This window comes from Podarcis liolepis (assembly GCF_965112155.1).
Source record: "Podarcis liolepis genome assembly, chromosome: 4".
In the NCBI taxonomy this organism is placed as follows: Eukaryota; Metazoa; Chordata; class Lepidosauria; order Squamata; family Lacertidae; genus Podarcis; species Podarcis liolepis.
Genome location: NC_139558.1, coordinates 100,451,269 through 100,735,001, shown reverse-complemented (window position 1 = coordinate 100,735,001; position 283,733 = coordinate 100,451,269). Strand labels below are relative to the sequence as shown.

At 46.1% G+C, this 283,733-nt stretch overlaps 10 protein-coding genes and 2 long non-coding RNA genes across 28 annotated transcripts in view; 5 read left to right on the top strand and 7 right to left on the bottom strand.

Moving 5' to 3' along the window:
* The window catches only part of LOC310705097 (uncharacterized protein), a 53,033-nt gene extending 1,212 nt beyond the window's left edge, over nt 1–51,821 (bottom strand). Inside the window, exons 1-6 of one of the 2 annotated variants that reach the window (XM_083499517.1) lie at nt 6,504–6,599; nt 4,887–5,379; nt 4,609–4,690; nt 4,244–4,326; nt 3,172–3,298; nt 1–883 (exon numbers count right to left, since the gene is read on the bottom strand). The exon at nt 1–883 is cut by the window's left edge and continues 1,212 nt beyond it. In XM_083499517.1, the coding sequence (XP_083355643.1) occupies nt 1–883; nt 3,172–3,298; nt 4,244–4,326; nt 4,609–4,690; nt 4,887–5,288 (1,577 nt within the window). In that variant the 5' untranslated portion in view covers nt 5,289–5,379; nt 6,504–6,599. Of the gene's footprint in view, nt 884–3,171; nt 4,141–4,243; nt 4,327–4,608; nt 4,691–4,886; nt 5,380–6,503; nt 6,600–51,552 lie in introns of those variants that run through there. The other variant, XM_083499518.1, reaches the window with a different exon arrangement.
* LOC310705360 (uncharacterized protein) lies at nt 6,931–82,742 on the top strand. Of its 15 annotated transcripts, none has more exons than XR_014525215.1 (4): nt 54,900–55,512; nt 56,809–56,840; nt 56,942–57,058; nt 57,640–57,767. XR_014525215.1 is itself a non-coding variant. In XM_083500049.1 (3 exons), the coding sequence occupies exons 1-3, from the start codon at nt 6,982–6,984 to the stop codon at nt 81,312–81,314; spliced, it is 381 nt and encodes a 126-aa protein (XP_083356175.1). In that variant the 5' UTR covers nt 6,931–6,981; the 3' UTR covers nt 81,315–82,227. The 15 variants fall into 15 exon arrangements, 3 of the variants coding, with proteins under 3 accessions (XP_083356175.1, XP_083356174.1, XP_083356173.1); XR_014525218.1 differs by having other exon boundaries at nt 54,900–55,932; XR_014525220.1 differs by having other exon boundaries at nt 54,900–55,954.
* On the bottom strand, nt 11,391–79,571 carry LOC310705081 (uncharacterized protein). Its single transcript, XM_083499455.1, has 8 exons — nt 79,549–79,571; nt 52,525–53,017; nt 52,247–52,328; nt 35,175–35,257; nt 31,258–31,384; nt 23,123–25,090; nt 15,979–19,124; nt 11,391–11,541 (listed from the first exon to the last, which is right to left on the bottom strand). The coding sequence occupies exons 2-6, from the start codon at nt 52,924–52,926 to the stop codon at nt 23,244–23,246; spliced, it is 2,541 nt and encodes an 846-aa protein (XP_083355581.1). The 5' UTR covers nt 52,927–53,017; nt 79,549–79,571; the 3' UTR covers nt 11,391–11,541; nt 15,979–19,124; nt 23,123–23,243.
* Nucleotides 39,072–40,773, top strand: LOC310705440. Its single transcript, XR_014525284.1, has 3 exons — nt 39,072–39,158; nt 39,949–40,065; nt 40,646–40,773. It is a non-coding gene; the product is annotated as an uncharacterized lncRNA (long non-coding RNA).
* LOC310705124 (uncharacterized protein) lies at nt 40,276–96,911 on the bottom strand. Its single transcript, XM_083499596.1, has 9 exons — nt 96,804–96,911; nt 95,090–95,582; nt 94,812–94,893; nt 94,445–94,527; nt 76,254–76,380; nt 64,156–68,550; nt 58,863–58,995; nt 41,469–41,771; nt 40,276–41,269 (listed from the first exon to the last, which is right to left on the bottom strand). Exons 2-6 carry the CDS (start codon nt 95,489–95,491, stop codon nt 67,124–67,126), a joined length of 2,121 nt encoding a protein of 706 aa, XP_083355722.1. The 5' UTR covers nt 95,492–95,582; nt 96,804–96,911; the 3' UTR covers nt 40,276–41,269; nt 41,469–41,771; nt 58,863–58,995; nt 64,156–67,123.
* Nucleotides 96,912–120,683: 23,772 nt separating this feature from the next.
* On the bottom strand, nt 120,684–157,437 carry LOC310705074 (uncharacterized protein). Its single transcript, XM_083499421.1, has 7 exons — nt 157,350–157,437; nt 155,760–156,247; nt 134,558–134,639; nt 134,191–134,273; nt 133,147–133,273; nt 129,220–130,451; nt 120,684–122,163 (listed from the first exon to the last, which is right to left on the bottom strand). Exons 2-7 carry the CDS (start codon nt 156,159–156,161, stop codon nt 121,507–121,509), a joined length of 2,583 nt encoding a protein of 860 aa, XP_083355547.1. The 5' UTR covers nt 156,162–156,247; nt 157,350–157,437; the 3' UTR covers nt 120,684–121,506.
* LOC310705487 lies at nt 143,941–262,938 on the top strand. The gene is made up of 2 exons (XR_014525333.1): nt 143,941–144,024; nt 262,643–262,938. It is a non-coding gene; the product is annotated as an uncharacterized lncRNA (long non-coding RNA).
* Nucleotides 170,359–177,238, top strand: LOC310705201 (uncharacterized protein). Its single transcript, XM_083499761.1, has 6 exons — nt 170,359–170,469; nt 171,703–172,195; nt 172,393–172,474; nt 172,759–172,841; nt 173,774–173,900; nt 176,201–177,238. Exons 2-6 carry the CDS (start codon nt 171,794–171,796, stop codon nt 176,956–176,958), a joined length of 1,452 nt encoding a protein of 483 aa, XP_083355887.1. The 5' UTR covers nt 170,359–170,469; nt 171,703–171,793; the 3' UTR covers nt 176,959–177,238.
* Nucleotides 191,513–205,204, bottom strand: LOC310705080 (uncharacterized protein). 2 transcript variants are annotated; one of them, XM_083499453.1, is made up of 6 exons: nt 205,066–205,204; nt 203,434–203,926; nt 203,157–203,238; nt 202,790–202,872; nt 197,798–197,924; nt 191,513–193,888 (listed from the first exon to the last, which is right to left on the bottom strand). In XM_083499453.1, exons 2-6 carry the CDS (start codon nt 203,833–203,835, stop codon nt 192,042–192,044), a joined length of 2,541 nt encoding a protein of 846 aa, XP_083355579.1. In that variant the 5' UTR covers nt 203,836–203,926; nt 205,066–205,204; the 3' UTR covers nt 191,513–192,041. The 2 variants fall into 2 exon arrangements, with proteins under 2 accessions (XP_083355579.1, XP_083355580.1); XM_083499454.1 differs by lacking the exon at nt 203,157–203,238 and having other exon boundaries at nt 205,066–205,201.
* LOC310705205 (uncharacterized protein) lies at nt 221,112–233,725 on the top strand. The gene is made up of 6 exons (XM_083499766.1): nt 221,112–221,195; nt 222,368–222,860; nt 223,057–223,138; nt 223,423–223,505; nt 224,433–224,559; nt 226,859–233,725. The coding sequence occupies exons 2-6, from the start codon at nt 222,459–222,461 to the stop codon at nt 227,614–227,616; spliced, it is 1,452 nt and encodes a 483-aa protein (XP_083355892.1). The 5' UTR covers nt 221,112–221,195; nt 222,368–222,458; the 3' UTR covers nt 227,617–233,725.
* LOC310705083 (uncharacterized protein) lies at nt 243,620–257,301 on the bottom strand. Its single transcript, XM_083499457.1, has 6 exons — nt 257,205–257,301; nt 255,497–255,915; nt 255,244–255,301; nt 254,877–254,959; nt 249,908–250,034; nt 243,620–245,989 (listed from the first exon to the last, which is right to left on the bottom strand). Exons 2-6 carry the CDS (start codon nt 255,896–255,898, stop codon nt 244,146–244,148), a joined length of 2,514 nt encoding a protein of 837 aa, XP_083355583.1. The 5' UTR covers nt 255,899–255,915; nt 257,205–257,301; the 3' UTR covers nt 243,620–244,145.
* Nucleotides 262,939–266,439: 3,501 nt separating the features above from the next.
* Nucleotides 266,440–278,167, bottom strand: LOC310705134 (uncharacterized protein). Its single transcript, XM_083499615.1, has 6 exons — nt 278,065–278,167; nt 276,436–276,923; nt 276,158–276,239; nt 275,792–275,874; nt 274,738–274,864; nt 266,440–268,321 (listed from the first exon to the last, which is right to left on the bottom strand). The coding sequence occupies exons 2-6, from the start codon at nt 276,835–276,837 to the stop codon at nt 266,979–266,981; spliced, it is 2,037 nt and encodes a 678-aa protein (XP_083355741.1). The 5' UTR covers nt 276,838–276,923; nt 278,065–278,167; the 3' UTR covers nt 266,440–266,978.
* Nucleotides 278,168–283,733: the final 5,566 nt, after the last annotated feature.

Sequence of the window (283,733 nt, the reverse complement as noted above, 5' to 3'; positions counted from 1 at the left end):
CTTTGATGGGAAGTGAGAGTGGAGCTATCAGTGAAGCTCTTTCCACATTCCATACAGTGATAGGGTTTCTCCCCTGTATGAATTCTTTGATGGGAAGTGAGATTGGAGCTACGAGTGAAGCTCTTTCCACATTCTACGCACGGGTAGGGTTTCTCCCCTGTATGAATTCTTTGATGGGAAGTGACATTGGAGCTATTACTGAAGCTCTTTCCACATTCCACACACTGATAGGGTTTCTCCCCTGTATGAATTCTTTGGTGGGAAGTGAGATCAGAGTTCTGACTGAAGCTCTTTCCACATTCCATACACTGGTAGTGTTTCTCCCCTGTATGAATTCTTTGATGGGAAGTGAGAGAGCAGCTATGAGTGAAGCTCTTTCCACATTCTACGCACGGACAGGGTTTCTCCCCTGTATGAATTCTCTGATGCTTAGTGAGATGGGAGCTCTGAGTGAAGCTCTTTCCACATTCCACACACTGATAGGGTTTCTCCCCTGTATGAATTCTCTGATGCTTAGTGAGATGGGAGCTCTGAGTGAAGCTCTTTCCACATTCCATACACTGATAGGGTTTCTCCCCTGTATGAATTCTTTGATGGGAAGTGACATGGGAGCTATGAGTGAAGCTCTTTCCACATTCCATACACTGATAGGGTTTCTCTCCTGTATGAATTCTTTGATGGGAAGTGAGAGAGGAGCTATGAGTGAAGCTCTTACCACACCCCATGCATTGATAGAGTTTCTTTTCAATGAGATTTTGTTGATGGGAAGTGGAATTGGAGCTCTGACTGCAGCTTTCTACATACTCCAAATTTTTGTGTGGCTTCTCCTCTCTGGGGGTTTTTTCATTGTCAGCTTTGCTCTCAATTTCCAATTCATCACAATCTGCAGTGGAGACAAAAAGGGATTAGAGCCTCAGGAACAAATGGAGAAGAACTGAAGGGAGTTGGGTGTGTGTTCATTACCTGTGTTGTTTCTTTAATATGAGATTCGGATGAGTTGTTGAATGTTGCTTTGTTTATATAAAGCAGTGGTCAAAATTGTGAAAGACTTTTGGAAAAAAGTGTATTTCAGAGTTTTGATGGCTTATAACACCACTTCATTTGGAGTAATGTCATAAAATTATATATCAATGGAAAGATAATTCGATCAAAAATGCAATCAAGAATGCAATCCAACAAAGTTTGTTCAATTACCCGTATTCTATCAAACGTTATAGCCAAATAACCAGAAAAAGGAAGCACAACTTGCTTTGGTTGACTTTTGTCAGTGTGTTATGTGATTGCTATCAAGTTGGTTGGTTTTTTGTGTTCTTTCATTTAGTGAGGGTGTAAGACATAATAAAATTATAGAAATGGCACAAGGAGTTGAGTGGTCCCCAGAAAGTGATGTAAGATTGTACTATTAAGTGAGCAAGGCTACAGTTATGAAGAAATTAGAAGAGAGATTGGAGAAAACTTAACCGAAGTTGGCCTTTCTATATTTTTGAAGAGGTATAAGGAGACTCAGTCACTACAAAAGTGACGATGGACGAGTGGAGAGACTGTGCCTACATGACAGAAGAAAATCATCTGGGTGTATACAAGATGACATGGCGCAATGTAATGGGAAGTTGAATGCAAGGACTGGTCTAAATTAGAATTCTAAGAAAAAGCCATTGTTATCTCTCAAGCAAAGGTTGAAAAGATGAAACCCATGTTAACTGGACAGTGGAACAATGGGGCGGTGTTATTTGGAGCGATGAGACCCAAATCTCCTTGCTTGGTAGTGATGGCATGAAATACCCGAGAAGAATCAGATAACATTTACATCCTACTTGCATTACACCGACCGTGAAACACCCAGACAGTGTGATGATCTGGGGTTGCACGGCAGCAAAAGGTGTGGGCGGAATTTGCGTCATTAATGGGAATATAAATGTGGAAAAATGCATAAACGAAATATATGAGCCCAAACTGAAGTGTTCCGCAGGTGATCATTTCCCAGATACCGAAGCATTTTTATATTTTCAACAGGATTCAGCTCTATGTCATGTTGCTGCTGTGTGCCAAAGGAGCATTATCATTCAAGATAATCCTATTCCACTGCTGGAATGGCCTGGGAATAGCCCACACTTTAACCCAATCAGAAATCTATGGAGCCGACTAAAGAAACTTGTTAGTCAGAAGCAACCCATCTATAGAGCCCAATAAACAGAGGCAATAATTCAGTCTTGGTTTCACATTCTTACAACTGCAGAACTAAAAACTTGGTTCACTTCATGGGAAGGCGTTGTGAGGCCGTAATTAAAGCGAAAGGTTACCAATGGTTACCAAAGGTTTCACGTTTTTTCTCTATGACTGCTGTTCTAATAAATACTCCTTTATAAAAGTCATCGCATTACATTCTTCATTAAATTATCTTTCCATTGCTATATAATTTTATGGTATTAGTCCACACAAATAGTAGTGTTATGAGCCATCAAACCTCAGAAATATACTTTTCACAAAAGGTTTCCACAATTTCGGCCACTAGGAGAAGTTGTTCATTTTAAGTTAATGTTCTTTTATATGGAATCAGATTATTATTATTATTTATGTTTCATGTTTATATGTGTGTTGGAAGCTGCCCAGAGTGGCTGGGGCAACCCAGACAGATGGGCAGGGTATAAATATAAATTATTATTATTACTACAGTGATACCTTGATTTAAGAATAGTCCTGTTCCAGAAAGTTTGTCAACCGAGGTACCACTGTATCATCATCATCATCATCATCACTGCTACTTCTACCTGAAATTCAATAAGTCTAGCTCTTCTCTGGGATGAATTTTGTTTGGCCCAGTCATGGCATCCCCTCCATCTCCAATGTCAGTCGTCTCTTTGGTCAACCCAAGATTGACAGCAGCAAAAACAAAAGCAGAAAACCTGAAGCTACTTATCTTTCCTAAGAATTCTGAAGCTGACATTTAAGATGGACTCAGAGGTTCAGACCAGCCCAATCGTGGTAGAAAAAGGAATAATTTGAGGAAGATTGTTCAAAGAAAAAACTGTAAGTTACTCTTTCTTGTGGGGGTGTTAGGTTCCCAGGTGTTGTAGGGGTCATTATTGAGCTCTGTGAAAATATATGAGGTTGGTCCATAGAGGTATTTTTTGAATTTCCAGGCAGATATGACGATCCCACAGGGAGCCTTACCAAGAGAGGCCACAATCCCACAATTCTCCTCCATGACGTCCTTATGCAGAGCTCTCTGGTCAGGATCCAGCAACGCCCACTCCTCGTCTGTGAAACGAACAGCAACATCTTCAAAGCACACTGGACCCTAAAAGAAAAAGGGAAATGTCCTCCTCTGAGACAGCAGAAATATGATCTGCTACACAATGCTCTGTGGTTTCCTTCCTGTAAATTGCGGTGTTGTTTCAATAGGATTGCTTTGCTGCACATTTTATTTATGGATGCTTATTTTATTCTGCATTTTAATTATGGGTGTTCATCTTTGTGCAAATAGGTGGTACTCCACCTTGTGTTTTCCAAGTCATTCTGCCTAGGCTAGCATTCCAGTTTCCCCAATCGAAGGATCCACATTCTCTTCTCCTCGTGAGCTGTTCTGGGGAGTTCCCTCCCAATGTCCTAGAGCCAAATTCCAGGGGTCCATAGGGGCATGGAGAGGGGGAGGAATGGGAGGCAGGCCCCATATTGCAGCCAATGGGGCTGGTTAGGTGAATCAAGGCCACTATTTGTTCTCATTTGTACACTGCTTAAAAAACAATTTTAGCATTCAGTGATCAATCTAGAAATAAAATAAGCCTATTTTGGATGGCCATCTGTCTTGGATGATCTAGCAGAGATTCCTGCATTGCAGGGGGTCTCCTGGCTCTGAGAGACAAGCAGGGAGGGGGGCTTCTGGAAAAAGGAGAGGGAGCCACCGGTGGCTCTTCCTTATCCTGACTCACATCAGCCTCTCGACCTTCCTCTCCCACTCGCCTCCTTCCTCTTCTGCCTCTGATTCTGCACTGCATTCTGCCACAGAGTCTCCCAGCTCACTAAGCTCTGTTTCCCCTTCAGCTTCTGACACCTCCTCTTCCCAGGCTTCTCTCTCTTCTCCCTCTGACCGCTCATCCTTCTTCTACCTCCACTTCTTGGGCTCTGAGCCATCTTCCCTTCCTGGTTCCCCGGCTGCTTCCTCCCACCATTCCTCTGTGCCCAACCAGTCCATGACATTGCTCCATCCCTTGGCCTCTGTCCCCACAAGGCAGCTTCCCCTGACCTGATCTGGTTCCACAGTTGCTGCTTCCCTTCTGCCCCCATGAAAAGACGGATCAGGAAGTCTTGCCAGCATCATTCTGTCACCTGCAAGAGAAAAAAGGTGATCAGGACGCCAGGAGTGCCTGCTTCTCTCACAGGTGAAACAGGGCATCTCTTACTACAGAGGGGCCTTTGAGAAAGACTTACCTGCTGAGAGTATTTGGACGTTTGTGCCCATTTTATATGTTTGTTGTGCAGAAATACATCTCCCCTCCTCTGGACCCTTATTCCCAACCATCTATCCCCAAAACAAGATGAAAAAACCCTCAGATGAGTTGGAAAACCAACAGAATGAGACCAATGGAGAAAAACCACCTTCCTCCTTACCCAGTGGCCTCTCTCTGGTGTCCAACGGAGGCCTCTTTGCCTCACAGGAATCCAGGTCCATTTCTGCAAAGAGATCCTTTCCCTGAAAAAAAACACAATGATTCAAACCAGAGAATGGTGAGAAATACTAGAAAGAGAATGACAAAGACTTGAATGGTGTGAGATCTCATTCCATGGATGCTTTCTCAGAAAAAGGATGGGCCATCAGCAGACCATTATGGATGTTCTCTGTCCTGTTTGGAGCCCCTTGGGAGTATCCAGAGGAAAGTCTCTCTCACCTGCTTTCTCTCCTCTGCCTGACTCAGGAGGAAACCTTCGGCCAGGGCCACCGCCTGGGAACTGGTCTCCGCTCTGCAGTCCCTCACCCAGCTCTCCATCTCCAGGGGAAGGACAGCCAAGAACTGCTCCAAGATCACCAGGTCCAGCATCTCAGCTTTCGTGTGCCTTTCTGGCTTCAGCCACTGATGGTCAAGGTGGTAGAGTCGGCTGCAAACCTCTCGGGGTCCTTTGGCCTCCTGGCAGCAGAACTGCCTCAACCGCTGGCTCTGCACCTCTGAGCGGAGGGTGTCCACCTCACCATGGATCTTCTGCACAGAGTTTTCCCAGAATCCCTCACTGCTCCCAGTTTGGCTGGCATGGCCTCTTCCTGCTTCAGGGCCAGCCAAGTCTTGCTCATCCATCTGTGCTCTCAGGAAGCCTCTGAGAGATCGGAAGGAACCCTTTGGTCTTCTGCCAAGTTCTGCCTGTCTAAATGAGAAGCTCTAGCAAATCCTACAAAGCAAATACATTGTTCTGTTACAGAATTTGCAGGACAGGAGGGGAAATGGTTCCCTGAGCAAGCATGACTGCACCACATCCCAGACCATGAGCTATCTTTTTGAAAGAGAAGAAACAAGTCTCTAGCCTTCTAGCAATGCAAAATTTGGAGGCAACTGAAGGGATTTCTGAGAGATTAATCAACCTGGTTTCTCCATCCTTCCGGTCAATTGATGACATCGGGACCTACTGACAAACGAGTCGTTTCTATCTTGTGAAAAATGGATGCTTGGTTCTAGTGGGGGTCCTCAGGAGTTGCCCCACACACCTACACCCACTCCGCTGCTTCTGTCTCCTTTTCTTGCACTTGGACTCTCTGCCACTCTCAGAATAGACTTCTGGGGCGGGGTCCCTTTTTCTTTGCTCTGAGGGCCAGGTATGTATCTGGCCAGCCCCCTGAGGGCCAAGTGGGCAGGGCCAAAGACATCTCCCTTGAAATTTAGGAGGGTAATTTTTTATTCTTATATTATTATTATTATTATTATTATTATTATTATTATCATCACACACAGCCACTGATGCCAAGGTCCCAGGAGGCTCAGTGAGTAGGAGCGCCGATTTCCAGGTGTTTTTCCAGCAATAATCCCTTTGGGGCAGAGAGGATGTGGTCCTGGGATGCCATGCTCTGGGTGCGAGGGGATGGCTGCCGTGGCCTCCCCAATGCAGTGGCCAGACTATGGACTGGGATCCCTCTCTTTGTTCCTGGCCTTTCTCTCCCACCTTTCCTTCCTTCCTTCCTCCACGTGGGGTTTTCTTTTTTGGGGGGGAGGGGCTAGTCCACCTCCTCGTCCAGCTTTGGAAAAGCATTTGCACATGTTTCCTCTGTTGTGCAATGAGGCTGAGCGATGTCACACAGAGTTAAATTCCCAGGGACTCCTTTGTTTAAAGAAGGGAGATATTTTCTGAAGGGGGGGGCGGAGGGCCAAGTGAGTTTGGGATCCTCTGATCTCCAGGAAGGAGAGCGTGGCAGACCTGGCCACTCCCGGATCAGGCCCCCCAGGCACCCTCCCCTGCTGCAGCCCTGGGGACCCCCCCCCTGTCCCCACTGCACCCTCGGGGGAGAGAGAGAGGAGACTCACCAGATCCCAGGAGGGGACAGCGAGGCAGCCCTTGCAGGAGAGACCCCAAAGCAAGGAAAGGACTGGGGAGGGAGGGGCCTTGGCTCTGGAGGACCTGGCCCCCTCTTGCTTCCTGGCCTCTCTAGGAAGGCAGCTCGGTTCCCTTTAACCCTTGCCAAGCCGAGTCCCTCCAGCTCAGCCCTCTCTCAGATTTTTATTATTTCTTATGGATTAAGGGGGCAGCTGCCCCCCTGGCTCCGCCCATGCCCAGATATCCTTTTGGGGGTGAGGCTCTTGGCTGGACTCTGAGCATCTCCCTCCCTTGGCCAGAAACCAGAGGAAGAGCTTGCAGGGAAAAGGGCTTTGCAGGAGGCAAGGAAGCTCCTCCTAGAATTCAGGAGTGGAGAGATAGGAGGGGATCCCAGGCTGAAAGCGTTTTGCTGCCCGCTCAGTCAGTCCCCGTGACGTAAACGCCACAGGCGTGGTGGCGGCTCTACCAATGGAAGGCCAGGGGGTTTCGCCAGGGGATGGGGAAGTGTTGTCTTTTGGCTTGAAGAGCGAAGTTGAGGTTGGCGGAGGAAGGGAGACTTGGATCTATTTGGTTTCGTTACGTAGACTTTTACTTTAAATGTGTGAGAAGGAAGTATAGTCCTATTTCTGTGTGTGGCACAGCGGTCTTTCCACTCATGAAGAAGAAGAGTTTGGATTGCCTTTCACTCCCTTTTAAGGAGTCTCAAAGTGGCTAACATTCTCCTTTCCCTTCCTCCCCCACAACAAACACTCTGTGAGGTGAGTGGGGCTGAGAGACTTCACAGAAGTGTGACTGGCCCAAGGTCACCCAGCAGCTGCATGTGGAGGAGCGGGGAAGCAAACCCGGTTCCCCAGATTACGAGACTATCGCTCTGAACCACTACACCACACTGGCTCTCATGTGGTTTACATGCTCTGAAAGCTGGGATCTGTTTTGATATTTACATTTTTAAAAGGTGGAGTGGAACCGGATATTGACCATCTTGTTAGCCTGGGGCAGGGGTCAGCAACCTTTTTCAACCGTGAGGCGGTCCACCGTTCCTCGGACCATTTGGGGGGGGGGATGAACGAATTCCTATGCCCCACAAATAACCCAGAGAGGCATTTTAAATAAAAGGACACATTCTACTCATGTAAAAACACGCTGATTCCCGAATTGTCCGCAGGCCAGATTGAGAAGACGATTGGGCCGCATCCGGCCCCCAGGCCTTAGTTTGCCTACCCCTGGCCTGGGGAGCCACATTCTGGTTGAAGGAGGCCAGGATTAGCTCCCAAGGCCTGGGGTGTCCCTCCTCCCCTGCAGTAGGATTTGGAATCCAGGAGAAAACTCTTGGAATAGCCTTGCCAGGTGCTCAGGGAGGGACTCACCTGTCCCCATGTCCTTCTCTTTGCAGATGTGCTGCGGTTGCACATCCCTCCCCCAGGGGTGAGTATTGGAGAGAACCAGAGCAGGGACTCAGACCTGCCCTCCTTGCCCCCCCACTATGCTCTCTCGGAGTTGGAGAAGGGACTGGCTTTTGCCTTTCAGCTGCTGGAGGAAGATCAGCTGTACCTGCCGGAGGTGATCCAGAACTGCCAGGCAGCTCAGCTCAGGGGGCTCCGAACTCTGAAGTGCTCCAAGCAGGAGGCGGCCAAAGCCATCCTGGTGAGTGATGGGAGGTGTGGGGGACCCCCATGGGGAAGTGGGGAGGGAGGGGCTTTGGGGAAGGGGTTGTCCGTCTGCTGGAGAGGAGTTTTAAAGGGGGTTTCTTAATGAAGAAAACCTTACAGCTGCAGATTGCTGACACCTGTAACTAAAATCAATGCTTCGCCTGTCTATAGCATCTTACATTGTAACAGTTGTTGTTCACTGCAGAAACCACTATGTTATAAGTTCTATTATCTGGATACTTCATATATGGTATGTACTTTTATAGCACAATTGTTTATATAATTTTAAATTGTTAAATGATCTTTTTTTATTTTTTTATTTTCAATGCAAAATCATAACAAAAATTACAAACATTGAATCCAAAACAATACTATACAAACAAGAAAGAAAAACAGAACATACAAAAAAGAGGGACCAAAACAAAAAAACCAAACAAAAAAACACACATCTACAAATAAAACCATATCATCATTCTATTCTAGTCATTACATACATATACACATATTGACTTCCTTCCTTTGTTCTAAGACCTCAAAATTTTTACTCTTACTGTATTGTGTCTAATGTATATTACTTCCATCTTTGTACTTTTTAACACCATTTTTCTCTTTCTTTAACCCTGTAAGGCATCATTCTTTACATACCAATATGCTTACTCTAGAGCAATGTTTTTTCATATACTCTTCCCCATTCGTTTAATAATTTCTGGTCCTATTTTCCCCTTATGAATGCTATGAGTCTTGCCATATATATACTCACAAAACTTAATTTGCCATTCTTTCATTGATGGAATTTTTCTCCCTTTCCAATTTTTTGCTATAAACATCCTGGCAGCTGTCATTGCATAAAGGAATAATTTTCTTTGATTGTCGGGAATATCGTTTGTGATTATACCTAAAAGGAATGCCTTTGGTTTTTTACTGAAATATATTTTAAACATCTTTTTGATTTCTTCATAAATTTTATTCCAGAATTGTTTAATAGGTTGGCATTCCCACCACATGTGAAACATTGTTCCTATTTCTTTTTTGCATCTCCAACAGGTATTTGATTTTAATTTGTAAATTTTGGCCAATTTTACTGGCGTTAAGTACCATTGGTACACCATTTTCATGAAATTTTCTCTGATTGTATAGCATGCCATAAATTTAATATCACATTTCCATAATTTCTCCCATTGGTCCAGCCAAATTGTGTATCCTATACCGCATGCCCATTTAGTCATAACTTCTTTTACTTCTTCATCCTTTAACTCCCATTCTAATAATAAATTATACATATTGGATATATTCTTTTTTTGAGTTTTGGAATAATCCTTTTTGTAATTTTGATTCTTCTTTTTCAAATCCTATTGCTTTATCCTGATTGAGGATTTGGGCAATTTGGTGATATTGTAACCATGTGGTGCAGTATTGGGTCAACTCTTCGTATGGTCTTAGTTTTAGTTGGCCCTGTTCCTCCTTTAGGAGCTGCTGATATGTCACCACTCTTCCTATCGTATTTTTCTTTTTAACTGATATTACTTCTGATGATGAAACCCACCATGGGATTTTTGGTTCTAACAACCTTCTATGTCTCACCCAGACCTTATATAATGAATTTCTAATTACATGACTTAGAAATTCTTTATGCACCGCCACTTTGTTGTAAATTAGATAGGCATGCCAACTGTATCTGTTGTTCCATCCCTCCAAGTCTAAAATGTCATTATTATCTAACTTAATCCAGTCTCTGACCCAACTAAAGCATGCCACATCGTAACATATTCTCAGGTCTGGGAGTCCAAAGCCACCCTGCTCTTTTATGTCGGTTAATAATTTGTGTTTGATCCGTGGCTTTTTGCCTTGCCATATAAACTTTGTTAGGTCCATTTTCCATTTTTTTTAAACAATCATCTTTACGTATTATGGGAATCATTTGAAAAAGGAACAGGAATTTTGGTAAGATATTCATTTTAATAGCCGAAATTCTACCCCAGAGTGTTAAATTCAATCTTGTCCAAATTTCCATTTCTCTTTTTATGTCTTCCCAATTTTTTAAATAATTATCTTCAAACAAATTTATACTTTTCATTGTTATTTGGATTCCTAAATATTTCACTTTTTTAAAATTTGTAATCCAAATTTTTCTACCAGTTCCTTTTTCTCTTGGTCTCCCATGTTTTATACAATTAGATTCATTTTTTCTTTATTCAAAGCAAAACCTGAAACCTTTCCAAAGTTTTCAATTTTTTCTAGAGCCTTTCCTATGCTATCCTTTGGGTTTTCCACCATTAACACTAAATCATCTGCAAATGCCCTTATTTTATATATTTTCTCCCCTAGGGATATTACATTTATTTATTGATCTAGTCTGATTTCTTGATTTAGTATTTCCAAAACCAAAATGAATAATAATGGTGAAAGTGGGCACCCTTGTCTGGTGCCCTTCTGTATTTTAAAATAATCAGTCATGTCATTATTTATTATAATATTTGCTTCTTCTTGTTCATAGATTGCTCTTGCAATTTGGTCTCCCATGTCCATCTGGTCTAATAATACTTTTAGAAATTTCCATGAAACTTTGTCAAACGCCTTTTCCGCATCCACAAATACAAAGGCTACCTTCTTACTCGGTTTCATGTCTTAATACTCGATCATATCAATCACTGTTCTTATATTATCACTCATTTTTCTGCGCGGCAAGAATCCTGCCTGCTCTTTGTTTATACAATCCTGCAAAACTTTAATCGTGTTGCCAATATTTGTGCATAAATCTTGTAATCATTATTTAGTAATGATATTGGTCTATAATTGGTTATGAAGTCTTTATTTCGTCCTTGTTTCAGGATTACTACTATGTGAGCCTGCTTCCAGGTACTGGGAATCTTCCTGTCTTCTAGTATTCTATTTAAAAGTATCTTTGTCAGGGAACTGCCATCAGTACCGGAGGGAGAAAGCAACATCCAGAGGGATTCCAGAGAGCGTCCCGGGATTGGGAGAGGCAGCCCATCTTCTGGGATAGAGAATCAGCGTAGCACCAGTGGAGAAGGGGGGCAGATGGGGGAAGCAGCGACACGGTCCCATGACCCCTTGCCGGGGACCAGCGGGGAGAGTAGAGGTCCTCCGCTGCCTACGCCCTCCTTGCGCAGAAGGCTTTCGCGCAGAGAGAGTAGGAGGAGACTAGGCGTCAAAGAGCTTCTTTGCTGGAAGCCGCCCAGAGTGGCTGGGGAAGTGTAAGAATGGAAGTCTTTCCAAAGATATAGACTGACAGGGAGGGGGCTGACAAAGGGGGGAAAGTTGAATTGCAAACACATTCTCTCACCTCTTAAACCTCAAGACTCTGTGCCCCAGGATTGAAAAGATATGCAAAAGATCACGATTGCCTCAAGATAGGCAACTGATTCCATTCTTAAGGAAATCAGCCCTGAGTGCTCACTGGAAGGACAGATCGTGAAGCTGAGGCTTCAATACTTTGGCCACCTCATGAGAAGACAAGACTCCCTGGAAAAGACCCTGATGTTGGGAAAGATGGAAGGCACAAGGAGAAGGGAATGACAGAGGATAAGATGGTTGGACAGTGTTCTCGCAGCTACCAGCATAAGTCTGACCAAACTGCGGGAGGCAGTGGAAGACAGGAGTGCCTGGCGTGCTCTGGTCCAGGGGGTCACAAAGAGTCGGACACGACTAAACAACTACAACAGGCAACTGATATTTAATTAGTATGTTGTGTGTTGTGTGATATTATGTAGGAATGCTAACATGTGTCTGACAGTATGTTATTTCCACAAAGGGGTGACCCATTTTTTGTGTATAATTGTTTTTATGTTCAGTGTATAGTGTCTTATTATTGCCTACACCCCAATAGAGGATTCTCATGCATTTTAAGCTTTCTAATAGATCAGGCTATTGAGAAGTCCAGTATTTAGATTAGATCAATTTAGGACCACATTTCCTTGTTCCACCTGGCACTCTGCAGTGTGCCAATCTTCTCTACCCATTTTTAAATGGTTTTAAATTCACTTCACCAAGAAAAAGCTTCAGGATCCATTAAACAGCAGATACCATATTTTTCGGCCCATAGGGCGCACAAGCCCATAGGGCGCACCTAGTTTTTTTGGGGGGAAATAAAGAAAAAAATTATTCCCCCCTCCAGGCGCAGGGCTGGGGTGGGGGAAGCCCGAGCTTTCCCCGACCCCAGCCCCCAGAAAAGGCAGCTCTCCGCAAGCCGTGGGAGAGCTTCATGCAGCCCCCAGGCTTCGGGGTGCAGGCAGCTCTCCACAAACGCTGGGTGAGAGCTGCACAGAGAGCTGCGCAAAGCTTCCTGAAGCCTGGAGAGCGAGAGGGGTCGGTGCGCACCGACCCCTCTCGCTCTCCAGGCTTCAGCGAAAGCCTGTATTCGCCCCATAGGACGCACACACATTTCCCCTTCATTTTTGGAGGGGAAAAAGTGCATCCTATAGGGCGAAAAATATGGTACATGAAAGTCCTAAAGCCATTTTGACTCTTTCACTTTTTCAGTCACCTCAAATATTTCTCTACAAGGTCGAAGGAAATTCAGAAACCCCCCTGTTGTCTATATGCTCACGAATCCTGCCTTAAGGGCACATTTAAGGTGTCTCAAAGCGGCTCACATTCTCCTTTCCCTTCCTCCCCCACAACAAACACCCTGTGAGGTGAGTGAGGCTGAGAGACTTCAAAGAAGTGTGACTGGCCCAAGGTCACCCAGCAGCTGCATGTGGAGGAGAGGAGACGCGAACCCGGTTCCCCAGATTATGAGACTACCGCTCTTAACTACTACACCACACTGGCTCTCGAGAGGCCTGACATGCAAGTCTCTTAAGATTTACACGAAGGCATCCATTTACAACAAACTAGGTTATTATTTGTGGGGCAACAATTTTTTAGAAAAATTTATAGCCCTAAAGGGGGAAATGGTTAAAATATTTTTTTAGGATATATTATATAAATGTTCCTCAATGTACCAAGCAAATACATATATAAATATATAAACCACATGTCCAAAACCCACAGGAAAAGCCCTAAAGCCATTTTGACTCTTTCACTCACCTCAAATATTTCTCTACAAGGTCGAAGGAAATGCAGAAACCTCCCCATTGTCTTTGTCCTGACAAATCCTGCCTTAAGGGCACATTTAAGGTGTGAATAGAGTGGGCCTGTGACCTGGCTCAGGAATGAAGTATTATCATTACAAAAGAATGGCCAGGCTCCCCAGGTAATCCAGTCAAGTGACCATTAACAGGTAACCTGGCAGACAAGGTAAAAACGCACTCAGATTTCTGTTGTAGATTGCCTTTTCTGGGGGGTGGCCTTGGGCGACACCCCTTCTGTGATGTATCTATGATGTATCTGGGGGTGGTCGTGGACAGGCAATTAAAAATGTCTATATAAGGGCTTGCATGCAGGGCTCGGGGTCCTCCTCCTCCTCTCCTGTGTGTGGGGGAGAACCCTGTTGCAACAGTTAGTAAAGAACAGGCTTAATAGCTGCTTTGCTTCTCAATATTCTCTGGTTCGTCTCTGCTATTTTCTCCTACCGAGAGAGAACCTACAAAAGGCCTCTATATGGGCTCTTAGGTACCCCATAAGCAAAAAGGAGGAGGTTTTTTTACTTAGCTCACATGCAATCATGTGTGGTGTCTTAGCAATTCACTCCTCCCATTGCTGATTATGTGGCTAGTATGTCACATGCCCCTGTTTACTTTCCTAGGCTTGGAAAGTGTAAGAATGGAAGTCAGTCTTATCTCTTCCGCTCTGCTGTGCTTTTGCACTGTTCTTTGTCTCCCTGTCTGTTGCTGAAGAAGAGAGAGGACGCCATTATGATCCGTTTGGTGTCGTCTGCAAATGTGAAGAGCATCCCCTCAGTTCCTTCATGTCATTTATCAAGACGTTGAACAACAATGGGCCCAGGACAGAACCCTGCAGCACCCCTCTTGTCACTTTCCCCAGGATGAGGAGGAACCATGAAGGAGTCCTCTTTGGGTTCGGCCTGTCAAATCCACCTAACAGTTACCTCATTCAGTCTCATTTTACCACCTTCCTCACATAAATCTCACAGAGGACTTACTGAAATAGAGATGCACTATTTCCACAGCAGTTCCCTGATCAACAAAGTTTGTAACTCCATCAAAAAAAGAAAAGAATAAAAATGGAGAGATTTCTCTGGCTTGATTTGTTTGTGAGAAAGCCATGCTTTCATCCTGTATGTTTATATTGTAAAATCTTCAGAAGAAGTGCAAATAAATTTTAAAAAGAATAAATGAGGATGTTGACAAGCTGGAACATGTGGAAAGGCAATTTATGTATTTTTTTAATTTGGAAACCACCCGACCCAGTGGTGCCATATTGAATAAAATATTGGTGGGGGGCCAGTTAAGGCCCGCCTTGCACAATCAATCACATGATGCATGCATGCCATTTGAATGGAAATGCCTATAATCGCAGTGACTTTTTAAAAAAGTAATATTTTGGGCCCATATTTCAATTTCCCAGCAGCTCCCCTTGCCCCGGAGAACACTTCTGGCATTCCATCTCCTATACCTGTGGCATTGTTCAGCAGTGGGGAAAGTGACCTCTTTACACCAGATGTCCATTTGGTATGGCCCTTTCCAGGTTTTTTTCTGCCACTTGTGTTTGTCTTTCATTTGTTGTCCTCTGTGTGTTGCCAGTAGACGCCACAATTCTGTGGGTACTCTAGGTCAGTGTTTTTCAACCTTTTTTGGGCAAAGGCACACTTGTTTCATGAAAAAAATCACGAGGCACACCACCATTAGAAAATGTTTAAAAAATTAACTCTGTGCCTATATTGACTATATATAAAGTAATTCTCTTGAATAGGAATCAAATAAACACAAAGAAAGTATTTTATAATTACTTTATTATGAAATAGTAAGTAAACAGAAATATGAAAAATTCTAAAATACTTTATTTTTAAATCTTTCGAATTTTTCAATTTTTCCCACGGCACACCAGGCAACATCTCGCGGCACACTAGTGTGCCGCGGAACAGTGGTTGAAAAACACTGCTCTAGGTGGTGCAGAAAGCACCTAGAAGCTCCCTAGAGGTAGAAGTGCCGATCAAACTTCAGCTTTGCGATCAATTAACCAGCAGAGGGTGTCACAGGGCCAGCCTACTTTCCCTTTAAAGGAAAGTTGGGTCTCCAGCTGTTTTTGGACTACAACTCCCATCATCCCTAGCTAGCAGGACCAATGGGGAGGTATGATGGGAACTATAGTCCGGGAGCTCTTGGGGACCCAAGTTTGGGAAATCCTGCTTTAAAGCAACTTTTGCGTTTGGCCCGCAAAAATGGGACCTGTCCACGTTTGTATTTTCTTGTATTTTGTTTTTCTAATGACCTTTGTGCATTTATTTTTTAATTTTTTAAGAGGGCAAATTGAAAGAGAAATTGTATGGCAAGTTGTGGAATAATAAAAGGTTGCATTAAAAAAAACCAAAAAAAAAAAAACCTGGGGGGTGGCCTCCTCAAATATTTTTTTTTCAAAATTTTTTTATTGCTTTTCCAAATTTCTAAGAAGAAATGACATTACACAACACAACACAACACAGAACAAATGAAAACACATTAGAATACAAAAGAAAAACATAGAGACAATTATTACTTTCAAAACACAATTTACCTTACATTGTTAACTGACTCGCTCGAGTCTCCCCTAATTTCATTGTATCAGCTTGTAACAGTTCTCCAAAATCATATTTCTAATAAAATTATCACAGTCTCTCACCTTTTAAGCCTCAAGACTATGTGCCCCAGGACTGAAAAGATATGTAAAAGATCACAATTGCCTCAAGATATGCAACTGATATTAAATTAGTATGTGGTGTATTGTGTGATATTATGCTGGAATGCTAACATGTGTCTGACAGTCTGTTATTTCCACAAAGGGGGGGACCCCAATTTTTGTGTATAATTGCATTTATGCTCAATGTATAGTGTCTTATTGCCTACACCCCAATGGAGGATTCTCATGCATTTTAAACTTTTAAATAGATCAGCCTCTTGTGTAGTCCAGTATTTAGATTAGATCAATTTAAGTGGTTAAAATGAATGTTCTGCCAAAAATGCTATTCCTCTTTCAATCAGTCCCAGTAATTGTGAAAGATGAATGTATCAAAAAATGGCAGAAAGAAATTTCCAAGTTTATCGGGGGGGGGGAGTTCAAGGATATAACACAAGATACTTACAGATATAAAAGACAAAGGTGGTTTTGCCCTCCCAGACCTTTCATTATATTATGAAGTTGCATGCTTGGTATGGATTAGGGACTGGGTGAAGTTGGAAAAGCAAGAAGCATTAGAATTGGAAGGACATGACAATAGATTTGGCCAGAACGCATATTTATGGCATGGGAAAGGGAAGGTACATAAAAGTTTTTATAACCATATAATTAGGAAATCACTAATGAGCATATGGGAGAGATACAGTGATACCCCAGGTTAAGTACTTAATTCATTCCAGAGGTCCGTTCTTAACCTGAAACTGTTCTTAACCTGAAGCACCACTTTAGCCAATGGGGCCTCTTGCTGCTGCTGCGCTGCTGGAGACCGATTTCTGTTCTTATCCTGAAGCAAAGTTCTTAACCTGAAGCACTATTTCTGGGTTAGTGGAGTGTGTAACCTGAAGCGTATGTAACCCGAGGTACCACTGTATAAAGATATGTTAGAACAGAAGACCCCTTAGTGGCTTTCAACACATGAAGTTTTACTGCTCAAAACGCTTGGAAAGAAAGGAAAGTGGCTTACATATGCTGACTTTTTAAAGGATCAAGAAGGAAAATGGAAACGAAGAGATTACAAGGAAATAAAAGACCACTTTCAGAGTTGGTTACGCTATCGGCAACAACATGAAATATAAAAACAAGACAATAAGAAATGATTTCGCTACACGACATCTAGATTTCAAAAGGAAGTCATAGAAGGGAAAGGGAAGTTGCTGCAAGGTGCATATAGTATTCTGCTAGAATGGGAAACAAAAGATGAAGAGGTGAAATCAGTCATGATTAAACGGGCACAAGATATAGATCATAATATAATGTTGGAAGATTAGGAAAGATTGTGGAAAACTGATTTAAAATTTAAAGACTGCTCTTTGCTGAAAAAAAATTACATGAAAATGATGTATACATGGTATATATCACCAGTGCAGATAGGAAGAATGTATAAAACCAGCTCAAATATATGTTGGAAATGTAAGGAAAATGTGGTGGGATTGTAATAAAATTAAAAATTAAAAAATTCAGGGAAATGATATACAATGAGTTGAAGAAAATGTTCCAATTAACTTTTGTAAAAAAGCCTGAAGCATTATTGTTAGGGATTGTAGGGAAAAGAAGAAGAAGAAATGCACCTTGGGCTTCTTGCCGTGCAGCAGAAAATAGGGGGTGTCCCCTACTACAGAACTGTAAGAAAGCTTCAGAGTGAAGGACGCAGATTTCCACGCTTCCACCCAAAACTGCTGGGGCAACCCTGTGTCAAAGAGCATGGCTTTGGTTGCCTCCTGCAGCATTCTCTACCTGCATTCTGCAACTCCATTCTCCTGAGGAGAATTTGCTACAGTCAACCTGTGGTGTATGCCTTTCTGGCAGAAGAAGTACTGCAACGCAGACCTGGTGAACTCTCCACCGCGATCTGATTGAAAGCCCTTGACCCGCAGTAAGAACAGTAGTTCTCACTGCCGTTATCCAGTCTTTCACCAAAGCAGCAGCCTCTCCCTTGTGCTTCAGAGAGAAAATGCACCCACCCATTTCTGGAATAATCATCCACCAGAGATAGCACAAATTTGGCCCCACCCAGACCGGCACCTGGCATAGGGCCCCAAAGGTCTGCATGGACTAGCTCAAAAGGTTTTGTGGTTACCCTGTCAGACCTAGGATAAGAGCACGCCTGAACCTTGGCTTTCTTGAAGGCACCCTTCATTCCAGGTATTTGTCACATGCCTTCATCTTGCACCCCTCAGTGCACCCTGGGACCTTCTTCACGTATCCCCAGTTGACATGTGACATTCTCCGGTGCCAAATGCCACGATGGCACCCATCATGAATAGGAACGTTACCACACTGTGCTTGTGCATCCTCAGTGGGACCTTTACCTGCAATAGGCGTTTCTAGCACAAACAGCCTGTCTTTGTATTCAACACTGACCAGTTGTTGCCCACCTCTGGAAATGGAACACACATTATTTTCAAAACACACTTTGAACCCATCATGGACAAGAGAGGAAACAGAAAGCAAACAGCAATGCATCTCTGGAATGACATAGGCCTCAATCTCTGCCTATAAGAAAGAACAATAAACAGACCCAGAAATAGTTAGTTAATACTTGGAACCATCTGCAAGAGTTACACTTCTTCCAGTTTTCACAGCCTTGCAGTTCCACAAAAAAACACTAGATGGCAATGGCATGAGGTGGTGACGCCCCACTGTCAATCACCCAGCTCAGCCTGTGGCCCTGGTCGCAGTTTTTCACTGTTGCAGCAGCCAAATGATGCTGTGACGACATGTCTCTGCCAGTTCCCTTGGGACCTTTGCGAGGCTTCCCGCGCTTGGCAGCTCCTGTTATCTGGTTGCCACAGAAAACAGCCTTGGAGACATCCTGTGGCTCCACTGGACAATTCCGAACCAGGTGGAATAAAGAGCCGCACCGGAAACGTTGGGAAGAAAAAGCTTTCAGTTTCTTCACTTCTCCCTTCTCCCCCACTCTTGGGTGCAGCACAGCCTGGGCCTGCTCGGCCTCCAGCTTTCTGCCTGTAATATTTTGAGCCCGTAGTTTAATTTCCCAGCCACTCCCCTTGCCCTGGAGAACACTTCTAGCATTCCATCTCCTCTACCTGAGGCATTGTTCAGCAGTGTAGAAAGCACCTAGAAGCTCCCTAGAGGTTGACGTGCCGATCAAACTTCAGTTTTGTGCTCTATAAATTTCAATTAGCAGTACTGGGGGTGGTTCAGATGCTGGGGCAGTGCTTTTGGTGAGCAGAGGGTGTCACAGGGCCAGCCTACTTTCCTTTTAAAGCAAGCTTGGGTCTCCAGCTGTTTTTGGACTACAACTCCCATCATCCCCAGCTAGCAGGACCAATAGGGAGGGATGATGGGAACTGTAGTCCAGGAACTGCTGGGGACCCAGGTTTGGGAAACCTTGCTTTAAAGCAACTTTTGCATTTTCTCTGTACTGCTGAATGACAGGAATAAAGACATGTAAATAGGACTCCTGTCTGTCTTTCTTCCCCTCCCTGGGGGAGTGCAGGGAGGGAGAGAAGGAGGAGGGTGTGTTCTCCTCATGTCTGAGGAGAATCGCCGATTTATGACCTTGCCTGCCAGAGACGCAGATGGGAAGGTCAACAAGGATCCCAGCCGAATGCCTGGGAGTGAGGCCAGTTACCTCTGACTGCGGCTGGAATCCTGACAACTGGTAGCAGCACCGGTGGTTATGATTCATCGTGAATCTGCATGAGGTTGATGGATCGTTCATCCTCTGCACCAAGGAAAAGGCAAGCGTCTGCGTGAAGCCAGAAGCTCAACAGACGGCTGGTGGAAAGAGGAGGTGTTTTTCCGAGCAACGGAGCCAAAGGTATGCTGCATTTCGGGCTAAAAGTGTGAACGCAGATTGATTTATTCTCTGGTTCACGGGAGCTGCGTTTGGGAAAAACAACAGCTCCGGTAGAAGAGGCCTGCAGCTTGGAGGCTCAGCCTGCATTCCAGGAATTCTTGTGGTTGAGATAAGCTTTCCTGTATGAACAGTTGCTAAGCAACGCCTGTCAGAGACATGGAAATTTACTGACTGTGCAGATGGCTCTGAGAGAGAGCCTGGGAAGAGAAAGTTTGTTTTGGCTATGTTCGCTGCTGTGCAAGGACTGAAAAACTGCTTGCATTTTGCCTGCCTGGAAAGGCAGTAAACATCCCAGCAAAGGCTATTGGAGTTTTAGCAAGGCTGGAAAGTGAGAAAGAGCCTTGGCTTCAAGATGGATGCCAAGAAGGGGGGAGGCCTGCCTTGCCCACCTCCCCTAAATAATGACAATTATTCATCTTGGTCTGTAAAGATGAAGGCCCTGCTGCAGAATCAGAGGCTTTTTGAGGTAATTGAAAACCCCATCCCTGCAGCACCAACCCGAGGTTGGGAATCACAGAATGTAAAGGCCAGGACTGCTATAATTCTGTGTGTCTCAGATGAGCAGCTCGTGCATATTCAGCATTTAGAATATGCAAAAGAGATTTGGGAAACGCTACGTAGAACACATCAGAGGGATGCTGGTTCTTCAGTGTTGCTGTATTTTGAGAAGTTGACAAATCTGAGACTTGCGCCTGATGGAGATGTCCAAGCGCACCTGACAGAGATGAAATTTCTGCGCCAACAGATGGAAGAATGCAATTTCCGTCTACAGGAGGAAGTGTTTTGCTTCATGATGATAAACAGCCTGAATCGGACATACAAGGTTGTTGCCAGTCAGCTTGGTTCCCTTCCGGCTCAAGATCTGACCGCGGAGAGGGTGTGTGCCGTTGTCCTTAATGAACACGACCGACTTGCTGCACTGGAAATGAAGGACAGGGGGAGGGAAGAACAGAGTTCAAATCTCCCCACTGCTGATGCTACTGGAGAGCATGCTGTAGCATTGAGCACTGTCCGATGTTACAATTGTGGACAGACTGGGCATCTACAGCGAAACTGTAGGAAGCCACGCCAGCCAAAAGGAGCCAAGAGCAGCTCTACAAAGCCTGAGGTGTCAGGCAAAAGCCGTACCAAGTGCCAGGTGAAACCTGCAAAGGCTTTGATGGCAAAAGGAACCACGCCAGATGTAGGGAACGCGTTTATAATCGACACTGGAGCCACGGTTCATATGTGCCCACACAGAGAACTGTTTTCAACGTTGAAGAAGCAAAGCTTCGCTGTGAAACAGGCCAACGGTCAGGAGCTGGAAGCGACCGGAATTGGGACTGTGTATCTTGAGAGTCTGAACTTGACTATAAACAATGTTTACCTGGTTCCAGAACTGCGGTTCAATCTGCTGAGTGTGTCGCAGATTGCAAAGAAAGGACTGAAACTGTCCTATGATGCTAAGAGCTGCAAGATCTTCAAAGATGGAGAACTGTATCTTACTGCCAGAGAGAAAGATGGACTGTATTTGTTGAGTTTTGATCAAAGTGATTGCATGAAATGCAATTCTTCTGATTCTAACGTACTCTCTCTTGCAGGTGTGGCCAAGGACGCCAGGAAGGTGACCAAGAGGGTCGACAGAGCATTTCAGCGGGTGTATGCTGATGTGATTGGTCCTCTAGAACCATCTAGAGGCGGTGCACAGTTTTACCTTGTGTGTGTGGATTGTTTCACTAATTATTCTTGGGTTTTTGTGATGGAGAAACCACAAGAAACCTTAGAGAGGTTTCAGGAGTTTTGTGACAAGGTTAAAAATATGCATGATGCTAACATTGATTGTCTTTTCACAGATGAGAAGCAAATTTTTCTGTTACAGAAGTTTCAGAAGTTCCTGGATGGAAAAGGGATAGACCACAAAGTTGCTGTTTCAGCCGAAGCATGGAACAGGGGGGTCTGTGTGAGGGTGAACAAAGAATTGCAAAAGGGGATGAATGCGCAATTGCTGAGTTCACATTTGCCACATGAATATTGGGCGGAGTCGCTAATGTCTTATGTTCACGTGTGGGTGAGAAAAGTCTCAAAAGAGATGGGAAGTTCTCCTTTTGAGAAGCTGTTCCATAGAAAACCTTCTGTTGCCTACTTTAAGGTTTTCGGGTCTCATGTGAAAACAGAAGGTCCAGGTGGAGTAAAGAATGCCAGAGGCATTTTTGTGGGTTATGAAAAGGGTCTCTACAGAGTAATTTTGTCTGAATCTGGTCAGGTGATTCTCACAAAGTTTCTAGAGAGTGCTCCAGAAAAGGAGTGGGTAGTTGTACACACATTTCCCACAGAGGACAATTCAGATGATGATGATGATTTCACAGATTACAGTGGTACTGATGATGACAGTGATAGCTCAAAGAGCTCAGTTGTAACAGTCATTGAGAGGAAATCTCACACAATGGATAGACCTTCACAGGTGAAGGAAGAACCACTGTTAGCAATCGGATCTGGTTCTCAACAAAGTCCAGAGGTTGAACCAGTGAGCAGAGAGGATCAGCACCTCGTACGCAGGTCTGAGAGAGTTACAAAGGGTGTACCACCAAAGAGGTACTCAAAAGAGTTTGCTAACTTAGCTGTTGCATGTGTTGCTATTGTTAACAACTCAAAACAGGTTGAAGCAGTGTCTAAGTCAGAGACAAAGACACAACAGAGAGCCCCTAGCCAAGGTAATGCAGAAGCACTCATTCCTTGGAAGCCAGACAACCAGAGAGGTACACTGGTGAAACCAGTGGTGGGGAGTTCCAAGGGTGGAACTGAAACAACAGGGGACTGTTATATGTATAACAACTGTTTGTTTTCTTCTCTGGATCATGTTTTGCCCATTGATGCTTTTGGGGGAGGTTGTCAGGAAAAAGCAGCAATGCAAAAGCCAGCTGCAGGTGGCTGGAAAGCAAAACAGGATGCTGTGGTCTGGAACTGTACTGGTGGGAAAAAGGGGCAGTCCATTCTCTGTACTGAGCACCGGATGTTAGCTCAGAGTGTCATCTGACCTGTACTGGAAGTACAGGGGTGGAGCTGTGACTCTACTGCCGGAGTCTGGAGGGTACAGACGCGTTTTCTCTGTACTGCTGAATGACAGGAATAAAGACATGTAAATAGGACTCCTGTCTGTCTTTCTTCCCCTCCCTGGGGGAGTGCAGGGAGGGAGAGAAGGAGGAGGGTGTGTTCTCCTCATGTCTGAGGAGAATCGCCGATTTATGACCTTGCCTGCCGGAGACGCAGACGGGAAGGTCAACAAGGATCCCAGCCGAATGCCTGGGAGTGAGGCCAGTTACCTCTGACTGTGGCTGGAATCCTGACAGCCTTTAAGAGTTCGAGCCTATTCCATACACCCACAGGTCTCAGGATGGTTACAACATAAAAAAACCTCACATATTAAAAGAGCATTAGGTGTAAATCAGCCAAAAGCCTGGTTAAAAAGGTGCGGATCTGCCTGGTTCCTAAATCTGTATAATGGTTTTTCCAACCTTTGTATGGATTCTTTGATGGGAAGTGAGATTGGAGCTATCAGTGAAGCTCTTTCCACATTCCACACACTGGTAGGGTTTCTTCCCTGTATGAATTCTGTGATGGGAAGTGAGATGGGAGCTCCTCCTGAAGCTCTTTCCGCATGCCACACACTGATAGGGTTTCTCGTCTGTATGAATTCTTTGATGGGAAGCAAAACTCTGGCTATGGCTGAAGCTCTTTCCACATTCCACACATTGATAGGGTTTCTCCACTGTATGAATTCTTTGATGGAAAGTGAGAGAGGAGCTCCGACTGAAGCTCTTTCCACATTCCACACACTGATAGGGTTTCTCCCCTGTATGAATTCTTTGATGTAAAGTGAATTCGGAGCTCCTCCTGAAGCTCTTTCCACATTCCACACACTGATAGGGTTTCTCCCCTGTATGAATTCTTTGATGTGAAGTGAGATTGTGGCTGTGACTGAAGCTCTTTCCACATTCCACACATTGATAGGGTTTCTCCCCTGTATGTATTCTTTGATGGGAAGTGAGAGAGGAGCTCTGACTGAAGCTCTTTCCACATTCCACACACTGATAGGGTTTCTCCCCTGTATGAATTCTTTGATGTAAAGTGAATTCGTAGCTCCTCCTGAAGCTCTTTCCGCATGCCACACACTGATAGGGTTTCTCGTCTGTATGAATTCTTTGATGGGAAGCAAAACTCTGGCTATGGCTGAAGCTCTTTCCACATTCCACACATTGATAGGGTTTCTCCCCTGTATGAATCCTTTGATGGAAAGTGAGACTGTGGTTGCGACTGAAGCTCTTTCCACATTCCACACACTGATAGGGTTTCTCCCCTGTATGAATCCTTTGATGGGAAGTGAGATTGGATCTCTGACTGAAGCTCTTTCCACATTCCACACACTGATAGGGTTTAACTCTTGTGTGAATTCTTTGATGGAAAGTGAGTTCGGAGCTCCTCCTGAAGCTCTTTCCACATTCCACACACTGATATGGTTTCTCCCCTGTATGAATTCTTTGATGTGAAGTGAGACTGTGGCTGTTACTGAAGCTCTTTCCACATTCCACACACTGATAGGGTTTCTCCCCTGTATGAATTCTTTGATGTGAAGTGAGACTGTGGCTGTTACTGAAGCTCTTTCCACATTCCACACACTGATATGGTTTCTCCCCTGTATGAATTCTTTGATGGGAAGTGAGAGAGGAGCTCTGACTGAAGCTCTTTCCACATTCCACACACTGATAGGGTTTCTCCCCTGTATGAATTCTTTGATGTAAAGTGAATCCGGAGCTCCTCCTGAAGCTCTTTCCGCATGCCACACACTGATAGGGTTTCTCGTCTGTATGAATTCTTCGATGGGAAATGAGAGAGGAGCTCTGACTGAAGGTCTTTCCACATTCCACACACTGATAGGGTTTCTCCCCTGTATGAATTCTTTGATGGGAAATGAGATGGGAGTTCTGACTGAAGCTCTTTCCACATTCCACACACTGATAGGGTTTCTCCCCTGTATGAATTCTTAGATGAGAAGTTAGAATGTCCTTCGTCCTGAAGCTCTTTCCACATTCCACACACTGATAGGGTTTCTCTCCTGTATGAATTCTTCGATGGGAAGTGAGAAGGGAGCTCTGAGTGAAGCTCTTTCCACATTCCATGGACTGATTGAGTTTCTTTCCAATGAGATTTTGTTGATTGGAAGTGGAATGGTAGCTCTGACTGCAGCTTTCTCCACACTCCAAATTTTTACGCGGCTTCTCCTCTCTGGGGATTTTTTCGTGGTCACCTTTGTTCTTGATTTCCGATTCATCACAATCTGCAATGGAGACAAAAAGGGATTAGAGCCTCAGGAACAAATGAAGAAAAACTGAAGGAAGTTGGGCGTTTGTTCAGTATCTGTGTTGTTTGTCATTAACCAACATATTTTTTATGAGATTCTGATTTGTTGAATGTTGGTTTGTTTGATATACAGTAGTGGTCAAAATTGTGGCAGACTTTTGGAAAAAACTGTATTTCAGAGGTTTGATGGCTCATAACACCACTTCTTTTATAGGAATAACATGAAATTGTATATCAACGGAAAGATAATTTAATCAAGAATGCAATCCAGCAGTTTGTTCAATTACCCATATTCTATCAAATGTTATAGTCAAATAACCAGAAAAACGAAGCACAACGTGCTTAGGTTGACTTATGGCACCGCCACAGCATAAGAGGCCTGAGGGAGGCCTCCGGGACACTGCTGCTGCTTGTGTGAGTGCTGGGAAGACTGCTCCCTCTCCTGCCAACTCCATCCAGCCTAGGGGCCGGGACCTGCACTCACCGCCACAGCTTGAGGGCCTCCATCAAGGCCTCCAGGACACTGCTGCTGCTGCTCGCGTGAGTGTTAGGAGAACCGCTCCCTTTTCTGCCAACTCCATCTGGCCTAGGGGGCAGGGCCTGCACTCACCGCCACAGCATATGAGGCCTGAGAGAGGCTCCGGGACACTACTGCTGCTGCTCGCATGAGTGTTGGGAGGACCGCTCCCTCTCCTGCCAATTCCATCTGGACTAGGGGGCGGCTACTTGCAGCAAGGGACAAAATGGTTTTAAATGTTTTAAGCGCTTTTAATTTGCAGCACCTTAAATGGTGGTTGTTGTTTTTTATAATATAATATTATTTCATTATTTTATTTTTGCTTGGGGTGGGATAAGCATTTAGTCACGGTGGGGAGTAGTTTAATTTGAGCGCTGTTGTTTCTTGCTTATTATTATTATTATTATTCTGTTATTATATAGTTTGTATTTTGCTTTTTAAGGGGAAGGGTCATGGCTGCCTGGGAATGGGCCTCAGCCAATAGATTGGCTGGCGCAGGTTCCTCAGGGGGGGATGTATTGGGACACCCAATCTCAGTGATCACGGGCAGGAGGAGGAGTTATGCTAAGACCAGACCATGTCATTACCGAGGAGGCAGGTTTAGTCATTGTTTGAAGACTATCCCTGCCTCCAGGTCTGGTCCTGACCAGAAGGATACAGTAATCAGCAAGGGAAACCCACATGACCTGAAAGTGTTGCTGTGCAATGCCAGGTCAATGATAAATAAAACCACTGCCATCCACGACCTGATTGTGGATGGAGGATTTGACCTGGCATGTGTGACAGAGACCTGGTTGGATGAAGCAGATGGGCCTGTTCTTGCCGCTGCTTGCCCACCAGATTTCTCTTACGCACAGCAACCCAGGTCATGTGGGCGGGGAGGGGGCGTTGCAGTGATTTTTAGGAAGTCATTAGTCTGCACCAGGCGTCCTATTGGGAAGACCCAGTTTTCTGAGTGCATGTTCTGGAAGTTGGGCAATAGGGGCAGTACAGGATTCCTACTGGTGTACCGACCTCCCCGCTGCACCAGGGATTCCCTGCCCGAGCTGCTTCAGGTTGTGGCGGATATGCTCCTGGAGACACCTAGCTTGGTTGTCCTGGGGGATTTTAACATCCATGCCGACACGACCTTACAAGGGGCCGCTCGGGACTTCGTGGAAAGCATGGCCTCCATGGGGCTGTCCCTGAATATGTTTGGCCCAACTGGACTTCTCCGCAACCCTTCCCCTCTGCAGGGAGGTGGGACCGATACGGATGGTCTGCCCCTGCCACTTAATGGATCCAAATGGTTTCCAGAGAGTGGTAAGGGATGTTTTATCCCAAGTTGATGGCCTTTCAGCTGATTCCCTGGTGGCACGCTGGAATGCGGAGTTAACCAGGGCTATTGACTGTTTGGCTCCGAAGCATCCTCTTCGATTGCATGGAGCCCGGACAGCCCCGTGGTTTTCCACAGATCTGAGGGCAATGAAACAATCGCTGAGACGGCTAGAGCGTTGGTGGCGGATAACTCATTCTGAAGCTGACCGGACACGGGTTAGAGCTCAATGTCGAGCCTACCAAGTGGCGGTAGCAATGGCGAAGAAGACTTTCTTCACCGCCTCTATTGCATCTGCAGAAAACAGCAGCAGGAGACTTTTTCAGGTGGTTCGCAATATAGCAGAACCACCTGCTACATCGGGGCCCAGTATGGGCCACATGATCTCCTGCAATGATTTTGCAGTTTTTTGCAGATAAAGTCACTCAGATTCAGGAAGAGGTAGACTCCACCGTGGAGCAGGGCCGGGGCGGGAGAGTGCTAGTGTCCTGTCTAGTCAAGTTGTGTGGGATCAATTCCAATCTGTTACCTCCAAGGATGTGGACAGGCTGCTTGGACGAGTGAGACCAACCACCTGTCTCCTTGATCCTTGCCCATCCTGGCTTATAAAAGCTAGCCGGGAAGGGCTGGGCGATGGGCTTTGAGGGGTTGTGAATGCTTCTCTCTGTAAGGGAGCCTTCCCAGACCCACTGAAAGAGGCGGTTATCAAACCGCTTATTAAAAAACCATTTTTGAATGCTGCCAATATGGCTAACTATCGCCCAGTCTCAAATCTTCCATTCTTGGGCAAGGTGATTGAGCGAGTGGTTGCTGAACAACTCCAGGCACGCCTGGAAGAAGCAGACCATTTGGATCCCTTCCAGTCAGGATTCAGGCCTCATCATGGGGACTGAAACTGCCTTGGTCGTACTGGTTGATGATCTCCGGCGGGCTAGGGACAAAGGTGAGAGCTGTTTCCTAGTTCTGCTGGATCTCTCAGCGGCGTTTGATACCATCGACCATAACATCCTTCTGGACCGTCTTGAGGGGCTGGGAGCTGGGGGCACTGTCATACAGTGGTTCCGCTCCTTCCTCCTGGGCCGTGTTCAGAAAGTGGTGGTGGGGGATGTGTGTTCAGACCCCTGGGCTCTCACTTGTGCAGTGCCTCAGGGTTCCGTCCTTTCCCCCATGCTTTTCAACATCTACATGCAGCCGCTGGGAGAGATCATCAGGGGCTTTGGGCTGGGTGCTCATCAGTATGCGGATGATACCCAGCTATACCTCTCTTTCAAATTGGACCCAGTGAACGCGGTGAAAGTCCTGTTTGAAAGTCCTGTTGGAGGATGGATGGCGGCTAACAGATTGAGGCTGAATCCTGACAAGACAGAAGTACTGTTTTTGGGGGACAGGAGGCGGGCAGGTGTGGGGGCTCCCTGGTCCTGAATGGGGTAACTATCCCTGAAGGACCAGGTGTGCAGCCTGGGAGTCATTCTGGACTCACAGCTGTCCATGGAGGCACAGGTTAACTCTGTGTCCAGGGCAGCTGTCTACCAGCTCCACCTGGTACGCAGGCTAAGACCCTACCTGCCCGTGAACTGTCTTGCCAGTGTGGTGCATGCTCTAGTTATCTCACGCTTGGAGTTCTGCAACGCGCTCTACGTGGGGCTACCTTTGAAAGTGACCTGGAAACTGCAATTAATCCAGAATGCGGCAGTTAGACTGGTGACTGGGAGTGGCCGCCGGGACAACATAACACCGGTTCTGAGAGATCTGCATTGGCTCCCAGTACGTTTCCGAGCACAATTCAAAGTGTTGGTGCTGACCTTTAAAGCCCTAAACGGCCTCGGTCCTGTATACCTGAAGGAGCGTCTCTACCCCCATTGTTCAGCTCGGACACTGAGATCCAGCGCCGAGGGCCTTCTGGCGGTTCCCTCATTGCGAGAAGTGAGGCTACAGGGAACCAGACAGAGGGCCTTCTCGGTAGTGGCGCCCGCCCTGTGGAATGCCCTCCCATCAGATGTCAAAGAGATAAACAATTACCTGACATTCAGAAGACATCTTAAGGCAGCCCTGTGCAGGGAAGATTTTAATATGTAACGCTGTACTGTTTTTAACACTTGATTGGGAGCCGCCCAGAGTGGCTGGGGAAACTCAGCCAGATGGGCAGGGTATAAATAAATTATTATTATTATTATTATTATTATTATTATTATTATTATTATTATTATTTTGTCAGTGTGTTATGTGATTGCTATCAAGTTGGTTGGGGTTTTTTGGTGTTCTTTCATTTAGTGAGGTTGTAAAACATAATAAAATTATAGAAATGGCACAAAGAGTTGACTGGTCACCCAGAAAGCGATGTAAAATTGTACTATTAAGTGAACAAGACTACAGTTATGAAGAAATTAATAGTGAGATTGGGGAAAACATAACCAAAGCTGGTCTTTCTATATTTTTTAAGACGTATAAGGAGACTCAGTCACTACAAAATCAGACTGGTAAAGGCAGGGAGAGGTGCACAAAGGCAAGTGACGATCGAAGAATGGAGAGACTGTCCCTACCTGACAGAAGAATATCATCTTGGTGTATACAAGATGACATGGCGTAATGTAGTGTGAAGCTGAGTGCAAGGACTGGTCTAAAGGCTAGAATTCTAAGGAAAAAGCCATTGTTATCTCTCAATCAAAGGTTGAAAAGATGAAACCCTTGTTAACTGGACAGCGGAAAAATGGGAGAGTGTTACTTGGAGCGATGGGACCCAAATCTCCTTGCTTGATAGTGATGGCATGAAATACGCGAGGAGAAGAATCAGAGACGATTTACATGCTACTTGCATTACACCGACCGTGAAACACCCAGATAGTGTGAAGATCTGGGGTTGTATGGCAGCAAAAGGTGTGGGCAGAATTTGCGTCATTAATGGGAATGTAAATGCCCCAAAATACATAAATGAAATACTTGAAAGAAACATGTTAGTCAGAAGTAACCCAGCAATAAAGCCCAATGAACAGAGGCAATAATTCAGTCTTGGTTTCACATTCTTACAGGTGCAGAACTAAAAACTTGGTTCACTTCATGGGAAGGCATTGTAAGGCAGTAGTGAAAGCTAATGGTTACCAATGGTTACCAAAGATTCCACATTTTTTCTTTATGACTGCTGTTCTAAAAAATACTCCTTCATAAAAGCAATTGCATTACATTCTTCATTAAAATATCTTTCCATTGATATATAATTTTATGGTATTAGTCCACACAAAAGTGGTGTTAGGAGCCATCAAACCTCAGAAATACACTTTTCACAAAAGGTTTCCACAATTTTGGCCACTAGTATAAGTTGTTCATTTTAAAGTTAATGTTCTTTTTATATGGAATCAGATTATTATTATTATTATGGGCAGGGTAGAAATAAAAATTATTATTATTATTACTACAGTGGTACCTGTTCTGGAAAAGATTAAGTTTGTAAACCGAGGTACCACTGTATCATCCTCATCCTCATCATTGCTACTACTTCCTGAGATTCCATAAGCCTAGCTCTTCTCTGGGATGGATTTTGTTTGGCCCAGTCATGGCATCCCCTCCATCTCCAATGTCAGTCCTTGTTATGGCTTGGTCATGAGACGACTCTGGCTGTTAATAATTTCAGATTTATTGCTAAAACAACAAACTTGGACGGAGCTCCTCTACTCATCGTCCTCCCCACAAGATGGAGTTGCCCGGACTGAGCTCCTCCCCCTTCCCCAGGAAGGAAGCCCCCACCTTCTCTTCCAGTATCTTTCACCTGTCTTGACCAGTTTTCAGACCTCTGAGATTAGACCTCTGAGACCTTCCTGCATTCCAACTTCTGACTCACTCCTGTAGCTCTCACAGCTGTCATTCTGTCTCTGTTTTTCTTCTCCCCTTTGTTCAGAGCTCAGATGACAGTTGCTCTCCCCCTCCCCTCTGCCTTCCGCTGCTAACTCTCCTCTCCCTAGGCCTGCTTCTTCTCTGGCTGGCAGCACCTGAGCTTCGCTGCCAGTCGTCTCTTTGGTCAACCCAAGACTGACAGGAGCAAAAACAAAAACCTGAATCTACTTATCTTTCCTAACAATTCTGAAGCTGACATTGAAGATGGCCTGGGAAGTTGAGACCAGCCCAATTGTGGTAGTAAAAGGAATAATTTGAGGAAGATTGTTCAAAGAAAAAACTGTAATTTACTCTTTATTGTGGGGGTGTTAGGTTCCCAGGTGTTATAGGGGGCGCTGTTGAGCTCTGTGAGAATATATGAGGTTGGTCCCATAGAGGTATTTTTTGAATTTCCAGGCAGATATGACGATCCCACAGGGAGCCTTACCAAGAGAGGCCACAATCCCACGATTCTCCTCCATGACGTCCTTATGCAGAGCTCTCTGGTCAGGATCCAGCAACGCCCACTCCTCGTCCGTGAAACGAACAGCGACATCTTCAAAGCACACTGGACCCTAAAAGAAAAAGGGAAATGTCCTCCTCTGAGACAGCAGAAATATGATCTTCTACACAATGCTCTGTTGTTTCCTTCCTGCTAATAATAATAATAATAATAATAATAATAATAATAGTAACATTAATAATAATAATAATTTATTATTTATACCCCGCCTATCTGGCTGGGTTTCCCCAGCCACTCTGGGCGGCTTCCAACAAAACACTAAAATACAATAATCTATTAAGCATTAAAAGCTTCCCTAAACAGGGCTGCCTTTAGATGTCTTCTAAAAGTTTGGTAGTTATTTTTCTCTTTGACATCTGGTGGAAGGGCGTTCCACAGGGCGTGTGCCACTACTGAGAAGGCCCTCTGCCTGGTTCCCTGTAACTTGGCTTCTCGCAGCGAGGGAACCACCAGAAGTCCCTCGGCGCTGGACCTCAGTGTCTGGTCAGAACAATGGAGGTGGAGATGTGCCTTCAGATTTACTGGACCTTTGAGGCCGTTTACAGCTTTAACGGTCAGCACTAACACTTTGAATTGTGCTCAGAAACGTACTGGGAGCCAGTGTAGGTCTTTCAAGACCGGTGTTATATGGTCGTGGCGGCCACTCCCAGTCACCGGTCTAGCTGCCGCATTTTGGATTAGTTGTAGTTTCCGGGTCACCTTCAAAAGTAGCCCCACATAGAGCGCATTGCAGTAGTCCAACCGGGAGATAACTAGAGCATGCACCACTCTGGCGAGACAGTCTGCGGGCAGGGAGGGTCTCAACCTGAGTAACAGATGGAGCTGAAAAACAGCTGCCCTGGACACACAATTGACCTGTGCCTCCATGGACAGCTGCGAGTCCAGAATGACTCCCAGGCTGCGCACCTTCAGGGGCACAGTTACCCCATTCAGGACCAGGGAGTCCCCCACACCTGCCCGCCTCCTGTCCTCCAAAAACAGTACTTCTGTCTTGTCCGGATTCAACCTCAATCTGTTAGCCACCATCCATCCTCCAACCGCCTCCAAACACTCAAACAGGACTTTCACCGCCTTTACTGGGTCCAATTTGAAAGAGAGGTGGAGCTGGGTATCATCTGCATACTGATGAGCACCCAACCCAAACCCCCTGATGATCTCTCCCATCGGCTGCATGTAGATGTTGAAAAGCATGGGGAAAGGACGGAACCCTGAGGCACCCCACAAGTGAGAGCCCAGGGGTCTGAACACTCATCCCCCCCCACCACTTTCTGAACACAGCCCAGGAGAAAGGAGCGGAACCACTGTATGACAGTGCCCCCAGCTCCCAGCCCTTCAAGACAGTCCAGAAGGAAGTTATGGTCGATGGTATCAAACGCCGCTGAGAGATCCAGCAGAACTAGGAAACAGCTCTCACCTTTGTCCCTAGCCCGCCGGAGATCATCAACCAGTGCGACCAAGGCAGTTTCAGTCCCATGATGAGGCCTGAATCCCGACTGGAAGGGATCCAAATGGTTCTCTTCTTCCAGGCGTGCCTGGAGTTGTTCAGCAACCACTCGCTCAATCACCTTGCCCAGGAATGGAAGATTTGAGACTGGGCGATAGTTAGCCATATTGGCAGCATTCAAAAATGGTTTTTTAATAAGTGGTTTGATAACCGCCTCTTTCAGAGGGTCTGGGAAGGCTCCCTCACAGAGAGAAGCATTCACGACCCCGCGAAGCCCATCGCCCAGCCCTTCCCGGCTAGCTTTTATAAGCCACAATGGGCAAGGATCAAGGAGACAGGTGGTTGGTTTCACTCGTCCAAGCAGCCTGTCCGCATCCTTGGAGGTAACAGATTGGAATTGATCCCACACAACTTGACTAGACAGGACACTAGCACTCTCCCGCCCCGGCCCTGCTCCACGGTGGAGTCTACCTCTTCCTGAATCTGAGCGACTTTATCTGCAAAAAACTTTGCAAAATAATTGCAGGAGATCATGTGCCCCATACTGGGCCCCGATGTAGCAGGTGGTTCTGCTAAATTGCAAACCACCTGAAAAAGTCTCCTGCTGCTGTTTTCTGCAGATGCAATATGCAAAGAAAGTCTTCTTCGCCATCGCTACCGCCACTTGGTAGGCTCGGCATTGAGCTCTAACCCGTGTCCGGTCAGCTTCGGAATGGGTTATCCGCCACCATCTCAGCGATTGTTCCATTGTCCTCAGATCCGTGGAAAACCAGGGGCTGTCTGGGCTCCATGCAGTCGAAGAGGGCGCTTCGGAGCCAAACAGTCAATAGCCCTGGTTAACTCCGCATTCCAGCGGGCCACCACTGAATCAGCTGAAAGGCCATCAACATGGGATAAAGCATCCCCTACCACCTTCTGGAAACCATTTGGATCCATTAAGTGGCGGGGGCGGACCATCCAAATTGGTCCCACCTCCCTGCAGAGGGGAAGGTTCACGGAGAAGTCCTGTTGCACGCGGAAGTGATCTGACCATGGCACTGCAACCCCCCCTCCCCGCCCACAAGGCCTGGATTGCTGAGTGTAAGTGAAACCTGGTGGACAAGCAGCGGCAAGGACAGGCCAATCTGCTTCATCCAACCAAGTCTCTGTTACACATGCCAGGTCAAGTCCTCCATCCATGATCAAGTCATGGATGGCAGTGATTTTATGAATCATTGACCTGGCATTGCACAGCAGCACCTTCAGGTCATGTGGGGATCCCTTGCTGATTCTAGTATCCATCCAGTCAGGACCAGACCCAGAGGCAGGGATAGTCCTCAAACAACGACTAAACCTGCCTCCTCTGTAATGACATGCTCTGGTCTTAACATCCATCCCACCACCCACAAAAAGTGATAAAAAAGGGAAAAAGAAAATTTTAAAAAACATTTTAAAAAGAACATTGCACTGCTCCGAGTCCTCCTGGCCAGCAGCAGCAGCAGCAGCAACCATCCTTATGAGCCTTCAGGTCCCGCCCTGGGCCAGGCAGTGAGTGGCAGGAGCGGGGCCCTCAGGCACTCACGCAGGGGAGTTGTTTCAATAGGATTGCTTTGCTGCACATTTTATTTATGGATGCTTATCTTATTCTAAGTTTTAATTATGGGTATTCGTCTTTGTGTTTTCCAGGTCATTCTGCCTATGCAAGCATTCCAGTTTGCCTGATGAAAGGGTCCACTTTCTCCTCTCCTCCTGAGCTGTTCTGGGGAGTTCGCTCCTAATGCCCTAGAGCCAAATTCTAGGGGTTCATGGGGGCATGGAGAGCGGGAGGAATGGGGGGCAAGTCCTATTTTGCAGCCAATGGGGCTGGTTAGGTGAATCTAGGCCACTATTTGTTCTCATTTGTCCACTGCTTAGAAACCTATTTTTGCATTCAGTCATCAATCTAGAAATAAAGTAAGCCTCTGTTGGATGGCCATCTGTCTTGGATGATCTAGCAGAGATTCCTGCATTGCAGGGGGTCTCCTGGCTCTGAGAGACAAGCAGGGAGGGGGGCTTCTGGCAAAAGGAGAGGGAGCCACCGGTGGCTCCTCCTTCTCCTGACTCACCTCTGCCTCTCGACCTTCCTCTCCCACTCGCCTCCTTCCTCTTCTGCCTCTGATTCTGCACTGCATTCTGCCACAGTGTCCCCCAGCTCACTAAGGCCTGTAACCCCTTCAGCTTCTGACACCTCCTCTTCCCAGCCTTCTCCCTTTCCCCCCTCTAAACGCCCATCCTTCCTCCACCTCCACTCCTTCGGCTCTGAGCCATCTTCCCTTCCTGGTTCCCCAGCTGCTTCCTCCCACCATTCCTCTGTGCCCAACCGGTCCATGACACTGCTCCATCCCTCGGCCTCTGTCCCCACAAGGCAGCTTCCCCTGACCTGATCTGGTCCCACAGCCGCTGCTTCCCTTCTGCCCCCACGAAAAGATGGATCAGGAGGTCTTGCTGGCATCCTTCTGTCACCTGCAAAAGATAAAAGGTGATCAGAATGCCAGGAGTGCCTGCTTCTCTCACAGGTGAAACAGGGCATCTCTAACTGCAGATGGGCCTTTGAGAAAGCCTTACCTACTGAGAGCATTTGGACGTTTGTGCCCATTTCATATGTTTGTGGTGCAAAAATACATCTCCCCTCCTCTGGACCCTTCTTCCCAACTGTCTCCCCAAAACAAGATGAAAAGAACCCCCAGATGAGTTGGAAATCCAACAGAATGAGACCAAACAGAGAAAACCACCTTCCTCCTTACCCAGTGGCCTCTCTCTGGTGTCCAACGGAGGCCTCTCTGCCTCACAGGAATCCATCTTCATTTCTGCAAACAGATCCTTTCCCTGAAAAAGAAACACGGATTAAAAACACAGAAAGGTGAGAAATATTAGAAAGAGAATGGCAAAAAGTTGAAGGGTATGAGATCTTATTCCATAGATGCTTTCCCAGAAAACGAATGGGCCATCAGCAGACCATTATGGGATGTTCTCTGTCCTGTTTGGAGCTCCTTGGGAGTATCCAGAGGAAAGTCTCTCTCACCTGCTTTCTCTCCTCTGCCTGACTCAGGAGGAAACCTTCGGCCAGGGCCACCGCCTGGGAACTGGTCTCCGCTCCGCATTCTCTCACCCAGCTCTCCATCTCTGGGGGAAGGACAGCCAGGAACTGCTCCAAGATCACCAGGTCCAGCATCTCAGCTTTCGTGTGCCTTTCCGGCTTCAGCCACTGATGGTCAAGGTGGTAGAGTCGGCTGCAAACCTCTCGGGGTCCTTTGGCCTCCTGGAAGCAGAACTGCCTCAACTGCTGGCTCTGCACCTCTGAGTGGAGGGTGTCCTCCTCACCCAGGATCTTCTGCACTGGGTTTTCCCAGAATCCCCCACTGCTCCCAGTTTGGCTGGCATGGCCTCTTCCTGCTTCGGGGAGAGCTGAGTTTCGCTCATCCATTTGTGCGCTCAGGAAGCCTCTGAGAGATCGGAAGGAACCCTTTGGTTTTGTGACAAGTTCTGTCCGTCTTAATGAGAAGCTCTAGCAAATCCTACAAAGCAAATACATTGTTCTGTTACAGAATTTGTAGGACAGGAGGGGAAATGGTTCCTTGAGCAAGCATGGATGAGTCTTGGTGGGAACCAGGGCTGGACTGCACCGCATCCCAGACCGTGAGCTATCTTTTTGAAAATAAAGAGGAGGAAGAGGAGGAGAAATACGTCTCTAGCCTTCTAGCAATGCAAAATGTGGAGGCAACTGAAGGGATTTCTGGGAGATTAATCAACCTGGTTTCTGCTGCCTTCCAGTCAATGCATGAAGTCAGAACCAACAGACAAGGGAGTAATTTATATCTTGTGAAAATGGATGCTTTCCTCTAATGGGGTCCTCACCTGGGGGTCCTCAGGAGTTCCTCCCCCACCCCCACTCCCCTGCTTCTGTCTCCTTTTCTTGCACTTGGACTCTCTGCCGCTCTCCAGACAGACTCCTGGGGTGGGGTCCCTTTTTCTTTGCTCTGAGGGCCAGGTATGTATCTGATCAACCCCCTGAGGGCCAAGTGAGCAGGCCAAAGACATCTACCTTGATATTTAGGCGGGTAATTTATTATTATTGTTACTATTATTATTATTATTATTCTGCTTAATAATAAGATAGCTTAACACACACACAGCCATTCATGCCAAGGTCCCAGGAGGCTCAGTGAGTAGCAGCGCCCATTTCCGGCTGCTTTGCCAGCAACAATCCCTTTGGGACAGAGAGGATGTGGTCCTGGGATGCCATGCTCTGGGTGCGAGGGGATTGCTGCAGTGGCCTCCGTGGGGAGCTGCCCTGGGAGACGACTGGGAAACTGGTTTGCAATGCAGCAGCCAGAATATGGACTGGGATCCCTCTCTTTGTTCCTGGCCTTTCTTCCCCACTTTAACTTCCTTCCTCGCCGTTGTTCTTTTTTTTTTTGGGGGGGGGGGCTAGTCCACCTCCTAGTCCAGCTTTGGAAAACCATCTGCACATGTTTCCTCTGTCGTGCAATGAGGCTGAGCGATGTCACACAGAGTTAAAGTCCCAGGGACTCCTTTGTTTAAAGAAGGGAGATATTTTCTGAAGGGGGGGGGGCGGAGGGCCAAATGATTTTGGGATCCTGTGATCTCCAGGAAGGAGAGCGTGGCAGACCTGGCCCCTCCCTGGCAGGACCCTCTCCTCCCTGACTTGGGGTCCCCCCCCCACATGAGCAGATCCGCCCCCCCGGCCTCCTCCCCTGCTACAGCCCTGCCCCCCCGTCTCCCCACTGCACCCTCTGGGGGGAGAGAGAGGAGACTCACCAGATCCCAGGAGGGGACAGCGAGGCAGCCCTTGCAGGAGAGACCCCAAAGCAAGGAAAGGACTGGGGAGGGAGGGGCCTTGGCTCTGGAGGACCTGGCCCCCCCTTGCTTCCTGTCCTCTCTAGGAAGGCAGCTCACTTCCCTTTAAACCTTGCCAAGCCGAGTCCCTCCAGCTCAGACCCCTCTCGCTTGGCAGAACCTCAGATTCTTCTTATTTTTTATGGATTAAGGGGGGCATCTGCCACCCTGGCTACGCCAATGCCCAGATATCCTTTTGGGGGTGAGGCTCTTGGCTGGACTCTGAGCATCTCCCTCCCTTGGCCAGAAACCAGAGGAAGAGCTTGCAGGGAAAAGGGCTTTGCAGGAGGCAAGGAAGCTCCTCCTAGAATTCAGGAGTGGAGAGATAGGAGGGGATCCCAGGGTTTTCTAGTCCAACCCCCAGCAATGCAGGAATCTCCGCTAAAGCATCCATGGCAGATGGCCGTCCGATCTCTGCTGAGAAACCTCCAAGGAAGGAGAGTCCACCACCTCCCAAGGGAGACCTTTCCCCTGCCCAACTGCTCTTAGATGTCCCTCAAGGCAGCGGGTCCTGAGTTCTAGCCCTGCTGAAACAATCGCACTGGCTGCCAAGGAGGAACCAAGCGAATTTCAAAATAAATTAATCCTAGTCTCATCATAAATGAGTAATACTTTCCTATGCATGCTTTTTATGCTAATATACAAAAGTATGCCATTTCCCTTTCCAGATATGCTTAATTGCTAATTCAATGGACTGAAAATGGATTGTTGTTATTTTTATGTTTAGGGAAGCTTTTAATATTTGATGGAGTATTGAATTTTAATATTTTGTTGGAAGTAGCCCAGAGTGGCTAGGGAACCCAGCCAGATGGGCGGGGTATAAATATTATTATTATTATTATTATTATTATTATTGATAAGGTGAGTGTTCTCCTTTCGAAAGAGGCAGGTGGAATTTATATGGTTGCTAATAGCATAACCTTGAAAGACTAGTGAAATATGGGGAGCCCTAGAGCTGAAAATGGATGGTTGCTGTTATTATGTTTTGGGAAGCTTTTAATATTGGATGGACTATTGTATTTTGATATTTTCTTGGAAGCTGCCTAGAGTGGCAGGGGAAACCCAGCCAGATGGGCGGGGTATAAATATATTATTATTATTATTATTATTATTATTATTATTATTATTATTATTATTATTATTATTATTATTATTATATTAAATTGATCAGGTGATTTTTCTCCTTTCAAAAGAGGCAGGTGGAATCTCCACGGTGGCTAATAGAATAACGTTGAAAGGCTAGTGAAATATGGGGAGCCCTAGAGCATCTGCTTGGCATGCAGAATGTCCCAGTCAGTGTAGACCAGGGGTCCTCAAACTATGTCCTGCACGGCCATTTCAGAAACCGCCAAGTGTCCAAGGCTGAAAGCATTTTGCCGCCCGCTCAGTCAGTCCCCGTGAGGTAAATGCCACAGGCATGGTGGTGGCGGCTCTACCAATGGAAGGCCAGGGGGTTTCGCCTGGGGACGGGGAAGTGTTGTCTTTTGGCTTGAAGAGCAAAGTTGAGGTTGGTGGAGGAAGGCAGACTTGGATCAATTCGGTTTCATTACGTAAAGGTTTACTTTAAAGGTGGGAGAAGGAAGTATAGTCCTATTTTTGTGCATGGAGCAGTGGCATTTCCACTCATGCGGTTTACATGCTCTGAAAGCTGGGATCTGTTTTGATATTTAAATTTTTAAAGGGTGGAATGGAACCAGATATTGGCCACCTTCTTAGCCTGGGGCAGGGGTCAGCAACCTTTTTCAGCCGTGGGCCGGTCCACCATCCCTCAGACCATGTAGGGAGCCAGACTATATTTTTTTTTGGGGGGGGGATGAACGAATTCCTATGCCCCACAAATAACCCAGAGAGGCATTTTAAATAAAAGGACACAATCTACTCATGTAAATACACACTGATTCCCGAATTGTCCGCGAGCCGGATTGAGAAGGCGATTGGTCCGGATCTGGCCCCCAGGCCTTAGTTTGCCTACCCCTGGCCTGAGCAGCCACATTATGGTTATAGGAGGCCAGGATTGGCCCCCAAGGCTTGGAATGTCTCTCCTCCCCTGCAGTAGGAACTTGGAATCAAGAGAAAACTCTTGTAATATCCTTGCCAGGTGCTCAGGGACGGACTCACCTGTCCCCATGTCCTTCTCTTTGCAGATGTGCGGTTGCACATCCCTCCCCCAGGAGGGAGTATTGGAGAGAACCAGAGCAGGGACTCAGACCTGCCCTCCTTGCCCCCCACTCTGCACTCTCGGATGTGGAGAAGCCCTCCCTTCATGAGGAACTGACAGCCTGACTTTTGCCTTTCAGCTGCTGGAGGAAGATCAGCTGTACCTGCCAGAGGTGATTCAGAACTGCCAGGCAGCTCAGCTCAGGGGGCTCCGAACTCTGAAGTGCTCCAAGCAAGAGACAGCCAAAGCCATCCTGGTGAGTGATGGGTGGTGTGGGGGACCCCCATGGGGAAGTGGGGAGGGAGGGGCTTTGAGGAAGGGGTTCTCTGTCTGACAGAGAGGAGGACCCTACTGGCCTAGGTTCACGTTTCCTATTTGAAAGGGGAATCATCTGAGGGACTTCCTGTGAAAATCTGGGTCAGGAATGCTGTTCCTGGAATGTACAAACACACAAGACTTAACCGGCTGTGGATTCACATAAATAATACTCTTCTATACATTCTTATCACAATATCAAAGGTTTATCTTGCACATAAACAACACATAAAGTGCAATAATATAGACGGAAGTCCCCAATAAATCAGCTCATTCATAAAGACCAAATGTCTGCTAGTTTCTGTTCCACATACGTTCATAAAGTCCAAACTGGAGCCTATTACAGTTCCACAGTCTTGACAAGGATTTCCGGAATAATGCCTTGTTTCGCTCTCATGGGCTCCATCCATTGTACATATTCTAAGTAATATAAATGAATACAATGTCGTAATTCAACATATTTTAACAAATTAACAAACCTGTGTATGGATAAAGTTTGTTTTGCATTTGTTGTTTTAAAGGGGTCACTTAAAGAAGAAAACCTTACAGCTGCAGATTTCTGTCACCTGTAGCTAAAATCAATGCTGCGCCTGTCTATATACATTGTAAGACTTGTTGTTCATGGAAGAAACCACTGTGTTAAAAGTTCCATTATCTTGATACTTCATATATGGTATGTACTTTTATAGCACAATTGTTTATGTAATTTTAATTTGTTAAATGATCTACTGGTGGATCCACCACTCTGGTCACTGCTCCCTGAGAAAAGCTCAAGAACTCTGGGCAAAGACAATGGGTAGAACACTGGCAGGATTTTATTACTGGGAGTAGATCTCAGTCTCTTGGAAGTTCTGGCATTGTGGCTAGTTCAAGGTACTAGCACAACTTTAATTGCCACTCATCTTTTGTTGATATTAACTCATTTTCCAGTATTTTGCTATTAGCATCCTAGCCGCTGTTGTTGTGTAAAGAAACACTCTTTTATTTTCATTCGGTATGCTTATTGTTAGAATATCAAATAGGAAAGCTTTGGTTTTCTTTAAAATAAATAGCATTTATTTTATTTTATTTTATTTTACTTTATTTGTGAAATAACGTTCCCTCATTATTTTTTATCTGGAAAAAATGTTTAACTGGTAATCTATCTTTCTTACTTTTTTTTCTTCCAGTAGCACCTTAAAGACCAACTAAGTTAGTTCTTGGTATGAGCTTTCGTGTGCATGCACACTTCTTCACACGAAAGCTCATACCAAGAACTAACTTAGTTGGTCTTTAAGGTGCTACTGGAAGAAAAAAAAAATTTATTTTGACTATGGCAGACCAACACGGCTACCTATCTACTACATTTCTTACTTTTGTTTTCTTTTTATATTTTAACTTTTTTTGTATTTTTAGCATATAATAACAGTAGTAAATACTGTTATATGGAAATGTGATCCCAATATTGAAATGAATAAAATGATTAACTCTCTAAGATAATCATAGTGAAATGAATAAAATGCCTGCAGCTTCTCAAGAAAACTCAAGGAGATTCTCCCCTTTTGGGCTTTTACCTCTTCCCTTTATAACTGTGTCTTTAAGTCCCAAAAGTCCTGCCCCCCCCCCCCCCGCTTACAGGATATCCCTTCTACAGATGTCAACGCAGACCTTGTCACCACAAGACTATTCATTACCTGCAGCAGCAACAACAAAAGACACCAGAGTGGCCGCAGCTATCTCTTTCCAAAGGCTATAGATTGACGGGGGGGGGGCTGACAAAGGGGGGGAGAGTTGAATTGCAAGCACATTCTCTCACCTTTTAAACCTCAAGACTCTGTGCCCCAGGATTGAAAAGATACAGTGGTGCCCCGCAAGACGAATGCCTCGCAAGACAGAAAACTCGCTAGACGAAAGAGTTTTCCGTTTTGGAGGTGCTTCGCAAAACGAATCTCCTATGGGCTTGCTTCGCAAGACGACAATGTCTTGCGAGTTCCTGCTGGTTTCCCCCCCTTCCCCCCTTTTTCTAAGCTGCTAAGCCGCTTATCAGCTGATCCGACCAGCAGATAAGCCGCTAAAAGCAGCTAAAAGCCGCTAATAGCGCTGAGCCGCTTATCAGCTGATCCGATCAGCAGATAAACCGCTAAAAGCCTCTAAAAGCCGCTAATAGCACTAATCCTTCAATGGGCTTGCTTCGCAAGATGAAAAAAACCGCTAGACGAAGAGAATCACAGAACGGATTCTTTTCGTCTTGCGAGGCACCACTGTATGTAAAAGATCACAATTGCCTCAAGATAGGCAATTAATATTTAATTAGTATGTGGTGTATTGTGTGATATTATGTAGGAATGCTAACATATGTCTGACAGTATGTTATCTCCACAAAGGGGGGGACCCAATTTTTGTGTATAATTGCCTTTATGCTCAATGTATAGTGTCTTATTGCCTACACCCCAATGGAGGATTCTCATGCATTTTAAGCTTTCAAATAAATCAGGCTATTGCATAGTCCATAGCTGTCAACTTACAGATTTGAAAATAAGGGACCAGCAGCCAAAATAATAACTGCAGCCTCACCTGTTCCAGGCACTCCAGTCTTCCTGTCCTCCTGCAGTCTGGTCAAACTCATGCTGGGTAGCTTCGAGAACACTGTCCAGCCAACTTTGTAACCAGAGGTTCAACTGAATAGAATCTGAATCACATGCACCACAAGGCCTATGCAGCCTCAACCTAAGATGGCTCCCCGGCCTGGCTTTGCACTGTAAAGTTTGCAGCAGCACGTGCAACAAAATGGCGTCCAGCATTCAAAAAACCCCTCAGCTTGCATTAACTAGCCACACACAAGGCATGCAAGCTCCACCCCCCAGTCATTCTTAGACTCCTTATTGGGTGAGCAACACAGCCAAGCAACACAGTTGGAGCCTCCCTCCTCCCTGGCCAGCAGGGAGGGAGGGAGAGGAGCTGCTTCCTTTGAAATTTAAGGGACATCATTTAAGGGACATCCATCAATAAGGGACAGCAGCGGGACATGGCGCTGGAATAAGGGACTGTCCCTTCAAATAAGGGACACTTGACAGCTATGGCGTAGTCCAGTATTTAGATTAGATCAATTTAAGTGGTTAAAATGAATGTTCTGCCAAAAATGCTATTCCTCTTTCAATCAGTCCCAGTAATTGTGAAAGATGAATGTTTCAAAAAATGGCAGAAAGAAATTTCCAAGTTTATTGGGGGGAGGGGCTAAAGTCCAAGGATAAAACACAAGATACTTACAGACATAAAAGACAGGTGGTTTTGCCCTCCCAGACCTTTCATTATATTATGAAGCTGCATGCTTGGTATGGATTAGGGACTGGGTGAAGTTGGAAAAGCAAGAAGCATTAGAATTAGAAGGACATGACAATAAATTTGGCTGGCACGCATATTTATGGCATGGGAAAGGGAAGGTACATAAAAGTTTTTATAACCATATAATTAGGAAATCACTAATGAGCATATGGGAGAGATACAGTGGTACCCCAGGTTAAGCACTTAATTCTTTCCGAAGGTCCGTTCTTAACCTGAAACTGTTATTAACCTGAAGCACCACTTTAGCTAATGGGGCCTCTTGCTGCTGCTGCGTCCCTGGAGCCCGATTTCTGTTCTTATCCTGAAGCAAAGTTCTTAACCTGATGCACTATTTCTGGGTTAGCGGACTGTGTAACCTGAAGCGTATATAACCTGAAGCTTATGTAACCCAAGGTACCACTGTATAAAGATTTGTTAGAACAGAAGACCCCTTGGTGGCTTTCACCACATGAAGCTTTACTGCTCAAACCACTTGAAAAGAAAGGAAAGTGGCTTACGTATGCTGACTTATTAAAAGGATCAAGAAGGAAAATGGAAACGAAGAGATTACAAGGAAATAAAAGATCACTTTCAGAGTTGGTTATGCTATCGGCAACTACATGAAATATACAAAGAAGACAATAAGAAAGGATTTAGCTACACGACATCTAGATTTCAAAAGGAAGTCATAGAAGGGAAAGGGAAGTTGCTGAAAGGTGCATATAGTATTCTGCTAAAATGGGAAACAAAAGATGAAGAGGTGAAATCAGTCATGATTAAATGGGCACAAGCTATAGGTCATAATATAATGTTGGAAGATTGGGAAAGATTGTGGAAAACTGATTTAAAATTTAAAGACTGCTCTTTGCTGAAAAAAAATTACATGAAAATGATGTATACATAGTATATATCACCAGTGCAGATAGGAAGAATGTATAAAACCGGCTCAAATATATGTTGGAAATGTAAGGAAAAAGAAGGGACTTTTTACCATATGTGGTGGGATTGTAATAAAATTAAAAAATTCTGGGAAATGATATACAATGAGTTGAAGAAAATGTTCCAATTAACTTTGTAAAAAAAGCCTGAAGCATTATTGTTAGGGATTGTAGGGGAAAAAAGAAGAAGAAATGCACCTTGGGCTTCTTGCCATGCAGCAGAAAATAGGGCGTGTCCCCTGCTACAGAACTGTAAGAAAGGTTCAGAGTGAAGGACGCAGATTTCCACGCTTCCACCCAAAACTGCTAGGGCAACCCTGTGTCAAAGAGCATGGCTTCGGTTGCCTCCTGCAGCGTTCTCTACCTGCATTCTGCAACTCCATTCTCCTGAGGAGAATCTGCTACAGTCAACCTGTGGCGTATGCCTTTTTGGCAGAAGAAGTTCTGCAACGCAGACCTGGTGAACTCTCCACCGCGATCTGATTGAAAGCTCTTGACCCGCAGTGAGAACTGTAGTTATACTGCCATTATCCAGTCTTTCACCAAAGCAGCGGCCTCTCCCTTGTGCTTCAGAGAGAAAAGCCACCCATTTCTGGAATAATCATCCACCAGAGATAGCACAAATTTGGCCCCACCCAGACTGGCAACTGACATAGGGCCGCAAAGGTCTGCACGGACTAGCTCAAAAGGTTTTGTGGTTACCTTGTCAGACCTAGGATAAGAGCACGTCTGAACCTTGGCTTTCTTGAAGGCACCCTTCATTCCAGATATTTGTCACATGCCTTCATCTTGTACCCCTCAGTGCACCCTGGGACCTTCTTCACGTACCCCCAGTTGACATTTGACATTCTCTGGTGCCAAACACTATGATGTCCACCATCATGGATGGGAACGTTACCACACTGTGCTTGTGCATCCTCAGGGGGACCTTTACCTGCAATAGGCATTTCTAGCACAAACAGCCTGTCTTTGTATTCAACACTGACCAGTTGTTGCCCACCTCTGGAAATGGAATAAACATTATTTTCAAAACACACTTTGAACCCATCATGGACAAGAGAGGAAACAGAAAGCAAACAGCACTGCAGCTCTGGAACGACATAGGCCTCAATCTCCGCCTATAAAAAAGAACAATAAACAGAGCCAGACCTAGTTAGTTGGCACTTGGAACCATCTGCAAGATTTACACTTCCAGTTTTCACAACCTTGCAGTTCCACAAAAAAACACTAGATGGTGATGGCATGAGGTGGTGACTGGCCCCACTGTCAAACACCCAGCTCAGCCCATTTTTACCGCTTTCTGCCTGTAATGCGTATAATGGCAGCAACTTTTTAAAAAAGTAATATTTTGAGCCCGTAGTTCAATTTCCCAGCAGCTCCCCTTGCCCCAGGAACGCTTCTAGCATTCCATCTCCTTTACCTGTGGCATTGTTCAGCAGTGGGAAAAGTGACCTCTTCACTCCAGATGTCCATTTGGTATGGCCCTTTCCAGGTTTTTGCCTGTTCATTGTGTTCGTCTTTCATTTGTTCTCCTATGTGTGTTGCCAGTAGAAGCCACAATTCTGTGGGTACTCTAGGCGGTGCAGAAAGTTGGCAGCAATTCCCTACACCCACAGGTCTCAGGATGGTTAAAACATAAAAAAACAAAATAAAAACACAAAACACCACATTTTAAATGGGCATAAAATGTCAATCAGCCAAAGGACTGGTTAAAAAGTGTGGATTTGCCTGGCTCCTAAATCTGTATAATAGTTTTTCCAACCTTTGTATGGATTCTTTGATGGGAAGTGAGATTCTGACTGTGACTGAAGCTCTTTCCACATTCCACACACTGATATGGTTTTTCCCCAGTATGAATTCTTTGATGTGAAGTGAGACTGTGGCTGTTACTGAAGCGATTTCCACATTCCACACACTGATAGGGTTTCGCCCCTGTATGAATTCTTTGATGGGAAGTGAGATCGGAACTCTTCCTGAAGCTCTTTCCACATTCCACACACTGATAGGGTTTCTCCCCTGTATGAATTCTTTGATGGGAAGTGAGAGAGGAGCTATGAGTGAAGCTCTTTCCACATTCCTCACACTGATAGGGTTTCTCCCCTGTATGAATTCTTTGATGGGAAGTGAGACTGTGGTTGCGACTGAAGCTCTTTCCACATTCCACACACTGATAGGGTTTCTCCCCTGTATGAATTCGCTTATGGGAAGTGAGATCGGAGCTCTGACTGAAGCTCTTTCCACATTCCTCACACTGATAGGGTTTCTCCCCTGTATGAATTCTTTGATGTGAAGTGAGATTCTGACTGTGACTGAAGCTCTTTCCACATTCCACACACTGATATGGTTTATCCCCTGTATGAATTCTTTGATGTGAAGTGAGACTGTGGCTGTGACTGAAGCACTTTGCACATTCCACACACTGATAGGGTTTCGCTCCTGTATGAATTCTTTGATGGGAAGTGAGAGAGGAGCTCTTCCTGAAGCTCTTTCCACATTTCACACACTGATAGGGTTTCTCCCCTGTATGAATTCGCTTATGGGAAGTTAGATCGGAGCTATCAGTGAAGCTCTTTCCACATTCCACACACTGATAGGGTTTCTCCCCTGTATGAATTCTTTGATGGGAAGTGAGATGGGTGCTCTGACTGAAGCTCTTTCCACATTCCACACACTGATAGGGTTTTTCCCCTGTATGAATTCGCTTATGGGAAGTGAGATCGGACTTTTGACTGAAGCTCTTTCCGCATTCTACACACTGATAGGGTTTCTCCCCTGTATGAATTCTCTGATGGGAAGTGAGATTGGAGTTATTCTTCAAGCTCTTTCCACATATTACGCACTGATAGGGATTCTCTCCTGTATGAACTCTCTTATGGGAAGTGAGATCGTGGCTAATTCTGAAGCTCTTTCCACATTCCACACACTGATAGGGTTTCTCCCCTGTATGAATTCTTCGATGGGAAGTGAGATGGGAATTCTGACTGAAGCTCTTTCCACACTCCACACACTGATAGGGTTTCTCCCCTGTATGAATTCTTCGATGGGTAGTGAGTTTGGAGTTGTGACTGAAGCTTTTTCCACATTCCACGCACTGATAGAGTTTCTTTCCAATGAGAGTTTGTTGATGGGAAGTGGAATGGGAGCTCTGACTACATCTTTCTCCACACTCCAAATTTTTACGTGGCATGTCCTCTCTGGGGATTTTTTCGTTGTCACCTTTGTTCTCTATTTCCGTTTCATCACAATCTGCAATGGAGACAAAAAGAGATTAGAGCCTCAGGAACAAATGGAGAAGAACTGAAGGGTGTGTGTTCATTACCAGTTGTTTGTCATTAACCAATATATTAATTATGAGATTCTGATGTGTTGTTGAATGTTGCTTTGTTTGATATACAGTAGTGGTCAAAATTATGGAAGCTCATAACACCACTTCTTTTGGAGTGATATCATAAAATCATATATCAATGGGAAGATAATTTAATCAAAAATGCAATTCAACAAAGTTCATTTAATTATCCATATTCTATCAAATGTTATAGCCAAGTAACCAGAGAAAGGAAGCACAATTTGCTTAGGTTGTAAAACATTATAAAATTATAGAAATGGCACAAAAAGTTGACTGGTCACCCAGAAAGCGATGTAAAATTGTAGTATTAAGTGAACGAGGCTACCTTTATGAAGAAATTAGAAGAAAGATTGGGGAAAACTTAACCAAAGCTGGCATTTCTATATTTTTGAAGAGGTATAAGGAGACTCAATCATTATAAAATCAGACTGGTAAAGGCAGGAAAAGGTGCACAAAGGCAAGTGATGATCGAAGAATGGAGAGACTGTCCCTACATGACAGAAGAAAATCATCTGGGTATATACAGGTTGACATGGAGCAATGTACTGTGAAGTTGAGTGCTAGGACTGGTCTAAATGTTAGAATTTTAAGAAAAAAGCCATTGTTATCTCTCAAGCAAAGCTTGAAAAGATTAAACCCATGTTAACTGGACAGCGGAACAATGGGACAATGTTATTTGGAGCATTGAGACCCAAATCTCCTTGCATGGTAGTGATGGCATGAAATACGCGAGAAGAATCAGAGATTTACATCCTTCTTGCATTACACCAACCGTGAAACACGCAGATAGTGTGATGATCTGGGGTTGCATGGCAGCAAAAGGTGTGGGCAGAATATGCGTCATTAATGGGAATGTAAAACGCATCACCATAAAGAAGGCTGATCGCCGAAGAATTGATGCTTTTGAATTATGGTGCTGGAGGAGACTTTTGAGAGTCCCATGGACTGCAAGAAGATCAAACCTCTCCATTCTTAAGGAAATCAGCCCTGAGTGCTCACTGGAAGGACAGATCGTGAAGCTGAGGCTCCAATACTTTGGCCACCTAATGAGAAGAGGAGACTCCCTGGAAAAGACCCTGATGTTGGGAAAGGTGGAGGGCACAACGAGAAGGGGACGACAGAGGACGAGATGGTTGGACGGTATTCTCGAAGCTACAAACATGAGTCTGACCAAACTACGGGAGGCAGTGGAAGAGTGCCTGGTGTGCTCTGGTCCATGGGGTCACGAAGAGTCGGACACAACTAAACGACTAAACATCAACAAAACGCATCAATTAAATACTTGAGCCCAAACTGAAGCGTTCCACAGGTGATCTTTACCCAGATACTGAAGCATTTATATTTGATTGTTTGTTTGTTTGCTTTCTATTTCAACAAGATTCAGCTCCATGTCATGTTGCTGCTGTGTGCAAAAGGTGCTTTCAAGATAATCTTATTTCACTGCCGGAATGGCCTGGGAGTAGCACAAACATTAACCCAATCAGAAATCTATAGAGCCGACTAAAGAAACAACCCAGCAACCCAGCAATAAAGCCCAATTAACAGAGACAATAATTCATTCTTGGTTTCACATTCTTACAGCTGCAGAACTAAAAACTTGGTTCACTTCATGGGAAGGCGTTGTAAGGCCGTAATGAAAGCGAAAGGTTACCAATGGTTACCAAAGGTTTCACGTTTTTTCTTTATGACTGCTGTTCTAATAAATACTCCTTCATAAAAGTCATTGCATTACATTCTTCATTAAATTGTCTTTCCATTGCTCTATAATTTTATGGTATTACTCCACACAAAAGTGGTGTTATGAGACATCAAACCTCAGAAATACACGATTCACAAAAGATTTATACAAGTTTGGCCTCTAGTATAAGTTGTTAATTTTAAAGTTAATGTTCTTTTTATATGGGTTCAGATTATTATTATTTATGTTTCGTGATTATATATGTGTTGGAAGCCGCTCAGAGTGGCTGGGGCAACCCAGCCAGATGGGCAGGATAGAAATAATAATTATTATTATTACTACAGTAGTACCTCAATTTAAGAACAGTCCTGTTCCAGAAAAGATTATGTTTGTAAACCTAGGTACCACTGTATTACTCGTTATTGTTGTTGTTAAGTTTGTAAACCGAGGTACCACTGTATTACTATTACTATCATCATCATCCTCATCACTGCTACTACTACCTGAGATTCCATAAGCCCAGTGTTTCTCTGGGATGAATTTTGTTTGGCCCAGTCATGGCATCCCCTCCATCTCCAATGTCAGTCGTCTCTTTGGTCAACCCAAGACTGACAGGAGCAAAAAAAAACACCTGAAGCTACTTATCTTTCCTAACAATTCTGAAGCTCCAGTTACAGATAGGTAGCCATGTTGGTCTGCCATAGTCAAAATAAAAAAATTCCTTCCAGTAGCACCTTAAAGACCAACTAAGTTAGTTCTTGGTATGAGCTTTCGTGTGCATGTGTATCTGAAGAAGTGTGCATGCACACGAAAGCTCATACCAAGAACTAACTTAGTTGGTCTTTAAGGTGCTACTGGAAGGAATTTTTTAATTCTGAAGCTGACATTTAAGATGGACTCAGAAGTTCAGACCAGCCCAATCCTGGTAGAAAAAGGAATAATTTGAGAAAGATTGTTCAAAGAAAAAACTGTAATTTACTCTTTATTGTGGGGGTGTTAGGTTCCCAGGTGTTATAGGGGGCGCTGTTGAGCTCTGTGAAAATAGATGAGGTTGGTCACACAGAGGTATTTTTTGAAGTCCCAGGCTGATATGACGATCCCACAGGGAGCCTTACCAAGAGAGGCCACGATCCCACGATTCTCCTCCATGACGTCCTTATGCAGAGCTCTCTGGTCAGGATCCAGCAACGCCCACTCCTCGTCCGTGAAACGAACAGCGACATCTTCAAAGCACACTGGACCCTAAAAGAAAAAGGGAAATGTCCTCCTCTGAGACAGCAGAATTTTGATCTACTACACAATGCTCTGTTGTTTCATTCCTGTTAATTGCAGTGTTGTTTCAATAGGGTTGCTTTGCTGCACATTTCAAATATGGATGCTTATTTTATTCTGCGTTTTAATTATGGGTATTTGTCTCTGTGCAAATACGTGGTTCTCCACATTGTGTTTTCCAAGTCATTCTGCCTACGCAAGCATTCCAGTTTGCCTGATGGAAGGATCCACTTTCTCCTCTCCTCCTGAGCTGTTCTGGGGAGTTCCCTCCCAATGCCCTAGAGCCAAATTCAAGGGGTTCATGGGGGCATGGAGGGGGGAGCAATGGGGGGCAGGCCCCATTTTGCGGCCGATGGGGCTGGTTAGGTGAATCCAGGCCACTATTTGTTCACATTTGTCCACCCCTTAGAAACCAATTTTAGCATTCATTGATCAATCTTGTATAAGGTTACCAATTTTTTTTCAATGAATCCGGGGACACTAAGTATAAATAAATAAATAAAAAATACTACATGTGATGATGCAGCGATGGGGGTGGCAGAGGGGCGGCCAGCACCTTGACCTCAACCGCCATGTTTCCCCTTCCTCCAAGGCTTCTATCTCCTTTTTCCGTGAGCCTGGGTAGCCCCTGAGTTGTTGGTTCTTCGGTGGTGGTGATGGGGAAGCGCTGTGCGGTGGGTCAGGCATGGAAGGCGAAGAAGGAAGGCCAAGAGCAGCCGCAAGGCACGGGCAGCGCGATGCCTCCCTTCTCATCGGAGCAACGCCAATTCCATTCCTATTTTGAATGGCCATCTGTCTCTAGCATGATCTAGCAGAGATTCCTGCATTGCAGGGGGTCTCCTGGCTCTGAGAGACAAGCAGGGAGGGTGGCTTCTGGCAAAAAGAGAGGGGGACAATCTTCCTTATCCTGACTCACCTCTGCCTCTCGACCTTCCTCTCCCACTCGCCTCCTTCCTCTTCTGCCTCTGATTCTGCACTGCATTCTGCCACAGAGTCTTCCAGCTCACTAAGCCCTGTAACCCCTTCAGCTTCTGACACCTCCTCTTCCCAGGCTTCTCCCTCTTCCCCCTCCGACCGCCCATCCTTCTGCTACCTCCACTTCTTGGGCTCTCAGCCATCTTCCTTCCTGGTTCCCCAGCTGCATCCTCCCACCATTCCTCTGTGCCCAACCATTCCATGACACTGCTCCATCCCTCGGCCTCTGTCGCCACAAGGCAGCTTCCCCTGACCTGATCTGGTCCCACAGCCGCTGCTTCCCTTCTGTCCCCATGAAAAGACAAATCAGGAAGTCTTGCCGGCATCATTCTGTCACCTGCAAGAGAAAAAGGGTAAACAGGATGCCAGGAGTGCCGGCTTATCTCACAGGTGAAACAGGGCATCTCTTACTACAGATGGGCCTTTGAGAAAGCCTTACCTTCTGAGAGCATTTGGACGTTTGTGCCCATTTCATATGTTAGTTGTGCATCTCCCCTCCTCTGGACCCTTGTTCCCAACTGTCTCCCCCCAAAACAAGATGAAAAGAACCCTCAGATGAGTTGGAAAAGCAACAGAATGAGACCAAATGGGGAAAAACCACCTTCCTCCTTACCCAGTGGCCTCTCTCTGGTGTCCAACGGAGGCCTCTCTGCCTCACAGGAATCCAGGTCCATTTCTGCAAAGAGATCCTTTCCCTGAAAAAGAAACAAGGATTCAAAACAGAGAATGGTGAGAAATATTAGAAAGAGAATGACAAAGACTTGAAGGGCGTGAGATCTCATTCCATAAATGCTTTCAAAGAAAACAGATGGGACAGCAGCAGACCATTATGGGATGTTCTCTGTCCTGATTGGAGCCCCTTGGGAGTATCCAGAGGAAAGTCTCTCTCACCTGCTTTCTCTCCTCTGCCTGACTCAGGAGGAAACCTTCGGCCAGGGCCACCGCCTGGGAACTGGTCTCCGCTCCGCATTCCCTCACCCAGCTCTCCATCTCCGGGGGAAGGACAGCCAGGAACTGCTCCAAGATCACCAGGTCCAGCATCTCAGCTTTCGTGTGCCTTTCTGGCTTCAGCCACTGGTGGCAAAATTGGTAGAATCGACTGCAAACCTCTCGGGGTCCTTTGGCCTCCTGGCAGCAGAACTGCCTCAACTGCTGGCTCTGCACCTCTGAGTGGAGGGTGTCCTCCTCACCCAGGATCTTCTGCACTGGGTTTTCCCAGAATCCCCCACTGCTCCCAGTTTGGCTGGCATGGCCTCTTCCTGTTCCAGGGCCAGCTGAGTTTCGCTCATCCATCTGTGCTCTCAGGAAGCCTCTGAGAGATCGGAAGGAGCCCTTTGGTCTTCTGACAAGTTCTGTCTGTCGTAATGAAAAGCTCAAGGAAATCCTATAAAGCAAATAAATTGTTTTGTTACAGAATTTGTAGGTCAGAGGAAGAAAAAGCTTCCCTTAACAAGCAAACCATGAGCTATTTTCTGAAGAAGAAGAAGAAGAAGAAGCTCTCCTAGAGAGAAGATTGCAACGCAAAATGTGGAGGCAACTGAGCGGGGGCGGGGAATGGTTCCCTGAGCAAGCACGGATGAGTCTTGCTGGGAACCAGGGCAGGATTGCACCGCATCCCAGACCGTGAGCTATCTTTTTGAAAAGAAAGAGGAAGAGAAGAAGAACTAAGCCTCTCGCCTTCTAGCAATGCAAAATGTGGAGGCAACTGAAGGGATTTCTGGGAGATTAATCAACCTGGTTTCTGCTGCCTTCCAATCAATGCATGAAGTCAGAACCGACTGAGAAGGGTGTCATTTGTAATGTGAAAAATGGATGCTTGACTCTAGTGGGAGTCCTCACCCTGGGGTCCTCAGGAGTTGCTCCCCACCCCCACCCCCACTCCCCTGCTTCTGTCTACTTTTCTTGCACTTGGACTCTCTGCCGCTCTCCAGACAGACTCCTGGGGTGGGGTCCCTTTTTCTTTGCTCTGAGGGCCAGGTATGTATCTGATCAATCCCCTGAGGGCCAAGTGGGCAGAGCCAAAGACATCTCCCTTGAAATTTAGGCGGGTAATTAATTATTATTCTGCTAGATAGCTTAACACACACACAGCCATTGATGCCAAGGTCCCTGGAGGCTCGGTGAATAGCAGTGCCCATTTCCGGCTGCTTTGCCAGCAACAATCCCTTTGGCACAGAGAGGATGTGGTCCTGGGATGCCCTGCTCTGGGTGCGAGGGGATTGCTGCAGTGGCCTCCGTGGGGAGCTGCCCTGGGAGACGACTGGGGAAACTGGTCTGCAATGCAGCAGCCAGACTATGGACTGGGATCCCTCTCTTTGTTCCTGGCCTTCCTATCCCACCTTTCCTTCCTTCCTTCCTCCACGTGGGGTTTTCTTTTTTGGGGGGGAGGGGCTTGTCCACCTCCTCGTCCAGCTTTGGAAAATCACTTGCACATGTTTCCTCTGTTGTGCAATGAGGCTGAGCGATGTCACACAGAGTTAAAGTCCCAGGGACTCCTTTGTTTAAAGAAGGGAGATATTGTCTGAAGGGGGGGGCGGAGGGCCACATGAGTTTGGGATCCTCTGATCTCCAGGAAGGAAAGCGTGGCAGACCTGGCCCCTCCCGGATCAGCCCCCCCAGGCATCCTCCCCTGCTGCAGCCCTGGGACCCCCCCCCGTCTCCCCACTGCACCCTCGGGGGGGGGAGAGAGAGGAGACTCACCAGATCCCAGGAGGGGACAGCGAGGCAGCCCTTGCAGGAGAGACCCCAAAGCAAGGAAAGGACTGGGGAGGGAGGGGCCTTGGCTCTGGAGGACCTGGCCCCCTCTTGCTTCCTGGCCTCTCTAGGAAGGCAGCTCACTTCCCTTTAACCCTTGCCAAGCCGAGTCCCTCCAGCTCAGCCCTCTCTCGCTTGGCAGAACCTCAGAATTCTATTATTTTTTATGGATTTAGGGGGCAGCTGCCCCCCTGGCTACGCCAATGCCCAGATATCCTTTTGGGGGTGAGGCTCTTGGCTGGACTCTGAGCATCTCCCTCCCTTGGGCGGAAGCCAGAGGAAGAGCTTGCAGGGAAAAGGGCTTTGCAGGAGGCAAGGAAGCTCCTCCTAGAATTCAGGAGTGGAGAGATAGGAGGGGATCCCAGGGTCATCTAGTCCTACCCCCAGCAATGCAGGAATCTCCGCTAAAGCATCCATGGCAGATGGCCGTCCGATCTCTGCTTAGAAACCTCCAAGGAAGGAGAGTCCACCACCTCCCAAGGGAGACCTTTCCCCTGCCAAAATAAGTAATAATGAGTAATAAATTAAATGAGTAAATGAGTAATACTTTCTTAGGCATGCTTTTTATGCTAATATACAAAGTATGCCATTTCCCTTTCCAGAAATGCTTAATTTCTAATTCAATGGACTGAAAATGGATGGTTGTTATTATGTTTAGGGAAGCTTTTAATATTTGATGGACTATTGTATTTTAATATTTTGTTGGAAGCCGCCCCGAGTGGCTGGGGAAACCAGATGGGCAGGGATTTATTTATTTATTATTAAAATTGACCAGGTGAGTGTTCTCCTTTCGAAAGAGGCAGGTGGAATCTCCACGATTACTAATAACATAACATTGAAAGGCTAGTGAAATATGGGGAGCCCTAGAGCATCTGCTTGGCATGCAGAATGTCCCAGGGTCAACCCCTGACATCTCTTGCAATGGCTGGATGAAATCCCTTCCTGAAACTCTGGGGAGCTGCTGCCAGTCAGTGTAGGCCAGGGGTCCTCAAACTATGTCCCGTGGGCCAAAGCCAGCTTGTCAGGGTCATGAATCTGGCCTGCACAGCCATTTCAGAACCAGCCAAGTGTCCGAGGCTGAAAGCATCTCGCCGCCCGCTGAGTCAGTCCTTGAGTCGCGCTGAGGTAAACACCACAGGCATGGTGGCGGCTCTACCAATGAAAGCCCAGGGGTTTTACCCGGGGACGGGGAAGTGTTGTCTTTTGGCTCGAAGAGAGGAGTTGAGGTTGGCAGAGGAAGGCAGACTTGCATCTATTCGGTTTCGTTACGTAGACTTTTACTTTAAATGTGGAAGAAGGAAGTATAGTTCTATTTCTGTGAGTGGTCTTACCACTCATGTGGTTTACATGCTCTGAAAGCTGGGATGTGTTTTGATATTTAAATTTTAAAAGGGTGGAGTGGAACGGAAAGCATCTTGCTGCCCGCTCAGTCAGTCCCCGTGACGTAAACGCCACTGGCGTGATGGCGGCTCTACTAATGAAAGCCCAGGGGTTTTGCCCGGGGACAGGGAAGTGTTGTCTTTTGGCTTGAAGAGAGGAGTTGAGGTTCCTTATGTATACTTTAAATGTGGAAGAAGGAAGTATAGTTCTATTTCTGTGAGTGGCACAGCGGTCTTTCCACTCCTGTGATTTGCATGCTCTGAAAGTTGGGATCTGTTTTGATATTTAAATTTTAAAAGGGTGGAGTGGAACCGAATATTGACCATCTTGTTAGCCTGGGGAAGTGGTCAGCAAACTTTTTCAGCTGTGGGCCGGTCCACCATCCCTCAGACCAAGGAGCGTCTCCACCCCCATAGTCCAGCCTGGACACTGAGGTCCAGCTCCGAGAGGGCCTTCTCGGTAGTGGCGCCCAACCTGTGGAACACTCTCTCATCAGATGTCAAGGAAATAAGCAGCTATCCTATCTTTAAAAGACATCTGAAGGCAGCCCTGTTCAAGTTTTTAATATTTAACGCTGTCCTGTTTTTAACACTCCACTGGGAGCCGCCCAGAGTGGCTGGGGAAACTCAGCCAGATGGGCAGGGTATAAATAAATTATTATTATCATTATTATTATTATGTTGGGGGCCAGACTATATCGGGGGGGGGGGAGGAATGAATTCCTATGCCCCACAAATAACCCAGAGAGGCATTTTAAATAAAAGGACACATTCTACTCATGTAAAAACACACTGATTCCCGAACTGTCCACGGGCCGGATTGAGAAGACGATTGGGCCGCATCCAGCCCCCAGGCCTTAGTTTGCCTACCCCTGGCCTGGGGAGCCACATTCTGGTTGAAGGAGACCAGGATTGGCCCCCAAGGCCTGGGATGTCCCTCCTCCCCTGCAGTAGGACTTGGAATCCAGGAGGAAACTCTTGGAATAGCCTTGCCAGGTGCTCAGGGAGGGACTCACCTGTCCCCATGTCCTTCTCTTTGCAGATGTGCTGCGGTTGCACATCCCTCCCCCAGGGGTGAGTATTGGAGAGAACCAGAGCAGGGACTCAGACCTGCCCTCCTTGCCCCCCACTCTGCACTCTCGGAGTTGGAGAAGGGACTGGCTTTTGCCTTTCAGCTGCTGGAGGAAGGTCAGCTGTACCTGCCGGAGGTGATTCAGAACTGCCAGGCAGCTCAGCTCAGGGGGCTCCGAACCCAGAAGTGCTCCAAGCAGGTGACGGCCAAAGCCATCCTGGTGAGTGATGGGTGGTGTGGGGGACCCCCATGGGGAAGTGGGGGAGGGAGGGGCTTTGGGGGAGGGGTTGTCCGTCTGCCAGAGAGGAGGACCATACTGGCCTAGGTTCAAGTATCCCGTTTGAAAGGGGAATCATCTGAGGGACTTCCTGTAAACATCTGGGTCAGGAATGCTGTTCCTGGAATGGACAAACACACAAGACGTAACCGGCTGTGGATTCACATAAACAATACTATTCTATATATTCTGATCACAATATCAAAGGTTTATCTTCCACATAAACAACACATAAAGTGCAATAATATAGACGGAAGTCCCCAGTAAATCAGTTCATTCAAAAGACCAAATGTATGCTAATTTCTGTTCCACATACGTTCATAAAGTCCAAATTGGAGCCTATTACAGTTCCACAGTGTTGACAAGGACTTCCGGAATAATGCCTTTGTTTCGCTCTTATGGGCTTCATCCGTTGTACATATTCTAAATAATATAAATGAATATAATGTCGTAATTCAACATATTTTAACAAATTAACAAACCTGTGTATGGATAAAGTTTGTTTTACATTTGTTGTTTTAAAGGGGTCACTTAAAGAAGAAAACCTTACAGCTGCTCATTGCTGTCACCTGTAGCTAAAATCAATGCTGCGCCTGTCTATATACATTGTAAGACTTGTTGTTCTCTGAAGAAACCACTGTGTTAAAAGTTCTATTATCTTGATACTTCATATATGGTATGTACTTTTAAAGCACGATTGTTTATGTAATTTTAATTTGTTAAATGATCTAGTGGTCGATCCACAACTCTGGTCACTGCTCCCTGAGAAAAGCTCAAGAACTCTGGGCAAAGACAATGGGTAGATCACTGGCAGGATTTTATTACTGGGAGTAGATCTCAGTCTCTTGGAAGTTCTGGCATTGTGACCATTTCAAGGTACAAGCACAACTTTAATTGCCACTCATCTTTTGTTGATATTAACTCATTTTCCAGTATTTTGCTATTAACATCCTAGCCGCTGTTGTTGTGTAAAGAAACACTCTTTTATTTTCATTTGGTATGCTTATTGTTAGAATATCAAATAGGAAAGCTTTGGTTTTTTTTAAAACAAATAGCATTTATTTTATTTTATTTTATTTTGCTTTATTTTATTTTCCCTTTGGGGACATGTCCACCACTTGTGGAATAAGGTTCCCTCATTTTGTCTGCATCTCCAACAGTTATTGCTGATATTTATTTATTTTGACTGATTAGGATGGGGTCAGGTACCATCTAAAAATCAGATAGCATGTGGTGAATTTTAAGTCTTTTCCCATAATTTCCCTCATTTTTCATCTTGATTGGATAGCCACAATCGTGTGCCCATTTCACCATCACCGCCTTCACCTCCTAGTCCTTAAGGTTCCAGTCCAGTAACAATCTGTGTGGTTTTGATAATATCTTTGTATTATTTAATCATATTTTTTTAAAAAAAAATTGCTGTTGTTCTGTCAAGTCCATTTATTTTTTATCTGGAAAAAATTGTTTAGCTGGTTATCTTTTTTACTTTTGTTTTCCTTTTATTTTTATATTTTTTATATTTTTAGCATATAATAACAGTCGTAATTATATGGAAATGTGATAATAATATTGAAATGAATAAAATGCTTAACTCGCCAATATTTTTATTGTTTTCTGCTTCCCAAGAAAACTCAAGGAGATTCTCCCCTTTTTGGCTTTTACCTCTTACCTTTATAACTGTGTCTTTAAGTCCCAAAAGTCCTGCCCCACCCTCCAGGATATCCTTTCTACAGATGTCAACGCAGACCCAACGATGGAAAACCCTCAGCCCAATTCCTCGTGACCACAAGACTATTTATTACCTGCAGCAACAACAACAAAAGACACCAGAGTGGCCACAGCTATCTCTTTCCAAAGGATATAGACTGACAGGGAGGGGGCTGACTGTTCAGTTTCTGTTAATTGGTTCTCGTGGGAAACTTGCAGATTCTAGCTTCACACAATTAACTCAAGCTGGTGTCAATTTACTCTTGGCAGAAAGCCAAGGTCTGCTTGACCTAGAAACTACTTACTCTGATTGGTTAACGACCAGCACTCAACTCTGTTATCTGGGAATGCTATCACAGTTTGGGGTTAGGTGTGTTAGGAGTTAGAAGTGCTGTGTATGGTTATGAGAGAGAGAGAGAGAGAAAGGATTTATTTGCTTTGTTTTGTATGCAGGAACTCTGCTGTTTTTATTTTTCCTTTTAATAAATCCTGTAAATAGTTATTCTGAGTCTAGCTGACTAGTCATTACCGCTGCAACTAGCTTCTTCGCTGTGCAGGAAAACTCTGCTACGTTTGGGCTAAAGCCAGTAGGGCTATGCCTGACACTTCAAAGTTCCATGAGGTTATGGGCATTGTGCTGCCAGCCTGAGTTGTGGTGGTGTCAGCATCAACGGCGTTGGTTCCAGTAGTTCCAGAAGTTGTTGTTCCTGTTGGTGCAGCAGATGGACACTGGCTGGTTCCTGACTGTGGTGAGCTGGTGATGCAGTGGACACAAGGACAACAGCTGCAGCGTGTGAGTGCTGGGGGCTGTGGTTCCTGTTTTCTCTCTCGGTGGTCGTGAGTAGCTGGTTCCGGGTTCCAGGGACATCGCTCTCAAGATGGCCTCACAACCAGTTCAGATGGCTTTTGAGCGTCTGAATGACTCCAATTACTTGCTGTGGTCGGAACGCATGCAGGCAGTGCTGCAGAGGGATCGTCTCTGGCAAGTGGTGAGTAAGTTTCCTACGAAGCCTGATGATGAAGACCTCGATAAAGACCAAAGAGCAAGGGCCACAATTGTCTTGGGGCTGGAAGATTCCCAGTTGCCGTATGTGAGGGGAATCAAGACAGCTAGAGGTGTGTGGCAAGCACTTAAAGAACTCCATGTGCGTGAGACAGCGGTTTCCAAGCTGTTCATTCGCAAGGCATTGTACAAGGCAATGTTACAGCCTGGGGTTACAATGCAAGAACACCTACACAGTTTACAGTTAAAGTTTGCTGCGCTACAGGAAAGAGACTGTGCGTTAGACCAGCAGGAGAAGGTGGCTATTATTTTGAGTTCTCTCCCGGAAAGCTGGGATAATTTAGTTTTGTCTCTAGAAGGCATACAGGAGCGTGATTTATCAGTCAGTTACGTTACTGGGCGTTTGATTGAAGAATGGCAGAAGAGGCAAGAAAGGTCGTTGGCTGCAGAGGCTTCTACTGGCGGACGGTTTGGAAGGAGTTCTCATGCTGTGCCAGAGGTGAAGCAAAAGCAGCGTACTGGTGAGGAGTCAGCGTTTGCTGTTAGGCGTTGTTTCCGATGTGGGTCTTCAGCGCATCTAAAACGACAATGTCCGGAGTTGGTCAAGTCTCAGTTGCCGGTGCAGGAGCAGAGACGAGATCAGCAGCAGCAGCGTAAAAAGAAATTCTTCAAACAAAAACAGTCGGCTCAGCTGGTGACCGCCAAGGTCAAGATTGCTGATGAGAAACAAGCGGTCTGGGTGGTCGATTCGGGAGCGTCTCGCCACATCGTAAATTCAGATGAATTGTTTGTTTCCAAGAACTCAGCACAGCGCAGCCAGGTGGCTCTAGCAGACGGAAGTACTTCCGAAGTGATTTCGGGGGGTGCAGTTTTTGTTCCTTGTCTTCGTGAATGCCTGCAAAATGTACTTTGTGTGCCTTCATTAAGGAGCAATCTGATGTCTGTAGATTGTTTGCTAAAAGCTGGGTTTAAAGTGTATTTTGAAGGAGACAGTTGCATTATTAAGAAGGCTGGTGAGATTTTAGGCACTGCTAAGTCAGAGGGAGGCTTGTTTTGGCTTAAAGCAGGATCTCAAGTTGCAGCAGTAGTCAGTAAATCTCAGCCTGCAGTGAATAACAAAGCTATACATGACAACTGTGTGCACTTATTGCATAGGAAAATGGGGCATGCTTGCTGGAAAAGTGTACTAAAAATGTCTGAATTGGCTGATGGGGGTAATTTAAAGAGTTGTAACAACTACCTTGATTGTAATGTTTCTAAAAAGGTTAAAACCCACAGAGTCTCTTACCCCAGAAGTGACAGAGTTAGTGAGTCACCGCTACAGTTGGTTCACATGGACGTAATTGGTCCATTTGCTGTAAGCAGGGGTGGAGCGCGCTTTTCACTAACAATTGTGGATGACGCCACGCGTTACTCTTGGGTTTTTCCCATGAAAAATAAGGGTGACGTGTTCACTAAGTTTAAAGGCTGGGTGGCATCTGTGGAAAGGTTTCTGAACATTAAACTCAAAAGGATTCAGACGGACAGAGGTGGCGAATTTATGTCAAATGCCTTTAGAAATTGGTTACAAAAGCGTGGCATTGGGCATAGGAAAACGAACGTTTTTTCCCCAGAGGAGAATGGCGTTGCAGAACGAAAAAACAGATCTTTACAAGATATGATGTTTGCCATGCTTGATGATGCTGATTTGCCCATGTCTTATTGGGGGGAGAGCATGCTCACCGCGTGTTATCTCCAAAATAGGCTCTTTCATCAAACAATAGGTACAACTCCGTACTTTAAATTGTTTCAGAAAAAACCCAAAATTGACCATTTGCATGTGTTTGGATCAAAAGCCTGGGTATTAATTCCAAAACAAATGAGGAAGAAGGGAGATCCTAAGACCAAACAGTTAGTGTTTGTGGGTTACCAGGAGCTGGGAAAAGGTTTCCGCTTTGCTGAAGGGACAAATGGCATTGTGATCTCCAGGAATGCCAGTTTTTGTGAACATAGTGGCTGGGAGAGACTACATGCCAATACTGAGGTTTGGTTTGAACCTTCCCAGGAGCTTCATGACTCTGAAGGTAGACACAGAGAATCAGAGTCTGAGGGGGAGGAAAGTTCAGATAAGAGCTCTCAAGAAAGTGGAATTAGCCAGAGACCAGTTGCTAAGCAACAAAAGAGAGGTCGTAGTTCTGAGGAGGAAAGTGGGTCAGAAGAAAAATTTTCTCCCAGAAGATCTAAAAGACAAAACAAAGGAGTGCCTCCGGTGCGTTTTTCTCCAGATACTGCAAATGTGTTTAGTGTAATTGCAGAACCCAAGAGTTTTCAGGAGGTGCTAAAGTTACCAAAAGAGGAGGCAGAGCTCTGGAAACAGGCAATGGAGGAAGAGATGTCCTCTTTGAATGAGCACAAGGTTTTTACACCAGTAGCAGCGCCTGAGGGGGCAAAGATTGTAGGCTGCAGGTGGGTGTACAAACTTAAACCTCTGGTGACAGGAGAGTACAAATACAAAGCTCGTTTAGTGGCTCAAGGATATTCTCAGAGGCCTGGAAAAGATTATGACGAAACTTTTTCCCCTACTGCTAAGGGGGACAGTGTAAGGCTGATTTTAACGCTTGGAGCAAAGAGAAAACTCCTGTTAAACCATTTTGATATCCAGACTGCATATTTACATGCATCAATATCAGAAGACCTGTATCTAGCCGAACCGCCTGGTTATGAGACAGGTTCCAATAGAGTGTTGAAATTAAACAAAGCTCTATATGGTCTCAAACAGGCTGCAAGATCTTGGAACAAATGTTTCCATGAAGCCTTAGTGTCATTTGGTTTCAAGCAGAGTACAGCTGACAATTGTGTTTATGTACGTGGTACAGGCAGTGATCAAGAGTTTTGTCTGATTTATGTAGATGATGCATTGTATGCCTGTAAAACAGATAAACAAACTAAAAGGTTTGCCAAGCAATTGTCCAGTAAGTTCAAAGTGAAAGACTTAGGCCCGGTTAGGACATATCTAGGGTTGGAAGTGTGCTGGGCCCAAGATGGCAGCTGCCTAATTAGTCAGCAGAACAAAGTTAAGCAACTACTGACTACATACAGGATGCAGGATTGCAAAGGGGCAGCGGTGCCTATGGATCCAGGTTTCATAAAAACACTTCATATAGATGAGAGTCCTGAATTTGAACATCCTGATGTATATCATTCTGTAATTGGAAGTTTATTGTATTTAGCACAGTGGTCCAGACCTGATATTAGCTACGCAGTAGGCATATTAAGTAGATTGGTCTCAAAACCCACACTAAATGCCTGGAAAGGGGTAAAACAAGTTCTGAGATACCTCAAACAGACAATTGGCTATATGTTACAATTAAATTCTTCTGAGGACGAAATGTTAAGTTGCTACTGTGATAGTGACTGGGGAAATTTGCCAGATAGAAAATCTGTCACAGGACTAGTCATAATGGTCGGTGGAGCTTTAATCAGCTGGCGGTCACGCAAGCAAGACGTTGTAAGTGTGTCATCAACGGAATCAGAGTACGCCGCATTGAGTGAATTGTGCAACGAGGTGATTTATTTCAAGCATTTGTTAGCAGATTTAAATGTAAATTGTGGAGAACCAGTACAAGTTTACATTGATAATCAAGCTTGTATAACCTTAAGTAAAACAGAGGGTTTCAAATCGCGTTCCAAACATATCTCTGTAAAATACCAAAATGTACGTTGCTGTGTACAAGACAATATAATCACATGTACTTATGTATCAAGTGAAGAAAATGTAGCAGATGTGTTAACTAAACCATTGGCAAAGATAAAGAACAAGCGAATGTGCAAGGGTTTAGGTTTGCTGGAAAAATGATCTCCTACATAGGTGTATTTGGTGTTAATTGTTCAGCAGAATCTGTGAGGGGGTGTTCAGTTTCTGTTAATTGGTTCTCGTGGGAAACTTGCAGATTCTAGCTTCACACAATTAACTCAAGCTGGTGTCAATTTACTCTTGGCAGAAAGCCAAGGTCTGCTTGACCTAGAAACTACTTACTCTGATTGGTTAACGACCAGCACTCAACTCTGTTATCTGGGAATGCTATCACAGTTTGGGGATAGGTGTGTTAGGAGTTAGAAGTGCTGTGTATGGTTAAGAGAGAGAGAGAGAGAAAGGATTTATTTGCTTTGTTTTGTATGCAGGAACTCTGCTGTTTTTATTTTTCCTTTTAATAAATCCTGTAAATAGTTATTCTGAGTCTAGCTGACTAGTCATTACCACCTCAACTAGCTTCTTCGCTGTGCAGGAAAACTCTGCTACGTTTGGGCTAAAGCCAGTAGGGCTATGCCTGACACTTCAAAGTTCCATGACTGACAAAGGGGGGAAAGTTGAATTGCAAGCACATTCTCTCACCTTTTAAACCTCAAGACTCTGTGCCCCAGGATTGAAAAGATATGTAAAAGATCATGATTGCCTCAAGATATGCAACTGATTTTTTAATTAGTATGTTGTGTGTTATTATGTAGGAATGCTGTGTCTGACAGTATGTTATTTCCACAAAGGGGGGACCCAATTTTTGTGTATAATAGGCTACATCCACATCAAAGTGATGCACCTGATGACCTCTCTGCAGCAATGGCTAAGAGCATGCACAGAGTTTTACTTCTGGAAGTAGGAGCATACACCTCAGTGTAAAGCAGCTGTTCCACTGTGTAAACCCTCTGGCTACCAGCCTAGCCTTGTACTGCGGTTCTCCAGTTGCTGTGGGTTTAAGACGGTAAACCCGGCGGCTGCTCACGGCCTGCTTGCCTGCTGGCAGCGTCGTGATGGAGAACACACCTAGAGACTCCATTGAGTTCATTTCCTTCTGCATTGCCTCTTGCCACTTCCTGGCTTCCTCTTCAGGCAACTTCTGAACTTCCTCAAAACTCTCTGGTTCACACTGAGCCACACCAATCCACACGCTAGTGACCTCAAACCTTTCAGGTGGTATTCCTTTAGTAGTGTGAGCTGAACACCTCAGCACAACCTCAGGTACCCCCTCTGACCCACTAGGGCCAACTAGTGTGTCCTTGCTCTCAGATAACTCCCCCTCTGACTTACTGCGCCTTCTGGATTTCTCAACTGGACTTGTGGGTGAGGAGGAGCACTCTTTGGTTCTAGCTTAACAGCTTTAGGAGATGCCCTTTCCTGTTCCTGCTCTGGGTTGGGACTCTGAGCCTCAGCAGCAGGATCAGTTTCTACCTTTCCTTCATCAGCAGTCAAGCAGACTCTCTGAAAGAATGTCTGGATTCCCAAGTATGCATTGCCACCCACTCTGCTCACAGAACTCAGCACTCCTGTTGACTAGAATCCTTGACTGATTGCCTTCTGGATAGGCAAATCTCCACCACTTGGTCCCTGGCTCATACCCACAAAGGATCATTCTTTGGGACCTAGGGCCACCCTTTCTGTGTTTGGCACAAGGACCCAAGCCTCACATCCAAACACAAAGAAGAAATGCACCTTGGGCTTCTTGCTGTGCAGCAGAAAATAGGGCGTGTCCCCTACTACAGAACTGTAAGAATGGTTCAGAGTGAACGATGTAGATTTCCACGCTTCCACCCAAAACCGCTGGAGCAACCCTGTGTCAAAGAGCATTGCTTCGGTTGCCTCCTGCAGCATTCTCTACCTGCATTCTGCAACTCCATTCTCCTGAGGAGAATTTGCAACAGTCAACCTGTGGTGTATGCCTTTCTGGCAGAAGAAGTTCTGCAACGCAGACCTGGTGAACTCTCCACCGCGATCTGATAGAAAGCTCTTGACCCGCAGTAAGAACAGTAGTTCTCACTGCCGTTATCCAGTCTTTCACCAAAGCAGCAGCCTCTCACTTGTGCTTCAGAGAGAAAATCCACCCACCCATTTCTGGAATAATCATCCACCAGAGATAGCACAAATTTGGCCCCGCCCAGACTGGCAACTGGCATAGGGCCCCAAAGGTCTGCATGAACTAGCTCAAAAGGTTTTGTGGTTACCCTGTCAGACCTAGGATAAGAGCACATTTGAACCTTGGCTTTCTTGAAGGCACCCTTCATTCCAGATATTTGTCACATGCCTTCATCTTGCACCCCTCAGTGCACCCTGGGACCTTCTTCACGTACCCCCAGTTGATATGTGACATTCTCCGGTGCCAAACGCCATGATGCCACCCATCATGAATGGGAAGGTTACCACACTGTGCTTGTGCATCCTCAGTGGGACCTTTATCTGCAATAGGCGTTTCTAGCACAGCCTGTCTTTGAACTCAACACTGACCAGTTGTCGTCCACCTCTGGAAATGGAATAAACATTATTTTCAAAACACACTTTGAACCCAACATGGAAAGAGAGGAAACAGAAAACAAACAGCACTGCATCTCTGGAACGACATAGGCCTCAATCTCCGCCTGTAAAAAAGAACAATAAACAGAGCCAGACATAGCGCTTGGAACCATCTGCAAGAGTTACACTTCTTCCAGTTTTCACAGCCTTGCAGTTCCACAAAAAACCACTAGATAGCGATGGCATGAGGTGGTGACTGGCCCCACTGTCAATCACCCAGCTCAGCACCTGGCCCTGGTCGCAGTTTTTCACTGTTGCCATAGCAGCAGCCAAATGATACTGTGATGACATGTCTCTGCCAGTTTCCTTGAGACCTTTTGAGGCTTCCCACGCTTGGCAGCTCCTGTTATCTGGTTGCCACAGAAAACGGCCTTGGAGACATCCTGTGGCTCCACTGGACAATTCCGAACCAGGTGCAATACAGAGCCGCACCGGAACCGTCGGAAAGTAAAAGCTTTCAGTTTCTTCACTTCTCCCTTCTCCCTTCACCCCCACTCTTGGGTGCAGCACAGCCTGGGCCTGCTCACCCTCCAACTTTCTGCCTGTAATGCCTATAATGGCAGCAACTTTTTTAAAAAGTAATATTTTGAGCCCGTAGTTCAATTTCCCAGCAGCTCCCCTTGCCCCAGAGAACACTTCTAGCATTCCATCTCCTATACATGTGGCATTGTTCAGCAGTGGGGAAAGTGACCTCTTCACACCGGATGTCCATTTAGTATGGCCCATTCCAGGTTTTTTCCTGCCCCTTGTGTTAGTCTTTCATTTGTTCTCCTATGTGTGTTGCCAGTAGAAGCCACAATTCTGTGGGTACTCTAGGTGGTGCAGAAAGTTGGCAGCTATTCCCTACACCCACAGGTCTCAGGATGGTTACAACATAAAAAACAAATTAAAAACACAAAACACCACATTTTAAAAGGGCATTAAATGTCAATCAGCCAAAGGGAAGGCTTGGTTTAAAAAGTGTGGATTTGCCTGGCTCCTAAATCTGTATAATGGTTTTTCCAACCTTTGTATGGATTCTTTGATGGGAAGTAAGATTGGCCCTCTGACTGAAGCTTTTTCCACATTCCACACACTGATATGGTTTCTCCCCTGTATGAATTCTTTGATGTGAAGTGAGATTGTGGCTGTGACTGAAGCTCTTTCCACATTCCACACACTGATATGGTTTCTCCCCTGTATGAATTCTTTGATGGGAAGTGAGTTTGGAGTTCTGAGTGAAGCTCGTTCCACATTCCACACACTGATAGGGTTTCTCACCTGTATGAATTCTCTGATGCTTAGTGAGATTGGAGCTCTGAGTGAAGCTCTTTCCACATTCCACACACTGATAGGGTTTCTCACCTGTATGAATTCTTTGATGGGAAGTGAGCCTGTGGCTGTGACTGAAGCTCTTTCCGCATTCCACACACTGATAGGGTTTCTCCCCTGTATGAATTCTTTGATGGGAAGTGAGAGAGGATCTTTCAGGGAAGCTCTTTCCACATTCCACACACTGATAGGGTTTCTCCCCTGTATGAATTCTTTGATGGTAAGTGAGATTGGAGATCTGACTGAAGCTTGTTCCACATTCCACACACTGATAGGGTTTCTCCCCTGTATGAATTCTTTGATGGGAAGTGAGACTGTGGCTGTGACTGAAGCTCTTTCCGCATTCCACACACGGATAGGGTTTCTCCCCTGTATGAATTATTTGATGGGAAGTGAGACTATGGCTGTGACTGAAGCTCTTTCCACATTCCACACACTGATAGGGTTTCTCCCCTGTATGAATTCTTCGATGTGAAGTGAGATCGGAGCTCTTCCTGAAGCTCTTTCCACATTCGACACACTGATAGGGTTTTTCCCCTGTATGAATTCTGTGGTGGGAAGTGAGAGAGGAGCTCTGAATGAAGCTCTTTCCACATTCCACACACTGATAGGGTTTCTCCCCTGTATGAATTCTTCGATGATAAGTGAGAGAGGTGCTATCAGTGAAGCTCTTTCCACATTCCACACACTGATAGGGTTTCTCCCCTGTATGAATTCTTTGATGGGAAGTGAGATGGGAGTTCTGACTGAAGCTCTTTCCACATTCCACACACAGATAGGGTTTTTCCCCTGTATGAATTCTTTTATGGGAAGTGAGATTGGAGCTGTGACTGAAGCTCTTTCCACATTCCACACACTGATAGGGTTTCTCTCCTGTATGAATTCTCTGATGCTTAGTGAGATCGGAGCTCTGACTGAAGCTTTTTCCACATTCCATGCACTGATAGAGTTTCTTTCCAATGAGATTTTGTTGATGGGAAGTGGAATGGGAGCTCTGATTGCAGCTTTCTCCACACTCTAAATTTTTACGTGGCTTTTCCTCTCTCGGGATTTTATCTTGGTCACCTTTGTTCTCAATTTTCGATTCATTACAATCTGCAATGGAGACAAAAAGGGATTAGAGCCTCAGGAACAAATGGAGAAGAACTGAAAGAAGTTGGGCTTGTGTTCATTACCTGTGTTGTTTGTCATTAACCATCATATTAATTATTATGTTCTGAGTTGTTGAATGTTGGTTTGTTTAATATACAGTAGTGGTCAAAATTGGGGAAGACTTTTGGAAAAAAGTGTATTTCAGAGTTTTGATGGCTTATAACACCATTTCGTTTGGAGTAATATCATAAAATATCAATGGAAAGATAATTTAATGAAGACTGCAATTCAACAAAGGTTGTTCAATTAGCCATATTCTATCAAACGTTATAGCCAAATAACCAGAAAAAGCAAAACTTGCTTAGGTTGACTTTTGTCAGTGTGTTATGTGATTGCCGTCAAGTTGGTTGGGGGTTTATTTGTTCTTTCATTTAGTGAGGTTGTAAAACATAATAAAATTATAGAAATGGCACAAAGAGTTGACTGGTCACCCAGAAGTGATGTAAAATTGCAGTATTAAGTGAACAGGGCTACAGTTATGAAGAAATTAGATGGAAGATTGGGGAAAACTTAACCAAAACTGGCATTTCGATATTATTGAAGAGGTATAAGGAGTCTCAGCAACTATAAAATCAGACTGGTAAAGGCAGGAAAAGGTGCACAAAGGCAAGTGACGATAGAAGAATAGAGAGACTGTCCCTACATGACAGAAGAAAATCATTTTGGTGTATACAAGATGACATGGCGAGATGTAATGTGAAGTTGAGTGCAAGGACTGCTCGAAATGTTAGAATTCTAAGGAAAAAGCCATTGTTATCTCTCAAGCATGAGTTTGACCAAACTGCGGGAGGCAGTGGAAGACAGTAGGACCTGGCGTGCTCTGGTCCATGGGGTCACGAAGAGTCGTACATGACTAAACGACTAAATAAAATATCTCAAGCAAAGGTTGAAAAGATTAAACCCATGTTAACTGGACAGCGGAACAATGGGACAATGTTTTTGGAGGGGTGTGACCCAAATCTCCTTGCTTGGTAGTGATGGCATGAAATACACAAGGGGAAGAATCAGAGAAGATTTACATCCTACTTGCCTTACACCGACTGTGAAACACCCAGATAGGTGTGATGATCTGGGGTTGTATGGCAGCAAAAGGTGTGGGCAGAATTTTCGTTATTAATGGGAATGGAAATGCCCCCAAATAAAAAATGAAATACTTTAGCCCAAACTGAAGCCTTCCGCAGGTGATCTTTACTCAGATACTGAAGCATTTATATTTATTTATTTATATATTTACTTTCTTTTTTAAAAAAAATAATTTTTATTAAGTTTCATATTACCGAATTAAACACATCAAACCAATTAGTCCAAATTATAACAATACATATCATGTAATCCAATTATTTTCCAAATTATAAATTTTTGTGAGGGGTACCCATGCTTCTTGATCGGCAGGAGTCCAATCCTCGAATATTTTCTGCTGCTTTCATATTAAGAATGATATTTCCAGTCCCTTCTTCTCAATCCTTGTCGTTACTCATTTTCCTTTTCATTCACCTCCAAATTGCTCCGCAAGTGGGTTGAAAGAAACAGTCTTGTTTGTATTTCTGTGTGACCTTTGTACTATTCTTTCGTAAATCCCAATAATCCAGGCATTTCCGCTCGAGCAAGCAATCGCCATCTTCTTGTTCTGATGAAATACAGTCCAAAAGCTCACTCTTTAACTTTTCCGACCTGTTGCATCGTAAATTAGTCTTTTTCCAGGAGGGCTGCCCCTTCCAGTTCACAATCTCATCGAAAGTAATAAATCTTCGGCTCGCCCTCCCCAAGACCAAACCTCCTGCAACACCGGTCTCATATCAAATCTCCTTTCTAACTGCGTCACAAAGAGAGCCCTTCTTTCCAAATCCTTTACTGAGTAAAACCTTTAAATTCATATTATTCCCACACAGTTCCTTTTTAGTCCCATTTGCCAATTAGTTGCTGTGATGGATATTCTAAGAGGGAGGGTTATTAGTTAATCACATAGAGCAAAAAAGATAAAAAGTCATTCCCCCCCTTTAGTTCTGTTGCACTCCAATCCACATACCAGCATGTCTGTAGTTCTTTGATGTAATCTTCTGTCTCAGTCTTCTTCATTTCAGTGGTAAACTTGTTAGCAAATAAAAACCTCCTGCCTCTCTTGAAGCCTGTGCGTTATCTTTCACCCAGTGCCTCACCCCCTCCTTCTTCTGAACTCGGGGGTGATTTATGGCAACAGTGGGTGAAAACTGCATCTCTCCCCCCTGGAGAGATGAGGGAGACTGATTTACTCCCCATAATCAGCCTCTAATTACCTCGTGCGAGCTGGATAGATGTTAATATCCGCCATCTTCCAAGGCACCCCTAGCGGCCCCCTCCTACTTATATATTTATTTTCTATTTCAACAGGACTCAGCTCCATGTCCTGTTGCTGCTGTGTGCAAACGGTGCTTTCAAGATAATCCTATTCCACTGCCGTAAGGGCCTGGGAATAGCCCAAACATTAACCCAATCAGAAATCTATGGAGCCAACTAAAGAAAATTCTTTGTTAGAAGCAATCCAGCAATAAAGCCCAATTAACAGAGGCAATAATTCAATCTTGGTTTCACATTCTTACAGGTGCAGAACTAAAAATTTGGTTCACTTCATGGGAAAGCGTTGTAAGGCTGTAATTAAAGCTAAAGGTTATCAATGGTTCCCAAAATTTTCATTTTTTCTTTATGACTACTGTTCCAATAAATACTCCTTCATAAAAGTCATTACATTACATTGTTCATTAAATTATCTTTCCATTGATATATAATTTTATGGTATTACTCCACACAAAAGTGGTGTTATGAGCCATCAAACCTCAGAAATACACTTTTCACAAAAGGTTTCCACAATTTTGGCCACCAGTATAAGTTGTTCATTTTAAAGTTAATGTTCTTTTTATATGGCATCAGAATATTATTATTCATGTTTCATGTTTATATACCGTATTTTTCGCCCCATAGGACGCACCTAATTTTTTTTTGGGGGGGGGGAATAAAGAAAAAAAAAATTCCCCTCCCCAGGAACGGGGCAGGCGCGGGGGAAGCCCGAGCTTCCCCCGACCCCAGCCCCCAGAACAGCCTGCTATCTGCAAGCCTAGGGAGCCGCGCTGGTCTCCCCAGGCTTGCGGAGAGGTGCGCGAAGCCCGGGGGCGCTCTTCAGCGCGCACCAGGCTTCGGAGCGCAGGCAGCTCCGCACCACCCTCCAGAGCCCCGCGTGGCTTCGCGCTGGGATCCGGAGGGTGGCGCGGAGCTGCAAGAAGCCCTGGAGTGCAGGCAGCTCCACGCCACGCTCCGGAGCCCCGCGCGGCTTCGCGCCAGGATCCGGGTGGTGGCGCGGAGCTGCAGGAAGCCCTGGAGCGCAGGCAGCTCCGCGCCACCCTCCGGAACCACGCATGGCTTCGCACTGGGATCCGGAGGGTGGCGCGGAGCTGCAAGAAGCCCTGGAGCGCAGGCAGCTCCGTGCCACCCTCTGGAGCCCCGCGTGGCTTCGCGCCGGGATCGGGAAGGTGGCGCAGAGCTGCAGGAAGCCCGGGAAAGCCGGCATTTGCCCCATAGGACGCACACACATTTCCCCTTCATTTTTGGAGGGGGAAAATTGCGTCCTATAGGGCGAAAAATACGGTATGTGTGGAACAAGAGGGTGATAAATTGAAACTACAGAGTCATGAGAAATTGAAGACCAAAGTACGAGATTGGCTCCATTATTACCAAATAATGGAGGTTTATAAACAAGACAGGAAAATTGGCTTCCAGGTGGGGAAATCAAAATTAGAAACAGAATTGCTAGAGCCCAATGCTAAGAATTAGTCTAGAATGTACAACTTGCTGCTGAAATGGAATACACAAGATGAAACAGTCAACTCAGCTATGATTAAGTGGGCACAGGACATTGGTCATAACATTATGTTTGCAGACTGGGAACAGTTGTGGACCACCGGTATAAAATTTACGGCATGTAATGCCTTAAGAGAGAATATTATGAAAATGATTTACAGGTGGTACATGACCCCAGTCAAGCTAGCAAAAATATACCATTTGCCTGATAATAAGTGTTGGAAATGCAAAGAAACTGAAGGTACCTTTTATCACCTTTGGTGGACGTGCCCGAAGATTAAGGCTTTCTGGGAGATGATATATAATGAAATGAAAAAGGTGCTTAAATGTACTTTCTCTAAGAAACCAGAGGCCTTCCTCTTGGGCATTGTCGGCCAATTGGTGCCAAAGAAAGATAGAACTTTTTTTATGTATGCTATGACAGCAGCAAGAGTACTCATCGCAAAGTATTGGAAGACACAGGATCTACCCACTCTGGAAGAATGGCGAATGAAGGTGATAGACTATATGGGACTGGCCAAAATGACTGGCAGAATCCGTGATCAAGGGAAAGAGACGGCAGAAGAAGACTGGAAGAAATTTAAAATTTATCTTAAGAAACATTGTAAAATGAATGAAAGCTACAATGTTGAGGTTTTAGGGGGAAAAAGGGGTTTTACAATTGTAAAAGATTAAGTAAAAGAAAAGAATAAGGGTAAATCTGATAAAATTAAGTGTTAGGATTTGCTGAAATAATTTTGGGAATTGGGATGTAGAAAAGGGAGGTTTGGGGGAGTCGACGAAGTAAGGTTTATGAAAAAAAGGATATGAAATTATACATGTTTGTTTGTTTTTGTCTATAAAAAATTCTTGTAAAACCAATAAAAAAATTTATATATAAAATTTATATATAAAAAAAGAAAAATACGGTATGTGTTGGAAGCCGCCCAGAGTGGCTGGGGCCATCCAGTCAGATGGGCAGGGTAGAAATAAAAATGTCAGCTTTGTTCCGGAGCTGACAGAGGCTGGAATGTATGAAAGCAGGCAAAGAGAGATAAGGACACTGGAATGTGAGCTGGAATGTGAGAGGGAGGAGGGGCAGCCGAGTGGCAGAGCTTCAGAGAACAGAGAGAAGGCAGCAGATAGCAAAGATCCACAAAATACCAATCTTAGCTCAGAAGGGGAGAGGCCAGGAATAGCTAGCCCAAAAACTCGAAGGCGCAAAAAGGTCAGTGAGAGGAGGGGGAAAGAGGGGAAGCGAAAGGGTTTTTCCCCCTCTTGGAAGAAGAGGAAGGGGCGGAGTTTAGACTTGGCAACTGCAAACTTGGAAGTCAGACATGGAGTGAAAGAGCTCCGGAGTGCTTTATGTGTTTGAACAATAAACCCGAGATAATTACTGCCAGTGTCTCGCTTCTGTGGGAGAGCCAAGCCATTACAAAAAATTATTATTACTACTACAGTGGTACCTGTTCTGGAAAAAAATAAGTTTGTAAACCGAGGTACCACTGTATCATCCTCATCCTCATCACTGCTACTGCTACCTGAGATTCAATAAGCCTAGCTCTTTTCTGGAATGAATTTTGTTTGGCCCAGTCATGGTATCCCCTCCATCTCCAATGTCAGTCCTTGTTATGGCTTGGTCTCTCCCACAAACGTGAGACGACTCTGGCTGTTAATTATTTCAGATTTATTGCTAAAACAACAAACTTGGACGGAGCTCCTCTACTCATCGTCCTCCCCACAAGATGGAGTTGCCCAGACTGAGCTCCTCCCCCTTCCCCAGCACGGAAGCCCCCACCTTCTCTTCCAGTATCTTTAAATTTGGATCCATTCCAGTCCGGCTTCCGCGCTGGTCATGGGACCGAGACGGCTCTGGTCGCCCTAACAGATGATCTTCATAGACAACTGGATCGAGGTGGGTCGGGGCTGCTGATTCTTCTAGATCTATCAGCAGCTTTCGACATGGCGGGTCGGGGCTGCTGATTCTTCTAGATCTATCAGCAGCTTTTGACATGGTCGATCACAAACTTCTGGACCACCGCCTTGCCGACATGGGGATCCAGGGCACAGTCCTTCAATGGCTGCGCTCGTTTCTCTCTGGTCGGGGACAGAGAGTGGTGTTTGGGGGGGAGTTGTCATCGCGCCACTCCTTGGTGTGTGGAGTACCTCAGGGTGCGATACTCTCCCCGATGCTTTTCAACATCTTTATGCGCCCCCTCGCCCAGCTTGTTCGGAGTTTTGGGCTGGGTTGCCATCAGTATGCCGATGACACCCAACTCTATCTGTTGATGGATGGCCATCCTGACTCGGCCCCAGACACACTGACCAGATGTTTGGAAGCTGTGGCTGGATGGTTACGTGGGAGCCGGTTGAAGCTAAATCCTTCGAAGACAGAGGTCCTGTGGCTGGGACGGGGCGATATGGGATTGGGAGGGCAACTCCCATCTCTTGCAGGGGCGCAATTAGTGCCAGCACCGTCTGTTAAGAGTTTGGGTGTAATCTTCGACGCCTCCCTTTCCATGGAGGCGCAGATTGCAGCTGTAACAAAGGCGGCATTTTTCCATCTCCGCCAAGCTAAGCAGTTGGCTCCTTACCTCTCTCGCCCTGACCTAGCCACTGTGATCCACGCGACGGTCACCTCCAGATTGGATTATTGTAACTCGCTCTACGTGGGGCTGCCCTTGAGACTGACCCAGAAACTCCAGCGGGTGCAGAATGCTGCAGCGAGACTCCTTACGAGGTCTTCGCTGCGAGATCACATTCACCCGGTGCTACACCAGCTGCACTGGCTCCCGGTGGAGTACAGGATCAGGTTTAAGGTGCTGGTTTTAACCTTTAAAGCCCTATACGGCCTAGGACCCTCGTACCTACGGGACCGCCTCTCCTGGTATGCCCCACAGAGAAACTTACGGTCTTCAAATAAAAACATCTTGAAGGTCCCAGGCCACAGAGAAGTTAGGCTGGCCTCAACTAGAGCCAGGGCTTTTTCGGCTGTGGCTCCGATCTGGTGGAACTCTCTGTCACAAGAGACCAGGGCCCTGCGGGACTTGACATCTTTCCGCAGGGCCTGCAAGACAGAGCTGTTCCACCAGGCCTTTGGCCAGGGCACAGCCTGACTCCCTCCCTTGGCAATCTTCGCGGAGCTCTGGCCCAATGGTTGCCAGTGGCCTGAATTAATTAATTAATTAATAATTAATTTTACAATGAATGATTTTAGAGTGTTGTTTATGTTATACTTTTATACTGTTTTATTGTTGTTAGCCGCCCTGAGCCCGGCTTCGGCTGGGGAGGGCGGGATATAAATAAAATTTATTATTATTATTATTATTTGGCAGAGAATGCTTCCTGCATTCCAGCGTCTGACTCACTCCTGTAGCTCTCACACAGCTGTCTGTCACTGTCTCTGTTTTTCTTCTCCCCTTTGTTCAGAGCTCAGATGACAGTTCCTCTCCCCCTCCTCTCTGCCTTCCGCTGCTAACTCTCCTCTCCCTAGGCCTGCTTCTTCTCTGGCTGGCAGCACCTGAGCTTCGCTGCCAGTCGTCTCTTTGGTCAACCCAAGACTAAAAGGAGCAAAAGCAAAAACTTGAAGCTACTTAGCTTTCCTAACAATTCTGAAGCTGACATTGAAGATGGCCTGGGAAGTTCAGACCAGCCCAATCCTGGTAGAAAAAGGAATAATTTCAGGAAGGTTGTTCAAAGGAAAAACTGGGGGTGGGGGTGTTAGGTTCCCAGGTGTTATAGGGGGCGCTGTTGAGCTCTGTAAAAATAGATGAGATTGGTCCCATAGAGGTATTTTTTGAATTTCCAGGCAGATATGACGATCCCACAGGGAGCCTTACCAAGAGAGGCCAGGATCCCACGATTCTCCTCCATGACGTCCTTATGCAGAGCTCTCTGGTCAGGATCCAGCAACGCCCACTCCTCGTCCGTGAAATGAACAGCGACATCTTCAAAGCACACTGGACCCTAAAAGAAAAAGGGAAATGTCCCCCTCTGAGACAGCAGAAATATGATCTGCTACACAATTCTCTGTTGTTTCCTTCCTGTACATTGCGATGTTGTTTCAATAGGATTGCTTTGCTGCACATTTTAAATATGGATGCTTATTTTAAGTTTTAATAATGGGTATTTGTCTTTCAGCAATAGGTGGTACTCCACATTCTGTTTTTCAAGTCACTCTACCTACGCAAGCATTCCAGTTTCCCCAATGGAAGGATTGACTTTTCCCTCTCCTCCTGAGCTGTTCTGGGGAGTTCCCTCCCAATGCCCTAGAGCCAAATTCAAGGGGTTCATGGGGGCATTGAGGGGGGAGCAATGGGGGGCAGGCCCCATTTTGTAGCGGATGGGGCTGGTTAGGTGAATCCAGACCACTATTTGTTCTCATTTGTCCACTACTTAGAAACCAATCTGAGCATTCAGTGATCAATCTAGAAATCAAATAAGCCTCTTTTGGATGGCCATCTGTCTTGGATGATCTAGCAGAGATTCCTGCATTGCAGGGGGTCTCCTGGCTCTGAGAGACAAGCAGGGAGGGTGGCTTCTGGCAAAAGGAGAGGGAGCCACATGTGGCTCCTCCTCCTCCTCACTCACCTCTGCCTCCCGACCTTCCTCTCCCACGTGCATCCTTCCTCTTCTGCCTCTGATTCTGCACTGCATTCTGCCACAGAGTCTCCCAGGTCATAAAGCCCTGTAACCCCTTCAGCTTCTGACACCTCCTCTTCCCAGGCTTCTCCCTGTTCCCCCTCTGACCACCCATCCTTCTTCTACCTCTACTTCTTGGGCTCTCAGCAATCTTCCTTCCTGGTTCCCCAGCTGCTTCCTCCCACCATTCCTCTGTCCCCAACCAGTGCATGACATTGCTCCATCCCTCAGCCTCTGTCCCCACAAGGCAGCTTCCCCTGACCTGATCTGGTTCCACAGCCGCTGCTTCACTTCTGCCCCCATGAAAAGACGGATCAGGAAGTCTTGCCGGCATCATTCTGTCACCTGCAAGAGAAAAACGGTGATCAGGACGCCAGGAGTGCCTGCTTCTCTCACAGGTGAAACAGGGCATCTCTTACTACAGATGGGCCTTTGAGAAATCCTTACCTGCTGAGAGCATTTGGACGTTTGTGCCCATTTCATATGTTTGTTGTGCAGAAATACATCTCCCCTCCTCTGGACCCTTGTTCCCAACTGTCTCCCCCCAAAACAAGATGAAAAGAACCCTCAGATGAGTTGGAAAACCAACAGAATGAGACCAAATGGGGAAAACCACCTTCCTCCTTACCCAGTGGCCTCTCTCTGGTGTCCAACGGAGGCCTCTCTGCCTCACAGGAATCCAGGTCCATTTCTGCAAAGAGATCCTTTCCCTGAAAAAGAAACACGGATTAAAAACACAGAAAGGTGAGAAATATTAGAAAGAGAATGGCAAAAGGTTGACGGGTGTGAGGTCTCATTCCATAGATGCTTTCCTAGAAAATGGATGGGTTATCAGCAGAACATTATGGGATGTTCTCTGTCCTGTTTGGAGCCCCTTGGGAGTATCCAGAGGAAAGTCTCTCTCACCTGCTTTCTCTCCTCTGCCTGACTCAGGAGGAAACCTTCGGCCAGGGCCACCGCCTGGGAACTGGTTTCCGCTCCGCATTCCCTCACCCAACTCTCCATCTCCAGAGGAAGGACAGCCAGGAACTGCTCCAAGATCACCAGGTCCAGCATCTTAGCTTTCGTGTGCCTTTCTGGCTTCAGCCACTGATGGTCAAGGTGGCAAAGTCGACTGCAAACCTCTCGGGGTCCTTTGGCCTCCTGGCAGCAGAACTGCCTCAACTGCTGGCTCTGCACCTCTGAGCGGAGGGTGTCCTCCTCACCCAGGATCTTCTGCACTGGGTTTTCCCAGAATCCCCCACTGCTCCCAGTTTGGCTGGCATGGCCTCTTCCTGCTTCAGAGCCGGCTGAATCTTGCTCCTCCATTTGTGCTCTCAGGAAGCCTCTGAGAGATCAGAAGGAACCCTTTGGTCTTCTGACAAGTCCGTCTAAATGAGAAGCTCTAGCAAATCCTACAAAGCAAATACATTGTTCTGTTACAGAATTTGTGTGTGGGGAGGGGGAATGGTTCCCTGAGCAAGCATGGATGAGTCTTGCTGGGAACCAGGGCAGGATTGCACCGCATCCCAGACCATGAGCTATCTTTTTGAAGAGAAAGAGCAGGAAGAGGAGAAGAAATAAATCTCTAGCCTTCTAGCCACGCAAAATGTGGAGGCAACTGAAGGGATTTCTGGGAGATTAATCAACCTGGTTTCTGCAGCCTTCCAGTCAATGCATGAAGTCAGAACCGACTGACAAGGGAGTCATTTGTATTTTGTGAAAAATGGATGCTTGGCTCTAGTGGGGGTCCTCACCCGGGGGTCCTCAGGAGTTGCTCCCCCCTCACTCCCCTGCTTCTGTCTCCTTTTCTTGCACTTGGACTCTCTGCCATTCTCCAGGGAGACTCCTGGGGTGGGGTCCCTTTTTCTTTGCTCTGAGGGTCAGGTATGTATCTGACCAATCCCCTGAGAGCCAAGTGGGCAAAGCCAAAGACATCTCCTTTGAAATTTAGGTGGGTAATTTTTTATTTTAATATTATTATTATTATTATTCCTATTCCTATTATTATTCTGTTAGATAGCTTAACACACACACAGCCATTCATGCCAAAGTCCCTGGAGGCTTGGTGAGTAGCGGCGCCCATTTCCGGCTGCTTTGCCAGCAACAATCCCTTTGGGACAGAGAGGATGTGGTCCTGGGATGCCATGCTCTGGGTGCAAGGGGATTGCTGCAGTGGCATCCGTGGGGAGCTGCCCTTGGGGAGGACTGGGAAACAGGTCTGCAATGCAGCAGCCAGACTATGGGCTGGGATCCCTCTCTTTGTTCCTGCCCTTTCTCCCCCACTTTTCCTCCCTTCCTTCCTCTCCGTTGCTCTTGGGAGAGATTTTTTCAGAAAGGGGGGGCGGAGGGCCAAATGAGTTTGGGATCCTCTGATCTCCAGGAAGGAGAGCGTGGCAGACCTGGCCCCTCCCGGATCCGGCCCCCCAGGCCTCCTCCCCTGCTGCAGCCCTGGGACCCCCCCCCCCCGCATCTCCCCACTGCACCCTCTGGGGGGAGAGAGAGGAGACTCACCAGATCCCGGGAGGGGACAGCGAGGCAGCAATTGCAGGAGAGACCCCAAAGCAAGGGAAGGACTGGGGAGGGAGGGGCCTCAGCTCTGGAGGACCTGGCCCCCTCTTGCTTCCTGTCCTCTCTAGGAAGGCAGCTCACTTCCCTTTAACCCTTGCCAAGCCGAGTCCCTCCACCTCAGCCCTCTCTCGCTTGGCAGAACCTCAGATTTCTATTATTTTTTATGCATTTAGGGGGGAACTGCCACCCTGGCTACGCCAATGCCCAGATATCCTTTTGGGGGTGAGGCTCTTGGCTGGACTTTTGGGGGTGAGGCTCTTGGCATCTCCCTCCCTTGGCCAGAAACCAGAGGAAGAGCTTGCGGGGAAAAGGGCTTTGCAGGAGGCAAGGAAGCTCCTCCTAGAATTCAGGAGTGGAGAGATAGGAGGGGATCCCAGGGTCATCTAGTCCAACCCCCAGCAATGCAGGAATCTCCGCTAAAGCATCCATGGCAGATGGCCATCCGATCTCTGCTTAGAAACCTCCAAGGGAGGAGAGTCCACCACCTCCCAAGGGAGACATTTCCCCTGGCAAACTACTCTTAGATGTCCCTCAAGGCAGCGGGTCCTGAGTTCTAGCCCTGCTGAAACAATCGCACTGGCTGCCAAGGAGGAACCAAGCGATGTTCAAAAGAAATAAATCCTATTCTCATCATAAATGAATAATACTTTCCTATGCATGCTTTTTATACTAATATACAAAAGTATGCCATTCCCTTTTCCAGAAATGCTTAATTGCTAATTCAAAGGACTGAAAATGGATGGTTGTTGTTATTATGTTTAGAGAAGCTTTTAATATTTGATGGACTATTGTATTTTAATATTTTGTTGGAAGTCGCCCAGAGTGGCAGGCGAAACCCAGCCAGATGGGCTGGGTATAAATGTATTATTATTATTATTATTATTATTATTATTATTATTATTATTATTATAATTGATCAGGTTAGTGTTCTCCTTTCAAAAGAGACAGGTGGAATCTCCAGGGTTGCTAATAGCGTAATGTTACTAATAGCATTTCGTTAGCGTGGGGTACCACATTCTGGTTGAAGGAGGCCAGGATTAGCCCCCAAGGCCTGGGGTGTCCCTGCCCTGTAATAGGACTTGGAATCCAGGAGGAAACTATTGGAATAGCCTTGCCAGGTGCTCAGGGAGGGACTCACCTGTCCCCCTGTCATTCTCTTTGCAGATGTGCTGCAGACTGTGTTGGAATGTGAAATCAAGCTTTATTTACAGCGGAAAATAACAAAGAAACATGGCGTGAGCTGTCTTCCACAGCCGTCTCCAGAACAAAGGACGGAAGTGATTTACAGACTGACTTCCATTCTTACACCGACAGTACAGAAGGTGTAAACCTGCATATCATGTTACACTAGCAATGGGAGAATGAAATACTGACAGTTTGGCCCCCAATCTGGTCCAAGACCAAAATCTGCAACCCTCATGGTCCAGGAGTGTCAGGGACTCCGTGGTGGGGGCAGTGGGGGCCGCTTTGGCCCAGACTGGCCCCTGACCCTGAGACGCTCTTTCCTCCCGCAGGACCTCCGATGTTACGCCCTTTGGGAAAGTGGGGAGGAACAGAAACCAGCAGCCAACAGGATCCCTTCTCTGCTGGCCTTTGCCCGAAGGTTCCCCCATCTCAGAGCAAGTAGCTCTCCCTCATGGATTCAGTCCTTTCATCACTTCCATCTCCCCAAGAGACTCCCAAGGCTACTCATCCTCTGCAGTCGATAACAGACCTAACTGAAAAGAACGGCTTACTCTTCTGGTGACACCAGAGAATTCTAGAATACACTAACCCTTTCCATAGCATTATGGATGCACAATTCCCACAGACAAGTTTCTTGGCAAGACAAGGACCTTCGCTGGCCATAGAGTGTCCTCCTCAGCATCCCCAACGAAGGAGCTGGGTTGCAAGAGCTGCAGCTAATGGGGGGGGGCTGTCCTCCCCCCTCCCATCTCACCTGGCTGCTAGGTAGGAAAGCAAGACCCAGAGAGAGTTGTGGGAAACCCCGAAACCAGCTTGCTCTGTGCCGGATCGAAAGCTGCGACTAATAGAGAAGCAAGATCTGTTTGTGTGTTGATGCTGTGAGCCCCTCCGTCCTACACTCCGGTTGTGTATGTGAGTAAATAAAACTAGATATCGTAAAGACGCCACAGTCTCTGCTGACCTTCGTTCCAAGGAAACCGAAGATGGGGAAACGCCTGGGACCCTTGGAATCTCACTGCTCAGATTGGGGTAGTTTGCAAATACAAACACACACACAATAATTTGTGCCTGTGTTCCTAATAGATAACTAAGTGTGAAGAGCATGTCATGTGCTTTAGCAATAGCTCTCCTGTAAATAAGGAAATGCAACCCCCATTGCTGGTTGACTCAAAAAAGCAACAAGGGAATCTGCTCTGGTGTCCCATGAGGTCTGTGGGGCCCTTAAGTAAGAGGAGCCATTGCTTGTCTTTCCTTTTAAAAAAAAAAATAACTTAAAGAAATTTTAACATAATCAAACATTCAAATTTCATTTTACAATTTCAATTAACACCCCCGCCCTCTGCGACTTCCCCCAACTTCCCTTCCTGGTTTATAACACCTCTGTTTCTTTTGCTTATAAATTTGTATTCCTTATATATTAAAATGAAGGTTATAACATTTGTCTCTTCTTCTCATTTTTACCTCATAACTGCATTTTCTGTTTGTATTTGTCCATTGTATCACTCAAATCCTGCCAGTGAGTTCATTTCTATGCATTGTTTCTGTATACACATCTTAAAAGGTTCACAATCTTTTTAAAAGTCATTATTGTCCTTCTCTTTAAGTCTCTGAGTTAGCTTCACCATTTCAGCCTATTCCATCAACGTTTCTTGCCAGTGTTCTTTCGCTGGTTTTTCATTGCCTTTCCATCTTTGAGCTAGTAAAATTCTGGCTGCTGTTGTCACATACATGAATGGAATTCTCTTATCTTTTTAGTAAATCATGCCCTAAAATACCTACTAAAAACCCTTCTGGTCTTTTAACAAAGATTATCTTAAACATTTTTTTCATTTCATTATAGATCATCTCCCAATAGGTGGAGCCAGGTGGGCCCAGGTCCAGGTGAGAGGGGGTTGCCATGGTGACAAGGACCACAGACTTGCAGGCGGCCATTTTGGGTTAGTAGTGAGGCGAGTGGAGGAGAGAGCAGTTGGTGGCAGTTGATGGGAGGACAAGGCGAGGCAAACAGTGGATTCTTATTTTCTCAGTTTCTTATTTTGCTTCTTATTTCATTTATTACTTGTTTTTCTCTTCCTGAAGATGTGCCACAGGCTTTCATCATCCAGTAATGGTGAATATTGGAGGAAACAAGAGTAGGGAGAGAATAGCTGTCAACGTTCCCTTTTTTAATGGAAATTCCCTTATTCCGAACAGGATTCCTCGCATGAAAAGGGAAAGTTGACAGCTATGAGGGAGAGGATCCCAAAGACCTGCTCCCCGCTGCCAGGACTCTCAGTTGTGAGGAACTGACAGCCTGACTTTTGCTGGAGCCAGAACAAGATCTATTGCTCCAGGTGATGCAGAGCTGCCAGGAAGCTGCCTTTTAAAACAGTAATATTTTGAGCCCGTACTTCAATTTCCCAGCAGCTCCCCTTGCCCCAGAGACACTTTTAGCATTCCATCTCCTCTACCTGTGTCATTGTTGAGCAGTGGGAAAAGTGACCTGGGAGGTGGCCTTGTGGCGACCACACAGGGTCCCCAGACGTTTGACGGTCTATTGATCCCTGTGCCACCACTGTGATCGCTTCCCCGCTGCCACCAGCCCATTTCTCTCGGGTACACACTGAGTCCAGACAGTTGTTAACATTAAACCAAATAAACAAGTTTATCTTATAAGCATTAACAAGTTTATGGTTTCAGATAATTTTTCTTGTCAGTTTCTTAACCTTAGTTTCCCCAGCAGCCTATACCTTCCTAATACCTTCTAACTGATTATCCCAGCTGTTTAACTGACTCCTCTTAACAGATTCTCTCACTCTCTCTTATCAGACTAGCCCAACCCATAGACTTATCCTCCTCTCCCTTCTCTAACTCCAGACTCACTTCCTAACAACTCTAACTCATCCCCTTGGGTTCGTATTGGTTAATCATTTTACACTTAGTTAACCCTTTCCTTATGACCCAGTATGATGTCACACGCCTAGGAGGGCAAACCCCACAGGCCTCCTTAAATATTTTATGGGGGGGGGAGACGCCTGGGTGTTTAAGCATTGGTGCCTATTCCTACACCTACAGGTCTCAGGATGGTTACAACATACAAACACAAAACACCACATGTTCAAAAGGCATTAGATGTCAATCAGCCAAAGGCCAGGTAATAAAGGTGCGGATTTCTTGGCTCCTAAAGCTGTATAATGGTTTTCCCGACCTTTGTATGGATTCTTTTATGGGAAGTGAGTTTGAAGCTTTGACTGAAGCTCTTTCCACATTCTACACACTGATAGGGTTTCTCCCCTGTATGAATTCTTTGATGGCAAGTGAGTTGGTCCTTCTTCCTGAAGCTCTTTCCACATTCCACACACTGATAGGGTTTCTCCCCTGTATGAACTCTTTGATGGGAAGTGAGATCGGAGCTCTTCCTGAAGCTCTTTCCACATTCCACACACTGATAGGGTTTCTCCCCTGTATGAACTCTGTGATGGAAAGTGAGACTCTGGCTGTGACTGAAGCTCTTTCCACATTCAAAGCACTGATAGCGTTTCTCCCCTGTATGAATTATTTGATGGCAAATGAGATGAGAGCTCTGACTGAAGCTCTTTCCACATTCCATACACTGATAGGGTTTCTCCCCTGTATGAATTCTTTGATGGCAAGTGAGATCGCAGCTCTTCCTGAAGCTCTTTCCACATTCTACACACTGATAGGGTTTCTCCCCTGTATGAATTCTTTGATGAAATGTGAGAATGTCCTTCCTCCTGAAGCTCTTTCCACATTCCACACACTGATAGGGTTTCTCCCCTGTATGAATTCTTTGATGGGAAGTAAGATTGCCCTTCTTACTGAAGCTATTTCCACATTCCACACACTGATATGGTTTCTTTCCAATGAGATTTTGTTGATGGGAAGTGGAATGGGAGCTCTGACTGCAGCTTTCTCCACACTCTAAATTTTTACGTGGCTTCTCCTCTCTGGGGATTTTATCTTGGTCACCTTTGTTCTCGATTTCCGATTCATTACAATCTGCAATGGAGACAAAAAGGGGTTAGACACTCATGAACAAATGCAGAAGAACTGAAGGGAGCTGGGGGTGGGTGTTCATTACCTGTGTTGTCTGTCATTAACCAACATATTTATTATGAGATTCTGATGTGTTGTTGAATGTTGCTTTGTTTGATATACATTAGTGGTCAAAATTGCGGAAGCCTTTTGGAGAAAAGTGTATGTCAGAGGTTTGATGGCTCAAAACTCTGCTTCTTTTGGAGTAATATTATAAAGTTATATATCAATGGAAAGATAATTTAATCAAGAATGCAATTCAACAAAGTTTGTTTAATTATCCATATTCTATGAAACATTATAGCCAAATAACCAGAAAAAGGAAGCACAACTTGCTTAGGTTGACTTATGTCAGTGTGTTACGTGATTGCTAACAAGTTGGTTGGTTTTCTGTCTTCTTTCATTTAGTGAGGTTGAAAAACATAATAAAATTATAGAAATGGCACAAAGAGTTGACTGGTCACCCAGAAAGCGATGTAAAATTGTACTATTAAGTACAACAGGGCTACAGTTATGAAGAAATTAGAATAAAGATTGGGGAAAACTTAACCAAAGCTGGCATTTCTATATTTTGGAAGAGGTATAAGGAGACTCAGTGACTACAAAATCAGACCGGTAAAGGCAGGAAAAGGTGCAGAAAGGCAAGTGACGATCGAAGAATGGAGAGACTTTCCCTACATGACAGAAGAATATTAACTGGGTGTATACAAGATGACATGGCTCAATGTAATGTGAAGTTGAGTGCAAGGACTGGTCTAAATGTTAGAGTTCTAAGGAAAAAGCCATTGCTATCTCTCAAGCAAAGCTTGAAAAGACAGAAGAAGGAGGAGGAGGAGGAGGAGGAGGAGGAGGAGGAGGAGAGTTTGGATTTGATATCCCACCTTTCACTCCCCTTCAGGAGTCTCAAAGCGGCTAACAATCTCCTTTCCCTTCCTCCCCCACAACAAACACTCTGTGAGGTGAGTGGGGCTGAGAGACTTCAAAGAAGTGTGACTGGCCCAAGGTGACTCAGCAGCTGCATGTGGAGGAGTGGAGACGCGAACCCGGTTCACCAGATTACGAGTCTACGGCTCTTAACCACTACACCACGCCATGACTAAACCCTTGTTAACTGGACAGTGGAACAATGGGACAGTGTTATTTGGAGGGATGAGAGCCAAATCTCCTTGCTTGGTAGTGATGGCATGAAATACGCGAGGAGAAGAATCAGAGAAGATTTACATCCTATTTGCATTACACCGACCGTGAAACACCCAGATAGTGTGATGATTTGGGGTTGTATGGCAGCAAAAGGTGTGGGCAGAATTTGTGTCATTAATGGGAATGTAAATGCCCCAGAATACATAAATGAAATACTTTAGCCCAAACTGAAGTGTTCGGCAGGTGATCTTTCAGAGATACTGAAGCATATTTATTTATTTATTTTTCTATTTCAACAAGATTCAGCTCCATGTCATGTTGCTGCTGTGTGCAAACGGTGCTTTCAAGATAATCTTATTCCACTGCCGTAAGGGCCTGGGAATAGCCCAAACATTAACCCAATCAGAAATCTATGGAGCCAACTAAAGAAAATTCTTTGTTAGAAGCAATCCAGCAATAAAGCCCAATTAACAGAGGCAATAATTCAGTCTTGGTTTCACATTCTTACAGGGGCAGAACTAAAAACTTGGTTCACTTCATGGGAAGGCGTTGTGAGGCCGTAATTAAAGCTAAAGGTTACCAATGGTTACCAAAGGTTTCACGTTTTTTCTTTATGACTGCTGTTCCAATAAATATTCCTTCATAAAAGTCATTACATTGCATTCTTCATTAAATTATCTTTCCATTGATATATAATTTAATGGTATTACTCCACACAAAAGTGGTGTTATGAGCCATCAAACCTCAGAAATACACTTTTCACAAAAGGTTTCCACAATTTCGGCCACCAGTACAAGTTGCTCATTTTAAGTTAATGTTCTTTTTATATGGGATCAGAATATTATTATTCATGTTTCATGTTTATATATGTGTTGGAAGCTGCCCAGAGTGGCTGGGGCAACCCAGCCAGACGGGCAGGGTAGAAAAAAAAATGTCAGCTTTGTTCCGGAGCTGACAGAGGCTGGAATGTATGAAAGCAGGCAGAGAGAGAAGGACACTGGAATGTGAGCCGGAATGTGAGAGGGAGGAGGGGCAGCCGAGTGGCAGAGCTTCAGAGAACAGAGAGAAGGCAGCAGATAGCAAAGATCCACAAAATACGAATCTTAGCTCAGAGACAGAAGGGGAGAGGCCAGGAATGGCTAGCCCAAAAACTAGAAGGCGAGAAAATGTCAGTGAGAGGAGGGGGAAAGAGCAGAAGCGAAAGGGTTTTTCCCCCTCTTGGAAGAAGAGGAAGGGGCGGAGTTTAGACTTGGCAACTGCAAACTTGAAGTCAGACATGGAGTGAAAGAGCTCCGGAGTGATTTATGTGTTTGAGCAATAAACCCGAGATATTTACTGCCAGTGTCTTGCTTGTGTGGGAGAGCCAAGCCATTACAAAAAATTATTATTACTACTACAGTGGTACCTGTTCTGGAAAAAAATAAGTTTGTAAACCGAGGTACCACAGGGAGCCTTACCAAGAGAGGCCAATATCCCACAATTCTCCTCCATGACGTCCTTATGCAGAGCTCTCTGGTCAGGATCCAGCAACACCCACTCCTTGTCCGTGAAACGAACAGCAACATCTTCAAAGCACACTGGATCCTAAAAGAAAAAGGGAAATGTCCTCCTCTGAGACAGCAGAAATTGATCTGCTACACAATGCTATATTGTTTCTTTCCTGTTAATAAGAATAAGAATAAGAATTAATTTATTTTTACCCTGCCCATCTGGCTGGGTTTCCCCAGCCAGAACTCTGGGCGGCTTCCAACAAAACACTAAAATACAATAATCTATTCAACATTAAAAGATTCCCTAAACTGGGCTGCCTTTAGATGTCTTCTAAAAGTTTGGTAGTTATTTTTCTCTTTGACATCTGGTGGGAGGGCATTCCACAGGGCGCGTGCCACTACCAAGAAGGCCCTCTGCCTGGTTCCCTGTAACTTGGCTTCTTGCAGCGAGGGAACCGCTAGAAGGCCCTTGGCACTGGACCTCAGTGTCTGGGCAGAACGATGGAGGTGGAGACGCTCCTTCAGGTATACTGGACCAAGGCCATTTAGGGCTCTAAAGGTCAGCACCAACACTTTGAATTGTGCTCGGAAACATACTGGGAGCCAATGCAGGTCTTTCAGGACCAGTGTTATGTGGTCTTGGCCACTCCCAGTCATCAGTCTAGCTGCCGCATTTTGGATTAGTTGTAGTTTCCGGGTCACCTTCAAAGATAGGCCCACATAGGGCCAGGGGGGGGGTCTGGAGTTGTGGAGGGATTTTGAAACATGCTTTTAAATACTTTCTGGACTACAGTGTTGACTGTGGAGAATGGGCTGATCTGTGGAGGGGAGACGGAGATATTCTTGGGTTGGAGTCTCCCCGAGACCTACTCCTCAATGAGAAAGGAAAGAAATTAAGAAAAAGATCAACAAAAGACAAGGTAAAGTGCAGGTATAAACAAGAAGAAGATCTGCAGAAGGGACATGGAAAAGACTTAAAAGCTTCGGACATAAGATCACCAGGTTGATGGACTAGATGGAACGGACAGTAAGGACTGACACAACCCGAGACCAGGAAGAAGAGATGAAGATTGGAAGAAAGTTCTTAAAAATTTATTTGGGAATTAGTGTAAAATTAATAAGTGTTAGGAAAAATGTTGGAATGAAACTATTTGGCTTTAGTAGAAATGATATAATGAGTTATGTATAAATAAGTATTAAGTTTTAAGGTATTTTATGGTAAGATAAGGTTAAAATAAATTAAGGTAAACTGAATGATAGAATATAGTGAAAGATGGAAAGGATTTGCTGAGTTAATTAATAGGTTTAGACCGTTAAGATAAGTTATTCAACAAAATTGAGAAAGATGGAAAGAATTTGCTGAAACAATTAATTAAACTAGAATACAGAAAGGGAGGTGTGAGGAGGTTGATGAAACAAGCAAATGAAAGATAAAGATATGGAATATTGGATGTGTGTTTTAATGTTATTGTTCTTTTTTGCTGTATTGTATAATAATAATAATAATAATAATAATAATAATAATAATAATAATAATAAATTTTATTTATATCCCGCCCTCCCCAGCCGAAGCCGGGCTCAGGGCAGCTAACAACAATAAAACAGTACAAAAGTACAGCATAAACAACATTCCAAAATCATTCATTATAAAATTAATTAATTCAAGCCACTGGCAACCATTGGGCCAGAGCTCCGCGAAGATTGCCGAGGGAGGGAGTCAGGCTGTGCCCTGGCCAAAGACCTGGTGGAACAGCTCTGTCTTGCAGGCCCTGCGGAAAGATGTCAAGTCCCGCAGGGCCCTGGTCTCTTGTGACAGAGTGTTCCACCAGATCGGAGCCACGGCCGAAAAAGCCCTGGCTCTAGTTGAGGCCAGCCTAACTTCTCTGTGGCCTGGGACCTTCAAGATGTTTTTATTTGAAGACCGTAAGTTTCTCTGTGGGGCATACCAGGAGAGGCGGTCCCGTAGGTACGAGGGTCCTAGGCCGTATAGGGCTTTAAAGGTTAAAACCAGCACCTTAAACCTGATCCTGTACTCCACCGGGAGCCAGTGCAGCTGGTATAGCACCGGGTGAATGTGATCTCGCAGCGAAGACCTCGTAAGGAGTCTCGCTGCAGCATTCTGCACCCGCTGGAGTTTCTGGGTCAGTCTCAAGGGCAGCCCCACGTAGAGCGAGTTACAATAATCCAGTCTGGAGGTGACCGTCGCGTGGATCACAGTGGCTAGGTCAGGGCGAGAGAGGTAAGGAGCCAACTGCTTAGCTTGGCGGAGATGGAAAAATGCCGCCCTTGTTATAGCTGCAATCTGCGCCTCCATGGAAAGGGAGGTGTCGAAGATTACACCCAAACTCTTAACGGACGGTGCTGGCACTAATTGCGCCCCCGCAAGAGATGGCAGTTGCCCCCCCCATCCCATATCGCCCCGTCCCAGCCACAGGACCTCTGTCTTCGAAGGATTTAGCTTATTGGTTTTTATGTTTTACTTTTTTATGTATTGTAATTTTTGTGGTCTTCTTTTCTTCTTTTTTCTGCAATTTTTAAACTTATAATAAATATCATTTAAAAAAACAAAAAAAAGATATGCCCACATAGAGCGCATTGCAGTACTCCAAGCGAGAGATAACCAGAGCATGCACCACTCTGGTGAGACAGTCTGCTGGCAGGTAGGGTCTCAGCCTGCGTAACAGATGGAGCTAATAAACAGCTGCCCTGGACACACAATTGACCTGTGCCTCCATGGACAGCTGCGAGTCCAGAATGACTCCTAGGCTGCACACCTGGTCCTTCAGGGGCACAGTTACCCCATTCAGGACCAGGGAGTCCCCCACACCTGCCTGCCTCTTGTCCCCCTAAAACAGTACTTCTGTCTTGTCGGGATTCAACCTCAATCTGTTAGCCGCCATCCATCCTCCAACTGCCTCCAGACACTCACACAGGACTTTCACCGCCTTCACTGGTTCCGATTTGAAAGAGAGGTAGAGTTGGGTGTCATCCACATACTGATGAGCACCCAGCCCAAACCCCCTGATGATCTCTCCCAGCGGCTGCATGTAGATGTTGAAAAGCATGGGGGAGAAGACAGAACCCTGAGGCACCCCACAAGTGAGAGCCCAGGGGTCTGAACACTCATCCCCACCACCACTTTCTGAACACGGCCCGGAGGAAGGAGCGGAACCACTGTATGACAGTGCCCCCAGCTCCCAACCCCTCAAGATGGTCCAGAAGGATGTTATGTTCGATGGTATCAAACGCCGCTGAGAGATCCAGCAGAACTAGGAAACAGCTCTCACCTTTGTCCCTAGTCCACCAGAAATCATCGACCAGTGCGACCAAGGCAGTTTCAGTCCCATGATGAGGCCTGAATCCCGACTGGAAGGGATCCAAATGGTCCGCTTCTTCCAGGCATGCCTGGAATTGTTCAGCAACCACTCGCTCAATCACCTTGACCAAGAATGGAAGATTTGAGACTGGGCGATAGTTAGCCATATTGGCAGCATCTAAAGATGGTTTTTTAAGAAGCGGTTTAATGACCGCCTCTTTCAGCGGGTCTGGGAAGGCTCCCTCACAGAGAGAAGCATTCACGACCCCGGGAAGCCCATCGCCCAGCCCTTCCCGGCTAGCTTTTATAAGCCACGATGGGCAAGGATCAAGGAGACAGGTGGTTGGTTTCACTCGTCCAAGCAGCCTGTCCACATCCTCAGAGGTAACAGATTGGAATTGATCCCACGCAACTTGTTTTTTTTTTTTTGTTTTTTTATTTTATAATAATTTTTATTAATTTTCCAAACATATAATAAAACAAATAACAAAACAAAACCATACAAGACATACAAACAAATAAACATGTATAGTTTCTTAAACTTATTTTCATACACCTTATTTCTCGGACTTCCCCGTACCTCCCTTTTTCTGCATCCTTATGTTAACCCTTTCTCAGCAACCCTTCATTCAATTAGTTTGCTCATTTTCATTTTGCATTCTTTAAAATTATGATTTACCGCTGCAATTCTCTATTTCTTATAACCATAACATCTCAGCCATCATCAATTTTACAACAGTCTTTAAGATATTTTTTGAATTTCTTCCAGTCTTCTTCCACCGTCTCTCTCCCCTGGTCACGGATTCTGCCGGTCATCTCTGCCATTCCCATGTACTCAATCACCTTCGCTTGCCATTCTTCCAGAGTAGGTAGCTGCTGCGTCTTCCAATACTTTGCCAGAAGAATTCTTGCCGCTGTGGTAGCATACATAAAAAATGTTTTGTCCTTCCTTGGCACCAATTGGCCTACCATGCCCAGGAGAAAGGCCTCTGGCTTTTTCAAAAATGTCCATTTAAGGACCTTTTTAATTTCATTATAGATCATTTCCCAGTAGGCCTTTACCCTCGGGCAGGTCCACCAAAGGTGATAGAAGGTACCTTCAGTCTCATTACATTTCCAACATTTGTTACTGGGCAGATGGTAAATTTTTGCAAGTTTGACTGGGGTCATGTACCACCTATAAATCATTTTCATTATATTCTCTCTTAATGCATTACAAGCTGTAAACTTAATACCTGTATTCCATAACTGTTCCCAGTCATCAAACATTATGTCATGACCTATGTCTTGTGCCCATTTGATCATGGCTGATTTTACTGTTTCATCTTGTGTATTCCACTTCAGCAGCAGATTGTACATTCTCGACAAATTCTTAGTATTGGGTTCTAGCAATTCTGTTTCTAATTTCGACCTCTCCATCTGGAAACCTATTTTCCTGTCCTGTTTAAATACCTCGTTTATCTGATGGTAGTGCAACCAGTCTCGTACCTTAGACTTTAATTTATCAAAACTCTGCAATTTAACTCTTTCACCATCTTGTTCTAAAATTTCACAATACTTTGGCCATTTGGACTCCATATTTAGTTTTTTTATCTCTTTAGCCTCCATTGGTGATAACCACCTAGGGGTTTTACTTTCCAGCAAATCCTTATATCTTATCCAAACATTATACAGTGCTTTCCTCACAATATGGTTTTTAAAGCCTTTATGCGATTTTACCTTGTCATACCATATGTATGCATGCCAACCAAATCTATTGTCATACCCTTCCAGATCCAAAATGTCTGTATTCTCAAGAAGTAGCCATTGTTTCAGCCAGCAAAAAGCTGCCGATTCATAATAAAGTCTCAAGTCCGGCAGGGCAAAACCCCCTCTGTCTTTTGCATCAGTTAAGATCTTAAAGTTTATTCTGGGCTTTTTGCCCTGCCAGACAAATTTTGATATGTCTTTTTGCCACTTCTTGAAACAGTCCATCTTATCCAAGATCTGGAGTGTCTGGAATAAAAACAACATTCTAGGCAATACATTCATCTTGATGACAGCTACTGCCACTTGGTAGGCTCGACATTGAGCTCTAGCCCGTGTCCGGTTAGCTTCAGAATGAGTTATCTGCCACCAGAGCTCTAGCCATCTCAGCGATTGTTCCCTCAGATCCGTGGAAAACCACGGGGCTGTCTGGGCTCAATGCAATCGGAGAGGGCGCTTTGGAGCCAAACAGTCAATACCCCTGATTAACTCCGCATTCCAGCAGGCCACCAGGGAATCAGCTGAAAGGCCATCAACATGGGATAAAGCATCCCCTACCACTCTCTGGAAACCATTTGGATCCATTAAGTGGCGGGGGCGGACCATCCGAATCGGTCCCACCTCCCTGCAGAGGGGAAGGGTAGTGGAGAAGTCCAGTTGCACCAGGAAGTGATCTGACCATGTCACTGCAACCCTCCCTCCCCGCCCACAAGGCCTGGATTGCTGTGCGTAAGTGAAACCTGGTGGACAAGCAGCGGCAAGGGCAGGCCCATCTGCTTCATCCAACCAAGTCTCTGTTACACATGCCAGGTCAAGTCCTCCATACAAGATCAAATCATGGATGGCAGTGGTTTTATGACTCATTGACCTGGCATTGCACAGCAGCACCTTCAGGTCATGTGGGTATCCCTTGCTGATTCTAGTATCCGTCCAGTCAGGACCAGACCCAGAGGCAGGGATAGTCCTCAAACAACGACTAAACCTGCCTCCTCTGTAATGACATGCTCTGGTCTTAACATCCACCCCCCCCCCACAAAAAAAAGTAATCAAAAAGGAAAAAAGAAACTTTTAAAAAACATTTTAAAAAGAACATTGCACTGCTCCGAGTCCCCCTGGCCAGGAGCAGCAGCAGCAACAACCGTCCTTATGAGGCTTCAGGTCCCGCCCTGGGCCAGGTGGTGAGTGGCAGGAGCAGGGCCCTCAGGCACTCACGCAGGGGAGTTGTTTCAATAGGATTGCTTTGCTGCACATTTTATTTATGGATGCTTATTTTATTCTAAGTTTTAATTACGGGAATTCGTCTTTGTGCAAATAGGTTGTACTCCACTTTGTGTTTTCCAGGTCATTCTGCCTAGGCTAGCATTCCAGTTTGCCTGATGAAAGGGTCCACTTTCTCCTCTCCTCCTGACCTGTTCTGGGGAGTTCCCTCCCAATGCCCTAGAGCCAAATTCTAGGGGTTCATGGGGGCATAGAGCGGGAGGAATGGGGGGCAAGTCCTATTTTGCAGCCAATGGGGCTGGTTAGGTGAATCCAGGACACTATTTGTTCTCATTTGTCCACTGCTTAGAAACCAATCTGAGCATTCAGTCATCAATCTAGAAATCAAATAAGCCTCTGTTGGATGGCCATCTGTCTTGGATGATCTAGCAGAGATTCCTGCATTGCAGGGGGTCTCCTGGCTCTGAGAGACAAGCAGGGAGGGTGGCTTCTGGCAAAAGGAGAGGGAGCCACATGTGGCTCCTCCTTCTCCTGTCTCACCTCTGCCTCTCGACCTTCCTCTCCCACTCGCCTCCTTCCTCTTTTGCCTCTGATTCTGCACTGCATTATGGCACAGAGTCTCCCAGCTCACTAAGCCCTGTAACCCCTTCAGCTTCTGACACCTCCTCTTCCCAGGCTTATCTCTCTTCCCCCTTTGACTTCCCCTGACCTTATCTGGTTCCACAGCCACTGCTTCCCTTCTGCCCCCATGAAAAGATGGATTAGGAAGTCTTCCTGGGATCACTCTGTCACCTGCAAGAGAAAAACGGTGATCAGGACGCCTGGAGTGCCTGCTTCTCTCACAGGTGAAACAGGGCATCTCTTACTACAGATGGGCCTTTGAGAAAGCCTTACCTACTGAGAGCATTTGGACGTTTGTGCCCATTTCATATGTTAGTTGTGCAGAAATACATCTCCCCTCCTCTGGACCCTTGTTCCCAACTGTCTCCCCCCAAAACAAGATGAAAAGAACCCCCAGATGAGTTGGAAAACCAACAGAATGAGACCAGACAGAGAAAAACCACCTTCCTCCTTACCCAGTGGCCTCTCTCTGGTGTCCGATGGAGGCCTCTCTGCCTCACAGGAATCCAGGTCCATTTCTGCAAAGAGATCCTTTCCCTGAGAAAGAAACAAGGATTCAAAACAGAGAATGGTGAGAAATATTAGAAAGAGAATGACAAAGACTTGAAGGATGTGAGATCTCATTCCATAGATGCTTTCCAAGAAAACAGATGAGACAGCAGCAGACCATTATGGGATGTTCCCTGTCCTGTTTGGAGCCCCTTGGGAGTATCCAGAGGAAAGTCTCTCTCACCTGCTTTCTCTCCTCTGCCTGACTCAGGAGGAAACCTTCGGCCAGGGCCACCGCCTGGGAACTGGTCTCCGCTCCGCATTCCCTCACCCAGCTCTCCATCTCCAGGGGAAGGACAGCCAGGAACTGCTCCAAGATCACCAGGTCCAGCATCTCAGCTTTCGTGTGCCTTTCTGGCTTCAGCCACTGATGGTCAAGGTGGTAGAGTCGGCTGCAAACCTCTCGGGGTCCTTTGGCCTCCTGGCAGCAGAACTGCCTCAACTGCTGGCTCTGCACCTCTGAGCAGAGGGTGTCCTCCTCACCCAGGATCTTCTGCCCAGAGTTTTCCCAGAATCCCCCACTGCTCCCAGTTTGGCTGGCATGGCCTCTTCCTGCTTCGGGGCCAGCTGAGTCTCGCTCATCCATCTGTGCTCTCAGGAAGCCTCTGAGAGATCGGAAGGAACCCTTTGGTCTTCTGACAAGTTCTGTCCGTCTTAATGAGAAGCTCTAGCAAATCCTACAAAGCAAATACATTGTTCTGTTACAGAATTTGTAGAACAAGGGGGGCGGGGAATGGTTCCCTGAGCAAGCATGGATGAGTCTTGCTGGGAACCAGGGCTGGACTGCACCGCATCCCAGACCGTGAGCTATCTTTTTGAAAAGAAAGAGGAGGAAGAGGAGAAGAAATAAGTCTCTCGCCTTCTAGCAATGCAAAATGTGGAGGCAACTGAAGGGATTTCTGGGAGATTAATCAACCTGGTTTCTGCTGCCTTCCAGTCAATACATGAAGTCAGAACCGACTGACAAGCAAATCATTTGTATCTTGTGAAAAACGGATGCTTGGCTCTAGTGGGGGTCCTCACCCGGGGGTCCTCAGGAGTTGCTCCCCACCCCCACTCCCCTGCTTCTGTCTCCTTTTCTTGCACTTGGACTCTCTGCCGCTCTCCTGACAGACTCCTGGGGTGGGGTCCCTTTTTCTTTGCTCTGAGGGCCAGGTATGTATCTGATCAACCCCCTGAGGGCCAAGTGAGCAGGCCAAAGACATCTACCTTGATATTTAGCTGGGTAATTTATTATTATTGTTACTATTATTATTATTATTCTGCTAGATAGCTTAACACACACACAGCCATTGATGCCAAGGTCCCTGGAGGCTCGGTGAATAGCAGCGCCCATTTCCGGCTCCTTTGCCAGCAACAATCCCTTTGGCACAGAGAGGATGTGGTCCTGGGATGCCATGCTCTGGGTGCGAGGGGATTGCTGCAGTGGCCTCCGTGGGGAGCTGCCCTGAGAGACGACTGGGGAAACTGGTCTGCAATGCAGCAGCCAGACTAGGGGCTGGGATCCCTCTCTTTGTTCCTGGCCTTTCTCTCCCACCTTAACTTCCTTCCTTCCTCCACGTGGGGTTTTCTTTTTTGGGGGGGAGGGGCTTGTCCACCTCCCCGTCCAGCTTTGGAAAACCATTTTCACGTTTCCTCTGTTACGCAATGAGGCTGAGCGATGTCACACAGAGTTAAAGTCCCAGGGACTCCTTTGTTTAAAGAAGGGAGATATTTTCTGAAGGGGGGGGGGGCGGAGGGCCAAGTGAGTTTGGGATCCTCTGATCTCCAGGAAGGAGAGCGTAGCAGACCTGGCCCCTCCCGGATCAGGCCCCCCAGGCATCCTCCCCTGCTGCAGCCCTGGGACCCCCCCCCCGTCTCCCCACTGCACCCTCTGGGGGGAGAGAGAGGAGACTCACCAGATCCCAGGAGGGGACAGCGAGGCAGCCCTTGCAGGAGAGACCCCAAAGCAAGGGAAGGACTGGGGAGGGAGGGGCCTTGGCTCTGGAGGACCTGGCCCCCTCTTGCTTCCTGGCCTCTCTAGGAAGGCAGCTCACTTCCCTTTAACCCTTGCCAAGCCGAGTCCCTCCAGCTCAGCCCTCTCTCGCTTGGCAGAACCTCAGATTCTTATTATTTTTTATGGATTTAGGGGGCAGCTGCCCCCCTGGCTACGCCAATGCCCAGATATCCTTTTGGGGGTGAGGCTCTTGGCTGGACTCTGAGCATCTCCCTCCCTTGGCCAGAAACCAGAGGAAGAGCTTGCAGGGAAAAGGGCTTTGCAGGAGGCAAGGAAGCTCCTCCTAGAATTCAGGAGTGGAGAGATAGGAGGGGATCCCAGGGTCATCTAGTCCAACCCCCAGCAATGCAGGAATCTCCGCTAAAGCATCCATGGCAGATGGCCGTGCAATCTCTGCTTAGAAACCTCCAAGGAAGGAGAGTCCCCCACCTCCCAAGGGAGACCTTTCCCCTACCCAACTGCTCTTAGATGTCCCTCAAGGCAGCGGGTCCTGAGTTCTAGCCCTGCTGAAACAATCGCACGGGCTGCCAAGGAGGAACCAAGCGAGGTTCAAAAGAAATAAATCCTATTCTCATCATAAATGAATAATACTTACCTATGCATGCTTTTTATACTAATATACAAAAGTATGCCATTCCCTTTTCCAGAAATGCTTAATTGCTAATTCAAAGGACTGAAAATGGATGGTTGTTGTTATTATGTTTAGAGAAGCTTTTAATATTTGATGGACTATTGTATTTTAATATTTTGTTGGAAGTCGCCCAGAGTGGCAGGCGAAACCCAGCCAGATGGGCTGGGTATAAATGTATTATTATTATTATTATTATTATTATTATTATTATTATTATTATTATTATAATTGATCAGGTTAGTGTTCTCCTTTCAAAAGAGACAGGTGTAATCTCCAGGGTTGCTAATAGCGTAACGTTACTAATAGCATTTCGTTAGCGTGGGGTACCACATTCTGGTTGAAGGAGGCCAGGATTAGCCCCCAAGGCCTGGGGTGTCCCTCCCCTGTAATAGGACTTGGAATCCAGGAGAAAACTCTTGGAATAGCCTTGCCAGGTGTTCAGGGATGGACTCACCTGTCCCCATGTCCTTCTCTTTGCAGATGTGCTGCAAACTGTGTTGGAATGTGAAATCAAGCTTCATTTACAGCGGAAAATAACAAAGAAACAAGGCGTGAGCTGTCTTCCACAACCATCTCCAGAACAAAGGCCAGAAGTGATTTACAGACTGACTTCCATTCTTACACAGACAGTACAGAAGGTGTAAACATGGATATCATAGTACACTAGCAATGGGAGAATGAAATACTGACAGTTTGGCCCCCAATTTGGTCCAAGACCAAAATCTGCAACCCTCATGGTCCAGGAGTGCCAGGGACTCCGTGGTGGGGGCAGTGGGGGCCGCTTTGGCCCAGATTAGCCCCTGACTCCGAGACGCTCTTTCCTCCCGCAGGACCGCCGATGTTACGCCCTTTGGGAAAGTGGGGAGGAACAGAAACCAGCAGCCAACAGCATCCCTTCTCTGCTGGCCTTTGCCCGAAGGTTCCCCCATCTCAGAGCAAGTAGCTCTCCCTCATGGATTCAGTCCTTTCATCACTTCCATCTCCCCAAGAGTCTCCCAAGGCTACTGATCCTCTGCAGTTGAGAACAGACCTAACTGAAAAGAACGGCTTCCTCTTCTGGTGACACCAGAGAATTCTAGAAGACATTTACCCTTTCCATAGCATTATGGATGCACGATTCCCACAGACAAGTTTCTTGGCAAAACACGGGCCTTTGCTGGCCATAGAGTGTCCTCCTCAGCATCCCCAACGAAGGAGCTGGGTTGCAAGAGCTGCAGCTAATGGGGGGGGCTGGCCTCCCCCCTCCCATCTCCCCTGGTTGCTAGGTAGGAAAGCAAGACCCAGAGAGAGTTGTGGGAAACCCCGAAACCAGCTTGCTCTGTGCCGGATCCAACGCTGCGACTAATAGAGAAGCAAGATCTGTTTGGGTGTTGATGCTGTGAGCCCCTCCGTCCTACACTCTGGTTGTGTATGTGAGTAAATAAAACTAGATATCGTAAAGACGCCACAGTCTCCGCTGACTTTCGTTCCAAGGAAACCGAAGATGGGAAAGCGCCTGGGACCCCTGGAATCTCACCGCTCAGACTGGGGTAGTTTGCAAATACAAATACAAACACACACACACAATAATTTGTGCCTGTGTTCCTAATAGATACCTAAGTGTGAAGAGCATGTCATGTGCTTTAGCAACAGCCCTCCTGGAAATAAGGAAATGCAACCCCCATTGCTGGTCGACTCAAAAAAGCAACAAGGGAATCTGCTGTGGTGTCCCATGAGGTCTGTGGGGCCCTTAAGTAAGAGGAGCCATTGCTTTTCTTTCCTTTTTTTTAAAAAAAATATAACTTAAAGATATTTTAACATAATCAAACATTCAAATTTCATTTTACAATTTCAATTAACACCCCCCGCCATGCGACTTCCCCCAACATCCCTTCCTTGTTTATAACACCTCTGTTTCTTTTGCTTATAAATTTATATTCCTTATATATTAAAATGAAGGTTATAACATTTGTCTCTTCCTTCTCATTTTTACCTTATAATTGCATTTTCTGTTTGTATTTGTCCATTGTAAGTGTATCACTCAAATCCTGCCAGTGAGTTCATTTCTATGCATTGTTTCTGTATATACATCTTAAAAGGTTCACAATCTTTTTAAAAGTCATTATTGTCCTTCTCTTTAAGTCTCTGAGTTAGCTTCACCATTCCAGCCTATTCCATCAACGTTTCTTGCCAGTGTACTTTCGCTGCTTTTTCATTGCCTTTCCATCTTTGAGCTAGTAAAATTCTGGCTGCTGTTGTCACATACATGAATGGAATTCTCTTATCTTTTTAGTAAATCATGCCCTAAAATACCTACTAAAAACCCTTCTGGTCTTTTAACAAAGATTATCTTAAACATTTTTTTCATTTCATTATAGATCATCTCCCAATAGGTGGAGCCAGGTGGGCCCAGGTCCAGGTGAGGGGGGTTGCCATGGTGACAAGGACCACAGACTTGCAGGCGGCCATTTTGGGTTAGTAGTGAGGCGAGTGGAGGAGAGAGCAGTTGGTGGCAGTTGATGGAGGACAAGGCGAGGCAAACAGTGGATTCTTATTTTCTCAGTTTTTTATTTTGCTTCTTATTTCATTTATTACTTGTTTTTCTCTTCCTGAAGATGTGCCACAGGCTTTCATCATCCAGTAATGGTGAATATTGGAGGAAACAAGAGTAGGGAGAGAATAGCTGTCAACGTTCCCTTTTTTAATGGAAATTCCCTTATTCCGAACAGGATTCCTCGCATGAAAAGGGAAAGTTGACAGCTATGAGGGAGAGGATCCCAAAGACCTGCTCCCCGCTGCCAGGACTCTCAGTTGTGAGGAACTGACAGCCTGACTTTTGCTGGAGCCAGAACAAGATCTATTGCTCCAGGTGATGCAGAGCTGCCAGGAAGCTGCCTTTTAAAACAGTAATATTTTGAGCCCGTACTTCAATTTCCCAGCAGCTCCCCTTGCCCCAGAGACACTTTTAGCATTCCATCTCCTCTACCTGTGTCATTGTTGAGCAGTGGGAAAAGTGACCTGGGAGGTGGCCTTGTGGCGACCACACAGGGTCCCCAGACGTTTGACGGTCTATTGATCCCTGTGCCACCACTGTGATCGCTTCCCCGCTGCCACCAGCCCATTTCTCTCGGGTACACACTGAGTCCAGACAGTTGTTAACATTAAACCAAATAAACAAGTTTATCTTCTAAGCATTAACAAGTTTATGGTTTCAGATAATTTTTCTTGTCAGTTTCTTAACCTTAGTTTCCCCAGCAGCCTATACCTTCCTAATACCTTCTAACTGTTTATCCCAGCTGTTTAACTGACTCCTCTTCACAGATTCTCTCCCTCTCTCATATCAGACTAGCCCAACCCACAGACTTATCCTCCCTCTCCCTTCTCTAACTCCAGACTCACTTCCTAACAACTCTAAGTCCTCCCCTTGGGTTCCTATTGGTTAATCATTTTACACTTAGTTAACCCTTTCCTTATGACCCAGTATGATGTCACACGCCTAGGAGGGCAAACCCCACAGGCCTCCTTAAATATTTTATGGGGGGGGGGAGACGCCTGGGTGTTTAAGCATTGGTGCCTATTCCTACACCTACAGGTCTCAGGATGGTTACACCATACAAACACAAAACACCACATGTTCAAAAGGCATTAGATGTCAATCAGCCAAAGGCCAGGTAATAAAGGTGCGGATTTCTTGGCTCCTAAAGCTGTATAATGGTTTTCCCGACCTTTGTATGGATTCTTTTATGGGAAGTGAGTTTGAAGCTTTGACTGAAGCTCTTTCCACATTCTACACACTGATAGGGTTTCTCCCCTGTATGAATTCTTTGATGGCAAGTGAGTTGGTCCTTCTTCCTGAAGCTCTTTCCACATTCCACACACTGATAGGGTTTCTCCCCTGTATGAACTCTGTGATGGAAAGTGAGACTCTGGCTGTGACTAAAGCTCTTTCCACATTCCATGCACTGATAGCGTTTCTCCCTTGTATGAATTCTTTGGTGGCAAATGAGATGGGAGCTCTGACTGAAGCTCTTTCCACATTCCATACACTGATAGGGTTTCTCCCCTGTATGAATTCTTTGATGGCAAGTGAGATCGCAGCTCTTCCTGAAGCTCTTTCCACATTCTACACACTGATAGGGTTTCTCCCCTGTATGAATTCTTTGATGAAATGTGAGAATGTCCTTCCTCCTGAAGCTCTTTCCACATTCCACACACTGATAGGGTTTCTCCCCTGTATGAATTCTTTGATGGGAAGTAAGATTGCCCTTCTTACTGAAGCTCTTTCCACATTCCACACACTGATATGGTTTCTTTCCAATGAGATTTTGTTGATGGGAAGTGGAATGGGAGCTCTGACTGCAGCTTTCTCCACACTCTAAATTTTTACGTGGCTTCTCCTCTCTGGGGATTTTATCTTGGTCACCTTTGTTCTCGATTTCCGATTCATTACAATCTGCAATGGAGACAAAAAGGGGTTAGACACTCATGAACAAATGCAGAAGAACTGAAGGGAGCTGGGGGTGGGTGTTCATTACCTGTGTTGTCTGTCATTAACCAACATATTTATTATGAGATTCTGATGTGTTGTTGAATGTTGCTTTGTTTGATATACATTAGTGGTCAAAATTGCGGAAGCCTTTTGGAGAAAAGTGTATGTCAGAGGTTTGATGGCTCAAAACTCTGCTTCTTTTGGAGTAATATTATAAAGTTATATATCAATGGAAAGATAATTTAATCAAGAATGCAATTCAACAAAGTTTGTTTAATTATCCATATTCTATGAAACATTATAGCCAAATAACCAGAAAAAGGAAGCACAACTTGCTTAGGTTAACTTTTGTCAGTGTGTTACGTGATTGCTAACAAGTTGGTTGGTTTTCTGTCTTCTTTCATTTAGTGAGGTTGAAAAACATAATAAAATTATAGAAATGGCACAAAGAGTTGACTGGTCACCCAGAAAGCGATGTAAAATTGTACTATTAAGTACAACAGGGCTACAGTTATGAAGAAATTAGAATAAAGATTGGGGAAAACTTAACCAAAGCTGGCATTTCTATATTTTGGAATAGGTATAAGGAGACTCAGTGACTACAAAATCAGACCGGTAAAGGCAGGAAAAGGTGCAGAAAGGCAAGTGACGATCGAAGAATGGAGAGACTGTCCCTACATGACAGAAGAATATTAACTGGGTGTATACAAGATGACATGGCGCAATGTAATGTGAAGTTGAGTGCAAGGACTGGTCTAAATGTTAGAGTTCTAAGGAAAAAGCCATTGCTATCTCTCAAGCAAAGCTTGAAAAGACAGAAGAAGAAGGAGGAGGAGGAGGAGGAGGAGGAGAGTTTGGATTTGATATCCCACCTTTCACTCCCCTTCAGGAGTCTCAAAGCGGCTAACAATCTCCTTTCCCTTCCTCCCCCACAACAAACACTCTGTGAGGTGAGTGGGGCTGAGAGACTTCAAAGAAGTGTGACTGGCCCAAGGTGACTCAGCAGCTGCATGTGGAGGAGTGGAGACGCGAACCCGGTTCACCAGATTACGAGTCTACGGCTCTTAACCACTACACCACGCCATGACTAAACCCTTGTTAACTGGACAGTGGAACAATGGGACAGTGTTATTTGGAGGGATGAGAGCCAAATCTCCTTGCTTGGTAGTGATGGCATGAAATACGCGAGGAGAAGAATCAGAGAAGATTTACATCCTATTTGCATTACACCGACCGTGAAACACCCAGATAGTGTGATGATTTGGGGTTGTATGGCAGCAAAAGGTGTGGGCAGAATTTGTGTCATTAATGGGAATGTAAATGCCCCAGAATACATAAATGAAATACTTTAGCCCAAACTGAAGTGTTCGGCAGGTGATCTTTCAGAGATACTGAAGCATATTTATTTATTTATTTTTCTATTTCAACAAGATTCAGCTCCATGTCATGTTGCTGCTGTGTGCAAACGGTGCTTTCAAGATAATCTTATTCCACTGCCGTAAGGGCCTGGGAATAGCCCAAACATTAACCCAATCAGAAATCTATGGAGCCAACTAAAGAAAATTCTTTGTTAGAAGCAATCCAGCAATAAAGCCCAATTAACAGAGGCAATAATTCAGTCTTGGTTTCACATTCTTACAGGGGCAGAACTAAAAACTTGGTTCACTTCATGGGAAGGCGTTGTGAGGCCGTAATTAAAGCTAAAGGTTACCAATGGTTACCAAAGGTTTCACGTTTTTTCTTTATGACTGCTGTTCCAATAAATACTCCTTCATAAAAGTCATTACATTGCATTCTTCATTAAATTATCTTTCCATTGATATATAATTTTATGGTATTATTCCACACAAAAGTGGTGTTATGAGCCATCAAACCTCAGAAATACACTTTTCACAAAAGGTTTCCACAATTTTGGCCACCAGTATAAGTTGTTCATTTTAAGTTAATGTTCTTTTTATATGGCATCAGAATATTATTATTTATGTTTCATGTTTATATAGGTGTTGGAAGCCGCCCAGAGTGGCTGGGGCAACCCAGTCAGATGGGCAGGGTAGAAATAAAAATGGCAGCTTTGTTCCGGAGCTGACAGAGGCTGGAATGTATGAAAGCAGGCAGAGAGAAATAAGGACACTGGAATGTGAGCCGGAATGTGAGAGGGAGGAGGGGCAGCCGAGTGGCAGAGCTTCAGAGAACAGAGAGAAGGCAGCAGATAGCAAAGATCCACAAAATACAAATCTTAGCTCAGAGACAGAAGGGGAGAGGCCAGGAATGGCTAGCCCAAAAACTAGAAGGCGCGAAAATGTCAGTGAGAGGAGGGGAAAAGAGCAGAAGCGAAAGGGTTTTTTCCCCTCTTGGAAGAAGAGGAAGGGGCGGAGTTTAGACTTGGCAACTGCAAACTTGAAGTCAGACACGGAGTGAAGGAGCTCCGGAGTGCTTTATGTGTTTGAACAATAAACCTGAGATAATTACTGCCAGTGTCTCGCTTCTGTGGGAGAGCCAAGCCATTACAAAAAATTATTATTACTACTACAGTGGTACCTGTTCTGGAAAAAAATAAGTTTGTAAACCGAGGTACCACTGTATCATCCTCATCCTCATCACTGCTACTGCTACCTGAGATTCCATAAGCCTAGCTCTTCTCGGGGATGGATTTTGTTTGGCCCAGTCATGGCATCCCCTCCATCTCCAATGTCGGTCCTTGTTATGGCTTGGTCTCCCACAAACGTGAGACGATTCTGGCTGTTAATAATTGCAGATTTATTGCTGAAACAACAAACTTGGACGGAGCTCCTCTACTCATCGTCCTCCCCACAAGATGGAGTTGCCCAGACTGAGCTCCTCCCCCTTCCCCAGCACGGAAGCCCCCACCTTCTCTTTCAGTATCTTTAGAGCGTCTCAACCACTTTTCAGATCCTACGAGATTTGGCAGAGAATGCTTCCTGCATTCCAGCGTATGACTCACTCCTGTGGCTCTCACACAGCTGTCTGTCACTGTCTCTGTTTTTCTTCTCCCCTTTGTTCAGAGCTCAGATTACAATTGATCTCCCCCTCCTCTCTGCCTTCCGCTGCTAACTCTCCTCTCCCTAGGCCTGCTTCTTCTCTGGCTGGCAGCACCTGAGCTTCGCTGCCAGTCGTCTCTTTGGTCAACCCAAGACTGACAGGAGCAATAACAAAAACCGGAAGCTACTTAGCTTTCCTAACAATTCTGAAGCTGACATTGAAGATGGCCTGGGAAGTTCAGACCAGCCCAATCCTGGTAGAAAAAGGAATAATTTCAGGGAGGTTGTTCAAAGGAAAAACTGGGGGTGGGGGTGTTAGGTTCCCAGGTGTTATAGGGAGCGCTGTTGAGCTCTGTAAAAATAGATGAGATTGGTCCCATAGAGGTATTTTTTGAATTTCCAGGCAGATATGACGATCCCACAGGGAGCCTTACCAAGAGAGGCCACGATCCCACAATTCTCCTCCATGACATCCTTATGCAGAGCTCTCTGGTCAGGATCCAGCAACGCCCACTCCTCGTCCGTGAAACGAACAGCGACATCTTCAAAGCACACTGGACCCTAAATGAAAAAGGGATATGTCCCCCTCTGAGACAGCAGAAATAGGATCTGCTACACAATTCTCTGTTGTTTCCTTCCTGTACATTGCGATGTTGTTTCAATAGGATTGCTTTGCTGCACATTTTAAATATGGATGCTTATTTTAAGTTTTAATAATGGGTATTTGTCTTTCAGCAATAGGTGGTACTCCACATTCTGTTTTTCAAGTCACTCTGCCTACGCAAGCATTCCAGTTTCCCCAATGGAAGGATTGACTTTTCCCTCTCCTCCTGAGCTGTTCTGGGGAGTTCCCTCCCAATGCCCTAGAGCCAAATTCAAGGGGTTCATGGGGGCATTGAGGGGGGAGCAATGGGGGGCAGGCCCCATTTTGTAGCGGATGGGGCTGGTTAGGTGAATCCAGGCCACTATTTGTTCTCATTTGTCCACTACTTAGAAACCAATCTGAGCATTCAGTGATCAATCTAGAAATAAAATAAGCCTCTGTTGGATGTCCATCTGTCTTGGATTATCTAGCAGAGATTCCTGCATTGCAGGGGGTCTCCTGGCTCTGAGAGACAAGCAGGGAGGGTGGCTTCTGGCAAAAGGAGAGGGAGCCACATGTGGCTCCTCCTCCTCCTCACTCACCTCTGCCTCCCGACCTTCCTCTCCAACTCGCCTCCTTCCTCTTCTGCCTCTGATTCTGTGCTGCATTCTGCCACAGAGTCTCCCAGGTCACAAAGCCCTGTAAACCCCTTCAGCTTCTGACACCTCCTCTTCCCAGCCTTCTCCCTTTCCCCCCCTCTAACCACCCATCCTTCTTCTACCTCTACTTCTTGGGCTCTCAGCAATCTTCCTTCCTGGTTCCCCAGCTGCTTCCTCCCACCATTCCTCTGTCCCCAACCAGTCCATGACATTGCTCCATCCCTCAGCCTCTGTCCCCACAAGGCAGCTTCCCCTGACCTGATCTGGTTCCACAGCCGCTGCTTCCCTTCTGCCCCCATGAAAAGACGGATCAGGAAGTCTTGCCGGCATCATTCTGTCACCTGCAAGAGACAAAAGGTAAACAGGATGCCAGGAGTGTCTGCTTCTCTCACAGGTGAAACAGGGCATCTCTAACTACAGATGGGCCTTTGAGAAATCCTTACCTGCTGAGAGCATTTGGACGTTTGTGCCCATTTCATATGTTAGTGGTGCAGAAATACATCTCCCCTCCTCTGGACCCTTGTTCCCAACTGTCTCCCCCCAAAACAAGATGAAAAGAACCCCCAGATGAGTTGGAAAACCAACAGAATGAGACCAAATGGAGAAAAACCACCTTCCTCCCTACCCAGTGGCCTCTCTCTGGTAACCAACGGAGGCCTCTCTGCCTCACAGGAATCCAGGTCCATTTCTGCAAAGAGATCCTTTCCCTGAAAAAGAAACACGGATTAAAAACACAGAAAGGTGAGAAATATTAGAAAGAGAATGGCAAAAGTTTGACGGGTGTGAGGTCTCATTCCATAGATGCTTTCCTAGAAAATGGATGGGTTATCAGCATAACATTATGGGATGTTCTCTGTCCTGTTTGGAACCTCTTCGGAGTATCCAGAGGAAAGTCTCTCTCACCTGCTTTCTCTCCTCTGCCTGACTCAGGAGGAAACCTTCGGCCAGGGCCACCGCCTGGGAACTGGTCTCTGCTCCGCATTCCCTCACCCAGCTCTCCATCTCCAGAGGAAGGACAGCCAGGAACTGCTCCAAGATCACCAGGTCCAGTATCTCAGCTTTCGTGTGCCTTTCTGGCTTTAGCCACTGGTGGCAAAAGTGGTAGAGTCGGCTGCAAACCTCTCGGGGTCCTTTGGCCTCCTGGCAGCAGAACTGCCTCAACTGCTGGCTCTGCACCTCTGAGCGGAGGGTGTCCTCCTCACCCAGGATCTTCTGCACTGGGTTTTCCCAGAATCCCCCACTGCTCCCAGTTTGGCTGGCATGGCCTCTTCCTGCTTCAGAGCCGGCTGAATCTTGCTCCTCCATTTGTGCTCTCAGGAAGCCTCTGAGAGATCAGAAGGAACCCTTTGGTCTTCTGACAAGTCCGTCTAAATGAGAAGCTCTAGCAAATCCTACAAAGCAAATACATTGTTCTGTTACAGAATTTGTGTGTGGGGAGGGGGAATGGTTCCCTGAGCAAGCATGGATGAGTCTTGCCGGGAACCAGGGCAGGATTGCACCGCATCCCAGACCATGAGCTATCTTTTTGAAAAGAAAGAGCAGGAAGAGGAGAAGAAATAAATCTCTAGCCTTCTAGCCACGCAAAATGTGGAGGCAACTGAAGGGATTTCTGGGAGATTAATCAACCTGGTTTCTGCAGCCTTCCAGTCAATGCATGAAGTCAGAACCGACTGACAAGGGAGTCATTTGTATTTTGTGAAAAATGGATGCTTGGCTCTAGTGGGGGTCCTCACCCGGGGGTCCTCAGGAGTTCCTCCCCCACCCCCACTCCCCTGCTTCTGTCTCCTTTTCTTGCACTTGGACTCTCTGCCGCTCTCCAGACAGACTCCTGGGGTGGGGTCCCTTTTTCTTTGCTCTGAGGGTCAGGTATGTATCTGACCAATCCCCTGAGAGCCAAGTGGAAAAAGCCAAAGACATCTCCCTTGAAATTTAGGAGGGTAATTTTTTATTTTAATATTATTATTATTCCTATTCCTATTATTATTCTGTTAGATAGCTTAACACACACACAGCCATTCATGCCAAAGTCCCTGGAGGCTTGGTGTGTAGCAGCGCCCATTTCCGGCTGCTTTGCTAGCAACAATCCCTTTGGGACAGAGAGGATGTGGTCCTGGGATGCCATGCTCTGGGTGCGAGGGGATTGCTGCAGTGGCCTCCGTGGGGAGCTGCCCTGGGTGACGACTGGGAAACTGGTCCTCAATGCAGCAGCCAGACTATGGGCTGGGATCCCTCTCTTTATTCCTGGCCTTTCTCTCTCACCTTTCCTTCCTTCCTTCCTCCATGTGGGGTTTTCTTTGGGGGGCGGGGGCTAGTCCACCTCCTCGTCCAGCTTTGGAAAACCATTTGCACATGTTTCCTCTGTTGTGCAATGAGGCTGAGCGATGTCACACATAGTTAAAGTCCCAGGGACTCCTTTCTTTAAAGAAGGGAGATATTTTCAGACGGGGGGGGGCGGAGGGCCAGATGAGTTTGGGATCCTCTGATCTCCAGGAAGGAGAGCGTGGCAGACCTGGCCCCTCCCGGATCAGGCCCCCCAGGCATCCTCCCCTGCTGCAGCCCTGGGACCCCCCCCCTCTCCCCACTGCACCCTCTGGGGGGAGAGAGAGGAGACTCACCAGATCCCAGGAGGGGACAGCGAGGCAGCCCTTGCAGGAGAGACCCCAAAGCAAGGAAAGGACTGGGGAGGGAGGGGCCTTGGCTCTGGAGGACCTGGCCCCCTCTTGCTTCCTGGCCTCTCTAGGAAGGCAGCTCACTTCCCTTTAACCCTTGCCAAGCCGAGTCCCTCCAGCTCAGCCCTCTCTCGCTTGGCAGAACCTCAGATTTTTATTATTTTTTATGGATTTAGGGGGGGCTGCTGCCCCCCCGGCTACGCCAATGCCCAGATATCCTTTTGGAGCGCGAGGCTCTTGGCTGGACTCTGAGCATCTCCCTCCCTTGGCCAGAAACCAGAGGAAGAGCTTGCAGGGAAAAGGGCTTTGCAGGAGGCAAGGAAGCTCCTCCTAGAATTCAGGAGTGGAGAGATAGGAGGGGATCCCAGGGTCATCTAGTCCAACCCCCAGCAATGCAGGAATCTCCGCTAAAGCATCCATGGCAGATGGCCGTCCGATCTCTGCTTAGAAACCTCCAAGGAAGGAGAGTCCACCACCTCCCAAGGGAGACCTTTCCCCTGCCCAACTGCTCTTAGGTGTCCCTCAAGGCAGCGGGTCCTGAGTTCTAGCCCTGCTGAAACAATCGCACTGGCTGCCAAGGAGGAACCAAGCGAGGCTCAAAAGAAATAAATCCTATTCTCGTCATAAATGAGTAATACGTTCTTATGCATGCTTTTTATGCTAATATACAAAAGTATATTATATCCCTTTCCAGAAATGTTTAATTGCTAATTCAATGGACTGAAAATGGATTGTTGTTATTTTTATGTTTAGGGAAGCTTTTAATATTTGATGGACTATTGTATTATAATATTTTGTTGGAGGCCGCCCAGAGTGGCTGGGGAAACCCAGCCAGATGGGTGGGGTTTAAATATATTATTATTATTATTATTATTATTATTATTATTATTATTTGTCAGAGCTGCTTGAAGATCCTAGCTCACAGAGGATCACGCTAGCCAGCGGTCATTAAGTAAAAGTCTTTATTGAATTACAGTTTCCATTCTCACGCTGCTGCGCGCAACTCTACGCCTAGTAGCTAGGTCGGCGAAGCTCCGTCTGAGTCTCCGCCCTGTGTGCACCAACTTAATATCCTAGCCTTGCTCCACCTTTTCCTCCTGACTGTCCTCCTCTGGGTCCCTCTACCCCCCGGGGCTTCTTCCTTCCGGGATTCTTCTGACGCTGACCCAGACCCTCCTGCCTCCTTGCGCCGGGCTTTAGGACCTGGCTCTCTTTCGGGGCTGCTTACTGCGCCGCCTTCCTCTGCATTTGAACTTGGCGCGCGCGCCCAACCTTCCACTTTCCTCTCAACCGTTTCTTCGCTCCCCGATGGAGGTGTGGCCATCCCCGACTCATGTCCTCCCTCCTGTGGAGGTGTGGCCACTCCTGACTCATGTCCTCCCTCCTGTGGTGAGCTGCCAGCGCTTCCCCCCTGGCTCCCTTCCTCTTCCCTGCTTCCTGGCGGTGACGCTGGTCCCGATTTCCAGCTGCTCCCCCCTGAGTCCTCTCTGGCTCTGTCTTCCTGGGGTGCCCCCCTAGACTCCCCCCTTGCCCTCGCCACTGGTGCTCCTTTCTGTGAATCCTCTGATTCACTGGAAAGACTAGGAGATCTCGGGTCGTCGTCGTCACTCATCTTTTCTTCTGCCTCCTCCCCTTCGCTCTCTGTTTCCTCCCTTGCCCGTGCTTCTGCTCCTAAACCCCTGACATTATTATTATTATTAAAATTGATCAGGTGAATTTTCTCCTTTCGAAAGAGGCAGGTGGAATCTCCACGGTTGCTAATAGCATAAAATTGAAAGGTTAGTGAACTATGGGGAGCCCTAGAGCATCTGCTTGGCATGCAGAATGTCCCAGTCAGTGTACACCAGGGGTCCTCAAACTATGTCCCGTGGGCCGAATCCAGCCTGCCAGGGTCCTGAATCTGGCCTGCACGGCCATTTCAGAACCTGCCAAGTGTCCGAGGCTGAAAGCATCTCGCCGCCCGCTCAGTCAGTCCTTGCGTCGGGTATCGGTCGCTTCCCGTGGCAGGCCTCCATCTGAAGTCTCCCGGGTCTTCCTCCCCGCTCTCGTCGACGACAGTCACCTCCGCTTCCATCTCTGTGCCGCCGTGCTCGAAACCAGGGTCGTCCCCGAAAACGTCCATGTCCGTCTCTCCCTCACTTCCTCCTGTCGGTGTTGCTCGTCCTGGGCCTTCCAGCCACCGTCTGCGCCACTGCTCCTCTGGCCTATCGTCCCACCAATACGAGGGTTCTGATGCAGATCCCGAGGGTGACCCCTCCGGGGAACGGACGTCTTGTGTCGGGTCCTCGTCCGAGTCGAACCCCCGGAAAGTGCTGGCCGAAAGTGTGGGCGTGAAAAGCCAGTCGTCAAAATATTCTGCTGGCATAGGTCTATGGGGAAAGAGGGCATGAAACTCGTCTTTGAGGAGAGGTTCGTCCAAGGCGTAGCCCGGCACCCAGCTGTTCGCACTGGCCGGGGTGCCCTCCTTGGCGAGAAAGTATTCTACCCCCTCTTCCCCCCATCTGGAGTCCAAAATCTCAGTGACTTCGTTGATGCGCTCCTTCAGTGCCACTTCCGCGTGCCCTGTTCTGTCTCTGACCGGACTCGGCGCTGTTCCGGGTTCCTGGAACCTGTGCGGTGCCTTGTAGGGAGTGAGCACCGATCTGTGGAATACCGGATGCATTCTGGAACCCTCCGGAAGTGCCAGTCTGAAAGCTACCGGGTTGACCTGCTCTTCGACTTGGTAGGGCCCCAGTTGCTTATGCCCTAGTTTCTTCTTGGCCAACGACCTGGCCGGCACTGCGTGGGCTGCTAACCAAACCCAGTCTCCCACGTGGAGCTCTTCTCCAACCCTTCTGTGCTTGTCTGCTTGTACCTTGTATGCGTGCTTGGCCAGCTCCAGGTGGCGCCTCAGCTGATCGTGGACCTCCTGCAGCTCCGACGCGAACGCATCTGCTGTCTGCGGCTCCCCCTCCCCCATTCTTTCCAGTCCCGGGAAGGTTCTGGGGTGCCTCCCGTTGTTGGCGAAGAACGGCGTGACCCCCGTGGACACGTGCTTCGTGTTGTTGTAGGCGAACTCGGCAAGCGGTAGGTAATCCACCCACGTCGCAGGCTGTTGATTTGCATAACATCTCAGGTACTGCTGCATGATGGCATTGACCCGCTCCGCTTGCCCGTTGGTCTGCGGGTGTCTCGCCGACGCCAGGTTGATCTTGACGTTCAGGAAGCCCATCAGCTTCTGCCAGAAATTCGAGATGAACTGCCGCCCCCGGTCGGACAGAATAGACCGTGGCAGACCGTGAACCTTGAACACGTGGTCTATGAACAGTTTGGCGGTTTGCTCCGCCGTGGCCACCTTCGCACACGGAATGAAATGCGCCATCTTGGAAAACAGGTCCACCACCACCAGCACTGCCGTCTTGCCCCTTGAGCTGGGCAGATCCGTGACAAAGTCCAGGGCCACTCTCTCCCATGGTTCGAACGGTGTTTGCAGCGGTTCCAACAGTCCGGCCGGCGGTCTGTGCACTGGTTTGGCCCTCTGGCAGGTGTCGCACCTCGCCACGTAGTCTGCGACCTCCCCTCTCATTCCAGGCCACCAGAAATCCCTGGCTACTAATTCCACCGTCTTCTCCTTGCCAAAGTGCCCGGCCGTGGGCGCGTCGTGCAGCTGCTGCAGCACCTTGGCTCGAAGTTCGTCTCCCGGCACGTAGATGGCCCCTTTTCGGATGAGCAATCCATCTCGTAGCCGGAAACCGTCGGCCGCTGCCTTGCCCCTTTGCACCTCTGCCATCTTTGCTTGTGCGAAGGAGTCCTCCTGCAACGCACGTCGCACCGCCTCTAGGTCCACGGTCGCCACGGCGCACGCCCACACTGCTGGTGCGAAGATGTGCATGGCGGCCGCTGGTGTTGCGTCCTCCAGATACTGTGGCTTACGGGAGAGAGCGTCTGCCATGATGTTGGTGTCCCCCGGGACATACTCTATTCGGAAGTCGAAGTTTGCAAAGAACTCAGCCCAACGTATCTGCCTCTGGTTCAGGAACTGTGCCGTGCGCCAGTGCTCTAGATTCTTGTGGTCCGTGCAAACCTGCACCGTGTGCTTGGCGCCGATCAGAAAGTGCCTCCACGCCTTGAACGCTGCGTGAATGGCCAGCAACTCCCTGTCCCAGATGGTGTAGTTCTGTTCGGACTTGCTGAGCTTCCTGGAGTAAAACGCTCCCGGTCGCCACACCCCCTGCGGGTCTTTCTGCAACAGGACCGCCCCCACGGCTCTGTCCGAGGCGTCTGTCTCCACCCTCATCGGCTTGCTGGGGTTGACATGAAGCAGCTGCTCTTCCGACGCGAAGAGACGCTTGAGTGCCTGAAAGGACTGCTCCGCCTGCGCTGTCCAAACGAACTTCTTCTTCTTGGAGCTAAGCGTGTCAGTGATGGCCGCTGTCTGCATCGCGAAGCCCTTGATAAACTTGCGATAGAAGTTCGCAAAGCCGACAAACCGTTGGACCTCCTTCCGGTTGCGCGGACTCTTCCAATCCAACACCGCTCGAACCTTGGCGCTGTCCATGGCGAGCCCCTTGTCAGACAGCTTGTAGCCCAGAAAATCCACCTCCGGCACGTCAAATTGGCACTTCTCCAGCTTGGCGTAGAGCCTATGTTGCTTTAGCCTGCTCAGCACTTCCTTGACGTGTCCGTCATGCTCCTGCTGCGACTCCGAAAAGATCAGGATGTCATCTAAGAAACAGACGCACGTCTTGTAGAGAAGTCCCGCCAACACGTGATGCATAAACGCTTGAAAAACGTGGGAGCCATTTTGCAATCCAAAAGGCATAACTCTATATTCGTAGGTCCCCAGTGGCGTGAACATGGCTGTCTTCCACTCATCTCCTTCCCGCATGCGAATGAGGTTGTACGCCCCCCGCAGGTCTAACTTGGTAAACACTTTTCCCTTCCGTACCTTTGCGAGGAGGTCGTCAATACGGGGCATGGGGAAGTCCGATGGCCTAGTCAGACTGTTCAAAATCCTGTAATCCACTACCAGTCTTTTCTGGGGCGTGTCCCGCTTCTTAACAAAGAATACGGGACTGCCCCCCACTGCCCTGGACTCCCGGATGAAGCCGCGTTGCAAATTATGGTCAATGAACTCTTTGAGTTCCTGCAGTTCGTCCTCTGACATGGAATACAGTTTCCCTTTAGGCAGCGCCGCCCCCGGCAGCAGGTCAATTTTGCAGTCATATGGTCTGTGAGGGGGTAGCCTGTCTGCCTCCTTCTCGCAGAAAACTTCCAAAAATTCAGCGTACTTGTGTGGAATCGCTTGCAGCGTGCCTAGCAGCAGCTGTGACTCCTCTTCCTCTCCTTCCTGCCTGGGCACGATGCAGTGTTCAGCACAAAAGGAAGAGCCGAAGGTCAGCTGCCTCTGGTACCAAGCCATCGCTGGGCTGTGCTTGTCCAGCCAACTCATGCCCAATACAATGGGCGTGTCAGATAGTCGAGTGACGTTGAAGCTGATGATTTCTCTGTGATTCCCAAGTCGCATCACCATTGGTGGCGTCTGCTTCACCACTTGCCCCCCGAGCAGCTCCCTGCCATCCACCGTGACAACCTGCAGGGGCAGTGTGGCCGGCAGCAACTGCACAGCGTGCCTGTCGACAAAGTCCTGCCCTATAAAGTCCGCATTGCTGCCTGAGTCAATGGTGATTGGCACGTCCATGGTGATTCCATTGGGCAGTTGGAGAGACGCTGTGAGCCTCACTACTGGTTTGGGCGGGAGGGGGTTCACGGGCTGTAAAATCGCTGGGGACTGCGTCACTAACACGTCTGGCTGGGCCCCAGTGCCTCTTCCTCCAGCCAGACAGCCTCGTTTCCCTGCTGTGGTCCTCCTTGCTGTGTTGCTGCAGTCACCATTGCTGAGGCTGCAGTGAGCTTGTGGGGCCTCTGGGGACACTCTTTCGCCATATGCCCTGGCTCCTCACAGACGTAACACTTCCTGTTCCCTCTAGGAGGCTTCGCTTTCACAGCTGCTGGTGCTAGGGCTCTGGTTGCTGACTGAGCCCTTGCACCTCCCACCTCCATAGGTTCGGCTCCTCCTCCTGGCGGAGGCGTGGATTGCGCCCGCGCTGCTTCCCTGGGAAAGAAGGAGGGGCCCCCGGCTGGTTCGCGCCCTCCACGCCCTTCGTCCCTGTTCCACGGACGTCCTTCCAGCCTCACCCCCACTGCCAGTGCCCTCTGAACGACCTCCTGGGTGGTTCGGGGTCTCTCCCCCCTGGCGATCTCATCTTTAATCGAGTTATGCAGCCCCTCCCAAAAGAGGTCTCTTACAGGAGCCGAATCTCTGTCCCATTCCAGGGCACTGACCAAGGCGAAAAAGCGGGCATGGTACTGCCTGACGCTGGCCCTCCCTTGTCTCAGCCCATGCACCTCCTTCCGTGCAAGATCCACGTCAATACTTGATAAAAAACACCCATCCATCGCTTTAATAAAGGCATCTGCATTCTGTAGCGCCGGATCCTTATCTCTCCATAAATTGCGTAGCCATGCTCTCGCATCCCCATGCAGATGGGACATGATGAACCCCACTCTCTCTTGTTCATCTCTAAAGTCTTTATGCAGCAGTTGCAGTGCGCACAGTACGTCGGCTCTAAAGTTGGGATACTGTTGCAGGTTCCCATCGAAGTGAGATACCAGCCCGCCTGTCCGTCTCGCCAACCCAATGCCCTCCTGCCGGGGTGTCTGCTTTGTCAGCACGTCTAACCTGACCTGGAGATCCCTGCAGGCTGCGGCTGCTTCCTCCTCCCTCTTCCTGGATGCTAGAGCCTCGGCGTTCAGTTGTGCCACCGCGTTTCTGAGTTCCTCTATCTGCTGCTCAGCCGTCATGTCGTCTGCCGTTCGTGAGCTTGCTAGTAGGCACCTGTGTCTCTCCCCTCCTCGAGGCTGTAGATGCCCACAAGTGGAGACGGAGCTTACTGTCAGAGCTGCTTGAAGATCCTAGCTCACAGAGGATCACGCTAGCCAGCGGTCATTAAGTAAAAGTCTTTATTGAATTACAGTTTCCATTCTCACGCTGCTGCGCGCAACTCTACGCCTAGTAGCTAGGTCGGCGAAGCTCCGTCTGAGTCTCCGCCCTGTGTGCACCAACTTAATATCCTAGCCTTGCTCCACCTTTTCCTCCTGACTGTCCTCCTCTGGGTCCCTCTACCCCCCGGGGCTTCTTCCTTCCGGGATTCTTCTGACGCTGACCCAGACCCTCCTGCCTCCTTGCGCCGGGCTTTAGGACCTGGCTCTCTTTCGGGGCTGCTTACTGCGCCGCCTTCCTCTGCATTTGAACTTGGCGCGCGCGCCCAACCTTCCACTTTCCTCTCAACCGTTTCTTCGCTCCCCGATGGAGGTGTGGCCATCCCCGACTCATGTCCTCCCTCCTGTGGAGGTGTGGCCACTCCTGACTCATGTCCTCCCTCCTGTGGTGAGCTGCCAGCGCTTCCCCCCTGGCTCCCTTCCTCTTCCCTGCTTCCTGGCGGTGACGCTGGTCCCGATTTCCAGCTGCTCCCCCCTGAGTCCTCTCTGGCTCTGTCTTCCTGGGGTGCCCCCCTAGACTCCCCCCTTGCCCTCGCCACTGGTGCTCCTTTCTGTGAATCCTCTGATTCACTGGAAAGACTAGGAGATCTCGGGTCGTCGTCGTCACTCATCTTTTCTTCTGCCTCCTCCCCTTCGCTCTCTGTTTCCTCCCTTGCCCGTGCTTCTGCTCCTAAACCCCTGACATTATTATTATTATTAAAATTGATCAGGTGAATTTTCTCCTTTCGAAAGAGGCAGGTGGAATCTCCACGGTTGCTAATAGCATAAAATTGAAAGGTTAGTGAACTATGGGGAGCCCTAGAGCATCTGCTTGGCATGCAGAATGTCCCAGTCAGTGTACACCAGGGGTCCTCAAACTATGTCCCGTGGGCCGAATCCAGCCTGCCAGGGTCCTGAATCTGGCCTGCACGGCCATTTCAGAACCTGCCAAGTGTCCGAGGCTGAAAGCATCTCGCCGCCCGCTCAGTCAGTCCTTGCGTCCCACTGATGTAAATGCCACTGGCGTGGTGGCGGCTCTACCAATGAAAGGCCAGGGGTTTTCACCCGGGGACGGGAAAGTGTTGTCTTTTGGCTTGAAGAGCAAAGCTTGAGGTTGGTGGAGGAAGGCAGACTTGGATCAATTCGGTTTCTTTACGTTTACTTTGAAGGTGGGAGAAGGAAGTATAGTCCTATTTCGATGAGTAGCGCAGCGGTCTTTCTACTCCTGTGATTTACATGCTCTGAAAGTTGGGATCTATTTTGATATTTAAATTTTAAAAGGGTGGAATGGAACTGGATATTGACCATCTCCTTAGCATGGGGAGCCACGTTCTGGTTGAAGGAGGCCAGGATTTGCCCCCAAGGCCTGGGATGTCCCTCCTCCCCTGCAGTAGAACTTGGAATCCAGGAGAAAACGCTTGGAATAGCCTTGCCAGGTGCTGAGGGACGGACTCACCTGTCCACATGTCCTTCTCTTTGCAGATGTGCTGCAAACTGTGTTAAAATGTCACATCAAGCTTTATTTACAGCGGAAAATAACAAAGAAACATGGCGTGAGCTGTCTTCCACAGCCGTCTCCTCCTCGGTCAGAGTAAAAGAAAACAAAGGATGAAAGCGATTTACAGACTGACTTCCATTCTTACACAGACAGTACAGAAGGTGTAAACATGGATATCATGTTACACTAGCAATGGGAGAATTAAATACTGACAGTTTGGCCCCCAGTTTGGTCCAAGACCAAAATCTGCAACCCTCATGGTCCAGGAGTGCCAGGGACTCCGTGGTGGGGGCAGTGGGGGCCGCTTTGGCCCAGACTGGCCCCTGACTCCGAGACGCTCTTTGTGCCTGTGTTCCTAATAGATAACTAAGTGTGAAGAGCATGTCATGTGCTTTAGCAACAGCCCTCCTGGAAATAAGGAAATGCAACCCCCATTGCTGGTTGACTCAAAAAAGCAACAAGGGAATCTGCTCTGCTGTCCCATGAGGTCTGTGGGGCCCTTAAGTAAGAGGAGCCACTTTTAATAACTGAATTAAAGAAATTTTAACATAATCAAACATTCAAATTACATTTTACAATTTCAATTAACACCCCCCCTCCGTGTCTTCCCCCAACTTCCCTTACTGGTTTATAACACCTCTGTTTCTTTTGCTTATAAATTTGTATTCCTTATATATTAAAATTAAGTGTTCTTTCGCTGGTATTTCATCGCCTTTCCATCTTTGAGCTAGTAAAATTCTGGCTGCTGTTGTGGCATACATGAATAGATTTTTCTTATGTTTTGGTAAATTCTGCCCTAAAAAACCTAATAAAAACGCTTCTGGTCTTTTAACAAAGGTTATCTTAAACCTTTTTTTTTTCATTTCATTATAGATCATCTCCCAATAGGTGGAGCCAGGTGGGCCCAGGTCCAGGTGAGGGGGGTTGCCATGGTGACAAGGACCACAGACTTGCAGGCGGCCATTTTGGGTTAGTAGTGAGGCGAGTGGAGGAGAGAGCAGTTGGTGGCAATTGACGCAGGACAAGGCGAGGCAATCAGTGGATTCTTATTTTCTCAGTTTCTTATTTCGCTTCTTATTGTTTTTCTCTTCTTGAAGATGTGCCACAGGCTTTCTTCATCCAGCAATGGTGAGTATTGGAGGAAACAAGAGTAGGGAGAGGATCCCTCAGACCTTCCTCCCGCTGCCAGGGCTCTTTGCCCCCCAATCTGCACTCTCAGCAGTGAGGAACTGACAGCCTGACTTTTGCTGGAGCCAGAGCAAGATCTCTTGCTCCAGGTGATGCAGAGCTGCCAGGCAGCTGCCCTGAGAGGCCTCCACGCCCTTCAGGTGTCCAAACACTGGACAGTGGAGGCCGTTCTGGGGAGGGACCCCCATGGGGAGGTGGGGGAGGGAGGGGCTTTGGGGAAGGGGTTGTCCGTCTGCCGGAGAGGAGGACCCTACTGGCCTAGGTTCACGTATCCTGTTTGAAAGGGGAATCATTGTTGGGACTTCTTGTGAAATTCTGGGTCAGGAGTGCGGTTCCTACAATGGAGGCATGTGCAACACTACTACACTGTGGAACTGTAGCAGGCTCCAATTTGGACTTTATGAACATATGTGGAACAGAAACTAGCAGACATTTGGTTTTTATGAATGAACTGATTTATTGGGACTTCCATCTATATTGCACTTTATGTGTTGTTTATGTGCAAAATAAACTTTGATATTGTGATAAGAATATATAGAAGAGTATTGTTAATGTGAATCCACAGCCGGTTACATCTTGTGTTTGTCGAATGTATTTCATGTAACACAAGGTTTGATGCTGTTTTGCAAATTCCTAGAATGGAGGCATGTGCAACAGGTCAATCGCCATCTACTGGTCAATCCACAACTCTGGTCACTGCTCCCTGAGAAAAGCTCCACAACTCTGGGCAAAGACAATGGGTAGATGACTGGCAGGTTTTTTATTACTGGGAATAGATCTCAGCATCTTGGAAGTTAGATGTCCCTGCTGTAATGCATAGGTAAAGGTAAAGGGACCCCTGACCATTAGGTCCAGTCGTGGCCAACTCTGGGGTTGCAGCGCTCATCTTGCTTTATTGGCCGAGGGAGCCGGCGTACAGCTTCCAGGTCATGTGGCCAGCATGACTAAGCCGCTTCTGGCGAACCAGAGCAGCGCACAGAAACGGAAGGCGAAGGGGTAGATTTAAGAGACCAAATTCCCAAGGGCATAAAATCTCTTCAGTCAGTTTAAAATCCACTTTCCCAGTTTGATGTCCTAAGACATATATCTCATTCAGCCCACATTTTACCAGCTTCCTCACATAAATCTCACAGAGGACTCTGTCAAAAGCCTCAATGAAATCAAGATGCACAATTTCCACAGCAGTCCCCTGATCAAGAAAGTTTGTAACTCTATCCAAAAAAAAAGAGGAGAGATTTCTCTGACTTGACTTGTTTTTGAGAAAGCCATGCTTTCATCCTGTATGTTGTAAAATCTTCAGATGAAGGGCGAATAAATTTTAAAAATAATAAATGAGGATATTGACATGTGCAAAGGGAGGCGATTTATGTATTTATTTAATTTGTAAACCAACCAACCCAGTGTTGCCGACTTGAATAAAATATTGGTAGGTGGCCTATGCCTAGAATGGCAATGCCTAGAATGGCAGTAACTTTTTAAAAAAGTAATATTTTGAGCCCGTAGTTCAATTTCCCAGCAGCTCCCCTTGCCCTGGAGAACACTTCTAGCACTCCATCTCCTCTACCTGTGGCATTGTTCAGAAAGCACCTAGAAGCTCCCTAGAGGTTGAAGTGCCGATCAAACTTCTGTTTTGCACTCTATTAATTCCAATTAGCAGTACTGGGGGTGGTTCAGATTCTGGGGCAGTGCTTTTGTCCAGCAGAGGGTGTCACAGGGCCAGCCTACTTTCCCTTTAAAGCAAACTTGGGTCTCCAGCTGTTTTTGGACTACAACTCCCATCACCCCTAGCTAGCAGGACAAATGGGGAGGGATGATGGGAACTGTAGTCCGGGAGCTGCTGGGGACCCTAGTTTGGGAAACCTTGCTTTAAAGCAACTTTTGCACTTCACCCGCAAAGATGGGACCTGCCTACGTTTGTATTTTCTTGTATTTTGTTTTCTTCATGATCTTTGTGCATTTATTTATTTTTTATTTTTTAAGAGGGCAGATTGAAAGAGAATTTTTATGGCAAGTTGCAGAAGAATAAAAGGTTGTGTTTGGGGGAAAAAACACAAAAAACCTGGGGGGTGGCCTCCTCAAATATTTTATTGGGGGGTGAAGAGTTGGCACCTATTCCCTACACCCACAGGTCTCAGGATGGTTACAACATAAAAACACAAAACATCACATGTTAAAAGAGAATTAGATGTCTTTTTTAAAAAATATATATTAATGTTCTTACGTTACATCGGTAAACATGATCATGTTACATCACAAGGCTTATTTTACTATAATTTTCAACATGTATACAAAGTTTATATGCTAAAAGAAAAAGAAAACAAGGACAAAAAATTATTCCAAAATCATATATGTACCAACACTTGGGACTTCCTGTCTATCCCGTTGTATATTCCTTTTTCACAAATGAATGTACTCTTATTATTGTATATGTCTTTACATTTTATCTAATACATTCCTATATCAATATGTACCCTTAGTCTTATTTCTCAACTCAGTCTCTTTCCAACGTCAATTAAATGATAGCATAGATAGCGAACCTTTACTGTATTTTTGAACATATATCTATCCCACTTTTAAATAATTTTTTGTTTTGAATTGCCTCTCAGGCTATTTGTCAACTTCACCATTTCAGCAAATTCTTGTAGCTTGTTATGCCAGTCCGAGCTGTGGCCGTTGCATATAAAAATACTTCTCTAAAGGCATTTGGGATGTCTCTGCCAACAATACTTAACAGAAATCCCTCTGGTCTTTTTAGAAAGGTTATTCCAAACATTTGTTTTAACTCATCATAAATTAAGGCCCATAACACTTTTATCATCATACACATCAATTAGCCAAAGCCTGGATTCTAAAGCTGTATAATGGTTTTTCCCAACTTTGCATGGATTCTTTAATGGGAAGTGAGATTGGAGCTATCAGTGAAGCTCTTTCCACATTCCACACACTGATAGGGTTTCTCCCCTGTATGGATTCTTTGATGTGAAGTGAGATTCTGACTGTGACTGAAGCTCTTTCCACATTCCTCACACTGATAGGGTTTCTCCCCTGTATGAATCCTTTGATGGGAGGTGAGAGAGGAGCTATCAGTGAAGCTCTTTCCAAATTTCACACACTCAAAGGGTTTCTCCCCTGTATGAATTCTTTGATGGGAAGTGAGATTCGGGCTGAGACTGAAGCTCTTCCCACATTCAAAACAATGACAGGGTTTCTCCCCTAAATGAATTTGTTGATGGGAAGTGAGAGAGGAGCTATCAGTGAAGCTCTTTCCACATTCCACACACTGATAGGGTTTACCCCCTGTATGAATTGTTTGATGGGGAGTAAGGCTGTCCTTATTACTGAAGCTCTTTCCACATTCCACACACTGATAAGGTTTCTCCCCTGTATGGATTCTTTGATGGGAAATGAAAGAGGAGCTCTGACTGAAGCTCTTTCTATATTCCTCACACTGATAGGGTTTCTCCCCTGTATGAATCCTTTGATGGGAGCTGAGAGAGGAGCTATGAGTGAAGTTCTTTCCACATTTCACACACTGATAGTTTCTCCCCTGTATGAATCCTTTGATGGGAAGTTTAGTGGGGGGGGGGCCAAAAGGCCAAGGATAAAACACAAGGTACTTACAGACATAAAGGACAGAGGTGGTTTTGCCCTCCCAGATCTTTCATTAAGCAGCATGCCTGGTATGGATTAGGGACTGGGTGAAGTTGGAAAAGCAAGAAGCATCAGAATTGGAAGGACATGACAAAAGATTTGGCTGGCACGCATATTTATGGTATGGGAAAGGGAAGGTACATAAAAGTTTTTATAACCATATAATTAGGAAATCACTAATGGGCATATGGGAGAGATACAGTGGTACCCCAGGTTAAGTACTTAATTTATTCCGGAGGTCTGTTCTTAACCTGAAACTGTTCTCAACCTGAAGCACCACTTTAGCTAATGGGGCCTCCTGCTGCCGCTGCGCCACCGGAGCCCCGTTTCTGTTCTCATCCTGAAGGAAAGTTCTTAACCTGAAGCACTATTTCCGGGTTAGCAGAGTGTGTAACCTGAAGCATATGTAACCCGAGGTACCACTGTATAAAGATATGTTAGAACAGAAGACCCCTTAGTGGCTTTCACCACATGAAGCTTTACTGCTCAAACCACTTGAAAAGAAAGGAAAGTGGCTTACGTATGCTGACTTGTTAAAGGATCAAGAAGGAAAATGCAAACGAAGAGATTACAAGGAAATAAAAGACCACTTTCAGAGTTGGTTACGCTATTGGCAACAACATGAAATATACAAAGAAGACAATAAGAAAGGATTTAGCTACACGACATCTAGATTTCAAAAGGAAGTCGTAGAAGGGAAAGTGAAGTTGCTGAAAGGTGCATATAGTATTCTGCTAGAATGGGAAACAAAAGATGAAGAGGTGAAATCAGTCATGATTGAATGGGCACAAGATATAGGTCATAATTTAATGTTTGAAGATTGTGGAAAACTGATTTAAAATTTAAAGACTGCTCTTTGCTGAAAGAAAATTACATGAAAATGATGTATAGATGGTATATATCACCAGTGCAGATAGGAAGAATGTATAAAACCGGCTCAAATATATGTTGGAAATGTAGGGAAAAAGAAGGGACTTTTTACCATATGTGGTGGGATTGTAATAAAATTTTAAAAATTCTGGGAAATGATATACAATGAGTTGAAGAAAATGTTCCAATTAACTTTTGTAAAAAAAGCCTGAAGCATTATTGTTAGGGATTGTAGGGAAAAAAGAAGAAGAAATGCACCTTGGGCTTCTTGCCGTGCAGCAGAAAATAGGGCGTGTCACCTACTACAGAACTGTAAGAAAGGTTCAGAGTGAAGGACGCAGATTTCCACGCTTCCACCCAAAACTGCTGGGGCAACCCTGTGTCAAAGAGCATGGCTTCAGTTGCCTCCTGCAGCGTTCTCTACCTGCATTCTGCAACTCCATTCTCCTGAGGAGAATTTGCTACAGTCAACCTGTGGCGTATGCTTTTCTGGCAGAAGACGTTCTGCAATGCAGACCTGGTGAACTCTCCACCGCGATCTGATTGAAAGCTCTTGACCCGCAGTGAGAACTGTAGTTCTACTGCCGTTATCCAGTCTTTCACCAAAGCAGCAGCCTCTCCCTTGTGCTTCAGAGAGAAAAGCCACCCATTTCTGGAATAATCATCCACCAGAGATAGCACAAATTTGGCCCCGCCCAGACTGGCAACTGGCATAGGACCCCAAAGGTCTGCATGGACTAGCTCAAAAGGTTTTGTGGTTACCCTGTCAGACCTAGGATAAGAGCACGTCTAAACCTTGGCTTTCTTGAAGGCCCTGCATTTGCTGATTTATTGCTTTCTCCATCAAGCCATGCTTCCCTCTTGAGCACACTCTGAGAAGCATGACCCCGGGTAGAAAAACAAATAGCAGACACGCAGCGTCTTCCGTGTGTGAGAAAAGGGGAGTGAATATAGTCCAGACAGCTTCTCTAAGCTAAAAGCTTTATTTGCAAGCACAGCATTACAAGTCCATCGGAGCTAAAACCCATTGCATCTTTCTCCTCTCGCTCTCGGAGGAAAAGTGAAACCAAACTCACAGAACAAAGAGATGACGTGACTTCTGTCTTGGCTTCCTGTAGAAGCCTCTCCCAGGTACAGGGCATACCAGAGGTTAACCCATTAAGCACCAAACTCCACACTGCATTCCAGGTATGTCACATGCTTTCATCTTACACCCCTCTTTGCACCCTGGGACCTTCTTCACATACCCGCACTTGACATGTGACATTCTCTGGTGCCAAACGCCATGATGGCACCCATCATGGATGGGAACGTTAGCACACTGTGCTTGTGCATCCTCAGTGGGACATTTACCTGCAATACGTGTTTCTAGCACAAACAGCCTGTCTTTGCACTTAACACTGACCAGTTGTCGCCCACCTCTGGAAATGGAACACACATTATTTTCAAAACACACTTTGAACCCATCATGGGCAAGAGAGGAAACAGAAAGCAAACAGCACTGCATCTCTGGAACGACATAGGCCTCAATCTCTGCCTGCAAAAAAGAACAATAAACAGAGCCAGACATAGTTAGCTGGCACTTGGAACAATCTGCAAGAGTTACACTTCTTCCAGTTTTCACAGCCTTGCAGTTCCACAAAAAACCACTAGATAGCGATGGCATAAAGTGGTGACTGGCCCCACTGTCAATCACCCAGCTCAGCCCGTGGCCTGGTCACAGTTTTTCACTGTTGCCATAGCAGCAGCCAAATGATGCTGTGATGACATGTCTCTGCCAGTTCCCTTGTTATCTTGTTGCCACAGAAAACGGCCTTAGAAACATCCTGTGGCTCCACTGGACAATTCTGGAACAGGTGAAATTCAGAGCCGCACCAGAGACTTCGGGAAGGAAAAGCTTTCCCTGTTTCTTCACTTCTCCCTTCTCCCTTCACCCCCACTCTTGGGCGCAGCACAGCCTGGGCCTGCTTGACCTCCAGCTTTCTACCTGTAATGCCTATAATGGCAGCAACTTTTTAAAAAAGTAATACTTTGAGCCCGTAGTTCAATTTCCCAGAAGCTCCCCTTGCCCGGGAGAACACTTCTAGCATTCCATCTCCTCTACCTGTGGCATTGTTCAGCAGTGGGGAAAGTGACTTCTTCACACCGGATGTCCATTTGGTATGGCCCTTTCCAGGTTTTTGCCCTCTCATTGTGTTTGTCTTTCATTTGTTCTCCTGTGTGTGTTGCCAGTAGAAGTCACAATTCTGTGGGTACTCTAGGTGGTATAGAAAGCACCTGGAAGCTCCCTATAGGTTGAGTTGCCAATCAAACTTCTGTTTTGCAATCTATAAATTCCATTTAGCAGTACTGGGGGTGGTTCAGATTCTGGGGCAGTTCTTTTGTCCAGCAGAGGGTGTCACACGGCCAGCCTACTTTCCCTTTAAAGCAAACTTGGGTCTCCAGCTGGTTTTGGACTACAACTCCCATCATCCCTAGCTAGCAGGACCAATGGGGAGGGATGATGGGAACTGTAGTCCGGGAGCTCCTGGGGACCCAAGTTTGGGAAACCTTGCTTCAAAGCAGCTTTTCCCCCCTTTTTTCCTCTTTTTTATAATATTTATTAAGATTTTTTGAAACACACATAGAATTATAAAATACAGTTCACACAACTAACAATTTAAAAAAAATAAAGAGACATAAAAGAAAAGGAATGATTAGATATAGATAGAAAGAAAAACAAACATAAAAAACTTGAAAGTTTAAAATCTCCTTTATCTCATCACCTTAGTTCTTTGACCCCCTCACACCTCCCCTTTTGTATTCCCATTTAAAAAGTCCTTTCAGCAAATCCTTACCCTCTGTCATTTTTCATAACTCTGCGTCATCACCTATTGTAAATATATATTTCTAAGTATTAACAATCTATACTTGCATACACTTTAAAAAACTTTTAACCAATACCACTTATTTTCCATCCAGCATCACTTTAACTTTCCTTAATTTTGCAGTGTTTCTGCAAATAATCTTTAAATTTCTTCCAATCTTCTTCCACCGACTCTTCTCCCTGGTCACGGATTCTGCCAGTCATTTCTGCCAGTTCCATATAGTCCATCACCTTCATTTGCCATTCTTCCAGAGTGGGTAGATCTTGTGTCTTCCAATACTTTGCGATGAGTATTCTTGCTGCTGTTGTTGCATACATAAAAAAAGTTCTGTCCTTCTTTAACACCAACTGGCCGACAATGCCCAGGAGAAAGGCCTCTGGTTTCTTCAGGAAGGTATATTTAAATACCTTTTTCAATTCGTTATATATCATTTCCCAGAAGGCTTTAATCTTTGGGCATGTCCACCAAAGGTGAAAGAATGTACCTTCAGTTTCTTTACATTTCCAGCATTTATTATCGGGCAAATGGTAGATTTTTGCAAGCTTGACTGGTGTAATGTACCACCTGTATACTATTTTCATAATATTCTCTCTTAAGGCATTACATGCCGTAAATTTAATACCTGTGGTCCATAACTGTTCCCAGTCAGCAAACATAATATTATGTCCAATGTCCTGTGCCCATTTAATCATAGCAGATTTAACCGTCTCGTCTTGAGTATTCCATTTTAACAGCAAGTTATACATTCTTGAAAGTATCTTAGTTTTGGGATCTAACAGTTCTGTTTCCAACTTTGATTTTTCCACCTGGAAGCCAATTTTTTTATCCAAATTGTAAACCTCTCTTATTTGATAATAATGAAGCCAATCTCGCACTCTGTCTTTTAATTTCTCAAAACTCTGCAATTTCAACTTGTCTCCTTCTTGCTCCAAAATCTCCCAATATTTTGGCCACCTGGCCTCTATATTGAGTTTTTTTTGAGCTTTTGCCTCCATCGGTGACGACCACCTCGGGGTTTTATTTTCAAGTAAGTCTTTATATCGTGTCCAGACATTAAACAGTGCTTTCCTGACAATATGATTTTTAAATGCCTTATGTGCTTTAACCTTGTCGTACCACAAGTATGCATGCCATCCAAAAACATTATTAAAACGTTCTAGGTCCAAAATGTCTGTGTTCTCAAGAAGCAGCCAGTCCTTCAACCAGCAGAAAGCTGCTGATTCATAATAGAGTTTAAGGTCTGGCAGGGCAAATCCCCCTCTTTCTTTAGCATCAGTTAATATTTTAAACTTTATTCTGGGTTTCCTGCCCTGCCAGACAAATTTATAAATGCCACTCTGCCATTTCTTGAAACAGTCCATCTTGTCTATTATCTGTAACGATTAAAACAGAATTAAAAAAATCCTTCCAGGAATTTTTTTATTTTGCCTATGGCAGACCAACACGGCTACCTATCTCTGATTGAAACAGAAATAACATTCTTGGCAATACATTCATCTTAATAACTGCAATTCGACCCAACAAGGAAAGCTTCAAATTTGACCATATTTCTAGATCCCTTTTAACGTCTGACCAACACTTTTCATAATTGTCCTTAAATAAGTTCCCATTTTTAGCTGTCATATTGATCCCCAGGTATTTCACCTTCTTGACCACTGTTAAACCTGTCTCATTCTGAAACCTCTCTCTTTCGTTCATTGTTAAGTTTCTCTCAAGCACTTTGGTTTTTAGCTTATTCAACTTAAATCCTGCCACCTGACCAAACTCTTGGATCAGTTCTAATACTCTTTTGGTACTAGATTCTGGTTCCTGTAATGTCAAAACTAAATCATCTGCAAAAGCTTTGAGTTTGTATTGTTTAGCTCCGACCATTATACCTTTAATCAGATGGTCCCTCCTAATCATGTTTAACAGAACCTCCAGGACGGAGATAAAAAGTAAAGGGGAAATTGGGCAGCCTTGTCGTGTCCCTTTCTCTATCTTAAATTCCTCTGTTGCCACATTGTTAACTATTAATTTAGCCTTTTGCTCTGAATAAATTGCACTTATACCATTTTTGAACCCTTGAACTCCAAGAAATATTATCAAAGGCTTTCTCGGCATCCACAAAAATTAAAACTGCTTTTGTGTTGATTTCCTCTTGCAACTTCTCCAATATGTTAATTATATTCCTCATGTTGTCAGACAAATGTCTGCCTGGGAGAAAGCCAGCTTGATCCTTGTGTATCACTTCCTTTAAGACTTTTTTTAACCTCTTGGCCAAAATGTCAGCAAAAAATTTGTAATCCACATATAAGAGAGATATGGGTCGGTTGTTCTTAAGTTGTGTCTTTTCAGACTCAATTTTCGGTATAAGTGTAATGAATGCTTCTTTCCACGACTCTGGCACTTTTTTCCCCTCCAAAATTTCATTACAAACCTCCTTTAGTGGTTGAATTAACCAATCCTTCAAAGTTCTATAGTATTTTGAGGTGAAACCGTCCGGCCCTGGAGATTTCCCCATATTCTGCATATTCTGAATGGCGTCTTCTACCTCCTGTTCCGTGACTCTGTAGTTCAACATTGTCTTGTTTTCTTGTGAGATTTTTTGAAGTCCATTTGTTCTCAAGAACTGGTCTATATCAAACTCTTTCTGTGGCCCTTGTGTATATAATTGTTTAAAGTACCTCTGGAAGCATTTTCTAATTTCCGCTGGATTCTGGATATTTTTTCCCTCCACTTCCAAATTGGTAATGGTATTAAGTTTTTGTCTTTTCTTCATCTGCCAAGCTAGCAGTTTCCCACATTTGTTTGCCGATTCAAAAGTCTTTTCTGTCTTGCCCACAAAGATGGGACCTGTCCAAGTTTGTATTTGCTTATATTTTGTTTTCCTCATGACCTTTCTGCATTTTTTTTATTTTTTAAGAGGGCAAATTGAAAGAGAAATTGTATGGCAAGTAGCGGAAGAATAAAAGGGTACGTTGGGGGGGGGGAAACAAAACTAAAACCTGGGGGTGGCCTCCTCAAATATTTTATTGGGGGCCAAGAGCCCCAGGCCTTTAAGAGTTGGCAGCTATTCCCTACACCCACAGGTCTCAGGATGGTTACAACATTTAAAAAACAAAATAAAAACACAAAACACCACATTTTAAAAGGGCATTGTCAATCAGCCAAAGGCCTGGTTTAAAAAGTGTGGATTTGCCTGGCTCCTAAATCTGTATAATGGTTTTTCAAACCTTTGTATGAATTCTTTGATGTGAAGTGAAATGGGAGCTCTGACTGAAGCTCTTTCCACATTCCACACACGGATAGGGTTTCTCCCCTGTATGAATTCTTTGATGGAAAGTGAGAGAGGAGCACTGACTGAAGCTCTTTCCACATTCAAAGCACTGATATGGTTTCTCTCCTGTATGAATTCTTTGATGGGGAGTGAGAGAGGAGCTCCAACGGAAGCTCTTTCCACATTCCACACACTGATACGGTTTCTCTCCTGTATGGATTCTTTGATGGGAAGTGAGAGAGAAGCTCTGACTGAAGCTCTTTCCACATTCAAAGCATTGATAGGGTTTCTCCCCTGTATGAATTCTTTGATGGGAATTGAGATTGGCCCTCTGACTGAAGCTCTTTCCACATTCCACACACTGATATGGTTTCTCCCTTGTGTGAATTCTTTGATGGAAACTGAGAGAGGAGCTCTGACTGAAGCTCTTTCCACATTCCATGCACTGAAAGAGTTTCTCCCCTGTATGAATTCTTTGATGGGAAGTGAGAGAGGAGCTCCGACTGAAGCTCTTTCCACATTCCACACACTGATAGGGTTTCTCTCCTGTATGAACTTTTTGATGGGAAGCGAGACAGGAGCTATGAGTGAAGCTCTTTCCACATTCCACACACTGATAGCGTTTCTCCCCTGTATGAATTCTTTCATGGGAAGTGAGAGAGGAGCTGTCAGTGAAGCTCTTTCCACATTCCACACACTGGTAGGGTTTTACCCCTTGATGAATTCTTTGATGGGAAGTGAGAGAGGAGCTATGAGTGAAGCTCTTTCCACATTCCACACACTGATAGGGTTTCTCCCCTGTATGAATTCTTTGATGGGAAATGAGAGAGGAGCTCCGATTGAAGCTCTTTCCACATTCCACACACTTATATGGTTTCTCTCCTGTATGAATTCTCTGATGGGAAGTGAGATTGGATTTATTATTGAAGCTCTTTCCGCATACTACGCACTGATAGGGTTTCTCCCCTGTATGAGTTCTTTGATGGGAAGTGAGAGAGGAGCTGTGACTGAAGCTTTTTCCACATTCTATGCACTGATATAGTTTCTTTCCCATGAGATTTTGTTGATGGGGAGTGGAACAGGAGTTCTGACTACAGCTTTCTCCACACTCCAAATTTTTACGTGGCTTCTCCTCTCTGGGGATTTTGTCATGGTCACCTTTGTTCTCAATTTCCAATTCATCACCATCTGCAATGGAAACAAAAGGGATTAGAGCCTCAGGAACAAATGGAGAAGAACTGAAGGGAGCTGGGGGGTGTTCATTACCTGTGTTGTTTGTCATTAACCAACATATTAATTATGAGATTCTGATGTGTTGTTGAATGTTGGTTTGTTTGATATACAGTAGTGGTCAAAATTATTGAAGAATTATGGAAAAAGAGGTATTTCAGAGGTTTGATGGCTCAAACACTACTTCTTTGGGAGTAATATCATAAAATTATATATCAATGGGAAGATAATTTAATCAAGAATGCAAATCAACAACGTTCATTTAATTATCTGTTTTCTATCAAATGTTATAGCCAAATAATCAGAAAAAGGAAGCACAATTTGCTTAATTTGTAAAACATAATAAAATTATAGAAATGGCACAAAACGCTGATTGGTCACCTAGAAAGAGATGTAAAATTGTACTATTAAGTGAGTTATGAAGAAATTAGGTGAAAGATTGGGGAAAACAACCAAAGATGGCCTTTCTATACTTTTGAAGAGGTATAAGGAGACTCAATCACTACAAAATCAGACTGGTAAAGGCAGGAAAAGGTGCACAAAGGCAGATAACGATCGAAGAATGGAGAGACTGTCTTTACATGACAGAAGAATATCATCTGGCTGTATACTAGATGACATGGCGCAATGTACTGTGAAGTTGAGTGCAAAGACTGGTCTAAGGAAAAAGCCATTGTTATCTCTCAAGCAAAGATTGAAAATATTAAACCCTTGTTAACTGGACAGCAGAAAAATGGGACAGTGTTATTTGGAGCATTGAGACCCAAATCTCCTTGCTTGGTAGTGACGGCATGAAATACGCAAGGAGAAAAATCAGAGAAGATTTACATCCTACTTGCATTACACCGACCGTAAAACACCCAGATAGGTGTGATGATCTGGGGTTGGATGGCAGCAAAAGGTGTGGGCAGAATTTGCATCATTTGGGGAATATAAATGCCCCAAAATACATAAATGAAATACTTTAGCCCAAACTGAAGCATTCCGCAGGTGATCCTTACCCAGATACTGAAGCATTTATATTTGTTTGTTTGTTTGTTTGTTTGTTTTCTATTTCAACAGGATTGAGTTCCATGTCATTTTGCTGCTTTGTGCAAAAGGTGCTTTCAAGATACAGTGGTACCCCGCAGGACGAACGCCTCGGAAGACGAAAAACTCGCTAGACGAAGGAGTTTTTCGTTTTCTTAGCTGCTTCGCAAGACGCATTTCCCTATGGGCTTGCTTCGCAAAACGAACCTTGCTCCGCAAGCTCCGGGGATAGCAGGGAAGTGCAGCGCATCTTCCCCGCTGTCCCCGGACCTCTTTTGAAGCAAGGGGTGGCGGGGAGAAGATCGCTTCTCCCCGTTGCCAGCCCCGCAATCTGCGGGGACAGAGGGGAAGGCGCGCTCCCCGCTGCCCCTTCCCTTGCTTTAAACAGGTCCGGGGACAGAGGGGAAGGCGCGCGCGCTTCCCCTCTGTCCCCGGACGGTCTCCATAGGAACGCATTGATTGATTTTCAATGCATTCCTATGGGAAACCGTGCTTCGCAAGACGAAAAACTCGCAAGAAGAAAAAACTTGCAGAACGAATTAATTTCGACTTGCGAGGCACCACTGTAATCCCATTTCACTGCCGGAATGGCCTGGGAATAGCCCAAACATTAACCCTATTGGAAATCTATGGAGCTGACTAAAGAAACTTGTTAATCAAAGGCAACCCAGCAATAAAGCCAAATTAACAGAGGCAATAATTCAGTCTTGGTTTCACATTCTTACAGCTGCAGAACTAAAAACTTCATGGGAAGGCGTTGTAAGGCCGTAATGAACGCTAAAGGTTACCAATGGTTACCAAAGGTTTCACGTATTTTCTTTATGACTGCTGTTCTAATAAATACTCCTTCATAAAAGTCATTGCATTACATTTTTCATTAAATTATCTTTGCTCTTTAATTTTATGGTATTACTCCACACAAAAGTGGTGTTATGAGACATCAAACCTCAGAAATACATTTTCCACAAACGATTTCCACAATTTTGGCCACTAGTATAAGTTGTTAATTTTAAAGTTAATGTTCTTTTTATATGGGATTAGATTATTATTATTTATGTTTCATGATTATATATGTGTTGGAAGCCGCTCAGAGTGGCTGGGGCAACCCAGCCAGATGGGCAGGATAGGGAACAAAAATACTATTATTACCACAGTGGTACCTCGATATAAGAACAGTCCTGTTCCGGAAAAGATTAAGTTTGTAAACCGAGGTACCACTGTATTACTATTACTATCATCATCCTCATCCTCATCACTGCTACTACTACCTGAGATTCCATAAGCCCAGTTCTTCTCTGGGATGAATCTCTTTGGTCAACCCAAGACTGACAGGAGCAAAAACAAAACCAGAAAACCTGAAGCTACTTATCTTTCCTAACAATTCTGAAGCTGACATTGAAGATGGCCTGGGGAGTTCAGACCAGCACAATCCTGGTAGAAAAAGGAATAATTTGAGGAAGGCTGTTCAAAAGAAAAACTGTAATTTACTGTTTATTGTGGGGGTGTTAGGTTCCCAGGTGTTATAGGGGGCGCTGTTGAGCTCTGTGAAAATAGATGAGGTTGGTCCCATAGAGGTATTTTTTGAAGTTCCAGGCTGATATGATGATCCCACAGGGAGCCTTACCAAGAGAGGCCACGATTCCACGATTCTCCTCCATGACGTCCTTATGCAGAGCTCTCTGGTCAGGATCCAGCAACGCCCACTCCTCGCCCGTGAAGCGAACAGCGACATCTTCAAAGCACACTGGACCCTAAAAGAAAAAGGGAAATGCCCTCCTCTGAGACAGCAGAAATTTGATCTACTACACAATGCTCTGTTGTTTCATTCCTGTTAATTGCAGTGTTGTTTCAATAGGGTTGCTTTGCTGCACATTTTAAATATGGATGCTTACTTTATTCTGCATTTTAATTCTGGGTATTCGTCTTTGTGCAAATACGTGGTTCTCCACATTGTGTTTTCCAAGTCATAAGATGGAAAGATCCACTTTCTCCTCTCCTCGTGAGCTGTTCTGGGGAGTTCCCTCCCAATGCCCTAGAGCCAAATTCAAGGGGTTCATGGGGGCATGGAGGGGGGAGCAATGGGGGGCAGGCCCCATTTTGTAGTGGATTGGGCTGGTTAGGTGAATCCAGGCCACTATTTGTTCACATTTGTCCACCCCTTAGAAACCAATTTTAGCATTCAGTGATCAATCTGGAAATAAAATAAGCCTATTTTGGATGTCCATCTGTCTTGGATGATCTAGCAGAGATTCCTGCATTGCAGGGGGTCTCCTGGCTCTGAGAGACAAGCAGGGAGGGGGGCTTCTGGCAAAAGGAGAGGGAGCCACCGGTGGCTCTTCCTTCTCCTGACTCACCTCTGCCTCTCGACCCTCCTCTCCGACTCGCTTCCTTCCTCTTCTGCCTCTGATTCTGCACTGCATTCTGCCACAGAGTTTCCCAGCTCACAAAGCCCTGTAACCCCTTCAGCTTCTGACACCTCCTCTTCCCAGGCTTCTCCCTCTTCTCCCTCTGACCGCCAGTCCTTCTTCTACCTCCACTCCTTTGGCTCTGAGCAGTCTTCCTTTCCTGGTTCCCCAGCTGCCTCCTCCCACCATTCCTCTGTCCCCAACCAGTGCATGACATTGCTCCATCCCTCGGCCTCTGTACCCACAAGGCAGCTTCCCCTGACCTGATCTGGTTCCACAGCCGCTGCTTCCCTTCTGCCCCCATGAAAAGACGGATCAGGAGGTCTTGCCGGCATCATTCTGCCACCTGCAAGAGAAAAAAGGTAAGCAGGACGCCAGGAGTGCCTGCTTCTCTCACCGGTGAAACAGACCATCTCTTACTACAGATGGGCCTTTGAGAAATCCTTACCTACTGAGAGCATTTGGACGTTTGTGCCCATTTCATATGTTTGTGGTGCAGAAATACATCTCCCCTCCTCTGGACCCTTCTTCCCAACTGTCTCCCCACAAAACAAGATGAAAAGAACCCTCAGATGAGTTGGAAAACCAACAGAATTAGACCAGACAGAGAAAAACCACCTTCCTCCTTACCCAGTGGCCTCTCTCTGGTGTCCAGCGGAGGCCTCTCTGCCTCACAGGAATCCAGGTCCATTTCTGCAAAGAGATCTTTTCCCTGAAAAAGAAACAAGGATTCAAAACAGAGAATGGTGAGAAATATTAGACAGAGAATGGCAAAGACTTGAAGGGTGTGAGATCTCATTCCATGGATGCTTTCCAAGAAAACAAATGGGCCATCAGCAGACCATTATGGGATGTTCTCTGTCCTGTTTGGAGCCCCTTGGGAGTATCCAGAGGAAAGTCTCCCTCACCTGCTTTCTCTCCTCTGCCTGACTCAGGAGGAAACCTTCAGCTAGGGCCACCGCCTGGGAACTGGTCTCCGCTCCGCATTCCCTCACCCAGCTCTCCATCTCCGGGGGAAGGACAGCCAGGAACTGCTCCAAGATCACCAGGTCCAGCATCTCAGCTTTCGTGTGCCTTTCTGGCTTCAGCCACTGATGGTCAAGGTGGTAGAGTCGGCTGCAAACCTCTCGGGGTCCTTTGGCCTCCTGGCAGCAGAACTGCCTCAACTGCTGGCTCTGCACCTCTGAGCGGAGGGTGTCCTCCTCACCCAGGATCTTCTGCACAGAGTTTTCCCAGAATCCCCCACTGCTCCCAGTTTGGCTGCCATGGCCTCTTCCTGCTTCAGGGCCAGCTGAGTCTCGCTCATCCATTTGTGCTCTCAGGAAGCCTTTGAGAGATCGGAAGGAACCCTTTGGTCTTCTGACAAGTTCTGTCCGTCTAAATGAGAAGCTCTAGCAAATCCTACAAAGCAAATACATTGTTCTGTTACAGAATTTGTAGGACAGAAAAAGAAATATTTCCCTGAGCAAGCATGGATGAGTCTTGCTGGGAACCAGGGCTGGACTGCACCAGATCCCAGACCATGAGATATCTTTTTGAAAAGAAAGAGGAGGAAGAGGAGAAGAAATAAGTCTCTAGCCTTCTAGCAATGCAAAATGTGGAGGCAACTGAAGGGATTTCTGGGAGATTAATCAACCTGGTTTCTGCAGCCTTCCAGTCAATACATGAAGTCAGAACCGAATGGCAAGGGAGTCATTTGTATCTTGTGAAACATGGATGCTTGGCTCTAGTGGGGGTCCACACCCGGGGGTCCTCAGGAGTTCCCCACCCCCACTCCCCTGCTTCTGTCTCCTTTTCTTGCACTTGGATTCTCTGCCGCTCTCCAGACAGACTCCTGGGGTGGGGTCCCTTTTTCTTTGCTCTGAGGGCCAGGTATGTATCTGATCAACCCCTGAGGGCCAAGTGAGCAGGCCAAAGACATCTACCTTGATATTTAGCTGGGTAATTTATTATTATTGTTACTATTATTATTATTATTCTGCTAGATAGCTTAACACACACACAGCCATTGATGCCAAGGTCACTGCAGGTTCGGTGAGTAGCAGTGCCCATTTCCGGCTGCTTTGCCAGCAACAATCCCTTTGGGACAGAGAGGATGAGGTCCTGGGATGCCATGCTCTGCGTGCGAGGGGATTGCTGCAGTGGCCTCCGTGGGGAGCTGCCCTGGGAGACGACTGGGGAAACTGGTCTGCAATGCAGCAGCCAGACTATGGACTGGGATCCCTCTCTTTGTTCCTGGCCTTTCTCTCCCACCTTAACTTCCTTCCTCCCTCCACTGTGGGGTTTTCTTTGGGGGGGGGGGAGGCTAGTCCACCTCCTCTTCCAGCTTTGGAAAACCATTTGCAGATGTTTCCTCTGTTGTGCAATGAGGCTGAGCGATGTCACACAGAGTTAAAGTCCCAGGGACTCCTTTCTTTAAAGAAGGGAGATATTTTCTGAAGGGGGGGGGGCGGAGGGCCAAGTGAGTTCGTGATCCTCTGATCTCCAGGAAGGAGAGCGTGGCAGACCTGGCCCCTCCCGGATCAGGCCCCCCAGGCATCCTCCCCTGCTGCAGCCCTGGGACCCCCCCCCCCGTCTCCCCACTGCACCCTCTGGGGGGGGGGAGAGAGAGGAGACTCACCAGATCCCAGGAGGGGACAGCGAGGCAGCCCTTGCAGGAGAGACCCCAAAGCAAGGGAAGGACTGGGGAGGGAGGGGCCTTGGCTCTGGAGGACCTGGCCCCCCTTGCTTCCTGGCCTCTCTAGGAAGGCAGCTCACTTCCCTTTAACCCTTGCCAAGCCGAGTCCCTCCACCTCAGCCCTCTCTCGCCTGGCAGATCCTCAGATTTCTATTATTTTTTATGGATTTAGGGGGCAGCTGCCCCCCTGGCTACGCCAATGCCCAGATATCCTTTTGGGGGTGAGGCTCTTGGCTGGACTCTGAGCATCTCCCTCCCTTGGGCGGAAGCCAGAGGAAGAGCTTGCAGGGAAAAGGGCTTTGCAGGAGGCAAGGAAGCTCCTCCTAGAATTCAGGAGTGGAGAGATAGGAGGGGATCCCAGGGTCATCTAGTCCAACCCCCAGCAATGCAGGAATCTCCGCTAAAGCATCCATGGCAGATGGCCGTCCGATCTCTGCTGAGAAACCTCCAAGGAAGGCGAGTCCACCACCTCCCAAGGGAGACCTTTCCCTGCCCAACTGCTCTTAGATGTCCCTCAAGGCAGCGGGTCCTGAGTTCTAGCCCTGCTGAAACAATCGCACTGGCTGCCAAGGAGGAACCAAGTGAGGTTCAAAAGAAATAAATCCTAGTCTCATCATAAATCAATAATACTTTATTATGCATGCTTTTTATACTAATATACAAAAGTATGCCATTCCCTTTTCCAGAAATGCTTAATTGCTAATTCAAAGGACTGAAAATGGATGGTTGTTGTTATTATGTTTAGAGAAGCTTTTAATATTTGATGAACTATTGTATTTTAATATTTTGTTGGAAGTCGCCCAGAGTGGCAGGTGAAACCTGTTGTGTATTGAGTCAAAGGATTTTATATCTGTATTATGATTGTCTGTATTTGCATTAGGGTAAAGTAACTGCCTTTTGGTTCCAGAGGGTACAGCTACTATTGGTTCATTTAAGCTGCTGTATTTGGATCCTCTGTCTTATTGGTTCCCTCCAAAAGGCAGGACTGTGATTGCCTGATATTGTTCCCTCCAAAATGTATCCTTTCTTGCTAGTCCCCTGTCCCTATAAATGTAGCTTTCCTCTCCCCAGACCTTAGTCTTGTTGCTTTAATAAAGAAGTGTTACTAGAGAACTGTCTCCAGCATGTTATGTCAAGAGAGCTGAAATCACAAACCCCACGTCACAACAACTGGCGACGAAGGTGGGATCTGGAATGCTGAGGAGCGGTTAAACGCAGCCCTGCCTCAGAGTCCGGATTGCAGCTAAGAACAAGACTCACTGGCCAGCTGAGAAGACGACCCTGCCCACAGGACAATGGAGAGTCCAAGGGTATTGGAGCCCTTCCAGCCATCAGAGCCCCACATGTGGGAAGACTACGTCGAACGCTTCGAGTTCTTCGCAGAGGCTCAAGGGATCACCGATGCCAGCAAAAGAAAGGCCACATTCCTGAGCTACTGTTGGCCTGAGACCTTCAAGCTGGCCAAGGCATTGCTTGGTCTAGTGAAGCTAAGTGAGACATCTCTCAAAGATATTCTTGCCTGCCTAACAAGCCACTTGGCGCCTACTGAGACCAAGATGGCCCGGCGGATGGAGTTTCATAAGAGGCAGCAGCATGCTGGGGAGTCTGTATCTGCATTTCTAGCTGAACTGCGGAAGCTCGCTCAGCACTGCGACTTCCAAAATCTGGAAGAGACTCTCCTGGATCGGTTTGTCGGTGGTCTGAGCAGCAAGAAAGCCAGAAGACGCATTGTGGCTAAAGAAGAGGTTACCCTTGCTTCAGCCTTGAAGGAGGCCACCGCCACGGAGAATTATGAAAGAGAGGAGCTTGATGCCAGTCACAAGGCCCCGAAGCCACAGATAGAAGTTGCGCATGCCATGGACGAGCTAGAGGCTACTCCAAGCCAGAGCCCAGTCCGTGGGGTCGAGTCAGTGCGTCAGGCCTGCACAATGCACAAAGATCACCGAGGCAGGTGCCCAGGTTGTGGCGGAAACCATGAGCGGAAGAGTTGTCGTTTCCGGGATGCTATGTGCCGGACGTGCAGGAAGACAGGTCACATCGCCAGGGTCTGTAGATCGGTGGCGTTGGGAGCGACAGGAGCACCTAGACCGGAGCATCGCAGACCGCCCACAGCAACCCATTTTCTAAAGGACTGCCACTACGTAACGGAGATCAACGGGAGGGTCGTGCAGTTCCCAGCGCAAGGCAAGGCACACGTCAAGGTGAAGATTGAGGGTCAGCAGTGCGACATGGAGGTGGACTCCGGATCTGGATTCACTATCGTGTCGGACCAGACCGCGAGGACATTCTTCCCCAGGGGTAAGTTGCCCCCTCTGGAGCCCTTCCTGGCAACCTTGCAGTCATACTCTGCGGGCCGCATCCATGTTATGGGAATGTGTGCCGTGAGAGTACAGTTCCGGGACAAACAGGCTGTACTCAAACTGGTGATTGCGAAGGGCAGTCGCCCCAGTCTCCTGGGCACTGACTGGTTCCCCGCCCTGGGACTGAGTATATCAGGGCTTAATTCAATCCAAACCTGCCCTGAGATGAGCGAGGCATTACGCAAAGAATTTGCTGGTCTCTTTAATGGAAAACTGGGTTGTTATAAAGGGCCCCCAGTTGACTTCGAGTTGGACCCTGGGGTGGCCCCAATCCGACTCAAACCAAGGCGAGTGCCATTTGCACTGCAACCCAAGATCGAAGCAGAGCTGGATAAATTGGTCAAGCAGGGAGTTCTCTCACCCGTGGACTCTGCTAAGTGGGAGACTCCAATCGTCACGCCCCTTAAAGCAAATGGGGAAGTCAGGATCTGTGCAGATTACAAATGCACTATCAATAAGGCACTCAGGGGAAACTCATACCCCATTCCAGTCGTATCACATCTGTTGGCCAAACTGGCTGGGGGCAAGGTGTTCGCCAAAATTGACCTGGCACAAGCTTACCAACAGCTGCCAGTAACCCCACAATCAGCGGAAGCACAGACTATTGTCACACATAAAGGGGTGTTCAGAGTTAACAGATTACAATTTGGAGTTTGTGTGGCCCCAGGGATTTTTCAAGGGCTCATGGAACGCCTGTTAAGAGGTCTGCCGGGGGTCTTGCCATTTTTGATGACGTTTTGATTGCTGGAAAAGACCCACAGGAACTGGTTGCGCGTGTTCGTGCAGTGTTGCTCAAGTTCAAGGAGGTGGGGTTGCAACTGAAAAAGGAAAAATGCAGTTTTGGGGTGCCAACTGTGGATTTCTTGGGGTTTAAAATTGATGCATCAGGCATCCACCCCACAGATGCTAAGATTAAGGCCATCATCGAGGCACCACGACCACAGAACAAGACGGAGTTGCAGTCATTCCTGGGACTTATTAACTTTTATCATTCGTTCTTACCCCAGAAAGCTTCGGTAGCTGAACCATTACATAGACTGTTGCAGAAAAAGAATGTGTGGCGATGGGGGCAGGGGCAGCAGAAGGCTTTTGATTCCTTGCGAGTAATGCTGAGTAGCAGGAGCATCCTTGCTCATTATGATGAGTCAAAGCCGCTGGTCCTGGCATGTGATGCCTCTCAATACGGCCTGGGGGCTGTGCTGAGTCATAGGGAACCGGATGGGTCGGAAAAGCCCATCTCTTTCTATTCTCGTACGTTGTCGCCCACGGAGCGCAACTATGCTCAAATTGACAAAGAGGCGCTTGCAATTGTGGCAGGAATCAAAAAGTTCCATGATTATGTGTACGGTCGCCATTTCTACATTGAAACGGACCACAAGCCACTGTTAGGGTTGTTCAACCCGAACAAACAAACGCCACAAATTCTCTCCCCCAGAATGTTATGTTGGTCTATATTCCTGAACGGGTTCCAGTACACCTTGACCCATGTGCCGGGGAAACGGTTGTGCCACGCTGATGCGCTGAGTCGATTGCCCCTCCCTGGTGGGAGCAATGAGGATCCCGCTCCAGCGGAGCACATAATGATGCTGGAAACACTTCCGGGGGCTCCTGTAACGGCTACTGATATAGCTGAGAAAACGAGGAAAGATGCTGTTCTCTCCCGTGTGCTCACTTGGGTGGGGAGGGGGTGGCCAGGTGGTCCGCATGAAGACAAATTCAGGCCTTATGCGACTAGGCAGCACGAGTTGTCCATGCATAAGGGTTGTCTCCTGTGGGGAGATAGGGTGATCATCCCAGCACCACTGAGAAACAGGGTTCTTGAGACGCTTCACATGGGACACCCGGGAATGGTCAGGATGAAGTCGCTAGCCCGATGTTATGTGTGGTGGCCTGGAATGGACCAGAACATAGAACAATGGGTACGAACATGCAAGGCATGCCAAGAGGTGCGGCCAGAAGTGGCCAGAGCACCAGTCCACTGGTGGGAGCAGTCCAGATCTCCCTGGAGCCGGCTGCACTTAGATTTTGCTGGGCCATTCCAAGGAAAGGTCTTTTTGGTTATCGTTGATGCATATTCCAAATGGTTAGAAGTGGCGATGGTCCCTAGCATGGCATCAGCTGCCGTAATCAAGGTGTTGAGGCAGCTGTTTGCAACCCACGGGTTACCTGAGACCATTGTATCAGATAATGGGGCAGCTTTTGTATCCCAAGAATTCAGGGCATTCTTGGCTGATAACTTCATAAGAGGGGTCACATCCGCGCCCTTTCACCCATCCTCCAATGGGCAGGCTGAGCGCATGGTAAGAACAGCCAAAGAATCCATTGCGCGCTTAATGGAGGGTAACTGGTCAGCTCGCATCGCGCGAATGTTATTTTTGCAGCATGCTACGCCGTGTACCACGACAGGCAAGTCGCCAGCTGAGCTGCTCTTGGGTAGGAGACTGGTAACGGTGCTGGATTATGTCCACCCGGATAAAATGCCAAACCGTAATTCAAGAGCAACCCCCCAGGCTGAGACTGACACAACAAGGTATCTCGCCCCTGAAGATCTGGTCTGGGTGAGGAACTATTCACGAGGTTCGCGGTGGGTGGCTGGTGTGGTCACCCGGGCTAGTGGACCTGTGTCCTATTATGTGACCTTGGAAAATGGGCAAGTGTGGAAGAGACATATAGATCAGCTGAGGCGCTGGGCGCTCAGGAGGGAGGAGCCAGATAATTCATCCCTGGCTAACGACGCAGAGTTGCAAGACCAGAGTGAAAATGGCCCAGAGGTGCAGTCACCAGGGGCTTTAACAAATGAACCAGGGTCTGCTAGTCCTCACGATGACGAAGTACAGATAGGGGACCCTGAGATGTCTGGGACTCCATCTGTTCCTGACGAAACCCCTAGAGCAGCCCCTCTACCACAGGCAACACCCAATCCAGAACCTGCAACACCTGTTGTCAGGAGATCAAGTAGAAGTTGTAGGCCCCCACAGTACCTGAGAGATTATGTCTGCTGTGCTCACTGGGGGGGAGGGGTGTTGTGTATTGAGTCAAAGGATTTTATATCTGTATTATGATTGTCTGTATTTGCATTAGGGTAAAGTAACTGCCTTTTGGTTCCAGAGGGTACAGCTACTATTGGTTCATTTAAGCTGCTGTATTTGGATCCTCTGTCTTATTGGTTCCCTCCAAAAGGCAGGACTGTGATTGCCTGATATTGTTCCCTCCAAAATGTATCCTTTCTTGCTAGTCCCCTGTCCCTATAAATGTAGCTTTCCTCTCCCCAGACCTTAGTCTTGTTGCTTTAATAAAGAAGTGTTACTAGAGAACTGTCTCCAGCATATTATGTCAAGAGAGCTGAAATCACAAACCCACTATTCTCGTCATAAATGAATAATACTTTCCTATGCATGCTTTTTATACTAATATACAAAAGTATGCCATTCCCTTTTCCAGAAATGCTTAATTGCTAATTCAAAGGACTGAAAATGGATGGTTGTTGTTATTATGTTTAGAGAAGCATTTAATATTTGATGAACTATTGTATTTTAATATTTTCTTGGAAGTCGCCCAGAGTGGCAGGCGAAACCCAGCCAGATGGGCTGGGTATAAATGTATTATTATTATTATTATTATTATTATTATTATTATTATTATTTAAATTGATCAGGTTAGGGTTCTCCTTTCAAAAGAGGCAGGTGGAATCTGCAGGGTTGCGAATAGCGTAACGTTACTAATAGCATTTCGTTAGCGTGGGGAACCACATTCTGGTTGAAGGAGGCCAGGATTAGCCCCCAAGGCCTGGGGTGTCCCTCCCCTGTAATAGGACTTGGAATCCAGGAGAAAACTCTTGGAATAGCCTTGCCAGGTGCTCAGGGAGGGACTCACCTGTTCCCCTGTCCTTCTCTTTGCAGATGTGCTGCAGACTGTGTTGGAATGTGACATCAAGCTTTATTTACAGCGGAAAATAACAAAGAAACATGGTGTGAGCTGTCTTCCACAGCCGTCTCCAGAACAAAGGACGGAAGTGATTTACAGACTGACTTCCATTCTTACACAGACAGTACAGAAGGTGTAAACCTGGATATCATGTTACACTAGCAATGGGAGAATGAAATACTGACAGTTTGGCCCCCAATTTGGTCCAAGACCAAAGCTGAGAACCCTCAGGGTCCAGGAGTGCCAGGGACTCCGTGGTGGGGGCAGTGGGGGCCGCTTTGGCCCAGACTGGCCCCTGACCCTGAGATGCTCTTTCCTCCCGCAGGACCTCCGATGTTACGCCCTTTGGGAAAGTGGGGAGGAACAGAAACCAGCAGCCAACAGCATCCCTTCTCTGCTGGCCTTTGCCCGAAGGTCCCCCCATCTCAGAGCACGTAGCTCTCCCTCATGGATTCAGTCCTTTCATCACTTCCATCTCCCCAAGAGACTCCCAAGGCTGCTCATCCTCTGCAGTTGAGAACAGACGTAACTGAAAAGAACGGCTTACTCTTCTGGTGACACCAGAGAATTCTAGAAGACATTCACCCTTTCCATAGCCAAAATAAAAAAATTCCTTCCAGGAACTTACAAATAGTTTAATTGGCTAAAGGCTATCAGCATAAAAAAATTCCTTCCAGTAGCACCTTAAAGACCAACTAAGTTAGTTCTTGGTATGAGCTTTCGTGTGCATGCACACTTCTTCAGATACACGAAACCTCATACCAAGAACTAACTTAGTTGGTCTTTAAGGTGCTACTGGAAGGAATTTTTTTATTTTGACTATGGCAGACCAACACGGCTACCTATCTGCAACTGGAACCTTTCCATAGCATTATGGATGCACGATTCCCACAGGCAAGTTTCTTGGCAAGACAAGGGCCTTCGCTGGCCATAGAGTGTCCTCCTCAGGATTCCCAACGAAGGAGCTGGGTTGCAAGAGCTGCAGCTAATGGGGGGGCTGTCCTCCCCCCTCCCATCTCACCTGGCTGCTAGGTAGAAAAGCAAGACCCAGAGAGAGTTGTGGGAAACCCCGAAACCAGCTTGCTCTGTGCCGGAGCCAAAGCTGCGACTAATAGAGAAGCAAGATCTGTTCGGGTGTTGATGCTGTGAGCCCCTCCGTCCTACACTCAGGTTGTGTATGTGAGTAAATAAAACTAGATATCGTAAAGACGCCACAGTCTCCGCTGACTTTCGTTCCAAGGAAACCGAAGGTGGGGAAGCGCCTGGGACCCCTGGAATCTCACCGCTCAGAGACTGGGGTAGTTTGCAAATACAAACACACACACAATAATTTGTGCCTGTGTTCTTAATAGATAACTAAGTGTGAAGAGCATGTCATGTGCTTTAGCAACAGCCCTCCTGTAAATAAGGAAATGCAACCCCCATTGCTGGTTGACTCAAAAAAGCAACAAAGGAATCTGCTCTTGTGTCCCATGAGGTCTGTGGGGCCCTTAAGTAAGAGGAGCCACTTTTAATAACTGAATTAAAGAAATTTTAACATAATCAAACATTCAAATTTCATTTTACAATTTCAATTAACACCCCCCCCTCCGTGTCTTCCCCCAACTTCCCTTACTGGTTTATAACACCTCTGTTTCTTTTGCTTATAAATTTGTATTCCTTATATATTAAAATGAAGGTTATAACATTTGTCTCTTCCTTCTCATTTTTACCTCATAACTGCATTTTCTGTTTGTATTTGTCCATTGTAAGTGTATCACTCAAATCCTGCCAGTGAGTTCATTTCTATGCATTGTTTCTGTATATACATCTTAAAAGGTTCACAATCTTTTTAAAAGTCATTATTGTCCTTATATTTAAGTCTCTGAGTTAGCTTCACCATTTCAGCCTATTCCATCAACATTTCTTGCCAGTGTTCTTTCGCTGGTTTTTCATTGCCTTTCCATCTTTGAGCTAGTAAAATTCTGGCTGCTGTTGTCACATACATGGATGGATTTCTCTTATCTTTTTAGTAAATCATGCCCTAAAATACCTACTAAAAACCCTTCTGGTCTTTTAACAAAGATTATCTTAAACATTTTTTTCATTTCATTATAGATCATCTCCCAATAGGTGGAGCCAGGTGGGTCCAGGTCAAGGTGAGGGGGGGGTTGCCATGGTGACAGGGACCACAGACTTGCAGGCGGCCATTTTGGGTTAGTAGTGAGGCGGGTGGAGGAGAGAGCAGTTGGTGGCAGTTGACAGAGGACAAGGCGAGGCAAACAGTGGATTCTTATTTTCTCAGTTTCTTATTTTGCTTCTTATTTCATTTATTACTTGTTTTTCTCTTCCTGAAGATGTGCCACAGGCTTTCGTCATCCAGCAATGGTGAGTATTGGAGGAAACAAGAGTAGGGAGAGAATAGCTGTCAACGTTTCCCATTTTTAATGGAAATTCCCTTATTCCGAATAGGATTCCTCGCATGAAAAGGGAAAAGTTGACAGCTATGAGGGAGAGGATCCCAAAGACCTGCTCCCCGCTGCCAGGACTCTCAATTGTGAGGAATTGACAGCCTGACTTTTGCTGGAGCCAGAACAAGATCTCTTGCTCCAGGTGATGCAGAGCTGCCAGGAAGCTGCCTTTTAAAACAGTAGTATTTTGAGCCCGTACTTCAATTTCCCAGCAGCTCCCCTTGCCCCAGAGACACTTTTAGCATTCCATCTCCTCTACCTGTAGCATTGTTGAGCAGTGGGAAAAGTGACCTGGGAGGTGGCCTTGTGGCGACCACACAAGGTCCCCAGACGTTTGACGGCCTATTGATCCCTGTGCCACCACTGTGATCGCTTCCCCGCTGCCACCAGCCCATTTCTCTCGGGTACACACTGAGTCCAGACAGTTGTTAACATTAAACCAAATAAACAAGTTTATCTTATAAGCATTAACAAGTTTATGGTTTCAGATAATTTTTCTTGTCAGTTTCTTAACCTTAGTTTCCCCAGCGGCCTATACCTTCCTAATACCTTCTAACTGATTATCCCAGCTGTTTAACTGACTCCTCTTCACAGATTCTCTCCCTCTCTCATATCAGACTAGCCCAACCCACAGACTTATCCTCCTCTCCCTTCTCTAACTCCAGACTCACTTCCTAACAACTCTAACTCCTCCCCTTGGGTTCCTATTGGTTAATCATTTTACACTTAGTTAACCCTTTCCTTATGACCCAATATGATGTCACACGCCTAGGAGGGCAAACCCCACAGGCCTCCTTAAATATTTTAGGGGGGGGAGACACCTAGGTCTTTAAGCATTGGCGCCTATTCCTATACCTACAGGTCTCACGATGGTTACAACATACAAACACAAAACACCACATGTTCAAAAGGCATTAGATGTCAATCAGCCAAAGGCCAGGTAATAAAGGTGCAGATTTCTTTGCTCCTAAAGCTGTATAATGGTTTTCCCGACCTTTGTATGGATTCTTTTATGGGAAGTGAGTTTGAAGCTTTGACTGAAGCTCTTTCCACATTCCACACACTGATAGGGTTTCTCCCCTGTATGAATTCTTTGATGGCAAGTGAGTTGGTCCTTCTTCCTGAAGCTCTTTCCACATTCCACACACTGATAGGGTTTCTCCCCTGTATGAATTCTTTGATGGCAAGTGAGTTGGTCCTTCCTCCTGAAGCTCTTTCCACATTCCACACACTGATAGGGCTTCTCCCCTGTATGAATTCTTTGATGGGAAGTGAGACTATAGCTGTGATTAAAGCTCTTTCTGCATTCCACACACTGATAGGGTTTCTCCCCTGTATGAACTCTTTGATGGGAAGTGAGATCGGAGCTCTTCCTGAAGCTCTTTCCACATTCCACACACCGATAGGGTTTCTCCCCTGTATGAATTATTTGATGTGAAGTGAGACTGTGGCTGTGACTAAAGCTCTTTCCACATTCCATGCACTGACAGCGTTTCTCCCTTGTATGAATTCTTTGATGGCAAGTGAGATGGGAGCTCTTCCTGAAGCTCTTTCCACATTCCACACATTCATAGGGTTTCTCCCCTGTATGAAGTCTGTGATGGGAAGTGAGACTGTGGCTGTGACTGAAGCTCTTTCCACATTCAAAGCACTGATAGCGTTTCTCCCCTGTATGAATTATTTGATGGCAAATGAGATGGGAGCTCTGACTGAAGCTCTTTCCACATTCCATACATTGATAGGGTTTCTCCCCTGTATGAATTCTTTGATGGCAAGTGAGATCGCCGCTGTTCCTGAAGCTCTTTCCACATTCTACACACTGATAGGGTTTCTCCCCTGTATGATTTCGCTTATGGGAAGTGAGACTGGAACTGTGACTAAAGCTCTTTCCACATTCCACACACTGATAGGGTTTCTCCCCTGTATGAATTCGCTTATGGGAAGTGAGACTGAAGCTGTGACTGAAGCTCTTTCCACATTCTACACACTGATAGGGTTTCTCCCCTGTATGAATTCGCTTATGGGAAGAGAGACTGAAGCTGTGACTGAAGCTCTTTCCACATTCTACACACTGATAGGGTTTCTCCCCTGTATGAATTCTTTGATGGGAAGTAAGACTGCCCTTCTTACTGAAGCTCTTTCCACATTCCACACACTGATATGGTTTCTTTCCAATGAGATTTTGTTGATGGGAAGTGGAATGGGAGCTCTGACTGCAGCTTTCTCCACACTCTAAATTTTTACGTGGCTTCTCCTCTCTGGGGATTTTATCTTGGTCACCTTTGTTCTCGATTTCCAATTCATTACAATCTGCAATGGAGACAAAAAGCGGTTAGACACTCATGAACAAATGGAGAAGAACTGAAGGGAGCTGGGGGGGGGTGTTCATTATCTGTGTTGTTTGTCATTAACCAACATATTATGAGATTACATTAGTGGTCAAAATTGCGGAAGCCTTTTGGAGAAAAGTGTATGTCAGAGGTTTGATGGCTCAAAACTCTGCTTCTTTTGGAGTAATATTATAAAATTATATATCAATGGAAAGATAATTTAATCAAGAATTAATTTGACAGTGTGTTACGTGATTGCTAACAAGTTGGTTGGTTTTCTGGAAACCCAGAAAGCGATGTAAAATTGTACTATTAAGTGAACAAGGCTACAGTTATGAAGAAATTAGAATAAAGATTGGGGAAAACTTAACCAAAGCTGGCATTTCTATATTTTGGTAGAGGTATAAGGAGACTCAGTGACTACAAAATCAGACCGGTAAAGGCAGGAAAAGGTGCACAAAGGCAAGTGACGATCGAACAATGGAGAGACTGTCCCTACATGACAGAAGAATATTAACTGGGTGTATACAAGATGACATGGCGCAATGTAATGTGAAGTTGAGTGCAAGGACTGGTCTAAATGTTAGAGTTCTAAGGAAAAAGCCATTGCTATCTCTCAAGCAAAGCTTGAAAAGACAGAAGGAGGAGGAGGAGGAGGAGAGTTTGGATTTGATATCCCACCTTTCACTCCCCTTCAGGAGTCTCAAAGCGGCTAACAATCTCCTTTCCCTTACTCCCCCACAACAAACACTCTGTGAGGTGAGTGGGGCTGAGAGACTTCAAAGAAGTGTGACTGGCCCAAGGTCACCCAGCAGCTGTATGTGGAGGAGTGGAGACACGAACCCGGTTCACCAGATTACGAGTCTACCGCTCTTACCCACTACACCACTGCCATGACTAAACCCTTGTTAAGTGGACAGTGGAACAATGGGAAAGTGTTATTTGGAGGGATGAGAGCCAAATCTCCTTGCTTGGTAGTGATGGCATGAAATACGTGAGGAGAAGAATCAGAGAAGATTTACATCCTATTTGCATTACACCGACCGTGAAACACCCAGATAGCGTGATGATCTGGGGTTGTATGGCAGCAAAAGGTGTGGGCAGAATTTGTGTCATTAATGGGAATGTAAATGCCCCAGAATACATAAATGAAATACTTTAGCCCAAACTGAAGTGTTCCGCAGGTGATCTTTCAGAGATACTGAAGCATATTTATTTATTTATTTTTCTATTTCAACAAGATTCAGCTCCATGTCATGTTGCTGCTGTGTGCAAACGGTGCTTTCAAGATAATCCTATTCCACTGCCGTAAGGGTCTGGGACTAGCCCAAACATTAACCCAATCAGAAATCTATGGAGCCAACTAAAGAAAATTCTTTTTTTTTTTTTTATAAAAAAATTTTTGGTTTTACAAATTTTTAAAGACAAACAAACAACTAAAAAGACATACAAACACGTATAGTTTCATAACATTTTTTCATAAACCTCTTTTCCAGGACTCCCCCGTACCCCCCCCTTCCTGCATCCCAATGTCCACAATTTTTTAGCAACTTCTAAATATTCCTTTCCAACCTCTGTCATCTTAATCTTTTCTATATTCTAATCTTATATCACTGTATCCCTTTTTTCCCTCAAAACCTCGACATTCTAGCATTCATCAAGTTTATAGTAGTCCTTAAGATAACTCTTAAATTTTCTCCATTCTTCTTCCGCCGTCTCTTTTCCCTGATCACGGATTCTGCCTGTCATCTCGGCCAATGTCATATAGTCCATCACTTTCATCTGCCATTCTTCCAGAGTGGGTAGATCTTGTGTCTTCCAATACTTTGCGATGAGTATTCTTGCTGCTGTTGTAGCATACATAAAGAAAATTCTGTCCTTCTTTGACACCAATTGGCCGACAATGCCCAAGAGAAAGGCCTCTGGTTTTTTAAGGAAAGTACATTTAAGTACCTTTTTCATTTCATTATATATCATTTCCCAGAAAGCCTTAATCTTCGGGCATGTCCACCAAAGGTGGTAAAAGGTACCTTCAGTCTCTTTACATTTCCAACACTTGTTATCAGGCAAATGGTAGATCTTTGCTAGCTTGACTGGGGTCATGTACCACCTGTAAGTCATTTTCATAATATTTTCCTTTAAGGCATTACATGCCGTAAATTTAATACCGGTGTTCCACAACCACTCCCAGTCAGCAGACATAATGTTATGACCAATGTCCTGTGCCCACTTAATCATAGCCGATTTAACTGTTTCATCTTGTGTATTCCATTTCAGCAGCAAGTTATACATTCTTGATAAATTCTTAGTATTGGGTTCTAACAACTCAGTCTCTAATTTTGATTTTTCCACCTGAAAGCCAATTTTCCTATCCTGTTTAAAAAACTCCATTATTTGATGATATTGAAACCAATTTTGTACTTTATGTTTCATTTTCTCATGACTTTGTAATTTCAGTTTATCTCCCTCTTGTTCCAAGATTTCCCAATACTTCGGCCATCCGACCTCCATATTGAGTTTCTTCACTGCCTTAGCCTCCACAGGAGACACCCATCTAGGGGTTTTGTTTTCCAACAGATCTTTATATCTTATCCAAACATTAAACAATGCCTTTCTAACAATATGGTTTTTAAAGGCCCTATGCAGCTTAATTTTATCATACCATAAATATGCGTGCCAACCAAATGCATTATTGAAACCTTCCAAATCCAAAATGTCTGTGTTCTCGAGGAGCATCCACTCTTTCAGCCAGCAAAACGCTGCTGCTTCATAGTACAATTTTAAGTCCGGCAGGGCGAATCCCCCTCTTTCTTTAGCATCTGTCAATATTTTAAATTTAATTCTGGGTTTTTTGCCCTGCCAGACAAATTTCGAAATATCTTTCTGCCACCTCTTAAAACATTCCATCTTGTCAAGAATCTGCAAGGTTTGAAACAAAAATAACATTCTAGGCAATACATTCATCTTAATTACTGCAATTCGACCTAACATTGATAATTTCAACTTTGACCATATTTCTAGATCTTTTTTAATTTCTGACCAGCATTTTTCATAATTATCCTTATACAAATTCAAATTTTTAGATGTCAAGTAAACCCCTAGATATTTCACCTTCTTAACCACCGTCAGCCCTGTCTCCTCTTGAAATTTCTCCTTCTCCATATCTGTTAAATTTTTTCCTAAAACTTTAGTTTTTTGTTTATTCAACTTGAATCCAGCTACCTGGCCAAACTCTTGGATTATTTCTAACACCTTTTTCGTACTAGTGATTGGCTCTTGCAATGTCAATACTAGATCGTCTGCAAATGCTCTTAACTTGTAATGTTTAGCTCCGACCTGTACACCTCTAACCTGCTGGTCATTTCTAATCATATTTAGCAACACCTCCAGAACCGAAATAAAAAGCAATGGGGAAATTGGGCACCCCTGTCGTGTTCCTTTTTCAATCTTGAGTTCCTCAGTTATTACATTATTTACAATCAACTTAGCTTTTTGTTCAGAATATATTGCACCCATACCATTCTCAAAACCTTGACCTACCCCCATCCCATGAAGATTCTTTTTCATAAAACTCCCAAGAAATATTGTCAAAGGCTTTCTCCGCGTCCACAAAAATCAACACTGCTTTAGAGTTTATGTCCACCTCTAACTTCTCCAAAATGTCTATTATGTTCCTTACATTGTCTGGTAGGTGCCTTTTTGGGAGAAAGCCTGCTTGGTTCTTATGAATCTTTTCCATCAACACTTTTTTAAATCTTTTTGCCAAAATGTCTGCAAAAATTTTGTAATCCACATTAAGTAATGATATTGGGCGGTAGTTCTTCAATTGAGTCTTTTCAGTCTCTGTCTTTGGTATGAGTGAGATATATGCATCTTTCCACGATTCAGGTGCCTTCTTTCCCTCTAAGATCTCGTTACAAACTTCCTTTAACGGTTGAATCAACCACTCCTTCAAAGATTTGTAATATCTGGAAGTCAATCCATCTGGTCCCGGAGATTTGCCCAGTTGCATATTCTGAATGGCACCCTCTATCTCTTGTTCTGTTATTCTCTGGTTCAGATCCATCTTACTTTGATGAGAGATTTTTTGTAATCCATATTTATCAAGGAATTTGTCTATATCTTCTTCATTTTGTAGTCCTTGGGCATAAAGTTTTTTGAAGTAACTCACAAAGCAATTTCTAATCTCATTGGGTTTAGATATATTCTTTCCATCCACTTCTAGGCTTGTAACTGTATTCAGTTTCTGTCTTTTCTTCAATTGCCATGCCAGAAGTTTACCACATTTGTCTGCCGATTCAAATGTCCTTTGTCTCATTTGCTTTATCTTCCATTCAATCTCTTGATTCATCAATTCCATATATTGTGCTTGGTATAACTTAATCTCTCTCAAAATCTCCTGGGACTTTGGTTTTACTCTTAATTTTTTCTCTCCTTCCTTTATCTTTTCCAGAATTTTTTCCTTTTTCTCATTCTGTTCCCTCCTCTTTATTGAATTTTGTTGGATCAAAAAGCCCCGTATCACAGCTTTGCTTGCATCCCAGATCACTAAAGAAAATTCTTTGTTAGAAGCAATCCAGCAATAAAGCCCAATTAACAGAGGCAATAATTCAGTCTTGGTTTCACATTCTTACAGGTGCAGAACTAAAAATTTGGTTCACTTCATGGGAAGGCATTGTGAGGCTGTAATTAAAGCTAAAGGTTACCAATGGTTACCAAAGGTTTCACGTTTTTTCTTTATGACTACTGTTCCAATAAATACTCCTTCATAAAAGTCATTACATTGCATTCTTCATTAAATTATCTTTCCATTGATATATAATTTTATGGTATTAGTCCACACAAAAGTGGTGTTATGAGACATCAAACCTCAGAAATACACTTTACACAAAAGGTTTCCACAATTTTGGCCACCAGTATAAGTTGCTCATTTTAAGTTAATGTTCTTTTAATATGGGATCAGAATATTATTATTGATGTTTCATGATTATATATGTGTTGGAAGCCGCCCAGAGTGGCTGGGGCAACCCAGTCAGATGGCCAGGGTAGAAATAAAAATGTCAGCTTTGTTCCGGAGCTGACAGAGGCTGGAATGTATGAAAGCAGGCAAAGAGAGATAAGGAGACTGGAATGTGAGCCGGAATGTGAGAGGGAGGAGGGGCAGCCGAGTGGCAGAGCTTCAGAGAACAGAGAGCAGGCAGCAGATAGCAAAGATCCACAAAATACCAGTCTTAGCTCAGAAGGGGAGAGGCCAGGAATAGCTAGCCCCAAAACTCGAAGGCGCGAAAAGGTCAGTGAGAGGAGGGGAAAGAGCAGAAGCGAAAGGGTTTTCCCCCCTCTTGGAAGAAGAGGAAGGGGCGGAGTTTAGACTTGGCAACTGCAAACTTGGAAGTCAGACACGGAGTGAAGGAGCTCCGGAGTGATTTATGTGTTTGAGCAATAAACCCGAGATAATTACTGGCAGTGTCTCGCTTCTGTGGGAGAGCCAAGCCATTACAAAAAATTATTATTACTACTACAGTGGTACCTGTTCTGGAAAAAAATAAGTTTGTAAACCGAGGTACCACTGTATCATCCTCATCCTCATCACTGCTACTGCTACCTGAGATTACATAAGCCTAGCTCTTCTCGGGGATGGATTTTGTTTGGCCCAGTCATGGCATCCCCTCCATCTCCAATGTCAGTCCTTGTTATGGCTTGGTCTCCCACAAACGTGAGACGATTCTGGCTGTTAATAATTGCAGATTTATTGCTGAAACAACAAACTTGGACGGAGCTCCTCTACTCATCGTCCTCCCCACAAGATGGAGTTGCCCAGACTGAGCTCCTCCCCCTTCCCCAGTACGGAAGCCCCCACCTTCTCTTTCAGTATCTTTAAATTTGGCAGAGAATGCTTCCTGCATTCCAGCATCTGACTCACTCCTGTAGCTCTCACACAGCTGTCTGTCACTGTCTCTGTTTTTCTTCTCCCCTTTGTTCAGAGCTCAGATGACAGTTCCTCTCCCCCTCCTCTCTGCCTTCCGCTGCTAACTCTCCTCTCCCTAGGCCTGCTTCTTCTCTGGCTGGCAGCACCTGAGCTTCGCTGCCAGTCGTCTCTTTGGTCAACCCAAGGCTGACAGGAGCAATAACAAAAACCGGAAGCTACTTAGCTTTCCTAACAATTCTGAAGCTGACATTGAAGATGGCCTGGGAAGTTCAGACCAGCCCAATCCTGGTAGAAAAAGGAATAATTTCAGGGAGGTTGTTCAAAGGAAAAACTGGGGGTGGGGGTGTTAGGTTCCCAGGTGTTATAGGGAGCGCTGTTGAGCTCTGTAAAAATAGATGAGATTGGTCCCATAGAGGTATTTTTTGAATTTCCAGGCAGATATGACGATCCCACAGGGAGCCTTACCAAGAGAGGCCAGGATCCCACGATTCTCCTCCATGACGTCCTTATGCAGAGCTCTCTGGTCAGGATCCAGCAACGCCCACTCCTCGTCCGTGAAACGAACAGCGACATCTTCAAAGCACACTGGACCCTAAATGAAAAAGGGATATGTCCCCCTCTGAGACAGCAGAAATAGGATCTGCTACACAATTCTCTGTTGTTTCCTTCCTGTACATTGCGATGTTGTTTCAATAGGATTGCTTTGCTGCACATTTTAAATATGGATGCTTATTTTAAGTTTTAATAATGGGTATTTGTCTTTCAGCAATAGGTGGTACTCCACATTCTGTTTTTCAAGTCACTCTGCCTACGCAAGCATTCCAGTTTCCCCAATGGAAGGATTGACTTTTCCCTCTCCTCCTGAGCTGTTCTGGGGAGTTCCCTCCCAATGCCCTAGAGCCAAATTCAAGGGGTTCATGGGGGGAGCAATGGGGGGCAGGCCCCATTTTGTAGCGGATGGGGCTGGTTAGGTGAATCCAGGCCACTATTTGTTCTCATTTGTCCACTACTTAGAAACCAATCTGAGCATTCAGTGATCAATCTAGAAATAAAATAAGCCTCTGTTGGATGTCCATCTGTCTTGGATGATCTAGCAGAGATTCCTGCATTGCAGGGGGTCTCCTGGCTCTGAGAGACAAGCAGGGAGGGTGGCTTCTGGCAAAAGGAGAGGGAGCCACATGTGGCTCCTCCTCCTCCTCACTCACCTCTGCCTCCCGACCTTCCTCTCCAACTCGCCTCCTTCCTCTTCTGCCTCTGATTCTGTGCTGCATTCTGCCACAGAGTCTCCCAGGTCACAAAGCCCTGTAAACCCCTTCAGCTTCTGACACCTCCTCTTCCCAGCCTTCTCCCTTTCCCCCCCTCTAACCACCCATCCTTCTTCTACCTCTACTTCTTGGGCTCTCAGCAATCTTCCTTCCTGGTTCCCCAGCTGCTTCCTCCCACCATTCCTCTGTCCCCAACCAGTCCATGACATTGCTCCATCCCTCAGCCTCTGTCCCCACAAGGCAGCTTCCCCTGACCTGATCTGGTTCCACAGCCGCTGCTTCCCTTCTGTCCCCATGAAAAGACGGATCAGGAAGTCTTGCCGGCATCATTCTGTCACCTGCAAGAGACAAAAGGTAAACAGGATGCCAGGAGTGTCTGCTTCTCTCACAGGTGAAACAGGGCATCTCTAACTACAGATGGGCCTTTGAGAAATCCTTACCTGCTGAGAGCATTTGGACGTTTGTGCCCATTTCATATGTTAGTGGTGCAGAAATACATCTCCCCTCCTCTGGACCCTTGTTCCCAACTGTCTCCCCCCAAAACAAGATGAAAAGAACCCCCAGATGAGTTGGAAAACCAACAGAATGAGACCAAATGGAGAAAAACCACCTTCCTCCCTACCCAGTGGCCTCTCTCTGGTGTCCAACGGAGGCCTCTCTGCCTCACAGGAATCCAGGTCCATTTCTGCAAAGAGATCCTTTCCCTGAAAAAGAAACACGGATTAAAAACACAGAAAGGTGAGAAATATTAGAAAGAGAATGGCAAAAGGTTGACGGGTGTGAGGTCTCATTCCATAGATGCTTTCCTAGAAAATGGATGGGTTATCAGCAGAACATTATGGGATGTTCTCTGTCCTGTTTGGAGCCCCTTGGGAGTATCCAGAGGAAAGTCTCTCTCACCTGCTTTCTCTCCTCTGCCTGACTCAGGAGGAAACCTTCGGCCAGGGCCACCGCCTGGGAACTGGTCTCCGCTCCGCATTCCCTCACCCAACTCTCCATCTCCAGAGGAAGGACAGCCAGGAACTGCTCCAAGATCACCAGGTCCAGCATCTTAGCTTTCGTGTGCCTTTCTGGCTTCAGCCACTGATGGTCAAGGTGGCAAAGTCGACTGCAAACCTCTCGGGGTCCTTTGGCCTCCTGGCAGCAGAACTGCCTCAACTGCTGGCTCTGCACCTCTGAGCGGAGGGTGTCCTCCTCACCCAGGATCTTCTGCACTGGGTTTTCCCAGAATCCCCCACTGCTCCCAGTTTGGCTGGCATGGCCTCTTCCTGCTTCAGAGCCGGCTGAATCTTGCTCCTCCATTTGTGCTCTCAGGAAGCCTCTGAGAGATCAGAAGGAACCCTTTGGTCTTCTGACAAGTCCGTCTAAATGAGAAGCTCTAGCAAATCCTACAAAGCAAATACATTGTTCTGTTACAGAATTTGTGTGTGGGGAGGGGGAATGGTTCCCTGAGCAAGCATGGATGAGTCTTGCTGGGAACCAGGGCAGGATTGCACCGCATCCCAGACCATGAGCTATCTTTTTGAAGAGAAAGAGCAGGAAGAGGAGAAGAAATAAATCTCTAGCCTTCTAGCCACGCAAAATGTGGAGGCAACTGAAGGGATTTCTGGGAGATTAATCAACCTGGTTTCTGCAGCCTTCCAGTCAATGCATGAAGTCAGAACCGACTGACAAGGGAGTCATTTGTATTTTGTGAAAAATGGATGCTTGGCTCTAGTGGGGGTCCTCACCCGGGGGTCCTCAGGAGTTCCTCCCCCACCCCCACTCCCCTGCTTCTGTCTCCTTTTCGTGTACTTGGACTCTCTGCCGCTCTCCAGACAGACTCCTGGGGTGGGGTCCCTTTTTCTTTGCTCTGAGGGTCAGGTATGTATCTGACCAATCCCCTGAGAGCCAAGTGGGCAAAGCCAAAGACATCTCCTTTGAAATTTAGGTGGGTAATTTTTTATTTTAATATTATTATTATTATTCCTATTCCTATTATTATTCTGTTAGATAGCTTAACACACACACAGCCATTCATGCCAAAGTCCCTGGAGGCTTGGTGAGTAGCGGCGCCCATTTCCGGCTGCTTTGCCAGCAACAATCCCTTTGGGACAGAGAGGCTGTGGTCCTGGGATGCCATGCTCTGGGTGCGAGGGGATTGCTGCAGTGGCCTCCGTGGGGAGCTGCCCTGGGTGACGACTGGGAAACTGGTCCTCAATGCAGCAGCCAGACTATGGGCTGGGATCCCTCTCTTTATCCCTGGGCTTTCTCTCCCACCTTTCCTTCCTTCCTTCCTCTCCGTTGCTCTTGGGAGAGATTTTTTCAGAAAGGGGGGGCGGAGGGCCAAGTGAGTTTGGGATCCTCTGATCTCCAGGAAGGAGAGCGTGGCAGACCTGGCCCCTCCCGGATCAGGCCCCCCAGGCCCCCTCCCCTGCTGCAGCCCTGGGACCCCCCCCCCCGTCTCCCCACTGCACCCTCTGGGGGGGGGGGGAGAGAGAGGAGACTCACCAGATCCCAGGAGGGGACAGCGAGGCAGCCCTTGCAGGAGAGACCCCAAAGCAAGGAAAGGACTGGGGAGGGAGGGGCCTTGGCTCTGGAGGACCTGCCCCCTCTTGCTTCCTGGCCTCTCTAGGAAGGCAGCTCACTTCCCTTTAACCCTTGCCAAGCCGAGTCCCTCCACCTCAGCCCTCTCTCGCTTGGCAGAACCTCAGATTTCTATTATTTTTTATGGATTTAGGGGGCAGCTGCCCCCCTGGCTACGCCAATGCCCAGATATCCTTTTGGGGGTGAGGCTCTTGGCTGGACTCTGAGCATCTCCCTCCCTTGGGCGGAAGCCAGAGGAAGAGCTTGCAGGGAAAAGGGCTTTGCAGGAGGCAAGGAAGCTCCTCCTAGAATTCAGGAGTGGAGAGATAGGAGGGGATCCCAGGGTCATCTAGTCCAACCCCCAGCAATGCAGGAATCTCCGCTAAAGCATCCATGGCAGATGGCCGTCAGATCTCTGCTCAGAAACCTCCAAGGAAGGAGAGTCCACCACCTCCCAAGGGAGACCTTTCCCCTGCCCAACTGCTCTTAGGTGTCCCTCAAGGCAGCGGGTCCTGAGTTCTAGCCCTGCTGTAACAATCGCACTGGCTGCAAAGGAGAAACCCAGCGAGGTTCAAAAGAAATAAATCCTAGTCTCATCATAAATGAATAATACTTTATTATGCATGCTTTTTATACTAATATACAAAAGTATGCCATTCCCTTTTCCAGAAATGCTTAATTGCTGATTCAAAGGACTGAAAATGGATGGTTGTTGTTATTATGTTTAGAGAAGCTTTTAATATTTGATGGAGTATTGTATTTTAATATTTAGTTGGAAGTCGCCCAGAGTGGTTTGGGATCCCAGCCAGATGGGCGGGGTATAAATATTATTATTATTATTATTATTATTATTATTATTATTATTATTATTATTATTATTGATCAGGTGAGTGTTCTCCTTTCGAAATAGCGTTTTCGAAATCGCTAATAGCGTAAGGTTGCTAATAGCGTTTCGTTAGCGGGGGGAGCCACATTCTGGTAGAAGGAGGCCAGGATTTGCCCCCAAGGCCTGGGATGTCCCTCCTCCCCTGTAGTAGGACTTGGAATCCAGGAGAAAACTCTTGGAATAGCCTTGCCAGGTGTTCAGGGATGGACTCACCTGTCCCCATTGATACGGAACGGGGGGGGGGGCATGTCTTTTTCACCTTGGATGTGCTTATCTGTGCATATCTCCAGCTCTCTGCATATTCCCCCCTCCCTCCTCCATCCAGCTCTCTTGCATATTCACCCCTCCCTCCTCCATATGTTAATCTGTGTAACCCAACCTCTTAATGTATTCATGATGTAACTGGGATGTATTTTGCACTGTATTCTGGGATATGGAGGGAAATTTCAAAAGTTCATGTCACCCCTTTCTCTCTGTTCAATCTCGCCTTGAACCTGTTGCGCAATAAACTTGGATCTTCTGCAGTTTGCTCCTGCGTCCAGCTGAGCTCATTTTCTTCCGCAGGGACCCACGGACTTAGTCCGATGAGCTGGGTGGCAGAGTAACCCCGCACCCAGATTTTAGCCGTAACACCATGTTCTTCTCTTTGCAGATGTGCTGCAAACTGTGTTGGAATGTGAAATCAAGCTTTATTTACAGTGGGAAAAAACAAAGAAACATGGCGTGAGCTGTCTTCCACAACCATCTCCTCCTCGGTCAGAGTAAAAGAGAACAAAGGACGGAAGTGATTTACAGACTGACTTCTATTCTTACACTGATAGTGCACAAGGTGTAAACCTGGATATCATGTTACACTAGGAATGGGAGAATGAAATACTGACAGTTTGGCCCCCAATTTGGTCCAAGACCAAAGCTGAGAACCCTCAGGGTCCAGGAGTGCCAGGGACTGCGTGGTGGGGGCAGTGGGGGCCGCTTTGGCCCAGACTGGCCCCTGACTCCGAGACGCTCTTTCCTCCCACAGGACCTCCGATGTTACGCCCTTTGGGAAAGTGGGGAAACAGAAACTAGCAGCCAACAGCATCCCTTCTCTGCTGGCCTTTGCCCGAAGGCCCCCCCATCTCAGAGCAAGTAGCTCTCCCTCATGGATTCAGTCCTTTCAACACTTCCATCTCCCCAAGAGACTCCCAAGGCTACTGATCCTCTGCAGTTGAGAACAGACCTAACTGAAAAGAACGGCTTCCTCTTCTGGTGACACCTAAGAATTCTAGAAGACATTCACCCTTTCCATAGCATTATGGATGCACGATTCCCACAGACAAGTTTCTTGGCAAGACAAGGGCCTTCGCTGGCCATAGAGTGTCCTCCTCAGCATCCCCAACGAAGGAGCTGGGTTGCAAGAGCTGCAGCTAATGGGGGGGCTGTCCTCCCCCCTCCCATCTCACCTGGCTGCTAGGTAGGAAAGCAAGACCCAGAGAGAGTTGTGGCAAACCCCGAAACCAGCTTGCTCTGTGCCGGAGCCAAAGCTGCCACTAATAGAGAAGCAAGATCTGTTTGGGTGTTGATACTGTGAGCTCCTCCGTCCGACACTCCGGTTGTGTATGCGAGTAAATAAAACCAGATATCATAAAGACAACACAGTCTCCGCTGACTTTCGTTCCAAGGAAACCAAAGGTGGGGAAGCGCCTGGGACCCCTGGAATCTCACCGCTCAGAGACTGGGGTAGTTTGCAAATACAAACACACATACAATAATTTGTGCCTGTGTTCCTAATAGATAACTAAGTGTGAAGAGCATGTCATGTGCTTTAGCAACAGCCCTCCTGTAAATAAGGAAATGCAACCCCCATTGCTGGCTGACTCAAAAAAGCAACAAGGGAATCTGCTCTGGTGTCCCATGAGGTCTGTGGGGCCCTTAAGTAAGAGGAGCCACTTTTAATAACTGAATTAAAGAAATTTTAACATACATAATCAAACATTCATTCATTCATTTAATTTAATTGCATTAGCATACAGCCATAGCAAAATAAGACAATACAAAAATGTTGGAGACAAGCAACCAAACAAAATTCAAAGCGATATTGCTGGTGTAATGACATTAAAAATACCCTAAGACAATAATACAGAGATTTAGTTGCCAGCGCCAAAAAAATCTAATATGTGGATATAAATAAAGCATAAAATGGCCCCAAAATAGGCTCAGCACATTGAGTTAAAAGAATTAAAACAGGTCCAGGACTAGGACACATTACCCTGTCAGAGTAGCCCTGAGTTTCAGAGCCTGCACTATGAAGATTGCCACCCCACGTGAAATTTGGGGATTTGCGTCCACAAGAAGTGCTTTCAAACAGTCTTCCTTAGATGAAATGGAGGACAGGATCAAGAGGAGGAGCTTAGGTATTATTGGGTCATAAATAGGGCAGTAGAAAAAGAAATGTATGAAGTCCTCTACTTCATTCATTGTGCATGGACAAAGACGCTGAGTAATGGGGGTCTTAGAGTAGATCCCCTGCTGGAAGGCCGTGGGTATAGAATGGAAACGGGCCATAGTAAATGCTCTTCTCAAATTGGGCTCCGTCAGGTCTATCAAGTAGTTGGCAAGTGATCTTACCACTTTCACTTTAGGGAGCCACATGGAGAGGCGAGCTGAGGTGGACTGTGCCCGGTCCATGGCCTCATCTCTTGTAAGAATCCAGGCCCGGATTTTATGTTGGTGCCAAGATGACAGCGTGTCGAGATCTGGGAGGGAGTAGCGTGCAGTAATAGTCTCCATGGCCTTGGACCATTTGTTGCTATAAGAACAAGTTAAAAAGGCTTGCCTGGCTAGTAGGGAACCTGGGGCATTGATTAATTTGCAATAAAAACTAATGATTCTAATGTGGGCTCTCGCAACAATGGAGGGGAGGCCCAGTTCTGTTCTTAACTGTGCAGCAACTGAGCCCTTAGAGAGACCCAGTATCTTTCGTGCAAAAGAGTTTTGTAGAATCTCCAGCCGTTGAAGTGTTTTTAAATTCCACCCCCAGATTTCAACCCCATACATTAACATCGGGAGGACTTTGCTGATAAATGCTTTTCTGATTGGTGGAACCAACTGGCCGCCTTTTGCGTAGAAGAATTTCTCCAGGGCTTTGATGGTTCTACAGGCAGCCAGGATGGTCATATTTAGGTGAGCTGACCAGCTAAGCCTATGCTGAAAAGTGATACCCAAATACTTGAAAGCTGAACAATATTCAATAGAGTGGCCCTCAAAATTCCAGAATGACTTCCGGGTTTTCGTGCCAAAAGTAAGAATTTTGGTTTTGGCGAAATTGATTTTGAGGGAGTTGGTATCACAATATGTCATGAGCCCTCTGAGCATGTTGTTTAAGCCCTGCTTGGTTAAAGACAGTATCACCATGTCGTCCGCATAGAGTAATATGGGGATCTTGAGCTGTTGTAAAGAGGGGGCAGATTGATTTAGGGCCTGCATAGTTGTAACAATGTCGTTGATATAGAAATTGAATAGAAAAGGGGCCAAGAGGCAGCCCTGTTTGACCCCTTTATTCAGAGGGAAAGAATCAGAAAGAGCTCCCAGAGGGCCAAATTTTACTCTGGCCAATATGTCATTATGAATTTCCATAAGAGGTGGAGGAGTCTCTTATCTATGTTGGTGTGACTAAGCTTCTGCCATATCCTATCTCTAGGGATGGAGTCAAAAGCGGAGGTCAAGTCCACAAAAGCCGCATGTAGTTTGCATTTGAACCTGTTTATGTATTTATCAATCAGGGTGAATAGAACGAGACATTGGCCAGATGTGCTGTGACCTTTACGGAAGCCAGCCTGTTCCGGGTGGAATAGCTTTGTTTCTTCTGCCCACTCGATTAGTTTCTCTAGCAAGAATCTAGAGCAGGGGTCTGCAACCTGCGGCTCCGGAGCCGCATGTGGCTCTTTTACATCTTTGCTGCGGCTCCGGGGCGGATACTAGCGAGGGGAGGAGGTGCATTGTGCGCCCCGACACTCCTCACTGTGGCGGACGCTGTACTGGCTGTGACGTCGCATGGGGGCACCATCCCGACGTCACCTTCCGGCCCGCTGTCAGATCGTGGCTCTGGAGATATATTTGTTTTAAATGTCGCAATGGTTTTGCGGCTCCCAGTTGTTGTTTTTTCTTTGGAAACGGGTCCAAGTGGCTCTTTTTGTCTTAAAGGTTGCAGACCCCTGATCTAGAGTAAACCTTGTATGATATGTCCAGCAGGCTGATAGGTCGATAGTTACGTGGATCTTGTGGGTCCCCCTTTTTATGAATTGGGATGACTATGCTCTGTTTCCAGTTAGGTGGAATCTTAAGAGTAGCATTAATAGTGGTAAAGAGAGATGCAAAAATAGGGGCCCACCACGTCTGGTTCGATAAAAATACCTCCCCCAGGGATTTATCCCCTGATAGCATGCTGATTAGTTGTAGACATCTCTCTGGGGAAACTGGTTCCCAGGTGGGCAAGGCAGATGCTGGAAGAGTAGAGACTACGTTTACTTCGGGATCTGGGGCGGAATACAGCTGAGCAAAGTGAGAGTGCCAACTGGCTGCTGTGATGTTATTAGCGATGAATGAGTGGGGTCTTAAACCTGCATTAATTATATTCCAGAATTTCTTGTTGTCACGGGTTTTAATGGCCACTGACAGCGCCGTCCAGCGTTCTTTCACAAAGAGCAATTTCTTATGTTGAAGCAGCTTCTTGTAGTATGAACGGAATTGGGCTAACTCCCTAATTTAGCTCTGGGTGGTGTCTGATTTCATATCAGACTGAAGGAATCTAAGCCAACTTCTGCACTGTTTGCATTCTTGGTCGAACCAAGTTTGATTCTTCCAGGTTAGAATCGCATGGGGAGGTTTCGTGAGTGAAGGAAGCAAGTAGGCTAGAATTTTCTGGAAAGTTGAGAAATGATTCACATTCACTGTTAACAACTGAGCTTTCAAGGCTAGGATCTCGGGGGAATTTAGGAGGACTTTTATGTCTTGCTCCAGATAGGAATCCCACTTCTTACGTCGGGGGCTAAGATCGGTGGGTCCTGGAGGTGGAGTGAGCTGGGAAGCCCCAGCTGTGTGTGGAGGAAGGAGATGGCGATTGGAAGATGGTCACTTTTGGTTCTGTTAAACACATTGAAACAGAATGCCTTATCAATAAATGCCGAGGAGGACCAGATGTAATCAATCACGCTTGCCCCTCTCGATCCTAGAAAAGTATAGAATCCCCCGGACCAATCTTTGGGTGTGCCATGCAAGCTGTACAGCCCGCAGTTTATGGTAAACTCCAGTAGTATGATGCCAGCCCTATTGATGTACTTGTCATGTGAATTCCACGTAGGAAGCCACTCCTCTTCTATGAATAATTGCGACTTATGGGTGAATGAGCTTATATCTGCTCCGATTCTGGCATTAAAGTCCCCCATTATAAGGATCTCTGATTTTGGAAAATCAGCCACAGATTTATCGAGGATAAATCTTAAATCCTCCCAAAGCTGATTTGAATGAGGAGGGGAGAAGGTAGATGGATTGTACAAGTTTACACATAGGAAGTCCCCAACCGGGCTGTTAGTGATGTGTAAAGTTTGAATGGAATTACTCTCTAACCAAAAGAGAGGAGAGGTATTAAGTTGAAGCTCCTGCGAAACAAATGTTACCAGGCCACCACTAGGGTGCCCATACAAATGTGTTTTGGTCGCTGGAATCACAAAGGCGTCATAGCCCAGTAGGGATGGGGGGGGGGCGACGATTCTAGGCACCAGGTCTCTTGTATACCAATAATCTGGAATTTCGCTAAAAACTCTTTCATATCCCCGCCATCCTGTTTGGACGTCCATCCCGCCACATTCCAGGATAGCACATTAAAGCAGTTTGAAGAGGGACTATGTGCTAGTCAGTTACTCTGGTTGCTGGTGGGAGAGGCATTGCCAGGGGTCTGAGACAGCGCCAGGCGTGATATTGCCGAAGGTATCGAAGGGGTGGTAATTTGATTGATGTGGTCAGCAGGGTCATCAATAGGACCTAAGCTGTCTCTTTGCACAGTGGCTTCCTTAACGTTTATGTGTTGGCTTGAAGAGGTTGCGGGTAAATAAGGTTCTACCAACAGAGGTTGGCTGGCAAAGGACGCGGATGTACAGTCATCTGGCTGGGCCGCACTAATTGAAGACTCCAGGTCAGGCATAGAAGAATAGGACAATGACAGATTTCCAAGATGAGGGGTGTTTGGCGCATTGCTCTTTAAGACGGAGGGCGAGGTAGTTGATTGCAGATCTATTAGTAGAGGTGATGGGGGACTGCGTTGCGACGGTGTATGAGGAGCTTCCGCCAGGCAGACTGCCATATCATCCGTTATTGGAGTCTCAGTATTTGGCAAGGATTTCTGGGGTGTTAGCCCCTTCATGACTGCGTTCCTTTGATTTGGTAGGTTACTAGGACCAGAATTTGAGGACATTTTTTCTTGAAGTACATGTGTAAGTTGCTGCTTGAGTATATCAAGCCTGTTTATAACTTCCTGCTGTTCTGCTGATGGCAACTCGCCATAGGATGAGATAAGGTCCCTCTCCTCTGAATCAACCAGATGGCTGGGCCCGCTTTGGTCATACTTCTCAGTTGCTGGAGTAGATAAACCAGGAGGCTTGGGCTGAGAGGGAGGGTGAGGTTCCCGGGAGGACAGCTTGAGTTTCAAGGCTATGTAGCGCCAGTCTGGTGAGTGGATACCTTTTTGTACGATGTTACGGAAAAGAGGTTTAATCCTGGTGTCATGAAAGACTCTCATTGGGAAGATGCCCCAGGTGGCCAAAAACGCTTTACGCCTAACCAGTATGGACGGAATTTTTGGTGACTGGAAGGAGAGCAGTACTTTTTGGAACCGATGGTGGTAGTTCAAAAGTTTCACAGAACTAAGATCTACTAGTGGAGGCCAAATCTGAAGGAGTTGCCTTAGATGGTCTTTGATATCTCTCGGATTATTCCACCTTGGGGACCAGGGGTCACTGCTGCGTATAGTTAGGCAAATTTTATTTGCTTGTAGGATCAGAGATTGAGAGCCCAATTGAGCTTTTAATAGGTGACCACCAGTACCACTTTCATGTCTAACTGGGGTGGTACACCTCTGTCCCTTTAAATCCCTCGGAGGCAGAGTGAGGTTGTGCCTCAACTCCAACAAATGGGCCTCAAGCTTTTGATGGAGGTTATTCACCTGCGTGGAGATCCCATTTATGCTCTTAAAGATGCAGCGCAGGGTCCTAGTTATTAATTGGAAATGATTGAATCCCATGCCGTCGCCCAGGGCCAACTCGGACTCCCCCTTCGAGGTGGCTCTCACTTCTTTGTCATTATTATTAGTATTATTAGTTGCCTTCGAGTTCACCCCCTCCACTTCTATGTCGGCTGCGAGGTCAATTAAAGGATTAAAACGGTTGTGAGTTTCAACCGTGTAGCTCACTTCCTCGTTATTTCTGCTACAGTTAAGAAAGAAAGAATCAATCTTGGACTGTTTGGGCCTTGGGGGAGGCATTGCTTCATCCAGGTCCCTTGGCCGTTTGCCATGACCCATAGTGGAGATAGGGAGAGATATCCGCAATAATTGGAAATATCTTAATGCACCTTAAAGAGTATTTTAGGAGGCAGGGGAGTGGTTAGCGAAAAAAGTAAGTAGAGTTCGTTGCTTACTTACAAGTCTCAGTCATTTGTCCAAGATTATCGCATCTTCCGTAGACTCAGTAAAAGCCTTTGTCTCCAAGCGCTCGAAAAACAAAGAACGAAATAAGAAACTGAGAAAATAAGAATCCACTGATTGCCTCGCTTTGTCCTCCATCAACTGCCACCAACTGCTCTCTCCTCTACTCGCCTCACTGCTAACCCAAAATGGCCGCCTGCAAGTCTGTGGTCCTTGTCACCATGGCAACCCCCCTCACCTGGACCTGGGCCCACCTGGCTCCACCTATTGGGAGATAATCTATAATGAAATGGAAAAAAAACCTTTGTTAAAAGATCAGAAGCATTTTTATTAGGTATTTTAGGGCAGGATTTACCAAAAGATAAGGAAAATCTATTCCTGTATGTGACAACAGCGGCCAGAATTTTACTAGTTCAAAGATGGAAAAGCGATGAAATACCAGCGAAAGAACCCTGGCAAGAAAAGTTGATGGAATACGCTGTAGAGTGTGGTGGTTAAAGAGGAAACCTCCTTGTGCTTCGTGCCTGAGGGAGGGACTCCTAAGGGAAGTCAGTCAGGATGTCACGTCACAGTCCTTTGTTCTGTGAGTCTGCTTTCGATTTCAGTTGGAGTGTGTCGGAGTTATGCTTTGAGACGGAGAAGATGTCTGAATCTTCCGATGGTGTAATTTACTGCTTGTAAATGAAGCTATTACATTTGAAGAAGCCGTGCCTGGACTATTTTTCACTCCCTATTCTACTTCACGACAGCAAATCTCTGCTGTTCCTGCCTTAGGTGAGGTTTTCCCAGAAGATTGCACTGAGAGCAAAGCAGTGTTTTGTACGCAGGGGAAACGCACTGGACAGGCAGAAGTTCAAGAGGTTATGGTAACCAACGTTTTGGTTGCTAAGTGGTGAGAAGGGAGTGCAAGGAGACGCTGTGCCAGCTGGATCTCCTGATGTCTTCGGAGCCTGGTTTGGCAGAAGAGTGAGTAGTCCTTTGTAGTCCTGGCAGGAGATCCAGCTGGCACAGCGTCTCCTTGCACTCCCTTCTCATCACTTAGCAACCAAAACGTTGTGAAAGCAGACTCACAGAACAAAGGACTGTGACATCCTGACTGACTTCCCATAGGAGCCCCTCCCTCAGGCACGAAGGACAAGGAGGTTAACTCTTTCACCACCACACTCTACACCCCCTCTTGCTTCGCGTCTGAGGGGAAACACATACCCACTGTTATCCCAAACCCAGACCTTCGCAGAACTCTCCATTGCCTCTGGAAGGTTAGTGGTTTCATGAAACCATCGGCGAGGTTCCTAGCTGAGGGACAGTACTTCAGCGTAACTAACCCCTCCTGAACACTCTGACACTGGCAAGAAAAGTTGATGGAATAGGCTGAAATGGCGAAGCTAACTCAGAGACTTAAAGATAAGGACAATAATGACTTTTTAAAAGATTGGGAACCTTTTAAGATGTATATACAGAAACAATGCATAGAAATGAACTCACTGGCAGGATTTGAGTAATGGAAAAATACAAACAGAAAATACAATTATGAGGTAAAAATGAGAAGAGACAAATGTTATAACCTTCGTTTTAATATATAAGGAATACAAAATTATAAGCAAAAGAAACAGAGGTGTTATAAACCAGGAAGGGAAGTTGGGGGAAGTCGCATGGGGGCGGGGTGTTAATCGAAATTGTAAAATGTAATTTGAATGTTTGATTATGTTAAAATTTCTTTAATTAAGTTATTTTTAAAAAAAAGAAAAGAAAGAAAAGCAATGGCTCCTCTTACTTAAGGGCCCCACAGACCTCATGGGACACAAGAGCAGATTCCCTTGTTGCTTTTTTGAGTCAACCAGCAATGGGGGTTGAATTTCCTTATTTCCAGGAGGACTGTTGCTAAAGCACATGACATGCTCTTCACACTTAGTTATCTATTAGGAACAAAGGCACAAATTATTGTGTGTGTGTTTGTATTTGCAAACTACCCCAGTCTCTGAGCGGTGAGATTCCAGGGGTCCCAGGCGCTTCCCCATCTTCGGTTTCCTTGGAACGAAGGTCAGCGGAGACTGTGGCGTCTTTATGATATCTAGTTTTATTTACTCACATACACAACCAGAGTGTAGGACGGAGGGGCTCACAGCATCAACACACAAACAGATCTTGATTCTCTGTTAGTCGCAGCTTTGGATCCGGCACAGAGCAAGCTGGTTTCGGGGTTTACCACAACACTCTCTGGGTCTTGCTTTCCTACCTAGCAGCCAGGTGAGATGGGAGGGGGAGGACAGCCCCCCCATTAGCTGCAGCTCTTGCAACCCAGCTCCTTCGTTGGGGATGCTGAGGAGGACACTCTATGGCCAGCGAAGGCCCTTGTCTTGCCAAGAAACTTGTCTGTGGGAATCGTGCATCCATAATGCTTTGGAAAGGGTTAGTGTATTCTAGAATTCTCTGGTGTCACCAGAAGAGGAAGCCGTTCTTTTCAGTTAGGTCTGTTCTCAACTGCAGAGGATGAGTAGCTTGGACGTTGTTTTGTGCGAAAGGTGGTTGCTGCTTGTAGTTATTGTAGTGTCTTGAGCAGCAACCTCTGGAAACGGAGGGCTAAAAACTGGGGCTGCTCTCCAAAATTATCTGGTCCCTTTTAACTTCATATTTCAGCTGGTTGACTAAAATTCCTTATTCTGGCTGCTGGTCCCTTATTTTCAAGGCTGCTGGTCCCTTATTTTCAAATCTGTAAGTTGACAGCTATGGCTTGATGTCACATTTTAACACAGTTTGCAGCACATCTGCAAAGAGAAGGACATGGGGACAGGTGAGTCCGTCCCTGAGCACCTGGCAAGGCTATTCCAAGAGTTTCCTCCTGGATTCCAAGTCCTACTACAGGGGAGGGACACCCCAGGCCTTGGGGGGCGGGTAATCCTGGCCTCCTTCAACCAGAATGTGGCTCCCCAGGCTAAGGAGATGGTCAATATCCAGTTCCTCTCCACCCTTTTAAAATTTAAATATCAAAACAGATCCCAACTTTCAGAGCATGTAAATCACAAGAGTGGAAAGACTGCTGGGCCACTCACAGAAATAGGACTACACTTCCTTCTCCCACCTTTAAAGTATACGTAAGGAACCTCAACTTCACTCTTCAAGCCAAAAGACAACACTTCCGCGTGCCCGGGTAAAACCCCTGGCCTTTCATTGGTAGAACTGCCACCACACTTGTGGCATTTACCTCAGCGGAACGCAAGGACTGACTGAGCAGGCGGCAAGATGCTTTCAGCCTTGGACACTTGGCGGGTTCTGAAAAGGCTGTGCAGGCCAGATTCATGACCCTGACAGGCTGGATTCGGCCCACGGGACATAGTTTGAGGACCCCTGGTCTACATTGACTGGCAGCTTCTCCCCAGAGTTTCAGGCAGGGATTTTGTCCAGCCCTTGTAGGAGATGTCAGGGGTTGACTCTGGGACATTCTGCATGCCAAGCAGATGCTCTAGGGCTCCCCATATATCACTAGCCATTCAATGTTATGCTATTAGCAACCGTGGAGATTCCACCTGCCTCTTTCAAAAGGAGAACACTCAACTGATCTATTTCAACAACAACAACAACAACAACAACAACAACAACAACAACAACAAAAATAACAACAAAAATAATATTTATACCCTGCCCATCTGGCTGGGTTCCCCAGCCACTCTGGGCGGCTTCCAACAAAATATTAAAATACAATAGTCCATCAAATATTAAAAGCTTCCCCAAACATAACAGCAACCATCCATTTTCCGTTCATTGAATTGGCAATTAAGCATTTCTGGAAAGGGAAATGGCATACTTTTGTATATTAGCATAAAAAGCATGCATGAGAAAGTATTACTCATTTATGATGAGAATAGGATTTATTTATTTTGAAATTTCCTTGGTTCCTCCTTGGCAGCCAGTGCGATTGTTTCAGCAGGGCTAGAACTCAGGACCCGCTGCCTTGAGGGACATCTGAGAGCAGTTGGGCAGGGGAAAGGTCTCCCTTGGGAGGTGGTGGACTCTCCTTCCTGGGAGGTTTCTAAGCAGAGATCGGACGGCCATCTGCCATGGATGCTTTAGCTGAGATTCCTGCATTGCTGGGGGTTGGACTAGATGACCCTGGGATCCCCTCCTATCTCTCCACTCCGGAATTCCGGGAGGAGCTTCCTTGCCCCCTGCAAAGCCCTTTTCCCTGCAAGCTCTTCCTCTGGTTTCACCCCCAAAAGGATATCTGGGCATTGGCGTAGCCAGGGGGGCAGCTGCCCCCTAAATCCATAAAAAATAATAGAAATCTGAGGTTCTGCCAAGCGGGAGAGGGCGGAGCTGGAGGGACTCGGCTTGGCAAGGGTTAAAGGGAAGTGAGCTGCCTTCCTAGAGAGGCCAGGAAGCAAGAGGGGGCCAGGTCCTCCAGAGCCAAGGCCCCTCCCTCCCCAGTCCTTCCCTTGCTTTGGGGTCTCTCCTGCAAGGGCTGCCTCGCTGTCCCCTCCTGGGATCTGGTGAGTCTCCTCTCTCTCCCCCCAGAGGGTGCAGTGGGGAGACGGGGGGGGGGCAGGGCTGCAGCAGGGGAGGAGGCCTGGGGGGCCGGATCTGCTCATGTGGGGGGGGGGACCCCAAGTCGGGGAGGAGAGGGTCCTGCCAGGGAGGGGCCAGGTCTGCCACGCTCTCCTTCTTGGAGATCAGAGGATCCCAAACTCATTTGGCCCTCCCCCCCCTCTGCAAAAATCTCCCTTCTTTAAAGAAAGGAGTCCCTGGGACTTTAACTCTGTGTGACATCGCTCAGCCTCATTGCACAACAGAGGAAACATGTGCAAATGGTTTTCCAAAGCTGGACGAGGAGGTGGACTAGCACCCCCCAAAAAAACCCACGAGGAGGGAGGAAGGAAGTTAAGGTGGGAGAGAAAGGGCAGGAATAAAGAGAGGGATCCCATCCCATAGTCTGGCTGCTGCATTGCAGACCAGTTTCCCCAGTCGTCTCCCAGGGCAGCTCCCCACGGAGGCCACTGCAGCAATCCCCTCGCACCCAGAGCAGGGCATCCCAGGACCACATCCTCTCTGTGCCAAAGCGATGTTGCTGGCAAAGCAGCCGGAAATGGGCGCTGCTACTCACCGAACCTGCAGGGACCTTGGCATCAATGGCTGTGTGTGTGTTAAGCTATCTGACAGAATAATAATAATAATAATAATAATAATAATAATAGTAGTAGTAGTAGTAGTAACAATAATAATTAATTACCCGCCTAAATTTCAAGGGAGATGTCTTTGGCCCTGCCCACTTGGCCCTCAGGGGGTTGGCCAGATACATACCTGGCCCTCAGAGCAAAGAAAAAGGGACCCCGTCCCAGAAGTCTATTCTGAGTGGCAGAGAGTCCAAGTGCAAGAAAAGGAGACAGAAGCAGCGCAGTGGGTGTAGGTGTGGGGGGCAACTCCTGAGGACCCCCACTAGAACCAAGCATCCATTTTTCACAAGATAGAAATGACTCGTTTGTCAGTAGGTTCCGACGTCATCAATTGACTGGAAGGATGGAGAAACCAGGTTGATTAATCTCTCAGAAATCCCTTCAGTTGCCTCCACATTTTGCATTGCTGGAAGGCTAGAGACTTGTTTCTTCTCTTTCAAAAAGATAGCTCATGGTCTGGGATGTTGTGCAGTCATGCTTGCTCAGGGAACCATTCCCCCCCCCCCCCCCGTCCTACAAATTCTGTAACAGAGCAATGTATTTGCTTTGTAGGATTTGCTAGAGCTTCTCATTTAGACAGGCAGAACTTGACAGAAGACCAAAGGGTTCCTTCCGATCTCTCAGAGGCTTCCTGAGAGCACAGATGGATGAGCAAGACTCGGCTGGCCCTGAAGCAGGAAGAGGCCATGCCAGCCAAACTGGGAGCAGTGGGGGATTCTGGGAAAACTCTGTGCAGAAGATCCATGGTAAGGTGGACACCCTCCGCTCAGAGGTGCAGAGCCAGCAGTTGAGGCAGTTCTGCTTCCAGGAGGCCAAAGGACCCCGAGAGGTTTGCAGCCGACTCTACCACCTTTATCGTCAGTGGCTGAAGCCAGAAAGGCACACGAAAGCTGAGATGCTGGACCTGGTGATCTTGGAGCAGTTCCTGGCTGTCCTTCCACCAGAGATGGAGAGCTGGGTGAGGGAGTGTGGAGCAGAGACCAGTTCCCAGGCGGTGGCCCTGGCCGAAGGTTTCCTCCTGAGTCAGGCAGAGGAGAGAAAGCAGGTGAGAGAGACTTTCCTCTGGGTACTCCCAAGGGGCTCCAAACAGGACAGAGAACATCCCATAATGGTCTGCTGATGGCCCATCCTATTTCTGGGAAAGCATCTATGGAATGAGATCTCACACCCTTCAAGTCTTTGTCATTCTCTTTCTAATATTTCTCCCCATTCTCTGGTTTGAATCATTGTGTTTTTTTTCAGGGAACGGATCTCTTTGCAGAAATGGACCTGGATTCCTGTGAGGCAGAGAGGCCTCTGTTGGACACCAGAGAGAGGCCACTGGGTAAGGAGGAAGGTGGTTTTTCCCCATTTGGTCTCATTCTGTTGGTTTTCCAACTCATCTGTGAGTTGTTTTCATCTTGTTTTGGGGGGAGATAGTTGGGAACAAGGGTCCAGAGGAGGTGAGATGTATTTCTGCACAACTAACATATGAAATGGGCACAAACGTCCAAATACTCTCAGTAGGTAAGGATTTCTCCAAAGCCCATCTATAGTAAGAGATGCCCTGTTTCACCTGTGAGAGAAGCAGGCACTCCTGGTGTCCTGTTTACCTTTTGTCTCTTGCAGATGGCAGAAGGATGCCGGCAAGACCTCCTGATCCGTCTTTTCGTGGGGGCAGAAGGGAAGCAGCGGCTGTGGAACCAGATCAGGTCAGGGGAAGCTGCCTTGTGGCGACAGAGACCGAGGGATGGAGCAGTGTCATGGACTGGTTGGGCACAGAGGAACGGTGGGAGGAAGCAGCCTGGGAACCAGGAAAGGAAGAATGCTCAGAGCCGAAGGAGTGGAGGTGGAGGGAGGATGAGCGGTCAGAGGGAGAAGAGGGAGAAGCCTGGGAAGAGGAGGTGTCAGAAGCTGAAGGGGAAACAGAGCTTAGTGAGCTGGGAGACTCTGTGGCAGAATGCAGTGCAGAATCAGAGGCAGAAGAGGAAGGAGGCAAGTGGGAGGAGGGAGGTCGAGAGGCTGTTTTGAGTCAGGAGGAGGAGGAGCCACTGGTGGCTCCCTCTCCTTTTGCCAGAAGCCACCCTCCCTGCTTGTCTCTCAGAGCCTGCAATGCAGGAATCTCTGCTAGATCATCCAAGACAGATGGCCATTCAAAATAGGCTTATTTTATTTCTAGATTGATCACTGAATGCTAAAATTGTTTTCTAAGCAGTGGACAAATGAGAACAAATAGTGGCCTGGATTCACCTAACCAGCCCCATCGGATGCAAAATGGGGCCTGCCTCCCATTCCTCCCCCTCTCCATGCCTCCATGAATCACTTGAATTTGGCTCTAGGGCATTGGGAGGGAACTCCCCAGAAGAGCTCACGAGGAGAAGAGAATGTGGATCCTTCCATTGGGGAAACGGGAATGCTAGCCTAGGCAGAATGACTTGGAAAACACAAGGTGGAGTACCACCTATTTGCACAAAGATGAATACCCATAATTAAAATGCAGAATAAAATAAGCATCCATAAATAAAATGTGCAGCAAAGCAATCCTATTGAAACAACACCGCAGTTTACAGGAAGGAAACAACAGAGCATTGTGTAGCAGATCATATTTCTGTCTCAGAGGAGGGCATTTCTCTTTTTCTTTTAGGGTCCAGCGTGCTTTGAAGATGTTGCTGTTCGTTTCACGGACGAGGAGTGGGCATTGCTGGATCCTGACCAGAGAGCTCTGCATAAGGACGTCATGGAGGAGAATTGTGGGATTGTGGCCTCTCTCGGTAAGGCTCCCTGTGGGATCGTCATATCTGCCAGGAAATTCAAAAAATACCTCTATGGACCAACCTCATATATTTTCACAGATCTCAATAATGACCCCTATAACACCTGGGAACCTAACACCCCCACAATAAAGAGTAACTTACAGTGGTTTTTTTTAGCAATCTTCCTCAAATTATTGCTTTTTCTACCACGATTGGGCTGGTCTCAACTCCCCAGGCCATCTTAAATGTCAGCTTCAGAATTGTTAGGAAAGATGAGTAGCTTCAGGTTTTCTGCTTTTGTTTTTGCTCCTGTCAGTCTTGGGTTGACCAAAGAGACGACTGACATTGGAGATGGAGGGGATGCCATGACTGGGCCAAACAAAATTCATCCCAGAGAAGAAGAGCTAGACTTATTGAATTTCAGGTAGAAGTAGCAGTGGTGGTGATGATGATGATGATGATGATGATGATGATACAGTGGTACCTCGGTTTACAAACTTTCCGGAACAGGACTATTCTTAAATCAAGGTACCACTGTAGTAATAATAATAATTTATATTTATACCCTGCCCATCTGGCTGGGTTGCCCCAGCCACTCTGGACAGCTTCCAACACACATATAAACATGAAACATAAATAATAATAATCTGATTCCATATAAAAGAACATTAACTTAAAATGAACAACTTCTCCTAGTGGCCGAAATTGTGGAAACCTTTTGTGAAAAGTATATTTCTGAGGTTTGATGGCTCATAACACCACTTTTGTGTGGACTAATACCATAAAATTATATAGCAATGGAAAGATAATTTAATGAAGAATGTAATGCGATGAATTTTATGAAGGAGTATTTATTAGAACAGCAGTCATAAAGAAATAACGTGAAACCTTTGGTAACCATTGGTAACCTTTAGCTTTAATTACGGCCTTACAAAGCCTTCCCCATGAAGTGAACCAAGTTTTTAGTTCTGCAGCTGTAATAATGGGAAACCAAGACTGAATTATTGCCTCTGTTAATTGAGATTTATTACTGGGTTGCCTCTTATTAACAAGTTTCTTTAGTCGGCTCCATAGATTTCTGATTGGGTTAAAGTGTGGGCTATTCCCAGGCCATTCCGGCAGTGAAATATCATTATTTTGAAAGCACCTTTTGCACACAGCACCAACATGACATGGAGCTGAATCCTGTTGAAAATATAAAAATGCTTCGGTATCTGGGAAAAGATCACCTGCGGAAAACTTCAGTTTGGGCTCACATATTTCGTTTATGCATTTTTCCGCTTTTATATTCCCATTAATGACGCAAATTCTGCCCACACCTTTTGCTGCGATACAACCCCAGATCATCACACTGTCTGGGTGTTTCACGGTCAGTGTAATGCAAATAGGATGTAAATGTTATCTGATTCTTCTCCTCGGGTATTTCATGCCATCACTACCAAGCAAGGAGATTTGGGTCTCATCGCTCCAAATAACACCGCCCCATTGTTCCACTGTCCAGTTAACATGGGTTTCATCTTTTCAACCTTTGCTTGAGAGATAACAATGGCTTTTCCTTAGAATTCTAATTTAGACCAGTCCTTGCACTCAACTTCCCATTACATTGCGCCATGTCATCTTGTATACACCCAGATGATTTTCTTCTGTCATGTAGGCACAGTCTCTCCACTCGTCCATCGTCACTTTTGTAGTGACTGAGTCTCCTTATACCTCTTCAAAAATATAGAAAGGCCAACTTTGGTTAAGTTTTCCCCAATCTCTCTTCTAATTTCTTCATAACTGTAGCCTTGCTCACTTAATAGTACAATCTTACATCACTTTCTGGGGACCACTCAACTCCTTGTGCCATTTCTATAATTTTATTATGTCTTACACCCTCACTAAATGAAAGAACACAAAAAACCAACCAACTTGATAGCAATCACATAACACACTGACAAAAGTCAACCAAAGCAAGTTGTGCTTCCTTTTTCTGGTTATTTGGTTATAACGTTTGATAGAATACGGGTAATTGAACAAACTTTCTTGGATTGCATTCTTGATTGCATTCTTGATCGAATTATCTTTCCATTGATATATAATTTTATGACATTATTCCAAATGAAGTGGTGTTATAAGCCATAAAAACTCTGAAATACACTTTTTTCCAAAAGTCTTTCACAATTTTGACCACTGCTTTATATAAACAAAGCAACATTCAACAACTCATCCGAATCTCATATTAAACAAACAACACAGGTAATGAACACACACGCAACTCCCTTCAGTTCTTCTCCATTTGTTCCTGAGGCTCAAATCCCTTTTTGTCCCCAATGCAGATTGTGATGAATTGGAAATCGAGAACAAAGGTGACCACGAAAAAATCCCCAGAGAGGAGAAGCCACAAAAAAATTTGGAGTATGGAGAAAGCTGCAGTCAGAGCTCCAATTCCACTTCCCATCAACAAAATCTCATTGAAAAGAAACTCTATCAGTGCATGGGATGTGGTAAGAGCTTCACTCATAGCTCCTCTCTCACTTCCCATCGAAGAATTCATACAGGGGAGAAACCCTATCACTGTGTGGAATGTGGAAAGAGCTTCAGGCAGAGCTCCAATCTCACTCAGCATCAGAGAATTCATACAGGGGAGAAACCGTATCAGTGTGTGGAATGTGGAAAGAGCTTCACTGATAGCTACTCTCTCACTTCCCATCAAAGGATTCATACAGGGGAGAAACCCTATCAGTGTGTGGAATGTGGAAAGAGCTTCAGGAACAGCTCCAATCTCACTACGCATCAGAGAATTCATACAGGGGAGAAACCGTATCAGTGTGTGGAATGTGGAAAAAGCTTCAGTCATAGTCCCCATCTCACTTCCCATCAAAGGATTCATACAGGGGAGAAACCCTATCAGTGTATGGAATGTGGAAAGAGCTTCAGTCAGAGCTCCCATCTCACTTCCCATCAAAGAATTCATACAGGGGAGAAACCCTATCAGTGTGTGGAATGTGGAAAGCGCTTCAGTCGGAGCTCCTCTCTCACTTCCCATCAAATAATTCATACAGGGGAGAAACCTTATCGGTGTGTGGAATGTTGAAAGAGCTTCACTGTTAGCTCTAAACTCACTTCCCACCAAAGAATCCATACAAAGGTCGGAAAAACCATTATACAGCTTTAGGAGCCAGGCAAATCCGCACCTTTTTAACCAGGCCTTTTTCTTATTGACATCTAATGCTATTTTAACATGTGATGTTTTGGGTTTTTATGTTGTGTTTTTATGTTCTAAGCATTCTGAGACTTGTGGGTGTAGGGAATACAGCCACTCTTAAATTCCTAGGGGTCTTTGCCCCCCATAAAATATATGTGTTTGCTTGGTACATTTATATGCCTTCGTGTAAATCTTAAGAGACTTGCATGTCAGGCCTCTTAAGGCTATTTGCAAGTGTAGCAGTGCACATAGCTGGACATAGGATATCACATAAAAAATAACACGTTGCATTTTGTACTACATTACTTGTGGCATACTTGCAGTTTGGGAGAAACATTCTCTTTTCTTTTTTAAAGAAAAATTTATTAAAGTTTTAAAGCATGAATACAAAAACACATGGAAAAGGAAAATACATAAAAAAACAAAAAATACATGAAAAGAAAAAAATAAAAATAAAAAATACAACATACAAAAGACAAAGAAAAAATAAGAAAAAGTTAAAAACAAATCCGTTTTTCATAACTTTAAACTCCTTTGCTTGTTTCTTTGACCTCCTCACACCTCCCCTTTTTGTATTCCCATTTACATAATCAGGTCAGCAAATCCTTACCCTCTTTCATTTACCTTAACTCTATATCTTAACATTTTATAACTATGTTTTCATCCATTATCAATTCATTTTTGCATATTCTTATTAACTTTGTTGCTAATACCACTTATTTTCAATCCAACATCATTTTAACATTCATTAATTTTACAGTGTTTCTGCAGATAGTCTTTAAATTTCTTCCAATCTTCTTCCACCAACTCTTCTCCCAGGTCTCGGATTCTGCCAGTCATTTCCGCCAATTCCATGTAGTCATCACCTTCATCTGCCATTCTTCCAGGGTGGGTAGATCTTGTGTCTTCCAGTACTTTGCAATAAGTATTCTTGCTGCTGTTGTTGCGTACATAAAGTTCTGTCCTTCTTTGGCACCAATTGGCCGACTATGCCCAGGAGAAAGGCCTCTGGTTTCTTCAGGAAGGTATATTTAAATACCTTTTTCATTTCATTATACCGGTATATCATCTCCCAGAAAGCCTTAATCTTTGGGCACGTCCACCAAAGGTGAAAGAATGTACCTTCATTTTCTTTACATTTCCAACATTTGTTATCGGGCAAATGATATATTTTTGCAAGCTTGACTGGTGTCATGTACCACCTATATATCATTTTCATAATATTCTCTCTTAAGGCATTACATGCCGTAAATTTCATACTGGTGGTCCACAACTGTTCCCAGTCAGCAAACATAATGTTATGTCCAACGTCTTGTGCCCATTTAATCACAGCAGATTTAACCGTTTCATCCTGCGTATTCCATTTTAACAGCAAGTTATACATTCTTGAAAGTATCTTAGTTTTGGGATCTAACAGTTCTGTTTCCAATTTTGGTTTTTCCACCTGGAAGCCAATTTTTTTATCCAAATTGTAGGCCTCTCTTATTTGATAATAATGTAGCCAGTCTCGCACTTTATCTTTTAATTTCTCAAAACTCTGCAATTTCAATTTATCTCCATCTTGTTCCAAAATTTCCCAATATTTCGGCCAATTGGCCTCCATATTGAGCTTTTTCTGAGCCTTTGCTTCCATTGGTGACAACCACCTTGGGGTTTTAATTTCCAATAGGTCTTTATATCTTATCCAGACATTAAACAATGCTTTCCTGACAATATGGTTTTTAAATGCTTTATGTGCTTTAACCTTGTCGTACCACAAATATGCATGCCACCCAAAAACATTGTTGAAACCTTCTAAGTCCAAAATGTCTGTGTTCTCAAGAAGCAGCCAATCTTTCAACCAGCAGAATGCTGCTGATTCATAGTAAAGTTTAAGGTCTGGGCTTCCGGTTTGACCCGCGGAAAGTGAGGAAGCACGGAAAACCTCGTCAGGGGTTTTCCTGCAGCACAGGGGCTTGGGGGAGCCGCCAGGCACAGCGCACCCCCAGAAATCTCAAGGGGGGGAACCCTTGAGGGATAGGCAACCCGGTAGCGGAGGTGCGGTTTCGTGGTTTTCTCGGGTTTCTTTCTTGGAAGAGCTTGAGGACGGCGAAACTGCGAACGCAAGCGGGAGAACACCGACCCTGTGTTGCAATGCCTGCACCTTCCCCTAAGAAGCGTGACGGATCTCCAGAAAGATAAGAATAGAACCCTTGGTGAAGAGGAAGATTTATCCTTTAATACCTGGAAGTTTGGACCAAGCGGTTCTTGGATGCTTTAAGATTGAAAATAGGGACTTCATCCCGGTTGATGGGAAAATGGCGCAGGAATACTACTTTGCTTTAAGCTTTAACACTTTGAATTCACCTTTCTTACCACAACTTAATAATTTCCCTCTTCTAAGTGTTTTTTTGTTGCTGTTGTGGTTGGTTTTGTTGTTGTTGTTGGTTGTTTTTTTTTGAAGTTGGCAAAGGGGCATGGACTTTGGAGCCATACAAGGCCTTTGAACTTAACTAAGGAACTTTAATTGGGATGACGTTTAAATAATTTGATTTTTCTTATAAACTAAATTACGACTTTACCTCTTGGGGGCATAATCATTGTGGAAGCATTTAGTGGAATTGAGCTAGCAAGTAGCAGAAAACACCAGAACTGCTTAGAACTGTTTTGGATCGTACAGAACTACTTAACACTTATTCTTCTTCCACAGGAGCATTTGATAACCATGTCCTCTAGTTAAGAACATTACCCCCCCCCCGTCCTCTGTTTCTCTTTCCTTCTTTCTCCTTTCATTTATGTATATTTGGAAATTCCAGTGACAGCAACCACTTTGTGGACCCATAGAAGAAATTTAGATACAGTTTATAGATATATGATGTTTACTAGTTAGAATTGATAAGGCTGGACCCAATTCTTGGGGACAAAGACCCTTTCTCAGGTTGAAATACTGGGGGACTGCATTGGAAGGTTGAAACACTGGGGAACTACATTGAAAGGTACAGGACCTAAAAGGAGTAGGAGGAAAAGACTGCGCGCCCTTTAAGGGAGAGAGTAGGGAACAAAATCGAGAATTTTGAGAAAATAACTTAAAATGTTGGGGGGAAATGGGAAAAAGGTAGCAGGGACCCCTGGGGAAAGGAAAGTATCCAGGCAGGAGGAAATCAAAGATTTAGATATCTTGTGGTTAAAGATAAAAGAAGAATTTAAACAAAGGGAAGAACACATGGAAAATAAGTTAGGAGAGGTACAGGAGAGGATAGATAAGAAAATAGAAGGGGCTGTAGGAGAGCTCTCAAGTAAAATTCAAGATTTGACAATGAGGTCAAAATCAATGGAAGAAACAAATAGGAAAACTCAAAAGGAACTTAGGGAACAAAAGAAAGAGACAGAAAAAATAAAGGAGGAAATAAGAGAATGGAACAATAGACAAGACCAACTGTCAGATAGTCTAGCCATGGTAGAATTGCAGCAGAAACAGCTTAATTTAAAATTTAAAGGAGTTCCCGAAGAGGCAAATGAAAATGTGAGAGGAAAAATGATTAGAGAACTCTCGAAATGGTTAGAAAATAAAAGAGTGAAAATGAAAATAAAAGAGTGTTTCTTTACACAACAACAGCGGCTAGGATGTTAATAGCAAAATACTGGAAAATGAGTTAATATCAACAAAAGATGAGTGGCAATTAAAGTTGTGCTAGTACCTTGAAATGGCCACAATGCCAGAACTTCCAAGAGACTGAGATCTACTCCCAGTAATAAAAATCCTGCCAGTGATCTACCCATTGTCTTTGCCCAGAGTTCTTGAGCTTTTCTCAGGGAGCAGTGACCAGAGTTGTGGATCGACCACTAGATCATTTAACAAATTAAAATTACATAAACAATTGTGCTTTAAAAGTACATACCATATATGAAGTATCAAGATAATAGAACTTTTAACACAGTGGTTTCTTCAGAGAACAACAAGTCTTCCAATGTATATAGACAGGCGCAGCATTGATTTTAGCTACAGTTACAGGTGACAGAAATCTGCAGCTGTAAGGTTTTCTTCTTTAAGTGACCCCTTTAAAACAACAAATGTAAAACAAACTTTATCCATTCACAGGTGTGTTAATTTGTTAAAATATGTTGAATTACAACATTGTATTCATTTATATTACTTAGAATATGTACAATGGATGGAGCCCATGAGAGCGAAACAAGGCATTATTCCGGAAATCCTTGTCAAGACTGTGGAACTGTAATAGGCTCCAATTTGGACTTTATGAACGTATGTGGAACAGAGACTAGCAGACATTTGGTCTTTATGAATGAACTGATTTATTGGGGACATCCGTCTATATTATGCCACTTTATATGTTGTTTATGTGCAAGATAAACCTTTGATATTGTGATAGGAATGTATAGAAGAGTATTGTTTATGTGAATCCACAGCCGGTTACGTCTTGTGTGTTTGTACATTCCAGGAACAGCATTCCTGACCCAGATTTTCACAGGAAGTCCCTAAGATGATTCCCCTTTCAAATAGGATACGTGAACCTAGGCCAGTATGGTCCTTCTCTCTGGCAGACGGAGAACCCCTTCCTCAAAGCCCCTCCCTCCCCCACTTCCCCATGGGGGTCTCCCACACCACCCATCACTCAGCAGCATGACTTTGGCCGTCTCCTGCTTGGAGCACTTCTGGGTTCAGAGCCCCCTGAGCTGAGCTGCCTGGCAGTTCTGCATCACCTCCGTCAGGTACAGCTGATCTTCCTCCAGCAGCTGAAAGACAAAAGTCAGTTCCTCACGAAGGGAGGGCTTCTCCACCTCCAAGAGTGCAGAGTGGGAGGCAAGGAGGGCAGGTCTGAGTCCCTGAGTCCATTATGGGATGTTCTCTGTCCTGTTTGGGACCACCTTGGGAGTATCCAGAGGAAAGTCTCTCTCACCTGCTTTCTCCTCTGCCTGACTCAGGAGGAAACCTTCGGCCAGGGCCACCGCCTGGGAACTGGTCTCCGCTCCACATTCCCTCACCCAGCTCTCCATCTCCGGGGGAAGGACAGCCAGGAACTGCTCCAAGATCACCAGGTCCAGCATCTCAGCTTTTGTGTGCCTTTCTGGCTTCAGCCACTGGTGGCAAAAGTGGTAGAGTCGGCTGCCAACTTCTCGGGGTCCTTTGGCCTCCTGGCAGCAGAAGTGCCTCAACTGCTGGCTCTGCACCTCTGAGCATAGAGTGTCCTCCTCACCCAGGATCTTCTGCACTGGGTTTTCCCAGAATCCCCCACTGCTCCCAGTTTGGCTGCCATGACCTCCAAGGAAGGAGAGTCCACCACCTCCCAAGGGAGACCTTTCCCCTGCCAAACTGCTCTTAGATGTCCCTCAAGGCAGCGGGTCCTGAGTTCTAGCCCTGCTGAAACAATCACTTGCTGCCAAGGAGGAACCAAGCGAGGTTCAAAAGAAATAAATCCTATTCTCATCATAAATGAGTAATACTTTCTTAAACATGCTGTCAGAGCTGCCCGAGGTCCCAGCTCACAAAGGACCAACGCCAGTTCGTTGTTATATACAAAAGTCTTTATTGAAGTTCAGATTCGCTTTCACAGTCGTAGCGTGCAGCTCTACGTCTTAAACTCTAGACCGCCGAAGCTCCGTCTGAGTCTCCTCCCCCCAGACACCAATTTAAGACTCTAGCCTTGCTCCACCTCTTCCTTTGCTCTTTCCTCCTCTGGTTCCGCCTGTCAGCTGGGGTCTCGCCCTTCCTAGACTCTTCTGACGCTGAGTCCCCTGAGTCTTCCCCCTGCCTCCGGCAGGCTTTAGGACCTGGTTCCCAATCCGGGTTTTCTGCTGTCCCACGCGCCTGTACATTCGAACTTGGCGCGCACGCCCAGCCGGCAACCTTCCTCCTGACCGTTACACTGCTCCCGTCACTGCTTCCCCCCTCGGGGAGGCTAGCTGGACCTGACCTCCCCTCCGTTCCCCCACTCTCCGATAGAGGCGTGGTCAGTCCTGACTCATCCTCTCCCCCTGCTGGAGGAGACGCTGGCCCTGACACAATGGGACTCTTCCCCCCCACTACACTCTGGTGGGGAAGCTGGTCCTGATCTCCCACTGCTGCTTTGGGAGTCCCCGCTGGCCCCTTGTTTCTGGTGTGTCCCCCCTGGGACCCCCTTTGCCCTGACCATCGGTGCCTCCTTCTGGGAATCTTCTGATTCGCTGGAGAAGCTCATGGAATCTCTCGGGTCACTGTCATACTCCCCTACGCTGCCCTCAGATTCTTCCCCTTCGCTCTCCATTTCCTCCATTTCCTCTCTCCCCTGTGCCTCTGTCCCTGAGCCCCTGACACATGAGAGCCAGTGTGGTGTAGCGGTTAAGAGCGGTAGTCACGTAATCTGGGAAACCGGGTTCGTGTCTCCGCTCCTCCACATGCAGCTGCTGGGTGACCTTGGGCCAGTCACACTTCTGTGAAGTCTCTCAGCCCCACTCACCTCACAGAGTGTTTGTTGTGGGGGAGGAAGGGAAAGGAGAATGTTAGCCGTTTTGAGACTCCTGAAGGGGAGTGAAAGGCGGGATATCAAATCTTCTTCTTCTTCTTTTTATACTAATATACAAAAGTATGCTATTTCCCTTTCCAGAAATGCTCAATTGCTAATTCAAAGGACTGAAAATGGATGGTTGTTGTTATGTTTAGGGAAGCTTTTAATATTTGATGTACTACTGTATTTTAATATTTTGTTGGAAGCCACCCAGAGTGGCTAGGGAACCCAGCCAGATGGGCGGGGTATAAATATTATTATTATTACAGTGGTGCCCCGCAAGACGAACGCCTCGCAAGACGGAAAACCCGCTAGACGAAAGGGTTTTCCGTTTTGGAGGCGCTTCGCAAAACGAATTTCCCTATGGGGTTGCTTCGCAAGACGAAAAAATCTTGCGCGTCCCCGCGGGTTTTTTCCGCTCCCCCCCTTTTCCTAAGCCGCCTATCAGCTGTTCCGCTGAAAAACCCGCTTAACAGCTGATCACGGAAAGCCGCTAGACCGCTGTAGCACTAATCCACTAGGCTGTCAATGGGCTTGCTTCGCAAGACGAAAAAACCGCTAGACGACGAGAATCGCAGAACGGATTCTTTTCGTCTTGCGAGGCACCACTGTATTATTATTATTATTATTATTATTATTTATTTATTATATTGATCAGGTGAGTGTTCTCCTTTCGAAATAGCGTTTTCGAAATAGCTAATAGCGTAAGGTTGGTAATAGCGTTTCGTTAGAGTGGGGAGCCACATTCTGGTAGGAGGAGGCCAGGATTTGCCCCCAAGGCCTGGGATGTCCCTCCTCCCCTGTAGTAGGACTTGGAATCCAGGAGAAAACTCTTGGAATAGCCTTGCCAGGTGTTCAGGGACGGACTCACCTGTCCCCATGTCCTTCTCTTTGCAGATGTGCTGCAAACTGTGTTGGAATGTGAAATCTGTTGGGAAAAAGCAGCAAGGCAAAAGCCAGCTCCAGATGGCTGGAATGCAAAACAGGATGTTATGTTTTGCAGATGTACTGTTGGGGAAAAGGTGGAGCCTATTCTCTGTACTGAGCACCGGATTTTAGCTCACAGAGTGTCATATGACCTGTGCTGGAAGTACAGGGGTGGAGTAGAGTCTCTTCTGATGGAGTCTGAAGGGAACGGTCACATTTCTATGTACTGCTGAGTGACAGGAATAAAACATGTAAAAGGGACTCCTGTCTGTCTCATTTCCCCTCCCTGGGAGAATGCAGGGAGGGAGACAAGAAGAGGAAAGCAGAGGGTGTGTTCTTTCTCACGACTAATGAGAAGAATCGCCGGGTTTGTTTACCTAGCCTGCCGGGGGTCGCAGACGAATGGTAAACACAGTATCTCGCTCAATTGCCTCGGGGGAGGCCAGGTACCTCTGCCTGTGAGCCAAGATACTAACATATGGCAGCCTTCGGATGGTTGCGATTCATCGGACATCTGCATGAGAGGCTGGTGGATTGTCCTCCTCTGCTCCAAGGCAGAAGAAAAGCGTCTAAGAGAAGCCAGAGGCTGAACAGACCCAGAGGAAGGAGTGTTTCCAAGCAACGGAGATCAAGGTATGCTGCATTTTCGGGCTAAAAGTGTGAACGCAGGTTGATAAATTCCCTGGTTCACGGGAGCTGCGTTTTGAAAAAACAAAAGCTCCGGAAGGAAAGGCCTGCAGCTCAAAGCTGAAGCCTGCATTCCACAAATTCTTGTGGTTAAGATAAGAAGTCCTGAATGCACTCTTGCGTGGAAAGTTACTGGCAATGGGGCTGGACTGTGAGGCTGAGCCTGGGAAAGCGAAACAAAAACACGGAGTGTTTTGGCTACAAGGTTTACGTGCTCTTGGAAAGGGACTTTCCATAGCAGCCAGAGTTTAGCTGCCAGGTTTGCCTGCCTGAGACAGAAAAAAACAACTGTTGGATTTTACAGTTTGTTTGAGAGTGTGAGCCAGAGGCTTGGCTTCAAGATGGATGCCAAGAAAGGAGGTCTGCCTTGCCCACCTCCCTTAACCAATGACAATTATTCATCTTGGTCTGTAAAGATGAAGGCCCTGCTGCAGAATCAGAGGCTTTTTGATGTAATTGAAAACCCCATCCCTGCAGCACCAACCAGAGGTTGGGAGTCACGGAACGTGAGGGCCAGGACTGCTATAATTCTGTGTGTCTCAGATTCGCAGTTGGTGCATATTCAGCATTTACAAAATGCGAAAGAGGTTTGGGACACGCTGCGTACAACGCATCAGAGAGATGCTGGTTCTTCAGCGTTGCTGTATTTTGAGAAGTTAACCAATCAGAGACTAGCGCCTGATGGAGATGTTCAAGCGCACCTGACAGAAATGAAGTTTCTGCGTCAACAGATGGTGGAACGCAATTTCCGTCTACAGGAGGAAGTGTTTTGCTTCATGATGATAAACAGCCTTAATCGCACCTATAAGGTTGTTGCCAGTCAGCTTGGTTCCCTACCGGCCGCGCAGCTAACCGCGGAAAGAGTGTGTGCTGTGGTCCTGAACGAACACGACAGACTTGCTGCACTGGAAGTGAAGGACAGGGGGAGGGAAGAACAGAGTTCGAATCTTCCCGCTGCTGGAGCTACTGGAGACCATGGAGTAGCATTGAGTGCTGTCCGATGCTACAATTGTGGACAGACTGGGCATCTACAGCGAAACTGTAGGAAGCCGCGCCAGTCAAAAGGAGCAAAGAGCAGCTTTACGAAGCCTGAGGCGTCAGGCAAAAGCCGTACCAAGTGCCAGGTGAAACCTGCAAAGGCTATGATGGCGAAAGGAACCACGCCAGATGTCAGGAACGCCTTTATAATCGACACTGGATGTACAAAACATTTATGCCCGCACAGACAACTGTTTTCGACGTTGAGAAAGCAAAGCTTCACTGTGAAACAGGCCAACGGTCAAGAGTTGGAAGCGACTGGAATTGGGACTGTGTATCTTGAGAGTCTGAACTTGACTATAAGCGATGTTTACCTGGTTCCAGAACTGAGATTTAATCTACTGAGTGTGTCGCAGATTGCAAAGAAAGGACTGAAACTGTCCTATGATGCTAAAAGCTGCAAGATTTACAAAGATGGAGAACTGTTTCTTACTGCCAAAGAGAAAGATGGACTGTATTTGTTGACTTTTGATCAAAGTGATTACATGAAATGTAATTCTTCTGATTCTAACAAAATCTCTCTTGCAGGTGTGACCAAAACGCGCGCCCGGAAGGTACCAAAGATCGACAGAGCGTTTCAGCGGGTGTATGCTGATGTGATTGGTCCTCTAGAACCATCTAGGGGCGACGCAAAATATTACCTTTTGTGTGTGGATTGTTTCACTAATTATTCTTGGGTTTATTTGATGGAGAAACTGCAAGAAACTTTAGAAAAGTTTCAGGAGTTTTGTGACAAGGTTAAAAGTATGCATGATGCTAACATTGATTGTCTTTTCACAGATGAGAAGCAAATTTTTCTGTTACAGAAGTTTCAGAAGTTCCTGGATGGAGAAGGGATAGACCACAAAGTTGCTGTTTCGACCGAAGCGTGGAACAGGGGGGGTCTGTGTTAGAGTGAACAAAGAATTGCAAGAGGGGATGCATGCGCAATTGCTGAGTTCACATTTGCCACATGAATATTGGGCGGAGTCTCTAGCATCCTATCTTCATGTGTGGTTGAGAAAAGTCTCAACAGAGTTGGGATGTTCTCCTTTTGAGAAGCTGTTCAATAGAAAACCTTCTGTTGCCTATTTTAAGGTTTTCGGGTCTCATGTGAGAACAGAAGCTCCAGGTGGAGTAAAGAATGCCAGAGGCATTTTTGTGGGATATGAAAAGGGTCTCTACAGAGTAATTTTGTCTGAATCTGGTCAGGTGATTCTCACAAAGTTTCTAGAGAGTGCTCCAGAGCAAGAGCGGGTTGTAGAACACACATTTCCCACAGGAAACGATTTAGATGATGATGATTTTTCTGATGTCACAGATTACAGTGGTACTGATGATGATGACACTGATAGCTCAGAGAGTTCAGTTGTAACAGTCATTGAGAGAAAATCTCACACAATGGATAGGCCTTCACAGGTGAAGGAAGAATCACAGTTTGCCATTGCTACTGGTTCTCAACAGAGTCCAGAGGTTGAACCAGTGAGCACAGAGGATCAGAACCTCATACGCAGGTCTGAGAGAGTCACAAAGGGTGTACCACCAAAGAGGTACTCAAAAGAGTTTGCTAACTTAACTGTTGCATGTGTTGCTATTGTTAACAACTCAAAGCAGGTTAAAGCAGTGTCTAAGTCAGAGACAAAGACACAACAGAGAGTAGCAAGCCAAGGTAAGGTAGAAGCACTCATTCCTTGGAAGCCAAACAACCAGAGAGGTACACTGGTGAAACCAGTGGTGGGGAGTTCCAAGAGTGGAACTGAAACAACGGGACTGTTATATGTATAACAACTGTTTGTTCTCTTCTCTGGATCATGTTTTGCCAATTGATGCTTTTGGGGGAGGATGTTGGGAAAAAGCAGCAAGGCAAAAGCCAGCTCCAGATGGCTGGAATGCAAAACAGGATGTTATGTTTTGCAGATGTACTGTTGGGGAAAAGGTGGAGCCTATTCTCTGTACTGAGCACCGGATGTTAGCTCACAGAGTGTCATATGACCTGTGCTGGAAGTACAGGGGTGGAGTAGAGTCTCTTCTGATGGAGTCTGAAGGGAACGGTCGCATTTCTATGTACTGCTGAGTGACAGGAATAAACATGTAAAAAGGACTCCTGTCTGTCTCATTTCCCCTCCCTGGGAGAATGCAGGGAGGGAGACAAGAAGAGGAAAGCAGAGGGTGTGTTCTTTCTCACGACTAATGAGAAGAATCGCCCGGGTTTGTTTACCTAGCCTGCCGGGGGTCGCAGACGAATGGTAAACACAGTATCTCGCTCAATTGCCTCGGGTGAGGCCAGGTACCTCTGCCTGTGAGCCAAGATACTAAGCTTTATTTACAGTGGAAAATAACAAAGAAATATGGCGTGAGCTGTTTTCCACAGCCATCTCCTCCTTGGTCAGAGTAAAAGAGAAGAGAAAAGAGAAGAAAGGATGGAAGTGATTTACAGACTGACTTCCATTCTTACACAGACAGTACAGAAGGTGTAAACATGGATATCATAATACACTAGCAATGGGAGAATGAAATACTGACAGTTTGGCCCCCAATTTGGTCCAAGACCAAAATCTGCAACCCTCATGGTCCAGGAGTGCCAGGGACTCCGTGGTGGGGGCAATGGGGGCCGCTTTGGCCCAGACTGGCCCCTGACTCCGAGACGCTCTTTCCTCCTGCAGGACCTCCGATGTTACGCCCTTTGGGAAAGTGGGGAGAAACAGAAACCAACAGCCAACAGCATCCCTTCTCTGCTGGCCTTTGCCCGAAGTTCCCCCCATCTCAGAGCAAGTAGCTCTCCCTCATGGATTCAGTCCTTTCATCACTTCCATCTCCCCAAGAGTCTCCCAAGGCTACTCATCCTCTGCAGTTGAAAACAGACTTAACTGAAAAGAACGGCTTCCTCTTCTGGTGACACCAGAGAATTCTAGAAGACATTCACCCTTTCCATAGCATTATGGATGCACGATTCCCACAGACAAGTTTCTTGGCAAGACAGGGGCCTTCGCTGGCCATAGAGTGTCCTCCTCAGCATCCCCAACGAAGGAGCTGGGTTGCAAGAGCTGCAGCTAATGGGGGAGGCCTGTCCTCCCCACTCCCATCTCACCTGGTTGCTAGATAGGAAAGCAAGACCCAGAGAGAGTTGTGGGAAACCCCAAAACCAGCTTGCTCTGTGCTGGAGCCAAAGCTGCGACTAATAGAGAAGCAAGATCTATTTGGGTGTTGATGTGTGAGCTCCTCCGTCCTACACTCAGGTTGTGTATGTGAGTAAATAAAACTAGATATCGTAAAGACGCCACAGTCTCTGCTGACTTTCGTTCCAAGGAAACCGAAGATGGGAAAGCGCCTGGGACCCCTGGAATCTCACCGCTCAGAGACTGGGGTAGTTTGCAAATACAAACACACACACAATACTTTGTGCCTGTGTTCCTAATAGATAACTAGTGTGAAGAGTAGTAGATAGGTAGCTGTGTTGGTCTGCTATAGTCAAAATAAAAAATTCCTTCCAGTAGCACCTTAAAGACCAACTAAGTTAGTTCTTGGTATGAGCTTTCGTGTGCATGCACACTTCTTCAGATACAACATCTGAAGAAGTGTGCATGCACACGAAAGCTCATACCAAGAACTAACTTAGTTGGTCTTTAAGGTGCTACTGGAAGGAATTTTTTATTTTAAGTGTGAAGAGCATGTCATGTGCTTTAGCAACAGCCCTCCTGTAAATAAGGAAATGCAACCCCCATTGCTGGTTGACTCAAAAAAGCAACAAGGGAATCTGCTCTGGTGTCCCATGAGGTATGTACGGCCCTTAAGTAAGAGGAGCCATTGCCTTTCTTTCTTTTTTTAAAAAAATATAACTTAAAGAAATTTTAACATAATCATTCAAATTTCATTTTACAATTTCAATTAACACCCCCGCCCTCCGCGACTTCCCCCAACTTCCCTTCCTAGTTTATAACACCTCTGTTTCTTTTGCTTATAATTTTGTATTCCTTATACATTAAAATGAAGGTTATAACATTTGTCTCTTCCTTCTCATTTTTACCTCATAATTGCATTTTCTGTTTGTATTTTTCCATTGTAAGTGTATCACTCAAATCCTGCCAGTGAGTTCATTTCTATGCATTGTTTCTGTATATACATCTTAAAAGGTTCACAATCTTTTTTAAAGTCATTATTGTCCTTCTCTTTAAGTCTCTGAGTTAGCTTCGCCATTTCAGCCTATTCCATCAACTTTTCTTGCCAGTGTTCTTTCGCTGCTTTTTCATTGCCTTTTCATTTTGAGCTAGTAAAATTCTGGCCGCTGTTGTCACATACATGAAGGGATTTTCCTTATCTTTTGGTAAATTCTTCCCTAAAGTACCTAATAAAAATGCTTCTGATCTTTTAACAAAGGTTATCTTAAAACATTTTTTTATTTCATTATAGATCATCTCCCAATAGGTGGAGCCAGGTGGGCCCAGGTCCAGGTGAGGGGGGGTTGCCATGATGACAAGGGCCACAGACTTGCAGGCGGCCATTTTGGGTTAGTAGTGAGGTGAGTGGAGGAGAGAGCAGTTGGTGGCAGTTGATGGAGGACAAGGCGAGGCAAACAGTGGATTCTTATTTTCTCAGTTTCTTATTTCGCTTCTTATTTCATTTATTACTTATTTATTTATTTTTTATTTATTTCATTTGTTCTTCTATGTGTGTTGCAAGTAGAAGCCACAATTCTGTGGGTACTCTAGGTGGTGCAGAAAGCGCCTAGAAGCTCCCAAGAGGTTGAAGTGCCAATCAAATTCAGTTTTGGGCTCTTTAAATTCCAAGTAGCAGTACTCGGGGGGGGGGGTTCAGATTCTGGGGCAGTGCTTTTGTCCAGCAGAGGGTGTCACAGGGCCAGCCTACTTTCCCTTTAAAGCAAACTGGGGTCTCCAGCTGGTTTTGGACTACGGCTCCCATCATCCCTAGCTAGCAGGACCAATAGGGAGGGATGATGGGAGCTGTAGTCCGAGAGCTACTGGGGACCCATGTTTGGGAAAGCCTCTTTTAAAGAAACTTTTGCTTTTTGCCCGGAAAGATGGGACCTGCCCACGTTTGTATTTTCTTGTATTTCGTTTTCTTTGTGACCTTTGTGCGTTTATTTTTTTTATTTTTTAAGAGGGCAAATTGAAAGAGAAATTGTATGGTAAGTTGCAGAAGAATAAAAGGTTGCGTTTGGGAAAAAACCAAAATAACCTGGGAGGTGGCCTTGTGGTGACCACACAGGGTCCCCAGACATTTGACAGTCTATTGATCCCTGTGCCACCACTGTGATCGCTTCCCCGCTGCCACCAACCCATTTCTCTTGGGTACACACTGAGTCCAGACAGTTGTTAACATTAAACCAAATAAACAAGTTTATCTTATAAGCATTAACAAGTTTATGGTTTCAGATAATTAACCTTAGTTTCTTTACTGGCCTATACCTTCCTAATACCTTCTAACTGATTATCCCAGCTGTTTAACTGACTCCTCTTCACAGATTCTCTCCCTCTCTCATATCAGACTAGCACAACCCACAGACTTATCCTCCCTCTCCCTTCTCTAATTCCAGACTCACTTCCTAACAACTCTAAGTCCTCCCCTTGGGTTCCTATTGGTTAATCATTTTGCACTTAGTTAACCCTTTCCTTATGACCCAGTATGATGTCACACGCCTAGGAGGGCAAACCCCACAGGCCTCCTTAAATATTTTATGGGGGGGGGGGGAAGACGCCTAGGTCTTTAAGCATTGGTGCCTATTCCTACACCTACAGGTCTCAGGATGGTTACAACATACAAACACAAAACACCAGATGTTAAAAAGGCATTAGATGTCAATCAGCCAAACGCCAGGTAATAAAGGTGCGGATTTCTTGGCTCCTAAAGCTGTATAATGGTTTTCCCGACTTTTGTATGGATTCTTTTATGGGAAGTGAGTTTGAAGCTTTGACTGAAGCTCTTTCCACATTCCACACACTGATAGGGTTTCTCCCCTGTATGAATTCTTTGATGGCAAGTGAGTTGGTCCTTCTTCCTGAAGCTCTTTCCACATTCCACACACTGATAGGGTTTCTCCCCTGTATGAATTCTTTGATGAAATGTGAGAATGTCCTTCCTCCTGAAGCTCTTTCCACATTCCACACACTGATAGGGTTTCTCCCCTGTATGAACTCTTTGATGGGAAGTGAGTTTGAAGCTTTGACTGAAGCTCTTTCCACATTCCACACACTGATAGGGTTTCTCCCCTGTATGAATTCTTTGATGGCAAGTGAGTTGGTCCTTCTTCCTGAAGCTCTTTCCACATTCCACACATTCATAGGGTTTCTCCCCTGTATGAACTGTGTGATGGGAAGTGAGACTCTGGCAGTGACTAAAGCTCTTTCCGCATTCCATGCACTGATAGGGTTTCTCCCCTGTATGAATTCTTTGATGAGAAGTGAGACTATCCCTGTGACTAAACCTCTTTCCACATTCCATGCACTGATAGGGTTTCTCCCCTGTATGGATTCTTTTATGGGAAGTGAGTTGGTCCTTCTTCCTGAAGCTCTTTCCACATTCCACACACTGATAGGGTTTCTCCCCTGTATGAACTCTTTGATGGGAAGTGAGATGGGAGCTCTGACTGAAGCTCTTTCCACATTCCACACATTCATAGGGTTTCTCCCCTGTATGAACTGTGTGATGGGAAGTGAGACTCTGGCTGTGACTAAAGCTCTTTCCACATTCCATGCACTGATAGCGTTTCTCCCCTGTATGAATTATTTGATGGCAAGTGAGTTGGGAGCTCTGACTGAAGCTCTTTCCACATTCCACACATTCATAGGGTTTCTCCCCTGTATGAACTCTTTGATGGGAAGTGAGAGAGGAGCTCCGACTGAAGCTCTTTCCACATTCCACACACTGATAGGGTTTCTCTCCTGTATGAACTCTTTGATGGGAAGCGAGACAGGAGCTATGAGTGAAGCTCTTTCCACATTCCACACACTGATAGGGTTTCTCCCCTGTATGAATTATTTGATGGGAAGTAAGACTGTCCTTCTTACTGAAGCTCTTTCCACATTCTACACACTGATAGGGTTTCTCCCCTGTATGAATTCGCTTATGGGAAGTGAGACTGGAGCTGTGACTGAAGCTCTTTCCACATTCCACACACTGATAGGGTTTCTCCCCTGTATGAATTTGCTTATGGGAAGTGAGTCTGAAGCTGTGACTGAAGCTCTTTCCACATTCCACACACTGATAGGGTTTCTCCCCTGTATGAATTCTTTGATGGGAAGTAAGACTGTCCTTCTTACTGAAGCTCTTTCCACATTCTACACACTGATAGGGTTTCTCCCCTGTATGAATTCGCTTATGGGAAGTGAGGCTGGAGCTGTGACTGAAGCTTTTTCCACATTCCACACACTGATAGGGTTTCTCCCCAGTATGAATTCGCTTATGGGAAGTGAGTCTGAAGCTGTGACTGAAGCTCTTTCCACATTCCACACACTGATAGGGTTTCTCACCTGTATGAATTCTTTGATGGGAAGGAAGACTGTCCTTCTTACTGAAGCTCTTTCCACATTCCACACATTGATTTGGTTTCTTTCCAATGAGATTTTGTTGATGGGAAGTGGAATGGGAGCTCTGACTGCAGCTTTCTCCACACTCTAAATTTTTACGTGGCTTCTCCTCTCTGGGGATTTTATCTTGGTCACCTTTGTTCTCGATTTCCGATTCATCAGAATCTGCAATGGAGGCAAAAAGCAGTTAGACACTCATGAACAAATGGAGAAGAACTGAAGGGAGCTGGGGGGGGTGTTCATTACCTGTGTTGTTTGTCATTAACCAACGTATTTATTATGAGATTCTGATACGTTTTTGAATGTTTCTTTGTTTGATATACAGTAGTTGTCAAAATTGCGGAAGCCTTTTGGAGAAAAGTGTATGTCAGAGGTTTGATGGCTCAAAACTCTGCTTCTTTTGGAGTAATATTATAAAATTATATATCAATGGAAGGATAATTTAATCAAGAATGCAATTCAACAAAGTTTGTTTAATTATCCATATTCTATGAAACATTATAGCCAAATAACCAGAAAAAGGAAGCACAACTTGCTTAGGTTGACTTATGTCAGTGTGTTACGTGATTGCTAACAAGTTGGTTGGTTTTCTGTCTTCTTTCATTTAGTGAGGTTGAAAAACATAATAAAATTATAGAAATGGCACAAAGAGTTGACTGGTCACCCAGAAAGCGATGTAAAATTGTACTATTACCTGAACAGGGCTACAGTTATGAAGAAATTAGAAGATTGGGGAAAACTTAACCAAAGCTGGCATTTCTATATTTTGGAAGAGGTATAAGGAGACTCAGTGACTACAAAATCAGACCGGTAAAGGCAGGAAAAGGTGCACAAAGGCAAGTGACGATCGAAGAATGGAGAGACTTTCCCTACATGACAGAAGAATATTATCTAGGTGTATACAAGATGACATGGCGCAATGTAATATGAAGTTGAGTGCAAGGACTGGTCTAAATGTTAGAGTTCTAATGAAAAAGCCATTGCTATCTCTCAAGCAAAGCTTGAAAAGATAGGAGGAGGAGGAGGAGGAGGAGGAGGAGAGTTTGGATTTGATATCTGTCAGGGAACTGACATCAGAGGCACGGGAGAAGGAGAGGGTCTCTGATTCTGCACGAGAAGGTTCTGAGCGCTAGCGGGAGACTCAGCTGGGAAAGAGGGGAAGAGAATGAGTGTAACACCAGGGATCCAGGAGAGCAACGGGACAGGGAGGTGCAGGGGCTCCAGGACTCTTCGTTGGAAGTTAGTGAGGAGAGCCCAAGCACCCCACTGCCCACGCCCACCCTGCGCAGGAGACTCCCGCACAGTGAGAGGCGGAGACGCTTAGGCGTCAAACAACTCTTATGTTGGCAGCGCTTTAAGAAACGCCCACAGACAGATTCTACGAGTGACTAAGGGCAGCCACGCTGAGATGGGCTGTGCAGTCCGGAGGGTTTAACCAGGCAATCCGATGCTCAAACGGGGCAGGATTACGCACGAGTAACTCCCAACCACTACAATATCCCACCTTTCACTCCCCTTCAGGAGTCTCAAAGCGGCTAACAATCTCCTTTCCCTTCCTCCCCCACAACAAACACTCTGTGAGGTGAGTGGGGCTGAGAGAAAGAAGTGTGACTGGCCCAAGGTCACTCAGCAGCTGCATGTGGAGGAGTGGAGACGCGAACCCGGTTCACCAGATTACGAGTCTATGGCTCTTAACCACTACACCACGCCATGACTAAACCCTTGTTAACTGGACAGTGGAACAATGGGACAGTGTTATTTGGAGGGATGAGAGCCAAATCTCCTTGCTTGGTAGTGATGGCATGAAATACGCGAGGAGAAGAATCAGAGAAGATTTACATCCTATTTGCATTACACCGACCGTGAAACACCCAGATAGTGTGATGATTTGCGGTTGTATGGCAGCAAAAGGTGTGGGCAGAATTTGTGTCATTAATGGGAATGTAAATGCCCCAGAATACATAAATGAAATACTTTAGCCCAAACTGAAGTGTTCCGCAGGTGATCTTTCAGAGATACTGAAGCATATTTATTTATTTATTTTTCTATTTCAACAAGATTCAGCTCCATGTCATGTTGCTGCTGTGTGCAAATGGTGCTTTCAAGATAATCTTATTCCACTGCCGTAAGGGCCTGGGAATAGCCCAAACATTAACCCAATCAGAAATCTATGGAGCCAACTAAAGAAAATTCTTTGTTAGAAGCAATCCAGCAATAAAGCCCAATTAACAGAGGCAATAATTCAGTCTTGGTTTCACATTCTTACAGGGGCAGAACTAAAAATTTGGTTCACTTCATGGGAAGGCGTTGTGAGGCCGTAATTAAAGCTAAAGGTTACCAATGGTTACCAAAGGTTTCACGTTTTTTCTTTATGACTGCTGTTCCAATAAATACTCCTTCATAAAAGTCATTACATTGCATTCTTCATTAAATTATCTTTCCATTGATATATAATTTTATGGTATTAGTCCACACAAAAGTGGTGTTATGAGCCATCAAACCTCAGAAATACACTTTTCACAAAAGGTTTCCACAATTTTGGCCACCAGTATAAGTTGCTCATTTAAAGTTAATGTTCTTTTTATATGGGATCAGAATATTATTATTCATGTTTCATGTTTATATATGTGTTGGAAGCTGCCCAGAGTGGCTGGGGCAATCCAGTCAGATGGGCAGGGTAGAAATAAAAATGTCAGCTTTGTTCCGGAGCTGACAGAGGCTGGAATGTATGAAAGCAGGCAGAGAGAGATAAGGAGACTGGAATGTGAGCCGGAATGTGAGAGGGAGGAGGGGCAGCCGAGTGGCAGAGCTTCAGAGAACAGAGAGCAGGCAGCAGATAGCAAAGATCCACAAAATACCAATCTTAGCTCAGAGACAGAAGGGGAGAGGCCAGGAATAGCTAGCCCAAAAACTCGAAGGCGCAAAAAGGTCAGTGAGAGGAGGGGAAAGAGCAGAAGCGAAAGGGTTTATTCCCCTCTTGGAAGAAGAGGAAGGGGCGAAGTTTAGACTTGGCAACTGCAAACTTGAAGTCAGACATGGAGTGAAGGAGCTCCGGAGTGATTTATGTGTTTGAGCAATAAACCCGAGATAATTACTGCCAGTGTCTCGCTTGTGTGGGAGAGCCAAGCCATTACAAAAAATTATTATTACTACTACAGTGGTACCTGTTCTGGAAAAAATTAAGTTTGTAAACCGAGGTACCACTGTATCATCCTCATCCTCATCACTGCTACTGCTACCTGAGATTCAATAAGCCTAGCTCTTCTCGGGATTGATTTTGTTTGGCCCAGTCATGGCATCCCCTCCATCTCCAATGTCAGTCCTTGTTATGGCTTGGTCTCTCCCACAAACGTGAGACGACTCTGGCTGTTAATAATTTCAGATTTATTGCTAAAACAACAAACTTGGACGGAGCTCCTCTACTCATCGTCCTCCCCACAAGATGGAGTTGCCCAGACTGAGCTCCTCCCCCTTCCCCAGAAAGGAAGCCCCCACCTTCTCTTCCAGTATCTTTCACCTGTCTTGACCAGTTTTCAGACCTCTGAGGTTAGACCTCTGAGACCTTCCTGCATTCCAGCGTCTGACTCACTCCTGCAGCTCTCACACAGCTGTCTGTCACTCTGTTTCCCTTTTTCTTCTCCCCTTTGTTCAGAGCTCAGATGACAGTTCCTCTCCCCCTCCCCTCTGCCTTCCGCTGCTAACTCTCCTCTCCCTAGGCCTGCTTCTTCTCTGGCTGGCAGCACCTGAGCTTCGCTGCCAGTCGTCTCTTTGGTCAAACCAAGACTGACAGGAGCAAAAGCAAAAACCTGAATCTACTTATCTTTCCTAACAATTCTGAAGCTGACATTGAAGATGGCCTGGGAAGTTGAGACCAGCCCAATTGTGGTAGTAAAAGGAATAATTTGAGGAAGATTGTTCAAAGAAAAAACTGAAATTTACTCTTTATTGTGGGGGTGTTGGGTTCCCAGGTGTTATAGGGGGTTCTGTTGAGCTCTGTAAAAATGTATGAGGTTGGTCCATAGAGGTATTTTTTGAATTTCCAGGCAGATATGACGATCCCACAGGGAGCCTTACCAAGAGAGGCCACGATCCCACGATTCTCCTCCATGACGTCCTTATGCAGAGCTCTCTGGTCAGGATCCAGCAACGCCCACTCCTCGTCCGTGAAACGAACAGCGACATCTTCAAAGCACACTGGACCCTAAAAGAAAAAGGGAAATGTCCTCCTCTGAGACAGCAGAAATATGATCTGCTACACAATGTTCTGTTATTTCCTTCTTGTTTATTATTATTATTATTATTATTATTATTATTAGTATTATTATTATTTATTTATACCCCGCCCATCTGGCTGGGTTTCCCCAGCCAGAACTTTGGGCGGCTTCCAACAAAACACTAAAATACAATAATCTATTCATCATTAAAAGATTCCCTAAACTGGGCTGCCTTTAGATGTCTTCTAAAAGTTTGGTAGTTATTTTTCTCTTTGACATCTGGTGAGAGGGCATTCCACTGGGCAGGTGCCACTACCAAGAAGGCCCTCTGCCTAGTTCCCTGTAACTTGGCTTCTTGCAGCGAGGGAACCGCCAGAAGGCCCTTGGCACTGGACCTCAGTGTCTGGGCAGAACGATGGAGGTGGAGACGCTCCTTCAGGTATACTGGACCAAGGCCATTTAGGGCTCTAAAGGTCAGCACCAACACTTTGAATTGTGCTCGGAAACATACTGGGAGCCAATGCAGGTCTTTCAGGACCAGTGTTATGTGGTCTCGGCCACTCCCAGTCATCAGTCTAGCTGCCGCATTCTGGATTAGTTGTAGTTTCCAGGTCACCTTCAAAGATAGGCCCACATAGGGCCAGGGGGGGTCTGGAGTTGTGGGGGCTCCTAACTTTGGAGGGATTTTGAAACATGCTTTTAAATACTTTCTGGACTACAATGTTGACTGTGGAGAATGGGCTGATCTGTGGAGGGGAGACAGAGATATTCTTGGGTTGGAGTCTCCCCGAGACCTACTCCACAATGAGAAAGGAAAGAAATTAAGAAAAAGATCAACAAAAGACAAGGTAAAGTGCAGGTATAAACAAGAAGAAGATCTGCAGAAGGGACATGGAAAAGACTTAAGAGCCTCGGACATAAGATCACCAGGTTTATGGACTAGATGGAATGGACAGTAAGGACTGACATAACCCGAGACCAGGAAGAAGAGACGCTGGATGAAGATTGGAAGAAAGTTCTTAAAAATTTATTTTGAGAATTAGTGTAAAATTAATAAGTGTTAGGGAAAATGTTGGAATGAAACTATTTGGCTTTAGTAGAAATGATATAATGAGTTATGTATAAATAAGTATTAAGTTTTAAGGTATTTTATGGTAAGATAAGGTTAAAATAAATTAAGGTAAACTGAATGACAGAATATAGTGAAAGATGGAAAGGATTTGCTGAGTTACCGTATTTTTCGCTCTATAAGACGCACCAGACCACAAGACGCACCTAGTTTTTGGAGGAGGAAAACAAGAAAAAAAATATTCTGAATCTCAGAAGCCAGAACAGCAAGAAGGATTGCTGAACAGTGAAAGCAGCAATCCCTCTTGCTGTTCTGGCTTCTGGGATAGCTGCACAGCCTGCATTAGCTCCATAAGACGCACACACATTTCCCCTTACTTTTTAGGAGGGAAAAAGTGAGTCTTATACAGCAAAAAATACGGTAATTAATAGGTTTAGACCGTTAAGATAAATTATTCAACAAAATTGAGAAAGATGGAAAGAATTTGCTGAAACAATTAATTAAACTAGAATACAGAAAGGGAGGTGTGAGGAGGTCGATGAAACAAGCAAATGAAAGATAAAGATATGGAATATTGGATGTGTGTTTTAATGTTATTGTTCTTTTTTGCTGTATTGTTTTATTGGTTTTTATGTTTTACTTTTTTATGTACTGTAATTTTTGTGGTTTTCTTTTCTTCTTTTTTCTGCAATTTTTAAACTTATAATAAATATCGTTTAAAAAAACAAAAAAACAAAGATATGCCCACATAGAGCGCATTGCAGTACTCCAAGCGAGAGATAACCAGAGCATGCACCACTCTGGTGAGACAGTCTGCGGGCAGGTAGGGTCTCAGCCTGCGTAACAGATGGAGCTAATAAACAGCTGCCCTGGACACACAATTGACCTGCGCCTCCATGAACAGCTGCGAGTCCAGAATGACTCCTAGGCTGCGCACCTGGTCCTTCAGGGGCACAGTTACCCCATTCAGGACCAGGGAGTCCCCCACACCTGCCTGCCTCTTGTCCCCCTAAAACAGTACTTCTGTCTTGTCAGGATTCAACCTCAATCTGTTAGCCGCTATCCATCCTCCAACTGCCTCCAGACACTCACACAGGACTTTCACCGCCTTCACTGGTTCCGATTTGAAAGAGAGGTAGAGTTGGGTGTCATCCACATACTGATGAGCACCCAGCCCAAACCCCCTGATGATCTCTCCCAGCGGCTGCATGTAGATGTTGAAAAGCATGGGGGAGAGGACGGAACCCTGAGGCACCCCACAAGTGAGAGCCCAGGGGTCTGAACACTCATCCCCCCCCCCACTTTCTGAACACGGCCCATTAGGAAGGAGTGGAACCACTGTATGACAGTGCCCCCAGCTCCCAGCCCCTCAAGATGGTCCAGAAGGATGTTATGGTCGACGGTATCAAAAGCTGCTGAGAGATCCAGCAGAACTAGGAAACAGCTCTCACCTTTGTCCCTAGCCCGCCGGAGATCATCGACCAGTGCGACCAAGGCAGTTTCAGTCTCCATGATGAAGCCTGAATCCTGACTGGAAGGGATCCAAATGGTCCGCTTCTTCCAGGCATGCCTGGAATCATTCAGCAACCACTCGCTCAATCACCTTGACCAAGAATGGAAGATTTGAGACTGGGCGATAGTTAGCCATATTGGCAGCATCTAAAGATGGTTTTTTAAGAAGCAGTTTAATGACCGCCTCTTTCAGCAGGTCTGGGAAGGCTCCCTCACAGAGAGAAGCATTCACGACCCCACGAAGCCCATCGCCCAGCCCTTCCCGGCTAGCTTTTATAAGCCAGGATGGGCAAGGATCAAGGAGACAGGTGGTTGGTCTCACTCGTCCAAGCAGCCTGTCCACATCCTCAGAGGTAACAGATTGGAATTGATCCCACGCAACTTGACTAGACAGGACACTAGCATTCTCCTGCCCCGGCCCTGCTCCCACGGTGGAGTCTACCTCTTCCTGAATCTGAGCGACTTTATCTGCAAAAAACTTTGCAAAATCATTGCAGGAGATCACGTGGCCCATACTGGGCCCCGATGTAGCAGGTGGTTCCGCTAAATTGCAAACCACCTGAAAAAGTCTCCGGCTGCTGTTTTCCGCAGATGCAATTGAGGCGGTGAAGAAAGTCTTCTTCGCCGTTGCTACTGCCACTTGGTAGGCTCGACATTGAGCTCTAACCCGCGTCTGGTCAGCTTCAGAATGAGTTATCTGCCACCAGAGCTCTAGCCATCTCAGCGATTGTTCCCTCAGATCCGTGGAAAACCACGGGGCTGTCTGGGCTCAATGCAATCAGAAAGGGTGCTTGGGAGCCAAACAGTCAATACCCCTGGTTAACTCCACATTCCAGCAGCCACCAGGGAATCAGCTGAAAGGCCATCAACATGGGATAAAGCATCCCCTACCACTCTCTGGAAACCATTTGGATCCATTCAATCTGGATCCATCTGAATCGGTCCCACCTCACTGCAGAGGGGAAGGGTAGCGGAGAAGTCCAGTTGCACCAGGAAGTGATCTGACCATGTCACTGCAACCCCCCCTCCCCGCCCACAAGGCCTGGGTTGCTGTGTGTAAGTGAAACCTGGTGGACAAGCAGCGGCAAGGACAGGCCCATCTGCTTCATCCAACCAAGTCTCTGTTACACATGCCAGGTCAAGTCCTCCATCCATGATCAAGTCATGGATGGCAGTGGTTTTATGAATCATTGACCTGGCATTGCACAGCAGCACCTTCAGGTCATGTGGGTATCCCTTGCTGATTCTAGTATCCGTCCAGTCAGGACCAGAACCGGAGGCAGGGATAGTCCTCAAACAACGACTAAACCTGCCTCCTCTGTAATGACATGCTCTGGTCTTAACATCCACCCCCCCCCCCCACAAAAAAAGGTAATCAAAAAGGAAAAAAGAAACTTTTAAAAAACATTTTAAAAAGAACATTGCTCTGCTCCGAGTCCTCCTGGCCAGCAGCAGCAGCAGCAGCAACCGTCCTTATGAGGCTTCAGGTCCCGCCCTGGGCCAGGTGGTGAGTGGCAGGAGCAGGGCCCTCAGGCACTCATGCAGGGGAGCTGTTTCAATAGGATTGCTTTGCTGCACATTTTATTTATGGATGCTTACTTTATTCTAAGTTTTAATTATGGGAATTCGTCTTTGTGCAAATAGGTGGTACTCCACTTTGTGTTTTCCAGGTCATTCTGCCTACACAAGCATTCCAGTTTGCCTGATGAAAGGGTCCACTTTCTCCTCTCCTTGTGAGCTGTTCTGGGGAGTTCCCTCCCAATGCCCTAGAGCCAAATTATAGGGGTTCATGGGGGCATAGAGCGGGAGGAATGGGGGGCAAATCCCATTTTGCAGCCAATGGGGCTGGTTAGGTGAATCCAGGCCACTATTTGTTCTCATTTGTCCACTGCTTAGAAACCAATCTGAGCATTCAGTGATCAATCTAGAAATCAAATAAGCCTGTTTTGGATGGTCATCTGTCTTGGATAATCTAGCAGAGATTCCTGCACTGCAGGGGGTCTCCTGGCTCTGAGAGACAAGCAGGGAGGGTGGCTTCTGGCAAAAGGAGAGGGAGCCACATGTTCTCCTCCTTCTCCTGACTCACCTCTGCCTCTCGACCTTCCTCTTCCACTTGCCTCCTTCCTCTTCTGCCTGTGATTCTGCACTGCATTCTGCCACAGTGTCTCCCAGCTCACTAACCCCTGTAACCCCTTCAGCTTCTGACACCTCCTCTTCCCAGGCTTATCTCTCTTCCCCCTTTGACTTTGACTTCCTTTGACTTCCCCTGACCTTATCTGGTTCCACAGACGCTGCTTCCCTTCTGCCCCCATGAAAAGATGGATTAGGAAGTCTTCCTGGGATAACTCTGTCACCTGCAAGAGATAAAAGGTAAACAGGACGCCAGGAGTGCCTGCTTCTCTCACAGGTGAAACAGGGCATCTCTAACTACAGGTGGGCCTTTGAGAAAGCCTTACCTACTGAGAGCATTTGGACGTTTGTGCCCATTTCATATGTTAGTTGTGCAGAAATACATCTCCCCTCCTCTGGACCCTTGTTCCCAACTGTCTCCCCCCAAAACAAGATGAAAAGAACCCCCACATGAGTTGGAAAACAAACAGAATGAGACCAGACAGAGAAAAACCACCTTCCTCCTTACCCAGTGGCCTCTCTCTGGTGTCCAACGGAGGCCTCTCTGCCTCACAGGAATCCAGGTCCATTTCTGCAAAGAGATCCTTTCCCTGAAAATAAACAAGGATTCAAAACAGAGAATGGTGAGAAATACTAGAAAGAGAATTACAAAGACTTGAAGGGTGTGAGATCTCATTCCATAGATGCTTTCCAAGAAAACAAATGAGACAGCAGCAGACCATTATGGGATGTTCTCCGTCCTGTTTGGAGCCCCTTGGGCGTATCCAGACGAAAGTCTCTCTCACCTGCTTTCTCTCCTCTGCCTGACTCAGGAGGAAACCTTCGGCCAGGGCCACCGCCTGGGAACTGGTCTCTGCTCCGCATTCCCTCACCCAGCTCTCCATCTCCGGGGGAAGGACAGCCAGGAACTGCTCCAAGATCACCAGGTCCAGCATCTCAGCTTTCGTGTGCCTTTCTGGCTTCAGCCACTGATGGTCAAGGTGGTAGAGTCGGCTGCAAACCTCTCGGGGTCCTTTGGCCTCCTGGCAGCAGAACTGCCTCAACTTCTGGCTCTGCACCTCTGAGCGGAGGGGGTCCACCTCACCCAGGATCTTCTGCACTGGGTTTTCCCAGAATTCTCCACTGCTCCAAGTTTGGTTGGCATGGCCTCTTCCTGCTTCGGGGCCAGCTGAGTCTCGCTCATCCATCTGTGCTCTCAGGAGGCCTGTGAGAGATCAGAAGAAATCCTTTGGTCTTCTGACAAGTTCTGTCTGTCCTAATGAAAAGCTCAAGGAAATCCTACAAAGCAAATACATTGTTCTGTTACAGAATTTGTAGAACGGGGGGGGGGGGGGGGGATTGGTTCCTTGAGCAAGCATGGATGAGTCTTGCTGGGAACCAGGGCTGGACTGCACTGCATCCCAGACCATGAGCTATCTTTTGAAAAGAAAGAGGAAGAGGAGAAGAAATACGTCTCTAGCCTTCTAGCAATGCAAAATGTGGAGGCAACAGAAGGGATTTCTGGGAGATTAATCAACCTGGTTTCTGCTGCCTTCCAGTCAATACATGAAGTCAGAACCAACAGACAAGAGAATCGTTTGTATCTTGTGAAAAATGGATGCTTTCCTCTAATGGGGTCCCCACCCAGGGGTCCTGAGGAGTTCCTCCCCAAGCTCAGCCCCCTGCTTCTGTCTCCTTTTCTTGCACTTGGACTCTCTGCCATTCTCCAGACAGACTCCTGGGGTGGGGTCCCTTTTACTTTGCTCTGAGGGCCAGGTATGTATCTGATCAACCCCCTGAGGGCCAAGTGAGCAGGCCAAAGACATCTACCTTGATATTTAGCTGGGTAATTTATTATTATTGTTACTATTATTATTATTATTCCGCTAGATAGCTTAACACCCACACAGCCATTCATGCCAAGGTCCCAGGAGGCTCCGTGAGTAGCAGTGCCCATTTCCGGCTGCTTTCCCAGCAACAATCCCTTTGGGGCAGAGAGGACGTGGTCCTGGGATGCCCTGCTCTGGGTGCGAGGGGATTGCTGCAGTGGCCTCCGTGGGGAGCTGCCCTGGGAGACGACTGGGGAAACTGGTGTGCAATGCAGCAGCCAGACTATGGGCTGGGATCCCTCTCTTTATACCTGGGCTTTCTCCCCCACAGAATATAACCTGGGATCCCTCTCTTTTTTCCTGGCCTTCCTATCCCACCTTTCCTCCCTTCCTTCCTCTCCGTTACTCTTGGGGGAGATTTTTTCTGAAGGGGGGGCGGAGGGCCAAGTGAGTTTGGGATCCTCTGATCTCCAGGAAGGAGAGCGTGGCAGACCTGGCCCCTCCCGGATCAGGCCCCCCAGGCATCCTCCCCTGCTGCAGCCCTGGGACCCCCCCCCCCCGTCTCCCCACTGCACCCTCGGGGGGGGGGGAGAGAGAGAGGAGACTCACCAGATCCCAGGAGGGGACAGCGAGGCAGCCCTTGCAGGAGAGACCCCAAAGCAAGGGAAGGACTGGGGAGGGAGGGGCCTTGGCTCTGGAGGACCTGGCCCCCTCTTGCTTCCTGGCCTCTCTAGGAAGGCAGCTCACTTCCCTTTAACCCTTGCCAAGCCGAGTCCCTCCAGCTCAGCCCTCTCTCGCTTGGCAGAACCTCAGATTTCTATTATTTTTTATGGATTTAGGGGGCAGCTGCCCCCCTGGCTACGCCAATGCCCAGATATCCTTTTGGGGGTGAGGCTCTTGGCTGGACTCTGAGCATCTCCCTCCCTTGGGCGGAAGCCAGAGGAAGAGCTTGCAGGGAAAAGGGCTTTGCAGGAGGCAAGGAAGCTCCTCCTAGAATTCAGGAGTGGAGAGATAGGAGGGGATCCCAGGGTCATCTAGTCCAACCCCCAGCAATGCAGGAATCTCAGCTAAAGCATCCATGGCAGATGGCCGTCCGATCTCTGCTTAGAAACCTCCCAGGAAGGAGAGTCCACCACCTCCCAAGGGAGACCTTTCCCCTGCCCAACTGCTCTTAGATGTCCCTCAAGGCAGCGGGTCCTGAGTTCTAGCCCTGCTGAAACAATCGCACTGGCTGCCAAGGAGGAACCCAGCGAGGTTCAAAAGAAATAAATCCTAGTCTCATCATAAATGAATAATACTTTATTATGCATGCTTTTTATACTAATATACAAAAGTATGCCATTCCCTTTTCCAGAAATGCTTAATTGCTGATTCAAAGGACTGAAAATGGATGGTTGTTGTTATTATGTTTAGAGAAGCTTTTAATATTTGATGGAGTATTGTATTTTAATATTTAGTTGGAAGTCGCCCAGAGTGGTTTGGGATCCCAGCCAGATGGGCGGGGTATAAATATTATTATTATTATTATTATTATTATTATTATTATTATTATTATTATTGATCAGGTGAGTGTTCTCCTTTCGAAATAGCGTTTTCGAAATCGCTAATAGCGTAAGGTTGCTAATAGCGTTTCGTTAGCGGGGGGAGCCACATTCTGGTAGAAGGAGGCCAGGATTTGCCCCCAAGGCCTGGGATGTCCCTCCTCCCCTGTAGTAGGACTTGGAATCCAGGAGAAAACTCTTGGAATAGCCTTGCCAGGTGTTCAGGGATGGACTCACCTGTCCCCATTGATACGGAACGGGGGGGGGCATGTCTTTTTCACCTTGGATGTGCTTATCTGTGCATATCTCCAGCTCTCTGCATATTCCCCCCTCCCTCCTCCATCCAGCTCTCTTGCATATTCACCCCTCCCTCCTCCATATGTTAATCTGTGTAACCCAACCTCTTAATGTATTCATGATGTAACTGGGATGTATTTTGCACTGTATTCTGGGATATGGAGGGAAATTTCAAAAGTTCATGTCACCCCTTTCTCTCTGTTCAATCTCGCCTTGAACCTGTTGCGCAATAAACTTGGATCTTCTGCAGTTTGCTCCTGCGTCCAGCTGAGCTCATTTTCTTCCGCAGGGACCCACGGACTTAGTCCGATGAGCTGGGTGGCAGTGTAACCCCGCACCCAGATTTTAGCCGTAACACCATGTTCTTCTCTTTGCAGATGTGCTGCAAACTGTGTTGGAATGTGAAATCAAGCTTTATTTACAGTGGGAAAAAACAAAGAAACATGGCGTGAGCTGTCTTCCACAACCATCTCCTCCTCGGTCAGAGTAAAAGAGAACAAAGGACGGAAGTGATTTACAGACTGACTTCTATTCTTACACTGATAGTGCACAAGGTGTAAACCTGGATATCATGTTACACTAGGAATGGGAGAATGAAATACTGACAGTTTGGCCCCCAATTTGGTCCAAGACCAAAGCTGAGAACCCTCAGGGTCCAGGAGTGCCAGGGACTGCGTGGTGGGGGCAGTGGGGGCCGCTTTGGCCCAGACTGGCCCCTGACTCCGAGACGCTCTTTCCTCCCACAGGACCTCCGATGTTACGCCCTTTGGGAAAGTGGGGAAACAGAAACTAGCAGCCAACAGCATCCCTTCTCTGCTGGCCTTTGCCCGAAGGCCCCCCCATCTCAGAGCAAGTAGCTCTCCCTCATGGATTCAGTCCTTTCAACACTTCCATCTCCCCAAGAGACTCCCAAGGCTACTGATCCTCTGCAGTTGAGAACAGACCTAACTGAAAAGAACGGCTTCCTCTTCTGGTGACACCTAAGAATTCTAGAAGACATTCACCCTTTCCATAGCATTATGGATGCACGATTCCCACAGACAAGTTTCTTGGCAAGACAAGGGCCTTCGCTGGCCATAGAGTGTCCTCCTCAGCATCCCCAACGAAGGAGCTGGGTTGCAAGAGCTGCAGCTAATGGGGGGGCTGTCCTCCCCCCTCCCATCTCACCTGGCTGCTAGGTAGGAAAGCAAGACCCAGAGAGAGTTGTGGCAAACCCCGAAACCAGCTTGCTCTGTGCCGGAGCCAAAGCTGCCACTAATAGAGAAGCAAGATCTGTTTGGGTGTTGATGCTGTGAGCTCCTCCGTCCGACACTCCGGTTGTGTATGCGAGTAAATAAAACCAGATATCATAAAGACAACACAGTCTCCGCTGACTTTCGTTCCAAGGAAACCGAAGGTGGGGAAGCGCCTGGGACCCCTGGAATCTCACCGCTCAGAGACTGGGGTAGTTTGCAAATACAAACACAATAATTTGTGCCTGTGTTCCTAATAGATAACTAAGTGTGAAGAGCATGTCATGTGCTTTAGCAACAGCCCTCCTGTAAATAAGGAAATGCAACCCCCATTGCTGGCTGACTCAAAAAAGCAACAAGGGAATCTGCTCTGGTGTCCCATGAGGTCTGTGGGGCCCTTAAGTAAGAGGAGCCACTTTTAATAACTGAATTAAAGAAATTTTAACATACATAATCAAACATTCATTCATTCATTTAATTTAATTGCATTAGCATACAGCCATAGCAAAATAAGACAATACAAAAATGTTGGAGACAAGCAACCAAACAAAATTCAAAGCGATATTGCTGGTGTAATGACATTAAAAATACCCTAAGACAATAATACAGAGATTTAGTTGCCAGCGCCAAAAAAATCTAATATGTGGATATAAATAAAGCATAAAATGGCCCCAAAATAGGCTCAGCACATTGAGTTAAAAGAATTAAAACAGGTCCAGGACTAGGACACATTACCCTGTCAGAGTAGCCCTGAGTTTCAGAGCATGCACTATGAAGATTGCCACCCCACGTGAAATTTGGGGATTTGCGTCCACAAGAAGTGCTTTCAAACAGTCTTCCTTAGATGAAATGGAGGACAGGATCAAGAGGAGGAGCTTAGGTCTTATTGGGTCATAAATAGGGCAGTAGAAAAAGAAATGTATGAAGTCCTCTACTTCATTCATTGTGCATGGACAAAGACGCTGAGTAATAGGGGTCTTAGAGTAGATCCCCTGCTGGAAGGCCGTGGGTATAGAATGGAAACGGGCCATAGTAAATGCTCTTCTCAAATTGGGCTCCGTCAGGTCTATCAAGTAGTTGGCAAGTGATCTTACCACTTTCACTTTAGGGAGCCACATGGAGAGGCGAGCTGAGGTGGACTGTGCCCGGTCCATGGCCTCATCTCTTGTAAGAATCCAGGCCCGGATTTTATGTTGGTGCCAAGATGACAGCGTGTCGAGATCTGGGAGGGAGTAGCGTGCAGTAATAGTCTCCATGGCCTTGGACCATTTGTTGCTATAAGAACAAGTTAAAAAGGCTTGCCTGGCTAGTAGGGAACCTGGGGCATTGATTAATTTGCAATAAAAACTAATGATTCTAATGTGGGCTCTCGCAACAATGGAGGGGAGGCCCAGTTCTGTTCTTAACTGTGCAGCAACTGAGCCCTTAGAGAGACCCAGTATCTTTCGTGCAAAAGAGTTTTGTAGAATCTCCAGCCGTTGAAGTGTTTTTAAATTCCACCCCCAGATTTCAACCCCATACATTAACATCGGGAGGACTTTGCTGATAAATGCTTTTCTGATTGGTGGAACCAACTGGCCGCCTTTTGCGTAGAAGAATTTCTCCAGGGCTTTGATGGTTCTACAGGCAGCCAGGATGGTCATATTTAGGTGAGCTGACCAGCTAAGCCTATGCTGAAAAGTGATACCCAAATACTTGAAAGCTGAACAATATTCAATAGAGTGGCCCTCAAAATTCCAGAATGACTTCCGGGTTTTCGTGCCAAAAGTAAGAATTTTGGTTTTGGCGAAATTGATTTTGAGGGAGTTGGTATCACAATATGTCATGAGCCCTCTGAGCATGTTGTTTAAGCCCTGCTTGGTTAAAGACAGTATCACCATGTCGTCCGCATAGAGTAATATGGGGATCTTGAGCTGTTGTAAAGAGGGGGCAGATTGATTTAGGGCCTGCATAGTTGTAACAATGTCGTTGATATAGAAATTGAATAGAAAAGGGGCCAAGAGGCAGCCCTGTTTGACCCCTTTATTCAGAGGGAAAGAATCAGAAAGAGCTCCCAGAGGGCCAAATTTTACTCTGGCCAATATGTCATTATGAATTTCCATAAGAGGTGGAGGAGTCTCTTATCTATGTTGGTGTGACTAAGCTTCTGCCATAGCCTATCTCTAGGGATGGAGTCAAAAGCGGAGGTCAAGTCCACAAAAGCCGCATGTAGTTTGCATTTGAACCTGTTTATGTATTTATCAATCAGGGTGAATAGAACGAGACATTGGCCAGATGTGCTGTGACCTTTACGGAAGCCAGCCTGTTCCGGGTGGAATAGCTTTGTTTCTTCTGCCCACTCGATTAGTTTCTCTAGCAAGAATCTAGAGTAAACCTTGTATGATATGTCCAGCAGGCTGATAGGTCGATAGTTACGTGGATCTTGTGGGTCCCCCTTTTTATGAATTGGGATGACTATGCTCTGTTTCCAGTTAGGTGGAATCTTAAGAGTAGCATTAATAGTGGTAAAGAGAGATGCAAAAATAGGGGCCCACCACGTCTGGTTCGATAAAAATACCTCAGGTGGCATCATATTGTCCCCTGAAAGCGTGCTGATTAGTTGTATACATCTCTCTGGGGAGACTGGCTCCCAGGTGGGCAAGGCAGATGCTGGAAGAGTGGAGACTACGTTTACTTCGGGATCTGGGGCGGAATACAGCTGAGCAAAGTGAGAGTGCCAACTGGCTGCTGTGATGTTATTAGCGATGAATGAGTGGGGTCTTAAACCTGCATTAATTATATTCCAGAATTTCTTGTCGTCATGGGTTTTAATGGCCACTGACAGCGCCGTCCAGCGTTCTTTCGCAAAGAGCAATTTCTTATGTTGAAGCAGCTTCTTGTAGTATGAACGGAATTGGGCTAACTCCCTAATTTAGCTCTGGGTGGTGTCTGATTTCATATCAGACTGAAGGAATCTAAGCCAACTTCTGCACTGTTTGCATTCTTGGTCGAACCAAGTTTGATTCTTCCAGGTTAGAATCGCACGGGGAGGTTTCGTGAGTGAAGGAAGCAAGTAGGCTAGAATTTTCTGGAAAGCTGAGAAATGATTCACATTCATTGTTAACAACTGAGCTTTCAAGGCTAGGATCTCAGGGGAATTTAGGAGGACTTTTATGTCTTGCTCCAGATAGGAATCCCACTTCTTACGTCCGGGGGCTAAGATCGGTGGGTCCTGGAGGTGGAGTGAGCTGGGAAGCCCCAGCTGTGTGTGGAGGAAGGAGATGGCGATTGGAAGATGGTCACTTTCGGTTCTGTTAAACACATTGAAACAGAATGCCTTATCAATAAATGCCGAGGAGGACCAGATGTAATCAATCACGCTTGCCCCTCTCGATCCTAGAAAAGTATAGAATCCCCCGGACCAATCTTTGGGTGTGCCATGCAAGCTGTACAGCCCGCAGTTTATGGTAAACTCCAGTAGTATGATGCCAGCCCTATTGATGTACTTGTCATGTGAATTCCACGTAGGAAGCCACTCCTCTTCTATGAATAATTGCGACTTATGGGTGAATGAGCTTATATCTGCTCCGATTCTGGCATTAAAGTCCCCCATTATAAGGATCTCTGATTTTGGAAAATCAGCCACAGATTTATCGAGGATAAATCTTAAATCCTCCCAAAGCTGATTTGAATGAGGAGGGGAGAAGGTAGATGGATTGTACAAGTTTACACATAGGAAGTCCCCAACTGGGCTGTTAGTGATGTGTAAAGTTTGAATGGAATTACTCTCTAACCAAAAGAGAGGAGAGATATTAAGTTGAAGCTCCTGCGAAACAAATGTTACCAGGCCACCACTAGGGCGCCCATACAAATGTGTTTTGGTTGCAGGAATCACAAAGGCGTCATAGCCCAGTAGGGATGGGGGGGGGGCGACGATTCTAGGCACCAGGTCTCTTGTATACCAATAATCTGGAATTTCGCTAAAAACTCTTTCATATCCCCGCCATCCTGTTTGGACGTCCATCCCGCCACATTCCAGGATAGCACATTAAAGCAGTTTGAAGAGGGACTATGTGCTAGTCAGTTACTCTGGTTGCTGGTGGGAGAGGCATTGCCAGGGGTCTGAGACAGTGCCAGGCGCGATATTGCCGAAGGTATCGAAGGGGTGGTAATTTGATTGATGTGGCCAGCAGGGTCATCAATAGGACCTAAGCTGTCTCTTTGCACAGTGGCTTCCTTAACGTTTATGTGTTGGCTTGAAGAGGTTGCGGGTAAATAAGGTTCTACCAACAGAGGTTGGCTGGCAAAGGACACGGATGTACAGTCATCTGGCTGGGCCGCACTAATTGAAGACTCCAGGTCAGGCATAGAAGAATAGGACAATGACAGATTTCCAAGATGAGGGGTGTTTGGCGCATTGCTCTTTAAGACGGAGGGCGAGGTAGTTGATTGCAGATCTATTAGTAGAGGTGATGGGGGACTGCGTTGCGACGGTGTATGAGGAGCTTCCGCCAGGCAGACTGCCATATCATCCGTTATTGGAGTCTCAGTATTTGGCAAGGATTTCTGGGGTGTTAGCCCCTTCATGACTGCGTTCCTTTGATTTGGTAGGTTACTAGGACCAGAATTTGAGGACATTTTTTCTTGAAGTACATGTGTAAGTTGCTGCTTGAGTATATCAAGCCTGTTTATAACTTCCTGCTGTTCTGCTGATGGCAACTCGCCATAGGATGAGATAAGGTCCCTCTCCTCTGAATCAACCAGATGGCTGGGCCCGCTTTGGTCATACTTCTCAGTTGCTGGAGTAGATAAACCAGGAGGCTTGGGCTGAGAGGGAGGGTGAGGTTCCCGGGAGGACAGCTTGAGTTTCAAGGCTATGTAGCGCCAGTCTGGTGAGTGGATACCTTTTTGTACGATGTTACGGAAAAGAGGTTTAATCCTGGTGTCATGAAAGACTCTCATTGGGAAGATGCCCCAGGTGGCCAAAAACGCTTTACGCCTAACCAGTATGGACGGAATTTTTGGTGACTGGAAGGAGAGCAGTACTTTTTGGAACCGATGGTGGTAGTTCAAAAGTTTCACAGAACTAAGATCTACTAGTGGAGGCCAAATCTGAAGGAGTTGCCTTAGATGGTCTTTGATATCTCTCGGATTATTCCACCTTGGGGACCAGGGGTCACTGCTGCGTATAGTTAGGCAAATTTTATTTGCTTGTAGGATCAGAGATTGAGAGCCCAATTGAGCTTTTAATAGGTGACCACCAGTACCACTTTCATGTCTAACTGGGGAGGTACACCTCTGTCCCTTTAAATCCCTCGGAGGCAGACTGAGGTTGTGCCTCAACTCCAACAAATGGGCCTCAAGCTTTTGATGGAGGTTATTCACCTGCGTGGAGATCCCATTTATGCTCTTAAAGATGCAGCGCAGGGTCCTAGTTATTAATTGGAAATGATCGAATCCCATGCCGTCGCCCAGGGCCAACTCGGACTCCCCCTTCGAGGTGGCTCTCACGTCTTTGTCATTATCATTAGTATTATTAGTTGCCTTCGAGTTCACCCCCTCCATTTCTATGTCGGCTGCGAGGTCAATTAAAGGATTAAAACGGTTGTGAGTTTCAACCGAGTAGCTAACTTCCTCGTTATTTCTGCTACAGTTAAGAAAGAAAGAATCAATCTTGGACTGTTTGGGCCTCGGGGGAGGCATTGCTTCATCCAGGTCCCTTGGCCGCTTGCCATGACCCATAGTGGAGATAGGGAGAGATATCCGCAATAATTGGAAATATCTTAATGCACCTTAAAGAGTATTTTAGGAGGCAGGGGAGTGGTTAGCGAAAAAAGTAAGTAGAGTTCGTTGCTTACTTACAATTCTCAGTCATTTGTCCAAGATTATCGCATCTTCCGTAGACTCAGTAAAAGCCTTTGTCTCCAAGCGCTCGAAAAACAAAGAACGAAATAAGAAACTGAGAAAATAAGAATCCACTGATTGCCTCGCTTTGTCCTCCATCAACTGCCACCAACTGCTCTCTCCTCTACTCGCCTCACTACTAACCCAAAATGGCCGCCTGCAAGTCGGTGGTCCTTGTCACCATGGCAACCCCCCCTCACCTGGACCTGGGCCCACCTGGCTCCACCTATTGGGAGATAATCTATAATGAAATGGAAAAAAAAACCTTTGTTAAAAGATCAGAAGCATTTTTATTAGGTATTTTAGGGCAGGATTTACCAAAAGATAAGGAAAATCTATTCCTGTATGTGACAACAGCGGCCAGAATTTTACTAGTTCAAAGATGGAAAAGCGATGAAATACCAGCGAAAGAACCCTGGCAAGAAAAGTTGATGAAATACGCTGTAGAGTGTGGTGGTTAAAGAGGAAACCTCCTTGTGCTTCGTGCCTGAGGGAGGGACTCCTAAGGGAAGCCAGTCAGGATGTCACGTCACAGTCCTTTGTTCTGTGAGTCTGCTTTCGATTTCAGTTGGAGTGTGTCAGAGTTATGCTTTGAGACGGAGAAGATGTCTGAATCTTCCGATGGTGTAATTTACTGCTTGTAAATGAAGCTATTACATTTGAAGAAGCCGTGCCTGGACTATTTTTCACTCCCTATTCTACTTCACGACAGCAAATCTCTGCTGTTCCTGCCTTAGGTGAGGTTTTCCCAGAAGATTGCACTGAGAGCAAAGCAGTGTTTTGTACGCAGGGGAAACACACTGGACAGGCAGAAGTTCAAGAGGTTATGGTAACCAACGTTTTGGTTGCTAAGTGGTGAGAAGGGAGTGCAAGGAGACGCTGTGCCAGCTGGATCTCCTGATGTCTTCGGAGCCCGGTTTGGCAGAAGAGTGAGTAGTCCTTTGTAGTCCTGGCAGGAGATCAAGCTGGCACAGCGTCTCCTTGCACTCCCTTCTCATCACTTAGCAACCAAAACGTTGTGAAAGCAGACTCACAGAACAAAGGACTGTGACATCCTGACTGCCTTCCCATAGGAGTCCCTCCCTCAGGCACGAAGCACAAGGAGGTTAACTCTTTCACCACCACACTCTACACCCCCTCCTGCTTCGTGTCTGAGGGGAAACACATACCCACTGTTATCCCAAACCCAGACCTTCGCAGAACTCTCCATGCCTCTGGAAGGTTAGTGGTTTTGTGAAACCATCGGCGAGGTTCCTAGCTGAGGGACAGTACTTCAGCGTAACTAACCCCTCCTGAACACTCTGACACTGGCAAGAAAAGTTGATGGAATAGGCTGAAATGGCAAAGCTAACTTAAGGATAAGGACAATAATGACTTTTTAAAAGATTGGGAACCTTTTAGGATGTATATACAGAAACAATTCATAGAAATGAACTCACTGGCAGGATTTGAGTAATGGAAAAATACAAACAGAAAATACAATTATGAGGTAAAAATGAGAAGAAGAGACAAATGTTATAACCTTCATTTTAATATAAAAGGAATACAAAATTATAAGCAAAAGAAACAGAGGTGTTATAAACCAGGAAGGGAAGTTGGGGGAAGTTGCGTGGGGGCGGGGTGTTAATCCAAATTGTAAAATGTAATTTGAATGTTTGATTATGTTAAAATTTCTTTAATTAAGTTATTTTTTAAAAAAAGAAAAGAAAGAAAAGCAATGGCTCCTCTTACTTAAGGGCCCCACAGACCTCATGGGACACCAGAGCAGATTCCCTTATTGCTTTTTTGAGTCGACCAGCAATGGGGGTTGCATTTCCTTATTTCCAGGAGGGCTGTTGCTAAAGCACATGACATGCTCTTCACACTTAGTTATCTATTAGGAACACAGGCACAAATTATTGTGTTTGTATTTGCAAACTACCCCAGTCGCTGAGCGGTGAGATTCCAGGGGTCCCAGGCGCTTTCCCATCTTCGGTTTCCTTGGAACGAAGGTCAGTGGAGACTGTGGCGTCTTTATGATATCTAGTTTTATTTACTCACATGCACAACCGGAGTGTAGGACGGAGGGGATCACAGCATCAAGACCCAAACAGATCTTGCTTCTCTATTAGTCGCAGCTTTGGATCCGGCACAGAGCAAGCTGGTTTCGGGGTTTCCCACAACTCTCTCTGGGTCTTGCTTTCCTACCTAGCAGCCAGGTGAGATGGGAGGGGGGAGGACAGCCCCCCCATTAGCTGCAGCTCTTGCAACCCAGCTCCTTCGTTGGGGATGCTGAGGAGGACACTCTATGGCCAGCGAAGGCCCTTGTCTTGCCAAGAAACTTGTCTGTGGGAATCGTGCATCCATAATGCTATGGAAAGGGTGAATGTCTTCTAGAATTCTCTGGTGTCGCCAGAGAAAGCAGTTCTTTTCAGTTAGGTCTGTTAACAACTGCAGAGGATGCGTAGTTTGGACTTTGTTCTACGCGAAAGGTGGTTGCTGCTTGTAGTAATTTAATTGCAGTGTTTCATCGGCTGGTGTCTTGACCAGCAACCTCTGGAAACGAAGGGCTAAAAACTGGCGCTGCTCTCCAAAATTATCTGGTCCCTTTTAACTTCGTATTTCAGCTGGTTGACTAAAATTCCTTATTCTGGCTGCTGGTCCCTTATTTTCAAGGCTGCTGGTCCCTTATTTTCAAATCTGTAAGTTGACAGCTATGGCTTGATGTCACATTTTAACACAGTTTGCAGCACATCTGCAAAGAGAAGAACATGGGGACAGGTGAATCCCTCCCTGAGCACCTGGCAAGGCTATTCCAAGAGTTTCCTCCTGGATTCCAAGTCCTACTACAGGGGAGGAGGGACATCCCAGGCCTTGGGGGCTAATCCTGGCCTCCTTCAACCAGAATGTGGCTCCCCAGGCTAAGGAGATGGTCAATCTCCAGTTCCTCTCCACCCTTTTAAAATTTAAATATCAAAACAGATCCCAACTTTCAGAGCATGTAAATCACAAGAGTGGAAAGACTGCTGCGCCACTCACAGAAATAGGACTACACTTCCTTCTCCCACCTTTAAAGTATACGTAAGGAACCTCAACTTCGCTCTTCAAGCCAAAAGACAACACTTCCGCGTCCCCAGGTAAAACCCCTGGCCTTTCATTGGTAGAACCGCCACCACACTTGTGGCACAGGGGCGCCGACTTATAAAAAATATTGGGGGGGCCCATACCGGGGTCCTGCCGCTGGTTCGCTCGGGTAGCCGGGAGAACGCAGTTCGAGGTGGCGGTGTTGGGGAGAGACCCTCGCTCAGGGCGCCACGAGACTTGGCGGCCGGCGGCCCATCTGGGGGGTTTTGGAGCGTATTTCGGCGGAGCGATTGGGGAGGAGGGGGCTTGTTGCCGGATTCTTCAGCTGGGCCGGAGATCCGCTGCTGGGGGGTCCCTGGGCCGAGTTGTGAGCACGGCCTGCTGAAGGGAGATCCAGCCGATTGCGCGACGGGGACGGCCGGGGCTCTCCGGCTAGGGCGCGCGGCTGGCTGGCTGGCTGGCGAGGGAGCAGGTGGGGAGGAGGCGGGGGTCCTCACTCTCTTAGGAAATGCACCCGCGCGCCCGATTGCCACGAAGTCCGAAGGGTGCGTGTGTGGAATTAAAAAACAAAAACGAGATACGGGCAGGGCAGGCAAAGAGTTTTCCGCAAGAGGATGGAGGGCAGGTTGAAGAGAAAATCACTCAGGATGAGACAGTCAAATCAGCCATGATAAAATGGGCTCAGGATATTGGGTATAACATCATGTTTGAGGACTGGGAAAGATTATGGACCACCGGAATGAAATTCACGGCATGTAATGCCTTGAAGTAAAATATTATGAAAATGATTTATAGGTGGTACATAACCCCAGTCAAGCTTGCTAAGATATATCATCTGTCTGATAACAAATGTTGGAAGGGTAAGGAGGCTGAAGGGACATTCTTTCACCTCTGGTGGACTTGTCCAAAAGTGAAGGCCTTCTGGGAAATGATCTATAATGAGTTAAAAAAGGTATTTAAGTATACCTTTCCCAAGAAACCAGAGGCCTTCCTCTTGGGCATTGTTGGCCAGAAAGTGTTAAAGAAGGACAGAACTTTCTTTATGTATGCAACAACAGCAGCAAGAATACTCATCGCAAAATACTGGAAGACACAAGATTTGCCCACACTGGAAGAGTGGCAGACGCAATTGATGGACTACATGGAACTGGCTGAAATGACTGGCAGAATCCGAGATTTGGGAGAAGAAACAACGGAAGAGGACTGGAAAAAATTTAAGGACTATTTACAAAAACAATATAAGTTGTATGAATGTTAAAAATTTACACGATTCGGAAATTATAGCTTCAGCAATTAGATTTGGGAAACAGGAAATTATATTTTAAGTAAGAAAAGGTCAAAATCTAAGGTAATACTATGTTTAATTTAGGATATAAGTAACTGATGAAAAGTATGTTAAATTTAGAGGTATAGTATTTGAAAAGTACAAACTAAGGTACGAAACAAGGTAATAATTTGCTGATATCTTTATTATAAAGAATGCAGGGTAAGGGAGATGCGAGGAAGTCCAGTTAGTTATATAAAAAATGTGTTGAATGGTTGGTTTTCTTTTCTTCTTTTTCTTTTTTTCTTTTTCTTGTTCTTTTACTTTTTTCTTCAGTGTATGTTTCTAACTTTGTATTTGAAAACTTAATAAAATATTTATATATAAAAAAAGAGAAAATCCTTTCACTTTTCTGGGGCGCAGGGAAGTCTCAGAGCCGGAGGTTGGGGAAGGGACCCCCTTTGCTCTGCCCTCTTCTCCCGTCTTAGATTCGCATGGGGGTCCCCGCCCGAGCTTGCCTGGCCACCGGGCCACACAAGGGCCGCGCTCTACGCGGCACACCTTGCTAGCCGCGCAGCTGTCCTCCGTGGCTGCGGAGCGGCCCTGCGCCGGTGCCCAGCCCCTCTGGGCGCCCGCTGCGCTGCCAATGACAAGTGGGCGACGTCGCGGGCGGGGAAGGCGTCGCTTTCTTTCCCGATCCTTCATCCTCCCAGTCTTCCAGCCCTTTTTTGGGTTGGAAGCTCGTCTCGTTCGCCCTTCTCCTTTCTTCACCCTGCGCGCAATTTTCCTCCCTCGTCTCCCTCCCCATTTCTCCTTCCTTCCTGACTGACTGACTGACTGACGGGCTTGGGCTTGGGCTCAGGCTCGGGCTCCAGGTCGGGCTCGGGCTCCGGGTCGGGCTCGGGCTCGGGCTCGGGCTCCGGGTCGGGCTCGGGCTCGGGCAGCCACAGCATCGGCGGTGTTGGCGATCGGTGGCGCGGGGGGATGGCCCTCCTGGGGGAGCCGGCGCTGCTCAATGGGGTTGCCAAGGAGACAGGCCGGCCGCCCCCTCCCCCGGCCCGGCGCCCCCCGCCGCGCCGGTGCCCGTTATCGAGCTGGTGCGCGCCGGGCGCCCTATAAAAGCCGCGGACGCGCCCACCGCTGCCCAAGATTATTGGGGGGGCTGAGCCCCCCCCCAAACGAATTTTTGAGGGGGCTCGGGCCCCCTCAGGCCCCATGGAGTCGGCGCCTATGTTGTGGCATTTACCTCAGCGGGACGCAAGGACTGACTGAGCGGACGGCGAGATGCTTTCAGCCTCGGACACTTGGCGGGTTCTGAAAAGGCTGTGCAGGCCAGATTCAGGACCCTGGCAGGCTGGATTTGGCCCACGGGACATAGTTTCAGGATCCCTGGTCTACATTGACTGGCAGCTTCTCCCCAGAGTTTCAGGCAGGGATTTTGTCCAGCCCTTGTAGGAGATGTCAGGGGTTGACTCTGGGACATTCTGCATGCCAAGCAGATGCTCTAGGGCTCCCCATATTTCACTAGCCATTCAATGTTATGCTATTAGCAACCGTGGAGATTCCACCTGCCTCTTTCAAAAGGAGAAAACTCAACTGATCAATTTCAACAACAACAACAACAACAATAATATTTATACCCCGCCCATCTGGCTGGGTTCCCCAGCCACTCTGGGTGGCTTCCAACAAAATATTAAAATACAATAGTCCATCAAATATTAAAAGCTTCCCCAAACATAACAGAAACCATCCATTTTCAGTTCATTGAATTGGCAATTAAGCATTTCTGGAAAGGGAAATGGCATACTTTTGTATATTAGCATAAAAAGCATGCATGAGAAAGCATTACTCATTTATGATGAGAATAGGATTTATTTTGAAATTTACTTGGTTCCTCCTTGGTAGCCAGTGCGATTGTTTCAGCAGGGCTAGAACTCAGGACCCGCTGCCTTGAGGGACATCTAAGAGCAGTTGGGGGTGGAGACGCTCCTTGGTCTGAGGGACGGTGGACGGTGGACCGGTTCCACTCCACCCTTTTAAAATTTAAATATCAAAACAGATCCCAACTTTCAGAGCATGTAAACCACATGCGTGGAAAGACCGCTGTGCCACTCACAGAAATAGAACTATACTTCCTTCTCCCACCTTTAAAGTGTACATAAGGAACCTCAACTCCTCTCTTCAAGCCAAAAGACAACACTTCCCCGTCCCCGGGCAAAACCCCTGGGCTTTCATTAGCAGAGCCGCCATCACGCCAGTGGCGTTTACCTCAGCGAGACGCAAGGACTGACTGAGCGGGCGGCGAGATGCTTTCAGCCTCAGACACTTGGCGGGTTCTGAAATGGCCGTGCAGGCCAGATTCACGACCCTGGCAGGCTGGATTGGGCCCACGGGACATAGTTTGAGGACCCCTGGTCTACACTGACTGGGACATTCTGCATGCCAAGCAGATGCTCTAGGGCTCCCCATAGTTCACTAACCTTTCAATGTTATGCTATTAGCAACCGCGGAGATTCCACCTGCCTCTTTCATTTAATAAATAATAATAATAATATATTTATACCCCGCCCATCTGGCTGGGTTTCTCCTGCCACTCTGGGCGGCTTCCAACAAAATATTAAAATACAATAGTCCATCAAATATTAAAAGCTTCCCTAGACATAAAAATAATAACAATCCATTTTCAGTCCATTTACCGTAATTAGCAATCAAGCATTTCTGGAAAGGGAAATGGCATACTTTTTTATTAGCCTAAATAGCATGCATGAGAAAGTATTACTCATTTATGATGAGACTAGGATTTATTTATTTTGAACCTCGCTGGGTTCCTCCTTGGCAGCCAGTGCGATTGTTTCAGCAGGGCTAGAACTCAGGACCCGCTGCCTTGAGGGACATCTAAGAGCAGTTGGGCAGGGGAAAGGTCTCCCTTGGGAGGTGGTGGACTCTCCTTCCTTGGAGGTTTCTAAGCAGAGATTGGACGGCCATCTGCCATGGATGCTTTAGCTGAGATTCCTGCATTGCTGGGGGTTGGACTAGATGACCCTGGGATCCCCTCCTATCTCTCCACTCCTGAATTCTAGGAGGAGCTTCCTTGCCTCCTGCAAAGCCCTTTTCCCTGCAAGCTCTTCCTCTGGTTTCTGGCCAAGGGAGGGAGATGCTCAGAGTCCAGCCAAGAGCCTCACCCCCAAAAGGATATCTGGGCATTGGCGTAGCTAGGGAGGCAGCTGCCCAATAAATCCATAAAAAATAATAGAAATCTGAGGTTCTGCCAAGCAAGAGAGGGCTGAGCTGGAGGGACTCGGCTTGGCAAGGGTTAAAGGGAAGTGAGCTGCCTTCCTAGAGAGGCCAGGAAGCAAGGGGGGCAGGTCCTCCAGAGCCAAGGCCCCTCCCTCCCCAGTCCTTTCCTTGCTTTGGGGTCTCTCCTGCAAGGGCTGCCTCGCTGTCCCCTCCTGGGATCTGGTGAGTCTCCTCTCTCTCCCCCCAGAGGGTGCAGTGGGGAGACGGGGGGGGGGGGCAGGGCTGCAGCAGGGGAGGATGCCTGGGGGGCCTGATCCGGGAGGGGCCAGGTCTGCCACGCTCTCCTTCCTGGAGATCAGAGGATCCCAAACTCATTTAGCCCTCCCCCCCTTTCGGAAAAAAATCTCCCTTCTTTAAAGAAAGGAGTCCCTGGGACTTTAACTCTGTGTGACATCGCTCAGCCTCATTGCACAACAGAGGAAACATGTGCAAGTGATTTTCCAAAGCTGGAGGAGGAGGTGGACTAGCCCCTCCCCCCTCCCAAAAAAGAACACGTGGAGGAAGGGAGGAAAAGTGGGGGAGAAAGGGCAGGAACAAAGAGAGGGATCCCAGCCCATAGTCTGGCTGCTGCATTGCAGACCAGTTTCCCAGTCGTCTCCCAGGGCAGCTCCCCACGGAGGCCACTGCAGCAATCCCCTCGCACCCAGAGCATGGCATCCCAGGACCACATCCTCTCTGTCCCAAAGGGATTGTTGCTGGCAAAGCAGCCGGAAATGGGCGCTGCTACTCACTGAGCCTCCTGGGACCTTGGCATGAATGGCTGTGTGTGTGTTAAGCTATCTAACAGAATAATAATAATAATAATAATAATAATAATAATAGTAACAATAATAATTAATTACCCGCCTAAATTTCAAGGGAGATGTCTTTGGCCCTGCCCACTTGGCCCTCAGGGGGCTGGCCAGATACATACCTGGCCCTCAGAGCAAAGAAAAAGGGACCCCGCCCCAGAAGTCTATTCTGAGAGTGGCAGAGAGTCCAAGTGCAAGAAAAGGAGACAGAAGCAGCGCAGTGGGTGTAGGTGTGGGGGGCAACTCCTGAGGACCCCCACTAGAACCAAGCATCCATTTTTCACAAGATAGAAATGACTCCTTTGTCAGTAGGTTCCGATGTCATCAATTGACTGGAAGGATGGAGAAACCAGGTTGATTAATCTCTCAGAAATCCCTTCAGTTGCCTCCACATTTTGCATTGCTAGAAGGCTAGAGACTTGTTTCTTCTCTTTCAAAAAGATAGCTCATGGTCTGGGATGTGGTGCAGTCATGCTTGCTCAGGGAACCATTTCCCCCCCTGTCCGGCAAATTCTGTAACAGAACAATGTATTTGCTTTGTAGGATTTGCTAGAGCTTCTCATTTAGACAGGCAGAACTTGACAGAAGACCAAAGGGTTCCTTCCGATCTCTCAGAGGCTTCCTGAGAGCACAGATGGATGAGCAAGACTCGGCTGGCCCTGAAGCAGGAAGAGGCCATGCCAACCAAACTGGGAGCAGTGGGGGATTCTGGGAAAACTCTGTGCAGAAGATCCATGGTAAGGTGGACACCCTCCGCTCAGAGGTGCAGAGCCAGCAGTTGAGGCAGTTCTGCTGCCAGGAGGCCAAAGGACCCCGAGAGGTTTGCAGCCGACTCTACCACCTTTATCGTCAGTGGCTGAAGCCAGAAAGGCACACGAAAGCTGAGATGCTGGACCTGGTGATCTTGGAGCAGTTCCTGGCTGTCCTTCCACCAGAGATGGAGAGCTGGGTGAGGGAGTGTGGAGCAGAGACCAGTTCCCAGGCGGTGGCCCTGGCCGAAGGTTTCCTCCTGAGTCAGGCAGAGGAGAGAAAGCAGGTGAGAGAGACTTTCCTCTGGGTACTCCCAAGGGGCTCCAAACAGGACAGAGAACATCCCATAATGGTCTGCTGATGGCCCATCCTATTTCTGGGAAAGCATCCATGGAATGAGATCTCACACCCTTCAAGTCTTTGTCATTCTCTTTCTAATATTTCTCCCCATTCTCTGGTTTGAATCCTTGTTTCTTTCTCAGGGAAAGGATCTCTTTGCAGAAATGGACCTGGATTCCTGTGAGGCAGAGAGGCCTCCGTCGGACACCAGAGAGAGGTCACTGGGTAAGGAGGAAGGTGGTTTTTCCCCATTTGGTCTCATTCTGTTGGTTTTCCAACTCATCTGTGAGTTGTTTTCATCTTGTTTTGGGGATAGATGGTTGGGAATAAGGGTCCAGAGGAGGTGAGATGTATTTCTGCACAACTAACATATGAAATGGGCACAAACGTCCAAATACTCTCAGTAGGTAAGGATTTCTCCAAAGCCCATCTATAGTAAGAGATGCCCTGTTTCACCTGTGAGAGAAGCAGGCACTCCTGGCGTCCTGTTTACCTTTTGTCTCTTGCAGGTGGCAGAAGGATGCCGGCAAGACCTCCTGATCCGTCTTTTCGTGGGGGCAGAAGGGAAGCAGCGGCTGTGGAACCAGATCAGGTCAGGGGAAGCTGCCTTGTGGCGACAGAGACCGAGGGATGGAGCAGTGTCATGGACTGGTTGGGCACAGAGGAACGGTGGGAGGAAGCAGCCTGGGAACCAGGAAAGGAAGACGGCTCAGAGCCGAAGGAGTGGAGGTGGAGGAAGGATGAGTGGTCAGAGGGGCAAGAGGGAGAAGCCTGGGAAGAGGAGGTGTCAGAAGCTGAAGGGGAAACAGAGCTTAGTGAGCTGGGAGACTCTGTGGCAGAATGCAGTGCAGAATCAGAGGCAGAAGAGGAAGGAGGCAAGTGGGAGGAGGGAGGTCGAGAGGCTGTTTTGAGTCAGGAGGAGGAGGAGCCACTGGTGGCTCCCTCTCCTTTTGCCAGAAGCCACCCTCCCTGCTTGTCTCTCAGAGCCTGCAATGCAGGAATCTCTGCTAGATCATCCAAGACAGATGGCCATTCAAAATAGGCTTATTTTATTTCTAGATTGATCACTGAATGCTAAAATTGTTTTCTAAGCAGTGGACAAATGAGAACAAATAGTGGCCTGGATTCACCTAACCAGCCCCATCGGATGCAAAATGGGGCCTGCCTCCCATTCCTCCCCCTCTCCATGCCTCCATGAATCCCTTGAATTTGGCTCTAGGGCATTGGGAGGGAACTCCCCAGAAGAGCTCACGAGGAGAAGAGAATGTGGATCCTTCCATTGGGGAAACGGGAATGCTAGCCTAGGCAGAATGACTTGGAAAACACAAGGTGGAGTACCACCTATTTGCACAAAGATGAATACCCATAATTAAAATGCAGAATAAAATAAGCATCCATAAATAAAATGTGCAGCAAAGCAATCCTATTGAAACAGCAATTTACAGGAAAGAAACAACAGAGCATTGTGGAGCAGATCATATTTCTGTCTCAGAGGAGGAGATTTCCCTTTTTCTTTTAGGGTCCAGCGTGCTTTGAAGATGTTGCTGTTCGTTTCACGGATGAGGAGTGGGCATTGCTGGATCCTGACCAGAGAGCTCTGCATAAGGACGTCATGGAGGAGAATTGTGGGATTGTGGCCTCTCTCGGTAAGGCTCCCTGTGGGATCGTCATATCTGCCAGGAAATTCAAAAAATACCTCTATGGACCAACCTCATATATTTTCACAGATCTCAATAATGACCCCTATAACACCTGGGAACCTAACACCCCCACAATAAAGAGTAACTTACAGTGGTTTTTTTTAGCAATCTTCCTCAAATTATTGCTTTTTCTACCACGATTGGGCTGGTCTCAACTTCCCAGGCCACCTTAAATGTCAGCTTCAGAATTGTTAGGAAAGCTAAGTAGCTTCAGGTTTTTGTTTTTGCTCCTGTCAGTCTTGGGTTGACCAAAGAGACGACTGACATTGGAGATGGAGGGGATGCCATGACTGGGCCAAACAAAATTCATCCCAGAGAAGAAGAGCTAGACTTATTGAATTTCAGGTAGAAGTAGCAGTGGTGGTGGTGGTGGTGGTGATGATGATGATGATGATGATGATGATGATACAGTGGTACCTCGGTTTACAAACTTTCCGGAACAGGACTATTCTTAAATCAAGGTACCACTGTAGTAATAATAATAATTTATATTTATACCCTGCCCATCTGGCTGGGTTGCCCCAGCCACTCTGGACAGCTTCCAACACACATATAAACATGAAACATAAATAATAATAATCTGATTCCATATAAAAGAACATTAACTTAAAATGAACAACTTCTCCTAGTGGCCGAAATTGTGGAAACCTTTTGTGAAAAGTATATTTCTGAGGTTTGATGGCTCATAACACCACTTTTGTGTGGACTAATACCATAAAATTATATAGCAATGGAAAGATAATTAAATGAAGAATGTAATGCGATGAATTTTATGAAGGAGTATTTATTAGAACAGCAGTCATAAAGAAATAACGTGAAACCTTTGGTAACCATTGGTAACCTTTAGCTTTAATTACGGCCTTACAACGCCTTCCCATGAAGTTTTTAGTTCTGCAGCTGTAAGAATGGGAAACCAAGACTGAATTATTGCCTCTGTTAATTGAGATTTATTACTGGGTTGCCTCTTATTAACAAGTTTCTTTAGTCGGCTCCATAGATTTCTGATTGGGTTAAAGTGTGGGCTATTCCCAGGACATTCCGGCAGTGGAATAGGATTATCTTGAATGATAATGCTCCTTTTGCACACAGCAGCAACACGACATGGAGCTGAATCCTGTTGAAAATATAAAAATGCTTCGGTATCTGGGAAAAGATCACCTGCGGAAAACTTCAGTTTGGGCTCACATATTTCGTTTATGCATTTTTCCGCTTTTATATTCCCATTAATGACGCAAATTCTGCCCACACCTTTTGCTGCGATACAACCCCAGATCATCACACTGTCTGGGTGTTTCACGGTCGGTGTAATGCAAATAGGATGTAAATGTTATCTGATTCTTCTCCTCGGGTATTTCATTCCATCACTACCAAGCAAGGAGATTTGGATCTCATCGCTCCAAATAACACCGCCCCATTGTTCCACTGTCCAGTTAACATGGGTTTCATCTTTTCAACCTTTGCTTGAGAGATAACAATGGCTTTTCCTTAGAATTCTAATTTAGACCAGTCCTTGCACTCAACTTCCCATTACATTGCGCCATGTCATCTTGTATACACCCAGATGATTTTCTTCTGTCATGTAGGCACAGTCTCTCCACTCGTCCATCGTCACTTTTGTAGTGACTGAGTCTCCTTATACCTCTTCAAAAATATAGAAAGGCCAACTTTGGTTAAGTTTTCCCCAATCTCTCTTCTAATTTCTTCATAACTGTAGCCTTGCTCACTTAATAGTACAATCTTACATCACTTTCTGGGGACCACTCAACTCCTTGTGCCATTTCTATAATTTTATTATGTCTTACACCCTCACTAAATGAAAGAACACAAAAAACCAACCAACTTGATAGCAATCACATAACACACTGACAAAAGTCAACCAAAGCAAGTTGTGCTTCCTTTTTCTGGTTATTTGGTTATAACGTTTGATAGAATACGGGTAATTGAACAAACCTTCTTGGATTGCATTCTTGATTGCATTCTTGATCGAATTATCTTTCCATTGATATATAATTTTATGACATTATTCCAAATGAAGTGGTGTTATAAGCCATAAAAACTCTGAAATACACTTTTTTCCAAAAGTTTCACAATTTTGACCACTGCTTTATATAAACAAAGCAACATTCAACAACTCATCCGAATCTCATATTAAACAAACAACACAGGTAATGAACACACACGCAACTCCCTTCAGTTCTTCTCCATTTGTTCCTGAGGCTCAAATCCCTTTTTGTCCCCAATGCAGATTGTGATGAATTGGAAATCGAGAACAAAGGTGACCACGAAAAAATCCCCAGAGAGGAGAAGCCACAAAAAAATTTGGAGTATGGAGAAAGCTGCAGTCAGAGCTCCAATTCCACTTCCCATCAACAAAATCTCATTGAAAAGAAACTCTATCAGTGCATGGGATGTGGTAAGAGCTTCACTCATAGCTCCTCTCTCACTTCCCATCGAAGAATTCATACAGGGGAGAAACCCTATCACTGTGTGGAATGTGGAAAGAGCTTCAGGCAGAGCTCCAATCTCACTCAGCATCAGAGAATTCATACAGGGGAGAAACCGTATCAGTGTGTGGAATGTGGAAAGAGCTTCACTGATAGCTACTCTCTCACTTCCCATCAAAGGATTCATACAGGGGAGAAACCCTATCAGTGTGTGGAATGTGGAAAGAGCTTCAGGAACAGCTCCAATCTCACTACGCATCAGAGAATTCATACAGGGGAGAAACCGTATCAATGTGTGGAATGTGGAAAAAGCTTCAGTCATAGTCCCCATCTCACTTCCCATCAAAGGATTCATACAGGGGAGAAACCCTATCAGTGTATGGAATGTGGAAAGAGCTTCAGTCAGAGCTCCCATCTCACTTCCCATCAAAGAATTCATACAGGGGAGAAACCCTATCAGTGTGTGGAATGTGGAAAGAGCTTCAGTCGGAGCTCCTCTCTCACTTCCCATCAAATAATTCATACAGGGGAGAAACCTTATCGGTGTGTGGAATGTTGAAAGAGCTTCACTGTTAGCTCTAAACTCACTTCCCACCAAAGAATCCATACAAAGGTCGGAAAAACCATTATACAGCTTTAGGAGCTAGGCTAATCCACGCCTTTTTAACCAGGCCTTTTTCTTATTGACATCTAATGCTATTTTAACATGTGATGTTTTGGGTTTTTATGTTGTGTTTTTATGTTCTAAGCATTCTGAGACTTGTGGGTGTAGGGAATACAGCCACTCTTAAATTCCTAGGGGTCTTTGCCCCCCATAAAATATATGTGTTTGCTTGGTACATTTATATGCCTTCGTGTAAACCTTAAGAGACTTGCATGCCAGGCCTCTTAAGGCTATTTGCAAGTGTAGCAGTGCACATAGCTGGACATAGGATATCACATAAAAAATAACACGTTGCATTTTGTACTACATTACTTGTGGCATACTTGCAGTTTGGGAGAAACATTCTCTTTTCTTTTTTAAAGAAAAATTTATTAAAGTTTTAAAGCATGAATACAAAAACACATGGAAAAGGAAAATACATAAAAAAACAAAAAATACATGAAAAGAAAAAAATAAAAATAAAAAATACAACATACAAAATACAAAGAAAAAATAAGAAAAAGTTAAAAACAAATCCGTTTTTCATAACTTTAAACTCCTTTGCTTGTTTCTTTGACCTCCTCACACCTCCCCTTTTTGTATTCCCATTTACATAATCAGGTCAGCAAATCCTTACCCTCTTTCATTTACCTTAACTCTATATCTTAACATTTTATAACTATGTTTTCATCCATTATCAATTCATTTTTGCATATTCTTATTAACTTTGTTGCTAATACCACTTATTTTCAATCCAACATCATTTTAACATTCATTAATTTTACAGTGTTTCTGCAGATAGTCTTTAAATTTCTTCCAATCTTCTTCCACCAACTCTTCTCCCAGGTCTCGGATTCTGCCAGTCATTTCCGCCAATTCCATGTAGTCATCACCTTCATCTGCCATTCTTCCAGGGTGGGTAGATCTTGTGTCTTCCAGTACTTTGCAATAAGTATTCTTGCTGCTGTTGTTGCGTACATAAAGTTCTGTCCTTCTTTGGCACCAATTGGCCGACTATGCCCAGGAGAAAGGCCTCTGGTTTCTTCAGGAAGGTATATTTAAATACCTTTTTCATTTCATTATACCGTATTTTTCGCACCATAGGACGCACTTTTTCCCTCCTAAAAAGCAAGGGGAAATGTGTGTGCGTCCTATGGAGCGAATGCAGGGGGGAGGCAGGCGGGAAAAGCCCCCAAGAGCCGCACACAAGCTCCGTGCGCTCTTGCGGGCTTTTCCACAGGAGGGAAAAGGAACTGACTGGCCGCATCAGTCCCTTCTCCCACCTCCCAGGAAAGCCAGGAGAAGCCGTGCAGCCCTTTTAAAGTGCACGGGGCTTCTGCCGGTTTTGCGGGAGGTGGGGGAATTCCCCCACCTCCCAGAAAAGCCAGGAGAAGCCGTGCAGCCCTTTTAAAGTGCGCGCGGCTTCTGCTGGTTTTGCGGGAGGTGGGGGAATTCCCCCACCTCCCAGAAAAGCCAGGAGAAGCCGCGCAGCCCCTTTAAAGAGCTCACGGCTTCTGCGGGCTTTTGCGAGAGGTGAGGGAATCCCCCCACCTCCCAGGAAAGCCAGAAGAAGCCGTGTAGCCCTTTTAAAGTGCGCGCGGCTTCTGCCGGTTTTGCGGGAGGTGGGGGAATTCCCCCACCTCCCAGGAAAGCCCTGCGCAGCGTCTCCCGGCAAGGAGAGGCTGCGCGGGGCTAAAGGGGAAGGCAAATCAGCGAGCGGGATCCATCCCGCTCGCTGCCTTGCCTTCTTCCATAGCTGCGCGCAACCCCTCCGCAAGGGGAGGCTGCGCGGGGCTAAAGGGGAAGGCAAAACTTGGCTTGCTCCATAGCTGCGCTCAACCCCTCCGGCAGGGGTACGCTGCTCTTTGGGGCTGGGGGGGGGGAAAGATTTTTTTCTTGATTTCCCCCCCCCTAAAAACTGGGTGCGCCCTATGGTCCGGTGCGCCCTATGGTGCGAAAAATACGGTATATCATCTCCCAGAAAGCCTTAATCTTTGGGCACGTCCACCAAAGGTGAAAGAATGTACCTTCATTTTCTTTACATTTCCAACATTTGTTATCGGGCAAATGATATATTTTTGCAAGCTTGACTGGTGTCATGTACCACCTATATATCATTTTCATAATATTCTCTCTTAAGGCATTACATGCCGTAAATTTCATACCGGTGGTCCACAACTGTTCCCAGTCAGCAAACATAATGTTATGTCCAACGTCTTGTGCCCATTTAATCACAGCAGATTTAACCGTTTCATCCTGCGTATTCCATTTTAACAGCAAGTTATACATTCTTGAAAGTATCTTAGTTTTGGGATCTAACAGTTCTGTTTCCAATTTTGGTTTTTCCACCTGGAAGCCAATTTTTTTATCCAAATTGTAGGCCTCTCTTATTTGATAATAATGTAGCCAGTCTCGCACTTTATCTTTTAATTTCTCAAAACTCTGCAATTTCAATTTATCTCCATCTTGTTCCAAAATTTCCCAATATTTCGGCCAATTGGCCTCCATATTGAGCTTTTTCTGAGCCTTTGCTTCCATTGGTGACAACCACCTTGGGGTTTTAATTTCCAATAGGTCTTTATATCTTATCCAGACATTAAACAATGCTTTCCTGACAATATGGTTTTTAAATGTTTTATGTGCTTTAACCTTGTCGTACCACAAATATGCATGCCACCCAAAAACATTGTTGAAACCTTCTAAGTCCAAAATGTCTGTGTTCTCAAGAAGCAGCCAATCTTTCAACCAGCAGAATGCTGCTGATTCATAGTAAAGTTTAATGTCTGGGCTTCCGGTTTGACCCGCGGAAAGTGAGGAAGCACGGAAAACCTCGTCAGGGGTTTTCCTGCAGCACAGGGGCTTGGGGGAGCCGCCAGGCACAGCGCACCCCCAGAAATCTCAAGGGGGGAACCCTTGAGGGATAGGCAACCCGGCAGCGGAGGTGCGGTTTCGTGGTTTTCTCGGGTTTCTTTCTTGGAAGAGCTTGAGGACGGCGAAACTGCGAACGCAAGCGGGAGAACACCGACCCTGTGTTGCAATGCCTGCAGCTTCCCCTAAGAAGCGTGACGGATCTCCAGAAAGATAAGAATAGAACCCTTGGTGAAGAGGAAGATTTATCCTTTAATACCTGGAAGTTTGGACCAAGCGGTTCTTGGATGCTTTAAGATTGAAAATAGGGACTTCATCCCGGTTGATGGGAAAATGGCGCAGGAAACAAAGTTGCAAGAAAGAGAAAGGAAGTAACTTAGCACCTATTTGAGTGAGTACAAAACAATTAAAGCCCACAGCTTTTCTTTTCTCGCTGTGGCAGATTAAAATGCAAAGTACAAAGTAACCTACAAAGAACTGAGTAGAGACTTTGAATACCCTGGGGCTAGAAAGTTAAAAGTTAAAGAGTAACTGCACTCAGTCATTTATGGTGATTAGCAGCCAGAAGGCTGTAAAAAGAGCTGTAAAAAGACTTGATAAGGCTTTAAGGGGACTGAAAAGGACGATTGTATGAAAACCTCACCCCCTTTCTTTTCGGTTGATTGCAAGAGTGTATTTTTAGAAGGGGCTGGTACAAGATACGTGGAGGAGTGGCAAGGGAGTAAGGAAAGAGATATCCAAGAAACATTCAAACTAAAACCAGCATTACTCCTCTACTTCCACCTCGGCATATTAAGCGAAGAAGTGACCATTCTTTCGTCTCCTCACGTATCAGCTGCTTTGTATTTGGAAACCTCATTTAACCCTCTCTAACTGAATAGAGCAACCGAGTAGATTAAAGGACATGGGGAATATTTAAATCATACTCGCTCTTTGTTCATGCTATTTTGCTATAGTTTGCTATATATTTTGCTATAGCTTGTTCCTCGGAGGATCTCTTCATAATTGCTGAAATGATAGAGACTGGTTCTGCAAGGGATATCCTGACGTAGATTGAGTCTGGAAGGAGAGAGAAGATTCTAGATTCTGTCCCCAGTGGAGAAGAGTGAATACTACATTAGCCTTTTGCTTTAAGCTTTAACACTTTGAATTCACCTTTCTTACCACAACTTAATAATTTCCCTCTTCTAAGTGTTTTTTGTTGCTGTTGTGGTTGGTTTTGTTGTTGTTGTTGTTGTTTGTTGTTTTTTTTGAAGTTGGCAAAGGGGCATGGACTTTGGAGCCATACAAGGCCTTTGAACTTAACTAAGGAACTTTAATTGGGATGACTTTTAAATAATTTGATTTTTCTTATAAACTAAATTACGACTTTACCTCTTGGGGGCATAATCATTGTGGAAGCATTTAGTGGAATTGAGCTAGCAAGTAGCAGAAAACACCAGAACTGCTTAGAACTGTTTTGGATCGTACAGAACTACTTAACACTTATTCTTCTTCCACAGGAGCATTTGATAACCATGTCCTCTAGTTAAGAACATTACCCCCCCCCCATCCTCTGTTTCTCTTTCCTTCTTTCTCCTTTCATTTATGTATATTTGGAAATTCCAGTGACAGCAACCACTTTGTGGACCCATAGAAGAAATTTAGATACAGTTTATAGATATATGATGTTTACTAGTTAGAATTGATAAGGCTGGACCCAATTCTTGGGGACAAAGACCCTTTCTCAGGTTGAAATACTGGGGGACTGCATTGGAAGGTACAGGACCTAAAAGGAGTAGGAGGAAAAGACTGCGCGCCCTTTAAGGGAGAGAGTAGGGAACAAAATCGAGAATTTTGAGAAAATAACTTAAAATGTCGGGGGGAAATGGGAAAAAGGTAGCAGGGACCCCTGGGGAAAGGAAAGTATCCAGGCAGGAGGAAATCAAAGATTTAGATATCTTGTGGTTAAAGATAAAAGAGGAATCTAAACAAAGGGAAGAACACATGGAAAATAAGTTAGGAGAGGTACAGGAGAGGATAGATAAGAAAATAGAAGGGGCTGTAGGAGAGCTCTCAAGTAAAATTCAAGATTTGACAATGAGGTCAAAATCAATGTAAGAAACAAATAGGAAAACTCAAAAGGAACTGAGGGAACAAAAGAAAGAGACAGAAAAAATAAAGGAGGAAATAAGAGAATGGAACAATAGACAAGACCAACTGTCAGATAGTCTAGCCATGGTAGAATTGCGGCAGAAAAAGCTTAATTTAAAATTTAAAGGAGTTCCCGAAGAGGCAAATGAAAATGTGAGAGGAAAAATGATTAGAGAACTCTCGAAATGGTTAGAAAATAAAAGAGTGAAAATGAAAATAAAAGAGTGTTTCTTTACACAACAACAGCAGCTAGGATGTTAATAGCAAAATACTGGAAAATGAGTTAATATCAACAAAAGATGAGTGGCAATTAAAGTTGTGCTAGTACCTTGAAATGGCCACAATGCCAGAACTTCCAAGAGACTGAGATCTACTCCCAGTAATAAAAATCCTGCCAGTGATCTACCCATTGTCTTTGCCCAGAGTTCTTGAGCTTTTCAAAGGGAGCAGTGACCAGAGTTGTGGATCGACCACTAGATCATTTAACAAATTAAAATTACATAAACAATTGTGCTTTAAAAGTACATACCATATATGAAGTATCAAGATAATAGAACTTTTAACACAGTGGTTTCTTCAGAGAACAACAAGTCTTACAATGTATATAGACAGGCGCAGCATTGATTTTAGCTACAGTTACAGGTGACAGAAATCTGCAGCTGTAAGGTTTTCTTCTTTAAGTGACCCCTTTAAAACAACAAATGTAAAACAAACTTTATCCATTCACAGGTGTGTTAATTTGTTAAAATATGTTGAATTACAACATTGTATTCATTTATATTACTTAGAATATGTACAATGGATGGAGCCCATGAGAGCGAAACAAGGCATTATTCCGGAAATCCTTGTCAAGACTGTGGAACTGTAATAGGCTCCAATTTGGACTTTATGAACGTATGTGGAACAGAGACTAGCAGACATTTGGTCTTTATGAATGAACTGATTTATTGGGGACATCCGTCTATATTATGCCACTTTATATGTTGTTTATGTGCAAGATAAACCTTTGATATTGTGATAGGAATGTATAGAAGAGTATTGTTTATGTGAATCCACAGCCGGTTACGTCTTGTGTGTTTGTACATTCCAGGAACAGCATTCCTGACCCAGATTTTCACAGGAAGTCCCTAAGATGATTCCCCTTTCAAATAGGATACTTGAACCTAGGCCAGTATGGTCCTTCTCTCTGGCAGACGGAGAACCCCTTCCTCAAAGCCCCTCCCTCCCCCACTTCCCCATGGGGGTCTCCCACACCACCCATCACTCAGCAGCATGACTTTGGCCGTCTCCTGCTTGGAGCACTTCTGGGTTCAGAGCCCCCTGAGCTGAGCTGCCTGGCAGTTCTGCATCACCTCCGTCAGGTTCAGCTGATCTTCCTCCAGCAGCTGAAAGACAAAAGTCAGTTCCTCACGAAGGGAGGGCTTCTCCACCTCCAAGAGTGCAGAGTGGGAGGCAAGGAGGGCAGGTCTGAGTCCCTGAGTCCATTATGGGATGTTCTCTGTCCTGTTTGGGACCACCTTGGGAGTATCCAGAGGAAAGTCTCTCTCACCTGCTTTCTCCTCTGCCTGACTCAGGAGGAAACCTTCGGCCAGGGCCACCGCCTGGGAACTGGTCTCCGCTCCGCATTCCCTCACCCAGCTCTCCATCTCCGGGGGAAGGACAGCCAGGAACTGCTCCAAGATCACCAGGTCCAGCATCTCAGCTTTTGTGTGCCTTTCTGGCTTCAGCCACTGGTGGCAAAAGTGGTAGAGTCGGCTGCCAACTTCTCGGGGTCCTTTGGCCTCCTGGCAGCAGAAGTGCCTCAACTGCTGGCTCTGCACCTCTGAGCATAGAGTGTCCTCCTCACCATGGATCTTCTGCACTGGGTTTTCCCAGAATCCCCCACTGCTCCCAGTTTGGCTGCCATGACCTCTAAGGAAGGAGAGTCCACCACCTCCCAAGGGAGACCTTTCCCCTGCCAAACTGCTCTTAGATGTCCCTCAAGGCAGCGGGTCCTGAGTTCTAGCCCTGCTGAAACAATCACTTGCTGCCAAGGAGGAACCAAGCGAGGTTCAAAAGAAATAAATCCTATTCTCATCATAAATGATTAATACTTTCTTAAACATGCTGTCAGAGCTGCCCGAGGTCCCAGCTCACAAAGGACCAACGCCAGTTCGTTGTTATATACAAAAGTCTTTATTGAAGTTCAGATTCGCTTTCACAGTCGTAGCGTGCAGCTCTACGTCTTAAACTCTAGACCGCCGAAGCTCCGTCTGAGTCTCTTCCCCCCAGACACCAATTTAAGACTCTAGCCTTGCTCCACCTCTTCCTTTGCTCTTTCCTCCTCTGGTTCCGCCTGTCAGCTGGGGTCTCGCCCTTCCTAGACTCTTCTGACGCTGAGTCCCGAGTCTTCCCCCTGCCTCCGGCAGGCTTTAGGACCTGGTTCCCAATCCGGGTTTTCTGCTGTCCCACGCGCCTGTACATTCGAACTTGGCGCGCACGCCCAGCCGGCAACCTTCCTCCTGACCGTTACACTGCTCCCGTCACTGCTTCCCCCCTCGGGGAGGCTAGCTGGACCTGACCTCCCCTCCGTTCCCCCACTCTCCGATAGAGGCGTGGTCAGTCCTGACTCATCCTCTCCCCCTGCTGGAGGAGACGCTGGCCCTGACACATGGGACTCTTCCCCCCCACTACACTCTGGTGGGGAAGCTGGTCCTGATCTCCCGCTGCTGCTTTGGGAGTCCCCGCTGGCCCCTTGTTTCTGGTGTGTCCCCCCTGGGACCCCCTTTGCCCTGACCATCGGTGCCTCCTTCTGGGAATCTTCTGATTCGCTGGAGAAGCTCATGGAATCTCTCAGGTCACTGTCATACTCCCCTACGCTGCCCTCAGATTCTTCCCCTTCGCTCTCCATTTCCTCCATTTCCTCTCTCCCCTGTGCCTCTGTCCCTGAGCCCCTGACACATGAGAGCCAGTGTGGTGTAGTGGTTAAGAGCGGTAGTCACGTAATCTGGGAAACCGGGTTCGTGTCTCCGCTCCTCCACATGCAGCTGCTGGGTGACCTTGGGCCAGTCACACTTCTGTGAAGTCTCTCAGCCCCACTCACCTCACAGAGTGTTTGTTGTGGGGGAGGAAGGAAAAGGAGAATGTTAGCCGTTTTGAGACTCCTGAAGAGGAGTGAAAGGCGGGATATCAAATCCAAACTCTTCTTCTTCTTCTTCTTCTTCTTCTTCTTCTTCTTCTTCTTCTTCTTCTTCTTTTTATACTAATATACAAAAGTATGCTATTTCCCTTTCCAGAAATGCTCAATTGCTAATTCAAAGGACTGAAAATGGATGGTTGTTGTTATGTTTAGGGAAGCTTTTAATATTTGATGTACTACTGTATTTTAATATTTTGTTGGAAGCCACCCAGAGTGGCTAGGGAACCCAGCCAGATGGGCGGGGTATAAATATTATTATTATTATTACAGTGGTGCCCCGCAAGACGAACGCCTCGCAAGATGGAAAACCCGCTAGATGAAAGGGTTTTCCGTTTTGGAGGCGCTTCACAAAACGAATTTCCCTATGGGGTTGCTTCGCAAGACGAAAAAATCTTGCGCGTCCCCGCGGGTTTTTTCCGCTCCCCCCCTTTTCCTAAGCCGCCTATCAGCTGTTCCGCTGAAAAACCCGCTTAACAGCTGATCACGGAAAGCCGCTAGACCGCTGTAGCGCTAATCCACTAGGCTGTCAATGGGTTTGCTTCGCAAGACGAAAAAACCGCTAGACGACGAGAATCGCGGAATGGATTCTTTTCGTCTTGCGAGGCACCACTGTATTATTATTATTATTATTATTATTATTATTATTATTATTATATATTATATTGATCAGGTGAGTGTTCTCCTTTCGAAATAGCGTTTTCGAAATAGCTAATAGCGTAAGGTTGGTAATAGCGTTTCGTTAGAGTGGGGAGCCACATTCTGGTAGGAGGAGGCCAGGATTTGCCCCCAAGGCCTGGGATGTCCCTCCTCCCCTGTAGTAGGACTTGGAATCCAGGAGAAAACTCTTGGAATAGCCTTGCCAGGTGTTCAGGGACGGACTCACCTGTCCCCATGTCCTTCTCTTTGCAGATGTGCTGCAAACTGTGTTGGAATGTGAAATCTGTTGGGAAAAAGCAGCAAGGCAAAAGCCAGCTCCAGATGGCTGGAATGCAAAACAGGATGTTATGTTTTGCAGATGTACTGTTGGGGAAAAGGTGGAGCCTATTCTCTGTACTGAGCACCGGATGTTAGCTCACAGAGTGTCATATGACCTGTGCTGGAAGTACAGGGGTGGAGTAGAGTCTCTTCTGATGGAGTCTGAAGGGAACGGTCGCATTTCTATGTACTGCTGAGTGACAGGAATAAAACATGTAAAAGGGACTCCTGTCTGTCTCATTTCCCCTCCCTGGGAGAATGCAGGGAGGGAGACAAGAAGAGGAAAGCAGAGGGTGTGTTCTTTCTCACGACTAATGAGAAGAATCGCCGGGTTTGTTTACCTAGCCTGCCGGGGGTCGCAGACGAATGGTAAACACAGTATCTCGCTCAATTGCCTCGGGGGAGGCCAGGTACCTCTGCCTGTGAGCCAAGATACTAACATATGGCAGCCTTCGGATGGTTGCGATTCATCGGACATCTGCATGAGAGGCTGGTGGATTGTCCTCCTCTGCTCCAAGGCAGAAGAAAAGCGTCTAAGAGAAGCCAGAGGCTGAACAGACCCAGAGGAAGGAGTGTTTCCAAGCAACGGAGATCAAGGTATGCTGCATTTTCGGGCTAAAAGTGTGAACGCAGGTTGATAAATTCCCTGGTTCACGGGAGCTGCGTTTTGAAAAAACAAAAGCTCCGGAAGGAAAGGCCTGCAGCTCAAAGCTGAAGCCTGCATTCCACAAATTCTTGTGGTTAAGATAAGAAGTCCTGAATGCACTCTTGCGTGGAAAGTTACTGGCAATGGGGCTGGACTGTGAGGCTGAGCCTGGGAAAGCGAAACAAAAACACGGAGTGTTTTGGCTACAAGGTTTACGTGCTCTCGGAAAGGGACTTTCCATAGCAGCCAGAGTTTAGCTGCCAGGTTTGCCTGCCTGAGACAGAAAAAAACAACTGTTGGATTTTACAGTTTGTTTGAGAGTGTGAGCCAGAGGCTTGGCTTCAAGATGGATGCCAAGAAAGGAGGTCTGCCTTGCCCACCTCCCTTAACCAATGACAATTATTCATCTTGGTCTGTAAAGATGAAGGCCCTGCTGCAGAATCAGAGGCTTTTTGATGTAATTGAAAACCCCATCCCTGCAGCACCAACCAGAGGTTGGGAGTCACGGAACGTGAGGGCCAGGACTGCTATAATTCTGTGTGTCTCAGATTCGCAGTTGGTGCATATTCAGCATTTACAAAATGCGAAAGAGGTTTGGGACACGCTGCGTACAACGCATCAGAGAGATGCTGGTTCTTCAGCGTTGCTGTATTTTGAGAAGTTAACCAATCAGAGACTAGCGCCTGATGGAGATGTTCAAGCGCACCTGACAGAAATGAAGTTTCTGCGTCAACAGATGGTGGAACGCAATTTCCGTCTACAGGAGGAAGTGTTTTGCTTCATGATGATAAACAGCCTTAATCGCACCTATAAGGTTGTTGCCAGTCAGCTTGGTTCCCTACCGGCCGCGCAGCTAACCGCGGAAAGAGTGTGTGCTGTGGTCCTGAACGAACACGACAGACTTGCTGCACTGGAAGTGAAGGACAGGGGGAGGGAAGAACAGAGTTCGAATCTTCCCGCTGCTGGAGCTACTGGAGACCATGGAGTAGCATTGAGTGCTGTCCGATGCTACAATTGTGGACAGACTGGGCATCTACAGCGAAACTGTAGGAAGCCGCGCCAGTCAAAAGGAGCAAAGAGCAGCTCTACGAAGCCTGAGGCGTCAGGCAAAAGCCGTACCAAGTGCCAGGTGAAAGCTGCAAAGGCTATGATGGCGAAAGGAACCACGCCAGATGTCAGGAACGCCTTTATAATCGACACTGGATGTACAAAACATTTATGCCCGCACAGACAACTGTTTTCGACGTTGAGAAAGCAAAGCTTCACTGTGAAACAGGCCAACGGTCAAGAGTTGGAAGCGACTGGAATTGGGACTGTGTATCTTGAGAGTCTGAACTTGACTATAAGCGATGTTTACCTGGTTCCAGAACTGAGATTTAATCTACTGAGTGTGTCGCAGATTGCAAAGAAAGGACTGAAACTGTCCTATGATGCTAAAAGCTGCAAGATTTACAAAGATGGAGAACTGTTTCTTACTGCCAAAGAGAAAGATGGACTGTATTTGTTGACTTTTGATCAAAGTGATTACATGAAATGTAATTCTTCTGATTCTAACAAAATCTCTCTTGCAGGTGTGACCAAAACGCGCGCCCGGAAGGTGCCAAAGGTCGACAGAGCGTTTCAGCGGGTGTATGCTGATGTGATTGGTCCTCTAGAACCATCTAGGGGCGACGCAAAATATTACCTTTTGTGTGTGGATTGTTTCACTAATTATTCTTGGGTTTATTTGATGGAGAAACCGCAAGAAACTTTAGAAAAGTTTCAGGAGTTTTGTGACAAGGTTAAAAGTATGCATGATGCTAACATTGATTGTCTTTTCACAGATGAGAAGCAAATTTTTCTGTTACAGAAGTTTCAGAAGTTCCTGGATGGAGAAGGGATAGACCACAAAGTTGCTGTTTCGACTGAAGCGTGGAACAGGGGGGGTCTGTGTTAGAGTGAACAAAGAATTGCAAGAGGGGATGCATGCGCAATTGCTGAGTTCACATTTGCCACATGAATATTGGGCGGAGTCTCTAGCATCCTATCTTCATGTGTGGTTGAGAAAAGTCTCAACAGAGTTGGGATGTTCTCCTTTTGAGAAGCTGTTCAATAGAAAACCTTCTGTTGCCTATTTTAAGGTTTTCGGGTCTCATGTGAGAACAGAAGCTCCAGGTGGAGTAAAGAATGCCAGAGGCATTTTTGTGGGATATGAAAAGGGTCTCTACAGAGTAATTTTGTCTGAATCTGGTCAGGTGATTCTCACAAAGTTTCTAGAGAGTGCTCCAGAGCAAGAGCGGGTTGTAGAACACACATTTCCCACAGGAAACGATTTAGATGATGATGATTTTTCTGATGTCACAGATTACAGTGGTACTGATGATGATGACACTGATAGCTCAGAGAGTTCAGTTGTAACAGTCATTGAGAGAAAATCTCACACAATGGATAGGCCTTCACAGGTGAAGGAAGAATCACAGTTTGCCATTGCTACTGGTTCTCAACAGAGTCCAGAGGTTGAACCAGTGAGCACAGAGGATCAGAACCTCATACGCAGGTCTGAGAGAGTCACAAAGGGTGTACCACCAAAGAGGTACTCAAAAGAGTTTGCTAACTTAACTGTTGCATGTGTTGCTATTGTTAACAACTCAAAGCAGGTTAAAGCAGTGTCTAAGTCAGAGACAAAGACACAACAGAGAGTAGCAAGCCAAGGTAAGGTAGAAGCACTCATTCCTTGGAAGCCAGACAACCAGAGAGGTACACTGGTGAAACCAGTGGTGGGGAGTTCCAAGGGTGGAACTGAAACAACGGGACTGTTATATGTATAACAACTGTTTGTTCTCTTCTCTGGATCATGTTTTGCCAATTGATGCTTTTGGGGGAGGATGTTGGGAAAAAGCAGCAAGGCAAAAGCCAGCTCCAGATGGCTGGAATGCAAAACAGGATGTTATGTTTTGCAGATGTACTGTTGGGGAAAAGGTGGAGCCTATTCTCTGTACTGAGCACCGGATGTTAGCTCACAGAGTGTCATATGACCTGTGCTGGAAGTACAGGGGTGGAGTAGAGTCTCTTCTGATGGAGTCTGAAGGGAACGGTCGCATTTCTATGTACTGCTGAGTGACAGGAATAAACATGTAAAAAGGACTCCTGTCTGTCTCATTTCCCCTCCCTGGGAGAATGCAGGGAAGGAGACAAGAAGAGGAAAGCAGAGGGTGTGTTCTTTCTCACGACTAATGAGAAGAATCGCCCGGGTTTGTTTACCTAGCCTGCCGGGGGTCGCAGACGAATGGTAAACACAGTATCTCGCTCAATTGCCTCGGGGGAGGCCAGGTACCTCTGCCTGTGAGCCAAGATACTAAGCTTTATTTACAGTGGAAAATAACAAAGAAATATGGCGTGAGCTGTTTTCCACAGCCATCTCCTCCTTGGTCAGAGTAAAAGAGAAGAGAAAAGAGAAGAAAGGATGGAAGTGATTTACAGACTGACTTCCATTCTTACACAGACAGTACAGAAGGTGTAAACATGGATATCATAATACACTAGCAATGGGAGAATGAAATACTGACAGTTTGGCCCCCAATTTGGTCCAAGACCAAAATCTGCAACCCTCATGGTCCAGGAGTGCCAGGGACTCCGTGGTGGGGGCAATGGGGGCCGCTTTGGCCCAGACTGGCCCCTGACTCCGAGACGCTCTTTCCTCCCGCAGGACCTCCGATGTTACGCCCTTTGGGAAAGTGGGGAGAAACAGAAACCAACAGCCAACAGCATCCCTTCTCTGCTGGCCTTTGCCCGAAGTTCCCCCCATCTCAGAGCAAGTAGCTCTCCCTCATGGATTCAGTCCTTTCATCACTTCCATCTCCCCAAGAGTCTCCCAAGGCTACTCATCCTCTGCAGTTGAAAACAGACTTAACTGAAAAGAACGGCTTCCTCTTCTGGTGACACCAGAGAATTCTAGAAGACATTCACCCTTTCCATAGCATTATGGATGCACGATTCCCACAGACAAGTTTCTTGGCAAGACAAGGGCCTTCGCTGGCCATAGAGTGTCCTCCTCAGCATCCCCAACGAAGGAGCTGGGTTGCAAGAGCTGCAGCTAATGGGGGAGGCCTGTCCTCCCCACTCCCATCTCACCTGGTTGCTAGATAGGAAAGCAAGACCCAGAGAGAGTTGTGGGAAACCCCAAAACCAGCTTGCTCTGTGCTGGAGCCAAAGCTGCGACTAATAGAGAAGCAAGATCTATTTGGGTGTTGATGTGTGAGCTCCTCCGTCCTACACTCAGGTTGTGTATGTGAGTAAATAAAACTAGATATCGTAAAGACGCCACAGTCTCTGCTGACCTTCGTTCCAAGGAAACCGAAGATGGGAAAGCGCCTGGGACTCCTGGAATCTCACCGCTCAGAGACTGGGGTAGTTTGCAAATACAAACACACACACAATACTTTGTGCCTGTGTTCCTAATAGATAACTAAGTGTGAAGAGCATGTCATGTGCTTTAGCAACAGCCCTCCTGGAAATAAGGAAATGCAACCCCCATTGCTGGTTGACTCAAAAAAGCAACAAGGGAATCTGCTCTGGTGTCCCATGAGGTATGTACGGCCCTTAAGTAAGAGGAGCCATTGCTTTTCTTTCTTTTTTTAAAAAAATATAACTTAAAGAAATTTTAACATAATCATTCAAATTTCATTTTGCAATTTCAATTAACACCCCGCCCCCATGCGACTTCCCCCAACTTCCCTTCCTAGTTTATAACACCTCTGTTTCTTTTGCTTATAATTTTGTATTCCTTATACATTAAAATGAAGGTTATAACATTTGTCTCTTCCTTCTCATTTTTACCTCATAATTGCATTTTCTGTTTGTATTTTTCCATTGTAAGTGTATCACTCAAATCCTGCCAGTGAGTTCATTTCTATGCATTGTTTCTGTATATACATCTTAAAAGGTTCACAATCTTTTTTAAAGTCATTATTGTCCTTCTCTTTAAGTCTCTGAGTTAGCTTCGCCATTTCAGCGTATTCCATCAACTTTTCTTGCCAGTGTTCTTTCGCTGCTTTTTCATTGCCTTTTCATTTTGAGCTAGTAAAATTCTGGCCGCTGTTGTCACATACATGAAGGGATTTTCCTTATCTTTTGGTAAATTCTTCCCTAAAGTACCTAATAAAAATGCTTCTGATCTTTTAACAAAGGTTATATCAAAACATTTTTTTATTTCATTATAGATCATCTCCCAATAGGTGGAGCCAGGTGGGCCCAGGTCCAGGTGAGGGGGGGTTGCCATGGTGACAAGGGCCACAGACTTGCAGGCGGCCATTTTGGGTTAGTAGTGAGGTGAGTGGAGGAGAGAGCAGTTGGTGGCAGTTGATGGAGGACAAGGCGAGGCAAACAGTGGATTCTTATTTTCTCAGTTTCTTATTTCGCTTCTTATTTCATTTATTACTTATTTATTTATTTATTATTTATTTCATTTGTTCTTCTATGTGTGTTGCCAGTAGACGCCACAATTCTGTGGGTACTCTAGGTGGTGCAGAAAGCGCCTAGAAGCTCCCAAGAGGTTGAAGTGCCAATCAAATTCAGTTTTGGGCTCTTTAAATTCCAAGTAGCAGTACTCGGGGGGGGGGTCAGATTCTGGGGCAGTGCTTTTGTCCAGCAGAGGGTGTCACAGGGCCAGCCTACTTTCCCTTTAAAGCAAACTGGGGTCTCCAGCTGGTTTTGGACTACGGCTCCCATCATCCCTAGCTAGCAGGACCAATAGGGAGGGATGATGGGAGCTGTAGTCCGAGAGCTACTGGAGACCCATGTTTGGGAAAGCCTCTTTTAAAGAAACTTTTGCGTTTTGCCCGGAAAGATGGGACCTGCCCACGTTTGTATTTTCTTGTATTTCGTTTTCTTTGTGACCTTTGTGTGTTTATTTTTTTTATTTTTTAAGAGGGCAAATTGAAAGAGAAATTGTATGGTAAGTTGCAGAAGAATAAAAGGTTGCGTTTGGGAAAAAACCAAAATAACCTGGGAGGTGGCCTTGTGGTGACCACACAGGGTCCCCAGACATTTGACAGTCTATTGATCCCTGTGCCACCACTGTGATCGCTTCCCCGCTGCCACCAACCCATTTCTCTTGGGTACACACTGAGTCCAGACAGTTGTTAACATTAAACCAAATAAACAAGTTTATCTTATAAGCATTAACAAGTTTATGGTTTCAGATAATTAACCTTAGTTTCTTTACTGGCCTATACCTTCCTAATACCTTCTAACTGATTATCCCAGCTGTTTAACTGACTCCTCTTCACAGATTCTCTCCCTCTCTCATATCAGACTAGCCCAACCCACAGACTTATCCTCCCTCTCCCTTCTCTAATTCCAGACTCACTTCCTAACAACTCTAAGTCCTCCCCTTGGGTTCCTATTGGTTAATCATTTTGCACTTAGTTAACCCTTTCCTTATGACCCAGTATGATGTCACACGCCTAGGAGGGCAAACCCCACAGGCCTCCTTAAATATTTTATGGGGGGGGGGAGACGCCTAGGTCTTTAAGCATTGGTGCCTATTCCTACACCTACAGGTCTCAGGATGGTTACAACATACAAACACAAAACACCAGATGTTAAAAAGGCATTAGATGTCAATCAGCCAAACGCCAGGTAATAAAGGTGCGGATTTCTTGGCTCCTAAAGCTGTATAATGGTTTTCCCGACTTTTGTATGGATTCTTTTATGGGAAGTGAGTTTGAAGCTTTGACTGAAGCTCTTTCCACATTCCACACACTGATAGGGTTTCTCCCCTGTATGAATTCTTTGATGGCAAGTGAGTTGGTCCTTCTTCCTGAAGCTCTTTCCACATTCCACACACTGATAGGGTTTCTCCCCTGTATGAATTCTTTGATGAAATGTGAGAATGTCCTTCCTCCTGAAGCTCTTTCCACATTCCACACACTGATAGGGTTTCTCCCCTGTATGAACTCTTTGATGGGAAGTGAGTTTGAAGCTTTGACTGAAGCTCTTTCCACATTCCACACACTGATAGGGTTTCTCCCCTGTATGAATTCTTTGATGGCAAGTGAGTTGGTCCTTCTTCCTGAAGCTCTTTCCACATTCCACACATTCATAGCGTTTCTCCCCTGTATGAACTGTGTGATGGGAAGTGAGACTCTGGCTGTGACTAAAGCTCTTTCCGCATTCCATGCACTGATAGGGTTTCTCCCCTGTATGAATTCTTTGATGAGAAGTGAGACTATCCCTGTGACTAAACCTCTTTCCACATTCCATGCACTGATAGGGTTTCTCCCCTGTATGGATTCTTTTATGGGAAGTGAGTTGGTCCTTCTTCCTGAAGCTCTTTCCACATTCCACACACTGATAGGGTTTCTCCCCTGTATGAACTCTTTGATGGGAAGTGAGATGGGAGCTCTGACTGAAGCTCTTTCCACATTCCACACATTCATAGGGTTTCTCCCCTGTATGAACTGTGTGATGGGAAGTGAGACTCTGGCTGTGACTAAAGCTCTTTCCACATTCCATGCACTGATAGCGTTTCTCCCCTGTATGAATTATTTGATGGCAAGTGAGTTGGGAGCTCTGACTGAAGCTCTTTCCACATTCCACACATTCATAGGGTTTCTCCCCTGTATGAACTCTTTGATGGGAAGTGAGAGAGGAGCTCCGACTGAAGCTCTTTCCACATTCCACACACTGATAGGGTTTCTCTCCTGTATGAACTCTTTGATGGGAAGCGAGACAGGAGCTATGAGTGAAGCTCTTTCCACATTCCACACACTGATAGGGTTTCTCCCCTGTATGAATTCTTTGATGGGAAGTAAGACTGTCCTTCTTACTGAAGCTCTTTCCACATTCTACACACTGATAGGGTTTCTCCCCTGTATGAATTCGCTTATGGGAAGTGAGACTGGAGCTGTGACTGAAGCTTTTTCCACATTCCACACACTGATAGGGTTTCTCCCCTGTATGAATTTGCTTATGGGAAGTGAGTCTGAAGCTGTGACTGAAGCTCTTTCCACATTCCACACACTGATAGGGTTTCTCCCCTGTATGAATTCTTTGATGGGAAGTAAGACTGTCCTTCTTACTGAAGCTCTTTCCACATTCTACACACTGATAGGGTTTCTCCCCTGTATGAATTCGCTTATGGGAAGTGAGGCTGGAGCTGTGACTGAAGCTTTTTCCACATTCCACACACTGATAGGGTTTCTCCCCGGTATGAATTCGCTTATGGGAAGTGAGTCTGAAGCTGTGACTGAAGCTCTTTCCACATTCCACACACTGATAGGGTTTCTCACCTGTATGAATTCTTTGATGGGAAGCAAGACTGTCCTTACTGAAGCTCTTTCCACATTCCACACATTGATTTGGTTTCTTTCCAATGAGATTTTGTTGATGGGAAGTGGAATGGGAGCTCTGACTGCAGCTTTCTCCACACTCTAAATTTTTACGTGGCTTCTCCTCTCTGGGGATTTTATCTTGGTCACCTTTGTTCTCGATTTCCGATTCATCAGAATCTGCAATGGAGGCAAAAAGCAGTTAGACACTCATGAACAAATGGAGAAGAACTGAAGGGAGCTGGGGGGGGTGTTCATTACCTGTGTTGTTTGTCATTAACCAACATATTTATTATGAGATTCTGATACGTTTTTGAATGTTACTTTGTTTGATATACAGTAGTTGTCAAAATTGCGGAAGCCTTTTGGAGAAAAGTGTATGTCAGAGGTTTGATGGCTCAAAACTCTGCTTCTTTTGGAGTAATATTATAAAATTATATATCAATGGAAGGATAATTTAATCAAGAATGCAATTCAACAAAGTTTGTTTAATTATCCATATTCTATGAAACATTATAGCCAAATAACCAGAAAAAGGAAGCACAACTTGCTTAGGTTGACTTATGTCAGTGTGTTACGTGATTGCTAACAAGTTGGTTGGTTTTCTGTCTTCTTTCATTTAGTGAGGTTGAAAAACATAATAAAATTATAGAAATGGCACAAAGAGTTGACTGGTCACCCAGAAAGCGATGTAAAATTGTACTATTACCTGAACAGGGCTACAGTTATGAAGAAATTAGAAGATTGGGGAAAACTTAACCAAAGCTGGCATTTCTATATTTTGGAAGAGGTATAAGGAGACTCAGTGACTACAAAATCAGACCGGTAAAGGCAGGAAAAGGTGCACAAAGGCAAGTGACGATCGAAGAATGGAGAGACTTTCCCTACATGACAGAAGAATATTATCTAGGTGTATACAAGATGACATGGCGCAATGTAATGTGAAGTTGAGTGCAAGGACTGGTCTAAATGTTAGAGTTCTAATGAAAAAGCCATTGCTATCTCTCAAGCAAAGCTTGAAAAGATAGGAGGAGGAGAAGGAGGAGGAGGAGAGTTTGGATTTGATATCTGTCAGGGAACTGACATCAGAGGCACGGGAGAAGGAGAGGGTCTCTGATTCTGCAGGAGAAGGTCCCAGCGCTAGGGGGAGACTCAGCCGGGAAGAAGGGGAAGAGAATGAGTGCAACACCAGGGATCCAGGAGAGCAACAGGACAGGGAGGTGCAGGGGCTCCAGGACTCTTCGTTGGAAGTTAGTGAGGAGAGCCCAAGCACCCCGCTGCCCACGCCCACCCTGCGCAGGAGACTCCCGCGCAGTGAGAGGCGGAGACGCTTAGGCGTCAAACAACTCTTATGTTGGCAGCGCTTTAAGAAACGCCCACAGACAGATTCTATGAGGGACTAAGGGCAGCCACGCTGAGATGGGCTGCGCAGTCCGGAGGGTTTAACCAGGCAATCCGATGCTCAAACGGGGCAGGATTACGCACGAGTAACTCCCAACCACTACAATATCCCACCTTTCACTCCCCTTCAGGAGTCTCAAAGCGGCTAACAATCTCCTTTCCCTTCCTCCCCCACAACAAACACTCTGTGAGGTGAGTGGGGCTGAGAGAAAGAAGTGTGACTGGCCCAAGGTCACTCAGCAGCTGCATGTGGAGGAGTGGAGACGCGAACCCGGTTCACCAGATTACGAGTCTACGGCTCTTAACCACTACACCACGCCATGACTAAACCCTTGTTAACTGGACAGTGGAACAATGGGACAGTGTTATTTGGAGGGATGAGAGCCAAATCTCCTTGCTTGGTAGTGATGGCATGAAATACGCGAGGAGAAGAATCAGAGAAGATTTACATCCTATTTGCATTACACCGACCGTGAAACACCCAGATAGTGTGATGATTTGGGGTTGTATGGCAGCAAAAGGTGTGGGCAGAATTTGTGTCATTAATGGGAATGTAAATGCCCCAGAATACATAAATGAAATACTTTAGCCCAAACTGAAGTGTTCCGCAGGTGATCTTTCAGAGATACTGAAGCATATTTATTTATTTATTTTTCTATTTCAACAAGATTCAGCTCCATGTCATGTTGCTGCTGTGTGCAAATGGTGCTTTCAAGATAATCTTATTCCACTGCCGTAAGGGCCTGGGAATAGCCCAAACATTAACCCAATCAGAAATCTATGGAGCCAACTAAAGAAAATTCTTTGTTAGAAGCAATCCAGCAATAAAGCCCAATTAACAGAGGCAATAATTCAGTCTTGGTTTCACATTCTTACAGGTGCAGAACTAAAAATTTGGTTCACTTCATGGGAAGGCGTTGTGAGGCCGTAATTAAAGCTAAAGGTTATTAATGGTTACCAAAGGTTTCACGTTTTTTCTTTATGACTGCTGTTCCAATAAATACTCCTTCATAAAAGTCATTACATTGCATTCTTCATTAAATTATCTTTCCATTGATATATAATTTTATGGTATTAGTCCACACAAAAGTGGTGTTATGAGCCATCAAACCTCAGAAATACACTTTTCACAAAAGGTTTCCACAATTTTGGCCACCAGTATAAGTTGCTCATTTTAAGTTAATGTTTTTTTTATATGGCATCAGAATATTATTATTCATGTTTCATGTTTATATATGTGTTGGAAGCTGCCCAGAGTGGCTGGGGCAATCCAGTCAGATGGGCAGGGTAGAAATAAAAATGTCAGCTTTGTTCCGGAGCTGACAGAGGCTGGAATGTATGAAAGCAGGCAGAGAGAGAAGGACACTGGAATGTGAGCCGGAATGTGAGAGGGAGGAGGGGCAGCCGAGTGGCAGAGCTTCAGAGAACAGAGAGAAGGCAGCAGATAGCAAAGATCCACAAAATACAAATCTTAGCTCAGAGACAGAAGGGGAGAGGCCAGGAATAGCTAGCCCAAAAACTCGAAGGCGCAAAAAGGTCAGTGAGAGGAGGGGAAAAGAGCAGAAGCGAAAGGGTTTTTCCCCCTCTTGGAAGAAGAGGAAGGGGTGGAGTTTAGACTTGGCAACTGCAAACTTGAAGTCAGACAGAGTGAAGGAGCTCCGGAGTGATTTATGTGTTTGAGCAATAAACCCAAGATAATTACTGCCAGTGTCTCGCTTCTGTGGGAGAGCCAAGCCATTACAAAAAATTATTACTACTACTACAGTGGTACCTGTTCTGGAAAAGCTTAAGTTTGTAAACCAAGGTACCACTGTATCATCATCATCATCATCGTCGTCGTCATCATCATTGCTACTACTTCCTGAGATTCCATAAGCCTAGCTCTTCTCTGGGATGGATTTTGTTTGGCCCAGTCATAGCATCCCCTCCATCTCCAATGTCAGTCCTTGTTATGGCTTGGTCTCTCCCACAAACGTGAGACGACTCTGGCTGTTAATAATTTCAGATTTATTGCTGAAACAACAAACTTGGACGGAGCTCCTCTACTCATCGTCCTCCCCACAAGATGGAGTTGCCCGGACTGAGCTCCTCCCCCTTCCCCAGAAAGGAAGCCCCCACCTTCTCTTCCAGTATCTTTCACCTGTCTTGACCAGTTTTCAGACCTCTGAGGTTAGACCTCTGAGACCTTCCTGCATTCCAGCGTCTGAGTCACTCCTGTAGCTCTCACACAGCTGTCTGTCACTCTGTCTCCCTTTTTCTTCTCCCCTTTGTTCAGAGCTCAGATGACAGTTCCTCTCCCCCTCCTCTCTGCCTTCCGCTGCTAACTCTCCTCTCCCTAGGCCTGCTTCTTCTCTGGCTGGCAGCACCTGAGCTTCGCTGCCAGTCGGCTCTTTGGTCAACCCAAGACTGACAGGAGGAAAAACCAAAACCTGAAGCTACTCAGCTTTCCTAACAATTCTGAAGCTGACATTGAAGATGGCCTGGGAAGTTGAGACCAGCCCAATTGTGGTAGTAAAAGGAATAATTTGAGGAAGATTGTTCAAAGAAAAAACTGAAATTTACTCTTTATTGTGGGGGTGTTGGGTTCCCAGGTGTTATAGGGGGTTCTGTTGAGCTCTGTAAAAATGTATGAGGTTGGTCCATAGAGGTATTTTTTGAATTTCCAGGCAGATATGACGATCCCACAGGGAGCCTTACCAAGAGAGGCCACGATCCCACGATTCTCCTCCATGACGTCCTTATGCAGAGCTCTCTGGTCAGGATCCAGCAACGCCCACTCCTCGTCCGTGAAACGAACAGCGACATCTTCAAAGCACACTGGACCCTAAAAGAAAAAGGGAAATGTCCTCCTCTGAGACAGCAGAAATATGATCTGCTACACAATGTTCTGTTATTTCCTTCTTGTTTATTATTATTATTATTATTAGTATTATTATTATTTATTTATACCCCGCCCATCTGGCTGGGTTTCCCCAGCCAGAACTTTGGGCGGCTTCCAACAAAACACTAAAATACAATAATCTATTCATCATTAAAAGATTCCCTAAACTGGGCTGCCTTTAGATGTCTTCTAAAAGTTTGGTAGTTATTTTTCTCTTTGACATCTGGTGAGAGGGCATTCCACAGGGCGCGTGCCACTACCAAGAAGGCCCTCTGCCTAGTTCCCTGTAACTTGGCTTCTCGCAATGAGGGAACCGCCAGAAGGCCCTTGGCACTGGACCTCAGTGTCTGGGCAGAACGATGGAGGTGGAGACGCTCCTTCAGGTATACTGGACCAAGGCCATTTAGGGCTCTAAAGGTCAGCACCAACACTTTGAATTGTGCTCGGAAACATACTGGGAGCCAATGCAGGTCTTTCAGGACCAGTGTTATGTGGTCTCGGCCACTCCCAGTCATCAGTCTAGCTGCCGCATTCTGGATTAGTTGTAGTTTCCAGGTCACCTTCAAAGATAGGCCCACATAGGGCCAGGGGGGGTCTGGAGTTGTGGGGGCTCCTAACTTTGGAGGGATTTTGAAACATGCTTTTAAATACTTTCTGGACTACAATGTTGACTGTGGAGAATGGGCTGATCTGTGGAGGGGAGACAGAGATATTCTTGGGTTGGAGTCTCCCCGAGACCTACTCCACAATGAGAAAGGAAAGAAATTAAGAAAAAGATCAACAAAAGACAAGGTAAAGTGCAGGTATAAACAAGAAGAAGATCTGCAGAAGGGACATGGAAAAGACTTAAGAGCCTCGGACATAAGATCACCAGGTTTATGGACTAGATGGAATGGACAGTAAGGACTGACATAACCCGAGACCAGGAAGAAGAGACGCTGGATGAAGATTGGAAGAAAGTTCTTAAAAATTTATTTTGAGAATTAGTGTAAAATTAATAAGTGTTAGGGAAAATGTTGGAATGAAACTATTTGGCTTTAGTAGAAATGATATAATGAGTTATGTATAAATAAGTATTAAGTTTTAAGGTATTTTATGGTAAGATAAGGTTAAAATAAATTAAGGTAAACTGAATGACAGAATATAGTGAAAGATGGAAAGGATTTGCTGAGTTACCGTATTTTTCGCTCTATAAGACGCACCAGACCACAAGACGCACCTAGTTTTTGGAGGAGGAAAACAAGAAAAAAAATATTCTGAATCTCAGAAGCCAGAACAGCAAGAGGGATTGCTGAACAGTGAAAGCAGCAATCCCTCTTGCTGTTCTGGCTTCTGGGATAGCTGCACAGCCTGCATTAGCTCCATAAGACGCACACACATTTCCCCTTACTTTTTAGGAGGGAAAAAGTGAGTCTTATACAGCAAAAAATACGGTAATTAATAGGTTTAGACCGTTAAGATAAATTATTCAACAAAATTGAGAAAGATGGAAAGAATTTGCTGAAACAATTAATTAAACTAGAATACAGAAAGGGAGGTGTGAGGAGGTCGATGAAACAAGCAAATGAAAGATAAAGATATGGAATATTGGATGTGTGTTTTAATGTTATTGTTCTTTTTTGCTGTATTGTTTTATTGGTTTTTATGTTTTACTTTTTTATGTACTGTAATTTTTGTGGTTTTCTTTTCTTCTTTTTTCTGCAATTTTTAAACTTATAATAAATATCGTTTAAAAAAACAAAAAAACAAAGATATGCCCACATAGAGCGCATTGCAGTACTCCAAGCGAGAGATAACCAGAGCATGCACCACTCTGGTGAGACAGTCTGCGGGCAGGTAGGGTCTCAGCCTGCGTAACAGATGGAGCTAATAAACAGCTGCCCTGGACACACAATTGACCTGCGCCTCCATGAACAGCTGCGAGTCCAGAATGACTCCTAGGCTGCGCACCTGGTCCTTCAGGGGCACAGTTACCCCATTCAGGACCAGGGAGTCCCCCACACCTGCCTGCCTCTTGTCCCCCTAAAACAGTACTTCTGTCTTGTCAGGATTCAACCTCAATCTGTTAGCCGCTATCCATCCTCCAACTGCCTCCAGACACTCACACAGGACTTTCACCGCCTTCACTGGTTCCGATTTGAAAGAGAGGTAGAGTTGGGTGTCATCCACATACTGATGAGCACCCAGCCCAAACCCCCTGATGATCTCTCCCAGCGGCTGCATGTAGATGTTGAAAAGCATGGGGGAGAGGACGGAACCCTGAGGCACCCCACAAGTGAGAGCCCAGGGGTCTGAACACTCATCCCCCCCCCCACTTTCTGAACACGGCCCATTAGGAAGGAGTGGAACCACTGTATGACAGTGCCCCCAGCTCCCAGCCCCTCAAGATGGTCCAGAAGGATGTTATGGTCGACGGTATCAAAAGCTGCTGAGAGATCCAGCAGAACTAGGAAACAGCTCTCACCTTTGTCCCTAGCCCGCCGGAGATCATCGACCAGTGCGACCAAGGCAGTTTCAGTCTCCATGATGAAGCCTGAATCCTGACTGGAAGGGATCCAAATGGTCCGCTTCTTCCAGGCATGCCTGGAATCGTTCAGCAACCACTCGCTCAATCACCTTGACCAAGAATGGAAGATTTGAGACTGGGCGATAGTTAGCCATATTGGCAGCATCTAAAGATGGTTTTTTAAGAAGCAGTTTAATGACCGCCTCTTTCAGCAGGTCTGGGAAGGCTCCCTCACAGAGAGAAGCATTCACGACCCCACGAAGCCCATCGCCCAGCCCTTCCCGGCTAGCTTTTATAAGCCAGGATGGGCAAGGATCAAGGAGACAGGTGGTTGGTCTCACTCGTCCAAGCAGCCTGTCCACATCCTCAGAGGTAACAGATTGGAATTGATCCCACGCAACTTGACTAGACAGGACACTAGCATTCTCCTGCCCCGGCCCTGCTCCCACGGTGGAGTCTACCTCTTCCTGAATCTGAGCGACTTTATCTGCAAAAAACTTTGCAAAATCATTGCAGGAGATCACGTGGCCCATACTGGGCCCCGATGTAGCAGGTGGTTCCGCTAAATTGCAAACCACCTGAAAAAGTCTCCGGCTGCTGTTTTCCGCAGATGCAATTGAGGCGGTGAAGAAAGTCTTCTTCGCCGTTGCTACTGCCACTTGGTAGGCTCGACATTGAGCTCTAACCCGCGTCTGGTCAGCTTCAGAATGAGTTATCTGCCACCAGAGCTCTAGCCATCTCAGCGATTGTTCCCTCAGATCCGTGGAAAACCACGGGGCTGTCTGGGCTCAATGCAATCAGAAAGGGTGCTTGGGAGCCAAACAGTCAATACCCCTGGTTAACTCCACATTCCAGCAGCCACCAGGGAATCAGCTGAAAGGCCATCAACATGGGATAAAGCATCCCCTACCACTCTCTGGAAACCATTTGGATCCATTCAATCTGGATCCATCTGAATCGGTCCCACCTCACTGCAGAGGGGAAGGGTAGCGGAGAAGTCCAGTTGCACCAGGAAGTGATCTGACCATGTCACTGCAACCCCCCCTCCCCGCCCACAAGGCCTGGGTTGCTGTGTGTAAGTGAAACCTGGTGGACAAGCAGCGGCAAGGACAGGCCCATCTGCTTCATCCAACCAAGTCTCTGTTACACATGCCAGGTCAAGTCCTCCATCCATGATCAAGTCATGGATGGCAGTGGTTTTATGAATCATTGACCTGGCATTGCACAGCAGCACCTTCAGGTCATGTGGGTATCCCTTGCTGATTCTAGTATCCGTCCAGTCAGGACCAGAACCGGAGGCAGGGATAGTCCTCAAACAACGACTAAACCTGCCTCCTCTGTAATGACATGCTCTGGTCTTAACATCCACCTCCCCCCACAAAAAAAGGTAATCAAAAAGGAAAAAAGAAGCTTTTAAAAAACATTTTAAAAAGAACATTGCTCTGCTCCGAGTCCTCCTGGCCAGCAGCAGCAACCGTCCTTATGAGGCTTCAGGTCCCGCCCTGGGCCAGGTGGTGAGTGGCAGGAGCAGGGCCCTCAGGCACTCACGCAGGGGAGCTGTTTCAATAGGATTGCTTTGCTGCACATTTTATTTATGGATGCTTATTTTATTCTAAGTTTTAATTATGGGAATTCGTCTTTGTGCAAATAGGTGGTACTCCACTTTGTGTTTTCCAGGTCATTCTGCCTACACAAGCATTCCAGTTTGCCTGATGAAAGGGTCCACTTTCTCCTCTCCTTGTGAGCTGTTCTGGGGAGTTCCCTCCCAATGCCCTAGAGCCAAATTCTAGGGGTTCATGGGGGCATAGAGCGGGAGGAATGGGGGGCAAATCCCATTTTGCAGCCAATGGGGCTGGTTAGGTGAATCCAGGCCACTATTTGTTCTCATTTGTCCACTGCTTAGAAACCAATCTGAGCATTCAGTGATCAATCTAGAAATCAAATAAGCCTGTTTTGGATGGTCATCTGTCTTATATAATCTAGCAGAGATTCCTGCATTGCAGGGGGTCTCCTGGCTCTGAGAGACAAGCAGGGAGGGTGGCTTCTGGCAAAAGGAGAGGGAGCCACCTGTGGCTCCTCCTTCTCCTGACTCACCTCTGCCTCTCGACCTTCCTCTCCCACTTGCCTCCTTCCTCTTCTGCCTGTGATTCTGCACTGCATTCTGCCACAGTGTCTTCCAGCTCACTAACCCCTGTAACCCCTTCAGCTTCTGACACCTCCTCTTCCCAGGCTTATCTCTCTTCCCCCTTTGACTTTGACTTCCTTTGACTTCCCCTGACCTTATCTGGTTCCACAGCCGCTGCTTCCCTTCTGCCCCCATGAAAAGATGGATTAGGAAGTCTTCCTGGGATCACTCTGTCACCTGCAAGAGATAAAAGGTAAACAGGACGCCAGGAGTGCCTGCTTCTCTCACAGGTGAAACAGGGCATCTCTAACTACAGGTGGGCCTTTGAGAAAGCCTTACCTACTGAGAGCATTTGGACGTTTGTGCCCATTTCATATGTTAGTTGTGCAGAAATACATCTCCCCTCCTCTGGACCCTTGTTCCCAACTGTCTCCCCCCAAAACAAGATGAAAAGAACCCCCACATGAGTTGGAAAACAAACAGAATGAGATCAGACAGAGAAAAACCACCTTCCTCCTTACCCAGTGGCCTCTCTGCCTCACAGGAATCCAAGTCCATTTCTGCAAAGAGATCCTTTCCCTGAAAATAAACAAGGATTCAAAACAGAGAATGGTGAGAAATACTAGAAAGAGAATGACAAAGACTTGAAGGGTGTGAGATCTCATTCCATAGATGCTTTCCAAGAAAACAGATGGGCCATCAGCAGACCATTATGGGATGTTCTCCGTCCTGTTTGGAGCCCCTTGGGCGTATCCAGATGAAAGTCTCTCTCACCTGCTTTCTCTCCTCTGCCTGACTCAGGAGGAAACCTTCGGCCAGGGCCACCGCCTGGGAACTGGTCTCTGCTCCGCATACCCTCACCCAGCTCTCCATCTCCGGGGGAAGGACAACCAGGAACTGCTCCAAGATCACCAGGTCCAGCATCTCAGCTTTCGTGTGCCTTTCCGGCTTCAGCCACTGGTGGCAAAAGTGGTAGAGTCGGCTGCAAACCTCTCGGGGTCCTTTGGCCTCCTGGCAGCAGAACTGCCTCAACTTCTGGCTCTGCACCTCTGAGCGGAGGGGGTCCACCTCACCCAGGATCTTCTGCACTGGGTTTTCCCAGAATTCTCCACTGCTCCAAGTTTGGTTGGCATGGCCTCTTCCTGCTTCGGGGCCAGCTGAGTCTCGCTCATCCATCTGTGCTCTCAGGAGGCCTGTGAGAGATCAGAAGAAATCCTTTGGTCTTCTGACAAGTTCTGTCTGTCCTAATGAAAAGCTGCAGCAAATCCTACAAAGCAAATACATTGTTCTGTTACAGAATTTGTAGAACGGGGGGGGGGGGGGGGAATGGTTCCCTGAGCAAGCATGGATGAGTCTTGCTGGGAACCAGGGCTGGACTGCACCTCATCCCAGACTGTGAGCTATCTTTTTGAAAAGAAAGAGGAGGAAGAGGAGAAGAAATAAGTCTCTCGCCTTCTAGCAATGCAAAATGTGGAGGCAACAGAAGGGATTTCTGGGAGATTAATCAACCTGGTTTCTGCTGCCTTCCAGTCAATACATGAAGTCAGAACCAACACACAAGAGAATCTTGTGAAAAATGGATGCTTTCCTCTAATGGGGTCCCCACCCAGGGGTCCTGAGGAGTTCCTCCCCAAGCTCAGCCCCCTGCTTCTGTCTCCTTTTCTTGCACTTGGACTCTCTGCCGCTCTCCAGACAGACTCCTGGGGTGGGGTCCCTTTTACTTTGCTCTGAGGGCCAGGTATGTATATGATCAACCCCCTGAGGGCCAAGTGAGCAGGCCAAAGACATCTACCTTGATATTTAGCTGGGTAATTTATTATTATTGTTACTATTATTATTATTATTCTGCTAGATAGCTTAACACCCACACAGCCATTGATACCAGGGTCCTTGGAGGCTCCGTGAGTAGCAGTGCCCATTTCCGGCTGCTTTGCCATCAACAATCCCTTTGGGACAGAGAGGATGTGGTCCTGGGATGCCCTGCTCTGGGTGCGAGGGGATTGCTGCAGTGGCCTCCGTGGGGAGCTGCCCTGGGAGACGACTGGGGAAACTGGTCCCCAATGCAGTAGCCAGACTATGGACTGGGATCCCTCTCTTTGTTCCTGGCCTTTCTCTCCCCCCTTTCCTTCCTTCCTTCCTCCACGTGGGGTTTTCTTTTTGGGGGGGGGGGGGCTAGTCCACCTCCTCGTCCAGCTTTGGAAAACCATTTTCACGTTTCCTCTGTTGTGCAATGAGGCTGAGCGATGTCACACAGAGTTAAAGTCCCAGGGACTCCTTTGTTTAAAGAAGGGAGATATTTTTTTCTGAAGGGGGGGGCGGAGGGCCAAGTGAGTTTGGGATCCTCTGATCTCCAGGAAGGAGAGCGTGGCAGACCTGGCCCCTCCCGGATCAGGCCCCCCAGGCATCCTCCCCTGCTGCAGCCCTGGGACCCCCCCCCCCGTCTCCCCACTGCACCCTCTGGGGGGAGAGAGAGGAGACTCACCAGATCCCAGGAGGGGACAGCGAGGCAGCCCTTGCAGGAGAGACCCCAAAGCAAGGAAAGGACTGGGGAGGGAGGGGCCTTGGCTCTGGAGGACCTGGCCCCCCTCTTGCTTCCTGGCCTCTCTAGGAAGGCAGCTCACTTCCCTTTAACCCTTGCCAAGCCGAGTCCCTCCAGCTCAGCCCTCTCTCGCCTGGCAAAACCTCAGATTCTTATTATTTTTTATGGATTAAGGGGGCATCTGCCCCCCCGGCTACGCCAATGCCCAGATATCCTTTTGGGGGTGAGGCTCTTGGCTGGACTCTGAGCATCTCCCTCCCTTGGCCAGAAACCAGAGGAAGAGCTTGCAGGGAAAAGGGCTTTGCAGGAGGCAAGGAAGCTCCTCCTAGAATTCAGGAGTGGAGAGATAGGAGGGGATCCCAGGGTCATCTAGTCCAACCCCCAGCAAGGCAGGAATCTCAGCTAAAGCATCCATGGCAGATGGCCGTCCGATCTCTGCTGAGAAACCTCCAAGGAAGGAGAGTCCCCCACCTCCCAAGGGAGACCTTTCCCTGCCCAACTGCTCTTAGATGTCCCTCAAGGCAGCGGGTCCTGAGTTCTAGCCCTGCTGAAACAATCGCACTGGCTGCCAAGGAGGAACCAAGTGAGGTTCAAAAGAAATAAATCCTAGTCTCATCATAAATCAATAATACTTTATTATGCATGCTTTTTATACTAATATACAAAAGTATGCCATTCCCTTTTCCAGAAATGCTTAATTGCTAATTCAAAGGACTGAAAATGGATGGTTGTTGTTATTATGTTTAGAGAAGCTTTTAATATTTGATGAACTATTGTATTTTAATATTTTGTTGGAAGTCGCCCAGAGTGGCAGGTGAAACCTGTTGTGTATTGAGTCAAAGGATTTTATATCTGTATTATGATTGTCTGTATTTGCATTAGGGTAAAGTAACTGCCTTTTGGTTCCAGAGGGTACAGCTACTATTGGTTCATTTAAGCTGCTGTATTTGGATCCTCTGTCTTATTGGTTCCCTCCAAAAGGCAGGACTGTGATTGCCTGATATTGTTCCCTCCAAAATGTATCCTTTCTTGCTAGTCCCCTGTCCCTATAAATGTAGCTTTCCTCTCCCCAGACCTTAGTCTTGTTGCTTTAATAAAGAAGTGTTACTAGAGAACTGTCTCCAGCATGTTATGTCAAGAGAGCTGAAATCACAAACCCCACGTCACAACAACTGGCGACGAAGGTGGGATCTGGAATGCTGAGGAGCGGTTAAACGCAGCCCTGCCTCAGAGTCCGGATTGCAGCTAAGAACAAGACTCACTGGCCAGCTGAGAAGACGACCCTGCCCACAGGACAATGGAGAGTCCAAGGGTATTGGAGCCCTTCCAGCCATCAGAGCCCCACACGTGGGAAGACTACGTCGAACGCTTCGAGTTCTTCGCAGAGGCTCAAGGGATCACCGATGCCAGCAAAAGAAAGGCCACATTCCTGAGCTACTGTTGGCCTGAGACCTTCAAGCTGGCCAAGGCATTGCTTGGTCTAGTGAAGCTAAGTGAGACATCTCTCAAAGATATTCTTGCCTGCCTAACAAGCCACTTGGCGCCTACTGAGACCAAGATGGCCCGGCGGATGGAGTTTCATAAGAGGCAGCAGCATGCTGGGGAGTCTGTATCTGCATTTCTAGCTGAACTGCGGAAGCTCGCTCAGCACTGCGACTTCCAAAATCTGGAAGAGACTCTCCTGGATCGGTTTGTCGGTGGTCTGAGCAGCAAGAAAGCCAGAAGACGCATTGTGGCTAAAGAAGAGGTTACCCTTGCTTCAGCCTTGAAGGAGGCCACCGCCACAGAGAATTATGAAAGAGAGGAGCTTGATGCCAGTCACAAGGCCCCGAAGCCACAGATAGAAGTTGCGCATGCCATGGACGAGCTAGAGGCTACTCCAAGCCAGAGCCCAGTCCGTGGGGTCGAGTCAGTGTGTCAGGCCTGCACAATGCACAAAGATCACCGAGGCAGGTGCCCAGGTTGTGGCGGAAACCATGAGCGGAAGAGTTGTCGTTTCCGGGATGCTATGTGCCGGACGTGCAGGAAGACAGGTCACATCGCCAGGGTCTGTAGATCGGTGGCGTTGGGAGCGACAGGAGCACCTAGACCGGAGCATCGCAGACCGCCCACAGCAACCCATTTTCTAAAGGACTGCCACTACGTAACGGAGATCAACGGGAGGGTCGTGCAGTTCCCAGCGCAAGGCAAGGCACACGTCAAGGTGAAGATTGAGGGTCAGCAGTGCGACATGGAGGTGGACTCCGGATCTGGATTCACTATCGTGTCGGACCAGACCGCGAGGACATTCTTCCCCAGGGGTAAGTTGCCCCCTCTGGAGCCCTTCCTGGCAACCTTGCAGTCATACTCTGCGGGCCGCATCCATGTTATGGGAATGTGTGCCGTGAGAGTACAGTTCCGGGACAAACAGGCTGTACTCAAACTGGTGATTGCGAAGGGCAGTCGCCCCAGTCTCCTGGGCACTGACTGGTTCCCCGCCCTGGGACTGAGTATATCAGGGCTTAATTCAATCCAAACCTGCCCTGAGATGAGCGAGGCATTACGCAAAGAATTTGCTGGTCTCTTTAATGGAAAACTGGGTTGTTATAAAGGGCCCCCAGTTGACTTCGAGTTGGACCCTGGGGTGGCCCCAATCCGACTCAAACCAAGGCGAGTGCCATTTGCACTGCAACCCAAGATCGAAGCAGAGCTGGATAAATTGGTCAAGCAGGGAGTTCTCTCACCCGTGGACTCTGCTAAGTGGGAGACTCCAATCGTCACGCCCCTTAAAGCAAATGGGGAAGTCAGGATCTGTGCAGATTACAAATGCACTATCAATAAGGCACTCAGGGGAAACTCATACCCCATTCCAGTCGTATCACATCTGTTGGCCAAACTGGCTGGGGGCAAGGTGTTCGCCAAAATTGACCTGGCACAAGCTTACCAACAGCTGCCAGTAACCCCACAATCAGCGGAAGCACAGACTATTGTCACACATAAAGGGGTGTTCAGAGTTAACAGATTACAATTTGGAGTTTGTGTGGCCCCAGGGATTTTTCAAGGGCTCATGGAACGCCTGTTAAGAGGTCTGCCGGGGGTCTTGCCATTTTTGATGACGTTTTGATTGCTGGAAAAGACCCACAGGAACTGGTTGCGCGTGTTCGTGCAGTGTTGCTCAAGTTCAAGGAGGTGGGGTTGCAACTGAAAAAGGAAAAATGCAGTTTTGGGGTGCCAACTATGGATTTCTTGGGGTTTAAAATTGATGCATCAGGCATCCACCCCACAGATGCTAAGATTAAGGCCATCATCGAGGCACCACGACCACAGAACAAGACGGAGTTGCAGTCATTCCTGGGACTTATTAACTTTTATCATTCGTTCTTACCCCAGAAAGCTTCGGTAGCTGAACCATTACATAGACTGTTGCAGAAAAAGAATGTGTGGCGATGGGGGCAGGGGCAGCAGAAGGCTTTTGATTCCTTGCGAGTAATGCTGAGTAGCAGGAGCGTCCTTGCTCATTATGATGAGTCAAAGCCGCTGGTCCTGGCATGTGATGCCTCTCAATACGGCCTGGGGGCTGTGCTGAGTCATAGGGAACCGGATGGGTCGGAAAAGCCCATCTCTTTCTATTCTCGTACGTTGTCGCCCACGGAGCGCAACTATGCTCAAATTGACAAAGAGGCGCTTGCAATTGTGGCAGGAATCAAAAAGTTCCATGATTATGTGTACGGTCGCCATTTCTACATTGAAACGGACCACAAGCCACTGTTAGGGTTGTTCAACCCGAACAAACAAACGCCACAAATTCTCTCCCCCAGAATGTTATGTTGGTCTATATTCCTGAACGGGTTCCAGTACACCTTGACCCATGTGCCGGGGAAACGGTTGTGCCACGCTGATGCGCTGAGTCGATTGCCCCTCCCTGGTGGGAGCAATGAGGATCCCGCTCCAGCGGAGCACATAATGATGCTGGAAACACTTCCGGGGGCTCCTGTAACGGCTACTGATATAGCTGAGAAAACGAGGAAAGATGCTGTTCTCTCCCGTGTGCTCACTTGGGTGGGGAGGGGGTGGCCAGGTGGTCCGCATGAAGACAAATTCAGGCCTTATGCGACTAGGCAGCACGAGTTGTCCATGCATAAGGGTTGTCTCCTGTGGGGAGATAGGGTGATCATCCCAGCACCACTGAGAAACAGGGTTCTTGAGACGCTTCACATGGGACACCCGGGAATGGTCAGGATGAAGTCGCTAGCCCGATGTTATGTGTGGTGGCCTGGAATGGACCAGAACATAGAACAATGGGTACGAACATGCAAGGCATGCCAAGAGGTGCGGCCAGAAGTGGCCAGAGCACCAGTCCACTGGTGGGAGCAGTCCAGATCTCCCTGGAGCCGGCTGCACTTAGATTTTGCTGGGCCATTCCAAGGAAAGGTCTTTTTGGTTATCGTTGATGCATATTCCAAATGGTTAGAAGTGGCGATGGTCCCTAGCATGGCATCAGCTGCCGTAATCAAGGTGTTGAGGCAGCTGTTTGCAACCCACGGGTTACCTGAGACCATTGTATCAGATAATGGGGCAGCTTTTGTATCCCAAGAATTCAGGGCATTCTTGGCTGATAACTTCATAAGAGGGGTCACATCCGCGCCCTTTCACCCATCCTCCAATGGGCAGGCTGAGCGCATGGTAAGAACAGCCAAAGAATCCATTGCGCGCTTAATGGAGGGTAACTGGTCAGCTCGCATCGCGCGAATGTTATTTTTGCAGCATGCTACGCCGTGTACCACGACAGGCAAGTCGCCAGCTGAGCTGCTCTTGGGTAGGAGACTGGTAACGGTGCTGGATTATGTCCACCCGGATAAAATGCCAAACCGTAATTCAAGAGCAACCCCCCAGGCTGAGACTGACACAACAAGGTATCTCGCCCCTGAAGATCTGGTCTGGGTGAGGAACTATTCACGAGGTTCGCGGTGGGTGGCTGGTGTGGTCACCCGGGCTAGTGGACCTGTGTCCTATTATGTGACCTTGGAAAATGGGCAAGTGTGGAAGAGACATATAGATCAGCTGAGGCGCTGGGCGCTCAGGAGGGAGGAGCCAGATAATTCATCCCTGGCTAACGACGCAGAGTTGCAAGACCAGAGTGAAAATGGCCCAGAGGTGCAGTCACCAGGGGCTTTAACAAATGAACCAGGGTCTGCTAGTCCTCACGATGACGAAGTACAGATAGGGGACCCTGAGATGTCTGGGACTCCATCTGTTCCTGACGAAACCCCTAGAGCAGCCCCTCTACCACAGGCAACACCCAATCCAGAACCTGCAACACCTGTTGTCAGGAGATCAAGTAGAAGTTGTAGGCCCCCACAGTACCTGAGAGATTATGTCTGCTGTGCTCACTAGGGGGGGAGGGGTGTTGTGTATTGAGTCAAAGGATTTTATATCTGTATTATGATTGTCTGTATTTGCATTAGGGTAAAGTAACTGCCTTTTGGTTCCAGAGGGTACAGCTACTATTGGTTCATTTAAGCTGCTGTATTTGGATCCTCTGTCTTATTGGTTCCCTCCAAAAGGCAGGACTGTGATTGCCTGATATTGTTCCCTCCAAAATGTATCCTTTCTTGCTAGTCCCCTGTCCCTATAAATGTAGCTTTCCTCTCCCCAGACCTTAGTCTTGTTGCTTTAATAAAGAAGTGTTACTAGAGAACTGTCTCCAGCATATTATGTCAAGAGAGCTGAAATCACAAACCCACTATTCTCGTCATAAATGAATAATACTTTCCTATGCATGCTTTTTATACTAATATACAAAAGTATGCCATTCCCTTTTCCAGAAATGCTTAATTGCTAATTCAAAGGACTGAAAATGGATGGTTGTTGTTATTATGTTTAGAGAAGCATTTAATATTTGATGAACTATTGTATTTTAATATTTTCTTGGAAGTCGCCCAGAGTGGCAGGCGAAACCCAGCCAGATGGGCTGGGTATAAATGTATTATTATTATTATTATTATTATTATTATTATTATTATTATTATTATTATTATTTAAATTGATCAGCTTAGGGTTCTCCTTTCAAAAGAGGCAGGTGGAATCTGCAGGGTTGCGAATAGCGTAACGTTACTAATAGCATTTCGTTAGCGTGGGGAACCACATTCTGGTTGAAGGAGGCCAGGATTAGCCCCCAAGGCCTGGGGTGTCCCTCCCCTGTAATAGGACTTGGAATCCAGGAGAAAACTCTTGGAATAGCCTTGCCAGGTGCTCAGGGAGGGACTCACCTGTTCCCCTGTCCTTCTCTTTGCAGATGTGCTGCAGACTGTGTTGGAATGTGACATCAAGCTTTATTTACAGCGGAAAATAACAAAGAAACATGGTGTGAGCTGTCTTCCACAGCCGTCTCCAGAACAAAGGACGGAAGTGATTTACAGACTGACTTCCATTCTTACACAGACAGTACAGAAGGTGTAAACCTGGATATCATGTTACACTAGCAATGGGAGAATGAAATACTGACAGTTTGGCCCCCAATTTGGTCCAAGACCAAAGCTGAGAACCCTCAGGGTCCAGGAGTGCCAGGGACTCCGTGGTGGGGGCAGTGGGGGCCGCTTTGGCCCAGACTGGCCCCTGACCCTGAGATGCTCTTTCCTCCCGCAGGACCTCCGATGTTACGCCCTTTGGGAAAGTGGGGAGGAACAGAAACCAGCAGCCAACAGCATCCCTTCTCTGCTGGCCTTTGCCCGAAGGTCCCCCCATCTCAGAGCACGTAGCTCTCCCTCATGGATTCAGTCCTTTCATCACTTCCATCTCCCCAAGAGACTCCCAAGGCTGCTCATCCTCTGCAGTTGAGAACAGACGTAACTGAAAAGAACGGCTTACTCTTCTGGTGACACCAGAGAATTCTAGAAGACATTCACCCTTTCCATAGCCAAAATAAAAAAATTCCTTCCAGGAACTTACAAATAGTTTAATTGGCTAAAGGCTATCAGCATAAAAAAATTCCTTCCAGTAGCACCTTAAAGACCAACTAAGTTAGTTCTTGGTATGAGCTTTCGTGTGCATGCACACTTCTTCAGATACACGAAACCTCATACCAAGAACTAACTTAGTTGGTCTTTAAGGTGCTACTGGAAGGAATTTTTTTATTTTGACTATGGCAGACCAACACGGCTACCTATCTGCAACTGGAACCTTTCCATAGCATTATGGATGCACGATTCCCACAGGCAAGTTTCTTGGCAAGACAAGGGCCTTCGCTGGCCATAGAGTGTCCTCCTCAGGATTCCCAACGAAGGAGCTGGGTTGCAAGAGCTGCAGCTAATGGGGGGGCTGTCCTCCCCCCTCCCATCTCACCTGGCTGCTAGGTAGAAAAGCAAGACCCAGAGAGAGTTGTGGGAAACCCCGAAACCAGCTTGCTCTGTGCCGGAGCCAAAGCTGCGACTAATAGAGAAGCAAGATCTGTTCGGGTGTTGATGCTGTGAGCCCCTCCGTCCTACACTCAGGTTGTGTATGTGAGTAAATAAAACTAGATATCGTAAAGACGCCACAGTCTCCGCTGACTTTCGTTCCAAGGAAACCGAAGGTGGGGAAGCGCCTGGGACCCCTGGAATCTCACCGCTCAGAGACTGGGGTAGTTTGCAAATACAAACACACACACAATAATTTATGCCTGTGTTCTTAATAGATAACTAAGTGTGAAGAGCATGTCATGTGCTTTAGCAACAGCCCTCCTGTAAATAAGGAAATGCAACCCCCATTGCTGGTTGACTCAAAAAAGCAACAAAGGAATCTGCTCTTGTGTCCCATGAGGTCTGTGGGGCCCTTAAGTAAGAGGAGCCACTTTTAATAACTGAATTAAAGAAATTTTAACATAATCAAACATTCAAATTTCATTTTACAATTTCAATTAACACCCCGCCCCCATGCGACTTCCCCCAACTTCCCTTCCTAGTTTATAACACCTCTGTTTCTTTTGCTTATAAATTTGTATTCCTTATATATTAAAATGAAGGTTATAACATTTGTCTCTTCCTTCTCATTTTTACCTCATAACTGCATTTTCTGTTTGTATTTGTCCATTGTAAGTGTATCACTCAAATCCTGCCAGTGAGTTCATTTCTATGCATTGTTTCTGTATATACATCTTAAAAGGTTCACAATCTTTTTAAAAGTCATTATTGTCCTTATATTTAAGTCTCTGAGTTAGCTTCACCATTTCAGCCTATTCCATCAACATTTCTTGCCAGTGTTCTTTCGCTGGTTTTTCATTGCCTTTCCATCTTTGAGCTAGTAAAATTCTGGCTGCTGTTGTCACATACATGGATGGATTTCTCTTATCTTTTTAGTAAATCATGCCCTAAAATACCTACTAAAAACCCTTCTGGTCTTTTAACAAAGATTATCTTAAACATTTTTTTCATTTCATTATAGATCATCTCCCAATAGGTGGAGCCAGGTGGGTCCAGGTCAAGGTGAGGGGGGGGTTGCCATGGTGACAAGGACCACAGACTTGCAGGCGGCCATTTTGGGTTAGTAGTGAGGCGGGTGGAGGAGAGAGCAGTTGGTGGCAGTTGACGGAGGACAAGGCGAGGCAAACAGTGGATTCTTATTTTCTCAGTTTCTTATTTTGCTTCTTATTTCATTTATTACTTGTTTTTCTCTTCCTGAAGATGTGCCACAGGCTTTCGTCATCCAGCAATGGTGAGTATTGGAGGAAACAAGAGTAGGGAGAGAATAGCTGTCAACGTTTCCCATTTTTAATGGAAATTCCCTTATTCCGAATAGGATTCCTCGCATGAAAAGGGAAAAGTTGACAGCTATGAGGGAGAGGATCCCAAAGACCTGCTCCCCGCTGCCAGGACTCTCAATTGTGAGGAACTGACAGCCTGACTTTTGCTGGAGCCAGAACAAGATCTCTTGCTCCAGGTGATGCAGAGCTGCCAGGAAGCTGCCTTTTAAAACAGTAGTATTTTGAGCCCGTACTTCAATTTCCCAGCAGCTCCCCTTGCCCCAGAGACACTTTTAGCATTCCATCTCCTCTACCTGTAGCATTGTTGAGCAGTGGGAAAAGTGACCTGGGAGGTGGCCTTGTGGCGACCACACAAGGTCCCCAGACGTTTGACGGCCTATTGATCCCTGTGCCACCACTGTGATCGCTTCCCCGCTGCCACCAGCCCATTTCTCTCGGGTACACACTGAGTCCAGACAGTTGTTAACATTAAACCAAATAAACAAGTTTATCTTATAAGCATTAACAAGTTTATGGTTTCAGATAATTTTTCTTGTCAGTTTCTTAACCTTAGTTTCCCCAGCGGCCTATACCTTCCTAATACCTTCTAACTGATTATCCCAGCTGTTTAACTGACTCCTCTTCACAGATTCTCTCCCTCTCTCATATCAGACTAGCCCAACCCACAGACTTATCCTCCTCTCCCTTCTCTAACTCCAGACTCACTTCCTAACAACTCTAACTCCTCCCCTTGGGTTCCTATTGGTTAATCATTTTACACTTAGTTAACCCTTTCCTTATGACCCAATATGATGTCACACGCCTAGGAGGGCAAACCCCACAGGCCTCCTTAAATATTTTAGGGGGGGGAGACACCTAGGTCTTTAAGCATTGGCGCCTATTCCTATACCTACAGGTCTCACGATGGTTACAACATACAAACACAAAACACCACATGTTCAAAAGGCATTAGATGTCAATCAGCCAAAGGCCAGGTAATAAAGGTGCAGATTTCTTTGCTCCTAAAGCTGTATAATGGTTTTCCCGACCTTTGTATGGATTCTTTTATGGGAAGTGAGTTTGAAGCTTTGACTGAAGCTCTTTCCACATTCCACACACTGATAGGGTTTCTCCCCTGTATGAATTCTTTGATGGCAAGTGAGTTGGTCCTTCTTCCTGAAGCTCTTTCCACATTCCACACACTGATAGGGTTTCTCCCCTGTATGAATTCTTTGATGGCAAGTGAGTTGGTCCTTCCTCCTGAAGCTCTTTCCACATTCCACACACTGATAGGGCTTCTCCCCTGTATGAATTCTTTGATGGGAAGTGAGACTATAGCTGTGATTAAAGCTCTTTCTGCATTCCACACACTGATAGGGTTTCTCCCCTGTATGAACTCTTTGATGGGAAGTGAGATCGGAGCTCTTCCTGAAGCTCTTTCCACATTCCACACACCGATAGGGTTTCTCCCCTGTATGAATTATTTGATGTGAAGTGAGACTGTGGCTGTGACTAAAGCTCTTTCCACATTCCATGCACTGACAGCGTTTCTCCCTTGTATGAATTCTTTGATGGCAAGTGAGATGGGAGCTCTTCCTGAAGCTCTTTCCACATTCCACACATTCATAGGGTTTCTCCCCTGTATGAAGTCTGTGATGGGAAGTGAGACTGTGGCTGTGACTGAAGCTCTTTCCACATTCAAAGCACTGATAGCGTTTCTCCCCTGTATGAATTATTTGATGGCAAATGAGATGGGAGCTCTGACTGAAGCTCTTTCCACATTCCATACATTGATAGGGTTTCTCCCCTGTATGAATTCTTTGATGGCAAGTGAGATCGCCGCTGTTCCTGAAGCTCTTTCCACATTCTACACACTGATAGGGTTTCTCCCCTGTATGATTTCGCTTATGGGAAGTGAGACTGGAACTGTGACTGAAGCTCTTTCCACATTCCACACACTGATAGGGTTTCTCCCCTGTATGAATTCGCTTATGGGAAGTGAGACTGAAGCTGTGACTGAAGCTCTTTCCACATTCTACACACTGATAGGGTTTCTCCCCTGTATGAATTCGCTTATGGGAAGAGAGACTGAAGCTGTGACTGAAGCTCTTTCCACATTCTACACACTGATAGGGTTTCTCCCCTGTATGAATTCTTTGATGGGAAGTAAGACTGCCCTTCTTACTGAAGCTCTTTCCACATTCCACACACTGATATGGTTTCTTTCCAATGAGATTTTGTTGATGGGAAGTGGAATGGGAGCTCTGACTGCAGCTTTCTCCACACTCTAAATTTTTACGTGGCTTCTCCTCTCTGGGGATTTTATCTTGGTCACCTTTGTTCTCGATTTCCAATTCATTACAATCTGCAATGGAGACAAAAAGCGGTTAGACACTCATGAACAAATGGAGAAGAACTGAAGGGAGCTGGGGGGGGGGTGTTCATTATCTGTGTTGTTTGTCATTAACCAACATATTATGAGATTACATTAGTGGTCAAAATTGCGGAAGCCTTTTGGAGAAAAGTGTATGTCAGAGGTTTGATGGCTCAAAACTCTGCTTCTTTTGGAGTAATATTATAAAATTATATATCAATGGAAAGATAATTTAATCAAGAATTAATTTGACAGTGTGTTAACGTGATTGCTAACAAGTTGGTTGGTTTTCTGGGAACCCAGAAAGCGATGTAAAATTGTACTATTAAGTGAACAAGGCTACAGTTATGAAGAAATTAGAATAAAGATTGGGGAAAACTTAACCAAAGCTGGCATTTCTATATTTTGGTAGAGGTATAAGGAGACTCAGTGACTACAAAATCAGACCGGTAAAGGCAGGAAAAGGTGCACAAAGGCAAGTGACGATCGAAGAATGGAGAGACTGTCCCTACATGACAGAAGAATATTAACTGGGTGTATACAAGATGACATGGCGCAATGTAATGTGAAGTTGAGTGCAAGGACTGGTCTAAATGTTAGAGTTCTAAGGAAAAAGCCATTGCTATCTCTCAAGCAAAGCTTGAAAAGACAGAAGGAGGAGGAGGAGGAGGAGAGTTTGGATTTGATATCCCACCTTTCACTCCCCTTCAGGAGTCTCAAAGCGGCTAACAATCTCCTTTCCCTTACTCCCCCACAACAAACACTCTGTGAGGTGAGTGGGGCTGAGAGACTTCAAAGAAGTGTGACTGGCCCAAGGTCACCCAGCAGCTGTATGTGGAGGAGTGGAGACACGAACCCGGTTCACCAGATTACGAGTCTACCGCTCTTACCCACTACACCACTGCCATGACTAAACCCTTGTTAAGTGGACAGTGGAACAATGGGACAGTGTTATTTGGAGGGATGAGAGCCAAATCTCCTTGCTTGGTAGTGATGGCATGAAATACGTGAGGAGAAGAATCAGAGAAGATTTACATCCTATTTGCATTACACCGACCGTGAAACACCCAGATAGCGTGATGATCTGGGGTTGTATGGCAGCAAAAGGTGTGGGCAGAATTTGTGTCATTAATGGGAATGTAAATGCCCCAGAATACATAAATGAAATACTTTAGCCCAAACTGAAGTGTTCCGCAGGTGATCTTTCAGAGATACTGAAGCATATTTATTTATTTATTTTTCTATTTCAACAAGATTCAGCTCCATGTCATGTTGCTGCTGTGTGCAAACGGTGCTTTCAAGATAATCCTATTCCACTGCCGTAAGGGTCTGGGACTAGCCCAAACATTAACCCAATCAGAAATCTATGGAGCCAACTAAAGAAAATTCTTTTTTTTTTTTTATAAAAAATTTTTTGGTTTTACAAATTTTTAAAGACAAACAAACAACTAAAAAGACATACAAACACGTATAGTTTCATAACATTTTTTCATAAACCTCTTTTCCAGGACTCCCCCGTACCCCCCCCTTCCTGCATCCCAATGTCCACAATTTTTTAGCAACTTCTAAATATTCCTTTCCAACCTCTGTCATCTTAATCTTTTCTATATTCTAATCTTATATCACTGTATCCCTTTTTTCCCTCAAAACCTCGACATTCTAGCATTCATCAAGTTTATAGTAGTCCTTAAGATAACTCTTAAATTTTCTCCATTCTTCTTCCGCCGTCTCTTTTCCCTGATCACGGATTCTGCCTGTCATCTCGGCCAATGTCATATAGTCCATCACTTTCATCTGCCATTCTTCCAGAGTGGGTAGATCTTGTGTCTTCCAATACTTTGCGATGAGTATTCTTGCTGCTGTTGTAGCATACATAAAGAAAATTCTGTCCTTCTTTGACACCAATTGGCCGACAATGCCCAAGAGAAAGGCCTCTGGTTTTTTAAGGAAAGTACATTTAAGTACCTTTTTCATTTCATTATATATCATTTCCCAGAAAGCCTTAATCTTCGGGCATGTCCACCAAAGGTGGTAAAAGGTACCTTCAGTCTCTTTACATTTCCAACACTTGTTATCAGGCAAATGGTAGATCTTTGCTAGCTTGACTGGGGTCATGTACCACCTGTAAGTCATTTTCATAATATTTTCCTTTAAGGCATTACATGCCGTAAATTTAATACCGGTGTTCCACAACCACTCCCAGTCAGCAGACATAATGTTATGACCAATGTCCTGTGCCCACTTAATCATAGCCGATTTAACTGTTTCATCTTGTGTATTCCATTTCAGCAGCAAGTTATACATTCTTGATAAATTCTTAGTATTGGGTTCTAACAACTCAGTCTCTAATTTTGATTTTTCCACCTGAAAGCCAATTTTCCTATCCTGTTTAAAAAACTCCATTATTTGATGATATTGAAACCAATTTTGTACTTTATGTTTCATTTTCTCATGACTTTGTAATTTCAGTTTATCTCCCTCTTGTTCCAAGATTTCCCAATACTTCGGCCATCCGACCTCCATATTGAGTTTCTTCACTGCCTTAGCCTCCACAGGAGACACCCATCTAGGGGTTTTGTTTTCCAACAGATCTTTATATCTTATCCAAACATTAAACAATGCCTTTCTAACAATATGGTTTTTAAAGGCCCTATGCAGCTTAATTTTATCATACCATAAATATGCGTGCCAACCAAATGCATTATTGAAACCTTCCAAATCCAAAATGTCTGTGTTCTCGAGGAGCATCCACTCTTTCAGCCAGCAAAACGCTGCTGCTTCATAGTACAATTTTAAGTCCGGCAGGGCGAATCCCCCTCTTTCTTTAGCATCTGTCAATATTTTAAATTTAATTCTGGGTTTTTTGCCCTGCCAGACAAATTTCGAAATATCTTTCTGCCACCTCTTAAAACATTCCATCTTGTCAAGAATCTGCAAGGTTTGAAACAAAAATAACATTCTAGGCAATACATTCATCTTAATTACTGCAATTCGACCTAACATTGATAATTTCAACTTTGACCATATTTCTAGATCTTTTTTAATTTCTGACCAGCATTTTTCATAATTATCCTTATACAAATTCAAATTTTTAGATGTCAAGTAAACCCCTAGATATTTCACCTTCTTAACCACCGTCAGCCCTGTCTCCTCTTGAAATTTCTCCTTCTCCATATCTGTTAAATTTTTTCCTAAAACTTTAGTTTTTTGTTTATTCAACTTGAATCCAGCTACCTGGCCAAACTCTTGGATTATTTCTAACACCTTTTTCGTACTAGTGATTGGCTCTTGCAATGTCAATACTAGATCGTCTGCAAATGCTCTTAACTTGTAATGTTTAGCTCCGACCTGTACACCTCTAACCTGCTGGTCATTTCTAATCATATTTAGCAACACCTCCAGAACCGAAATAAAAAGCAATGGGGAAATTGGGCACCCCTGTCGTGTTCCTTTTTCAATCTTGAGTTCCTCAGTTATTACATTATTTACAATCAACTTAGCTTTTTGTTCAGAATATATTGCACCCATACCATTCTCAAAACCTTGACCTACCCCCATCCCATGAAGATTCTTTTTCATAAAACTCCCAAGAAATATTGTCAAAGGCTTTCTCCGCGTCCACAAAAATCAACACTGCTTTAGAGTTTATGTCCACCTCTAACTTCTCCAAAATGTCTATTATGTTCCTTACATTGTCTGGTAGGTGCCTTTTTGGGAGAAAGCCTGCTTGGTTCTTATGAATCTTTTCCATCAACACTTTTTTAAATCTTTTTGCCAAAATGTCTGCAAAAATTTTGTAATCCACATTAAGTAATGATATTGGGCGGTAGTTCTTCAATTGAGTCTTTTCAGTCTCTGTCTTTGGTATGAGTGAGATATATGCATCTTTCCACGATTCAGGTGCCTTCTTTCCCTCTAAGATCTCGTTACAAACTTCCTTTAACGGTTGAATCAACCACTCCTTCAAAGATTTGTAATATCTGGAAGTCAATCCATCTGGTCCCGGAGATTTGCCCAGTTGCATATTCTGAATGGCACCCTCTATCTCTTGTTCTGTTATTCTCTGGTTCAGATCCATCTTACTTTGATGAGAGATTTTTTGTAATCCATATTTATCAAGGAATTTGTCTATATCTTCTTCATTTTGTAGTCCTTGGGCATAAAGTTTTTTGAAGTAACTCACAAAGCAATTTCTAATCTCATTGGGTTTAGATATATTCTTTCCATCCACTTCTAGGCTTGTAACTGTATTCAGTTTCTGTCTTTTCTTCAATTGCCATGCCAGAAGTTTACCACATTTGTCTGCCAATTCAAATGTCCTTTGTCTCATTTGCTTTATCTTCCATTCAATCTCTTGATTCATCAATTCCATATATTGTGCTTGGTATAACTTAATCTCTCTCAAAATCTCCTGGGACTTTGGTTTTACTCTTAATTTTTTCTCTCCTTCCTTTATCTTTTCCAGAATTTTTTCCTTTTTCTCATTCTGTTCCCTCCTCTTTATTGAATTTTGTTGGATCAAAAAGCCCCGTATCACAGCTTTGCTTGCATCCCAGATCACTAAAGAAAATTCTTTGTTAGAAGCAATCCAGCAATAAAGCCCAATTAACAGAGGCAATAATTCAGTCTTGGTTTCACATTCTTACAGGTGCAGAACTAAAAATTTGGTTCACTTCATGGGAAGGCATTGTGAGGCTGTAATTAAAGCTAAAGGTTACCAATGGTTACCAAAGGTTTCACGTTTTTTCTTTATGACTACTGTTCCAATAAATACTCCTTCATAAAAGTCATTACATTGCATTCTTCATTAAATTATCTTTCCATTGATATATAATTTTATGGTATTAGTCCACACAAAAGTGGTGTTATGAGCCATCAAACCTCAGAAATACACTTTTCACAAAAGGTTTCCACAATTTTGGCCACCAGTATAAGTTGCTCATTTTAAGTTAATGTTCTTTTAATATTGGATCAGAATATTATTATTGATGTTTCATGATTATATATGTGTTGGAAGCCGCCCAGAGTGGCTGGGGCAACCCAGTCAGATGGCCAGGGTAGAAATAAAAATGTCAGCTTTGTTCCGGAGCTGACAGAGGCTGGAATGTATGAAAGCAGGCAAAGAGAGATAAGGAGACTGGAATGTGAGCCGGAATGTGAGAGGGAGGAGGGGCAGCCGAGTGGCAGAGCTTCAGAGAACAGAGAGCAGGCAGCAGATAGCAAAGATCCACAAAATACCAGTCTTAGCTCAGAAGGGGAGAGGCCAGGAATAGCTAGCCCCAAAACTCGAAGGCGCGAAAAGGTCAGTGAGAGGAGGGGAAAGAGCAGAAGCGAAAGGGTTTTTCCCCCTCTTGGAAGAAGAGGAAGGGGCGGAGTTTAGACTTGGCAACTGCAAACTTGGAAGTCAGACACGGAGTGAAGGAGCTCCGGAGTGATTTATGTGTTTGAGCAATAAACCCGAGATAATTACTGGCAGTGTCTCGCTTCTGTGGGAGAGCCAAGCCATTACAAAAAATTATTATTACTACTACAGTGGTACCTGTTCTGGAAAAAAATAAGTTTGTAAACCGAGGTACCACTGTATCATCCTCATCCTCATCACTGCTACTGCTACCTGAGATTCCATAAGCCTAGCTCTTCTCGGGGATGGATTTTGTTTGGCCCAGTCATGGCATCCCCTCCATCTCCAATGTCAGTCCTTGTTATGGCTTGGTCTCTCCCACAAACGTGAGAAGACTCTGGCTGTTAATAATTTCAGATTTATTGCTAAAACAACAAACTTGGACGGAGCTCCTCTACTCATCGTCCTCCCCACAAGATGGAGTTGCCCAGACTGAGCTCCTCCCCCTTCCCCAGTACGGAAGCCCCCACCTTCTCTTTCAGTATCTTTAAATTTGGCAGAGAATGCTTCCTGCATTCCAGCATCTGACTCACTCCTGTAGCTCTCACACAGCTGTCTGTCACTCTGTTTCCCTTTTTCTTCTCCCCTTTGTTCAGAGCTCAGATGACAGTTGCTCTCCCCCTCCTCTCTGCCTTCCGCTGCTAACTCTCCTCTCCCTAGGCCTGCTTCTTCTCTGGCTGGCAGCACCTGAGCTTCGCTGCCAGTCGTCTCTTTGGTCAACCCAAGACTGACAGGAGCAATAACAAAAACCGGAAGCTACTTAGCTTTCCTAACAATTCTGAAGCTGACATTGAAGATGGCCTGGGAAGTTCAGACCAGCCCAATCCTGGTAGAAAAAGGAATAATTTCAGGGAGGTTGTTCAAAGGAAAAACTGGGGGTGGGGGTGTTAGGTTCCCAGGTGTTATAGGGAGCGCTGTTGAGCTCTGTAAAAATAGATGAGATTGGTCCCATAGAGGTATTTTTTGAATTTCCAGGCAGATATGACGATCCCACAGGGAGCCTTACCAAGAGAGGCCACGATCCCACGATTCTCCTCCATGACGTCCTTATGCAGAGCTCTCTGGTCAGGATCCAGCAACGCCCACTCCTCGTCCGTGAAACGAACAGCGACATCTTCAAAGCACACTGGACCCTAAATGAAAAAGGGATATGTCCCCCTCTGAGACAGCAGAAATAGGATCTGCTACACAATTCTCTGTTGTTTCCTTCCTGTACATTGCGATGTTGTTTCAATAGGATTGCTTTGCTGCACATTTTAAATATGGATGCTTATTTTAAGTTTTAATAATGGGTATTTGTCTTTCAGCAATAGGTGGTACTCCACATTCTGTTTTTCAAGTCACTCTGCCTACGCAAGCATTCCAGTTTCCCCAATGGAAGGATTGACTTTTCCCTCTCCTCCTGAGCTGTTCTGGGGAGTTCCCTCCCAATGCCCTAGAGCCAAATTCAAGGGGTTCATGGGGGGAGCAATGGGGGGCAGGCCCCATTTTGTAGCGGATGGGGCTGGTTAGGTGAATCCAGGCCACTATTTGTTCTCATTTGTCCACTACTTAGAAACCAATCTGAGCGTTCAGTGATCAATCTAGAAATAAAATAAGCCTCTGTTGGATGTCCATCTGTCTTGGATGATCTAGCAGAGATTTCTGCAATAAACGGGGTCTCCTGGCTCTGAGAGACAAGCAGGGAGGGTGGCTTCTGGCAAAAGGAGAGGGAGCCACATGTTCTCCTCCTCCTCCTCACTCACCTCTGCCTCCCGACCTTCCTCTCCCACGTGCATGCTTCCTCTTCTGCCTCTGATTCTGTGCTGCATTCTGCCACAGAGTCTCCCAGGTCACAAAGCCCTGTAAACCCCTTCAGCTTCTGACACCTCTTCTTCCCAGCCTTCTCCCTTTCCCCCCCTCTAACCACCCATCCTTCTTCTACCTCTACTTCTTGGGCTCTCAGCAATCTTCCTTCCTGGTTCCCCAGCTGCTTCCTCCCACCATTCCTCTGTCCCCAACCAGTCCATGACATTGCTCCATCCCTCAGCCTCTGTCCCCACAAGGCAGCTTCCCCTGACCTGATCTGGTTCCACAGCCGCTGCTTCCCTTCTGCCCCCATGAAAAGACGGATCAGGAAGTCTTGCCGGCATCATTCTGTCACCTGCAAGAGACAAAAGGTAAACAGGATGCCAGGAGTGTCTGCTTCTCTCACAGGTGAAACAGGGCATCTCTTACTACAGATGGGCCTTTGAGAAATCCTTACCTGCTGAGAGCATTTGGACGTTTGTGCCCATTTCATATGTTAGTGGTGCAGAAATACATCTCCCCTCCTCTGGACCCTTCTTCCCAACTGTCTCCCCCCAAAACAAGATGAAAAGAACCCCTAGATGAGTTGGAAAACCAACAGAATGAGACCAGTGGAGAAAAACCACCTTCCTCCTTACCCAGTGGCCTCTCTCTGGTGTCCAACGGAGGCCTCTCTGCTTCACAGGAATCCAGGTCCATTTCTGCAAAGAGATCCTTTCCCTGAGAAAGAAACAAGGATTCAAAACAGAGAAAGGTGAGAAATATTAGAAAGAGAATGGCAAAAGTTTGACGGGTGTGAGGTCTCATTCCATAGATGCTTTCCTAGAAAATGGATGGGTTATCAGCAGAACATTATGGGATGTTCTCTGTCCTGTTTGGAGCCCCTTGGGAGTATCCAGAGGAAAGTCTCTCTCACCTGCTTTCTCTCCTCTGCCTGACTCAGGAGGAAACCTTCGGCCAGGGCCACCGCCTGGGAACTGGTCTCTGCTCCGCATTCCCTCACCCAGCTCTCCATCTCCAGAGGAAGGACAGCCAGGAACTGCTCCAAGATCACCAGGTCCAGTATCTCCGCTTTCGTGTGCCTTTCTGGCTTCAGCCACTGATGGTCAAGGTGGCAAAGTCGACTGCAAACCTCTCGGGGTCCTTTGGCCTCCTGGCAGCAGAACTGCCTCAACTGCTGGCTCTGCACCTCTGAGCAGAGGGTGTCCACCACACCCAGGATCTTCTGCACTGGGTTTTCCCAGAATCCCCCACTGCTCCCAGTTTGGCTGGCATGGCCTCTTCCTGCTTCAGAGCCGGCTGAATCTTGCTCCTCCATTTGTGCTCTCAGGAAGCCTCTGAGAGATCAGAAGGAACCCTTTGGTCTTCTGACAAGTCCGTCTAAATGAGAAGCTCTAGCAAATCCTACAAAGCAAATACATTGTTCTGTTACAGAATTTGTGTGTGGGGAGGGGGAATGGTTCCCTGAGCAAGCATGGATGAGTCTTGCTGGGAACCAGGGCAGGATTGCACCGCATCCCAGACCATGAGCTATCTTTTTGAAAAGAAAGAGCAGGAAGAGGAGAAGAAATAAATCTCTAGCCTTCTAGCCACGCAAAATGTGGAGGCAACTGAAGGGATTTCTGGGAGATTAATCAACCTGGTTTCTGCAGCCTTCCAGTCAATGCATGAAGTCAGAACCGACTGACAAGGGAGTCATTTGTATTTTGTGAAAAATGGATGCTTGGCTCTAGTGGGGGTCCACACCCGGGGGTCCTCAGGAGTTCCTCCCCCACCCCCACTCCCCTGCTTCTGTCTCCTTTTCTTGCACTTGGACTCTCTGCCGCTCTCCAGACAGACTCCTGGGGTGGGGTCCCTTTTTCTTTGCTCTGAGGGTCAGGTATGTATCTGACCAATCCCCTGAGAGCCAAGTGGAAAAAGCCAAAGACATCTCCCTTGAAATTTAGGAGGGTAATTTTTTATTTTAATATTATTATTATTCCTATTCCTATTATTATTCTGTTAGATAGCTTAACACACACACAGCCATTCATGCCAAGGTCCCAGGAGGCTCAGTGAGTAGCAGCGCCCATTTCCGGCTGCTTTGCCAGCAACAATCCCTTTGGGACAGAGAGGATGTGGTCCTGGGATGCCATGCTCTGGGTGCGAGGGGATTGCTGCAGTGGCCTCCGTGGGGAGCTGCCCTGGGTGACGACTGGGAAACTGGTCCTCAATGCAGCAGCCAGACTATGGGCTGGGATCCCTCTCTTTATACCTGGGCTTTCTCCCCCACAGAATATAACCTGGGATCCCTCTCTTTTTTCCTGGCCTTCCTATCCCACCTTTCCTCCCTTCCTTCCTCTCCGTTACTCTTGGGGGAGATTTTTTCAGAAAGGGGGGGCGGAGGGCCAAGTGAGTTTGGGATCCTCCGATCTCCAGGAAGGAGAGCGTGGCAGACCTGGCCCCTCCTGGATCAGGCCCCCCAGGCCCCCTCCCCTGCTGCAGCCCTGGGACCCCCCCCCCGTCTCCCCACTGCACCCTCTGGGGGGAGAGAGAGGAGACTCACCAGATCCCAGGAGGGGACAGCGAGGCAGCCCTTGCAGGAGAGACCCCAAAGCAAGGAAAGGACTGGGGAGGGAGGGGCCTTGGCTCTGGAGCACCTGGCCCCCCCTTGCTTCCTGGCCTCTCTAGGAAGGCAGCTCACTTCCCTTTAACCCTTGCCAAGCCGAGTCCCTCCAGCTCAGCCCTCTCTCGCTTGGCAGAACCTCAGATTTTTATTATTTTTTATGGATTTAGGGGGCAGCTGCCCCCCCTGGCTACGCCAATGCCCAGATATCCTTTGGGGGGTGAGGCTCTTGGCTGGACTCTGAGCATCTCCCTCCCTTGGCCAGAAACCAGAGGAAGAGCTTGCAGGGAAAAGGGCTTTGCAGGAGGCAAGGAAGCTCCTCCTAGAATTCAGGAGTGGAGAGATAGGAGGGGATCCCAGGGTCATCTAGTCCAACCCCCAGCAATGCAGGAATCTCCGCTAAAGCATCCATGGCAGATGGCCGTCCGATCTCTGCTTAGAAACCTCCAAGGAAGGAGAGTCCACCACCTCCCAAGGGAGACCTTTCCCCTGCCCAACTGCTCTTAGGTGTCCCTCAAGGCAGCGGGTCCTGAGTTCTAGCCCTGCTGAAACAATCGCACTGGCTGCCAAGGAGGAACCAAGCGAGGTTCAAAAGAAATAAATCCTATTCTCGTCATAAATGAGTAATACGTTCTTATGCATGCTTTTTATGTGTTAACGGAAAAATCCGAGGGCTCTCTTGGACAAAACAAAGACACCAACCAGGATAACTTGGAGCAAAACAGCAGCCTGTAGGCTTGGCCTTTATTGAACTGTTGCAACAGGGTATTTCCTTCACTTGCAAGAGAGAGGAAAAAGACCCAGAACAATGGGCTGCAAGACCTTATAAAAACTTTTGAAATTCCCCTCCTCTAGGTCAAGCCCACCCCCAGAAACATCATGCATACATTACAGAAAGGAGGGGTTGACATCATGCATACATTACAGAAAGGGTTGACATCATGCATACATTACAGAAAGGAGGGGTTGAGGGAGGAGTTGTGGTGGTAACCTGAGTGTCCTGTCACCCAGCTGGTTCCTCCTTTCCCCCTCCCCATGAGTACTTTCCAGGTGACAATGGGGAGTTTGCAGTTTCCTGCCCCCAGAGGGAAGATCTGATCATCGTCCTTTGTTTCAGCCTGTGGTGAATCCACTGTTCTTTATGATTTTGATTGTCTTCTGTCTGGGATTATCAGGGTTGACATAGCAACTGGGCAGGGCTCCTGTGGATGTGCTGGGATGGTGAAGGGATTATGGCTGCCCAGAATCACCGCCCCCCTTTGATAGTCATTGTCATATGGAGTAAAATAAAAATGGAACAGTGCAAATCCGATGTATGGTTGATTTTCTATGAATTTATAACAGAAATGTGGCATATGTAGTGCGTGAGTGTGAGTGTGTGTGAAGTTTGTGCAAACAGAATGATTGGGGTGGGGGGGTTCCTGCTACAGTTCCCCCCTTCGGAGATAAGATTGCAAAGGTGGCTACTTTGCAATCCTTTTCTCCGCACAATTTAAGGTGGTAAATAATAACCTGGTATTCTCCGTCCCAGATGTGTGTGTCCATGTGAACCTGAAAGGGACTTGGATATCATGCTACTTTAAGGATATTTGCATGGAAATATAATGGTGTAACAGTGCACTGCTCAGTTACTTGTGGTATTCTAGCACCTTGGAAGAAATATTTTCTCAATAGTGATCTATGCTTTACATTTAGGCAGGAAGGTCCACTAATTACTGAAAAGTGCAGTTTGCTTCCCCCCCGCCATTTGTGTGTTCTCAGGTGTCAAGGTAGCTCTTCTGTGGTCTCACATCGGCATGGTGTCGCAGTAGTGGCAATCCCTGCTGAATCTACTTAGGGCTTTCATATTTATCATGTAGCCTGGTACCCACCACAGCTGGCACAGGTTTCGGACACGTCCTGAGAGAAATGTCTTTGCCTTGGCCAAAATCCATGGGATTTCTTATTATTATTACAGGCTCCGGTCTTGCATCCTGAGAAGTTGCTCACTTGCACTTTAAGGACCAAAAAGCTAATTGCAGCCTGGATACACTTGCCCAATTCAAACTGAGTCCAATTTGAATTTATGTGCCCATGGTTCTCAACCTTTCAAACCAGTCTGTTAAAGGAAAACCGTTCTTAAAAGGGCACTTTGTCGAAATAAGACAATTTAACTCTATAAGGGATCATTCCTGCTAAACCAAAGCATATGCACCTTCATGTATCTTATAAGCTTCTCCTTGGTAAAGCAAGTTTTAGCACATTTTAAAGTGGATAGGGAAAGTTGGCAGAGTGCCAGGTGGGACAATGAAATGTGGTTATCTAAACATTGGACTACACAACAGTGTGAGCTATCAGAAAGTATAAAATGCATGAGAATTGGTGTGCAAGTAATAAGACATTAAACATAAAAATAATTACACACAAAATAGCCCCCCCCCTTGTGGGAATAACACACTGTCAGACACATTTCAACATTCCTACATAATAACACTTAAAACAAAACAAACTAATTAAATATCAGTTGCATATCTTGACACAATTGTGATCTTTTACGCATGTATCTTTTGAATCCTGGAGCGCAGAGGCTTGAGGTTCAAGTGAAAAGATGTCCTTGCAAGTCAACTCCACCCCCCTTTGTCAGGCCCACTCCCCTGGCAGTCTATATCCTTTGAAAGAGATAGCTGTGGGCACTTGAAAACTCTGGTGTCTTGTGATGACGGAAGAACTGAGTTGAGGGGTTGTTGCTGCTTTTCATCATTGCACATCTGTATAGGTGATATCCTGTAAGGGGCAGGGTTTTGGGGCTTAAAGACAGTTAGAAAAGGGAGGGGGCAAAAGGCAAAAAGGATGTCCTCCAGTTTCCATGGGAAGCTGCAAATAATAACAATCTTAGCACATTAAGCATTTTATTCATTTCAATATTATTATCACATTTCCGCATAATTACTGTTATTATCTGCTAAGTTTGTTTGCTTTCCTTCACTTAGTTTTTGTTGTTGTTGTTCTTTTCATATTATAAAATAAAAATTACTCCACATGTATAGAAAGAGAACTGGAACTGTAAAAAAATACAAAGGTTAAAAAATACAAAAGGAAGCAAAAAATTAGATTACCAGTCAGATGAAAACAAACTTGACACAAAGACATCAGATTTAGAAAAGAATTATTATTAAATATATTATCAAAACCACGCAGATTACTACTAGACTGGAAAAAAATGGGAAAACCATGGGGGAAAAACTTTAAATTCACCATGTGCTATCTGATAAAAGAACTTCATGGAACTGACTTTCAACATGCGATGAACATGTCCCCAAAGTAGAACACACAGACACAAAATTACCTATGAGGAACCAAAAATAAATAAATGCTAAGACACGCAATTAATAGAAACTTGAAGTAACCTGAAGTAACCTGTTTTGGCATTTTAACATCCCAAATGATGTGACAACAACAACTGTAATGTTAATAGCGGAATACTGGGAAATGAGTTAATACCAAGAAAAATGAATGGCAATTTAAAGTTGTGCAGGTACCTTGCACTAGCCAAAATGACAGAATTAATAAGAAATGCTCAGGCCGAAGGTAAAGAAGTACCGTTCCACAAACAATGTTTGGTTGTGCTTCGATTAACTTCATAGACATCATGGAGAAACGGATTAAATAAATGAAAACAGATTATTTGTAACTTTAAAAGGAAGTGTCAAGGCCACAAAGAGATTGAAGTTACTAATATAGCAGGGATTCAGACTTGTTTCACAGAACAGAAAGAAACTTGCTGTGGGAGGAAAAAGGGACAAACACTTTGTTATCGGGGTTCACATATCCTGTTAAAAGGGAAAATTATTTCATGTGAGAAGCTTGTCAGGAAATGCTGTTCCTAAAATTCCCATTGAGGGGGGAATGCTTTGATATTTACCTGTGAAAAGAATTTGGCATGTTAAGATTTGGAACTTGGAAAGCTCTTGACTTTTGATGGGCTAGTTGTTGTTTTGTTTTGTTTTGTTTTGTTTTTTAGCCTTTTGTCTTAAGTAGCCCTGGAGCAAAGACAGATTAAGGGTGATTTACCTCAATGGTTCCAAGTTTTCTTTTCTTTCTTTTTTTTTTTTTTTTTTTGGAAGAAACCTCCTCTCCCCCCTTACAGTTCCCCCCTTCCTCTCTCTCTCTTCTTTAGCTGATCTAGCCTCTGTGCATGTGCAGAGTTCATGTCTCAGCAAACCTTTTATACTATTGAAAATGTTGCATCCTTTGGCTAAATTACCATTTGAATAAGGGAAAGGAAGGGTAAGGAGTAGATTTTGAAAACAGGGTTTGATTTTAAACAAAACAGAGAAACTCAGCAATTTAAGTATTCATCAAAGCTAGCAATTTCAGCCCAAGCAAACTGAGACTGCTTCCTTTATGTACAGGAAAGGGCTAATATCCCTCTGGCCATTCACGGAACAATCAACCGCTCTCTTATTTATGGGTAAAAATGGCCAGAGTTAGAATTCATAGGATTTTTTTATTTTATTTTTTAACATTCTCAGCCATTTCAGCCTTACCATTTGCAGACAAAAAATATTATTATTATTATTATTAATATTATTATTTCCTGCCCTTTATTTACAGGAATGGTCAAGGCTAATTCTACTTGATTATTCATTTGTATGTGCTTAAACTTTGAGTAGACTTTTAAGTCTGATTTTTTAATAGTAGACAAAATGATAAACACTGTAATCACTCAAATGCTTGATATTACCAGTTGGGCTTCACCTCTCACCTTTTAAAACTAAAGAGCAAAGCTAGGCTGAATTTCAACTCCATTACCACACCAGAATTTAAGAATTACCCTCCAATGCTTGCAGACACATGGTCTTCCACACAGCCACAAATTGGGAGAGTTGAAAGGGACCCTGGGGTCATTTAGTCCAACCCTCCAAAATATAGGGTTCACAGCAAGATTTCACAGCAAGATTTGTACTACCAAAGAGGCATACACATTTAAGTACAGATTTACAGCTGGGAAAGGAAACATCTATACTCCTGAGAGGATCTCTTATAAAGCACAGTTAAAGCAGCCCTAGATTTGATTTTTTTTAAAGGGAATACACAAGTGTTGCCCCCTCCCCTCTTTGCAGTTTCCTTTAGAGGAAGCTTACTCGGGAGTAAATTTACCTAGCACAGAAGTAAGAAGGGAGAAACCAACTGAAAGAGGCAGAGTGAAACAAGGGGGAGGGGGGCATTTTCTAACAAAAGAGGCCATGAAGTCTTATAGAGACTGATATCAGGAGCCTTACAATAACTCTTCTGTCCAACCAAATCAAAGTTGAAACTGGACTCAAATATTGTTTCTTAGAATGAACATCATACTTTTATAGGCATACGCTTAATGAAATACATACACTGCATTTTAGCTTGAGAGAGCAGTTGTGCTCAACTAGGCTATTGCAGCAGAAACATTTGGTTAACTTCTTCCAGAATAGACTGGAGCAGAGGTGTACTCACGAACTCAAAAGTTACCAGAAAACATTTACCATTAGACTTAAAATCACCCTCCTCACTTAAAACTAGAAGAAAGAGGTGGGGTAATCCCCCTTTCAGAACACAAGTAGCACGTATACAGGATTTCACCACTTGGGAGGGAA

Excerpts from the sequence above, each read along its gene's own strand:
- LOC310705360 (XM_083500047.1), top strand. The coding sequence starts at position 55,417 with ATGAATCTGGCCTGCACAGCCATTTCAGAACCAGCCAAGTGTCCGAGG. Across the intron at positions 55,705-56,941 it reads GGAAGTATAGTTCTATTTCT|CTGCTGGAGGAAGGTCAGCT; the intron begins GTGAGTGGTCTT and ends TTTGCCTTTCAG. Across the intron at positions 57,059-81,119 it reads TGACGGCCAAAGCCATCCTG|GACCTCCGATGTTACGCCCT; the intron begins GTGAGTGATGGG and ends TTCCTCCCGCAG.
- LOC310705134 (XM_083499615.1), bottom strand. The coding sequence starts at position 276,837 with ATGGAGGAGCAAGATTCAGCCGGCTCTGAAGCAGGAAGAGGCCATGCC. Across the intron at positions 276,240-276,435 it reads AGGCAGAGGAGAGAAAGCAG|GGAAAGGATCTCTTTGCAGA; the intron begins GTGAGAGAGACT and ends TTTCTTTCTCAG. Across the intron at positions 274,865-275,791 it reads CGGCTGTGGAACCAGATCAG|GGTCCAGTGTGCTTTGAAGA; the intron begins GTCAGGGGAAGC and ends TTTTTCATTTAG.
- LOC310705083 (XM_083499457.1), bottom strand. The coding sequence starts at position 255,898 with ATGGATGAGCGAGACTCAGCTGGCCCCGAAGCAGGAAGAGGCCATGCC. Across the intron at positions 255,302-255,496 it reads AGGCAGAGGAGAGAAAGCAG|GGAAAGGATCTCTTTGCAGA; the intron begins GTGAGAGAGACT and ends GTTTATTTTCAG. Across the intron at positions 254,960-255,243 it reads TGAGGCAGAGAGGCCACTGG|GTGACAGAGTGATCCCAGGA; the intron begins GTAAGGAGGAAG and ends TATCTCTTGCAG.
- LOC310705074 (XM_083499421.1), bottom strand. The coding sequence starts at position 156,161 with ATGGAGGAGCAAGATTCAGCCGGCTCTGAAGCAGGAAGAGGCCATGCC. Across the intron at positions 134,640-155,759 it reads AGGCAGAGGAGAGAAAGCAG|GGAAAAGATCTCTTTGCAGA; the intron begins GTGAGAGAGACT and ends TTTCTTTTTCAG. Across the intron at positions 122,164-129,219 it reads ATCAAAGAATTCATACAAAG|GGGAGAAACTATCAGTGTGT; the intron begins GTTTGAAAAACC and ends GGATTCATACAG.
- LOC310705124 (XM_083499596.1), bottom strand. The coding sequence starts at position 95,491 with ATGGATGAGCGAGACTCAGCTGGCCCCGAAGCAGGAAGAGGCCATGCC. Across the intron at positions 76,381-94,444 it reads TGGCTGTGGAACCAGATAAG|GGTCCAGTGTGCTTTGAAGA; the intron begins GTCAGGGGAAGT and ends TTTTTCTTTTAG. Across the intron at positions 68,551-76,253 it reads TGGGATCCTGGCCTCTCTTG|ATTGTAATGAATCGAAAATT; the intron begins GTAAGGCTCCCT and ends TCTCCATTGCAG.
- LOC310705081 (XM_083499455.1), bottom strand. The coding sequence starts at position 52,926 with ATGGATGAGCGAAACTCAGCTGGCCCTGGAACAGGAAGAGGCCATGCC. Across the intron at positions 35,258-52,246 it reads CACCAGAGAGAGGCCACTGG|GTGACAGAAGGATGCCAGCA; the intron begins GTAAGGAGGAAG and ends TATCTTTTGCAG. Across the intron at positions 25,091-31,257 it reads TGGGATTGTGGCCTCTCTTG|ATTGTGATGAATCGGAAATC; the intron begins GTAAGGCTCCCT and ends TCTCCATTGCAG.
- LOC310705080 (XM_083499453.1), bottom strand. The coding sequence starts at position 203,835 with ATGGATGAGCGAGACTCAGCTGGCCCCGAAGCAGGAAGAGGCCATGCC. Across the intron at positions 203,239-203,433 it reads AGGCAGAGGAGAGAAAGCAG|GGAAAGGATCTCTTTGCAGA; the intron begins GTGAGAGAGACT and ends GTTTATTTTCAG. Across the intron at positions 202,873-203,156 it reads CACCAGAGAGAGGCCACTGG|GTGACAGAGTTATCCCAGGA; the intron begins GTAAGGAGGAAG and ends TATCTCTTGCAG.
- LOC310705201 (XM_083499761.1), top strand. The coding sequence starts at position 171,794 with ATGGATGAGCAAGACTCGGCTGGCCCTGAAGCAGGAAGAGGCCATGCC. Across the intron at positions 172,842-173,773 it reads CGGCTGTGGAACCAGATCAG|GGTCCAGCGTGCTTTGAAGA; the intron begins GTCAGGGGAAGC and ends TTTTTCTTTTAG. Across the intron at positions 173,901-176,200 it reads TGGGATTGTGGCCTCTCTCG|ATTGTGATGAATTGGAAATC; the intron begins GTAAGGCTCCCT and ends TCCCCAATGCAG.
- LOC310705205 (XM_083499766.1), top strand. The coding sequence starts at position 222,459 with ATGGATGAGCAAGACTCGGCTGGCCCTGAAGCAGGAAGAGGCCATGCC. Across the intron at positions 223,139-223,422 it reads CACCAGAGAGAGGTCACTGG|GTGGCAGAAGGATGCCGGCA; the intron begins GTAAGGAGGAAG and ends TGTCTCTTGCAG. Across the intron at positions 224,560-226,858 it reads TGGGATTGTGGCCTCTCTCG|ATTGTGATGAATTGGAAATC; the intron begins GTAAGGCTCCCT and ends TCCCCAATGCAG.